This window comes from Tenrec ecaudatus, chromosome 13 (genome assembly GCF_050624435.1).
Source record: "Tenrec ecaudatus isolate mTenEca1 chromosome 13, mTenEca1.hap1, whole genome shotgun sequence".
Lineage (NCBI taxonomy): Eukaryota > Metazoa > Chordata > Mammalia > Afrosoricida > Tenrecidae > Tenrec > Tenrec ecaudatus.
The window spans coordinates 15,515,284-15,729,583 of NC_134542.1; the positions used below are offsets into that span (position 1 = coordinate 15,515,284).

The 214,300-nt window shown below is 44.7% G+C and overlaps 2 protein-coding genes across 11 annotated transcripts; one reads left to right on the plus strand and one right to left on the minus strand.

Annotated features, from left to right (window-relative positions):
* Positions 1-73,799: 73,799 nt before the first annotated feature.
* On the minus strand, positions 73,800-148,958 carry MOGAT1 (monoacylglycerol O-acyltransferase 1). Of its 10 annotated transcripts, none has more exons than XM_075528934.1 (8): positions 148,793-148,958; positions 142,250-142,319; positions 138,414-138,538; positions 116,316-116,494; positions 115,565-115,769; positions 105,193-105,367; positions 103,767-103,966; positions 89,636-89,862 (listed from the first exon to the last, which is right to left on the minus strand). In XM_075528934.1, the coding sequence occupies exons 4-8, from the start codon at positions 116,490-116,492 to the stop codon at positions 89,708-89,710; spliced, it is 912 nt and encodes a 303-aa protein (XP_075385049.1). In that variant the 5' UTR covers positions 116,493-116,494; positions 138,414-138,538; positions 142,250-142,319; positions 148,793-148,958; the 3' UTR covers positions 89,636-89,707. The 10 variants fall into 10 exon arrangements, with proteins under 10 accessions (XP_075385045.1, XP_075385049.1, XP_075385047.1 ...); XM_075528932.1 differs by having other exon boundaries at positions 148,772-148,958; XM_075528936.1 differs by lacking the exon at positions 138,414-138,538.
* A 312-nt stretch (positions 148,959-149,270) lies between these two features.
* Positions 149,271-208,875, plus strand: FARSB (phenylalanyl-tRNA synthetase subunit beta). The gene is made up of 17 exons (XM_075530336.1): positions 149,271-149,375; positions 152,802-152,857; positions 155,205-155,359; positions 156,990-157,059; positions 157,507-157,622; positions 160,811-160,961; positions 161,716-161,824; positions 162,800-162,870; positions 165,118-165,179; positions 167,577-167,628; positions 168,102-168,163; positions 168,429-168,636; positions 169,573-169,653; positions 171,469-171,561; positions 173,200-173,317; positions 191,066-191,221; positions 208,632-208,875. The coding sequence occupies exons 1-17, from the start codon at positions 149,318-149,320 to the stop codon at positions 208,781-208,783; spliced, it is 1,770 nt and encodes a 589-aa protein (XP_075386451.1). The 5' UTR covers positions 149,271-149,317; the 3' UTR covers positions 208,784-208,875.
* Positions 208,876-214,300: the final 5,425 nt, after the last annotated feature.

Below are 214,300 nucleotides of genomic sequence, written 5' to 3' on the forward strand. Positions count from 1 at the left end.
CACCCCAAACCAAGCCAGTTGCCAGTACGTTGATTGCAAATCATGGCCACCCGGTGCATTTCAGAGTGTTTTGGAAGAAAGGCGAGTGAGCTATTTCCATGGAGAATGCTGTGGAGTGCGGCTCTCCTCTGCAGTGTTGGGTTGACGTGACACAGAATAATGGATCTAACTGCTTGTGCCACCCAAGAACTCTTTCCAGATGCACCTGATCAAACCACGGGAATCAAGCCAAGTGCTTTCCCTGTCGGTGTGAGAATGCGGCTATCAAGGGGAAACTGCTATGACTCTTAAGCATTCCAGAAGAGGGTTTCTTTTTAATAACAATTTTTATTAGATGGGGGTTTACATTCAGAGATCAATGTTACAGTTTAAACTATGAATCAATCCCCAATGGTTTCCCCCTCCCCGGCTCCTTGATTTCTCCTCTCCCTCTTGTGAATGGCTTCATTCCATTTCATCTAGTTAACACTATCCACAATGTAGCCCATTGCTTTATCTCTCCTTTTCTCTGTTACACCGACCTCCCCGCCCCATTTTTTTAAGAGAGAATTTTGTTTCAATGAAGAAATTGTGAAACTTGCGGTCAAAGTTATAAAAATGGATGTAGAGAACGTTATAGGAAATAAATCACTAACAAGAAGGGAGAAAAGCATGCCAATGAGCGATCATCTCACCGAGTAAAGCATGCACATCTGTATGAGTCAAACGAGCAAGAGAGAAGTAGAACATGCCATTTCAACATCAAGACACATTTGGGTAGTTAGTACCAGCCAATGCCCTGAATTCCTGGTGCTTCTTGTCGATTTCATAGTAAGGAAGCGGAATACAGAATGTTCTGAGGACCACATCACTCAAATCAAGTACATCTTCAGCAGTGAGGCTCTTAATCGATAGCTTTCAAGCAATTTTGGTTGCTCCACACCAGGAAACTTAGTTTTCACCCAGACAATGTACACACACACTTGTAATATTTCTTTTTAAAATGTTTTATTCGTACATAACCCATGTATCATACAATTCAATAGTTTGAGCACTTAAGAAGAGTTGTACAATCCTTATCATAATCAATTTCAGAACATTTTCTTCTTCCTATACTTATTGTTATCAGCTAGCTCCCCAGGTCCCCCAAACTCCTCTACCACCCCACCCCCAAAAAGCCCCAACCAACCAGCAATCTGTCTCCATAGATTTACCTACCCTGGATACACAAAAACACACCCCAAACAAAACAAAACAACAATAACAAACTAAAATACAGGAAAAACTTCCTCAAAAAGAAAGAAAATATTAAAAACTAGAACAAATTTAAAATGGGTCTCAAGGCAGATCTAATGACAAAGTGTTTGATTTTAACCTGACAACATCGGCCGCCATTCTCTTTCCAGGGCACTCTGCCCGACAGCAAAACTAGTCACATGCATGCTCTATGGTCAGAAGGGGTTCATCCACAAATGGACCCTGCAAATGGACTTTGGTCTCCTACTGTCATCGTAGCCTTCAGCAAACCAGGTGCGCTTAATTTAAGCTCTGATACCATTCCCTCTTCAGATTGGGGTTATATTATTTGTCATCCTTGCATTACATAGGCTGGTGTGCTTTCTCCATGTGGAGACTTAGTTGATGCCTCACTTAGAGGCTACTTGTTTGAAGACAAGCCTTTACGACCACAGAGGCTGAAGCTGGGCACCATCTAGCTTCTTCACCACACTTTGCTATAGCACCTTCAGTGATCTCTTCATGAGGGCCAGCATCATGCAGAGCCATGTCATAAGAACTGATTGTTCTTAAGTTGAGGCTAGAATTAAGTGTGAGCCCCAAATCCAGTCATACATGTATGGTTTCTATGTCTCTGATTCACCTTAGCTATATCCTTGCCATTTTGTGTAACAGAACAGTGTTAATCATTTCCCTGGAGCATAAGATAATTCTATTGATGGTGCCATTAATTTAGCCAATGGCATAACATTTAAAATGATTTTAAGTTTCTTATTACCTTTACTACAAGCAATGCACTCTATTTTCGTCCTAAGCTCCTCTATCATGTTTCTCATTTTGGAATGCTGCTAGAGATCTGCAACATGGCTTTCAGGATCATGAATAGGTTGCAGTTTGCAGGTGGAAAAATATTTGTGAGATACCAATGTCCTAATATGCCCTAATTTCTGAGGCCACTCCTATTGTTCTTGCTGAGAACTCTCAGACCAGGGCTACAATGGAAGCTTTATTCCACCCAAAACTCTAAGCAGGGTTCCTACAATGTGAACTGGGCTTCTCAGTGAGGTTTCCAGTGATTTGCTCCCACTTATTAGAGGTCGTCCAAATGACCTGAACAACCCGTGTCTTCTGCTCTTGGTAAAACAGGGCAGAGATGTCAGGGTTGCTGCTGCCTCTCTGACTCCTCTTCCGTCAGTGCTGTTGCCTTGGTGACCAACCAGGTTGGTCCTAGCTCTGTCTACACTCTTCTATCCTCAGGGTAAGCTCTTCAGGAGGGTTTTCAAAATGGAGTTGAGATGCTTCCCCTCGGAAGTCTTCTCCATGTCCCAGAGCAGAACAATGACCACAAGTTGTCCACGGGCTATAGGTCCCTTTCTGTTCCCCTAGGACAGGGCATTATTTCTCCTCCTGCTATGAGAGAGAGAGAGAGAGAGGGAGAGAGAGAGAGAGAGAGAGGGAGAGAGAGAGAGAGAGAGAGAGAGAGAGAGAGAGAGAGAGAGAGAGAGAGAGAGTTGGGGTGAGGGGGCAGAAGTCCACTGTCTCTTGGTTTCCTGGTTCTGCTGCCTCTGCCGCTGCCATTTCTCTGTAACTATCCTCGACATCTCCCATGTTACCTCTCTCTCTCTCTCTCTCTCTCTCCCTCTCTCTCTCTCTCTCTCTCTAGGCCTTCTATGTCAGGAGGTTCGAGCATAGGAAGTTCTGACGTCTGCCACCTCTGCTTCCTCCTCTCTCATTTTATCTCTTGTAAGGTAAAAGGTATGACTCAAGTAAAGTGATAACTTCTTAAGACCATAAAGGGTGGGGACTTGAGTCACACACAGTTAGGTGGTGATTCGAGATACATCCTACCCCGGGCCTGCCTCATTTATATAATGAGCAGCTAACTCACTTTCAAGTGGGACCATGACTACAAGCACTGTTATTGTTCTCAGATGCCTTCGAGTTGGTTCCCACGCACGGCCACGACCATCCACACAACAGAGTGAAACACTGCTCTGTCCTGAGCCGTCCTCAGAACGCTCTCGTGTGTGAGCCCATTGCTGCAGTCACAGTGTCAATCCATCTTCTTGAGAGTCTTCCTCTTTTTCACTCACCCTCATGATACCCCACAGGAACTGGTTTTCCAGCAGTTTCCATGGTATGTCCAAAGTAAGAGAGTGACAAAATCTCTCTATCTTCCTTTCTATGGTGCGTTCTGACTCTACTTTTTCCAAGATAGATTTATTTGTTATTCTTGAAGTCCATTACTTTGAATATTTTTCCCAACACCATAATTCAAACATCAATTCTTCTTCTGTCTTCCTTATTCAACATCAAACTCTCACATGCATATGAGGTTACTGAAAATCCCATGGCTTTGGTCAGGCACATGTTAGTCTTCAAAGCGACATCCTTGCTCTTCAACATTTTAAAGAGGTCTTGTGCAGCAGGCTTATCCAGTATATTGTGTTGTTTGATTTCTTGACTGCTGCTTCCATGAGCATTAAATTATAGATCCAAGCAAAAGGAAATCTTTGACAATTTCAGTCATTTGTTGTAATCCATACTAAAGGCAGCAGTCCTTGATCTTCATGAGCAAATGCCTCAAGTCTTCCTCAAGTTCAGATAAGCCAGGCTGTATCATCAGCATATCACAGGTTAATTAGGCTTCCTCTACTCCTCATGCTGTGTTATCTTCATACAGCTACTAGGATTATTTTCCTCAGCATACTGATTGAATAATATGGTGAAAGGCTAGAGACAACAAGTATAGAGACTAAGATTTATCACACATCACAAAATGGAAGATAATTACATCAGATCACAAAAATGGAGGACAACTGCACAATACTGGGAATCAGGGCCTAGTCAAGTTGATGTATCATCCTAACCATCACAGGCTCCATAGACATTATTTTCATGGTCCCACCCAAACATTGTGTGAAAGTCACAAAGACTATAGCTAGAAGGAACATATTAAGTAATTCACTTTGTCGTGCACCACAGCAAAGAAAAGTCATCTTTCATTACAGTAGTATTGTTCTAAGATTCCAATGAACTTTTGAACGCTCGGCAGAAAGCAAAAGGTTCGGGCACTCCATCCATATACGGGAATGTGGTATTTACCGCTCATAGCATTAGTTGCCATCAACTTGGCTCTGGCTCATGGGAATTCCGTGTGCATCAGAGCAGAACTGTAGTTCCCAGGGCTTTTTGGAAATAAATCCCCAGGACGTTCTTCTGAGGCACCTCTGAGTGAATAGGAACTGCCAACTTTTCAGTTAACATTTGATCACGTTAACCATTTACACCACAAACTGCATAGGAAGGACTCAGAAGGGTATTTATTGGCTTAACACGGAAAATTTAAAGGATATCAAGGCAGCAGAGGTTATCGGAAGAATCGTCGCACTGGAGGGACTCTTGAGTTGATCTAATCTACGTCCAGCGCTATCTGCATTTTACTTCTCTGGACTCAGGGGCCCGGGTGACACTGTGTGTAGGCTCTCTACTGCTAGCTAGAAAGTTACTCGTTGGCATCTACCAATCAGTCTGTGCAAGAAAGATGTGGCAGTTGACTTTTTGAAAATATTTACAGCCTTGGGAATCCAATGAGGGGAGTTACTACTCTATAAGGGCCTTATGTGTCATAACAAACATTATAGCAATATGTTTTCCTGAACTAGTTAGGAAGTAGTAATATCTGCAAATAACAGAAAATATGACTATAGTCGTTTAGCAAATATATGTAGGTAAATAATTGCTGGCTTTCATTTATCAGCTTCATGGGGTCAGAACAGAATCTCTGAATACTCTTAGCCTTTTCCTTGTGGCTTCAAAATGGCTCCAGTAGCTCCAGGCATCGCATGTGCATTCAGTGCTGAATAAAGTACGTGTGTTTGTGGTGGGGGGCGGGGGGGGGGGGGAGCAGAGGGGTGCCCATCAGCTGCACCTGCTCCTCCTTATCAGGAAATCATAAGCCTACTCAAATGCTCCAGCAGGCAATTTCTGGGAAGTCTAAGATCTTCTAAGGACAGACCTGGGATGTCTGGCCACCCCAAATAAAACCAAGGTGTGGCCAGAAGTGAGAAAGGCAGAGGGAAGATAATAAAGAGGTAACTGAGATAACGGCCACAGGTTTTCAATCGGTGGCTATTCATCCTTGCTGGAACATCTCAGGGCAAGGTAATAGCTTGTCCTATTTTTTTTTGTAAGCCTAGAAAGCTCTTTTTATCTTGTACCAGAACGGGTTTCTGACTCTGCCCTGGAGGGATACACAGACAGCCACACAAATATTGGAAGACAGCTTCCATATTTCCTCTAACTTTTTCCTTAGTGACAGGAAGCCTCTCCAGTTGGACCCTCATGTGACAAGACTTCGTGAGCGCTCCCCTTTCTGTTCTCTCTCCCCTGGGTGTGCTGCTGTTTATCTACACATCTCTTAGCCTCTGTTTCCCCAAAGGACATCACGAGCCAAGCACTGGCCTGAACAAAAGGAGTCAGAGATGGCAGACAATGACGTCTTGTTCTGGGTTATCAGCAAGGCAGCTCAAGTTTGTATCACCTTCGATGACTTACAGCTGGTGATTTCAGCCAGTTAAAACCCTAACTCCACCCGCCAAAAATATTCATGTTTAGCCACCTCTTCCTCTCCTTTACTAAAATCCAAGAGGAGAAGGGAGATTTACTGCAAGATTATTTTACAATGGTAGATTTGACTCCTATGTCTGGCTTATTGAGTTCTTTCCAACATTCATTTATTTTGTCCAGGGTATCACTTAGTCCTCTCAGGTCCACATTATCTGTAAATTTGGAAACCTCCTGCTTTCTGGGCCTTCATGTAAGTCTTCATGAAACCTTTCTAACAAGAAGACCAGGATAGAGTCTCTCAGCGTGCCATCGAGGCTGAAGCAGATCACATTTCATGAGAATCCTTTCACCCAGTCTGATTTCAACACGTGATCTTTCTGCCCACATTTCTCTTTCGGTCCTGAGGACCTTCTAAGATTCTTCATCAATGCTTTGCAGAAATGCAGACACACAGAAGCAGTCCTCTGACCCAGTCACTTGGAAGCCTAGGGAACTTTATACAGGTGGGCCTTTCCCAGTGAATTCATTCTAGCTAACAGTCCGTGTCCTTCAAATCACCCCTTATATATTCTAGCCTATAACTTTTTATGAATATGTTCCTTTTCTGAAAAATCTAGTGCAAAATTTGGACCTGAACTGTAACAAGGGCTGGGGAATTTCACACAATACTCAGGGATTAACACGAAGGCAAAAATCACAGCTACTTCCTTAGCCTTTAAAATCCCTTAAATGACTCACAGTGTATAACATGCATGGTGCCACATGTCTTGTTCAGTAATCCTTCCCCATTCCAAACTTTGAGACCCACTGAGCTTGGCTTAAAAAAGACAAAATAGGAAGCCTACATGCAGATGACAGAACATGCCAAACATTTGATCAAATCCACCCTCGGCTGTGAATGATGGAAGGGTGGAGAATTTTAAAGTATTCCTGCTTGTCAGGAAGGCTCAACTTGTATTATTGTAATGCAAACACTTCACAATCTAAGATATATTAGTTGATTTTTTTCATTGGTAGGCAAATTAAAAGTAATGCTATATGAAAGCAGCGTCCATGGGTTCTGCCCCGTAGAGTTCATTGATTTGAATCTAAATCTTTCTGAATTAAATACACAGACACTGATCATTGAAACCACTACTTGTCAGTCTGTCATGGGTGACTTGCTTGTGGCTGGGATGCTGAAAGTTATGTCACTGGCATTTCAAATGCCAGCAGCATCACCCAAGGGGAAGAGCCAGGGTGTTGCTTTGAGGACTATGGTGAGCCTCACCCAAACCACGATATTTTCAATTGTCTACTATGTAGGTGGAAGTTGGACTTTGAATAAAAAATATCAAAGAAGCATCAATGCATTTGAATTGTGGTGCTGGAGAAGAATACTGAAAGTACTATGGAGTGCCAAAGGAACAATGAATCTATCTTGGAAGAAGTACAGCCAGGGATACTCCTTAAAAAGGAAGATGACTAGATTTCACTTCATGTAGTGTGGACATGTTATCAGAAGAGACGAGGCCCTGGAAAAGAGCATGCGCTTCGTACAGTAGAAGGGAACATGCCAAAGAGGAAGCCCCGCTAAGAGATGGATTGATACGTTGGTTGCAACAGTGAGTTCAAAATGACAATCAATTGTGAGGACAGGGCAGGACCAGGACATGCTTCATTCTGTCACGCACAGGGGCACGGTCAGTGGGAATGGACTTGTAGGCACTTACCACCAGCAACAAACATTTGAATATGGAAGCTTGCAGAAGAATCCATGCATTCGGATGGCGATGTTGACCAAAAAATATTGAAAGTATCATGGACTACCAGAAGAACCAATAAGCCTGTCTTGGGGAAAATAGACAGAATGCTCCTTAGAAGAGAGGGCATGTTGTCAGAAGAGACCAGTCTCTGGAGAAAAAGCAGAGGGTCGGTAGAAACAAGCAAGACCCTCCAGGTGATGGATTTGACGTGGCTACAATTGTGAGGATGGTTCAGGACTGGACAGGGGCTCGTGCTGCTGTTCATCGAGTTGGAATCAACTTGACGGTAGTGGGTATTCTTTAAAAGAGTCACTGGAGGATGCAAACCACTAATGGGCTCAGCGACTAAGCAAAGATTGGAGGGTTGTGCCACTCGGGCATCTGGGAAGAATGCCTGCCGATCTGCTCCCGGAACAATCAATCCTCGGAATTCCTGTGGAGCACAGTGGGGCTCTGACACGCGTGGAGTGCCATGCGTTCAAGTTGACCACTGGTTGGGAGAGCATGAGAGAAAGAGAGGAGCTTACATCCTAGTGTATCACTCGTGTTGCTCTTGGGTGCTGTTGTGTTAGTTATAACTCACAGAGACCTTACACCCAACAGAACCAAATGCTGCCATTGGGATGCAGAAATTCCCGAGTGGAATACTCAAAGGGTGCTAAGAGAACACAGCGTTTTTAAGGCTCCGGTCATGAGCCACGTCAACAGGAAAACTCATTTGGTCTCAGAGGGGACTCCCAAGATTATTGACTGTTGACTGCTAAAAGACTCCCCTCCCCACCGGGGTGGGGCTTCCTTACCAAGTAAAGCTAAGATCAACAGCTTTACTGCAGTAAGGGAGATTAGCCCTTGACAAAAACATAGTCCTGTGTTAGATGCTAGAGATCAAGGAAGGACATTTATAGGCTCTTGGGAGTCTGGTTACACATTGGTAACTTGCTTGGCTATCAACTGAAATGTCAATGGTTTGAACCCACCACAGGAGAAAGATGGTAGTCTGTTTCTGTAAAAATTACAGCTTTGGAAGCCCTCTGGGCAATTCTACTCTGTCCTATAGTGTTGCTATGAATTAAAATAGTCTCAACAGGAATGGGTTGGGAGTCTGGGACCAAGTGGTTCCAGGCAAGATTTTACAAGACAGGGAATCTTCTCTGCTGACTTCATTTTGTTCCTGGGGGTCCTTATCATTTTCTTCGTTGCTGCTGCTTACTGAATGTCTTCACTAAATCTTTATGATTTTGTGTTCCTCTTTTTTTATTTTGATGGGCTTTACTAATTCTCTTTGAAATTACTCTGAATCTTATTAATTTCTTCCCAAGTTTAAGACAGTTTTATCTTTAAATCTACTTAACTTATCTCCATTGGGAAGTTTTATAACTACGCTGCGTATTGCATCATTTTACTTTGTAATTATTTTCCTGTACAAATCAGAAGTAGGGAGAGGGAATTCCCAAGACCATCAAGGAAGAAGAGCCCTGTCCATGATCCCTGCCTAAAATGGTGGAGGCTTTGCCACAGCAAGACACCAGAGGCACGAGAGCAAAGTAGCTGCATGTGGCAGAGAGGCAAGGCAGCAGGCGGGCTTCCAGACCCACGAAGGCAGAAGCCACGGGACCACATGGCTAAGAGGCTGAGGTCCTGAGCAGGATACCTGACTGTTGGCTTGGAAGCAGCACTGTCATGGACCAAGAGCTGCGTCCTTAATGCTTTCTAATTTGGGCTTATGGTAAACTGTTGACGTCCCGAATAAACCCCCACTAATTGTACACAGGCTGTGAATCCTGCGTGGCCATTGCCATGAATTATAGAACCCAACAGAGCATTGGGGGAACAATGAGTGTCAGGACATGGTGAAGACAGGAAGAAGGGTGGAGACATGTCTGATTTCTGTCTTGTGGTAACTGGCCTGAGTTTGGTGTGGAGATAGGGTCTCCTTCTCCCTTGTGTAGCTGGAAGAGGTTAGACGTGAAGTCCACACCATTTATTCTGTGTCCAACCTAAGTCTCTCTCTCTCATTTGTTCATTCTGTGTGGTTGCCATCTGTGTTTCATTTTTGTGTTTTGTTTTCCTCATCATCTTCTCTACTTGCTTCTCTACAGGATTAGCATTGAGAGATTTAGTACCAAGTTCATTAACTCAATCTCCAATGATTCAATTTCATTCCTTTGGCCTTTTCATGCCTTATCTATTTCTGAAATCTTGTATTAATCTTTGAGATTCCTATTTGCTGTTTTTGTATGGTTTCTCAATTTTTTATCTCATCGGTTTGTTTTTAAGAGTGTTTTCCTCACTTCTTCTAAGGTTTCATCTGGGTTTTCCTCAATTTCATCTGCAGCTACCTCAAACTTTCTCTCAAGTCATTGAAAGAACCTACATTTCCTCCTCTTAATTCCCTATCAGGCCATTCCAATACCATGTCTTCTACCAAAGGCTTGTTGGCTCTGTGTTTTGCTCACTTGTTTGAGCCACTGTGCCTTGTTTCTTCGGGTGAGCTGAAATTGTGTATTGTCTCCAAGATATTGCGGTGTGCTGGTATTTTATCGAATTGGTAATTGAAAGTTGGTGTGTTCTGAAGCACTCGCCCACTCCCTGTCTACTGCCGCGTGATGAGGAATGGGAGGATGCGTGCAAGTCTCTGTACAGTGTTCCTGTGGCTCAGCTGAAGACAAGTTTGATGGGTGTTTGTCTCTTATTGATCAGGTGATACAGGAGCAGGTCGTGGTCCTGCCCAGGGGGTGGAACTGAAGAAGGAAGTATGGGAGTGGTTAGACCCTGTATGTATAGTAGCCATCTCCCATTGAGTGGGACAAACCCACGCACACACACATACACACACACACACAAATACAATAACTAGAGAAAATCACAGGGTAAAAAGGAAAATAATTAAGAAAAAGCAAGGAAAAAGCAAACAACAGCAAAAAAGAGTTCAGAATTTAATAGCTAAAAAGATGATAAAAAAGTAAAATCAAGGAAAGGAAAAATACAATGAACAAAAGTAAGGAAAAGAGAAACAGAGGAAAAGAAAGAAAACCAGTTAAAGAAAGGGTATAAACAAGAGAAAGGAGAAAAATTAAGAAAGGAGGAATATGGGACTGGGGAGGCAGCCGGACCTAGAGAGGAAGCACTCCGGAGGTCAGGGCACCTGGTACGGACTGGTGCCCTCTGACAGCCAGGGAGGTCATAGCGCGGCGGCTGGGGAGGGGAGGGAACATCTGATTCTAGACCGTTCCTGCTACGGCTCCTCATCCAGAAGGAGTTCTTTCCGGTCCAGAGGGCAGCTGGAGGCAGGGAAGTTGGTTAGGGAATGAGTTCTTGTCCACCCAGGGTGGCCAGGTGCAGACTGCCCATCTGGCATTACACCTGACAGAGTTCACGTGCCTATAGACATGGGGGTGGCAAGCGCCCGGCACCTGATCCCCGAGGGTGAACCTCCAACTTCATGCAGAGCTACGGGCAGGGGGTCTCGCTGGGCTGACCATACTTCTGGTCACCAGGAGGGTACGGGGACTAAGTGGGTGACCACACTGTTCTGGTTGCTTGTATTGTCCGAGATGAGCAGAGCAGATTGTCTCATCACTGTTTCAACTGAACTCTGATCACCAACGTTAAAAATGACCGTGCTGTGTCAGGCCAGCTGATAACTTACCCCTTCTGTCCTCCTCGCACGACGCTTTGTTCAGTTCTTCTCCTAGTACATTCCATCTACTTTGCTATCCTCTCCTCTGAGGTTCAAGGTTCCAGAATGATCTCCTGTGTCTGCTTCATTTGGTCTCTCTTGGCTTTGTTGCAGAGCTTCTAGGTAGCCTGTCTTCCCAGCCCACCCTCTTACTGGAAGTCCCTCAGTGAGCTCCTTGTTGCAGACCATCTATGAATGCATCTCATGGAAAGCCTGCCTCCTCTCAATGACACCCCACTCTACTAAGCACCATGTCCTTCTCCAGGGACGGATCCCTCACTAGAACACGTCCAAAGTGCCTGAGAGGAACTCTCACCATCCTTGCTGCTAAGGAGTATTCTGGATGCACTTCTTCCCACACAGATTTGTCAGCTCTTCTGGGTGCACGGAGCCAGTTAATAGCAGAATCATCTAGGATTGGTAAAGACTTTTATGAGTAGTCTATTGTCTGATAAGTACCAGTAAGCTCTTTTCTCAAGTATGCAATCTGTTTCCTAGTCGGATAACCCATTTTTTTCAGGTGAGAAAACTGTTTACCCAGATAAGTTCATTTGCAAACATCTCCTGAGGCAAATAGTGAAATTATTTATTGGCTTCCCTTTATCTTGCTAAGCAATTAATTCCTAGACCGTGTTCATAAACTGCTATCAGTTCTCACGTCCTTTTTATGTTCTTAGGCAAAACCTAATTTTTTCTATTTGAGGAATCTAGATTTGGTAATATTTAAGGAGTACTTTAGAACACCATTTTCAGAAGATGAAAGAATCTACCCCTTATTTTCTGGCAGACAGGTGGCAGACATACCAATAAGCCTGTGATAGGAAGCATCTCATAGACGCGTGGTCACCACAGCTAGTACCAGTTGCTAGTGAATCAATTCCAACTCATGGCAATGCATGGGTATCAGCATAGCTCTATACTCCGTAGGGCTCTTGGGGGGTGATATTTCAGAAGCTGATTACCAGGCCTTTCTTCTGAGGCGATTTTGGGTGAATTCCAACCTCCAGTCTTTCAGTTGGCAATCAAGTATGTTAACTATTTCTATCACCCAAGGATTCTTTCTATGGTCACTTTGTTGTTATTGCTACTGTTGTTTTCTACCATCCAACCAATCCCAGCTCACAGTGGCCCCGTGTGACAGTGTAGGGCTTTCTTGGCTGTAATCCTTACAGAAGCAGATCCCCAGGGATCACTGCTGTGGAGCTGGTGAATTGCCAACCTTGCTGCGAGCAGCCAAGCACTTCACCATTGCACCACAGGAGTTCCTTTCCACGGTCGCTACAATAAAGAAGACCAATGAAGGATCAACGCATTTGAATGATGGTGCCGGCGAAAAATACCGAAAGTGCTATAGACCGCCAAAAGACCGAGCACGTCCATCTTGGAAGAAGCACAGCCAGAACGCTCCTCAGAGTCAAGGATGACAAGACTTGAGCGGACATACTTTGGACATGTTATGTCGGGAGAGATCATTTCCTGGAGAAGGACATCATGCTTGGTAAAGCAGAGGACCAGGCAGTGTTTCACTCTGCTCTACACAGGGTCACGGAGTCCGAACCAATTTGGTGGCACGTAACAACAACAACACGGTGCTTGTCAAGGATAGGCACAGGTTTGTTTTCAGCTAGGCCAAAGAATCTTCTATCATGACTCTGATCATACCTATAACCTGAAGTTCCTTTATGAATGCCATTAATCATAAGATAGCAAAAAGACTGAGAATGAATAAATAACGGAATGAGGAAAATCTAGCTCCACGACTATAAATAAAGTTCAAAGCACATGGCCTTCAATGAAGCCTCCCCGCCATCCTTAAAAAACAAAACAAAAAACTCAGCAGATCAGCATCAGTCCAGGTTTGTTGCAGGCCATGTCAGGTGGACAGAGTTAGGAAATACTGATATGATAGGATTGAAGGAAGTCTCCATTATTAAGACTGAACATCAAAACCGAGACATGCGGGATGCAGGCTTAGTAGGCAAAATAGAGTTGCTAGCCTAGGGTTTTTTTCCTAAACAAATGGACTATGCTGAACTAGCAACTTTCCCCTGATAGCAGATCAGCATTTCTTGAAATCAAACGGTCATATTTTCCGCCATAGCAATCACTGGTTTGATGACATAAGCAACATTTCTGGTCCCTGTTTTTAGGGAAGTTATATTCCACTGGAATATTTCTAGCATGGGAGGGTATTTGAGGTAAACCATTTTCTTGTCATTGGTACTAAAAACAAAGGTCAAGGACTACCCGAGTCTCTCTTGAGAGGGTCTGAGAACATTGCTCACAGCCAAAGAATTCTGTAACCTTGACAATTTTGTTCAGAGGAGAACAAAGAAGCATATTTGTAACTGTGTAAGATATATAACCTCAAATAATTTAAAGAGGCTGGTGGAGGGCTTGTGGACCATGAAAATATGATAACAATAACTGTTTATTCCAACAACCATAAATATACAAGCACTAAGAAGGTCACAGACCCATGCTTACTTTGTGAAAGCATAGTACGGTTAGCCTCCCTAACACGCTTGATAGCACCACCACATGTGTTTCCAAGTACTTTGAGCTGATTCTACATATTATGGGGCTGGAGCCCTGGTAGCATGGTGGTTACGTGTCAGGCTGCAAACCAAAAGGCCAGCAGTTTGAAACCACCAGTCATTCTGTGCAAGGCTTTTCACCCCCATAAAGAATTAGAGCTCAGAAACCCACAAGAGCAGTTCTACCTGGTCCTGTAGGGTACTAGGAGTTGTAATCAACTGGATGGCAGGGAGTTTGGTGTTTGAGTTACTGACTTAGGGAAAGTTTACTATTCCCTTGAAGGTCTCTAGATGGTGCAAATAGTAGATCGTCAGCTACTAACCAGAATGCTGGCAGTTAAAATCCATTCTACCTCTCTGTGGAAGAAAGGTCTGGGGGCCTGCTTAGAGAAGCGTAATTCATTGAACACCCTATGGAGCACAGTTGGACCTAGAAGTACAAGGGGTTGCCATGAGTTGCAATTGACTCCATGTCAACAGGAATGGTTTTCACTATAGTTTTAACAGATCCAACTTGGTTCTCCACTTAGATGCCACAGAGGTGGCGTGATAGCGCAGTGAGGAATGGGTTGGGCGGCGCAACGAAGAAGGAAGGCTGCAAAAGGATCAAAGCCTCTGAAGTAGAGTGTTGGTGAGGTCTATGAACTACACAGTGGACAACCAAACGAAGGCCCCCATCTGCTTTGGAAAGAAGTACAGCCAGAATGCTCCTTAGAATCGAGAGGGAGACTTCCTCTCACATCCTTGGCACATGCTATCAGGAAGGACGAGTCCCTGGAGAAGGACACCGTGCTTGGTAAAGTAGAGGATCACTGACAAAGAGAAAGACCCTCCATGCGATGGGTGAAGAGCGGCTGCAACCACGGGTGCTCAGAGAGGAAGCAGTGTGGGGATGGCACAGGAACAGGCCACGCTTCATTCTGTTACAAGGCTGACTCTTAACCACAGTGATTGTCAGCAATGACACAAATCCACATAGACCAGGTTATACTCTGACAGGATAAATAGAAATGGAAAGAGTACCTCCAACTCTGTGGCCAAGAAACTCCTTTCTTTCTAAACAATATTTGGTGAAAATATAGGTAATAAAACATGCACCCATTCAACATTTTCTATGTATGTATAGATACAGTTTGTATGTCTAGATAGTCTAATGGCATTGCTTACAATCTTCACAATGTGTGACTGTTCTTGAACTCTCTCCTCATTTTGTTTTGCCACCATGAACTTTGCCTCTGTGTTTTCAAGTTACTGTTGTCAATTTGATCTCATAAAAATTATTATTTAAATTAGAGTGCACTGCTCAAGGTGAACATTCTTTACTGTTATATAAGCTTAAAAGCTGACTTCATGGGATTGCTTCCCTTTGAGGCTTAAAGATATCTCAGGACAATAGGCTCATGAGACCCCAGACTGAATAGGTCTATACATATTTGTAATTCTGTTCCACATTTTTCTCTTTTTGATCAGGATCTGTCTATTGGGCTTTGGTCAAAACATTCAGTCATTGATTCCAGGGACTGTATCACTTTTCTGGTCTCATGACAAGGGATACTCAAGGAATCCATTAGACCTACATCCTATTTATTCTTTTGATTCCTGGGTCTTCTCCTTCTCTGCTTTTTTTTGGCAGCTAGAGACAACGTGGATAGCCTCTCACAAGTTTTAAATGCCCTATGAACTTGGAAAGTAGGACAGAGACTCTAAAAATAATATTAGGTTAATTGACTGAGCACACATTGATGACCTTCAAACCAAGAAAACTCGCCCCATGAGGTGTTCAATTGTACCTGGATTGTAGCACCAATTGCTGCCTTATTTATCTAATAATATTATTAATTTGGGGAATTGATATTGTGATAAATTTATCTTGTCATTGTTTTTAGGTGCTATGAAGCTAGTTTCAACTCATAGTAACCCAGTACAGCAGAATGTCCTAGGCCAGCCTCTCAATTGCTGCTCTGTTTGAGTCACTTGATATACCCATTATATCAATGCATATATATACATATATATACATACACACACATACATATTTGTTAGTCTGGGTTGACTAGAGCAACAAATCCAGAGACACTCATATTGTGTAAGAGAGAACTTTATATCAAAGAGAAATTATACATTAAGAAAACACCCAGATCAAGTTCATAAATCCAATATTACCCCATATGTCAATACTAGTCCATAAATTCCTCCTTAGACTCACACAGCCATGCAATGATGCTGAATGCAGGAAGATCACAGGCCAGTGGGTGGAAAGTCTTATGGATCCAGTGGCGTTGTAAGCATCTCAGCACTGGCGTGGGTCTCCACGTGGCTCCTCCAGCTCCAGGGCTCTGGCTGCATCAGTATAGCTCCATGGGGCTTGTCAGCAGGAAAACAAAGCAGAGTGTGTAGGCCTGGCCTCCAGTGAGATATTTATTTCTGTTGCACCTCCAAATGAGGTCATCAAGCTGCAACCTGATTGACAGGCTAACCTCCACCCCTTTGCAAATTGACAGGAGATTATGAAGCTGTCACAACATACATTAATACGTATCACACTGTTCATAGCTGTCAAAGTCCTGGCACAGTGTTCCTGTTCCCGCTCTCTCCCTCTCTGTCTATGCATCTATATCACCACACTTGTCATCCTTCTCTTTCTCTGATGTACATCCTAGCAAAGACAATCCTGTATGGCAAATTGTGCAAGTTTCACCTCTATTTGTTTTTGCTGGGTGCTGTCAAATAGATTTTTGATACATAATAACCCCATTAGACAGAGTAGAACTTGCCCCATGGTTTTCTAGACCGTAATCTTTACAAATCGCCAGGCGTTTCTTTTGCAGAGTGACTGGGCGTATTCAAGTCACCAAATTTCATTGCGCAGTTATGCACTTAACCGTTGCACCACCAAGTCTCCTGAGTGTATGTCAAGTCTCCCTTACTGCCATAAATTTAAAAATCATTGATTCCAGAAATTGAGTCTCTCTTCTGTCCCCCCTCACTCCACCCCTCATGATCAGCCACCATTCATCTTTACCTATTTACCTGTTTTGTCATTTCATATCAGTGAGTTCATACATCCTTGCATTATTGATACAGTCTAATGTCTCTGAGGTTCATCCAAGTTGGGGCATGTTTCAGAGCTTCATTCCTTTAGAACTGAGTCATATTCCGCGTATGTGAGTCCCACATTTTGTGTATCTGTTCATCTGTTGGTGGGCACTCCGGTCATGTCTACCTTTTTAACTGTTTTTAACAGTGTTGCAATAAACATAGGTGTATACTGACCAAAACAGTTCTTAATCTAATCAAAATTCCAGGTGGGTCATTGGTCCTAGAATGTAAATGTAACACAGTGGAATTCATGACCCATGCTCCATCTCAGAGCAGTGTTGCCTTTGGAAAAGTATATTCCAGACTGAAACAGACTAGGAATAAAGGCCTGGCAACCTACTTCCTAAAATGAGTCAATAGAAGCCTTACCTATTACCAAGTCATATCTTCATCAAGGGAATGGTACAGGACCAGGCAGTGTTTCATGCAGTTGTGCATGGGGTGACTCTGAGTCAAAGGTTATCTAGACTTGGCTAACCACAGCAACAACCATGGCTGATGGATCGTATTTGTTTTAGTCTTGATTGCAAGATGAGGGCATGTCATAGACTGTGTCTTGAACTGTAACTTTTAGCCATTGGAAACCCAAGGGAACACAATTCTATTTGATACTCGAAGTCACCATGAGTCACAATCAACTCAATGACAACTGGCCTCTGTATGCTTGATGAGGAGAAAAATTCTCATTTAGAGGTTTAGAGATCCAGGTTTAGAGATCTCAGAAAAAGATTTAATTAATTTTTTCACCCTTTGTTCCAAGCTTCTCTAGAACTCTAAATCCAGGTATGGAAAAAGAGGTCTAACAGGTCTACCTGTGGGTAAGCTCTTGGCATCGCCAATAGTCTTTGTAGAGGTTTGATCTGACTCAGGGTACACAGTGAGTTATAGTCAATTAATAGAGCCCTTCTAGCCATAATTCTTTTTGCAATACATTATGATTCTGGTCTCTATATGTCTGAGGCTATAGTCCCATTTGGAGGGCCTTCTGTACTATGCTAATGGCCAGGATTAAGGTGAAGTTAATACGTGATCTCAGTAGAGGGCTGTGAACCAAACCACACCCTTTGTTTCCTTGGGGGCATCTTTCAGACTCCACCTGAGTGGAGGATGTGACTTTAGACATAATCCCTTATTTTCTTTGGGTGAGGTATATATTCTGGCACTGCTGTATGGTTCTAACCCAAATACTCTCCCCTGAAAAGTCATATCTTTATTTCCTGGCTGAGCTTTGGTAGAGGCAAGAAGACCTGCTGTGACTTTTGGATAGTTTTTGCTTCTGGCTCTGGACCCTGCACTGGACTCCTCTCTGCCAGATTTGAGACTGAATAGCTCCCACCACCGAGTGAGACGTTTCCTCAATGTTTTGTGAATTCTGGAACGTTGCAGTGAATTGAAGGACCCAGGGACATGAAGGAAGATACTCAAGGAAGGAGTGGTGGACGACTGGATCTGAATCTTGGAAGACTTAGCCATTTGGTACTTCTTTAATCTCTAACTCCTTGGAGCTAGTTTGGTATTAATTTTTCTAAAAGAAAGTATGCCCTCACCCAGGACCTTTATGACTGTGTCAATAAGAGAGATGATATGAAATAACCACAATCATTACCATGTATTGAGAATACATTAGGTGCAGAGAATGTGCTTGATGACTTTATGCCATATCTCACTGGGTCCATAAAACAGCCTAGGGTAGTGGGACAAGAGGAAAGTCAAAGGGAATAGAGGAAAGAGCCAGAAGGCAAAGGTCATTTATATAAATCTAAATACAAGCATGTGCATATGTAAATATAGTTATACGTGAGGATGGGGAAATAGATCCATGTGCATATATGTATAGGTTTAGTACTAAGGTAGCAGATGGACATTGGGCCTCCACTCAAGTACTCCCTCAATGCAAGAATACTTTGTTCTATATTCCATGACGCTCACCTTCCCAACATAATCGCGATGCATACGAAAATGTAGTGAAGAAAGTTGATGGTGCCTGGCTATCAAAAGATATAGCATCTGGGATCTTAAAGGCTTAAAGGTAACAAGGGACCATCGAGCTCAGAACCAACAAAGTCCACATGGAAGAAGCACACCAGCCTGTGTGATCACAAGATGTCGAAGGGATAAGGTATCAGGCATCATCAGAACAAAAAAAATCTTATCACTGTGAATGAAGTGGGGAGTGTGGAGTGGAGACCCAAAGCTCATCTGTAGGCCACTGGACATCCCCTTATGGAAGAGTCATGGGGAGGAGACCAGCCAGTCAGTGTGCAATGTAGCAACGATGAAACGTACAACTTTCCTCTAGTTCCTAAATGCTTCTCCACCCCCCACCCCCTGCCACTATCATGATCCCAATTCTACCTTACAAGTCTGGCTAGACCAGAGGATGTACACTGGTACAGATAGGAACTGGAAATGCAGGGAATCCACAGCGGATGATCCCTTCAGGACCAATGGTGCTAGTGGCAATACCAGGAGGGTGGAGGGAAGGTGGGGTAGAAAGGGGGAACCGATTACAAGGATCTACATATAACCTCTTCCCTGGGGGACAGACAACAGAAAAGTAGGTAAAGGGAGACGTTGGAGAGTGCAAGATATGAAAAAATAATAATTAATAAATTATCCAGGGCTCATTAGGGAGGGGGGAGCATGGAGGGAGGGGAAAAGTGAGGAGCTGATGCCAGGGGCTTAGGTGGAGAGCAAATGTTTTGAGAATGATGAGGGCAATAAATGTACAAATGTGCTTTACACAACTGATGTATGTATGGATTGTGATAAGAGTTGTATGAGCCCCTAATAAAATGATTTTTTAAAAAGAAAAGAAAATGATGGTGACAACATATGTACAAATGTGCTTGACACAATGGATGTATATATGGATTGTGATAAGAGCTGTATGAGCTACTAATAAAATTATTTTTTAAAAACGGCCTTGGGAATGATCTTGGGTGTTAGCTCCATTTTCATGAAAAGCCAAGGCTCAGAAAAAATACACTCAAGCTCATACTGAAAATGATCTTTCTGACTCCAGAGAACTATGTTCCTCAATGTTCTGGAGCCAAACTTGGCCTGATGTGGTCTAGGTCAAAGAGAACAATATCATTGGATTCAGCTCAAATCCAAATCCCATCCTCAAGCTGCCCCAGGGAGTTGGGCATAGAGGAAGACTAGAACAACAGTGTTCCATTTTTGTGGACATTCAATGGGAATGGCTCACTGTTTGTTTTTCATTCAAGTCCCCTGTGGGCCAACACATTGCCAGCACACAATTGAACGTAGTCTTAACACCGCAATGAGTTAGATTGATTGTAAGATGTAATGAGAGCTGGCAGGAAGAATTTAAGGAGCAGCCTTGTTATCTTAATTGTCGGTAATGATTATGAGTTCGTATAAGGAAATTGCCTGGCCTAGAATCCAGAATTTGTTTTCTATTCTTGAACTCTGAATTACCTGATTTACTTCCCTGAAATTTTAATGTTTGCTTTTAAAAAATAGAAGACTTATGGTTTAAGTAGTAGTATTCTATTATTTCAACAGCAACTAACAACAACAGCAATTTTATTTAAAATAGTCCATAAACCAAAAATCCTACAAATGTCCAGTCAATTTTGATGCCAAGCAACAATATAGGGCCGAGTAGAACTGCCTCCCAGTGTTTCCAAGGTTACAATTTGATGTCTGATGGCTCTTGAATGAAAGCAGAGAACACTAGAAAGATGTTTATGTGTGTTTTTGTCATAATACAAAGGCATTTGCCTGTGTGGATCATAACAAACTATGGATAACCTTGAGAAGAATGGGAATTCCAGAGTGCTCCATTGTGCTCAAGTGGGACCTGGACATGCACCAGGAGGCAACCGTTCAAATAAAACAAGGGAATCCCGCGTGGTGTAACATGAGGAAATGTGTGTCATGGTTATATCCTTTCACCACACTTAGTCTGTATGCTGAGCAAGCCATCTGAGAACCTGAACTATATGAAGAAGAATGGGACATCAGGGTTGGAGGAAGGCTTACTACCAACCCTCCACTTGCACACGACACAACCTTGCTTGCTGAAAGTGAGAAGGGCTTGAAGCACTTGCGGAGAAAACATAAAGCCTTCAGTATGGATCGCAACACACGGTAAAGAAAACAAAAAAGATCGCAACTGCACCCAGAGACACCTTATGATAAATGGAGACCAGCCTGACATAGTCAGAGATTTTCCCCGGATCCATAATCAGAGCTCATGGAATAACTTGTTTAAGTGTTACAGTGTTAAAAGGGCAGAACCAGCGCTTTGACTCCTAAGGTGCTCCTGGCTCGACCCAAGGCATTTTCAGTCCCCTTATGTATATGTGAAATTAGACAATAAGAAATACCACCGAAGAGTCGATGCACCTGACTGACGGTGTTGGAGAAGACTGACAATGTCGTGGACCACTGGAAGAACTCCTTGGATGTGAGGATGGCAAGTCTTTGCCTCGCATCTGAGCACATTTTATCACGAGAGATTGGTCCTTGGAGCAGGGCATTGCGCATGGTAAGGGGTCAGCGAGAGAGGGGACCATGCGCTGTGCGCTGGATTGGAACCATGGCTTCCACGATGAGCTGAACTACGGCAATCCTAAGGATGGCACCCCGACAGGCAGTTTTGTTCCCTCGGGGCTCCCGAATCAGAACCAGTTCCCTGGCACTAAACAACAACAATCTTTATGCAAGCAGATTGCAAACACTACTGCTCTTCCGGAGCTGTGTTGGCCAGATAATGGGAACATACATGTGGCTGTAGCTGTTTTGATCAAAATGACAGTTAAAATTATAGTTCAAGCACCCTCCATGTTCTCCTTGGCAGTGTCCTTGCTGTGAATGTGTCAACATATCCAGGATCATTCCCAGGTAAAGCCATGCTCACTGATTCAAGCTAACTAGCTCAAATGTCACCTTGGACGTGAGAGGCTTTCTCCCTCTTTTTTTGTTGTGAAAAGGTGTAAAGGAGATTTTTTTTGACCCAAACTGCGTGATTGAATTTAACTTGGTTCTTGCTAAACTAGACCTCTCATAGAATTTGGTTGGTTTTCTAGTGTGCCTTCCTGGGAGACTGTTTATCCTTCCTTACAAACTTCTTTTATCTGAGTATGTGAATCTCTAGGAGCCATAAATTGAAAAGTAATTTCCCTCTCTGGTTAACTCCCCAGATGTGAAGAAAATGAACTCTAAGGAAAGGCATCTTGATAAAGCTGGCTTTGTATAAAGTGAGATGTAGTAAAAGAAAGGTTTAATGACCTATCTGTAACCCCCTCCCAGGGGTATGGACAACAGATAAGGGGGTAAAGGGAGAGATCAGACAGTACAAGACATAGAAAAATAACGATAATTTATAAATTATCAAGGGTTCAGGAGCAAGGGAGGGAGGGAGGGGGCTGGAGGGAAAAAATTATGATATCAAAGGTCAAGTAGTAAGAAAATGTTTTGAAAATGATGATGGCAACAAATGTACAAATGTGTTGGACACTATGGATTGTGATAAGAGTTGTACGAGCCCCCAATAAAATGATTTTTTTAAAAAAAGGTTTTGTTGGGTTTTTTTCATGACAAAAGTGTAATAAAAGAGAATTTCTTGAAGCTGGCCTTATCTGAAGCTTCCCAGACTAGTTAGAAGGTTTTGGTTAACAAATTCTTTGGGGGAAAATAAGACCCTGGAATGAAAATGGATCTTTTAACACCCTTAAAAGATATGACTACAGGTATGTAAACATCCACCAGTAATGTTTTATGATACCAGCTAGAGCGCTAAGATCGAAAAACTTATAATCCTTTCCTGTAATCAATCACTGTAACTCTTTATACTCAGTCATCCAATGGAAGCTGTCCTACTTGGGACCTCAACCCCAGACTAACCAATCAAGTGACTCTTATAGCTCACTTCATGCACTCTAAATGATTGGTGTGAGCCCCTTAGTTGGGCTCATCAGTCCTTACTTGTGTAGAATAGTGTCTTCCTGCAACCAGACATCATATTCCTTTTTTTCTGAATAAATCCTCTTAAATTCAATTTTTTTTACAGACAGTGGGTTTTTTCTCTACAAGAATAGCAAAGTGGCTACTTTTGTACCACCTTAACTCCAACCACCATTCTCCCATTTTCCTAATTTTGCAAAACATGAATGAAAGAGAAAAAACTCACCATAGCTCTTTTTTGCCATTTTAAATTCAATTAAAATAGTAGCATCCATATAAGAACTGGAAACACAGGGAATCCAGGACAGATAAACCCCTCAGGATCAATAATGAGAGTAGCGATACCAGGAGGAGAAGGAGCAGGTGGGGGAGAAAGGGCAACTGTGATCTACATATAACCCCCTTCCTGGACAGACAACAGAAAAGTGGGTGAAGGGAGATATCAGACAGTGTAAGACATGAAATAATAATAATAATTTATAAATTATCAAGGGTTTGGGAGGGAGGGCAGGTGGGGGAGGGAGGGTGGAAAAATGAGGGGCTGATATCAGAGGCTCAAGTAAAAAGAAAATGTGTTGAGAATGATGATGGCAACAAATGTACAAATGTGCTTGACAGAGTGGATGTATGTATGGATTGTGATAAGAGTTATATGAGTACCCAATAAAAGGATTTTTTAAAAGAATTCCTAATTTTTAAATTCTGGCAGATAAAATAAAAATAATTAAAATATTAGCATTATTGAATCACTCAGGAGCAAAAACAGTGAATGGTGGTAATCACAAGAAGCAATAAAGTCACATAGAGACAAAAAGCGAGTGCTTTCTCTAGCATGGTCCCACCAAGGTGTTCGTATTGGTCTAGGACTCAATTATGGAGCAAATTCAACAATCTAATCAATGTTTATTTAATTTGTCTTCCATCCAGGCGCTATGCTAAACACCAAGGATTAAAAGTGAACAAAAAGGCTTGCTTGAAATCACGATTCTCTATCTCAAAGTTATTATGGCCTTGAAGGACTAAATGACTCCACAACACCCTGAGCTAAGCATGACAATGCAAATATATATATAATTTGGGGAGAGATCTCAATAGTGGTTTATAACATGAAGGGTATAATGATTGGCACTGAATTATACATGTAGAACTTGTTGAATTGGAGAATGCTTTGTTGTGTATATTTTTGCCAAAATTGGGGAGGAGGGGGATTACACGAATAGCAGTGAGAACAAAGAAGGAGAAAATGTTCTAATATTGATTGTAGTAAAGATTGTACAACTCATCTTGATATGATTGAACTTGAATTGTTTGATATGTGGATGAAATTCCAATAAAACTGCTTAAAATAAATAAATAAAATGGCTGAGAAACAAAAAGAAAAATATATACACAGTGTTCCTGGGAAACAGATAGAGGAGAAAATCTCTCTATCTGCCTGGGGTTGGCCATAAATTCTGGGTGACGCAAACAGGCAAAAGTTAGTGGTTTGAGCCCACTCAGAGGCCCCTCAGAAAAAAGGTCTAGTAATCCACTTCTCCAAGCACTTAAGAAAAGAATTAATACCAATCTTATATGACCTATTTCATAATACAGAGATGGAAAATATGCTATCAAACTCATTTTATGAAATGAATATAATCCTGATACCTCAACCAGGAAAAGACATCATCAGAACTGAAGGTTATATGCCAATATCTCGGATGAATACAGATACCAAAGTTTTCAACCAAATTCTAGCCAACAGATTTCAACCAAGCATTAAAAACATAAAAAATGAGGAGCTGATACCAAGGGCTCAAGTGTAAAGCAAATGTTTTGAGAATGATGATGGCAACAACTGTACAAATGTGCTTGACACAATGGATGTATGTGTGAATTGTGATAAGAGTTGTATGAGCCCCCAATAAAATTAATTATATATATATAATATATATATATTAGAAACACAATCCATGTAGTCCACCATGTTAGCAAAATAAAGGATGAGAGCCATATGATTCTACATATAATATGATTATATTAATCAATGCAGAAAAGGTATTTGATAACATTCAACATCCATTCTTGCTTAAAACACTCATTAAAATAGGAATAGAAGGGAAAGTCTCAACTTTAAAAGGCCACATCTGTGAAACCAATGGCTAGTATCTCACTTAATGGACAGAAACTGAAAACATGCCCTTTTGAACAGGAACCAGACAGGATTGCCTTTGATCAATAATCTTATTTGATGTAGTCTTTGAACTATTAGCCAGAACTTTAGGATATAAAAGATATTAAAGAAATCTACATTGATAGAAAAGAAATAAAATTTCTTTATTTGCAAATGATATATAACTAGGTAGAAAACTCCAAAGATGTGATTAAAAATTTGCTTGCACTAATTGAAAAACATTGGCAATGTAGCAGGTCATAAGATCGACATACAGAAATTCAGTTGGATTCTTGTATATTAAAGAAGACACACCAAAAAGGAAATTAAAATCATAGCAATACCATTTGCAATAACTACACAAAGAGAAAATATCTAGGAATAAATCTTACCAGAGAAGCAAAATACCTATACAAAGAAAACTATAAAACACTTCTATAAGAAACTGAAAGAGATTTCTACAAATGGAAGAATGCTCCATGCTCCTGGTTAAGAAGAGTAAACATAGTGAAAATGTCACATTACCAAAACCACTTTATAAAGTCAATGCAATTCCAATCCAAATGTCAGCATGCTTCTTTAAAAAACAGAAAAATTAATGACCAACTTTATATGGGACGGAAAGAAACTCAAATTTTTAAAAATCTATTTAAAAAAACAAAATAGGAGGCCTTTCATGCCAGATTTTAAAGCCTATTATGTAGTCAGGATAATCTAAACAGTTTGGAATTGATACAATGATAGACATAAAGACCATTGTATTAGAATTTGGAACACAGAAATACAACCAAATACCTACAGATACCTGATTTTTGACAAAAGACTAAAGCACATTATTTGGGGGAAGAGATGCTCTTTTCAATAAATGGTCCTGGAAAAATGGAAAAATTGGATCTCCACCTGCAGAAGAATACAGGATCCATTCCTCATACCATGTAAAAAATGAACTTATGCAAGGGCAGTTCTACTCTGTCCTATAGGGTCACTATGAGTCAAAATCCACGCCCTGGCAGTGAGGTGTTTTATTTAGTGCCCCTGCCTCCCCACCTAAAAAAAATGAACTTAAGATACATCAAAGACCTAAAGAGAAACCCTACAGCTATGAATACCATCAATGAAAAAAATAGGAACAAACTGAAGGGTACTAATATTAAAAAAAAACAAAATAGGAGGCCTTTCATATTAATGTACACTATTGAACATAATAAAAATACTCACATTATATAAGACAAAATAGAGAAGACTAGAACCTTCTAAAAATACAACATTTATGCACATCAAAGACTTTATCAAAAGAGAACCCAAAGATTGGAGAGGAAATGAACAATCATATATAAAGGGCTAATTTTTTAAATCTATAGAAAACTACAGCACCTTAATAAAAATATAGAGAATGCAATGTAGGGTGGTGGGAGGGTGCGAGCATAAAGAAAATAAAACTGGAGTTTCTTTTCTAGGGCAATTTAATATATATATATATATATATATATATATATATATATATACACATTTGGATCAAAAATTGGCACAAGATATTAATAGACAATTTACTAAAATGACATCTAGGTGGCCAATAATCATATGAAGAAATGTTTAAGTTCATTAGCCACAGGAGAAATACAAATTAAAGCAACGATGAGATACCATCTCACACTGACACTTTTAACAAAATTTATGCTTCTTGCATCATTCAATATTTTGCCTGAAAAAAAAAATCCACTGCCACCAAGTGCATTCTGACTCATACCGACCTTATAGAAAAGGGTTTAACTGTGGCCTTCCAAGACTATAACTCTTCACAAGTAGGAAGCCCAGTCCTTCTCCCACTGACTGCCGGGTGATTTTGAACTGCTGACTCTGTAGTAAGCAACTCAACTGGTAACCACTATGCCACCAAGGTGCCTCATATTTTGCCCATAGAAACTTTCAATATTGAACTCAAAGCTTGAATTTTTCTTTAGTTCTTTCAGCTTGCTAGATGCTGAGTGAATTCTTCCTTTTGGTTTTCTAACTTTAGGCCTTTGCACATTTAATTATACTAATTTATTTTGTCTTCTTAAGGTGCTCTTTGAAATTTTCTATTCAGCTCTTTGACCTCATCATTTCTTGTATTTGCCTTAGCCATTCTACAATTAAGAGCAAGTTTCGGCATCACTTCTGACATCCACATTCTTTTCTTTCTTTCCTGTTTTTTAAAATGTGTTTCTTTGGACAGTTTCACCAATATACAATTCGCATATTATGCATTTCATTAGTTCAATCACATTCATAAGGTGTGCAGCCAACCAGCACCACTAGCCCAGAACAGGTAAACCATAGAGACAACAAGTACTTTAATAGCCTTTCATGCTTTGATGACTTTTCCTTCCTTTAGACATGATGTTCTGAAGCCACCCCACAGCTCATCAGGAATTCTTTCAACGATGTTCAATGTATCAAATCTGTTCTTGAGATGTTCTTGAAATTCAGGTGGGGTATACGCAAGTTATATTTTGGCTCTCATGAATTTGTTTTAACTGTCTTCAGCTTCAGCCTGAACGTACATATGAGCAATCGATAGTCTATTCCACAGTCAGTCCCTGGTTGGGTCTTAGCTGCTATATTGAGTTTCTCCATCATCTCTTACCACAGATGTTGTCAATTTGATTTCTGTGTATTCCATCTAGGGAAGTCTCTTGATATAGTCACTGTTTATGTTGTTTAAAAAATATACTTGTGAAAAATAAAATAAACATAAATTAAAAGATACTTGTGATGAAGAAGTTGGCCTTTTAAATTCTCTTTCAAAATAGCATATAATATGTGCTTTCATTGCTATCAGGAGACTATATTTCCTTTCCTTTGTTCCCAACTTATGCATTCTAATTGTCAATGATTATCAATACATTTTTATTGAATGTTTGATCAATATCATACTGAAGATGTTACTAGCATTCTTCCATTTCTACAACACTAGCATAAGTAGTGCCTAAATTAGAATAATACTTCTCTTGACTGAATTTCTTTGTATATGGATAGAATTTTTCCTATCACAGGCAGAATTGTACTTCAAGATAGATTTTGAAATGTTCTATTTGATGATCAATATGACCTAACTCCCCTTGAATTGCTCATTCCCACAAAAACAAAACACAGCACTGTCTGATTCAAAAGAAATAATACCAGTCCATTTCAGCTCACTAATATCTATCTTTAACCATTCCATTTCATTTCTGATGAGTTCCATTTTCCTAGACTCGTACTTCATACATTTTAAGTTCAAATTATTAATAGATGTTTGCAGCTGTTTCTTCTCATTTTGAGACATGCTCCATCAGCAAATGAAAGTCCCCAAAGCTTTCTTCTATCCATGTCATTATGGTCAATCCTACTGTGAGAGGCAGTCCTTCCTCAGTCCTACTTTGAGTGTCCTTTGACCTAAGGGGCTCATGTTTCTGGCACTATATCTGACAATGTTCTGCTGCTATTCATAAGGTTTTCAGTATCTAAGAAAGTTCCATTACTATTCAGAACAATTCTCAGTGGCTAATTCCTCAGAAGTGAACAGCACATTCCTTCTTGGTAGTCTGTTCTAAGTCTGGAAGCTGTGCTGAAACCTGTTCAGTTCGGTTGACCTTGAGGGTATTTGACATATGTGTAACACAGCTTCCAGCATCATACCAACACACAAGTCCCACAGTACAAACAAACTGACAGAGAAGTGGTGGAACCTGAACTTATATATGAGCAACGAGGTAGTTAGTTTGTTGTGCCAAGCTGGCCAATACACACATGTGGGGTTAACTGACAGGCAGAGGGATAAATGGCTCTCACTGTGAGCCTCACCTTTTGAGTTCTTGGGTTTCTTGCTTTCTGATGGTCGGACCAGGGTGAAGCTGCCTTAGCCACTTCCCTGCTTCAGCTGGCAAGGCTCACTTCCTACAAGATATCCCCAAGGAGAAGCCGCATGGACCTACGCTGATGCAGCCCTGGGTGCTGGAGCAGCTATGTGGAGACCCCTGCCAGTGCTGAGATGCTTACACATTCACTGATTCGGCATTCCTCCTGCAGTCAGCATCATTGCGTGTGTTTTGTGAGATGGAGGAGGACTTTGTAGATTGGTGTTGGACATATGGGTTAATGTTGGACTTGTGGGCTTGGGCAGCACTGGGTTGGGATGTTTTCTTGATATGCACTTACCCTTTATATAAAACTCTCTCTTATACATATGAGTTTCTGTGGATTTGTTTCTCTAAAGTACGCAGACTAACACAAGCAATTTGTGGTCTGTTCCACAGTCTCTGGCCTTGTTTTGTCTGCTGGTATCGAACTTTTCCATTGTCTCTTCTGATAAATGTAGTCAATTTTAGTCTTGTGTATTTCATGTGGTAATGTCCATACGTACAGTCACGGTTTATGTTGCTGAAAAAGAAATTTGCAATAAAGAAGTCATTGGTTCTGCAACATTCTATCGTGTGAGCTCCACTTTGTTTCTATCACCAAGGCCATGTTTCTTCCTCTTTCCAATTTCCAAATTCCAATAATCAATAAGTATCAATGCATCTTGATTGCATCTTTGATCGATTTCAGATTGTCGTAGTTGGTAGAAGTCTAAAGTGCCTTTTCCACTAGTTTTAGTGGTTGGTGCATAAATTTTAATAATAGTTGTGTTAACTATTGTAGTCATACAGATATTCGATCACAGAAACCATTGTATTTTCTTTGTGGCAGAGCTGAAATTCTGAGCACTAGCTTGCAAAGGATTATGGGTAACAGTGAAAGCTCCAAGTCCATTTGCAGCATCTCCATGTACAAGACTCCATGTAGCCTACATTGAAGTCTTTCTGACCATTAATCAGGAATGTGAATCATCTTGCCCTCAGACAGAGTGGATTAGAAAGTGGGTATCACCACATGCTGACCCATCCCAAGTAGGGACAGCCTCCCTTAGTGGCTTGCCTGCCTTGTGTGTCCTTGATTGAGATTGGGCCAGTGGGGTCACATGATAATGAGTCGTGCACTATCAGTGATGCCCTGAATGCCTTGGTTAGAAGGCCCCGGACCGATCTTATAAACTCTTTGACTAGCATCATGTACGTTTCATAATCCTGTTTCCGTTCCTGTTCTGTAGTCCCACCTGCAACTCTGACCTATTAACCTGCCAGCAATCCTGCTTCTGTGACAGTCTCCTTTGTCTTCCTGTGGCCTGTTTAAGCCATTGATTCTCTGTAAACTATTGGGCACCTTTACGAACTTGATAATGGATAATGTGTCTTGTTTTTATCTTGTCTTTTTCTGCTTAAGACTTAAATAAATGTTCTTGTGTTAGTGTGGGTGCATTAGATAAACAAATCCACAGAAACTCATATGTATAAGAGAGAGTTTTATATCAAGGGTAAGTGCATATCAAGAAAACATCCCAACCCAGTGCTGCCCAAGCCCACAAGTCCAACATTAACCCATATGTCCGACACCAATCCACAAAGACCTCCTCCATCTCACAAAACACACGCCATGATGCCGACTGCAGGAGGAAAGTCGAGTCAGTGAACAGATAAGCATCTCAGCACTGGCCTGGGTCTCCACATAGCTGCTCCAGCTCCCAGGGCTGCATCACAGTAGGTCTGTGGTAGTCACCTAATCTGGTGTCGATTTAAGGATTCAGAGTGTAGGGGTGGAGCCTAGGCTGTCAATCTGGAGACAGCCAATGAGACTTCTGTGTGGACATGGCCTTCTTCTGAGAATGTGGGGAAATCTGGCACTTTCTCCTTGAAGGTGGAAGACTTCTCTGTCTCTGCCACTCCCTTGGAGACACCACAGAACACAAGCCACATGGATGCAACCAGACCTCTGAAGTCGGAGAAGCCACAGAGAGACCTTGCCAGCACTGTGATGTTTACAACGCCACTGGACCCAAAGACTTTCTACCCACTGGCCTGTGATGGTCCTGCATTTGGCTTCATTACATGTGTTTCCTGAGTCTGAAGAGTACTTTATAGACTGGTATTGGACATATGGGCTACTATCGGACTTATAGACTTGATCTGGACTGGGCTGGGATGTTTTCTCAATGTTGAATTGCTTTTGTATATAAATCTCTTTCTTAGACACATATGTGTGTCCATGGATTTGTATCTCTAGTCTACCCAGACTAACACAAGGTCCATGCAGCTTCTCCTCTGGGATGTCTTGCAGGAAGTGAGCCTTGCCAGCTGAAGCAAGTAACTGGCTAAGGCAGCTGCACCCTGGTCTGACGATCACAAAGCAAGAGACCTGAGAACTAGAAAGGTGAGGCTCACCGAGCCATTTATCTCTTCTGCCCTTCAATTAACCCCACGTGTATATTGGCCAGGCTGGCACAGTAAACTTTAACTATCTCAGTTCTCTTTGAATTACAGTTGAGATTCAGGATATCTTTTGTATCCTAAAACAACTTCAAGATTGATCTTGAAATGTTCCTTTTGATGATGAATGCCCCACCAATCTTTTTGGATCTGTTATTCCCAACATAGAAAACCATATCACTGTATAATTCAAAATGACCAATACCAGTTGATTTCATCACACAAATGCCTAGGATATTGACCTTTATTTGTTCCATTTCATTTCTGATGACTTTCAACTTTCCTAGAGTCATACTTCATACATTACACATTCCAATTATTAATGGATGTGTGCAGCTGTCCCTTCTCACTATGAGCTGCCCTATCAGCAAATGAAGGTCCTGAAAGCTTTATTCCATAGATGCCATTATGATCAGCTCCATTTTAAGAAAACAGCTCTTTCTCAATTGTATTTTGAGTGTCTTCTGACCTAAGGGGCTCCAATTCTGACACTATATCTGCCAATCCTCCCTGGCTACCCAGGAGGCTTTCAATACCCAACAATATTTTTCTTCTATTCTTAAGGTTTTCAGTGGCTAACCTCCCCGAAGTGGACAACCTATTTCTTTGTAGTCTGTTCTTAGTCTGGAAGCTCCACGGAAACCCATTAAGTTTAAGTAATCCTACTGGTACTTGAAGTGCTGGTGACGTAGTTTCCAACATCACAGCAATGCACAAGCCACCATAGTATAATAAACTGGTCGACAAGGAGCAGGTGCAGCCAGGAAACGACAGAAGCAGCACCGTGCGTTGCACTACCTTGGTGAACTAAGGTGAATCACTTTCACTTTTATTGGTCTCCGGCATTCCTTATATTTGAGCAAATAGACAAAAGATTTTACAAGGGAAAAATATATAACAAATTTCTCTCTTTTAAGTGCATGGCAGCCGAAAAAATTCCACTGCCATCAAGTAGACTCTGACCTCTAGTAAACCCTTGTATTCGAGCCTCAATTCTGCACAATAGGTTTCCAGAAGTCTATGGTTTACAGCAGGAGCCTGAAATCTATTTCTGAGTCCTCGCATAAATTCATCCTTCATTGAATTCTTTCTGACCATTAACTGGCAATAGGAATAGTTTGCTCCCACGCCGAGGGCATTGAAAAGCGGATTATTACCATTCTCCTAGTCACTCTGTGTAGCATACAGTTAAATCCTAAACTTTATAAACAAAATATTTCTAACTTTAAAACGCTTGCCATGTCCACGGACACAATCTGGGTAAGGCACAGAGACACACATTTGAAGAAACCATTAAAAGAGTGTGGGAAGATTCCATGATCTTTTCAATCCATTTCCCCACAAATTCCTTGAAGCCCCCTCATCCACGTGTATATATAGGATAGGTCAAAAGACACTACTCTTTGAGGTCCTGTTTATACATGCCTGGGTTTACTCCAAACAAAATGTGTTTAAAGGGGCCTCTGTGATCTTTTCATGGCAGAGCAGTTCTCTCGTGTCCTCCTTGTTTTCGTTTCATTCTCTCACTCTCACTGCTATTGAGATTCTGACTCATCACATCCGGGAGGGCAGGGGAGAACCACCCCTGCAGGTGTCTCAGGTTGCAGCTCTTTCTGAGACAAGGAAGCCTGATTTTTCTCCCACAGAGCAGCTGATCTAGTTCAAAACCACTGGATGCTCAAAGAGAAAAAGATCAAGCTTTCTACTTCGGTAAAGAGTTATCTCTGCTGAAACCCCCAGGGGCTCTTTGACCTTGCCCTCTAGGGTCTAACTGAATTTGTTCATTGGAGTAGCTTAAAAAAAAGTTAGGTCAAGACAGTGCCTTCTGGAGCTGTCTGCTGGGTCCGGTAAATTCAAGCCAAAGAGGTCAGCTTGGAAGGCTTTATGACTTTTTATGACAGATTTTCTCAAAGGACACAGGTGGATTGTGGAGGTTTCTTAGGAAGAAGTTTTCAGAAAATTTGAAAACTGCATTGGTGAGGGGGAAAAGCCAGGCAAGTGGAGACAAGGAATTTTTTTCCCCACCATGACAATGCACCTGTTCATTCTTTGAGAGTAGCGGGGGCTGTCCTGTGGCATTGTTATTGAGAAATGTCACCCCATCTACCCAACAGCCCTGATCTTGACACTTCAGACTTCTCTTTGTTCCCCAAACTCACAGAACCCTGAAAAGGAACATGTTTTAAGTCCCTTGAGGGTTCTGCCCAAACCATCCTTCTGATGTGGTGTTAACTGAAGAATTCAGAGTTCTCAGAGAAGGGTTACCAGAATTAGGTTCTTGTTTTACCAAGAGAAAGATTTATGTTTTTTGAAAGACATAGGGCATCACAAGAGAAATTTATTTAATATCATAGCTATATGAATAGATTTCAGGCTCACACTTAATTCTAGCCCCAATCTAAGAACAATACGTTCTTATGACATGGCCCTGCTCCATGCTCCTTCTCACGAAGAGATCACTGAAGATATGGGTGCTCTGAACAAAGTGTGGCAAAGAAACCCAGCTCTCAGTGCCCAGCTATCATAAAGAATAACATCGGAGGTCTTAAAGGCTTTTCTAAAACAAGTTGCTGCTTGACACGACGGATGAATGGATGGATGGATTGTGATGCGTTGGATGAGCCTCCAATACAATGATTTTAGATAAATAAACAAATAAAACAAGTTGCCATCTAAGTGAAGTATCAACTAAGTCCACATGGAAAAAGCACACCGACCTGGGTGATCCACGGATTGTAAATAATAAAACCCAAATCCAAAGAGGAGAATAATAAATTGTGGACACCTGGTTTGCAGGAAGCTACAGATGACAGTGGAAGCCCCAGCTCTAGTCCTAAGGTCCCCACCTGGGTTAAGTCTCTGTGAATCCCTATTCGAAGGATGTGAATAGCCCTGTTAGACAGAGAGCACTGTAAAGTCAATGATAGCAGTCGTGGTTAGATTAAAATGTACTATCCTATCATTCGATTGCCCTTTTAACCCATTATACAGTTGTTGCCATTTCTAATGACTTTTTGATTTCTCGTTGGCCGAGGTTTTTCTGTTTTGTCTAGTCATTGTTGTTGGATTATGTGCTTTGAATGGTTTTGTGTTATTGTGATTTGTTTTGTATGATTTCCTGTACATGAAACCTAAAATAGACAGATCGATAGAGAGTAACTAGATAAGGGCAGGGCAAGTGAGGTGTGGCGGCATGGGGGCAGGGAATGGGGAGCCAAGAACAATGAGGATGAGAAGAAAATGTTCTGAAATTTATTGTGGTGATGATTGCACAAGTCTTCTTAATATGAGTGAATGATTACATTGTATGATAAGTGGGGGTGGAGGTAGGGATTTTTAGTCTATGTCATTTATATTCAATAAAGCTGATTTTTTTAAAAAAAGAGAGATCAATTTATTTAGCTGATCCCAGGATGGCTGGGATCCGTTTTTCTTGCCCCCAGCATGTACACTGATCTTTCAAAAGGCTCCCATGTGCCTGAGATTCTCAGGAACTTCCATGGGATAGCAAGGGGTCATGGTCAATGTAATCCCTAGGGTGGATTGTTGTCATGGGCTCAGAGCATGTCCTGTCCAAAACTTTACCTTCACTCCCTGCTCTGTCTCAGATGGGTTAGGAAGCTGCACTTTCAGAAGCGGATTGAGCTGGATAGAGGATATATGGGAAATAGCTGCTTTCCATTTTGATCGTTTGCTTAACAAAGGTTTCTATAATTTTGTAACAATTCTTTTTACTTCCTCTCTTGTGAGTAAACAGAGGAAGGGACATCACAGATGATCAGTGTCCCGGGCCCTCAAGCACCTCAATCTGGCCCTGGTTGCTGGTGGTGGCCTCTACGTTGTAGTTTTTTGGGCAGCATTCTTGACTTCTATGCTAGGTGTCGGAATTTCTCAGTGGCATTCAGCTATCACCCCAAAGGCTGGCAGTTCAAATCCATCCAGAGGCACCTTGGAGGACAAGGTGGCAGCCTGCTTTTGAAAGCACACAGCAAAAGTTCCCCCAGTTGAAATGCACTGGTCTAGAATCCTTTATGAAACCAATTCTGTCCAGCCTTGTGTACACATGAATTCCCAAGGGATCCTGTTAAAATGCAGGCTCTGATTCCATCATTATTCGGTAGGGAACCTGAAAATCTGTATTTCTAATCTGCTCCTAAATAGTGCTGCAGGAACGACAAGAATGTGAAAATTAAAGAAATCCTCTTCGTGGGAATTTTCTTACCTGTATAAATGAACAGAGGCTGCAAGGTTATCGCAGCCAATGTATTGATGGGCTTGATATTCCTGATTATACCAAATGATATCAAGTAATCCTGTACACAGATGTCAACTAGCTGACTTTAGACACCTTGTCATGAGAAAACAGTCTCTAAAGTATTAATATAGCAGACAGGCATTGGGCCTCTGTTCAAGTCCTCCCTCAATGCAAGAACACTTTGTTCTCATACCTGGCATTCTGTGATGCTCACCTTCCCATGATTGCTGAAGTCAAAATGGCGCATAAACAAAAGTGGTGAAGAAAGCTGGTGGTGCCATTAAAAGATAGAGTGTCTGAGGTCTTAAAGGCTTGAAGGTAAACAAATATCTAGCAGGGAAGCAACAAAGCCCACTCAGAAGAAGCATATCAGCCTGTGTGATCAGGTGTCAGGCATCAGAAAACCCCAAACAAACAAATATATTGATGCAAATGAGGGGAGTCAGAGTGGAGACTCAAAGCCCATCTGTACATAATTGGGCATTCCCTCACAGAAGGGTCACAAGAAAGGAACAAGAAAGCCAGGGTGCAGCATAGCACCAACAGAACACATAACCTTCCCCCAGTTCTTTTTTTTTAAAATCATTTTATTGGGGGCTCGTACAATTCTTTTTTCTTTTTTTATATTTTATTAGGGGCTCATACAACTCTTATCACAATCCATACATATACATACATCAATTGTATAAAGCACATCTGCACATTCCCTGTCCCAATCATTCTCAAAGCATTTGCTCTCCACTTAAGCCTTTGCATCAGGTCCTCTTTTTTTTCCCCTCCCTCCCCACTCCCCCCTCCCTCAGGCTCGTACAATTCTCATCACAATCCATACACACATCCATTGTGTCAGGAACAAATGTACATTTGTTGCCATCATCATTCTCAAAACATTTGCCTTCTATTTGAGCCCTTAATATCTGCTGCTCATTTCCCCCTCCCTCCCCACTCCCCCTACCTCATGAACCCTTCATCATTCATAAATTATTATTATTTTGTCATATATTACACTGTCTGATGTCTCCCCCTGCCTTCTTCTCTGCTGTCTCTCCCCCAGGGAGGAGGTTATACGTAGATTCTTGTAATCAGTTTCCCCTTTCTACCTTACATTCTCTCCACCCTCCAGGCAGCGCCACTCTCACCACTGGTTCTGGAGGAGTCATCTGGCCTGGATTCCTGTGTTTCCAGTTGCTATCTGTACCAATGTACATCCTCTGGTCTAGCCAGATTTGTAAGGTAGAATTGGGATCATGAAAGTGGGGGGTGGGGGAGGAAGTATTTAAGAACCAGAGGAAAGTTATAGGTTTCATCATTGCTACCATGCACCCTGCCTGGTTCATCTCCTCCCCACAACCCTTCAGTAAGGGGTGTCCAGTTGGCTACCATTGGGCTTTGAGTCTCCACTCTACACTCACCCACATTTTCAATGATATGATTTTTTTTTCCTTGATGCTTGATACCTGATCCCTTCGACAACTCGTGGTCACACAGGCTGGTGTGTTTCTTCCATGTGGGCTTTGTTGCTTCTGAGCTAGATGGCCACTTGTTTATCTTCGAGACTTTAAGACCCCAGATGCTTTATCTTTTGATAGCTGGGCACCATCAGCTTTCTTCACCACATTTGCTTATGCACATGTTTGTCTTCATTGATCGTATCAGCCTTCCCCCAGTTCTTTAATGCTCCCTCCACCGCCCCCCAACCCCCCCACTATCATGACTGCAGTTCGACCTTACAAATTCGGCTGGACTGGAACATGTATACTGGTACAGATACGAGTTCTCAGCACATGAACTCCCAGAAAGATAGCCCCCCACCCAGGAACAATGGGAGTAGCGATATGTGTGTAGTGGGGAGGTAGGGAGAAAAGGGGGAGAAACGGGAAACCAACTACAAAGATTGATGTATAACAACCCCCCACCCAGGGGTCAAACATGGGTGAAGGGAGACAGTGGCCGGTGTACAATATGAAAATAATAATAATTTATTAGCAGTTCACATGGGCGGGAGCGAGGAGGGGAGAGGGAAAAAAGAGGAGCCGACACCAAGGTCTCAAGCAGAAAGAAAGTATTTTGAAAACAATGATGGAAAATATGTACTAATATGTTTGATACAATTGATGCATGCATTGTTTTAAGAGCTATAAGAGCTCCCAATAAAATGATTTATTACTAACATAATTTAAAAGTTCTCCACTTTTCCAACCAAAAGGACAGAGACACTCAATGACATGGATTGATGCAATGGCTGATCACAGGCTCAAACATACCAACCACCTTGAAGATGGCCCTGGACCAAGCACTGCTTTGCTCTGTTTCCCATGAAGTCCTCACCAGTCAGGGCCCATGCAATGATAACTCACAACAGCAATACACACTCAGAGGTCAGAGTCCATTCTCAAGGGCATCCAGGAGAATCTTCTGAAAGGAGACTGCTATCCTAGAAAAATCAGTACATCTATGTGGGATCGAGAGGCTGGGTACCATTTTACACCATCGTCAACCAGGACCACGCAAATACATTGCATGCCTGCAGCTGTGTTAAGGCACACATGGAAGAGTATTCACCTAGAAAGCTTTTTCCTTCGTTGCCACGGGGTTTAATGTTTAACTATGGGAGGTGGAATTGCAATTTCATCAACAGAATGCTCTCCCCTCTCACATGACACCTTTTTGTTCTAATTGTATGTCATCCTCCAATCAAACCCAGTTTTCAATCAAGGATAAAGTATTGCTCCTTTTAATAACCTCGGAGTCAGCCTTCAGGATTAACACAAATTCAAACTGTCCAGCAGAGGAGCCTCATGTAATGGAACAATCATGTTCTGGAATAGTTTGAGGGAAAAAATTCCCAACATACAATATTTTTTCCAATTTACATAATTAAAGTATTCATCTTTTTCACTTGCAAAGACCCCCCTAGAAGACAACATACAGAAGAATGCCATTGCTAAGATTCCACTAAACTGTCATTCAGTCGATACTTACAGCCACCCTCTTACAGGCCTGGCATGCATGCAGCAGCTGGGAGGGGAGCTGACCCCAGCTGACGTTGTGTGCGCGGGCGGAGGAGACAGATGGCTCATGGGATGAGGTATGGTGAACAACTGGTAGAATGTGTACCTTCTGTTATTGTAAGTAAGAAGCCCTGATGGTATACAGGGTTTCCCGCTGGGCTAACTGCAAGGTCAACAGTTTTAAGCCCTCAGCTGCTCCCAGGGAAGAAGATGTGGCTTTTCTTCTCCTGTAAGATTGGCAGTCTTGGAAACGCACAGGGGGGCAGTTCTATAGGGTGGCTGTGAATTGGAATCAACCCAATGGCATGAGTTTGGGTTCATTGCTATGAATCTGAGTGGACCCCATGGCATTGGAGTTTGGGGCAGGAGATCCAGGTGAGACTCTCAACCAATCCGCCTCATGTGCAGGCTGTGCAGCCTTTCATGTGACGGCAGTTTGGAATAGATTTCAGGAGAGCTTCTGGGCTAAAACAGACTAGGAAGAATCCTCTGGAGGGATCTACTTTCAAAAATCAGCCCACGAAAGTCCTACGGATCACACGGCAGAAATGGTCGAGGAGTCGGCAGCATTTCTTCCATTGCGCATGTGGTTGAGTGCTGTTAATAATCATCACGACCAGGAAGAAAATGTGTCATGGTGGTGACTTATGGGAGGGGGAGTGCCTGCGTGGGCACAGAAGGTGTTACATGGAAGCTGGGGTCCAAAGGAGCAGAAGGGAAACAGCTTGGAGATCGGAAATTTCAGAGAAAGGCAAACTGACATGAAGGAGATTACAGCGAGTCTCAGGTTCGGAGCGTTCAACTTTGAACAACTTGTCCTTTAAGGAAATTGACCCTCCCTTTGAAATGACCTGGCCATCTTCTACCTCCAACAGATTCTTCCTCGCACTCACCTTCCCTGACAGCCCATGCTACGTTTACAGAATTGTAGAGGTTCGGAGCCTTTTCTTGCACTAACCCAAACCCAAACCCAACCCATTGCCATTGAGTCTATGCCATCGACTCTCTATAGGATGTCTGACATTGGATATCTTTTATAAATGTTTCAATAAATCATTTTATTGGGGGCTCTTATAACAATCCATACTTCTTAAACTGGGCATCTTGATGGGAGCAAGCAGCCTCATCTTTTCCCCAGGGAGCAGCTGGTGGGTATGAACTCCCTAACTTGCCGTTAGCAGCCCGAGGCCTAACTCCCCAAGGCCACAATGCTGAACCAGAACTGCATGCTTTGGCTCAGACTTATCAAAACTCAACTCAAAGACACACGTAGGGGTGGATCTCTTTCCTAACCGAGGGGCTGCCTGGAGTGGAGTGAGCATGCAGGGATAGCAGCGAAATGAAATGGACAGCCAGGAAAGGGCCAGGGCGCAGTTCCTCACTAGCCTTCCACATTCCAGCTAAGTTCGTTGCCCTTTCTAGACCAGGAGTCTGCCAAACAACAACAAAAAAAGGGGTGTGTGTGTGTGTACTAAGTGCTGGCTGTCATGTTTGGATACACACAGTGACTATATCAGGATCTCCTGGGAAAGTCCCCGAATGCTGACGACTTCTAGATCTAGGGTGTGGCCTGAGGCTGGGCCATGGTGAGTGGATATTGGAAGATCATAGATGATTCTACTTTGCAGCCTTTTGTGAGCACCCCCTGACCTACATTCTCTATCAGGTCTGCTGTGGATGTAGAGCTGGCCCTGTGGCGACCTAAGTGATCTCCACCTCCATGTGTCTCCAGCTGCTGCATGTGAGAACTGACCTGGATTTAGCAATCCCTTTCTGGATTATTATTACTCAATGGCACAGCGTGGGGTGTTTGCTGACTTAACCACAGGGCTGAAAGCCCAGGTTTGGGCCAGCAGTGGTTTTTTCCAGGTGGAGGAAGTAATGTGATATTCCCTGCAGGATTCTTTTCTGTCTCTTAGCTTCTCCAAGTACATGTACTTTTCTGTCCCCATTGAGCAGGCGCATAAGAGGGGACTGCAGTCATCACAGGTTTCCTTTATCAATGGAAGCAAACAATACAAGCATGCCCCAGCTGCTCTCCGAGTAAACGCAAGACACATTTAGAAACACGGAATTTGGATCATCGCTGGACACAACAGGGAGACTTGGTTTTGTTCCTGGATGATTTCACTCTCTCATCCTTTTTTAAATGCCTGAAGATATCGTCCAAAAAGACTGGTGCATTTTCAAAGGCCAAAGCTCATTAAAGAGTTTAACTCATTGAACAATCAGGGTCCCGCAATTCTGCTCAAGCAGATTAGCCCAGTTAAGTCCTTGGTATGAGGCATCCCCTAATACCGAGGCTGCCCCCAAGCCATCAGCCTTCCTTTTTCTGCAAATCCTCCCAAAGCCTCCAATAATAGCAACTTAATCCTGGAAGAAAGTAGCAGTGGGGAAGATGTGCCTTCAGCCTGTGCTTCTGAGCGGTAGAAATAGAAAACCAATGCCACGGGCCATTTCTGCAGTCCAACTGCCCTCTCAATAAACCTACAAATACGGCGAAGAAAGCTGATGGTGCCTAGCTATCGAAAGATATTGAAGCCAGGGTCCTGGCTGGAAGATAAACAAGAGGCCATCTAACTGACAAGCAACAAAGCCCACATGGAAGAAGCACACCAATCTGAGATCACAAGGCGTCGAAGGGATAAGGTATCAGGCATCAAAAACCAAAAAAAAAAAAAAAAAATCATAGCACTGTGAATGAGGGGGAGTGCGGACCCATGTGGGAAATTGAACATCCCCTTGCAGAAGGGCCACGGGGAGGAGATGAGCCAGTCAGGGTGCAGTGTAGCAACGATGAAACATACAATTTTCCTCTAGTTCTTGAATGCTTCCTCCGTCACCCCTCACTGTCATGATCCCAATTTTACCTTACAAATCCAACTGGACCGAGGATGTACACTGGTACAGATAGGAACTAGAAACACAGGGAATCCAGGACAGATGAACCCCTCAGGACCAGTGGTTAGAGTGGTGATACCGGGAGGGTGGAGGGAAGGTGATGGAGAAAGGGGAAACAGATTACAAGGATCTACATATAACCTCCACTCTGGGGAAAGGACAGTGAAGAAGTGGGTGAATGGAGATGTCGGATGGTGTAAAATATGACAAAATAATAATAATTTATAAATTATGAAGGGTTCATGGGGGAGGGGAATGGGGATGGAGTGGGAAAATGAGGAGCTGATACCAAGGACTCAAGTAGAAGAAAATGCTTTGAGAATGATGAGGGAAACAAATGTACAAAAGTGCTTGTCACAATGGATGGATGTATAGATTGTCATAAGAATTGTACGAGCCCCCAATAAAATGATTTAGAAAAATTAAAAAGTGAAAAACAAACCTACAAAGAAACAGATGAAGTTAGTTTCAATGGAGGCTTTATTTTACTCAATCAACCCAACACATTATCATTTCAGCACAACATGAAAATAATTAACGAGGAAATTTACATCTTCTTTCGTTTGCTTGCCAAGTCTTCAGAATCTAGCACGTACCTTCCGACACATCGCAACTCAAACAAGACCTACTTCCAGTACTCCCCAGGTGCCTGTCACTAGTGGCTGAATTGGACAGCAGGACCTCATGGGACTGCTTTATTTTGAAAGCCAGCAGCAGGTGCTAAAGGGAGTGGGGCAGCAGGGAAGAGAGCACAGAGCTGCAGAAACATTTCTTCATGTGAATACAAACCCATTTTATCCTAGTAGAAAAACACATTGGCAAATATATTTGTTGATGGAAGAGGAGGTGTGGTGAGGTGGGATGGAAAAAGGCCTCTGGGTTCAAATTCTGCTTCCTTGGCTTGAAGCCTTTTGTCTTTGTGGATTGCCAATTCCAACTCATGGTGCCTCCATATTTGTCAGAGTAGAACTGACCTCCAGAGGGTGATTAGTGGCTGATTGTTTGGAAGTAGATCACCAGGCCTTTCTTCTGAGTCACCTCCAGAGAGACCGGAACTTCCAACCCTTCAGTTAGCAGCCAAGCATATTTACAGTGCGCACCACCCGTGAATTCCACGTGATGTCGCCAATGCTGGCTTCTGAGCCTCGCTGATCTCCCCTATAAAACAAGGGGGGTTCCTCCTGGACCCTTTTGAAGAGGCCCTGGTGGCTAAGCTGTGAAACAAAGGGGCAGCCGTTCGAACCACCAGTAACTCTAGGGGAGAAAGAGGTGGTAGTCTGTTTCCTTAAAGATTCACAGCCTTGAAAACCCACAGGGGCCAGTTCTGCTCTGTCCTAACGGGTCATTAGGAGAGTGAATTGACTCAGTGGGAATGAGTTTGGTTTGGACTCTTGTGAAGAGTAAACAAAATAATCCATAGAAGCAGGGAAAGTGGCCATGCCCTCTCGACAGGCGCGCCCCACCACGCTGTGCTTACAGTAGGTGATCAATCCGTGTTGTGTGTGCTCTGAAATGACGGCATTAACTAAGTCTAACTCTGGACTCGATTCTTAGCAACAGTGAAAGGAAAGCTCCAGAGCCTTGGGTCCAGGTTGAAATGATCCTGGCGCTATGAGTTGATCTGTATGTGCTTCTGCTAACAACTCTTGACTTTTACACGGCACCGCTCCTTGGAGCAAGCTGCCACGACTGTTGTGAACACAGCTCCAAAATCTAGCTTAGTTTTCCTTTCCCACGACTTTATTAAAACAGAAAGCAGAGATATGTTTCCCTCTCTCCTCATCATCTACCTTCCTGTACTTTGCTTCTGAAAATTTTCCAGCTACTTACTAGTTCCCGTACATAGAGTTCTGTGAGTCTGTCTGCCTTCCTGAAGGAGGAGGAGAAGGAGGAGGAGGAGAACTAAAATTGGAAAGAAGAGAAAGAACAAAGGTAGAAATGGCAAGGTTAGGAAATCATTTTGTGGCTAGTTTTTAAAGTGCTGTGGTGTTTAAAAATGTTTCATAGCTCCAAGATATATATTTTTAATTGAAAAACTTTTCAGACTATTCACATAAGATGAGGTGGTGTCCACTTCTTCATCTTGCAGCGTTTTAACCCATTATTCTTGGTCTCAGCCCATGATTCTTACTTTGAGCCATAGTAAGACCAATTAAGGAAAGAGCATCTGCAGCAAATGTACAAATGTGCTTGACACACTGGATGGATGGATGGATTATGATAAGAGTTGTATAAGCCCCCAATAAAATGATTTTTAAAGAGCATCTAAGAAACCCAATAGCTTACAATATGAAGAGATGGAATTGTGTCAGTAGAGCTCAAATAAAGAGCTGAAGCTAGATTTTTATTTTAGTTGTGGTTTTGCTGGACCTGAAGTCAGCCAGGTGAAGAGGCAGCATGAGTTCTCTTTCTGTGCCTGCCGTGTTGCAGTGGGTTTGAGTTAGACTGCTAACTACAAGGTCAGCAGTTCGAAACCACCAGCTGATCCTTGGGGAGACAAATGTGCCTTTCTACTCCCTTAAAGAGTTACAGTCTTGACAACCCACAGGGGCAGTTAGTTCTACCCTGTCCTGTGGGGTCGCTGTAAGTTAGAATTGACTCGGTGGCTATGAGTTGTTTTTGCTACAAAGATCAAGCCAATTTCTAATGCCTATCCTATCTAATGAGACTGAAAAGATACCAGAGTTAAAGTTCATTTGTGTCCTAGTCTGTGTTTCCTCCAAAGGTGACCCTGAGACAAAGACTTGAGGACACATCCTGTTGGGAGGAGATGATCACAGCAAGTACCAGTAAGGGAATGAGGAAATAAGGGATAGAGAGAGGCCAGGAACTTGTATGTAAATGAGCCATCTTCCTCTATGGCCAACTGGGGCTCGATCCTGCTGGGGAACCTCTGTGTAGAATTACCCCCACTGAGAGATGAGGAAACTGGGGCAATGTCCACAGACTCCCCATCCTCAGTGGTTGACATTCACCCCTGAGGGTATTAAATCCCTCAAAAACAAAAAACAAACAAACAAGCAAATAAAAAAACTCACTGCCATCAAGTCGATGCTGACTCATAGCAGCCCTACAGGGCAGGGCAAAATGGCTCTTGCTGATTTTCCAAGACTGTAACTCTGTACTGGAGTAGAAAACCAGGCCTTTTCCCCATGGAGTGGCTGGTGGTTTTGAACTGTGGACCACTGTGTCACCAGAGCTCCTCAGTAAATCCCTTGGCTTCCAGGATACGCTGAGCACACAAGCTACACAGCGAGATATATTCGAACTGGAGAACAATAAAAGCAGAGGCTTTGAGTGGGCAGCTGTCACTGTGCTGGGCACTGTCCTTCATAGTGGCCAGTGAACCCCGGGGGCGGGGTGGGGAGTGGACAGAGGAGAAACGGGTTGGGGTATCATCAGTGTTTGCCTTAATGGGAGGGAGAGAAGAAAGTGATCAGCAGATTATATATATATATATATTTCTTCATAGATGCATTTAGCTAATTCATGATGATATTCTGGCATAAAAGTGTTTTCACTTTCTCCCTCCCTTCCTTTCTTTCTTCTATTTAAAAGAAACTGTTTTGAGCTTAATCCAAACTCTCAGATTTCCCTGGGAAGGAAGTCCAGGCTCACCACCACCTGGTGGAAACTCCTGGGATTGCAGGCAAAGAGCTCTGTCAAATAGACAAACTCACAGCTGTCAAATTAGTTGACTCTTGGCGACCTTTTGAGCTGAGTCAGCCTGTCCCTGTGGCTTTCCAACTCTGTAACTCTTTACCGGAGTGGCAAGCCTCATCTTTCTCCCACAGAGCAGCTGGTGGTCTGGAGCTGCTGACCTCACTGTTGGCAGCCCAACAACACATGACCAACTAACCACCACCAAAAATAGACAGTGCCGTGGAATCCATTCTGACCCACAGCAGACTTTTGGAGAGAGAGGAACTGGCCCTTTGGGATGCCGAGGCTGCAAACCTTCAGAGGTGCGTAAAGTTCCGTCTTTCTTCCTCAGAGTCACTGGTGGAACTGAACTGCTGACCTCGCTCAAGGACTCACCCACAACCCCCGAGGGCCCCTTGTTAAATCACAGCCTAGGCATAATTAATTTAAATCGGACATCCGTAAAGGAAAATGGCAATGAGGCACGAGGTGAAAATAAAAGAACTTGTCAGGGGATGATACTGCTGGGCTTCGTTTCAGGGCATTCCTCTGGCAAGTATAGCAGTTTCCTTCTCTGTCCGTGAGACCGTGCAGCGAGGTGACATAACCGAGCGACATGACTGGGGTACTTCCCAAGAGAGAGACGATTTGGATGAAGACGAAGAGATAGTACTGAAATGAAATTATTATCGATCCAGATCAAATGCTGTAACAACACATATTGAACTATTCCCAGTGTTAATGGCCAAGCTGGGGGGAAAGAGGGTATTTCCCCCCAGGACCCCCATCTAAGAACATATTTCTTCACTGAGAAAATCGAACAGGTTATTCTCTTAGTGTGGGACTTCTCAGAACATTTCTTTCTTTCTTTTCTAAAAATCTGAGAACCCTCTGTATGCCAATTCCACATGCTTCCTATGGACAATTCAGTGGGACCAGTCATCACAAGCAGTCATCAGCAAGAGCTACTGCCAGGGGTTCAGCCCCATAAATAGAAGCTCACTGCTTCCCAGCTGGGCATTCCCCCTTCTCGGGACCTGCACACTGTGCACTACAGATGTGTGCTTGCATTTCCCGGGGAGATTTGGTTCACAGCTTTCCAAAGCATAGCATCTATCAGGAGCACGCGAAACCAGTGTGGTTTGTTTTGTTTTGATGTACAGAAATGCTTGAGAAATGCATGAATACACAAATATTTTCTTTATGTGAAGATGCAAGAAGGTTAAAGTTCAATGGAAAAGTGGGTGAGGGGCGATGGAGGACGATGTGAGACATGAAAATGAAAATCTATAACTTATCAAGGGTTCGTCAGGGATGGTGGGTGGGTGAGAGGGGGGAAGAAATGGGGAGCTGATATCGGGCTCAAGTGGGAAGAATATGTTTTGAAAATGATGCTGGCAGCATCTGTGCACATGGGCTGAGACACTGGATGAATGTACAGATTGTGGTAAAGGATGGAAGAGTCCCCAATAGAAGTATTTAATAAAAAGGAAGAAACGGAAAAAGGTTAAAGTTCAAACTTGCCTATGCCCTTGTTTCGGCTTTCTTTGTGAAGGGGATGCGGCATTTAAATGAATAAAGAACACTTGTTTAGATGTAAATGTGTTGCTGCTCACTATTGACATTTTATAGCAAATACGCAGGTAGAGGTAAACCTTTGCTAGCTGGCCAACTGTTCAGGTACGAAATCTTCTCTGGAGTTCAGGTGGTACCACCCACTGCACCAAAGCCCCCAGAAGATGAGACCCCCGTCTTTAGACAACATCTAACCACCCCATCTAAGGTTTGGAAAGAGAAGAACAATGAAGATCTGTCTCTTCACATACGCGTCACCACATCCTCTCTCCGTTATTGGATCGACGCTGTGGCTGCAACAATGAATGGGCCCAATCACAATAATTGTGAGGATGGCCCAGGACCGGGCAGTGTTTTAGTCTGTCTTATAGAATGATCATCAACTCCTAACAAGTCCCCTATTTAAACTCAGAGGTTCTTTAGGGGGAAACTTTGGAGGATTGGGTTAGATTGAGCCCTCTCTTAAGTATGTGAAAATAGACCGAAGTGCATTTGTCTTCCCTCCCTACTCTCTACTAATAAAATAACTACTTTAAAATATTGAAAACAAGGATGATAAGGACAGATCTTCAAAATATTTAATAAGTCACTGAACCCCAATAGGAGTTCTGATGATATAGTGAGTACATGTTGGGCCACTAACCACAAGGTCAGCAGTTCAAAACCGTTAGGTGCTCTGTGAGAGAAAGACAGGGTTTTCTTCTGCCATAAAGACTTACAGTCCCAGAAACCCACAGGGTCAGTTCTACTTTTCTGACAGTCTCACTATGATTTGGCATCGACTCGACTGTAGTGAGTTTGGTTCGAGCTTTTGAAATACAACATACTAACCTAATTCTAACATATCAAATGTCACTCCCTTTACTGTTTTGGTAGGAGCCCTGGTGGCATAATGGTTATTTGTTGGGCTGCTAACCACAAAGTAAGCAGGTTGAAGCCACCAGCTGTTTGTCCTGTGGGAGAAAGAAGGGGCTTCCTAGTCCCATAAAGAGTTACAGCCACCGAAACCCACAGGGACAGTTCTACCCTGCCCTATGTATTGTTGTGAGTCAGAATCAACTTAATGGCAGTGAATTTGAGTTTTTGTTTTTGCTTACTTTAGAGTAATTGTTACTGTAGGAGCCCTGGTGGTGTAGTGGTTATGGGTTGAATTGCAAGGTCAGCAGTTCAAAACCACCAGCCACTCCTCAGGATAAAGACAGGGCTTTCTCCTCCTGTAAACAGTAATAGTCTTAGAAACTCACACATGTAGTTCTACTCTGTCCTGTAGGGTCGCTGTGAGTCAATATCAACTCTATGGCAGTGACGCTGGTTTGGTCTTGCAATTACTAACTTTTTAGAAAGATTCCCTCATTCTCTAGGGAAGAAAGTTCTAATAGTCTCTTCTGCCAAATCTGAGATTTGGTCAAGTTTCTAGAAGTGTGGGTGGCAAGTACTTTTGAACATGCTGCTTGATTCAGTACTCCGCCCTCTCATGCCTACAATAGGCATTTTTTTTAAAAAATGCCAAATGGTTCTTAATCATGCTCTCCATTGCCAATCCAAGGGAAGGAGACTTGGTTGGATTTCTGTGCCCCCGTGACAGAGCAATGATGTATGTTGCTGGTGGCATGCATAGCCCTGGGTGGGACTGATTGATCACATTGTCTGGAGAAAGGGAAAATCCTGTTTCAGTCTGGCCTAATTATCCTGCCAGTCCAGGAGCTGTGATAGGTGGTTTAATCCAATGACCTGGTGACATGCTTGAGGAATTCAAGGGTGGCTCAATTCCCAGAGTAAGGAAAGAGTACTCAATGGAATTGAAAGAGCCCAGTTTGAATATACGGAGTGACCTACATCTGATACCACTAAGCTGTTTTTAAGGGCCCAGAAGAAATGTACCAGAGTTGAAGATGAAATTAAAACTTGAGCAATCTTTGGTCTCACACATTCAGATAATCATTAGTTATCTCTGAAGATTAGTTATCATAAGCCATTGTTCTAAACAAACAAAAAGACCCTCCCACCTGTCCTCAAATATATGATCCCAAATTAGTGTGATCACAGAGTTAAGCCTGGTAAGGTGTTTGAACTGGGGTGCTGAAAGTACCATGGACCGCTGGGAGAAGAGACGATCTGTCTTGGAATAAGCATAACTAGAATGCTCCCAGAACAAGGATGGCGAGGCTTTGTCTTACGTACTTCGGATGTTTTCAAGAGAGTCCATGGAGAAGGACACCATACTTGGTAAAGTTGAAGGACAGCAGGTAAGAGGAAGGCCCTGCACGACATGAATTGACACAGTGGCTACCACCATGGATTCAAACATGAGGCCACTTGTGAGGAAGTCACAGGACCAGGCAGTATTTCATTCTATTGTGCACAGGGTCACTGTGGGTCGGAACCAACTCCCTGGCTCCTAACCACAGCAACAACAAGCCACTTAAGTGGATTGGTACTGTGGCTGCAACAATGGACTCAAACATAGCAATGACAGGGCGGGGGCACAGGACTGCACAAGGTTGCTGTTTTACATAGGGATGCTGTGAGTCAAAACCAACTCCATGGTGCCTAACAACAAGCCTGCTAGGAAGTGATTAAGCCATGGCTGCTGATCAAAAAGTCAGTGGTTCGAATCCACAAGCTGGTCTATGTAAGAAAGATGTCGTAATCTGCTCTGGTGGAGTACAGCGTCAGAAACCTCTGTGGGGATTCTACCCTGTCCTCTTGGGTCGCTATGAGTTCGAATCAACTCAAAGTCAATGGAGACTTTTTCTCCGGATGTCCCGAATAATGAATGCACCTGGCTGCTAACTGAAATACTGAGAGACGTTTTGGGTTGTAACCATTGGAAGAGAGGGTTGGGGGAAATAAAGATCAGGGGCAGGACATGACATCCTACTATGCTCAGAATAGGCCTCACCCAAAGTGCAGGCAAGAAACAATCCCTCCCAAAATGCCGATAGTCCTGAGAGTGGGAAATGCTGGCCTACAAGCTTAAAATCATAGATCCGACAGCAACTAGGAAGCATTTGATTCTACCTTGCTTTCTTGGAGGAATTATGGCCAAATGCTCCTTAGGAATGAGGGTAGTGAGTTGTCATCTTCTGCACTTTGGAGATGCTCTCAGGGGGAACCAGTCCCTGGAGAAAGGCATCACACGAGGTAAGGCAGACAGTCAACCAAAAATAGAGTTTGATCCTCAACCAGATGAGTGGACACAGCTAGACTCAAAGGTAGTAACAATGGTGAGGGCGGTGGACGGCCGGGTGACATTGTGTTCTGTTCTAAATGGGTGACTGTGAGTCCGACGGACTTGAGGGCACCTAGCATCTCTGCCCACTTTCCCAGAAGCCAAGGCTGAGGATTGCTTTCCTTTCTCTTCCAGCAAGGTCCAGCCCCGAGGGGTCTCTCGACCAAGCTCGGGGAGTCTATTCTCCCCTCGCTGTAACTCGCTAAGTGCAGCAAAACAAACGGGCCACCTTAACGGGATCGTGGCCCATAAGCCAATGTAAGGTCACCATTGTTCTTGAGTCTTGCCCTTGAAGTCCTCTTCTCCAAGTCCAAGTTATCAAAATAGTCCTTTCCGATACCTAGTGTACGGTTTTCTCAAGCTGGAGACTGGAAAATAAATCAAACCTTTTGCTGGTGGTTTCAGTGGCCTTTCATAAACTTGAGAGTCATATGGACATGCAGCCTCCAGCCCTTCACATTGTCGGCGGTGTCATACAACTGTTCTGGGCTCCTGGCTTTATTATTTTAAAACGTAGGGGTTTCTAATAATCAAGATGTATTGCAAGAAGCAAAACAGGAGCTCTTACAAATACACACGAGATGAAGCTAGTTTCTGTTTCCCCAAACAATAAACAATGTGGTGTTTTGTGTGGCTGGCCTAGTTTTTCTCACAGCTCTTTGTCAATTTTTTGACTAAGTGGAGGTTGTGTGGAAGGGGATGTGAGAAGGAAAGAGGATGTGTGTGTGTGTGTGTGTGTGTGTGTGTGTGTCCTGGGCTGCAAGTTAATAGATGTTAGAACTGAGGAAAGAACATGGACCTGTTATCTTCATGGTCGACAAGACTGAAATAGGCCAGATAACTCACAGAGGATCAAGCAATTATTTCCTAATTTGAATTCAAGGGAAGAGTCCAGAAATTCAGCTTGATCTAGAACGGGTCAGAAGAACTAAATGCCCACCCGAATGCTTGTCCCGGTCCAATCATTGACCATCCTGTTGTCCATCCTTATTCGGTGCTGGGTCTCACTGAATGAATGGAGGAGCCCTGATGGCAAAGTGGTCACACACTGGGCTACAATCCAGGAGGTCAGCATTTCGAAACTACCAGCCACTCTACAGGAGAGAGACGAGGCTTTCTACTCCTGTAAAGAGTGACAGTCTTGGAAATCCACAGGGACTGTTCTACCCAGTCCCATAGAGTGTCCCTAAGTTGGGATGGACTCGGTGACAGTGAGTTTGTTGGTGTGTGTTGGTTGGTTGGTTTGTTAGAGTGACTGAGTGAACGAGTGGCCTGAATGATAAGATTCTTTTTTCCCTCATTGCTGGTGCGGACGGGAATCAGCCTAATTTTCTGTGTCTGCGTTAAACAACCTTGAAATGGCGCCTACAGTCCCAATGTGAACTATTAAGCAGAACGATCTCGTTTACTTGCTCCTGAAAAATAAGAGGCAACTAACATTGCTTATTTACTAAGAGCTTTCTCTTCAGGACCCTCCCTGACTGGGCCCGCCCAGGTAAAGCTATTATGTCATCAACTCCCTCCAGTACCAACTAGTAGCCCAGAGTCCAAGACCCACCTTAAATTCACCAAGATCAGGCTCCAGAAAACCCAAATCAAAACCGAAACCAAACCGACTGAGCCCTTTGGAAGTCCATAGACTTCCTTCTTCTGAACTTATCCTAACACTGTTTAAAGACACTTTCCCTTTTTGTAATAAGTTGAATAAACTTGACCTTGCTTCATCAACAGCTTTCTCTTTGGGAGAGCCAACAGTCAACATGGGATTTGTAAATAAAATAGAGAAGATTAAATAAATCTTTCTCCCAGAGTAGAAATATGTGCGTGTGCGTTTCCTCTTTTCTTCCCCCAACCCAGTGCCTTAGGATTCTCATCGGCATGAATCCTAAATACAGAGTTGAGGAGGAGAGCACAGATCGTTGAACTCAGATGCCTTGGGGAAGGGGGGAGGTTAAGGCAAGAAACATCTTTAAGTGAAAGCAATCAAGTGTTCTACATTAGGAAGTAGCAGGAATTAGGGAAAACTTTCTAACCATGGACTCATAACTCCTCTCCTGGTTGCCAAGCAGCAGGGTGGACACAGGACTGCCAGATTCTTCAAGTTGGTGTTGGTAGGCGCCATCAAGTTGGTTCTGACCCACAGCAACCCCACAGAGAACAGAATGAAATGCTGCCTGGGTCCACGCCGTCCTCCCAACCTTTGCTATGTTCCAGTCTCTTGTCGTAGCCACTGGGTCAACCCATCTCATTAAGTGTCTTCTTCTTTTTCACTGACTCTTGCTTAGCGCATGCTGCATCCATGAGCATTGATTGTGGATCCAAGTAAAATGTGATCCTTGATACACGTTGGGCTGCAGGGTCAGCAGTTTGAAACCACCAGGCGCGACATGAGAGAAAAATGAGGCTTTCTACCCATAAAGACTTACAGCCTCTGTAAGCCCCAGGGGCAGTTCTACACTGTCCTATAGGGTTGCTATGAGTCAGGAATGACTTGGCAGTGAATTTGTTTTCTTATTTTTGGTTACATTGAGGTGCAATCCATACTAAAAATTCTAGTCTTTGATCATCCATAAATGTTTCAAGTCCTCTTCACGTGGAGCAAGCAAGGGTGTGTCATATGTCTCTCAGAGGTTGTAGGCTGTTACAGAGTCTTACTTTCAATCCTGATGCTGCATTATTCCTCTTAATATAAGGTCTCTCAATTGTCACAGAGACTTCACAAGTAGAATTTATCATCCTCCAGCTGCAAATAAACAAGATGAGGCTGTAAGTAATTTCCTTTATGTTTCCATATCTAGAAAATGCTAGGATAGGGAGGAAAACAGAGGCCTACCTGATACCCAAGTTCAGGCACTTTTTAGCATGCCCCATGGTATAAACTATCAAGAGAGGAAGACTCAGACAGGGCAGGAGAAAGGCAAGAGGCATATTTGGTAGGAAGCTGAGAGGGTGCCACCGACCACTGCTTTCAGATTCTGAATAGGAAAGAGGTCTTGACTTACTTCCTGCGGGCTGTCCTTCTTAACCGCTATGAAGACTCCGCCAGCAACACAGAGTCCCCAGTTGTGTCTGCCTTGAAGCCATTGGCTGAATCACACAAAAGTTGTTTTTTCCCCAGAAATCTTCTGAAGGTTAGAAAGGATACAGTCTGGAGGAGCTGATGCCAAGGGCTCAGGTAGAAAGAAAATGTTTTGGAAATGATGATGGCAATATATGTAAAATGTACTTGATACAATTGATGTATGGCATGTGATAAGAGCTAACCCTAAATGATTTATTAATAAAACACAAATAAGCCAAAAACCATACAGTATGAAGTACAAAGCATAGTGACCGGGGATGCAGCAGTAGGATAGGAACGCCAGTTGGATGCTCTGAAGCCATTTCTCCAGACAGATGGACAGGAGGGAGGCCTTTCCTCTCTCCTGCCAAGAAGCCTACTGGAAGCGGCTCATGGCATCAACACAGGACTGCAGTAGGCACTCTTAGTTTCCGAGGATTCGGTAACGAAATACCACCACATGGCTGGCTTTGAAGAGCAGCCGTTGAGTGTGTCCCATTCCTCAAGGCTACAAATCTAAATTAGGGTGTCAGCTGTGTTGGCTGCTCTGGAGGATGCCAGGAAAGGGATGGTCTCATGCCTCTCACCTGGCTTCTAGAGACTCCCAGCAATGTGTGGCCTGGGTTCCTTGGCCCTTTTTGCTCCATTTGTCTCCACTTTAATAAAACCCCACTCGGAAAGGATTAGGATCCACCCTACAACAACGTGGCCTCCTATAAACCTGACTGATAACCTCTTCAGAGACCCTAATTGCAGCCAAGGGTGGGAGGCGGATGTGAGGAGGGCCTAAAGCCTTGACTCCTTGGTAACCTGACCTATGTTCCTCCCATGCGGACAACTCACAGTCTAAGGGCAGCTGCCAGTTCCAGAATGTTCTGGTTATCTCAAGTTTCACCAAGACCTGACTCATCTCCCAACCCTCTGCTGCTGACCTTTGGAGGAGCGATAGCAACAAATGGTCTGACTGACCAATGATGGGCTGATGACAGGCAGGCTGCCACGGCCCCATGTGATGAGAATGGAGCAGAGGGAACATCTTGCTATTGGGTCTTAAAATACATAAATAAAAGGGACAGGCTCTAGGTTGCTCTTGGGGGTAGGGTAGGTGAGTTAGGCAAAGAGAAGTGGGCACTGTTTTCCACTCGAGAATCTCTGCTTTGGGCCTTCCGGAGGGAGGAATGAGCATGTATTGCTGGCCGTGGTCTGGAAGAGGCGATTCCATTAGTAAATGAATAAATGAAAGGTGAAGACATGCTGCCGAATAAAGTGAGACAATTGATGTATGCATGGATTGTGATAAGAGTTGTATGAGCCCCTAACAAAACATTTTAAAAAAGGTAAGAGGGGGAGCTGAGGGGTGGGGATAGGGGTAGTGATAAAAGGGAAACAATGTTAAGGAGTAGGGGAAGAAAAGTATGATTAGAAACTGGCTGTGGCTCCCTCAATGCATGAATACCTTCTTTTATTAAATTGGAACTCTATGATGCTCACTCTCCCGACACAACGGCTGGAGCCAAAGTGGGTGAACAAGTAAATGTGGTGAAGAAAGCTGATGGTGCCCGGCTATCAAAAGAGATAGTGACTGGGGTCTTAAAGGCTTGAAGATAAACAAGCGGCCATCTAGCTCAGAAGCAACAAAGTCCACATGGAAGAACACACTAGCCTGTGTGATCACGTGGTCCCAAAGGGATCAGTTACCAGGCATCAAAGAACAAAAAATCATATCATTGACTGCACACCTCCATGATAGGATCGCTGAAGACAAATGGGTGCATAAGCAAATGTGGTGAAGAAAGCTGATGGTGCCCGGCTATCAAAAGAGATAGTGTCTGGGGTCTTAAAGGCTTGAAGGTGAACAAGCGGCCATCTAGCTCAGAAGCAAATAAGCCCACATGGAAGAAGCACACCGGCCAGTGCGATCACGAGGTGCCCAAGGGACCAGGTATAAGGCATCATGCAAAAAAAAAGATATAAGTGTGTGTATGTATGTGTATATATGTGTATATGTATATATGTATGTGTATATATGTATATATATATCATATTAAATGAAGGGGGAAGTGCAGAGTGGAGACCCAAGGCCCAAGTGTCGGCCAATGGAGATCCCCTCATAGAGGGGTTTAGGAGAGGAGATGGGTTAATTAGGGTGTGAGGTAGTATCGATGAAGAACACAGCTTTCCCCCAGATCCTGGATGCTTCCTCCCCCCAACTACCATGATCCGAATTCTACCTTGCAGGGCTGGATAGGACAGAGGTTGTACACTGGTACATATGAGGGCTGGAGGTACAGGGAATCCAGGGTGGATGATACCTTCAGGACCAAGGGTGTGAGGGATGATGCTGGGAGAGTGGAGGGTGAGTGGGTTGGAAAGGGGGAACTGATTACAAGGATCCACATGTGACCTCTTCCCTGGGAGAGGGACAGCAGAGAAGGGGGGAAGGGAGACTCCGGATAGGGCAAGATATGACAAAATAACGATGTATAAATTACCAAGGGCACATGAGGGAGGGGGGAATGGGGAGGGAGGGGGGGGAAAGAGGACCTGATGCAAGGGGCTTAAGTGGAGAGCAAATGCTTTGAGAATTATTGGGGCAGGGAATTATGGATGTGCTTTATACAATTGATGTATGTATATGTATGGATTGTGGTAAGAGTTGTTTGAGTCCCTAATAAAATGTAAAAGAAGAAAAGAGAAAAAAATGATTAGGGCAAAGACTGTACAGATGTGCTTTATACAATTGATGTATGTATATGTATGAACTGTGAAAAGAATTGTATCAGCCCCAATAAATTGTTAAAATAAAAAAATTTTTAAAAAGAAACTGGCTGTGGAAGCAATTGTACAATTTTGCTTGATGTGATTAGACTATGAAATGATATATGCATTAACCCCCAATTAATAGTAAATTAAAAACAAAACACATATCCAGGGGAAAAAAGAATAACAATGAGTACAAGGAAGAAGAAAGTGTTCTAAAATTAAATGTGGTGATAATTGCAACAACAACAAAAAGGAATAAAGTGAGAGGTCATCCTGGAAGAGGCTTTAGAAAGCAGATAAATGGGAGATGGGAACACATCTGGAGAGCAGAGGGTCCCAAACCCAACGATAAGACATAAAGAAAGAAGGACCTAGGGCTTTGTACTCAGAGGAGTGTCAATGTGTGTGTGTGTGTGTGTGTGTGTGTGTGTTTGGGAGGGGGTGTGTGACGGCCTGGATGGTGTCTCCCAAGTGGAGATACTGAAGTTCTACCCTCTCGCAGAGTAGGGTGGGGCCCTGGCTCTCGGTGGTGTCCTCTAAAAGGGAGGCAGGCATGGAGAGAACAGAGCTGGCATGCGACATGAGAAGCAGGTGCATCTGTAAGCTGCAAAGAGATACCAAGAAGAGCCAGCAGCCACCAGAACCTAGGAGAGGGGTCCGCAGAGGAAAGCAACAGGCCTGAGTCGTGCTTGTGGATATATGGCCCCCCTAAACTCTCTGTTCTGTAAGTCCACCCACACTCGATGTGCTGCGGGAGAGTCGCAAGAGGTCCTTCCTGCATCTGGTAACCATCTCCCCCGCTCTGTGACCCCCACCCCCACACCAAGTGGGTTACTATGGAACCAGTCCCAAACCTTTGACACATTTGCCCAGACTCACAAGTTTGTTTACAAATCCATGGGGGGATTCAGAGGTTTCTAGACTACATAACACGAGAAAGGTGCTATCTCAAGTCAACTTTTAAAACCTCTCGCTCCTCTATATCATTATGGATCGAATGGGAGCCCCTGTGGCATAAAGGTTAAATGCTCATCCAGTAACCAAAAGGTCAGTGGTTTGAACCCAGCAAATCCACGGGAGAATGATGAAAGGTGTGGCGATCTGCTCCCATGAAGATTCTACGGTCTTGGAAACTGGGGTGCATCTTCCTCTGTCCTATACACAGTAGCTACGAGTTACAATTGACTCGGCAGCAGTGGGTTAGGGTTTGGGTTAAAAGCACACAAGGAAAGGACTCCGAGTCAAAGGGTTTGAGCTTTGGTTGAAGACCAGGCAAATTGACCTGGAAAGGCATATAGAGGCTGGAGAAGAGGCTGGGTCTTAGTGGGGGTGGGGTGGGAGTAGGGTCGGAGGTGGGCTGAAGCATCAGTCTTGAGCCTCTCTTGTGGAAGCTGCTGGCCTGGATGGAGCTCAAACCAGAAAAGTCCCAGAATGGAAGGTCATGGGAAGAGGGGGAATTAAGCCATCACTTGGCCGCAGGGTACAGGACCTAATACACAGACATGCGTGTGCGTGGGAGTGGGTAGGCAGCCAGAGGACTGGCACTTACCTACCCAGCAGTGTGGGAGGGAAAGCAAGATGGCCCAATCCAGCCAATCCTTACTGATCCTTCCCCCCCCCCCCCCGTGTCATCAAGAAAAGACTCTTCTTCCACCTCCGCTTTGAAAAAGAAGCATTTTTGAACATCCTGGCCGCTTTTTCATTTGGGGATATATTTTCAGCGGCCAACAAAGAAAATGCACCAACTCTTACATGGACATCAAAGGTCAGGCCTAGATTAAAAGTTCTTTTAAGTTAATGTATTGTTCTGGTGTCAATTTTCTGGTTTGATTACCGTGTTATGGTTATGTCAACATAAGCGAATAAACAATCACAACAAAACCACCCCTGCCCCGGAGTCCATTCTGACTCCCAGCAATCCTGCCGAACAGAGAGAATTGCTTCATAGCATTTTTGAGTGGGTTTTGTTGTTGTTTTGTTTTTTAAAGCCTATGTTCTTATGGGCTTATACTGCAAAGGTCTCAACTGGTCCATCCAGGGTCCAGAGGCAGCCTTCCTGAAGACAGCAGCAGACACGTCTCCTGTTTACAAAGCTTACTCCGCCCATCTTCCCACCAGTTAGGTGAGGTCAAGGGGCCCACACTGGCATCCAGCCCATTGGAGTTAGAGTCACCAGCTAGAAAGATGCATGGGATTCAGCAGGTCTACAAAATTTAGACAGCCTCTGGAATTCCCTTTGTCTCCTCTCCTGTCCTCTCCCCTCCCCTCCCCTCCCGTCCTCTCCCCTCCCCTCCCCTCCCGTCCTCTCCCCTCCCCTCCCCTCCCCTCTCCTCTTCTCTCCTCTGCTCTCCTCTCCTCTCCTCTCCTCTCCTCTCCTCTCCTCTCCTCTCCTCTCCTCTCTCTCTCTTGCCTCTGACCCCTGCTCACTACCTGAAAAGCCTGTGGCTCTTGCTCTGGGACACCTTCAGGACTATGACTCTCTACTGGCCCTTTCCCTGCAGGTTTCCTGGGGCGATGGAAGCGGCAGACAGCTGCTGCAGCTGGAGAAACCATTAACCCTTTCCTCACCACGTCCTACTGTAGTATGTGAGTGGGGACGTACTAAACCTAAGTCTCTCTTTCTTTCTGTGATAGCGGCTCTCGTGGTCTCTATACCTTTTAGATTAGCTGATTCTCGAGCTTTAGACAAAGGGGCAGCCCTGACCTCTCTTTATGCGGCTATCCCCACACCCCTTTCGCCTCATCTCCTTTGATTTCCTCGCTCCCTACAAACCCCACCTCCCTCCATAAATCTATCATATTAAAGCTCTCATTCTGTTTCTTGTCAATGAAAGAGCTTACCGTCCACAATGGAACATAACCAACCTTCTTGGAAGTGGGTATAGTTTTAGGGCCCCCTCCCAAAATGTTAACGTTCTAACTTACCCCACCGAATTTACCTTGTTTGGAAATAGTCTTTGAAGGTATTTGCAGTAAACAGGAGATGATACTGGGGTAGTGTGATTCCTAATCCTACATTGACTAGAGTCCCTATAAAAGGAGACTGATTTATTCCATCAACAAAGGGTTAGTGAGCAGTCACTGAGTACCAGGTCCTGCTCTGTGGACATGCGGGGTGGGGTGGGGTGGGAATTAAAGATTGAGGAGTTGCCCTGAAAGAACTTACAGTCCAGTGGTGTGTGTGTGTGTGTGTGTGTGTGTGTGTGTGTTCATGCTTGCACACCAGCTGAGTGAGAAGCCCCGGCACAAACCTGAAGAGAAATAAAGGAGAAATACATGTGCCAATTTTAGAAGTTAGGAATAAGAAGACGGTAGAGACAAGCAATGAAATGAAAGGTTTCTGGGGGCTACATTTAAGGGTGCCTGGAGCCCTGGTGGCACAAGGGTTAAACACTCAGGTGGCAACTGAAAAGGTGGTGATTCAAACCCATGTCAGTTCAGGGGAGAAAGACCTGATTGTGTGTTTCCCTAAAGATCACTGCAGCTTCAGAAACCCTGTGGGCGGGTCCACTCGGTCACGTGGAATTGTTCTAAGTTGAATAGACCTGACAACACGTCACACACACACACACACACACACACACACACACACACACACATACACACACGGGGGTACGTAAAAAAGCACTGGTGCAAAATCATAGAAGCTTTTCTTAAACAAAAAATATCGAAACATGCCTATTAGACTAGAATATGTACATTGTTAGAAATATGTGCTTTTGACACACGGGTTCCAGGACCCTCAGAAACAGTAATAGGAATAGAGACATCAGGAGGGGAGGGTAGAAAGGGGGAACTGATCGCAATGATGGATGTATAACTCCCCCAGCCCCCAGGGGGACAAATAACAGATATGTGGGTGAAAGGGTACAGTGGGTGGTGTAAGATATATAATTTATTAAGGGTTCACAAGGGCGGGAAAGAGAAGCTGATACCCAAGGGCCCCAGGAGAAAGATAATGTTTTGAAAGGGATGATGGCACATGTGTACAAGTTCACTTGGTAGAATTGCTTTATGGACAGTTACCATATCTGTAAGAGCCCCCAATGAAAGGATTTTAAAAAACATATCAAAATGTGAGGCCAGGGCTCCTCATCGCGGCCTCCGTGTAGGTTTATGTGCTTCTGGAATAAGTGTTTCCAGATCTCTTGGCTGACCTTTTACCCTCTGCGATTTACGGCACATCAACACAGCCGCAGCAGCACCCTCAAAGGGCCTTCTCAATGTGTTTTGAATTTGGGCAACCGAGGCAAGTCTGGAGGGGCAAGATCAGGGCTGTAGTGAATGGGGTACGCTTTCGCAACAAAATAGGACCGCCCGTGCTGCCCTCCATGAATGAGCAGGTGCTGTCACCGTGATGGGGGGGGGGGGGAACCAAAAACCCAGGTGCCATTTCCCTGACCTTTCTCTCACCAAGGGCAGCTTTCAGTTTTCTTAAAACTTCTTCCCAGGGCCCCCTCATGATTGTCCTGTATCCTTCAAGATAATCATCAAGATCACTCCTTGGGGACCACTCTCCCCACCAAAAATCAGTTGCCATCACTTTCTGTCCCAACCTCTCTGACTTGAACTGGCCCATCAGGTGCTCTCAGCAGGCACTGTTTTGATTCGACCTGTTTGGAAGGCTTTCCTACGGAGACTGAAGCAAGCGTATGACCGAGAGCACGTGTCTGCCACCATGCCACGTTTAAACACCTTTTGTTTGACGTGAACCCTTGCACGTATGAACTGAAACACTAGTAGCAATAATTTTTGACACAAACCGAAACCAAACTCACTGCCACCAAGTGGACTGCAATCCATAGGGACCCTTTAAGACAACGTAGAAGAGTCCAGATCGTTTCCCAGGCTGACAGTCTCTACGAAAACAGACATCTCCTCCTGAGGAGGGGCTGGTGGGCCCAAACCAATGGCCCCTGGCTTGCAGTTGCACGTGTTGGCCACTGCCCATCCTCACGTGCGCACACCTCTTATGGAGATCTGGAATTCCTGGAGCAGGCCTGAGAGATTTTTACAGTGGTAAGCCCTTCAAAATGACGAGAGGCACTAACTGTCACCAACTGGGAAGTCATGCAAAGGGAGGTTTGGCTGAGATTTCAGTTTAAGTTATCAAGGAGGAAAGAGCCCACAAAGCAAACAATGTGAAGTCAATACTGAGCTATCTCCTGCCATCAACTAGCAGGCACTTCCTGGCTGTCTGCTGGGCGGAGGACCTTGTGATAGCCTTAGAGACGCCCAGGCTGTAGAGATGGGAAGGCGGGAAGGAAACTCACAGATGACCTAACAATGACTTCAGGACTTACTTCATTGTGCGGGGGAGGAAACTGATCTGCAGAGTTTCAAGTGACTTGGCTGAGTTTCCGAAGCTTGCCTGTCCCAGAGCTGGGGTTACAGACCAGGTGTCCTAATTCCAGGTTCAGGTGGAAGCATTCATTTTAAAATAATGGATATGTTAATGGGAGACTGTCTCATTACGGAAACAAGGACCTAGCATACCCTCCAAAACAATACGTTCTCAGTTCTGTCTCTACCACTAACGGTCATGAAAAAGCATTTTGTTTATTGTTATTGTTTTCATGTGCATTCTGTCCCCACTCCCTTTATTCATTCTGGTTCTCCGTGAGATAGTAGTGCATTGCTTCTTTTTATACATATAGGACATTATTTATGTGTTTAAAACGTTTTTTTATTGTGAGTTGGGTGAAGGCTTAGAGCACAAGTCATACTTTCACATTCAACAGTTCACAAACATTCTGATTCAAAGCTTCAGTTGTGATCCTCTCCACGAACCGCTCCTTATCCCATGACCTCCCTGGGGGTCTTGTTTCCACTCTTCCTTTCTAGCCCTCTGAACTTGGGTCTTTGAGCACCTCCAGCCCCTTTGATCATGAATAGTTCATTATTGTAACAGTGGTGAGTTCAGTTGCAGACCTGAAGGCTAAGGGCCATAGACTTGGGGAAGGGTTGGGGAGGTGGCACCCCTGCCCCTATCTGACCAAAGAAGTCATAAAATATTTTATGATTTTGAGTTCTGTTCCACATTTTCTCACATCCGTGTCAGAAACTTCTAATGTGATCCTTTTCAAAGTGGTTCCTAGTGGAAAGTGGGGCACCATCTGCTTCTTCTGGTCTCAGAGTTGTGGAGACTGATGTGTGCACAGTGCATGCGTCCATTGGGCTAATTGTCTATGGATCTTTCCCTTTCTGTTGCTCCTCTTTTCTCCGGACGAGAGTACCATTGATTCTTAATTCTATGTCTATCAGTTACCCAAAATGATGGAGTGGTCTTTTTCATTCATTCCTCACCCTCTTCGGCAGGATTGGATGGCGCTTGATGCTGTCGTCAGAATTGGACAAGTCATGAGATTCTGAAGGAGCAAAATTGGAAAAGAGGAAAATGTAGCAGGACTTTTCAAAGCTCCCGGGAAATCATTTCTAGAGTGCGCGGACACTGTTCAAGTCTTGGCAGCCAGACGCATATAAAGATGAAGCGGAAAGCAGCAATTTCTTCAAAGCACCGAAATGAATGGACTCTACCTAACCTCCAGGCATCTTTTTCAAATGGGCTTTAGAACACTAATTAATAGGCCAGGCAGATATCTCGGGACTCCCTCTATAATTGCACCCACTTGGCTATACTGTCTACACTGAGACTCAGGTTAAAGCACGGACCCCCAAACCCCAACTCAGATCTCCCTAAACTGATCCCGGTTGTCTTCCTAGTCCAAGCTTGCAGCTGTATGTAAACACGGACCTGCTCACATGACAGTGATTCCAGTTTTTTAAGGGCTTGATAGTTTGCCAACAGTTTTTAAAAAGAAAAAAAAACACCCTGGATTTGTTAAGCTGAAATTTAAAACAAAAATCTACTTGCTGTGGAGTCCATTCTGACCCAGGGTGACCACACAAGTGTCTGAGAGGAAACACACTCCAGAGTTCTCAGCGCCTGGTTTTCCCCAAATGGATCACCAGGCCTTTCTTCTGAAGGGCGTCGGGGGTGGACCACCCCCACCGTTGGGTTAGGGAGGAACATATTACCCTTTGGCACCACCCAGAGTCCAGCTTGTCTTATCCCACGGTATCCCTCCTGACTCAGAGTCCCTCCAGGGCAGAGCCAGAAGACGCAGATGGCTACCTCGCTCTTCCAGGAGCAGCTGGTGGGTCCCAGCCACTGACCTTTCAATAAACAACTGATCACTTAATCCGGTTAACCAATCACTCCACCTGGGGGTCCTTGGGACGCGCCCCCCGCCCCCACGCACCCAACTAAAATGAAAACCCATTGCCATGGGAGGCCGAACTCTGCATCAGAGGCCTGCCATCCTGGTTCCCGCTGGAAACAGAAAGCCTTGCCCCGCGGGTCCTAGGCGGAGCTCTCAGACAAACCAGGCCAGAAGTTAGGGAAACAAGAGAGAGGCCGTGGCGATTGGACGCTGTCCAGCCTGGCCCTCAGCAAGCCCTCCCCCTTTTCCTCGCCAGAAGCAGGGGTGCGCACAGTGCCCTCTACAGGCGTTCGTGGGAGCTGAAGCCACAAAGAGCAAGGAAGTTCGCTCAGCCCCCATGGGCCAGCGCACAATGGGCCACTGTCTTCCGCCCTGCCTTCTCCTGTCGTGTCACAGTCACAGCCCAAAAACAAGGAGATGTGCGCCGGCAGCGCCGCCCTTATTCTCTCGGGTCGCTGTTCGCGTGGGTGCCAACCCACCCCTTACATCACCTCACCCCTCCGGCTCCCTCCTCCCAGTCTTTCAGCAAACCCAGGCGCTCGGCAGGCCGGCCCGGTGTCAGGTAGCCTGGGAGGGAGGGCACTGGAAAGGGAGACTGGGGAGCTGGGCGCAGGAGAAGGAGCACTGAACCGGGGACTTGGTTTCAAATTCCGGCCCCTCATCAAGGGGCTGTGCAAATGGGGGCGCTCCGTTATCCTGCCTCGAGGGCCGGTTTCTACATTTGTAAGATGAGAATAGTCACTTCCCAGTGCTGCCCAGGAAGGTCCGGACCGAGAAGGCACACAGAGGAGCCCTGGTGGCGCAGCGGTTGAGCGCTTGGTTGAGCAAAGAAAGGTCAGAGTTTGTAGGAGCCTTGGAAACCCTTTCGGGCAAGTCCTCTGTCCGAGGAGACCTCTGAGCCCTAGTCAACTTGGCGGTGACCGGGAGGCACACAAACATCAGGTGTGAGTTCCCAACCTTTTTTTTTTTCTTTTCTTGATGACATGTATTTGAGATTCTGTCTCTACAGCAAGGATCCTTAGTGGCTAGTGGTTAGGTTGTGTGCTGGGCTGCTACCTGCAAGGTCAGCAGTTTGAAACCAACATCTGATCCGCAGGAGGCTTTCTACTCCCATTATGAGTAAGTCTTGGAAAGTCACAAGGGTAGCTCTACCCTGTCCTATACAGTCATTATGAATTTTAATCGACTAGATGGCAGTGAGTTTGCATGGGCTGGGGTGACCCACAGAAAGTTTTCAGTACCCCAGAGGCACCTGCACCCCCCCTACCTGTGACGTAAGTCCCTTCCAGGCCACACCCAGGATGAGGGATTCGAGGACGCATCACATCTACAGTATGATGCGTCAAGGCACAAGCCTTGAGAAAAACCAAGAAGCAAAACCCACTGCCATTCAGTTAATTCTGACCCAGTTTGACCCTGTGAACCGAGCAGAATTGCTTCTAAGGTTTCTAAAGCTGTCGATCTTTACAGGAGCAAAGCACTCCTCCAGAGCAGCTGGTGGGCTCCTAATGCTTTAGAAGCAACATCTTAAACGTTCCCACAGATGCGTAAGCAATCAAGTGATGTTACTCAGGTGGGTCATTTTACCTAATCACCTGGATCAGAAAATCATCTGTAAAATAATACAGCTAGGGATTTAGGGTGATGGTAGTGATCCTATCACAGGCTTTAAAAACCAACCAAAATTCATTGCCGTTGTGTGGACGCCGGCTCATAATGGCCCTATAGGGCAGGGGAGAACTGCCCCTGTGGATTTCCAAGATTAATTATCTATGGGAATCGAAAGCCTCATCTTTCTCTTGCACAGGGGCTGGTGGCTTCAAACTGCAGATCTTCAGGTTAGCAGCCCTGCTTGGAACCACTATCCCACCAGGATGCCCTACAAAGTTTAAAAGGCTAATGCGAAATACTTCTCCCTGTGTTCGCACCCACAGAATCCTGGTGGCTGGGAACCACAAAGTCACCAGTGTGGAACCACAAGTCACTCAGAAAGATGAGGCTTTCTGCACCTCCAAAGATTTACAGTCTGAGACCCACCAGGGGCGCTGTCCGGTCAGGTTGCTGAGTATGCTGTTCCCACCCCTTATTGCTTGGGAACGATTCAGAGCAAACCCAGGGCATGGAATACACTGCCCCGGGGGGGTTCTCTAAGCTGTAATTTTTGTAATAAGCAGCCCTGGTGGTGCAATGGGGGAGCACTCGAAAAGTTGGCATGCTAATCCACCCTCCACGCCACAGGAGAAACCATTCTGTTTCTGTCACGAGTCTAACCTTGGAACGTGCATGGAGCAGTTCTACACTGTCCTGCACCATGAGTCACGGTCAACTAGAGGGGACACACAATACAATAGTCATCTTTATGGAAGCGGAAGCTGAGGGCAGGACTTTCTCTTACAAAGCCCATTGGGCGGTTTTGAACTGGCAACTTTTCAGTTAGCATCTTGGCATTGAGCCACCAGGGAGGTGACAGGAAGGGGAGGGAAAGAAGACAGGATGGTGCTTGGCTGTTTCCCAGAAGTCATATGATAAATATCAAATTCATAACCCAGCTTATTTTGAAAAGCTCAGAGTCAGGTATGAACATATGTACTAGACAGATAAGAAACTTGTCTTAAAATGAAAATTGTTTTTATTTTGAAGCAAAAGTTGGGTTTTGTTTTAAAGTGAAATTTGCTTTGAAGTCAAACTTGCAGACATATAAACACGTGTGTTGCCTAGATAAGGAAAAGGTACCCCGTGTGATAAGTGCTTTTTGTATATAAAAATACATCGCCAGAAAGCAGTCTTTGCTTACCTCTGCTAGCTCCTGGTGGTGTAGTGATTATGTAGTGAGCAGCTAACTGCATGGGCAGCAGTTCAAAACCCCCATCTGCACCTCAGGACATAGACAGGGCTTTCTACTCCCTTAAAGAGTTACAGTCTCAGAAACGCACCAGGGAAGTTCTCCTCTGTCCTATAGGGTGTCCAATGAGTTGTCATCAATTCTGGTAGCCCAGGTAGTTCTGACCACCTGGAGAGTCAAACTCCTTTGGGGGTGCTGATAGCTAAAGGCTGAGTTCCCTGTAGAATGAATTACCTTCCTGAAAGGAGTGTTGTCTGAGACATACTGTGACTGAGTATCTTCCCTCCCTGGATCATCAAGCTGAGCTCCCTATTGCTAGTCAGGAGTCAGTATTTGCTGAAGACAGAACCTTGCCTGTGATCCTGACTAGACCAGACCACAATATCTCAGACACATACCTTCACTTTGTGTATCATGTGTTTGAATCATTAACAACAAGACTGCCCATTTCTGCCTTGCTTTCTTCCCAACTAACTTACAGGACCACAAGGCTCTGTGAATTAGTTTACTGACATGTTAGCCTATTGGATAAATACACCTGATATTGTGAGAATACAAGAGTTTGTGCAAGGCATAGTTTATGCAGTTTGCTTAAAACAAGCAACTAAGTTCATGCTTGCTGTTGAATAGATGCCGACTTAGAGCACTATCATGTAACAAAACACTGTAACAAAACGCTGGGCCACTTCACAATTAGTGCTGTGTTTAAGCCCATTATTGCAGCCCCTGAGTCAATTCATCTCCTTATAAGTATCCTTTTTTCCCCCCTTGACCTTCTACTTGACCAAGCAGGCTGTCCTCCAGGGACTGGTCTCTTCTGATAATCTGTCCAAAGCACATGAAATAGAGTCTCACCATCATCTCCAAGCAACATCTTGGATATAGTTTGTCCTAGTCCTCAAATTTAGCACTTTAAACGGGTCTTGTGCAGCAGATTTGCCCAATGCAATACATTGAGTTCTTGACTGCTGTTTCAATGAGCATTGATTGTGGATCCAAGCCGGATGAAATTCTTGACAACGTCAACTTCTTCTCTGTTTATCATGATGTCGTCTGTTGGTCCAGTTGTTAGGATTTTGGTTTTCTTTAGCTGAGTTGTGATCCATACTCAAGATTACAATCCTTGAGCCTCATCAGCAAGTGTTTCAACTCCTCCTCGCTTTCAGTAAGCAAGGTTGTGTCCTCCGACCACTCTTAGGTAAGAGTGAAACCAAGAATGCAAATCTCTTGCTGGCGAGGAGGCCAGCCAGAAAGATAGGCTATCTGACTGGTAACCTTGACTTAGGACTACTCAGGTCATTGCTGATGATAACTTTCAGAAATGGGCAGGCTTTTATTTCGCAATTTTATCCAAACAAACAGACATTCTATTATTAAAATATATAAATAAAATAATATAAGGTGCATCTACAGTTTCTACAACACCTACCAACCTACTGCACAGGCCTGGCAGCTTGATCTACATTCGTTTGTTCAGGTTTTTTAAAGTAGAAATTTTCACTTCCCCTCCTGACCAATCCAGGATTCAAACATCTTCACATCAGAAGTCCATGAGTTCCCTTGTAAAGTACCTTTTCCCCTGTCTTGTAAGTGCCACGAGTCTCACCCGTTACTTCACATAGAGCCGTCCACAACTTCCTATCTCAAAAATCTTGTTGGAATGTAGCCCTTCAGTTAAAAGATTAACATTTTTATACCTTAAACTTATATATGTAATCTTTGAAATAATATTAAAACTAATATATTTTAAATATACTTTAATGTTATCATAGATGATAATTAGTAAGTCAAATAACATTGAATTATAATAAAAAACAGTGGTCTCTTAATATATCCTCAGTTCCCACTGTCAGAAGCAATAATTTTCAACTCAGTTGCATTTTTCTTTATGTATTCATATCTCTATTTCCAAATTACATGTTTACACTACCATTTCTTGAGTTTTCTATTTTAGACACCATCTGTGGCAGTATAAATAAGGATTTAGTTTCTTTACACATTCCTGTACTTATTTTCCCTCTTCTCCATCATCTCAATATAATTACATCACAAGTTTTCATCTAATTGCTCCTTTAAAATTTTTTTTAAAAAATCATTTTACTGGAGGCTCATACAACTCTTATCACAATCCATACACCCATCCATTGTGTCAAGCACATTTGTACATGTGTTGCCATCATCATTCTCAAAACTAAATGTTCCTTTCTATAGCATTCTTTTGAAGTCTTTTCTGTTGAAGGTTTTCCTGAAATGTCTGGTGATTCTTGGGTGTGTCTTACTATCACTAAAAAGTTGACCAAGTTGACCAGCAGATCTGTTTGACAGGCAGAGTTTATTGATTGATGGACCTCACTGTAGTGTGGTATATGGGACCCACAAGGATTTCAGCCTACAGGTCTACTCTACTGGGTTGGTCGGTTTCTCCAAAGAAAGGTTCACCAATACCTGGAGGTTTTTTGCTTGTATATTTGTTTGGGTTTTCCCCCCCAATATCATGTTGGCTAAATAGGAAATTGACTCCCCACCACTGTGGGGCTCCAGTGTGGTCACTTGGCTTGGGATTCATCATTCAATATGAAGTTTTTTCACTCAGACCCCTCTGAAGGCGCCTCACATTTTCATTCCCATCAACCAATCCCTGGATCTCTGCACTGAGAGTTTCTCTGGAATTTCCAAGAAAAAACTCATATGTTCTCTTTAGGTAGGGAGCAGGCAAGTTGCCGTGTCATGAATAATGTCTCACTGGAGTACAGCTACATTCATCCATTTAAATATTATCTATGCTTGCTTTCATGCTGCTCTCAGAGAGTACTAGCCACCGAGAGCAAATGACCTACAAAGCCTAAAACTGTCTGATTTACAATCATAGTCTTCATAGAAAAGAAAAGTTTAGGGCTCCTTGTCTTAGGCTGGGTTCTCTAGAGGACTCAGAAGCATCTCTAGTGACACATATATGTATTTATAAATAAAATTTTTTTATCAAGAAAATGGCTTACATAGTTGTACAGGTGATAATGTGCCAAGTCAAGGTATGTTCCAAGTTCATGGGTCAAATGTTAGGCTGGAGGTTTCTCCTCACTTACAAAGCTGTGGGGGTTAATGAACCCAAGATCATCTGGAAGACATCAGGCTTATGGATGCATAGGAAAATGAACCGATGGGCAAAGGTTAGGCTTGTGACTGCTGATGACTCCCAGGATCAACAGGCAACGTGGCAGGCTGTGGGCTCAAGTTCAAAGACTCTGTGATTAACCAGCCAGGTGCAAGATATAGGCTGAAAAGCAAGCAAGCTTTTCCACAACATTTACTTATATTGGAAGCAGACCACACTTTTGAGGAGATCTAATCATGGGGAATTACTTGGTCTTAACTCCCAAACCACTGAGAATCCTGTTCCAGACAAGTTGACACAAAACATTAATTATTACACTCCTACTACGGGGAATGGAAAGTCAGACAGTCACTTTCCTAGTGAAATTTGAGATTAGGAATGGCCCATGTGACCCAGTTCTGGCCAAAGAAATGTAAAGGAAGGAGACATTCTGAGAAACACAGTGAATGCCCGAATAATGGACTCCTCTCTCCTTCTTCTTGTCAGAAATGCAAAAGCGGCATTTGGAGCTATGATGGCGTTCTTTTTCACCATAAGGAAACAAGCATGAGCCTTAGAGCAGTGGTTCTCAGCCTTCCTGATGCCGTGGCCCTTTCATACAGTTCCTCATGTGGTGGTGACCCCCAACCATAACATTATTTTCATTGCTACTTCCTAACTATCATTTTCTACTGTTATGAATCAGGCGACCTCTGTGAGGTCAGAATTGACTTGATGGCAGTGAGTTGGGTTTATATAAAGCTACTAAGAAATGAAACCACACTTGAACCTTGGGACGGGGCTGGGAAAAAGAGACTCGTGTTACAGGCACAGGTAGGTAGGAGGATAAACAAAGTCTAAGAGTTTGATCAAAGATCAGAAGGAAAGCTTGGTACTGTGTGTGATGGTAGGTGTATTGACTTCAAGTCAGGGGATGCTGTCAGGAGCCCAGCACCAGTGTCGCTGGGAAAAGTACTTGGAGGTGTGAACTTGAAGGCGAGGCTCAGTACAAGGTAGATGGAGACTTGGATGCGCTACTGTTGCCGACTGCTCTCTTTGTGTCTTTTGCTATTGCTATGCTAATCCGCTCCACAGCAATGAGGAATAAGACAGAGACTTGAAAGTAAGCCCCAACAAGGTACCACAGCCGCTGCTCTTCCATGGCCGGCTTGTCTCGCCTGTGGCTGTCCTGCCGAGACCTCCAAAGGAAGGATGCCCAGACCAGTCCGCACCGATGCCTGGTTTGGGCCTGAGCACTGACTGCTCAGTTCCGCCACTTGTCAGAGGTCATAGGCAACAGGAGGTTCTGTGTCCATCTGGAGGAATCAGCAAAGGGCGTCCCGTCATTCTCTCTGGTTGTAAATCTCATGTGTTTGTATGTTTTCTCTTCATGTGAGGAGTTCACCCTTTTTTTTTTCTTTTTTCTTTTTTAATGTGAGAATCTCGCTCTCTACATACTGGTAGAAACATACCTTGCAGTCCAGGCTCAGCCCCTCCTCTGAAACCTCTGAATCGCTGGAAAATGCAGGAAATTCCAATGGAATCTACTAACCACAAAGCTGAAAGTAATGCTTCATCGGACTTCTGCCAAAGAAGTTTGGCAGAGAAATGTCCTTCATGGAACTTAGTGAATTAGTAGAAAACGAATTACTATCCCCAGATAGAGCATCAGCCTGGACTCACTCAACCCCCCGTTTCACACACACACACACACACACACACACACACACACACACACACACACATACACGCCTGAACAAGAAGAACTCAAACGTGACACGGAAAAGAACCGGCTCCTTTGAAAGGACGGCCCTGGGCAGTTTCTAAAGGCCATCAAGATGTGGAAAGCAGAGACCCTGTGTGGCAAGGGCAGGTCAAAAGGATGTGGCGACAGCTTCACAGGGATCTAAAAGTTTAACACAGACAGTTCATTATGAAGAGCATTTGTATTGCTCAGGCCAGCAATGGCCATTAGGGCAAAGCTCTGTCATCCAAACATCTAAGTTCATCTCTTGTAGCTAAATCCTCCAAAAGGCTTGTTTTATTGAACTGTCAACAAGATGTGTGGAAATATACACTTCCAAAAGTTACATCAAACAGCGTAGAGAATACACAGGGTCATGCAACCCTTTCAAGAACCAGTGGTGCCAAGGGAAGAAGTTCAAGCGGTTCTGAAAGCATTAGCCAAAAACAAGGCTCCAGGAACTAACAGAAGACCAGTTGAAATGTTTCAGCAAGATGATGAAGCACTGGAAGCACTTACTCAGCTATGCCAAGAAATGTGAAAGACAGCTATTTGGCCAACTAACTGGAAGAGATCCATATTTTGACCTATTCCAAAGAAAGTAACCCAACACTACATTGACAGGGTGTTGCCAGAAGTACTGGGCAGATTCAGAAGAGGACATGGAACAAGGGATATCATTGCTGATGTCAGATAGTTCTTGGCTGGAAGCAGAGAATGTCAGAAAGATGTTTACTTATATTTCGTTGACTATGCAAAAACATCCGACTCTGGATTTTAACAAACTCTGGATGGCCTTGATGAGCAGGAATTCCATGTGCTCCTGTAGAGTCATTCCATGGGGTCCATGCTGTGCAACCAGAACAAGGTTTAAAGTCCTGAAAGACGTGCATTGGGTGGGGGACTGTCACCATATTTTCTCAACCTGTATGCTGAGAAAATCATCCGAGAAGCTGGCCTATAGGAAGAATGCCGCGTCAGGGTTGGAGGGAGGCTTGTTAAAAACCTGAGCTATGCAGATGACACCCCCTTGCTTGCTGAAAGTGAGGAGGACTTGAAGCACTTGCTGATGCAGCTCCAATACTGCAGCCTTCAGTGTGGATGACAATTCAATGTAAAGAAAACCCAAATCCTTACGGCTGTACCAATAGGTAACATGGGGATCCATGGAGAAAAGACCTGCTGGCAAAGTTGGCAATGGTTTCCTCTTGCTTGAATCCACAACCAATGCTCATGGAAGCAGTAGTCAAGAGATCAAATGACACATTACATTAGATAAATCTGCTGCCCAAGACCTCTTTGAAGTTTGATTTAGTTATGCCATGATATTTTCAATCTCCTCATATGCACGTGAAAGTTGGACATGGACCCAGGACCAGCTGACGGCCCTCACAGTGTGCATCCAGGAGGCCGGCACGGAGGTGGTCAAGGCAAATGCGGGGGCAGGCTCTGCCACCTTGTCCATGGCCTACGCTGGCACCCGCTTCGTCTTCTCTATCGTGGAGGTGTTAAGTGGCAAGGAGGGCGTCATCGAGTGCTCCTTTGTGAAGTCCCAGGAGACGGACTGCACCTACTTCTCCACGCCATGGCTGCTGGAGAAAACGGGCCAGAAAAGATGTTCTTGTTCAAGGAGATCTTGGGCATCAGCAAGGTGGCCTCGTTCAAGAAGATGATCTCTGACGCCATCCTGAGCTGAAAGCCTCCATCAGGATGGGGGAGGAGTTTGTGAAGAACGTGAAGTAAGATGCCTGCCAGACCCGCTGGGTCCTTAATTTATTCAGGCTCATTGTCACAAAAAAGAAGAAAAAGGAAAAAAAAGAGAGAGAGAGAGAGAGAGATGTGTGGCATCAGAATAGGGCACTGACCCACCCAAGAGGAGGGTATTGTTTGTGTCTCCACAGGGAAAAAGGGACCAGACTTAAATCGGGTGTTCCCGGGATGTACATGCAGTGTGCAGGCACAGAGAGGAGAGCCAGTGTTGGGGCCTGAGGGCTCGGCCCACCCCCAGAAGAATTTCCTTTAGAGGACAGCGCTGAAGCTGCAGCTCTGGGAGAGGGACATGTTATCCAAAAATTAGTGGCAAGGAGGGTGTGAGAGGCCTGGTAGGGATTCAGTGAGGACAATGTAACCAAGATAAATTACTGAAACCCAAATGAAGGCTGAGCATGATAGTGGGACAAGAGGAAAGTCAAAGGAAATAAAGGAAGGAACTAGGAGGCAAAGGGTATTTATAGATGTCTAAATATAGGCATGTACATATATAAATAGATTTATATAGGATGGTGGGGAATTAGATCTACATGCATATATTTATAGGTTTAGTATTAAGGCAGCAGATGGACATTGGATCTCCACTCAAGTACTTCTCAATGCAAGAACGCTTTGTTCTATTAAATTGGCATTCCATGATGCACACCTTCCCAACACGATCGCTGAAGACAAAGGTGTGCATAAACAAATGTGGTGAAGAAAGCTGATGGTGCCCACCTATCAAAAGATATTGCATCTGGGGTCTTAAAGGCTTGAAGATAAACAAGCAGCCATCTAGCTCAAAAGCAACAAAACCCACATGGAAGAAGCACACCAGCCTGTGTGACCATGAGGTGTCAAAGAGATCAGGTATCAGGCATCAAAGAACCCCCCCCCAAAAAAAAAACTCATATCATTGTAAATGAGGGTGAGTACAGAGTGGAGACCCAAAGCCCACCTGTAGGCAACTGGACACCCCTTGCAGAAGGGTCGTGGGGAGGAGATGAGCCAGTCAGGGTGCAGGGTATCAATGGTGAAACATACAACTTTCCTCTACTTCCTAAATGCTTCCGAGGGGAATTCTGGGTGGACTTCGTCCAGGACAGATGTGTTTGTTCTGTTGGCAGTCGTAGCGCTTTCAATATTCTTCGCCAGCACCCTAGTTCAAATGCACTTATTTTTCTTATTCGGTGTCCACCTTTCTTTGTTTCCTTTTTAAATCAAAGATGCCTTTTATTGATGCTCTGATTTGGAAGGGATGCTAATGCTCTTACAACAAACATCATCGGAGCAAGTTAGAAAAACAACGAAGATCTCTGAAATGACTTTTAAAAAATAAATAGAATTCTTTTTTTTAAATCATTTTATTGGGGGCTTGTACAATTCTTATCACTATCCATACATCCATCCATTGTGTCGAGCACATTTGTACATTTGTTGCCATCATCATTCTCAAAACATTTGCTTTCTACTTGAGCCCTTGGTATCAGCTCCTCATTTCCCCCTCTACCTCCCTTCTCCCCATTCCCTCAGAACCCTTGATAATTTATAAAATATTATTTTGTCATATTTTACACTGTCCAATGTCTCCCATCACCCACTTTTCTGTTGTCCATCCCCCCAGGGAGAAGGTTATATGTAGATCCTTGTAATTGGTTCCCCTTTTCTACCCCGCCTTCCCTCCCCTCGGAGGCAAAGATGGCAAGACTTCGTCTCACATACTTTGGACGTGTTATCAGGAGAGCCCAGTGCCTGGAGACGCACATCGTGCTGGAGAAAGTGGAGGGCAACGAAACGGAGGAAGGCTCTCGACAAGATGGATTGACAGAGTGGTTACAACAGTGGGCTCGAACATAAGAACCACTCTGAGGATGGCCCAGCACTGGGAGGCGTTTCATTCTGTTCTAGCGGGTGGCTGCTGTGCGTAGGAATCAACTCGACGTCACCTAACAACAAGAACAACAAAGGCTCGAATAGATGCATGGTGTTACCACAGCTTCAGGCCAGAAGCCCTGAGAGTACAGGGGTTAAGCATTTGGTGCTGAGAGGTCGATAGTTGGGATCCAGGAGATGTGGGGCGAAAGATGCGGCAGCCTACTTCCATGAGGAGGAGAGCTTGGAAACCCTGTGGGGCAGTTCTCTGCTCTGTGGGGTCACTCTGATTTGGAATCAAGGGCAGCAGTTTGATTTGCTTGTTTTCCCTTGACTACTGATCTGTGGATCCATTGCTCTCCTGTCATCTATCAATTTGGCACAGGAGTAGGGGAAATTGGGACCCCTGGCGGCACTACCAAGTAAGTGCCGGGCTGCTAACTGCAAGGCTGGTGTGGTTCCAACCCACCAGGTGCTCTTTAGGGAAAAGACAAGGCTGTCAACTCCTTACAAAGATTTTATAAAGATCCCTCTCATGGCTCACTGTGAGCTGGAATCAATTCCACAGTAGTGGGTTATTTCGGGGGGTTATAGTTGTTTCAGTGAGAGACAATGGATTCATATAGTAATTAGGCAGATCGCAAAGGTTTTTGCCATGGTGACGGGGCAGAGCTAAAAGCATCTCACCTTTGAAAGCAGTCTGCCAGAAATGGGCCGAGAAAAGATACACCTTCCTGAATAAGCCAAGTAACTAGCCTGAGATGGCTTTGAACTCAGGCAGCACAGATGGACTGCTGCCGTCGGTTACTGAAATGAAGGCTCTACAGACAAGGACACACAAAGTCTTGAAAGACTACACGGTTGTGCCAGGAAATGGATCGTGAAGTGCCTTTCCGCAGAAACTGTGTCATGGTCAGCTATCTTCCTCCTACTCCTCTTTCCTGCCCTTCCTCCTCATTTCATTTTCCTTTCTTTCCCATTTCCACTCTCCCTGCTTCCATCATTCTTGGCCTAGCCTCTGACAGAAAATGCCAGTTCCTCAGTTGCTTCATGCGAATCATTTTCCCCTTGGTCCCTGACTTCCTTTTTCTTAGCTTATGGACAAAACAGAGAAACTAACATGGAGAGAAAATACACAATTAACTGACGGTGGGGAAGGAAGTATGAAGGTAATTCAAGAAGTATCACGACTAGATTTCCAGTCCAGACATGCACAGACTTATTCAGAACCTGGAATGGATGGATGACTGCAGACAGGTTCTCTTGGAAATATGCCTGTGTTAGCCTCATTAAAATCATTGCCATTGAGTCCATTCTGACTCATTGTGGACCTACAGGACAAAATAGAACTGCCCTGGCGAGTTTCTGAGACTGTACATCTCCATGGAAGTGAAAGCCTCATCTTTCTCCCTGGGAATGGCTAGTGGTTTTGAACTGCTGACCTTGCAGTTAGCAGCCCAATGTGTAACCCACTATACCACCAGGACTCCCCCCCACCTTCCCTTTCTCCATCTCATTAGGGTACCTTCCAAAACAAACACCAAAAAAGTTCCACTCAAAACTTCTGAGGAGATCTGCTGGGTCAGCTGAATTCAAGGCTGAAAGATCATTTCAGAAGTTTGTGGTGCCGGTATTTTGAAATTCCAAGAAGATAAACTGGGTAAGTTATCTCAAAGGCTAGAGGATGATCACTAGGGCTTATTCGGAAGTTTTGAGAAAACTTCATAGCTACGAAAAAGACCCAGAACGGTGCATCAAGGATTCCCCGCCCCCACACCCCCCATCTTAGCAAAGCCTCTGCTACTTCTGCAAGACTAGCCAAGGCTGTCCTGCAAGAATGTCACTGGGAAACTTTACCTCGTCCACCCTACAGCCCTGCTCCTTCTCCTTCCCACTTCTTCCTGTTCCCCAAACTCTGAACACTGAAAAGGCCCCGGATGCGATTCCCTTGAAAAGGTCCAGACTACTGTTTTGACGTGGCATGAGTCAGAGTGCAGGGTTCCCCCGGGATGGCTGAGAGAGATGGAAACACTGCCTTCAGACGCATATGGAACCCATGTCAGGAAACAGTAGCTTCACAGTTTGCTCCTCTTATATAAGAAAGAGTTCTATGATTTTGTAGCAATGGTTTTTGACTGATTCCCCCTGGGTTAGGCATATTTTGGTTGCTGACAGTGAGTGTAGGCCCCACAATGTAACAGCACCCTGCTCACTTCCTCCTGTGCTTCCTGGTTCCATCCAGTCTTCTTTCCTACCGCTTCCTGCCTTCAGAGCTCTCTCCTGGCAGACTCTGCCTGGTTTGATCTGGTTCTGGGGCTTCTTCTACATCAGAGGGTCTCAACCTGTGAGTCACGACCCGTTTGGGGATCAAACGACCCTTTCACAGGGGTCGCCTAAGACCATCGGAAAATACATATTTCCGATGGTCTAGGAACTGAGACACCGCTCCTCTATCCATCTCCAGGTGCGTCCGTCCACATGCAGATCCGCCCACAGATGAGTAGCCAGCATGAAGACTGACCTGTGCTACCCCATGCTTCAAGACAAAATTTCATTTATTTGTCATTAGAAATAAATGTTTCACAATATATAATGACATATTGGCTTGGTAATTAATCACTATGCTTTAATTATGTTAAATTTGTAACAATGAAAAAATGACAGTTATGAAGTAGCAACAAAAATAATTTTATGGCTGGGGGTCACGACATTAGGAAGGTTGAGAACCAGTGTTCTAAGGAATGTGTGCCTGCCTGGCACTATTGATCACCTTATAGGCGTGTGGATTGTTTGGCAGGAAGTTCAGCCACAGGAGTGAATTCAGTTCCAAGTATGAAGGATGTGTAAGGACCATGGTCCTTGGGACTCTTACTACATCATTGTAAATATTGAACTTCAACAGCAAATATGAGTCCGTGTCTGAAACGTGTGTGCTTTGCCTTCTAATGGAAGACACCGCTTTGACATTGACCTTCTCACCCTGCATCCCCAGGCTTTGTTCTCTGGGCAAGGCTCCTACGCCCAGTAAGGTCGAGGAGGCTACTATGAAGTGGAGATAGTTGTAGAATAGACGTGTATCAAGGGAGCCCTATCAAAGTCCTTAGTGCTTATGACCTGCTCCTTCTTATTTAATAAGTGAAGGATTGGAGGTCACTTTCTCAAAGTCACCTGTGGAGAATCGAAGCTTCTGCATCGACACTGAGAAAGCACTCCTTTGGAGGACCTGACGTCAAGTCTAACCTCCCCTATTTGCTACCCCCACTCTGAGCGTCAGTTTCCCAGGGGAAAAGGGGCCCATCTCATGGGACTATTTGAAGAGTTAACTGGCATGTAGCTGCAGTTCGTAGCCCCAAATCTTGTACCTGATAGATGGCCCAAGAAATGCCAACTATTATTTTTATGTAATATTCACTGATTATGTTATAGTAGTAAATAAATACTGGGGGACATGAAAGTCACGTGGTGTTTCACATGTAGATAATAGGGCACATTTATTATCCAACAAAATGCTCAAAAGCAGAATCAAAAACACATATATTGATAATGAACGCCCGATCTTGAAACCCCCAACACAGAAATGAGCCTGATGCCAAAGGCCAGAGACTACACGATCTCACATATATGATATAAATGAATATGTAGAAATTGAAGATAGTTCGTGGTTCCCAGAGGTCGGAGAGAAGGTGCAGGGGAGTTTTTACTTAGGGAGCACTGAATTCATGCTAATAGTTGGGAGTCAGCTGGAAAAGGTCCCGAGAACGGTTGGACAACTTGAAGAGCATAATCAAGGTCACTAAGTTCCACATGGAAAATTATTGAATTGATGTCTGTTGTGTGCCTTTTAACACACATAAAAATAGTGGGAAAAAATCAACGCATAGGCATTATTGTCCAAAGTGCTGGAATCATAGAGGGATTCTCTTGGTGACTTCTTTGCTTTCTATTATCTTGGCAACTGTGTTATTAATCTGATTTTTAAAGCTTTAATGAGATATAAATCGCCCAGTATGAAGTGCGTTGACTAAAAGGACAGAGAGTTCAGTCTATTCAGAGCGGCGCGACCACCACTATGATCTAATTTTACATTTTCACTACTCAACAGAGAAAGCCCCATACTCATGAGTACTGCTTACAAACTGATTGGTCTCATGATCTATTTTTTTTTCCTACTACATCTTGAAAACCTTGGCAGGAACTTTGCTCTTGTCCCCACTCTGGGAGGCTATGCCACTTGCCAAATCTGCCTCCTTGTGTTTTCCCTGCTCTTGCTTCATATCTGGCTGCCAGGGTTTAAGAGAATTTAAAATGCTGGCTCTACAGGATGAAAATATGCAGAGATCATCGATCATTTTGCTGCAATCCTTGCTTACATTTATCCCCAAGTCTAAACCTCGCCTTGTCAAAATTCCAAAAGCTAAACCCACTGCCATCAAGTCTGTTCTGATGCATAGTGACTCTACAGGACAGAGTAGAACTAGCCCTGTACACTGTAACTCTTTGTGGAGTAGAAAGCCTTGTTTTTTTCTTTTTCTCCTGTGGAGCCGCTAGTGGTTTCAAAATCCTGACCTCGCAGTTAGCAGCCCAGTGCGCAACCACACACCAGGGCTCAGCCTCGTCAAGGTCCAGAAAATGAAAACCATTTCATCCAGGTTAAAATTTATACCCCGACACTAATAACTTGGGGGTAAAATGTCTTTATTGCTCAAAATTGTTATCATCTGAGAGCTTTAAATCACACACACACACACACACACACACATACACACGAGAGTAAGGCGCAGAAAGTACTGCTATAAAATCATATGAGGGGGTACCCAAAAGAAAACGGAAAAAAGCTCTGCTGGCCGGAGCATTCGCAGTATACATTTTTCCCACTAGGTGAGCATCAAGCAACTCGGTCTGAGTTAGTGCATCTAGTGGCGTCACCTGTGAAGGTTTTCTCTGGTCACATTTGAATGTTTTCGTAAAAGCAGTTTTGCCTGAACCTGGTTTTTTGTGATGACCTATTTAAGAAAGCAGCGTGCAGCTGTGTAATTTTGTTTCCTTCTCGGAGGGAAAATGCTGCAGAACCTGTTGTGATGTTGAACACCGCTTACAAGGATAGGACGATGGGAAAACTGTATGAGTGGTTTTCTCCTTTCAAAAAAGGTGAAATGTCAATTGATGACAAATCTCCTTCTGGACATCGTCAACTTCCTGAACAGATGAAAATGCCAACAAAATTCCAGCACTTGTGCTCCAAGACCCACAAGGGACCATTGAAGAGGTGGGAAATGATCTGGACTATCTGGGAGCTCCATTCAGCGAATTTTAACAGAAGATTTGGGATGGGAAGGGTGGCTGCAAGATTTGTGCCTCGGGTTCTAACTGACCAGGAAAAGGAGCATCAGGCAGAAAGAACAGCTCTGACTTTCTCCCCACGGTCATTACTGGTGAGGAGACATGGTGCTGGTCTTAAGGCCCTGAAAGCAAACATCAGTCAAGCCAGTGGAAGATGCCATCATCACCTCGCCCCCCAAAACCTCATCAAATGAAATCAGAGACCAAGACGATGCTCATTTGTGTGGGTCTTTTTGATGTGAGGGGGACAGTGAATTTGGAGTTCATTCCACCAAGTCACACTGTTAATCAAGCTTTTTATTTAGAAGTTCTCAAAAGATTGCTGAACAGTGTGCGACACAAAAGGTGTGATTTGTGGAAGACAGGGTACCGGTTTTGCCACCAGGGCAATGCACCTGCTCACTCAGGCATCTCGGTGCACCAGTTTTTGGTAAAAGATAGCATGGCTCTCTTGCCCCACCCACCTGACTCACATGACCTTGTTCCGTGCTACTTTTTTGTTTGTTTCCAAGAATGAAGAGGGACACGAAAGGACAGTGATTTGATGATGTAGAAGAGATGAAGAAAATAAAACGAGAGAGATGCTGTCAGCCATCCAAACAGATAAGTTTGAAAAATGTTTCCAAAAATGGAATTGCGGCTTTGATGAATGTATTAAGGGTAATGGAGAGTACTTTGAATGTGACAAGGTGGTTTAGTAAAAATAAATAAATAAATAAATTCATAGCTTTGAAGGAAAAATTCTGGGTTTTCTGGGTAGCCCTGGTAGACACCTTCATTAAACAAAATATCAGACTGTGAAGTTATGATTCTCCACACATCCTCCCTCTAGGTGCACTTATGAAGGTGGTGCCTCTGCCTCCCTAACCCTTCGCCCCCCCAAAGGCTATGTGCTCCTCAGTCTACACAATGCCAATAGGGCAGTGTGGGCAACCTCAACGATTCAGATCATGGTCCCTTTTGATGTTATTTGAGTTTGGAGAATTAAAAAAAAAAAAAAACCCTGAAAGGGCAAGTTTAGGCCTGTAGGGTAAATGGGGTCAAGTTTCCCAGTGAAATCTTCATAGGACATCACTTGCTACCCTCAATGACCTTGGCAGTTTCAACTTTCTTAAAGCTTCTTCATAATCAGCCCTATGATCTTCCTGTGTCTTTCAAGACAATCTGTCAAGATCATCCCTGTGGGACTCCAAAATACAGTCCCCATAACCTTCGGCGCAGGCCTCTCTGCCTTGGATTTAACTGACCCAGCAGACTCCCTCAGAAGCTATTGGGTTAGAGAATCCAGGACTGATAAGACTGGCCTCAGGACCAATAATGAGAGTAGCGATACCAGAAGGGGAAAGGACAGATTGGGGAAGAAAAGGGAAACCAATTACAATGATCAACTATAAACCCCTCCCAGGGGAACTGACAGCAGAAAAGTGAGTGAAGGGAGACAGCGGCTGGTGGAAGACATGAAACAATTAATAATTTCTAAATTATCAAGGGTTCATGACAGAGAGGGTGGGAAGGAGGGAAATGAGCTGATACCAAGAGCCCAAAAAGAAAGAAAATGTTTCAAAAATTATTTTGGCAACATATGTTCAAGTGTGCTTGACACGATGGATGAATGGATTGTGATAAGAGGTGTAAGAGGCCCCAGTAAAATAAATTAAAAAGAAGAAGAAGCTATAGCGTTGATTTTCTTTAAAAGGCACCCTAATGAAACCTCCAACAAGATGAAATGACACCATGGTTGTGACAATGGGCTCGGGCATAGAAACAACCATAAGTGATGCACTGGCTGGCCATGGGTCAGAACCGACTCAGTGATACCTAACAACAACAACAACAACAGCAATAAAACTAAGACATGTGTATTGCTGAGAGAACTTAATTATTTCTTTGAAAATTTCTGGCTCTGGAGAAATGTCAGCCACGATCTGTGTTTTATATAAAGAGAGTGAAATGATCATCTCAGCTTCCTGCATTTCCTGGGAGAACAGAGTCAAAGTAAAGACGGGAGTGCATCAGTGAGACCTGCATCCACAACGATGTGCATCACGATAGCAGAAAGATTAGACAGACCAGGGGACAGGAGGGACAGGGGGGACCTTGCAGAGAGATCAGTGGTCCTAATTCGTATTTGCCTAAGAAGGAATTGAGCCCAGGTATAGAAGACTGGGCTGAAGCAAACTAGGAGACAATTATGCTCCCTGGCCACCTTGACATCAGCCCCAGACTGCAGGGAGTGAAATCCAGCCAGAAGGAAAGCGCCAAGTTCGTTAGGAAAATGGAACAAGAGAGAAGGATGCAGCCCTTGAGAATTCAAGGACAGCCAGACTTGGTTTGGGTCTCAAGAAACCAAATCTGAAGAGCTATCAAAAAGCAGCTGCAGGGGCTGGTCCGGGACGTGCGCGCGACCTGACGATTGTGACTTACCATGCAGCAACCCAAGCTCTGAATTGCTGTCCCTCTACTGACATGGCCCACCGGGGTGGGGAGAGGGACTTCCAGACATCCGCACGGCGCATGTGCACCTCGCTGCTCTTCCAGCTTTCAGTGCACGAAAGAGAGCTGGACCTGGTGTTTCTGGATCACAGCTATGCCAAGCCCTGGAGTGCTCACCCAGACGCCAGTAGTGCCCGCCCCACCCGCATGCTCTTTGTTACTCCCCAGAGACAACACGGAAGTACCCTCAAAGAAGAGTGAAGAAAATAGAAGACGTATGGGACAGTTAGTCCTGAGGACGAATGGACCACAGCAAACCTCGGCCTCCACAACCCTGAGACCCAAAGAACTAGATGGTGCCCAGCTACCACTGCTAACTACCCTGAAAGGGATCACAAAAGAGGGTCCTGAATAGAGTGGGAGAACAAAGTGGGACAAAACTCCAAATCAGTAAATAGGCCAGGCTTGCTGGTCTGATGGAGACTGGTGGACTCCCAAGACTATGGCCCTTAGCCCTCTTCACACCTGGAACTGAACTCACCCCTATGACTCAGCTCTCAGCCAAACAGTACACAGGTGTAGAGGGGAAGAATCACATCCGAGAGGTACACACTCCTTAGAACAATCAACTGTACAAAACCAAAAGGACAGCATTTGCCAAGAGATAAAACTCTGGAAAGCAAGAAGGGACAAGAAAGAAGGATGAATAATAATGGTAAAACACAGGGAGGGAGGAAGTGGGAAGAGTGCTGGATCTGGGGGACTGAAATCAATGTATGAATTGTTGAATGGAAAACCAATTCACTGTAAACGTTTTAAATCATAATAAAAAATTAAAAAAAAAAAAAAAGCAGCTGCAATGTCCAGCTGGGTGAGGCAGAAGCCAGAAAGAGCTTGGCTTATGCTGGAAATAAAGGAGAAGCAGCTCTACTTCCGCTTCATTCAAACAATCGGATTGCTGTCATTTGCACCAAGAATCACACTACAACTGCTCAGAACGATCTTTTCCCGGGCCCCTCAGTCCTCTTGGGTGTCGGACACCTTGCTTGTATGCACACGGATGTAGTAGCTAAGCCTGTTGTTGAAAGCTTGGACTTTCCCCAGAACCGATCAGGAAAATAGTCCGTGCAAAAGGGCAAGTCCGCAATGTGGTACACAGGTCTCAAGATGAAAAAAATTCTCAGTACCAGTAAGACAGCTTGCTTCACAGTGTACTTTTTGGACAGTTCCTAAATCTTTATTTTTCAAAACCTACATTTTTCCAATTAGACAGTTTTATAATTCAGTCTATTTTGAATACCTTTTTTTTTACATTCTGCATTCTTGCAGGATTCTTATATTTATGTGATCAATGATCATGGATCATCAGAAGCTCCTGGTTAGACAAAGGCAGGAAAAAAGGGAAATACAGAGCCTAAAGCAATTCACATGAAACTTTGTTGTTGCCCGGGTGGTGTAGCGGTTATGCGTTGGACTGCTAACTGCAAGGTCAGCAGTTTGAAACTACTGGGAGAAAGAGGAGGCTTTTTACTCCCCTAAAGAGTTGCAATCTCAGAAACCCACAGGGGCAGTTCTACCCTGTCCTATAAGGTCACTATAAGTCAGATGGACTCGATGGCAGTGAGTTTAGTTTGGATGCAGAAGAGAGAACTTGTCAGATTATATACCATCCTTGCTTCTAGAGCACATTGCACCAAACTTCCAGAATAGTGCTGAAGGCGTTTATCGCGAGACTACAGAGGCCTGTTCTTTTGGGGTAAGGCTCAAAATGCCAGTAAAACCCAAATCTGAATACAGAGCAACTCTTCATCCTATGAGCTAACTATGGGTTGATAGGAAATTTTCTTCTCAGGCAAAACATCAAGGCACAAAGTTTAAGGTGTTTGGGAAGAATTAACTAAAACACCCAAGATATAAGGAACTAGAAGTATCCTTTTTGCTTTAAACACAGAACTACTTCTGTTTGCCATCGTCAAGGAACTCAATCAACCAGTTCGTTATTTTAGGCGTTCACCATTTTTTTTCTCCTTAAAAGGATGTACAAATGCCCACAAATAGCAATTGTATTGTTTGGTTTCAAAAGACATCAATCTGACGATGCAAAGTGACCAGGGTCATAAGAGTCATGAGTAGCCATTCACGGTAGCCATTCATTGGTCCCTCCCTGTCCATGGGAAAGAGGAATGATGAACATGGAGAAACAGGTGGAAACAATGAGGCCTAATGGATGAATGGGCTGCACAAACATCAGTCTCTACAACCTCACGACAGAACGAGAGGCTGCCCGCTTCCCACCACCAAGTGCTCGCAATAGGGTCACTTTGGAAGGCACTGGATAGACTTGAAGAAAAACATGGAACAAAACTCCAAATCATAAAAGAGGCCAGGCATTTAACCAAGGAAATAAACGTTCAAAGGGTTAGGAAGGTAAGACAGGAAGGAAGGGCAGATAAGCAATGGTTCCTTGAGGAGATCAGAATGGAGGAGTTGAAGTCAAATGTGCATGCATGGTTGCATAAAAAACTATCGTCTGTTCTGCAAACCTTCATCTAATTCACAAACGTTCTTAGAATTGGTGGAGGGTATTTTATAAACCCTAAAAGAAGAATAATGAATATATATATATATTCAAATATAAGAACTAGCAGTTTTGAAAATTTTGAGAAAATAACAACTAATCAACAAATTCCATCAGCAGTGCTTCTTGTCAGGAAAAACGTCAAGCTCGTGCACTGAAAAGTTGTTTTTTCCTTATCACGAATGTTGGCAGGCTGCAACAGTGAGGGACAGACATACAGACATCACCAGGCATCTTTGGTCTAACTCCAAAGCTTCCCATGACACCTTCGAGTGAAAGTGGGGAATTTTCCTCTTAAGCTGTGCTGAGCTACATACATTTTGCTTGCTGTCATGAGAGTGGTGAAGGGTTTGCTTTCCATCTCCCAGCCCCGCTTGCTCTGCTTTCCTGGGAGGAAGAGAGCCAAACTTGGTGTGTATTGAAGCTAGTGCATTCAGTGTGAGCACAGGGGAGCTAGCTGGTTATATACAAAGGAAATGACTCAGCTTGAGTCCTGTGTAAAAGGCAACAGAGCATAAAGAAACCCAATTCAACCATTATGAACACACATTTCCTCAGGGCTAGAGGCCCAGTTTCCTAGATCATGTTGTTGTTGTGTTTTGCTGTTAAAACTATGTGCAATAGAATAGTAGATGAGACCCTTTCAAATAGAGGAAATGTCCATTAACCACCAAACAAAAACTTACTGCCATTGAGCCCATGCTGACTCACAGCGACCCCCCTGTGGGTTTCGGAGACTATGACTATTTATGGGAAGAGAAAGCCCTGTTTTTCTCTCTCGGAGCTGCTGGTGGTTTCAAACTGCTGACCATGCTGATTGCAGTCCAACTCGTAACCATTACAGCACCAGGGTTCCACCCGAGGACACAAAATAGATAGCCAGTATTTGGATTACAATAAAGGTTGACTTTTAAAAACATTCTCTTCCAGCCTTTTCAGGATGGATTTTTACGGTAAAAGAAAGCGCTATTCATAAAATAAGAATTGGTTCTACTTCATCCATGTCTCATCAACATTTCAGTCTGGAGACATTTGATTTGGCCTGGATGGGGAATTTCCTCTTCCTGAACCTCCCTAATGATTGCTGACAGTCTTTGTTCAAACAAGCTGTTCCTCTCACTCATCATTAATAGACATCAAGCCCTCTTGGTGGCTGTGTGGGTTAGGCACTGGGCTGCTACCCACAAGAGTGGCGGTTCAAACCCACCTGCAACTGTGCAGAAGAAAAGTGAGGCTGTCTGCACTGTGAAGATTTGTCATCTCAGAAACTCTGTGTAGGGTCATCTGGAGTCAGAACTGATGTAGTGGCAGTGGGTTGAGTTTGGTTTTTATAACTCCGCAACACCTACCCTCCAAAATAAATCCTTTTTCAATTGGTAGGACTATTAAAAACTGTGAACACAGGACAAGACTTCTAGCAGGGTCAGCTAAGACCTCCAGAGATCCTTAGAATTGCAGGGACAAACGCCAAACAGAGACTGAAAAATATGATGCGATGTATGCCAGAAATTAACGTTCTTCTGTCTCGATTTTCTTACAATGAAAACCCCTGAATAAATTTCTAGGAGCATGACTTTTGTCATGTTTTCTTGTCCCTGTTTTAGACATTAGCTGCCTACAAAATGGTCCAGTCGCTGCTGGGTGGTCAGCTTCACTACTAAGTAGATGATCCGAATTTATACATCTGAGAAATTGCAACAGACTATGTGTTGCGAGCCTTTAATACACTCCCCCAAGCGAATGAAAACGTGAGTTTTTTAATCACCTAGAAGGCTTTAGTTGCTGGGGCCACTGATGTTTCACAGCTCTGCTCTCAGAGTGACCCTGACAAGCTACATGTAACTCCATTTAAATGGTGCTCCTTTTACTATTTTCTTTCCTTTTTTGGTATTGAGTAACATCAGAAAAGACTTTAAAGTTGAATTTTCTACAACTATTCAAATAGATTGTGTCTTATTCCCTGTTTTGGTAAAAGAAGGAAGAAGGAGATTATTATCTAATTGAAAGAGTCAATGGACTCTTGACTCGCTGAACTAGTGTGAATTAAAGCGATGTCGGCCAAAGTCTCATGTAGAAGACTGGAAAAGGCTCACTCTGGGTACCTTCTTTGATAACTCATCTTATATCACAGGGGCTGTCTTGGATTGAATGGTGTCTCTGCCCCCAAAGAGGTGTCAACTTGGGCTGTGCTTCTCCTATTTGACATTTATGTAAAATTCCTCATGATATGATCAAATGTGATAAATCAATAAAAGGATTGAGGGTGGGATAAAACACCTTTAATCCCATCACAATGCAGGGGAGGGGAAAGGGTGTTTCCCTGGAGTGTGGCCAATATAGCTTTCTATCTTAGAAGAGATGAAGGAGAACCATTATCACCAAGAAAGAAGAACCGAGAACAGAACTTGTCCTTTGGACACGGGGTCCCTGCACTGTGACGCTCCTGGATGCCAGGATCCTTCAGACATCTCCCAGGAGATGCTAAAAGGAGACCAAGACTTAATCCCAGCTGATAGAGAAGCCCTTCTTGAGATCTGGCGCACTGAATTTGGCCACCTAGCCTCCCAGCCCATGCAAGAATCGATTTCTATTTAAATCAGTCACTTATGGTATTTCTGTTACAGTAGAACCCTGGACCGTGACGCTAGTCTGTTCTTGAAGGTGCGTCGAGATGCAACGCAGTAGAGTTCTGTATCAATTTTTCCCATACTAACTGAAAATGGGTATTTTAAGTATAAAAAAGAAGAAAAACCTGAAAACGGATTAATCCGTTTTCAACCACCAGGTTTTGTTATATTTACCCTAACCTTATCTTTTTATACAAAACATTACACAGGAATTTCAAAGTAAATAAGTTCAGAGTTAAATAATATAACTTAAGTAAGAAACCACATTTAAAAAGTTTTTAACTACAGTATGGCCCATACCTTGAGACTGATGAGGATCTGGATCTGTGGGCATGGATGTGGCGAAGAGGTGGAGAGAGAGTCATTGTCTGGAAGGGGAATACCTTTCCATAAAATCAACTTGGAGTTGTTTTCAGGAGTTTTCTCCTTTCTTTGCCTTTTTTCACCTGGCTGGCTTTCTCTTAAAAAAAAAAAAATCTGTCTAACGTGGTCTGCTGTTGGCGTTTCTTTAACTGTTTTCAAAAAGGGCTTACTAAATTATCATCATCAATATCAATAGCCAGTTCCTTATCATGATGATTCTTTAAAAAAAAAAAAAACTATTTCTTAGGACCCATGCTTTTTTTAATCTAAAAAAGTACCAAAAAGCCACAAAAACTAAGAAAATTATAGCAAATCGCTTAAAACACAGCTGTAAAAGGTTTAAACACGTACTAACAATGCTAACTAACGCCAGTGACCGTAACACGAACTGCTTTTGCTTACAGAAATCACGTGCGTCAGATCGGATTCTGATGTTTTGTTTGAGCTCCAATGCGGAATTAGTGGACATTTTGCGTGGAGATCCGATTAGGTTGAGCACCCACGCGGTCGAGTACCGGGGTCGGTGGTACATTTCTGCAGCTTTTTCATCAGCACCTCCGGCCTCCCCACGCCCGACAGCACTAGGAGGCCACTTCTTTTCTCAACCTCGCAAAGCAGCCCCTGTGAGCCAAAAACTCACGCTCGGGACCACTACCTGATCCAGGCTTGTTTGCTATAAGATCAGCAGGCAAGGTTGGAGCCGTAACGCAAATAATAGGCTCCGAAATACTGTCACCAGCAAGTTGTTTCTCCTTCATCGAAACTAACAGCAGATTTTCTACTTCATCTCCTAGAGGAGGCCTGTTTTGTCAAACTCGTAACCCCCTGAGAAATGTCTCTTTATTTCTATTGCCTCTTTATTTTAAAAAAATGCACTGATAGTGGATCTCGGCAAATTAAACCAGATGCTAAATCAGTCACTCAAATGAATGCCTCTTTCGTACTTTTTAATAATGTCTTTTTTCAGTTCAATTGTGGTTCGTGCAATTTTCCTTTTCTGCTTGTCTGCAATGGCTTTCTCTTTTTTTTAAATCTGAAAACAGTGCTAAAAGCCACTAAAACTAAGAATATGATACCAAAACGCTTGGAACACGGCCACAAAAGGTTTAAACAATGTGTACTAACAACGCCAACTAGCGCCTAGTGACCGGAACACGAACTGCTTTTTAAAAATTTTACAAAAATCACATGTGTTGGGCCGGATTCCGATGTTTTATTCGAGCTCTGATGCAAAATTTTCTGGACAATTTCTGTCGAAATCTGATGACGCTGAGCACCGATGCGGTCGAGTATCGGGATTCTACTCAATATCAGCACTCAATAACCAAGACAGGGGCCATTTGGCAAGAATATCAAAACCATCCAAAGCTTTTTGCAATGTCAACATTCCAAAACATGTATAAAAGCATGCTTTCCCAATAGGCCTCCATCTCTACATCAAAGGGACCCCTTGCAAGCACAGAAAAACGAACCTATGCACACGTAACCACAGAATTCCATGACAGATTTATCCTAGTTCCAAAATGAGAAATTTGGCACTATTGTTTAAAAACAGATTGATTGGCATGACCCAGAGCAGAAACTTTTCTAAGTATTAAAATGAGATTTTCTCCCAACAAATGGTCTATTCAAACAAAAACACAAAAAGAGGGGAGAAATTATCTCCTCTAGCTCCTTGTGGGAAATTATCTTACTTCCTGGCTCCTAAATGGTTCAGCTGTGTTGAACACCAGCTGTCACAGCTAGTGAAGACACCACCTGAGACGCTGGTGAAGTTTCGTAAAAGGATCAAATTCGGATGTATGTATGGATTGTGATAAGAGTTGTATGAGCCCCAATGATTTATTAAATAAAAAAAGGGATCAAATTCATTTTGAAGCTGTTATTTTTAAGATCGTTCACAAATAATTGGAAACGTGTGCTTTCCTAAATGAGGAATCTTACTCAAAATGGTCACGCCCTTTCCAGCAGGCTCGAATAATCATCTGAGAGTGTATTTTTTTTATTTGCCACAGAAGATAATAGTTTTTCTTTATAAACTTGATACCACCATCAATGGACAAACAACCAAACCAAATAACAGATTAAAAATATTTATTCTCTCATTGCAATGTTCTCCCGTCCCCTGGTAGCTCTTTGGACAGTGTGCTCATTTAAAAACGAGTCTCTGGTGTTCTGGGATGCCGTATTTTCCTTTGTGCTCCTCAAACAATTTCGAGAGCTCTTCCAGATAAGTCTGATACAACTCCTCAACCTGCTCGGGGGTTGGGTGCAGAGTCTGTTGAACTGGGATTGGGCGGCCAACTGGAAAAATAGAGAGAGCGCATCATACACGAGAAGCCAAAGCCTCTTCACCCCAGACAACAACCTCGAACTGGCAGCTCTGGAAAGCTCTGCCCATCAGCAGTTGCCCAGGCCGGCTTGTTCGGATCCTGTCTTTATTTTACTGGACGCCCACAGTGGTCACACCACCTCAGTTGGCTTAAGGAGGGAAGAACTTTTCTTCTCAGCTGACTCTGGGCTCTCGGTGCCCTGGTGGTTTGGACTGGAAGTCCAATTAGCTACTGTGCTGCCTGCAGCTGTGCGTGTGTGGACATGGCGGGGTGTGGACACCACCAGCCTTCTCCCTCGGCCACAGCTGACAGCCAGACCACAGTGGCCTATTATCACCACCCGTGAAATCCTGGAACCGTGTGGCACGGAGCCTCCACACCACCAGCTCTTCTCATGCCCTTCTCAGTAGCAAAGTGTGTGGGTCTGTGTGTGTGTGAATCTCCACCTCTAGAGAAATGCCTCTGGCAGGGCTTCACTGTGATTGTCAGCCACAGAAAGCCACAAGAAGTCTCACTCCAAGAATTACAAATGAACCAAGGAGCATTCTTCCGTTGACAGGATCTCAGGCAGCCATTGCTCTCTTTAGATTATAATGGTTGTGTTGTTGTCAAGAATATGCCCGGCACAGCATGAACCAATTCATGAGTCTGCATGTGAAATCGAGTGACTTTGGTTGCACACTGAATTGTATGACTGTTCTCACTCCCCCTCTGAGCTTCTGCTCCCTCACCGACATAGACTTATTGCCCACTGAAGAGTCCGATCCGTTTTTCGAGGCAGTAGCTTTAAAAAAAAAAAGTGTGTACATGCACCTACATCTGTAAAGTTAGCTCAAAAGAGATTGTTATGTGAAACAAGAAAGCTACAAAAATGATAGGGTGGTCCCATATAGGAAAAAATTCTTATATGTCTATGTTTCTACATAAGCATTTATCAGTAAGTGGAAGTCTAGACAGACAGATAGCAAACTAGTAACAATGGTTGCCTCTGGGGCAGGCAGTTGGGGTGGGGAACTTTCACTTCATTTGCATTACATGAATTTTCTACAAGGGTGCATTTGTGCTTTACCTATAGAAGTGTAAAATCCATCAATACAGAAAACTTATAAAAAACAAAGCTAATAACTTCTGCGTGCATTTAAAATGACATTTAACGTGATAAAGAACTTCAGTCTCACTGTGTTCCACGTTTGCACCTACAAAGATATAGTTGATGTTTGCAGCTGCCCTCCTAGGTCCTCTCTGCCCCTCGCTTTGCCCTCTGCTGCTTTGACGATGTGACTGAAAGCTAAGGGTTGAAAATGTGGCCAATGGCCCCACAGGTAGCAAAACTGCTTCTTGTTTGATTCTTGTGAGTAGTTTGCTTTGGTATTTGGATGTCAACAGTATATTTAACACTCGTAGATACTAGCCCTTTGTACTTCTATGTGCAGAAATCGAACGTAACCATCGGGGTATCAGGGGTGGTTGGAAGTCTGAGGCAGGAGAGCTCAATGTGGTTATGGGGTGCAACTGGGAGCAGGTGAAACACAAAAAGTACCAGGGCAGATGGAGTCTCATGTTAGATCCTCCAGAAAGTACAATGAGCAAGGAACATCTTTATGGCAGCTACATCGTCTGTCAACTTGTGAAGGGGGCGGAATCTACCCTGCCAATCAGGTCACAGCCAGTGAGGCCTCTGTGTATGCATGGCCCTCTCCTGTGGATTCTGGGAACTCCTGTCTTTCTCCCTGGAGGTGGGACACAGACTCTATCTGCAAGACATTCCTGTTGACAATCCAGATGGAGCTATGCTGATCGAGCCAGAGCCGTGGAGCTGGAGGAGCCATGTCGAGACCCACACCAGCACTGAGATGCTTCCAGAGCCACTGAATCCACAAGACTTTCCACCCAGTGGCCTGTGATCTTCCTGCATTCGGCACCATTGCATGTGTTGCGTGAGTCTGAAGAGGAGTTGATAGATTGAATCAGACATATGGGCTAGTATTGGACTTATGGACTCAATCTGGACTGGGCTGGGTCTTTAGTCAACCCAGATTAACACAGTCCTCTCTGGACTTAATTTTCTCATATTTATATATATTTTTTAAAAATAGAACTGGATGATGTTGAAGCTTCCTTTCAGCTCTGAACTTGGTTGTTGTTGTCTCTTATGGGGGTGGGTGGGGGGGTTAGAGCTACATGACTAGGAGGCAACACTGAAGGAGTCCTGGTGGCATAGTGGTTATGCGTTGGGCTGCTAACCTCAAAATGGAGCGTTCCATCTTGTATACAGTCTCAGAAACCCACAGGGGGCAGTGCAACCCTGTCTTACAGGTCCCTATCAGTCAGAATCGACTCGATGGTAGCTTTTTGCCTGGGCAAATGCTATCCTTTTGGCCTCGTTTGGTTTGAAATATGATGACATAGCTTCCAGCATAATAATAACATGCAAGCCATCATAGTATGACAAACCGAAAGACAGTGGCTAAAATATATTCAATAATAATAATAATTTTTGAAAAAAACTAACTTAATTGCTTCTTAGGGTTACATTCTGAAGTAGTAAAACAATAACTGGCTCATCTTGATCACACTTTCACTAAAGAACCCAAGCTTTGACAGTAGGATTTTGTGTTGACTTGGCTGAATCAGGACTCTCCCCTGATGTGATCTAACATAAAATAATCAATGCCATGATAAGATCTTCTGTGAGCAGCTAAGCAAGTATGAGATGATTAGGGCTGGTTGTTGTTAAGTGTCATCGAGTTGGTTCCAACTCATAGTGACCCTACGTAAAACAGAGTGCCACACTGTCTGTCCTAGCCTCTTCACAATTGTTCTTTGAGCCCATTGTTGTAGCCACGGTGTCAACCCATCTTGTCAAGGGCCATCCTCCTATTCACTGCCCTCCACTTTACCAAGCATGATATCCTTCTCCAGAGACCCATCTTTCCTGATAACATGTCCAAAGTACTTAAGATGAAGCCTTGTGGCCCTTGCGTCTAAGGAGGATTCTGGCTGTACTTCTTCTGAGATAGATTTGTTTGTTCTTTTGGTAGTCCATAGTACTTTCAATATTCTTCACCAGCGTCATAATGCAAATGCATCATTTCTTCAGTCTTCCATTTTCAATATCCAACTTTCACAATATGAGGAACTGAAAAGGGCTTGGGTCAGGGGCACCTTGGTCCTCAAAGTAACATCCTTGCTTTTCTGCACCTTAGAGAAGTCTTGCACAGTAGATTTCCCCGGTGCAATGTATGCTTTGATCTCTTGACTGCTACTTCCCTGAGAATTTGCTTTGGATCCAAACAAGATGAAATCCGCAATCCTTCCTCCATTTATTATGATGTTACTTATTAGTCCTGTCGTGAGGATTTTGGCTTCTTTACATTAAATTTTAATCTCTATTCCAGGCTGAAATCCTTGATCTCCATCAGCAAGTGCTTCCAGTCCTCCTCACTTCCACCCAGCAGGGCTGTGGCATCTGCACACCAAAGGTTCTTAATAAGTCTTCCTCCGATCCTGATTCTGTGGTCTTCTTCATATGGTCCAGTTTCTTTGATTATTTGCTCAGCATACAGATTGAATACATATGGTAAGGGGATCCACCACTTGTCTGTCAGTTTTGTCGTACTGTGCTGACTTGTGTGTTGCTGTGATGCTGGAAGCTATGTCAAAGGCATTTCAATTACTAGCAGGTTCACCCAAAGTGAATAGATTTCAGCAGAGCTTCCAGATGAAGAATAGACAAAAGAAGAAACAGGCTTCCCCCTTTTGAGGAATTAGCCACTGAAAACCTTATGAATAAGGTGTAGTACCACCCTTTTGAACAAGTGACAGCCTTGATAACATTAAAAATTAATATTGATAAAGTTCTTCGCGAGTATGACCTACTGCTATTTAAGCAAACGTCCTTGAGGAAGTTTCCTCCTCCATCTTGCTGGTCCAGATCTCTCATCTGGTTCATCAACCCACCATATTGCCTGCCAACCCTGGGAGGTGTCAGTGGCCTCCCATATTGACAGCCGATCTTGGATTCATTAGACTCTGCACCCTCAAACCACACTTGCTAACCTTGAATTCATCTGCCTCAGCCTCCACCAGACTGGTCTTCCTGCTTCATGCCTCATCTTCACGCTTCTTGGTTCACAAGCCCCAGCACTACAGGAGTCAGGAAGAGCCTCCATCTGACCCACAGACTTGAACTAGACTAGTCCGAATCACATCTACAACTGCGCGAACCACTTTCTTGATATACAATTCCATGTATACTTGTCACTAGTTTTGTTGCTCTAGAGAACACAGCTTAACACACCAACCAAAACCAAACTACTGCCATCTAGTTGATTCCAACTCATTTGGACCCTATAGGACAGAGTAGAACTACCGACCCTGGTGTGGGCTTCTGAGGTTGTAAATCTTTACAAGAGCCTCATCTTTCTCCCATGGAGTGCCTAGTTGTTTCAAACTGCTGACCTTGTGGTTAGCGGGCTAATTCATGTGTGATGGTGAGCTCAATTCCAATATAACCTCTGTCAGGCTAAACTGGGTCTATATTGTTTAGCAGGCTAATTCATGCGTGAAGGTGAGCTCAATTCCAATATAACCTCTGTCAGGCTAAACTGGGTCTATATTAGAAACAGCAATTATTCACCAACGGTCTTAGAAGAGGTCATTCATTTGAATCTTCGGAAAACTTTAATGAGGCAGCTATTATCTCTGTTTTACATATGAAAACAACGAAACACAAAAAGACCAATTAGGCTAAGGGAAAAGTCTCAGGAACCATGTCAGAAATACAAAATCTTTCAGGGAATGGGTTTGAGCTAAAGGCATTGAGATGAGGACTTGGAAGCATCCACCCCCTTTGTGCTACATGTCATCGTCCCTAGTCTTTGTAGAAGCTAGGAGGACAGACAGAGAGCACAGAGAACTGGAGTACTGGATGCCAGGGCCCTCATCTTGCTTCAAATTCTAATCTTTGTGGCAAATTAGCCCTGTTTTCATAGACCCACCATTCAATTTTTAGGGCTTCAGTTAGCATGAGGATCTAGTGTGTGACAAGTACTCATGACATTGTAGCTCTTACTCCCAGTAAACAGCCTCAAGGCCCTCTTTTGAGACATTGAGCTAGGAACTCTACTGGCAATATCCAACCCGCTGTTGTGAGGATCAAATAGAACGATCCGCCTGGAACTGCTCTGTATCACAGAGGCACCTACACAACAGAACACAACACTGCTTGGTCCTGTACCATCCTCCCATTGTTGCAGCCACTGTGTCAATTCATTACATTGAAGGTCTTTCTCTCTCTCTTTTTTTTTAATGACTCTGCCAACCATGATGTCCTTTTCCAGGGCCTGTTCTTTCCTGATAGCAAGTCCAAAATACACAAAACAAAGTCTCATCATCTTCACTTCTATGGAACATCCTGAGTGTACTTCTGAGATACATTTACTTGTTTGTCTGGCAGGCCATAAAAAAACCCCTCAAACTGGCCCACCAGGCCGTGAGGATGATGTTCCTGAGTAGAGCAGCCAGTCCACAGAGAGAACAACATGGTTGGCCCCACTATGAGAAATGATGCCCCTCAGTGACTAAGGGCTATACAGGGGACAGCACCGGAGACACAGTGTGGGAATTGCACCTGACCTGATCCCACCACACCGAGGCAAAGCACTGGGGGAGTGCAGCGGAAAAGCAAGGGAATGGAGTGGCAAGGTCCCCAGGGAATGCTGAAAGTGGACTTTGGGGCCAGGGCGTGGTGCCCCAACAGACTGGACTGGAAAACGCTCCTAAGGGCCAGCAAACGATCCCTGAACTAACTACAAGCTTTTCTCTTGTGAAGTGTTTTGTTTTGTTCTTTGTCAGTGGTTTGTTTTTGTTGTTTTGTTGTCTGGTTGTATACTGTTGCTTTGTTTTCCTCTGTTTTGTTTTCGTGCATGTTAGTGTCTCCACAGGTCTGTCTGAATAGGACAGGCTGGATGAACTATCTGGAGGAAAAACAACGGGACTGACAGTTCCAGGGGGACTTGGGGTGGGGGGGCAGGGGGGGTAAAGAAGTGGTGTTAACAAACACAGGGACAAGGGAACAACATGGGATGCAAAATGGTAGAGAGGGGGGAGTGGCAGGCCTGGTTGGGAATGATCAAGGGTAAGATTGCATAGAGAAGAGGTATACTCTAGCCCAGGTGGTGACGAAGCATGGTAGTAGGGCAGGAGGAAAGTCAAGGGAGATGGAGGAAAGAGCTAGGAGTCAAAGGGCATTTATGGAGGTCTAGACAAAGGCATGTACATGCAAATATATATACGAGGATGGGGAAATAGATCTATGTGTCTATATTTATAGGTTAAGTATTAAGGTGGCGGAAGGACCTTGGGCCTCTACTCAAGTACTCCCTCAATGCATGAATACTTTCTTTTATTAAATTGGAACTCTATGATGCTCACTCTCCCGACACAACTGCTGAAGCCAAAGTGGGTGAACAAGTAAATGTGGTGAAGAAAGTTGATGGTGCCCGGCTTTCAAAAGAGATAGTGTTTGGGGTCTTAAAGGCTTGAAGATAAACAAGCGGCCATCTAGCTCAGAAGCAACAAAGTCCACATGGAAGAACACACCAGCCTGTGTGATGATCGAGTGGTCCCGAAGGGATCAGTTATCAGGCATCAAAGAACAAAAAATCATATCATTGGCTGCACACCTCCATGATAGGATCGCTGAAGACAAATGGGTGCATCAGCAAATGTGGTGAAGAAAGCTGATGGTGCCCGGCTATCAAAAGAGAGAGTGTCTGGGGTCTTAAAGGCTTGAAGGTGAACAAGCGGCCATCTAGCTCAGAAGCAAAAAAGCCCACATGGAAGAAGCACACCAGTCAGTGCGATCACGAGGTGCCAAAGGGACCAGGTATAAGGCATCATGCAAAAAAAAGAAAAAGATATATGTGTGTGTATATGTATACATATGTGTATGTGTGTATATATATATATATATGTATATATGTACCATATTGATTGAAGGGGAAAGTGCAGAGTGGAGACCCAAGGCCCAAGTGTCGGCCAATGGAGATCCCCTCATAGAGGGGTTTAGGAGAGGAGATGGGTCAATCACGGTGCGAGGTAGTACTGATGAAGAACACAGCTTTCCCCCAGATCCTGGATGCTTCCTCCCCCCAACTACCATGATCCGAATTCTACCTTGCAGGGCTGGATAGGGCAGAGGTTGTACACTGGTACATATGAGGGCTGGAGGCACAGGGAATCCAGGGTGGAGGATACCTTCAGGACCAAGGGTGTGAGGGGCGATGCTGGGAGAGTGGAGGGTGAGTGGGTTGGAAAGGGGGAACTGATTACAAGGATCCACATGTGACCTCCTCCCTGGGAGAGGGACGGCAGAGAATGGGGGGGGGGGAGAGGGAGACTCCGGATAGGGCAAGATATGACAAAATAATGATGTATAAATTACCAAGGGCACCTGAGGGAGGGAGGAGAGGGGAGGGAGGGGGGAAAAAAAGAGGGCCTGATGCAAAGGGCTTAAGTGGAGAGCAAATGCTTTGAGAATTATTGGGGCAGGGAATGTATGGATGTGCTTTATACAATTGATGTATGTATATGTATGGATTGTGATAAGAGTTGTATGAGTCCCTAATAAAATGTAAAAAAAGAGGAGAAAAAAAAAGAAAATGATTAGGGCAAAGAATGTACAGGTGTGCTTTATACAATTGATGTATGTATATGTATGGACTGTGATAAGAGTTGTATGAGCCCCTAATAAATTTTTTTTAAAAAACCCTAAAAAACTCAATGCCATTGTGTCAAGGCTGACTGATAGTTACCCCAAAGGACAGGGGAAAATTGCCCCTGTGAGTTTCTGAGACTATAACTTGTTATAGGTGTGGAAAGTCCATCTTTCCTGAAGAGAGGCTGGTGGTTTTGAACTGCTGACCTTGCAGTGAGTGGCCCAACCACTATTCCACCAGGCCTCCATAGTACTTTCAATATTCTTCTCCAGCACCTCAATTCAAAGGCATCACATAGTCTCTGGTGTTCCTTGTACCTCAAAGTGGCATCTGAACTTCTGAATACTTTGAAGAGGTCTTCTGCAGCAGATTTTCTCAATGTCATACATTGTTTGATTTCTTGATTGTTGGTTGACTTCTTGAGTATTGATTGTGGATCCCAGCAAAAGAAGACACTTGACAACTTTGATTTCTCCATTTATCATATTGCTCTTTACTGCTCTGGTTATGTGGATTTTCATGATCTTTATGTTGAGGTATAACCCAAACTGAAAGCTATAGACATTGGTCTTCATCAAGTGTGTCAAGTCCTCATCTCTTTCATATGCCATTTGATATTAATTACTCTTCCTCCATTCCTGATGTTGTGTTCTTCGCGTAGAGATTATTTGCTTAGCATACGGACTAAGAATGGTGAAAGATTATAACACTGATGCATATCTTTCCTGATTTTATACCACCTAGTATAACCTTATTCTGTTGAAAAAAATCACCTCTAGATTCTGCTTAAATACAATTAAGAGTTCTGGAATTCCCACTCTTAACCATGTTATCTATAATTTTTAAGAGCCGCATAGTTGAATGCCTTTGTGTTGTCAATAAGACACATGTAAGTAGCTTTCTGGCATTCTCTGCTTTTCATCACCTGACATCAGCAATGATATATCCTTAGTTGTGTATCCTCTTATAAATCTGGCATGAATTTCTGACAGTTCTTTATCAGTGTTCTAGTGCAATTGTTTTGAATGATCTGCAGAAAAATTGACTTAGAAGTAATATTAATGCTATTATTTGATAATTTCCACATTGTGCTGGATTGGAGAGGTGATATAGATATATAGCCATCTCTCCCAGTCAATTAGGCAGATATGTATCTTCCAAATTTCTTGACATAAACCAGTGAGCTCTCCCACCACTACATCCACTGATTGAAACATCTGAGTCACCAATGCCAGGCTGCACAGCGAAAGAAGTTAATGGACAGCTCATTTGTAACCCTTATGTGTGGATAAAATCATCAAAAAGCTACAACAATTAAAAAAATTACAGTGAATGGTTCTGTACTGAGACACTGCAAATAAGGATATTCTGAGAGGCTCCTCGGAGTCCTAGGATACCAGAACTCACCGCACACACACGCAGACACACACACAAACACACCACACACCTACACACATGCACACCACACACTCACCCCACACACACACTGTACACACACTCACACAAACACTACACACATACACCACACACACAAACACCACACGCCACACACAACTATTTTACTATTAATGAAAAGAAAAAATGTTTATAACAACAAACTCATTGCCAAGTTTAAGAGGCTAAATTTGTTGTAAGCTGCTCACAATCCTGCCTACAACACAAAGGAGGGAAGAGCTATAGCCGGCTGCTCCTGGAAACAGCACTGCTCGGCCCGGGAACCCCAGCCCACGCCTACTTGCCGGGCCAGAGGCACCAGGAGCCACAGCTTCTGTTTCTGTTTTGTCGCTATTTGACAGTTGGCATGCTCATTTGTTCCATTTTCCAAGTTGCAGCTAACATTCAGGATTGGTTCCCTCTTAATTCCTCACACAGCAGTCGTGTTCCAATTTCTGTAGTTCTGTCCTTCATATAAGGAGCCCTGGCTGTGTGTAGGTTTGACACTGCATTGCTAACCATGAGGTTGGTGATTCAAACCCTCCAGCAGCAATTTGAGAGAATGATGAGGCTGGCTACACTGGTAAAGATGTCGTCTCAGAAACCCTCTGTCACTAGGGCAGCAGGTTACTTTCAATTGCCTCATATGCGTGTGACAGTTGGACCCTGAATAAGGCAGACTGAGGAAGAATCCATGCGTGTGAATCATGGTGACAGAGAATAATACTGAAAGTACAATGGGCTTCCAGAAGAACAAACACATGGGGCTTGGAATATGGATAGCCAGAATGCTTCATAGAGGCAAGGTGGGCAAGATTTCACCTCACGTACTTTAGACATGTCAGGAGGGACCAGTTCCTGTAGAAGAACGTAAAAGAGAGGAGCGGCAAAAGAGAGGAAGGTCCTAACACAATGACTGCACCGATGGGCTGAAGCAGCAGAGCAATTGTGAGGGTGGTGCGGACAGGCAGTGCTTCCTGCTGTTGTGCATGGAGTGCTAGGAGGAAGAACAGACTTGGTGGCACCTACCAACAGTGAAATAAAAGCGAGCCCAGGTGGCATTGGGTTGCTAAGTTTAACACCAGTGGTTCAAACCACCGATAGCCATAGCCGAAAGGTCCATGGGAAAGAGGAGGCTGTCTGTTCCTATAAAGAGGTGCAGCCTTGGAAGCCTGATGGAGAGCATTTCCACTCGGCCCTATGGGGTGGTGATGAGTCACAATTGAGGTGATGGCAGTGGGCTTGGTTCTTGAGTCTTGCATTCCCTCCGAGGAGGAGGGGGCGATTTCTGACCTGTGTGTCTCCAGGAAGAACTCTGCTCCACAGGGTTTTCTTCCGATGGCTGTGATCTTTCAGAAAGAGTTCTCCAGGCGCTTCTGGGTGGTTTCGAGCTGCCCATCTTTCAGGTAGCAGCCAAGGACTTAACGATTTGAATAAGGACCTTGTTTTACAGAACTATAACACGATTCCAAAAATATACCATCTATGAAAAGGATTTCCCATGGAATGATATGCAACCTTCATGAATTGTCCCAGTAACATCCTTGCCAGCGGCTCTTTCCCAACTCCTGGCAGCTGTGGGGGGGCGGGGGGAGAAGGGTGTCGCAGCCCTGCCCTCTTCTGTCACCGGTGCTTTTTGTGGGGCGCCACCACAGCTCTTTAGCACAGTGTCCCACCTTCTGAGCTTGCCAGATTCTTGCCTCATGATTGGATGCAGATTAGCATCTAGCAGGAATCCCTACACAGCAAATTCAAAACTTATCTGTGTGAGCTCGACAAAGGGCTTGGTCAGCCTCCGCTCTGTACACCAGCACACACTCTCCTACCATATAGAGTTTAGGAGACATTCGCCTATTTCCCACCAACCCTGAAAGAAGATTACCCCCAAAACAACAACAAACTCACGACCAGGGAGTCAATCCCAACTCATAAGAGCCTTACAGAGGATAGCGGGGAACTGCCCACGTTGGGTTTCCCACATTGTCATCATTATAAAAACAGACTGCCATGTCTTTCTCTCTACGGGCAGCCAGTAGGTTTCAATCACTGGCCTTTCAATGAAAAGTCATTGCACTTTGAGAGAAGAGAGGACAATGATTGTTATCTCCTATTTACAGGAGATCAGACGTGCAGTAAATATAAATGAAACATCCATCTCAATCCAAGGTCACCACCTTCAATACCTCAAGCTGATACAAAATAAATGCCTTCTGAAAGTCAATATTAATTTTGGTGCATAGCTGGTGCCTGAACACTAACCATTTCTGGTCATGCTGGGTCTACAGTTACAAAAGGGCCAATTTTTTTCACCTTCTTTCTTTCTTTTTTATGGTAAAAAATATATATAACTTGTGCCAATTTAAGATTTTTCAGGTGTACAATTTAGTGACATCAGGACCGATTTCTTGAAGGTGTTGCTTCTGTTTCCTCAAGGTTACTTTAAGACTAAAAAATGGAATCAACCCTTCTATTACATCCTTGTTCATAAAACAGGCTTGGAGTTAACAGGAAACCAGTGAGAGTCTTGAGTTAAGAAAAGGTGGGCTTTGAGTCCATTCTGTGCTATGTGCAAACGTAGCTGATATGCCCGTCTGGACATCTGTCATTCAAGATAATGGCGCACGGGGAAAGGGGAAAGCATTTCTTGGGAGTTGGATGCCAACTAATAAATATAGCAGGAGTGCTCGAGTTAGAAAATCCCCAGTTTGAATTGCAACTGTCACAAGTAGTTCAGACAAGAAGTATCCAAGGGCAGGAAAGCCAAGAAGAGGGCAAAAGCAATTTCCCCTTGTTCTGACCCATTGAAGAGAAGTATGTTGACAGACATGAGCAAGACCAAGAGCTTCATGTCCTTCTCCAGTAGTTAAAACTGAGACTCAGTAACTCTGTTCATTTCTATCAGCCACCAGGTTGTGTCCAATGGAAAAGCACTTCTTTGAAATTCAGAGAACTGTAGTCTTTGAACTCAACAGAATACACTTACTTACAACACCTAGAAGTCACTTCATGAATGACTTCTTTTAAATTTTGAGTTCTTCAAATTAAACTTTGCAATTTTCTTTACATCCCCCTAAATACCAACTACCAAGAACTTGGCACAATGAACTAAAAAAAGGATTAATAGTATCCCGCCCCCCCCCACCCAAATGTGGCCATCTGATCTTGAAAAACACGATTGCAAACTTAGTCTTATCTTAATATTCCTGTGTCATCAAATAACCGTCAATCTACCAGTATTCCTCCTGAGTTAAATGCAACTGTAAAAAATAACATTGGGTGGTTGCATAAGAAATTCAGAGCTCTTACACCCTGACTGGTAAGATCTTATCCTGGTGAAAAAGGCCTAAAAATAAATACATAAAAATTTAAAACCCATATTTGAATTTCATTTTATGGGCCATCTATGGAATGATTTCTCTTATCTCTGTTCCATATCAAGTGTATGTTATCGTTGTTGTCAAGTGTTCTGACTCATAGTGTCACAGTGGCCCTGTATACGATAAAATGAGACACTGCCCAGTCTTGTGCCATCCTCACAATTGTTCTCATGTTTGAGACCATTGTTCAAGCCACCATGTCATTCTGTCTCATTGAAGGTCTTCCTCTTTTGCATTGACCCTCTACTTTACCGAACATGATGTCCTTTTCCAGGGACTAGTCTCTCCTGCTAATACATGCAAAGTGTGTAAGATGATGTCTCGCCATCCTCAATTCTTAGGAACACTCTGGTGTGGTTTTGGTGAATTCTGCTCCTGGCACATGCTCATTTTTAGCTCGCCAGTCCCCTTTAAGCTGCTTATTTCGTTGTCCCCCTGTCCTCTGTAGCACAACTTGTCACCCTCTCCCCCCACGCCTGAATCAATATTAGGCTACACACAAATACAACTAGATTACAAATGATAAGAATGTTCCTTTGAAACCAATACTCATCATAAGTGAACATGGGGATGATATCTATTATACAGAACTCTTCATCTGTTAGTGGTCTTTGATGTAATGTGTTCATCAGATACTTTCTTTGCTACAACCTGCTGGTACTTGTTTGAATTTGTACGTAGACTCAAAGTAGAATCATGTTAGACGATCAGAAACATATTCCACTGCCATCCAGTAGATTTGGATTCATAGCCACCTGATAGGACAGAATTGAACTGCTCATTAGGGTTCCAGACATTGCAACCTTTTAGTGGAGCAGACAGCTTCATCTGTCTCCTGCAGAGCAGCTGGGAAGCTTAAACCACAGACCATGGGGTTCACATCATAATGCTTACCTCGCTTTGCCACCACCCACTACCATCAAGTCGATTTAAACTCATAGTAACCCTCTAGGACAGAGTACAACTACCCTTTGGGTTTCCAAGACTGTACATCTTGATGGGAAAAGAGAACCTCATCTTTCTTCCAAGCAGTAGCTAGGTTCACACTGCTGATATTGTGGTTAGCATCCCAGTGCATAACTCACCAGGCCCCCAGGACTCTTAAAACGAATACCCAGAAAACTTGAAAGTATTCGATTCCCACTCAAATGGAAAATGTAGTTACTTCATCAATAAAAGGCAGGCTCTCTAAACGAAGCCACAGTTGCATCTGTAGGAGGTTCTTATTTAAAGCCATTCGTTTACACTGGCACTTCAGCCCGTAACAGAAAACACTGCTTAATGGATCAGCGAGACAGTCTTTCCACCCATGTTAACGAGCCTTTGATCTTCAGTGTACATACCAACTGTGTTGATGGGTTTCCGGTAGGGCATGAAGCCTATGCTGTACTGAAAAACCCCCCTGCCGTAAAACAGGGGCAGAATGAAGCCAAAAAACTTGTGGAGTTTCTTCTGGCAAGTAAAAATCCAGGAGTCTTCAGAGGTGCCGACTTGTTGAAACAGATCATTTTCGCCAAAAGAATATATTGGGACCAAATGGGTCCTGCAAACACACAGGGGGAAGAAGAAGAATTTCAGGTGAGAAACAACTTTCTATTTCGGTCTGTCCCACTGACAGTTGCAACTAAAACCTAGTTGCCATCAGGCCCAGTCTGGTTTACTGTGCTCTATCAGATTGACAACGGCTGCTGTTCCAGAAGTGGATCACCCAGCCTTTCTTCTGTGGAACCTCTACGAGGACTGAAGAAGCCTCCAGTCTCTTTGCTTAGCAGCCAAGCATGTTAACTGTACCACCCTGTACCCTTCGGGGACTCGAAGCCTCTTTGTAATGCTAACTTGACATGGGCCGGGCCTCATGCCTGAAATCGTTGGGCAGGTACTAAGGAGCCCTAGAGGCCTAGTGGGTTACGTATTGGGCTGCTAACAAGGTCAGCAGTTTGAATCCACCAGCCTTTTCGAGGGAGATAGGCCAGCCTTTGACCCTGTACAGATAAAATGTTGTATTTTTTTTCTTTTCCATTTTAAATTTTTATTCTTTAAAAAAATTTTTAATACATCATTTTATTGGGGTTTTTTATAACTCTGATAACAATCCATACATCGGTTTTCTTTTTCTTTTTAAGGATAAATTTAATGCCATAGCATAAGGTGCTTTAGTGGGAAGGTCAGAGCCCCTTCCCATACACACTACGAATATTTTAGAATTGATTTAGAGGAGGTCAGTCTTTAAGCGAATTTTAAAAACACTGAAACAGCCTACTGTTCTAAGTCAATTCTGACTCACAGTGACCCTGTCACAGTGTCATTGAGTCAACATTGACCCACAGGACCCCCACCCCCCACCCCCATCACCCTGTGGGCTCCAGAGACTGTAACCATTTCTCCCAAGGAGCTGCTGGTGGTTTCGAACTACCAGTCAAGAGGATCCCAGTCCAATGTGTAACCACTACACCACCAGGGGTCCTATGTCAGTGACCCTATAAACAAACAAACAAAAAACTCGCTGCCCTCCATTCAATTCTGACTCACAGCAACCCCTATAGGACAGGGAGGAACCATCCCTGGTTCTCTCCCAGCTCTCCTTGAGGACAGAGTAAAATTGCTCTAGCACATTTCTGAGGTTTGAAATCTTTACTAAGCTGACCTTTGGGCTAGTAGCCCCGTGTTTAAACCACTGCACCACCAGGACTAGAGGATGCCTTAGCTCTCTGAGTTTGTTTAGTCATGTCATACCTCCCCTGACTCAGGATGGAATGAAAAGCCACTTACCCGTGGATCAGAGCCAGTTTAGCAAATCCTCTCCGCTGGCGGATGAACAGGGTGGAGTTTCCAGGATATGCATAAAATAACTCCTTGGCACCCCCTATGACAATGATGGAAATGTTCCCGCCTCCCTCTCTGCTCATCACGGAGGAGATGCTCCTCTTGGAGACTGACACCAGGCCTTTGTGAGGGAAACAGAAACCGTCTCTGTCATAATGTTCCAGAGCACTGATTCTCAACCTTCCTCATGCCGCCACCCTTTAATATGGTTCCTTATGTGGTGGGGACCCCCAACCATTAAATTATTTTCATTGCTACCTGGTAACTGTATTTTTGCTACTGTTATGAATCGGGCAACCCCTGCGAAAGGGTCGTTCAACCCCCAAAGGGGTCGGACCCACAGGTTGAGAACCGCTGTTCTAGAGGATCTGCAAATATTTATGATTTTTTGCACTGCTTACGTTTGGGGCACTTACTAAGCTTGTAACCTTGGCAGGGCTGCACCTTTTCCAGCCGTGAGACCTAACAGGGACGAGGTCTTTGAAATATGAAGTAGCACTTTATAAAGGTTTGGAGTCTGTCCATTGCGTGTTGGATGTTGTGCGCTGGTCAACTCAACGCGACACCATTCCTATTAAATCCCAAGTACAAAGTGTCCCCTTGAGTTGACTGCGGTGTATAACTACGTAGTCACAGTGGTGGCCTTGACCCTTACCCTGGTGGGTCTTTGGCCAGGAGTGAAAAGTCTATATACCCTTCAAGAGGTAGCAGGAACTTCCGAATGCAATATGGCCTGTTTTCAGAAATTCTATATAGATTCTTACTCTGAAAAAACATGTCTAATCCGATTTTGACCAGTGGTTCATTTAAGACAGTTGTACATTTGCTCAGTCTTCATATTAGGACTTCTCAAGTAAAAATCACCTTAAAGATTTGTTTGTTGGTAAATGTGTGGACACTTGGTGGAAAATGCAAAAAAATCCAGATGAAAACACAAATCACTAATGTCCTACATTTCAGAGATAATTGCTTTTCAACATATTCTTGTGTTGTCTTCCTCCTTGATTTTATCCTTTTTTTCAGTCATAACTGAATGTGTTAGAGGCTTAACACACCTCATATCTTAGAGATAATGAAATGTTAATTTTTTACGGGTTTCTAGGCCATGGTGGGTTTGAACCCTCATTGGCTTCCAGGCAGGGCCACTATCTCTCTGTGGGTGAGCTGAGCATGCTGGCGGCAGCTCTTCCACAAGACAAAGTGCTTCGGGAGGTTTCTAGCCATCTGATCCTCCTGATGTGCCTCCTACCTCATTGGTCACCTCTTCTCAGTTTCCTCTTCGGCCCCTCCTTCTTCAAACCCACTGAGGAGTCACCACCATACAGGACAGAGTAGAACTACTTGCTAGGGTTTCTGAAGCTGTTAAATCTTTACAGAAGCAGACTGCCTCATCTTTCTCCCATGAAACACTGGTGTGTTTAAATTACTGATCTTTCACATAGTTCAACAGGTAACCTATTGCACCATAATGGCCCTCTCTTTCTTCAGGTCACCCTTAAAACTGCTATTGCTCAGCACTGCTCCACTGTAGCTCTTGTCTTCTGAACCCATCCATGCCCATGGACTCAACCTCCACCTAGGTGTACTGAGTTCACCTAAATCCATTTGCTGGGAGACTTTCTCCTGATGCTGCAGACCCACCTCTCCAACTTCCCAATGGACCTCTCCACCTGGATGTCTCAAATTCAACTCAAAGGTCATGTTTCCAAACTCAAGTTCCTACATTCTCAATCAAGTTTTACCATCTTCCAACAGTACTATCCAGGTGACTGGGTCATCACTTACTCTGTCATTGAAGTCAGAAACATAGACTCTTCCCAGATTCATTCCTCTCTCTTAGCCACCATCCCACTGACTCACTCACTCACTCACTCACTCACTCACTCTCTCATTCTTTCACTCAAAAGCATTTCTTGACTATAAGCTACATACAAGATGCTGTGTCGGATGCTGACGGTACAATAAGAAGCCACTATTGCTGCCTTCATGAGTATGCTTCAATCACTAAATCTGACTCATCTCTCAATATATCTCCATCTTGATCCCCTCTTCTATGTTTCAATCGTCACCATGCTGGGTTCCTTGAACCCCCATCATCTCTCCTGTGGTTATGGCAACGAGTCTCTTGTATCACCACAGACTCAGAAGCCATTCCTCCAACCTGTCTCCACCCAGCAACTGGACTGTTCCAACAGACTCCTCCTTTGTTGAAAATGTCTCAGTCTGTCTAAATAAGATAGGCTGGATGAACAATCTGGAGGAGAAAACAAAGGGACCGACAGTTCTGGCGGGACATGGGAGAGGGGGAGGTCGGGGGAAAGGTAGTAGTGTTAAGAAACCCAGGGGCAAGGGAACAACAATCGGTGGTGAGGAGGGTGTAGGAGGCATGGTAGGGCATGATCAAGGGTAATGTAACCTAGAGTTCCTGCAACCCAAATGAAGGCTGAGCATGGTAGTGGGACAAGAGGAAAGTCAAAGGAAGTAGAGGAAAGAGCTAGGAGGCAAAGGGCATTTATAGAGGTCTAAATAAAGGCATGTACACATGTAAATATATTTATATATGAGGATGCAAAATAGCTATATATGCATATATTTATAGGTTTAATATTAAGGTAGCAGATGGACATTGGGCCTCCACTCAAGTACTCCCTCAATGAAAGAATTCTTTGATCTTTTAAACTGGCATTCCATGATGTTTACATTCCCAACATGATCACTGAAGACAAACCGGGTGCATAAGCTAATGTGGTGAAGAAAGCTGATGGAGCCTGGCTATCAAAAGATATGGTGCCTGGGGTCTTAAAGACTTGAAAGTAAGAGGGGGGAAGAAAATGGTGACCAGATAGAACTCATCTCTCCGGAGCTCCTGCTACCAGACCAGAAAATTGGGAGGTAAGGAGAAGGAAACGGGGAGGTGGAATCCTGAAATTAGAACTAGGGTACCAGGGTTTCTCCTGAACCCCTTTTTGCGTGGGCTTTCCACTCACAAAGCAAACCAAGAACGCTTTAAAGTGCTCTAGCTTTGGTAAAGCCGCAGGCACTGCCTGTGCCCTTGCCCAGAGCAGCGATCTCTGCAGGCAGACGGCAGAGAGGGGACAGACACGAGGGGAACCTCTCTCCGGAGCACTCCGCGTGGTTGGCTGCCTTGAGCCCACGGCCAGGGGAGTGGTGGTGGGTAGCCATAATTTAGAGTAAAAGAAAAAATATAGTATTACCTTAGGAAGATCACAGTGTGGGAGAATATAAGCGGAAAGTTGGGAGTCCAGGAAGTAAATTTAGTTCCAATTGGCCGAGAAGGAAGCAATCCCCCTAATAAGCTGGATCTCCCCCTCTGGGGGCCAGCCCGACAACCCCCAAATCTGAGCACATCACAAGCAAAAATAAAAAAGGGGTAAAATATATATTATTGGTTTAAAACTCAAATCCAAGTCTGGTTGCTCAACTCTGAGACCCTTAACATAAACCAACATAAGAAGTAACCTAGCTAAGGAATGTCAGAACTCAGCTACAGGGCCTGGCAGCTTTTAGCATAACAAAGACCCACTGTAACAAGAGTCAGCTTTAAAAAGCAAGGAGCTACAGCCTAGTGACTGTGAGAGACAATTACATGTGAGTATACTCTATCTGGCCAGGGAGATAAAAAATAAATAAAATCCTCAGGCTCATCAAGCTTGCTTTTTAACTTTTTTTGTCTCCTCTTTGCCTCTTTCTTGGTCTCTCACATTCTACTGCTAACCTCCAGACAACTCTCCTTAGCCTAGGGCATTTACACCTGAGCCACACCCAGCTAGGTGAGCTCCACCCTGGGTAGCTAGATAGGCTAGGAAAAGCCCTGCTGACTCCCACCAGGGGATGCTCTGCTCAGCTTCTTACTGGGCAATTCCAGCCTGTGTGCCTTGGGGCATAAGGCAGCTGGGCCAACACTCCTCAATGCTCCAAGCTGCAGCAGGAACCTCTGCCCAACCTCCGCAACACCAAAGCAGGCAACCCTCTGGATCACTCCCCTGAGAGGGAAGCCACAGGAGGATAAAGTGGTAGGTTAATTCCACAGTGAAATAAGCTAGAGGCAGTTCGAAGAAGCACTCCTATAAGTCTCCCAGAGAGAGCCAGTGCTCTTTGACTCCCAGGAAAATGGCACCTGGCTCGTCTACAGCAACGCAACACAAACAGCCATCAGCCCCAACGATCTCAACGAAAAAACAGGAGAAACAAAAGGCAATGCCAGAAGATGTCCTGAACATAATGACATGCATAGAGGCAGCAGACATTGAGCTGTCACAGAAAGAAATTTTCAGAATGCTACTTGGAGACATAGAGGATATGAGGGAAACAATACAGAAAAAGAATGAAATGACAGAAGAAGAGGTAAAAGCCACAAATCAGAGAGAAATACAGGAGCTTAGGGAGGAGATAACAAAAACCAGTAGCACACTCATGGACCTCGAGAAGCAACTGGAGGAATCAGAGAACCACATCAGTTACTTGGAGGGCAGCCAAGCAGACTTTAACAAACGCGAACAAAAATCCAATAAGATCATCAGAGAAGCTGAAGAAAACTTAAGAGTTATGTCTGATGCTATGAAGTGAAACAACATTAGAATTATAGGCTTACCAGAGGAAGACACAACACAGAAGTCATCTGCAACAATAGTGAGAGAATTCTTGGAGGAAAGCTTCCCCAGCTTAGTGAATGAAAACCATCGATCAAGATAGATGGAGAAGTAAGAGTCTTCTCAAACAAGGAAAAACTCAAAGAATACGTTAGAAGAATTTATATCAAAGGACGGCAGTGAATCTACAGCTCTGGAAGAGGGCCACATCTGATCGGAGCAGAGGAAAGGAGAGGAGGAGAGAGTGGAGCACATGATGGCCCACCAGGCCAGAAGGTCGATGTTCCCAATTAGAACAGCCAGTCGACAGAGAAGACCACATGGCTGGCCCCACTATGAGACACAACGTCCCTCACAGACCGACCCATAGCCCTACAGGTGACAACACCGGAGACACAGTGAGGGAATTACACCCGATCGGATCTGCCACACTGAGGCAAAACATTAAGGGGGTGCAACAGAACAGCAAAGGAATGGAACGGCGAGGTCCCCAAGGAAAGCTGAAGGTGGATTTTGGGGCCAGGGCATAGTGCCCCAATAGACTAGACTGGAAAACACTCCTAAAGGCCAACAAATAATCCTTGAACTAATTACAAGCTTTTCTTTCTTGTGTTTTGTTTTGGTTTTGTCATTGGTTTGTTGTTGTTTTGTTGTATATTGTTGCTTGGTTTTGCTCTGTCTTGTTTTTGTGCATGTTACTATCTCTGCAGGTCTGTCTAAATAAGATAGGCTGGATGAAAAATTGGAGGAGAAAACAATGAGACCGATAGTTGCGTGGGGACATGGGAGACAGGGAGGTGGGGGGAAAGGTAGTGGTGTTAATAAACCCAGGGACAAGGGAACAACAAGTGATCCAAATTGGTGGTGAGAAGGGTGTGGGAGGCCTGGTTGGGCATGATCAAGGGCAATGTAACTAAGAGGAATTCCTGAAACCCTGGTGGGGACTGAACATGATAGTGGGAAAGGAGGGAAGTCAAAGGAAATAGAGGAAAGAGAGGGGAGGCAGAGGGCATTTATAGAGGTCTAGATAAAGACATATACATATGTAAATATATTTATACATGAGGATGGGGAAATAGATCTATGTGCATATATTTATAAGGTTAGGATTAAGGCTGCAGAGGGACATTGGACCTCCACTCAAGTACTCCCTCAATGCAAGAATACTTTCTTCTATTAAATTGACATTCTATGATGCTCACCTTCCCAACACAACCACTGAGGACAAAGTGGGTGAACAACTAAATGTGGTGAATAATGCTGATGGTGCCCAGCTATCAAAAGAGATAGCATCTGGATTATTTAAGGTTTGAAGGTAGTAAACAAGCGGCCATCTGGCACAGAAGCATTAAAGCCCACATGGAAGAAGCACACCAGCCTGTGTGGCCAAGAGGTGCTGAAGGGATCAGGCATCAAAGAACAAAAATCTTACCATAGTGAATGAGCGGGGGAGTGCAGAGTGGAGACCCAAAACCCATTTGTAGACCACTGGACATCCCCTTACAGAAGGGTCTTGGGAGGAGATGAGACAGTCAGGGTACAACGTAACAATGATCAAAAATACAACTTTCCTCTAGTTCCTAAATATTTCCTTGCCCACCCCCCCTTCCACTGTCATGATCCGAATCCTACCTTGCAAGCCTGACTAGACCAGAGGATGTACACTGGTACAGATGAGAACTGGAAACACAGGGAAGCCAGGGTGATGATCCCCTCAGGACGAGTGGAGTGAGTGGCGATACTGGGAGGGCATAGGGAGGGTGGGTTGGAAAGGGGGAACATATTTCAAGGACCTGCATTTGACCTTCTCTCTGGGGGGACATACAACAGAAAAGTGGGGGAAGGGAGATGTGGGACAGAGCCAGATATGACAAAATAATAATTTCTAAATTATGAGGGGTTCATGAGGGTGGGGGGAGGGGGAAGGAGGGGAAAAATGAGGACCTGATTCCAGGGGCTTAGGTGGAGAGCAAAAGTTTTGAGAATGATGACGGCAACGAATGTACAAATGTGCTTTACACAATTGATGTATGTATGGATCGAGATGGGTGGTGTATGAGTCCCTAATAAAATGATTTTTTTTAAAAAGAAGTGTAGGAAAGTGGGAAGATGTTATTATTTTAATTCATTTTTTTACACTTTAAAAAAATCCCATCATATTATACTTAACCTTAAATAATACATTGTTTAATGGTATTTTTTAAATATTATATGCCATCTATGTAAAAAAAAGAACGAAAATGTTTTGAAACTGACTGTGGTAGCAATTGTACAATACTGTTTTATGTCATTGATGGAATGTTATGATATATGTAAGAGCTCCCAATAAAATATTTTTTTAAAAGACTTGAAAGTAAGCAAGTGGCCATCTAGCTGAGAAGCAACAAAGCCCACATGGAAGAAGCACACCAGCCTGTGTGACCACGAGGTGCTGAAGGGATCAGTTATCAGGCATCAAAGAACAAAAAAAATCATATCATTGTGTGCTCACCTATCCAATACAATTGCTGAAGACAAATGGGAGCATAAGCAAATGTGGTGAAGAAAGCTGATAGTGTTCAGGTATCAAAAGATATAGCGTCTGGAGTCTTAAAGGCTTGAAGGTAAACAAGCAGCTGTCTAGGTCAGAAGCAACAAAGCCCACATGGAAGAAGCACACCAGCCTGTGTGATCACGAGGTGTCGAAGGGATGAGGTATCAGGCATCAAAGAACAAAAAATAATATCATTGTGAATGAGGGGGAGTGCGGGGTGGGGACCCAAAGCCCATCTGTAGGCAACTGGACATCCCCTTATGGAACGGTCGTGGGGAGGAGACGAGCCAGTCTGGGTGCAGTGTAGCAATGATGAAACATACAACTTTCCTCTAGTTCCTAAATGCTTTTTCCTCACCCACTATCATGATCCCAATTCTACCTTACAAATCTGGCTGGACTGGAGGATATACACTGGTACAGATAGGAACTGGAAACACAGGGATTCCAGGACAGATGATCCCTTCAGGACCAGTTGTGAGAGTGGCGATACTGGGAAGGTGGAGGGAGGATGGGGTAGAGAGGGGGAACTGGTTACAGGAATCTACATATAACCTCCTCCCTGGGGGAAGGACAACAGAAAAGTGGGTGAAGGGAGATGTAGAACAGTGTAAGATATGACAAAATAATAATAATGTATAAATTATCAAGGGTCCATGACGGAATGGGGAGCGTGGAGGGAGGGGGTTAAAATGAGGAGCTGATGCCAGGGGCTCATGTGGAGAGCAAATGTTTTGAGAATGATGAGGGTAATGAATGTACAAATGTGCCTTATGCATCTGATGTGTGGATTGTGATAAGAGTTGTATGAATATCCAATAAAATGATTTTTTAAAAAAAGAAAAGAAACTGTCTCACCAGTTCTCCAATGCTTTTCTAGAGGATAGCATCAAAGTCTCCCTTGCAGGGCACACAAGGCTGCTGTGATGTGACCCCTACTCCCCACCCAGCTTTAATAAGCAAACAAAATGACAGAGAAGCTCCAATCCACAGCGTCGACTCTGGCTGACACCTCATGAGGACAGGTACACGGAAGCAGGCCAAGAGGAGTGGGCTGGAGGCGGAATTTTCAAGGACTTCTAGCCATAGAGAAAGGCGCCGATGACCCAGTGACAGAATTCCTCTCTTCCATGTGGGAACAACCTGTTGGATTCCTGGCCAATGTACCTAAGGCGCAGCTACCACCTGTCTGGCAGTAGAGGGGCTGCATACGGCCTTCAGAGGGGCTTCCAGATTAAGAGGAGCTAAGAAGAAAGGCCTGGTGATCTGTTTCTGGAACCCAACCAGTGGAGAACACTCTGGATTGCAACAGTACGATGCATGGAGGATCATGTGAGTGAGGTGCAACCAGAGAGTGTTTAAGTCCCCTTCACTCAGGGTTGCCGCAAGTCAGAGGCCGACTCAACAGCAGCTAGCAGCAACATCACGACAGACGCGTCTCGGATGAGGGCGAAACAAACATTATCCAGCAAAGGGTCTCTGAAACCATGCAAGCTCAGGTGCGCATGTCTTTCTATCTGTCATATCCAGAGGCACTGGCTCTGCCATCGAGGCAGCTGCGGAGCAGAATTGCCCTCTTGAACCAGAGGTTGTCCGGGGAAGCCAGTTCTGGAAAGGGATGGAGACCCTGTGCACTTAGAGACAAGGGCAGGCTAAGCCTCCTCTGGGGATCCAGACACCTTTGTCTTGCTTTCAGGACACCTTAGGTCGTAGTTAAGGAAAAGAAGTCAGGAGGTCATATGCCAATGACTGCAAGTAGTTTTCATCTCAAGTGTGACCTCCAGTAATCACAGTGGCAAGGGCATGGGGATGCTATAGAGGAAGGTCTGGGAATGGTTGTTTTGTGGGGTTTTATTTGGGGGGGTTTGGGGGAGCACTGGCACGTCCATGGGAGAGATATTACAGACATCTCTTGAGCCACGAATCTGTCACACCTCTCAGGTACCCTTGTCAAACTCACCTGCAGCTATATGAAAAGAACAGTCTACTGTACCTAGGAGATGCAGTAGTTACAGGCCAGGCTGCTAGCTGAAAGGTTAGAGGTTCAAACCCTCCAGGCACTCCAGGGGAGAAAAGACCTGGTGGTCTTCCCCTTTAAGGAGTGTAACCTAGAGAGTCTATGGGGGCAGTTCTACTCTAGAGATGCCCTAGAGAGTCACTGGTGAGTTGGAATTGACTCTGGTGCACATTCTAAACATCTTTCAGTGCTTTTATGAAACTTTAATTTTTTTCCCTTTAATCCTCTTCCTGTTGATAAACTGTAACACAATGTCATTTTAAAAGAAAAAGAAGGATTTCTCCTCCCAACCCTCACCGGACAGCTACAGTTTGAGGGTTTGAGTGCGCCCTCTGGAGGTCAGATGCAGTGACCGCACAGACTGGACTCCAGAGCCCAGGGATATAGGAGCCTCCACCAAGAGAGCAGGGAAGCTCAGCCTTGGAGCTTGGTCCTTTCAGACCTGGTGACTTCCTAACAGCTACTTAATGGTCCTCTGGGCTTAAGGAGTCAATAAGAGGTCATCGAAATTTGGAGACCAGAAAATTCTCTACTCCTGGGACTACAGGGTTGTTTGTTTTTTTTTTAAATATCCAAGAAATGTCAGGAAAATAATAATTAACCCACACAACGCTCGCAGTCATAAAACACCCTAATGAATTTGTAGCTCGTCAATAAGCTGGTCACCTGAGAGAAAGAAACACGCTGGGTCTGTGACGCTGAAATGAGAACAAGGAAAGCAAGCTGTAATGATCCGTGAAGCATCTTTCTAGCATTTGGGCCAAGGGTGACTTTGGGATTGGCAGAAGGAGGGCTTCACTAACCAAAGAGACTTCCACCTGCTCAGAGTAGCAGAATGAAGTACTAGTTGATCTGGGAGTAAAAGAGTCAGCTGGGTCCATCATTTCACTTCTACCTTTGCTATTACTTCATGGAATAAATGCTCACCGCACACGGCTTTATTTTGGGCACTGGGGTAGAGGCTGGGGATGGACCAGAGATGAAGGGGCACGACCTGAGTCCTCCCAGAACTCAGTCCAGGACCAAAAGCCAGAAATAGCCAAGCAGCACAGGCAGTACTAGAGAGGGGCGAGGACACAGGGTTTGACCCCGTGAAACTGGGTTGGGGAAGGAACATTCTGCCATGCCTGGCCACTGCAGGTATCTGCCCTCACTTACCAGTGGTCATCAGAATATCTCGGAAGAAAGGACATAGGAACAAGAGCGTGGTGATGTGGAGATACGGGGTGAAGCCAGGAAACAGCTTCTTGAAGTCAGAATGGTTTGTCCCAAAATTCCCAAAGGCTCCAATAGTCATGGCTCCGTGAGGGTGAAACCCAAATATGTAGTTACGTTTCGGATCCAAATCCCACGTTTTGATGAGCTATAGATTAAAAAAAAGTAAAATGTTCTCTTCTTAGTTTGCAGTGAGACATGAAAGGAGAGTCCCAGTGAGTTCCTCTGTCCAGAGGAGACAGAGAGCAGGATTCTTTTCGTTTCTCTGGGTTGAAGATGTTTTGGAATGTCTCTACTTTCTCCTGACTCCCGAGTCCTCCACACACAGATTTCTCCAGGTAGCTACAAATCCTTTTAGCAAGTCGGACAAAATTGCATGCTTTCTCGCTCAGAAAAGGAAAAAGCTGGAAATTTCCAGCACTCACTGCCATTGAGTTGATGGCATCTCGCTGCTGACCCTAGAGGACAGGGTAGAACTGCCCTGTGAGTTCCTAAGTCTGTAATTCTTTAAGAAAGTAGAAAGTTCCGTCTTTCTCCTGAGGAGCAGCTGGTGGTTTTGAACTGCTGACTTTGCAGGTAGCAACCCATCTTATAATCACTATGCCACCAAGGCTCCTGGAAATATAGAGGAGGACAAGAAATTTCCAATCTTCTCCCAGCTCAAAGCAATACAAGATAACACAATGCTACTTACACGAATTGGAAAATAGTTGTTAAAGTACCTCCAAACCATCCAGCTTCTGATCCAATGGCAACTCCTGCCTCCTTTCTCCGGGGTTTGCCAATCAAAGTAGACCCATACAAGGTAAGGGATATAAAGGAACCAATAATTGTGGATGATCAGGATGGCAAAGATGGCAATACACACCATTGCTGCAGGAAAGGTAAAAACACCTTATGAAACCAACATCCATTATTACCTGCTCCCTACATTGTACAATCACCAGCCCATGGTCTCACTGCCTGCCAAGGAGCCAATTCTGACTCAGAGCAACGAGACGATAACAATTTATGGGAGTAGAAAATCACATCTTTCTCCTATGGGAAGATGGAGATTTCAAACTGCTGATCTTGTAGTTAGCAGCCCAACATATAATCCACTATACCACCAGGGCTCCTTAATGTAATCCACCCAAGTATACCGAACTGAGTCTGAGTTCAAGTATGGTAATGTGAAGACATGAGCACACTGTATGATTCCACAGTTACTGGATGATTAGTATATGCCAAGCACTGTGAGCTGGTTGAATAGTCTTATTTAGCATTCTTCATAGCCCTGATAGCTCATTGGCAGGATTTTCCCTTTCCAGGAAGGAATCTTGGGTCCAATTTTTGGTCCATGTACCTCCTGTGCAGTCACCACCTATATTTCAGTAGATACTTGTGTATTACTATGATGATGAACAGGTTTCACCAGGACTTCCATTTAAGATGAACTGGGAAGAAAGTCTGCTGATCTTCTTCTGAAAATCAGCCAAGGAAAACTGTATGGATCACACCATCCCAAGTGGCACGCAATAGGTTATTGTTTTGAAATACCTATAAGACAGCTAAAAAAAAGTGTACGACTCTGTCTTTAGAGAAGAGGAAATAGAAATAGAGAGGGATTAGTTAAATTGCCCAAGTGACCCAGTGGGGTGGTTACATAATTTCATGTAACTTGATAAATAAGTGTATGGGTGGAGTCTAGCCTGTCAATCAGGTCACAACCTAATGGTGCCTCCTTGTGGGCGTGGTCTTCTTCCTAAGGAGGATCCTGGGAACTCCTCCCTCTCTCTGCTTTGAGAGCCACTCGGAAATCTGCTGGAGACCTGTGGGATCCCTGGAGATGAGTCCATCATCATTGGATCCATAAGATTTTGCACCCACCAGCCTGTGATCTTCCTTCATTCTGCATCATTGCATGTGGCTGTGTGAGTCTGAAGAAAGATTTATGGACTAGTATTGGACTTATGGATTTGATCTGGACTGGGCTGGGATGTTTGCTTGATATATATAATTACTTCTTGATATAAAGCTCTCTCTTACATATATGAGTATCTCTGGATTTTTGTTTCTCTAGTCAACTCAGCCTAACACACTCAGTATGTAGGTGTTTGATCTGTGTGACTTCCAAGCCCATTCTCTTAGCCATGATCACACATTACCTCCCCCATTGAACAGAGAGACGTGGCTAATCAGGGAGGTGTTGAGAATTTCCAACTCTAGGGGCTCACCTTGATTGATCAGTTATTATTTGTGTGTGCTTCTGACCAGGACACTTTCTGGCAACATTTTCAGGATCTCCGTTGACAGAGGTTGAAATAGCATAGGAGAGACTCTATATTTTGCCTAACAGATTTCACTTCTTGCAACTTTTCAGAGCAGCAGAGCAACCCTATGTCCCCAATAACTGCACTTCAAAATCCCCAGCAAAGACTGGGTGCTAGTTACAAGAGCCTTCCCTTTAGTGTGATACCCTGGGCAAAATTATTGGGGGTTCAAAGAGTTGGTGGGAAAAAGAAATGAAAAGATACTGAAAAGTGCTTTTCCTTTTGAAGTCCCCTGGCACATTTGTTTTTAGTATATGCTGTGTGTCACAACAAAATTAATTTTTACAGGAGGAAGATAAAACATACATGAAGATATAGCCCGGCACTTGTAAGTGCCGAAGTGCCAGCTATGACCATGATTTTAAAGAGTTCCCTTGTCTACCTCTTTCATGTGGGGCTGCCAACTCCAATCTGAGCGACCTGAACCCCCAAACTCCTTTCCAGTTCTTGTCAATTGTGTTAAAAAAAATAACTCATCAGGACTTCTGAGTAGCAGCACCCTAGTCTACGATAGCTATGTTTATATGTGTATATAGTTAGTTAAAAAGAGGGGGTGAGAATTATTCAAATTCCTAGAATCCTTAATGCGACAACTTTCCCAATGTGGATTTCACGAAAACATATAACTCAACTTGGTCAAAATACTGGCTTGCTGCTCCTTCCAGGGTGAGTTAGAGATGAAAAGAGTGGGTGAGAGGTGATGGGAGCTTGGGCCTTCTACACTTCAGTGGAGTAGTTTATTGCCTTCTGGAACTGCCAAGTTTTCATGATTGCAGAAGGAAGGCCAACGGCATGCCCTCTACACTCATTTAAACCAAGATCATCCCGTTTTGCTTCACCTACTTCCTGCCATCCAGGTTGGACCACTGACAGCATACCACTATGGGTTAAGTTTCAATCAATTTACTACAATGTGCAAAACTTACAAGGAACCATTAGGTCTCGTTCATTTGTTCTTAAAGGCAGAGGAGACTGAGCTAAGGTGGTGCAGGGAAGGGAAAGTAATTAAAAGGTGACCAGTCACTTCACAGGGTATATTGAACTGAGCCTGACCTCAAGAAATCTCATTTAACCGTCCTCAACATATGTCTTATTGCCACTACTGGTAAAGAACGAACACTGAATATACCACGGACTACCAGAAGAATAAATGCATCTGCCTCATAAGAAGTACATCAAGAATACTCGTTGGCAGCAAGGATGGCAAGACTTCTCACATACTTGAGACATGCTATCAGAAGGGACCAGTCCCTGGAAAGGACACGATGCTTGGTAAAGTAAAGGATCAGCAAAAAAGAGGAAGGTCGTCAAGAAGACGGGTGGACAAAGCATCTACAACCAGGGGTCAAACTTATATGACGAAGCTGTTGCGGGTCTGGATAGTAATGCATTTTGTTGTTGATTAGGTCACTATGAGTTGAAACTGACTCAGCAGCACCTAGCTACAACAAAAACAAATAATTCATCCAGACAAGATCATCAAGAAAGGCTTAAACCAGGCGTTGAAAGGTCAAAGGGAACTTCTGTTGTAAGAGTGCTTGAGTTACTCCCTTGCAGACTGTTTTATCCTTGGGGGTAGTCAAAGTGGTCCTGACTCCTGTAGACCCTGTGGACAACGGAAGAAAGAAGTGTAAACCCTGCAGATTATTTCCTGTTTACACATCCGTGGGGCAAAATCCCAACTTAAAAATGGGGGATGAGCTCATTCATACCCATGCACATGGATCAATCCCAGACAGTAATCACAAGCACGTGCACTCCAATTTTAGCAATGTGAAGCACACAGAAGCATCTAGGAAGAAAGCTTTTCCAAAAGGGTCATATCTAAATCTAATCAAGTCTTGAAGAGAAAAACAGGGAACCTGTTAACAGAAAAAGTCAATAGCCAGAAGATGGGACATTCTGGCTCCTTCCAAAAGCACTGACCAGAAGACAGCTAGGAGGCACCACTCACCGAAGCCAAAAGAGATGCCAAAGGTGCCCGGCAGGTCTTGTTCAGATCCAGTTTCACCAGTAAAAGTGCATTTCTGGCCGTGTTGGAGAAACCCGCACGTGAACGTACCATTGTTGCTACTCGGAGCCATCGAGTCCACTCAGACTCACATCCACTCAAAGTTCAACACCACACGGTCCGGCGCCTTCTCACAATTGTTCCTATACTTGAGCCCATTATTGCAGCCACTGTGTTGATTCCTCCTGCCCAAGGTCTTTTTCTTTGCCATCCTTCTCACGGCCACACAAAACTCACAACAGATAAGACTCCCAGTTATGCTGGCTTATTAGGAAAGTTCACAGATTAACACAAGTCAAGATCAGAAAACATTAAGGAGACAAATCCTTCTGTCCACAGTACTGCCTTTTCTCCATCTTGCCAGCTGGCCTGTTTCTTTCTAACTCTCCATCTCTGGTGTCTGGTGCTCACCCTCTCGACCATGTGGCCTCCTGGCAAGTGGCTCAGAGCTCCTTTGGCACTGAAAGAGGCCAACAGGTTACCTCGCTTTGCAAGCTGGGCTCCTGCCCCGAAGACACTCAGCTTTACTCTCTGTGGGCTCTGCCGCCTGCCGCTGCATGTCATGGCCTCCATCCCTAGTACCGTTGCTGCAGCCACCCCTTCACCAGGGCTCTCTCTCACACTCTGCCAGTGGCTCTTCTTTCTTGATGGTCATGCAGCTCTCTCTCCCTGCCTCTAAAGTCTGCTCTGTGACATCCAGATGGATAAGGAAACTGGCCAATCCCCTCCTTAGAGTTGCCTATTTGTATAGAAAGACTATGGAAAGAAGAGGCCTGGCAAACAATTCCACTTCACTGTCTATGTGAAAGAACAATATATACGGAATCATCTGTGGAATTGCTGCAGGTTGAATCAAACTAGGAATAGTTTACTGAGCACCGGCCAAGTAAGAGTCACTCATCGATACACCTTGGACAACACGTGGATCCGCCATGTGTCCTTGAGCAGGTGATGTCCTCTCTCAGTCACCTCAGAGAGATGATAACTGCAGGAGCAGCCTTCACCTCACACGGTTGGTGTGGGGATTCGATGGGAAACTGGTGGGATGGAGCAAGTATTTCCTGAATGTCTTCCATGAACCAGGCACGGATCAGGTACTGCCACCCTGAGCACAGACAGACCTTCCTCAAATGCCAGCCCATGGTGACTTCATGTATTACAGAGTAGAATTGTTTCATATGGTTTTCTTGGCTATAACCTTAAACAAGAACACTGCCAGGCCTTTCTTCTGGGGCACCAGTGGGTAGGTCCAACCCATCGACTTTCAGGTTATTATTCCAGTTCAACCAGCTGTATCACCTACCCATGGCCACATGGCCACAGAGTTGACTCCAATTCACAGAGACCTGATAGGACAGAGGAGAACTGCTCCGTAGGGCTTCCAAAGCTGTCGTCTTCACAAAAGGGGATTGCCACATCGTTCCCCCCAATGTAGTTAGTAGATTGACTCTGTCAACCTTTGGCTAACTATGGTGCAACGAAACTTCCTTTTGCCATAGATGTTAGATGCTGTCACATTGGCTCCAACCTACAGCAATTCTAGGTGCGACAGATCCAAATACTGCACCATCCTCACAATTGTCACTGTGTTCAGTCCTCGGCTGCAGTCGTCTCATTGGGGGTTGTCCTATTTTAATAGACCTTTTACTTTATCGAGGGGCCCTGGTGTCATAATGGTTACACGTTGGCTGCTAACCACAGGTCAACAGTTTGTAACCCGTGAAGAGTTCCAATCTTGGAAACTCTGAGGGGCAGTTCTACTCCATCCTGTAGGATCATTACGATTTAAAATCGACGAGATGGCAGTGAGTTTTGAGTTTTCTACTTTATCAAGCATGATGCCCTTCTCTGGGACTGGTTCCGCCTGATACCATGCCCAAAGTGTGTGAGAAAAAGTCTTCCTAACTTTGTTTCTAAGGAACATTGCAGGTACACTTCTTTCAAGACAACTTGTTCCTTCTTCTGGCAATCTAATGTATATTCTTTGTCAAAGTATATTCTTTACCAATGTATATTCTTTGCCAGCACATAATTTAAAGGCATCAGTTATTCTTTGCTCTTTCTTGTTCATTGTCGGCTTTCCCATGCATGTGAAGTGACTGAAAATACCTGGGATTGGGTCAGGTGCCCCTTAGTCTTCAAAGTGGCATATTGGCTTTGAACTCTTTAAAGAGGTCTCAAGCAGCAGAGCTGACCATTGCAATCTGTCGTGTGATTTCCTGACTGCTGCTTCCATGGAGTTGAGCAAAATCAAATCATTGGAAACTTCCATCTTAATGGTGTCTGTTGCTTATTGCAGTTATGAGGACTTTTGCTTTATGTCGGGATGTGTCGTTGTTGATCTTCATCAGTAAGAGCGTAAGTCCCCTTCACTTTCACAAGCAAGGCACGTTGATTGCTCACAAGTTGTTCGTGCAGCTTCCTTCAATTCTGATGGACTCTTCTTTGTCACAGAGGCCAGTTTCTCGGGTTCTTTGCTCCAGCGCACACATTGAATAAGTATGGCTGTGCCACCAAGGGACCTTCAAAAGCCACCCACGAAAATCAAATCCATTTGACTTCTAGTCAATTCCAGTTCACAGCAACCCTATCAAACACAGTTGAACTGCCACATAGGATCTCTAAACTTGTAAGTCTTTAAAAAACAGCTGACCACATTTCTCTCCTGCAGAGCAGCTGGTGGCTCACACTGCTTGCTGATTTCCAGGAACCCAGCACTTAGGAACCATGGATGCATCAAACAAAAACCAAAAAGAACCCACTACTACTGAGTCAATGCCAACTGATAGGAACCCTAGAGGTCAGGGGAGAACTGCCCCTGTGAGTTTCTGAGGTCATACCTCTTTACAGAATTAGAGGCTTTCTCCCGAGGAGCAGCTGATAGTTTAGAACTGCTGACTTTGTGGTTAGCAGCCCAATCTGTGACCACTTTGCTACCGGGGCTTGCCATAGCCACAGGCACACAACTAGCGAAAAGTAGCCTAAACGAGACATACTGCAGGTTACCAGAGCATATCCGGCTCCAAGTTCAAGCTATGAACACAGCCAACATGGGCAGACTATGAGAGTCCTGGTGACACGGGAGGTTATGACTGAGGCTGCAAACCACCCAGCATTCCATAGGAGAAAGAAAAGCCTTTCTACTCTCATAAAGAGTTACACTCCTGGAAACCCATTACGCACCAGAGTCAATTTGATGGCAGTGGGTTATGTTTGGTCTGGGACAAACTTCCTGGGTTTGCATCCAGGGGAGGCCCTCATTCATGACTGAGTCACATGACTCTGGGCCTCTTTTAGTTCCCTCACCTGTAAAGTGGTCTCATAGGGTTGCCATGAGAGAGAATCCTTTTGCCATCAGCTGCTACGGAGTCTGAACTTTGTGCATGGCAACCCCGTGCACACGATTGTGCTGCTGTGTCCACACAGTTTCCACCGGCTGGTTTTCAGCAGTAGATCACCAGGTCTTTCTTCCTACCCTGTCTTAGTCTGGAAGCTCTGCTGAAACCCACAGCAACATGTCAGTCTCCACTCGAAGCCAGGCTGTGCTTAAGGTTCCCTCTCGGGAACCGACATGGGTGAAAAAGTGTATCTTGTCGTGGGTACCACGTGGCGCAACCCAAGCCCTCAGTGTGTCATAACTCGCTGTGTCTCTTGGGTGCAGAGCAAGCTGGAGTGTGAGGTTATCAGGTTCGCCTCTCAATGTGGCCTGCGCGGAGTCAGTGAGTTAAGACTGTGGATTTATCTCCTCAGTAAATGCTAGCTGCACATTAGTCACTGGGAGTGATCTTTCACGCAAAAAAAAAAAATCTGATGCCAGAAATAAAGGGATACAAAGGCTGGGGCTTGAGGCTGGGCATCTCTGCTGCATTAAGAGCTCCTCAAGGGATCTTTCACGTGTGGCTATGGGTGGGAACCATTGAATTAGTCTTGCAAAATGTAAGAACCATTTTGCCATTTCCAAAGTGGAAACTACAGTGAAATGAGGTGTTTTGTTTGTAATTATGCATATCACTGCACTCAGCTTACTGGTACCAAACCCTGGGTCTCAGAACCAGACTTCTGAAGAGTTTCAGTTCCCATAGAAGGGATCACCAGCACCTCAATCAACTCTCTCTCTCCACTCCATCCAGTTTACTCCAGGAGTGAACAAGTGTGCAAGAGAAACCACTCAGGTAAGAGTCCCTGGCCAGGGGACAAGGGAACAAGTGATCTAAAATCGATGGCGAGGAGGGCATAGAATGCCTGTTTGGGTTTGATCAAGTGCAGTGTAGCTGAGAGAAATTACTGAAGGTCAGATGAAGGTGGAACATGACAATGGGACAAGAGTAAAGTAAAAAGAAATAGAGGAAAGGACTAGGAGGCAAAAGACATTCATAAAGGTATAAATACAGGTAAGTACATATGTAAATATATTTATATATAACGATAGGGAAATAGATCTATATATATTTATATGTTGAGTATTTAGGTAGCAGATGGATACTGGGCCTCTACTCAAGTACTCCCTCAACACAAGAACACTTTGTTTTAATAATGTGGCATTCAGTGATGCTCACCTTCTCTATACGTGATCGCTGAAGACAAAATGGGTGCATAAGCAAAGGTGGTGAAGAAAGCAGATGGTGCCCAGCTATTAAAAGATATAGTGCCTGGGATCTTAAAGGTTTGAAGATAAACAAGTGGCAACCTAGCTGGAAAGCAACAAAGCCCACATGGAAGAAGTACGCCAGCCTGTGTGATCATGAGGTGTCAACAGGATCCAGGTATTAGGCATCAGAAGACCCAAAACGAAAAATCAAATCAATGTAAAAAAGGAGGGTCAAAGTGGAGAACCAAAGCCCATCTGTAGACAATTGGACATCTTCTCACTGAAGGGTCACAAGGAGGGGATGAACCACCCAGAGTGCAGTACAGCACCAACGAAACATGCAACATTCCTCTAGTTCGTTAACGCTCCCTCCCCCCCCCGCCCCCCCACTATCATGACCCGAGTTCTGCTTTAAGATCCAGCTAGACCAGAGCATGTACAGATAAGGGCTGGCACAGATAAGAATGCTCGACACAGGGAATCCAGGGCAGATAAACCCCTCAAGAACAACAATGGGAATCTCAAGAACAATAATGGGAATAATGCTACCATGAGGGCAGGAAGGAGGAGAGAAAGGGGGAAGTGATCGCAATGATCAACATATAACACCCCCCACCAGGGTGATGAACAACAGAAACATGGGTGAAAGGAGACAGCAGACAGTGCAAGATATGAAAATAGTAATAATGTATAATTTATCAAGGGTTTGAGAGGGTGGGATGGTAGGGGAGGGAGGGGGAAAATGAGGAGCTAATACCAAAGGCTCAAGTAGAAAGAAAATGTTTTGAAAAGGATGATAGCAACATATGTACAAATGTGTTTGATTCAATTGATGTATGGATTGTTATAAGGGCTGTAATAGCCCCCAATAAAATAATTAAAATAGATGACAGATAGATAAAAGAAATAAAGACTCCCTGGCTTCTCTGTGCCTAGGTCAGACCATCTAATGTTGACATCCCATCTGTAATGACTGGCCTGGGTGCACAGGAGAAAGTGCTCAAGAAACACTCCCTGGCCTCTCTGGGTCTAGGTCAGACGACCCAAGTTTGTCATCCCATGGGTAATGATTGCCCCAAGTGCATTAACACCAACCCAAACCCAAACCTACAGGGATCCGACTGGGAATGGATTCCAACTCGAAGCGAAGCTACTGGACATTAAAGGACTGCTCCATACAGTGCCATGCAAACAGCCAGCCTCATCTTTCTCCCATCAGGAGGGGTGGCTAACCAACGGCACCAACTGACTTGCCGTGAGCAACCCAACGCTTAGACCACTTAAACACCACTCCGCTTAAACACCACTCCAGGCCACTCCACTGCGGTTCTACAGTGGACTTCATTTGGGATCAAGTGGAACGCACTTCTGGGTCAAATTCTTTTCTAGGCAGAAGGCACCACCCCACAGTTTGGCTTCAGCCTTGCCTTTCAGAATCCCAGAGACCTTTAAACACAGAAACCTAACACAGTTGTTTAGCATCAGGAGTGAGGGAGAAATTAAAGTTTAAATACTTGGGTCCTGTGTTTCAGCTTACCAATGGGCACTACAGTGCCAGAAACAAGTCTGTCAACTTCTGAGAGGCCAAAGCGCAGTTCTCCACTGGGTCATGGTTTCATAGGATGTCTACATACCCCAAATGTATACACTTCTCATCAGTGCGCTTGCGAACATACAGTATAGCTCAGAGAAGAATAGGACAGAGGAAAATGGAGGTGGCAAAGAGCTGTTTGCCACCGGATTCAGCAAACGCCAGAGAAGTGGACCGCGTGAATTCCGAACGCTCGCTAACGCTCGCTAACAAGGACGCCACGGTTTCCAGCGCGCCCCGGAGTCCCGTTCCCACGGTTTCCAGCGCGCCCCGGAGTCCCGTTCCCACGGTTTCCAGCGCGTCCCGGAGTCCCATTCCCACAGCTAGTCGCCTAGTTGGCCCGAGCGCGCGTGCCCCTTACGCAACAGCACTGCCAACAGCAACCACAGCAGCACCGCGGCCGTCCCCTGCCGCCGCTTCAGCGGGATGTTGAGCGGCGCGAACTCGATCTTCATGACCCCGACCAGGTTGGGACAGTGCCTGCCGTTCGGTTGGGAGCTCTGGCTTCTCTGCTGCTCGGACAGGAATGCGCCCTCAAATCAAGTCTGTGCTGGGTGCCGATGGGGCGGAGAGGAAGGGCTAAAGGGGGCTGGACTTGGCTTTGGGTCGGAGGGCGCGCGGCACGGAGGCTGGGGGCGGCCAATCACCTTCGAAGCCCTCGGCCTCCAGCTCTGTGGCCTCCGAGCAGCTGGCGCGCCTAGGGCGCATTGGCTAGCGCGCCCAGGCGTCGGCGAGAATGAGCCCCGTGGGGGGTTTGCCATCTGGAAAGAGGGTCAGCAGGCCACGAGCCTGAACGTAGTAGCACAAAACTGACCTTGTCACTGGAGATCTTGGATCTCCGCTGGGATCTGACCTTTGGCCCGCGGACCGTTAGCCCAGAAATCGACCCCATTCTTGAGGACTGCCTGCGACGGGGGTGGCTGGCAAAGAAATCACTCACGAGGAAGGCGCGGGACTTGAGTTCTTGGTTATTGAGCTTGAAATCAATCTTGGAACAGAGTTGTATTGTTGTGGTTAGGTTCCATGGAATCGGTTCCGACACATGAACGGTCCCAAGTACAACAGAGTGAGGCACTGTCTCACGCTGTGCCAGGCTCACAATTTTTCCTGTTTGAGCCCATTGTAGCCTTCCTCTCTTCTTTTGCTGGCCCTCTATTGTATCCTGGTTACATGTCCAAACTTCGTGAGGACTCCTTATCTTTGCTTCTAAGGTACATCTGACCACACTTCATCCAAGGCAGAGTTATTTTGGCAGCCCGTGGTGCTTTGAGCTGACCGACTTGGCCAAGTGACTAGAAAATGACAAAAAACAAATTCACCGCCAATGAGTCCATGCTGACTCATAGCAACCCTTTCGGGTTTCCCACAATCTAGAAAACCCTCTTTCTCCGGCAGAGTGGTTGGTGCTTGTGAACTGCTAGCATATGTTTAACAGCCTGCTGCATAACCACTGCACCACTGCCTGGAAGAGATCCATATTTGTATCCATTCCAAAGAAAGGGGAGGGGAGAAAGGATTAGAAGGTCTTAAATTATCAAGTGATTCAAAACAATTTTTCTCTTTGAATCTTGTTAATCTCCAGAATTAAAACTAAGCAGAGAACAGAAACTTTGTGTCTCATTTTTGCCAACTGCATGCTTCATCTCACAGAGAACACGCAACGACGCCAATCAGTGAGTGTGTTAAGCATCTCAGCGCTGGCAGGAGTCTCTACGCAGCTGCTCCAGCACCCAGGGCTGCATCAGGGTAGGTCCACGTGGCTTCTCCTTAGGGATGTCTCACAGGAAATGAGCCTTGGCAGCTGCAGCAGGGAACTGGCTGAGGCAGCTGTACCCGGTCCGACCATCAGAAAGCAAGAGACCTGAGAACTAGAAAGGCGAGGCTCACGGAGCCATTTATCCCTCCGCCCTTCAATTAACCCCACAAGTGTTTATCGGCCAAGTTGGCACAATAAACTTTAACTATCTCAGTGACTTTTTAGCAAAACGAAACCCACAAGCTACAGAACTTCTGGGAGTTCAATGGAAGGGACTGGGAGGTGGGCGGAATCAGCCCGCTAGGAAACATCACTTCTTTTGTTCTTTTTGAGGAGTGGGCGGAGGGGGTAGGGGGAGACATGTGGGGGAGAACCAAAGCTGAAATCTGGGTTGTAGTTCAAAACCATAGAAGGGCAAGTCATAAAAAGCATTGCTACTAAATCTTAGGAACCTTTACTAAACAAAAATATCAAAATGTGAAATTATTGCTTCTCAACACAGTCTCTATCTTGGTCTACTGACTTCTGAAGGCAGTGTTTTCCTCTCGCTAACCTTTATGGAGGAATTCTGCATCCTTCAGGTTATACCTCACACAGTTTGAAGGACTCAACTCCTCTTCCCTGTGAATGTCCTTTGAATCTGAGGAACAGAAAGAAATCTGAAGAAAGAAGCTCTGGACTTTAGTGTGGGTGGGGTTAAGGTTTCCCAATGAAATTCTCACAGGACAGCCCCTTGCTACCCTCTAAGAATGGACAGGTACGCTGTTCAGATTGGAGGCTTGGGAGAGGGGAGCATTCATTGGTACAACTTCCCTGGTCTTTTTATTCATAATAAGCCCCTGCAGCCATCCCATGTCCTTTGAGAAAATCTTTCATGATTGCCCCTTTTGTAATTCCAAAAATGAAACTGCCCCGTCCTTCTGTGCTGCCTGGAATTTAACTAGTATGGAGCCTTTGGAAGCTACTGATTTGAAAGCACCTTAATGAGACCAAGACAAGTGTATTACTGAGTGAACTTCTCTGCAGTCATCTACTGATTACAGAGACATGCTAAAACACTTGCTGTTTGGGATAAACTTGGGCACGTATGTTATGCTAGTAACAATACTGTTTGATTATTTTCTTCTCTACACCTTCATGCAAAATGAATTGTATTTTTGAATCATTGTAACTTACAGGTATTCCCCAGGGAGAGATCAGAAGGGGTGATGACACACAATCAAGGGATTGCAGTGGGTGAGCAGAGATTGCTGACTGTAACATTGATGATCTGTTCTGTAAACCTTCACCTAATTCACATTAACACATTTTTTTTAAAAAGGGTATATCCAAAAACAATAGCTTTGCAAATTGATATTTTTGTTTAATAAAGGTTTCTATGTTTTTGCAGCAACACCCTAATATATGACCTATCACCATTACTGAGCAGTTGAATCACCAGATAAGGTGCTACATGACTGTGTGCTGATTTAAACCACCCTTCTGGGTGAGTAATTTCTTACCACAAAAGAATCTGAGAATACAGGTCAAATGGATTTCTCACGTTGTACATAGCAGAACCAGGTTTCTGTGATTTGAAAAGCGGGCCTGTTTGTGGGGCCTGCGCCAGCTAAGGGTTAGACTATACTGGCTCACAAACAAAATGATAAGGGAGGCAAGGAGTGTTACCGAAACAGGAAGAGATCACTGAAGAGGGTGTCGAAGAATGCTGAGCACCAAATTAGCCACTATCTAAATTGCGGTTAGTTATGCATTCAATCAGAAAGTATCAAGCAGTCACCAAATACTGTCCATTGGGTATATATGAATCAATGCAACAAACATGAATCTACAATAAAACAACAAACATGTATTAAGTATCTCCTCTGGCTGGTCCTGCAGATGGCTGCAGACAAAGTGGTACAGAGAAACCCACATAGTGCTGCCTTGAGGATTTGAGATTCTATCACCCAAGTGTGGTTCCACTTTCTACTTCTCAATTCAGGGGACTAAGAAGGTGACAGTTGAGTAGGGAAGTGAGTCATTAAAAAATCACTTCCCTTTTCATTTGTTTCCCAGTGAATTTCATCACAGCCAATTTCCCCTAGCCAGGAGGTGACAATGTTTTCTGTGACGTGCCATTTTACTGTTAACATGTTTCCATGGCCAAGTTAAAAGGGAAATCAGCTTATTTCTAAAGTGAGGGGACAGTTTAGAACAAAGGTCACTGTTCTGATTTTCATGAGAGGTAGGAGTCAGGAGGAAGTACAGCCAGAATGCTTCTGAGATGAGAGCATGGTGAGAATTTGTCTCACTCACTTTGGCATGTCATCAAGAGGAGCCAGTTCCTGGAGGAAATCATGCTAAGCGAAGTAAGTCAGGCACAAAAGGACAAGTACAACATGAGCTCGCTGAGGTAAGTATTAAAAAAAATGCAAAAGTGGCATAGGGGGAAAAGCTACTGTATACAAACATTTTTGGGGTGAAGACTGTGTAGTATGGCAGAGACCAGATCAAAACCAGGGATGCACATGGTAGACAACAGGGGGGGAGGAGGTGGGGAAAGGAAAATAAAAGGATGAATATAAGGAAGAAAAGGGGAGCGGGGCCATGGGGCACTAATCCACCCAAGGGGAGGGTAATGTTTATATCTCCACAGGGAAAGTGGGAGCAGACTTCAACCCAGTGCCGCAAGTTGTGAATGCAATATCCCGGCGTGGAGTAGGGAACCAGTGGAGAGGTCTGGGAGGCTGGCCCCAGCACCAAAAATTAAGTGGATTCCTGCCCCTCCCCCGAGAAGAATTTGCTCCAAAGGACGACATTGATTCTGCAGCTCTGGGAGATGGACATATCTGATCAGAGCACATGGGAGCAGATGAAGAAGGAGGAGAAGAGAGTGGAACACAGCCTGGCCCACCAGGCCGTAAGGATGATGTTCCTGATTAGAGCAGCCAGTCTACAGAGAGAACAACATGGTTGGCCCCACTATGAGACATGATGCCCCTCAGTGACCAAGGGCGATACAGGGGACAGCACCGGAGACACAGTGTGGGAATTGCACCTGACCTGATCCCACCACACCGAGGCAAAGCACTGGGGGAGTGCAGCGGAACAGCAAGGGAATGGAGTGCAAGGTCCCCAGGGAACGCTGAAAGTGGACTTTGGGGCCAGGGCATGGTGCCCCAACAGACTGGACTGGAAAACACTCCTAAGGGCCAACAAATGATCCTTGAACTAACTACAAGCTTTTCTTTCTTGATGTGTTTTGTTGTTCTTTGTCAGTGGTTTGTTGTTGTTGTTTTGTTGTCTGGTTGTATACTGTTGCTTTGTTTTCCTCTGTCTTGTTTTCGTGCATGTTATTGTCTCCACAAGTCTGTCTAAATAAGACAGGCTGGATGAACTCTCTGGAGGAAAAACAACGGGACCGAGAGTTCCAGGGCGACTTGGGATAGGGGGAAGTGGGGGGGTGGGTGGGGTGTAAACAAACACAGGGACAAGGGAACAACATGGGACCCAAAATGGTAGAGAGGGGGGAGTGGCAGGCCTGGTAGGGAATGATCAAGGGTAAGGTAAAGAAGAGGTATAGCTGTAACCCAGGTGGGGATGGAGCATGGTAGTAGGGCAGGAGGAAAGTCAAGAGAGATGGAGGAAAGAGCTAGGAGTCAAAGGGCATTTATGGAGGTCTAGACAAAGGCATGTACATGCAAATATATATATATACGAGGATGGGGAAATAGATCTATGTGTCTATATTTATAGGTTTAGTATTAAGGTGGCGGAAGGACCTTGGGCCTCTACTCAAGTACTCCCTCAATGCATGAATACTTTCTTTTATTAAATTGGAACTCTACGATGCTCACCCTCCCGACACAACTGCTGAAGCCAAAGTGGGTGAACAAGTAAATGTGGTGAAGAAAGCTGATGGTGCCCGGCTATCAAAAGAGATAGTGTCTGGGGTCTTAAAGGCTTGAAAATAAATCAGCAGCCATCTAGCTCAGAAGCAACAAACCCACATGGAAGAACACACCAGCCTGTGTGATCATGGGGCCACCAAGGGATCAGTTATCAGGCATCAAAGAACAAAATATCATATCATTGGCTGCACACCTCCATGATACGCTCACTGAAGACAAACAGGTGCATACGCAAATGTGGCAAAGAAAGCTGATGGTGCCCAGCTATCAAAAGAGATAGTGTCTGGGGTCTTAAAGGCTTGAAAGTGGACAAGCGGCCATCTAGCTCAGAAGCAATAAAGCCCATGTGGAAGAAGTACACCAGCCTGAGCGATCATGAGGTGCCAAAGGGACTAGGTATAAGGCATCATGCAATATATAGATAGATAGATAGATAGATAGATAGATAGATAGATAGATAGATAGATATAGATATATAGATACAGATAGATGATACCATAGTGAATGAAGGGGGAAGTTCAGAGTGGAGACCCAAAGCCCATTTGTCGGCCACTGGACATCCCCTCACAGAGGGGTTTAGGAGAGGAGATGGGTCAGTCAGGGTGCGATGTAGTACCGATGAAGAACACAGCTTTCCCCAGATCCTGGATGCTTCCTCCCCCCAACTACCATGATCCGAATTCTACCTTGCAGGATTGGATAGGGCAGGTGCATATGGAAGCTGGAGGCACAGGGAATCCAGGGTGGATGATACCTTCAGGACCAGGGGTGTGAGGGGCGATACTGGCAGAGTAGAGGGTGAGTGGGTTGGAAAGGGGGAACTGATTACAAGGATCCACATGTGACCTCCTCCCTGGGAGATGGACGGCAGAGAAGCGGGTGAAGGGAGACTCCGGATAGGGCAAGATATGACAAAATAACAATCTATAAATTATCAAGGGCTCATGAGGGAGGGGGGAGTAGGGAGGGAGGGGGAAAAAAAGAGGACCTGATGCAAAGGGCTTAAGTGGAGAGCAAATGCTTTGAAAATGATTAGGGCAAAGAATGTATGGATGTGCTTCATACAATTTATGTATGTATATGTATGGATTGTTATAAGAGTTGTATGAGCCCCTAATAAAATGTAAAAAATGAAAGAAAATAAAACTAAAGAAAACACCACAAATAGAAAAAAAAAAAAGAGGAGCCAGTTCCTAGAGAAGGAGCTCACGTTTGGTAGACAGTCAGTGGAACACAGGAAACCCCTCCATTAGATGGATCGATACCGTGGCTGCACAACTAGGCTTACACATAGCAATGATTGTGGGGCCTGGGAAATGCTTTGTTCTGTTATCCATACGGTCATTATGAACCTGAATCCACCCTGTGCCACCTAGCAACAACAACCGCATTAACCACAAAGTGAAATAGTCTTTCATTCATGTATGTAAAGCATGAGAGTTGTGCATATTCCCCAGCCAAACAAGGAGGCCAAGTGCCCCAGCCAGAGGATCAGGAAGCCAATGGCACAAACTCTCTCAAGTGGGCCCTTCTTACCATCTCTGGAAGACCACCCTTGAGGCCCTGGCCTAAGAAGCCAAATGCCACCATGGGTCAGTTGTTAAGGAGTCCACAGTGACAGGCAAGTGCCCTAGCGCTCTAGGGAACTGCTCAAGACCCTCACTTCTGCCAGAGGTCGTGACTCTAGACTCCTTAATTTGACACCTAGATTTTTCTACTATCTCTTCTTGATAAGCACACATTATAGAGTGCTAACAGTTCTCTAAATTAGATGAAAATCCAGGATCTACTGCTTACTGAGACCTTAGACCAATTACTGAATATTCATAAGGCTCAATTGCTAACCGATAAAATGAAGATAATAACTGACCTCATTGAACGGTTATACAAATTCTAAGAAAGTACATATTGCTGCTGACTTTATGGACAGCCTGTCCTGATTTGACATTGCTCATGGATGTGGAATCACAAGGTTCCAACTGGAATGAAGATTCTTCACATCAAAGAATATGATTGTCCATATCATTATAAATGTGGGAGAGTGCAGAGTGGAGACTTAAAGCCCATCGGTAGCCAACTGGACACCCCCTTACTGAAGGGTTGTGGGGAGGAGATGAGCCAATCAGGGTGCAGGGTAGCAAAGATGAAACAAACTTCCCTCTAGTTCTTAAAAGCTTCCTCCCCCTCCCCCCCAATATCATGATCCCAATTCTACCTTACAAATCTGGCTAGACCAGAGGATGTACACTGGTACAGATAGCAACTGGAAACACAGGGAATCCAGAACAGATGACCCCTTCAGGACCAGTGGCGAGAGTGGCGATACCTGGAGGGTGGAGGTCATGTGGGATAGAAAGGGGGACCCAATTACAAGAATCTACGTATGGCCTCCTCCTTGGGGGATGAACAACAGAGAAGAGGGTGGGGGGAGATGTCAAGACAGTATAACATATGACAAAATAATAATTTATTAATTATGAAGGGTTCATGAGGGAGGGGGAAGTAGGGGGATAAATGAGGAGCCGATATTAAGGGCTCAAGTAGAAGGCAAATGTTTTGAGAATAATGGTGGCAACAAATGTACATATGTGCTTGACACAATGGACGTATGTATGGATTGTGATAAAAATTGTATGAGCCCCCAGTAAAATGATTAAATTTTAAAAAAGAATATATAATTGTCTCCTCACAGCACTGGGTTGATGTAAGTAGACAGTATAGAAATCGGATACACAAAATTGGGTGGATAAAGGCATGAAGTGGCTTGTTTATAAACTTTCATAGGTGGGGGAATATATTCATAGAATTATAGGATTAAAGTATAAGTATTCACTTAACTGTAATTGTTAGGCATAGATTATTGTGTTGCTCACTTATAGAATATTATGTTTAAATGAGGCATTGGCACATATTGAACTGTACGCATTTTAGTTTTATCCTGTTAGGTACAGATACGGTTTTATTATTGTTTTATTTTAAAATTATATTATATATGGCTATGACACTAACTTGCATAAGTGGTCTGTGGCAGCTACCTAATCTCCTATGAACATGAGTGAAGGGGCATAGCCCTCTGTGTGGCCATAGCCTTCTCCTGAGGATTCTGGGAAATCTTGTCTTCCTCCCTGGAGACAGGACACACACTCCCCATGTGAGATATTACTGTTGACCAGCCATGTGGAACTACACTGATGGAAACAGAGCCCTGGAGCTGGAGGAGCCACATGGAGACCCATGCCAGTGCTGAGATGATTCCACCACCACTGGATCCAAAAGACTTCCCACCCACTGGCCTGTGATCTTCTTGCATATGGTATCATTGCATGTGCTGTGTGAGTCTGAAGAGGAATTTATAGACTGATATGGGACATATGGGCTAATATGGGACTTATGGACTGAGCTGGGATGTTTTCTTAATATACAATTACCTTTTGATATAAAGCCCTTTCTTACGCACATATGAGTGTCTCTGGATTTGCTTCTCTAGTCATGCTGGACTAACACAACACTTTTCTTCAGAGGTTGATCCCTCTTGTCCGAAATATGGGAGACAAGATTTCATCATCCTCACTTCCCAGAATTCTGGCAACCAAGACAGAATTGTTTGTTCTTCTGATCGTCCATGCTATATTCAATATTCTTCACCATCACCGTAATTGAAAGACGTCAATTCTTCTTTAGTTTCCTTACTCATTGTCCAGTTTTCACATATATATGAGGTGATTTAATATATCATGGTTTGGGTCATGTGTACCTTACCCCTTAAAACGGCATCTTTTTTTTTTTTAAGACTTTAAAGAGACACAGATCTTTTGCAGTAGATTTTCCCAATGCTCCCAGAATTTTCTACTATCCCCACTTGGGAAGCAATACAGTAGAGTACTAACAGTTCTCTAAATTAGATAAAAATCCAGGACCTACTGCTTACCACCTGTCACCTTGGTGCAATAGCTGAACAGTTGTAAATTCAACTTGTAAAATGAAGATAATGACCTCACGGATTTCTTGATAGTTGTTTCCATAGGCATTTCAAGTAAAAAATGAAATTCTCAAGAACAGCAATATTTTCTCCATTTCTCATGATGTTGTTTATTGGTCTAGTTGTGAGGATTTTTATTTTCTTTTGTTGCGGTATAATTCAAACTGAAGAGAGGCCTAAACAACAACAAAAAACCCAGCTCACTGCCACTAAGTCAACTATACCTCATGGTGACGCAATACAGAGTTTTCAAGGCTGTAAATCTTTGGAGGAGCAAACAGCCATGTCATCTTCCTCCCACAGATCATCTGGTGAGTCTGAACTACTGACCTTGCAGTTAGCATCCAACACTTAACCCAGAGTCTCCAGGTGTCCATGAGGTGTATCTGGGTACCTCCTTCCTCTTTTGTAAGTTCAGAGTGGATTGAAGTTCAGGGTGTGATGGTTGAATAGTAACAGCTGGGACTCAAGAGATAAGTTGCTGTTGTTATTAGGTGCCATCGAGTCGGTTCCTTAACTATAGCAACCCATTGACAACAGAAGAAAATACTGCTCCATCCTGTGCATTGATTCTTCTTCAGTCTTCCTCATTCAATGCCCAACTTTCAAATGCATATGAAGGGACTGAAATTGTCATGGCTTCGGTCAGGCAAACCTTAGTCTTCAAAGTGACATCCTTGCTTTTCATTAATTTAAAGAAGTATCTTACAACAGATTTACACAATGCACTGTGTCGTTGGATCTCTTGATATAAGAGATCAAGATATAAGACATCAAGAGATAATCAAGTGCTTTATATTGAAGGTCCAAAACTCTATTAGGAAGTTTGGAACTTTAGAACAATGTGAAGAAATTCAGGCATGCTAGGTAGGCAAATGGCATGATCAATTTGACACTTGGGAATATAACATTGGCTACCGTGTGGAAAAGACATTAGGGGCAATAGTCTGGGCAGTAAATCATGGAAGGAGAATTCCAACAGTTAGAATTTCAGTTATTTTGAAAAGTTCAATAAAAAAAACCAAATCTACTTTTAAAACACAGTTAAACATGGCCACTGCTTGACAATGAGGAAGTTGATGTTAATCAACTAGATTCCTTTTTTTTTTCCTTTTTAATATTGTATTGTGGGTTGGGTGAAAGTGTATAGAGCCAATTCATTCCCTACTCAGCAATTTGATTTTCAGAGCACCACAGTAAATTATCTGTATTTTTAGAAGCTGCATATCAACCCACCTCTTGCCCAAATATTGGTCAACCCACAAGCATTACAGGAAAGTGCCGCAATCATTTAAGCAAATTTCTCTATCTCCAATATGACACGGTTTACAGGCAAACACACTTACAATGACACAAGTCAATGCAGGCTCAGACATGTTGTTGACATAGGTGCTTACTACCAATGCCTGGGGGTTGCGGGAGTGGGGGGCAGTGGGGAGGAGGAACTTTACTGAAGATCATCCTGTTTTACCAGTCTGAACTTTTCCTTACAACAACAAGTAATACCTGAAAGTTACAATGATTACAAAATACAGTTCGTTTTGCATTAAGGTATAGAGAAGAAAATAATCTCATGATCAAGGTCGCGATTGATCAATTAGATGCAGCCTCTGTGTTTGGGGGTTCTGCTCCATATAGACCTGTGGTTTTGCAGCTAAGATGTGGAGTCTCATCCAAACCTAGACAACCACACTCACTGCCACCGAGTCGATGCTGAGTTTCTGAGACTGAAACGGTTTGGGGTTTCAGGGAATAAAAAGTCTCCTCTGTTTCACTTAAAGCAGCTGGTGGTTTTGAACTGCTGATCTTAAGGATTGCAGCCCAATGTGTAATCACTATACCACCAAGGCTCCAGAGTCTCACCAAGTACCTGTAATTTTATTATAGTTGTAATGCCATCTCTTCAGTGGGTTTTATTAGCGTCTAGAATGTGTGTATTTATACGATGTTCATTGTATGCCTTGAATTTCTTTGAAAATTGTCTTTAGAAAACTTGGAGAGTTAGTTCTGAAAATGATTCTGTACCCTGGGGAATCTTTTCAGGCACAGACTGATTTGGATCTCTTCACAGTCAGATTCAGCATGATTTGTATATAGTACATCAAACTTAGATGTAAAACCTTACACTTAACTTTTAAAAAAGAGAAGAAATTAAAACTGGGAGGTCAATGTATACTGCCTTATGCAAATTTGCTTTAACATTGTTTTAAAAAATTACAAATTAAACTAGAATTCTTTAAATTTCTTTATATATTAAATAACTCTTATAAAAAGTCAAATATCAAGCAATCCTACTGCCCCCTCTATACGAGGTAAGCTGGCCTTGGGCAGCGGTGATTCATGCTAGAATTGTCAACACCCCTTGCACCTAGTGTGCAGTCACCACCCTCTGTCAGGCGAGGTTTGCGTGTCCCTATGATGCTGAGCAGGTGCTCCCAGACTAACATGGACTAGAAAGAAAGGTGTGGTAACTGACAGGAAAATCTAAGGCTCACAATGCTCCAATCAGTACTTTGTTCCCTTCTGCATGGGCTCCCCCTCCCCCTCATGATTGTGGACCAAGGGCTGCTAACAAGAACAAACCTGGCAGTCAAGCATTTCTGTCTTTTCTAGCCGCCCCCACCACCACCCCCAATGCCTGCAAATAGTGAAATAGTGTTACCATTTTCTAGTTTCAAATCTTCATTTTTAACTTCTTTAAATACAGCTATGAAGGATGGAGAAACTTCATCTTACATACTTCGGAGGGACGTGCTGTCAGAAGAGACCAGCCCCGGAGAAGACATCCTGTTCGGTAAAGCATAGGGGCAGTGACAAAGAGGAAGGTGCTCAGCGAGATAGACTGACCCACAGTGGTTGCAATCAAGGGCTCAAGCCTGGAAACAACCGTAAGGATGGCGCAGGACCGGGCAATGTTTCCTTCTGTTGTGCCAAGGGTCACCGCAGGTCAAAACCAACCCTGAGGACACGGACCAAGGGCAACAAAGAAGGTACTCAGAAACCCGGTGGAAAAGAACCTCAGTGCTTTTGAAACCCTTTGGGCTGGATCTGCTCCAGTTCAGAGTTAATTCATCTCCTATTTGGTGGCAATCATCACTTGCATTTCCTCAGAGTTTCATCGTCTATTTTGCACCATACTTGCTTGCTTCTGTGATTTCTTTTTGCTGAGAACTATGCTTTTAAGAAGCATACAAATTGATAGGCGAGGCGGTACTTCATTCATTTTCACAGCTGTCTGATGATGCTTCATTGGCTAAATTGACCATAATTACTTATCATCCTAGTACTGATGGACACAGGGTTGTTCTCAGCTTTCTCTTGTAATGAACAGTGTAACTAATGATGAGCGTTCTTATTGATATTGTGTTAACCTGGGTGGACTCGAGAACCAAATTCATAGATATATGTGTATAAGAAAGAGCTTTATATAAAAGAGTAATTGTTTATTAAGAAAATATACAAGCCTTGTCCAGATCAAGTCCATAAGTCTGATATTAGCCCATATGTCCAATACCAGTCTGTAAAGTCCTCTTCAGACTCACGCAACACATGCAGTGACACGGGATGCAGGAAGACCACAGACCCGTGGTGGAAAGTCTTTGGGTCCAGTGGCAGTGTAAGTATCTCAGCGTGGGCATGGGTTTCCACGTGGTTCCTTCAGCTCCAGGGTTCTAGCGTAGCTCCATCTGTCTTGTCATCAGGAATACCAAGCAGAGAGTCTTTATCTGGCCTCCAATCAGCTATTTACTTCCATCACACCTTCAAAAGAGGTCATCAAGATGTGACCTGATTCACAGGCTACACTCCACACCTTGGCAGGTTGACAGGAGATTATGTAACTGCAACAGATGTCTTCTGGTCAGCTGTTTCAGAGTTTTTCTGAAGGTGATTCCTAGGAATATAACTGCCGGACAGTAGGGTAAGTACAGGAGGTCCCATGGTACAGTGGGTTACTGATTTGGGTTCCTTATCACAAGGTCAGTGGTTCCAACTCTCCAACAGCTCTGAGGGAGAAAGATGAAGCTATCTGACCCCATAAAGATTTTGAGTCTCAGAAACCCTACGGAGCAGTTCTATTCATCATGTAGGGTGGGTATAAGTCAGAATCAATTCAGTGGCAGTAGAGTTTTTTTGGTTTGGTTTTTTAGTTTAGGGAATGTGATTGCTACAACTTTCTTGGTACAGACGTATCCCCCAAAGTCATTGTATCAATTTGTGCTCCACAAGGTCAGCATTCCAAACCACCAACTGCTCCAAGGGAGAAAGATGAGGTTTCTTACTCCTGTAAAGCAGTGGTTCTCAACTTTCCTAGTGCCGAGGCCCTTTAATACAGTTCCTCATGTTGTGGTGACCCCCCCCGCCAACCATTATTATTTTATTAAATTATTTTTGTTGCTACTTCATAACTGTAATTTTGCTATTGTTATAAATTGGACAGCCCCTGTGAAAGGGTTGTTCAACCCCCAAAGGGTTTGCAACCCACAGGTTGAGAACCACTGCTGTAAAGAGTTCCAGTCTCAAAAGCCAACAGGGGAAGGCTGCTCTGTGTGCCCTGGTCAGTATGAGTTGTTAGAGACTCACGCAGTGAGTTGTTTTTTTAAGGTTCCAAACTATGATGGATGAGGAAGAAAGGCCTATCTACGTCTGAAAATCAGCCAATGAAAACCATAGGGATCAAAATAGTCTGATCTGCAACCAATCATGGGGATAAAGCAGGCCTGGACCACATTTCATTCTGATGTGAACAGGGTCAAGGGTGTAGCGCAACCCCATGGCAGTTACCAACCACAACGACAAGTCTCAAATGAGTTGGGATTTCTTCTTGTTGGACGGCCAAGTAGGAAACTTGGCCTACCTCCTACCTCATCCCTGCTCTCTTCCCTTAAGAGGATGAGAAAAACACCAACTTACATTTTGTGTATTAGCTGTGGTCAATCTGGTTCTGACTCACAGCAACCTTATGTAGACGAAGAAAACTTCTTGGCCTATTCAGGTGAGTGTCTCTAGTGTTGCGCCCATTTACTTAAACATCTGAATTGGCATTTCATCAATTTCTAGAATTTTTGAAAAAACAAACTTTTTTTTTTGGCCAATGCCTCCAGGGCATCTTGGACTTTGTATTTCAATCCCATCAGGTGCTGCTCATATGCTACCTCTTGAAATGGTTGAATGTCATCTAACTCTTTTTAGTATAATGCCTGGATTCCTTCCATCTTATTTTGATACGGTTCTGTATAACCGGAAACCCACAGGGGGTCACTATGACTCAGCATTGACTCCATAGCAGTGAGTTTGAGTTAGTTTTGGTTCTGGTCAATAATTTGTCATAGCATCCTTCCATCTTGCAGCTCAAGGTTTGGGGCTTTTTCCTTCCATTCTTGCAGCTTGAGAAATGCCAAGCATGCTCTTCACTTTTGGTTTTCTAATTCCAAGTCTTTGCATATTTTATTATTCTACGTTACTTTGTCTCCTCAGGAAACCTTTGAAATCTCTTCAGCGCTTTCCTTCATGCTTGCTTTCATTTACTTTAGCTACTGTACTTTGAAGAGTAAGTTTCAGAGTCTCTTCTGATGTCAATTTTGATCTTTTATTTCCATGCTTTCTTCCTGCATGATGTCTTGATTTCATACCACAACTCGTCTGATCTTTGTTCAATGTATCGAATCTTTTCTTGAAATGAGCTTTAAATTCAGGTGGAATATACTTACCACCTTGTGCCCAACCATAAGAACAATTGTGGGAGCGGGGAGTGGGGAGGGAGGGGAAAAAAAAAAGAGGACCTGATGCAAAGGGCTTAAGTGGAGAGCAAATGCTTTGAGAATGATTGGGGCAGGAAATGTATGGATGTGCTTTATACAGTTGATGTATGTGTATGTATGGATTGTGATAAGAGTTGTATGAGTTCCTAATAAAATGTTAAAAAAAGAAAAGAGGAGGAAAAAAAAGAAAATGATGAGGGCAAAGAATGTACAGATGTGCTTTATACAATTGATGTGTGTATATGTATGGGCTGTGATAAGAGTTGTATGAGCCCCTAATAAATTGTTGTTTTTTTTTAAAAAAAGAACAATTGTGAGGATGGCACAGCTCGGGACGTGTTTCGTTCTGTTGGGCACAATGTCACTATGAGCCAGAACTGAATCGACAGCACCTAACAGCAACATAATCATCATTGATTTTTGTTGGTGGACTTGTTTTAATTTTCTTCAGTTTCAATCCGAACTTGCATATGAACAACTGATGGTCTCTTCTGCAGTTGCCCCATGACCTTATGCTGACTGATAATATTGAGTTTCTCTACCAACTATTTCTGCAGAGGTACTTGATCTAACTCCTGTGTATTTCATTTTGCAGGGTTCATGTATAGCCACCATTTATGCTGCTGGAAAAAAAGGCATTTGCACTGAATATGTGTTGGTCTTGAAAAATTCTAACAAAGGCTCTCCAGTATCATTTCTATGACCAAGGCTATAGTCTGAAACTACCAGCTCTACCTACCTCTTTGTCTCCAACTCTCTCATTTCAATCGCCAGTGTTTATCTTGATTGGATCTTTCATCAATTTCAGACTGCAGAAATTGGTTAAAAAACAACAACAAAAAAGTAAAAATCTGAAAACTCTTCATCCTTGGCAGTAGTGGTTGCTATGCAAATTTGAGTTAACAGTGCTATGAGCGGGTCTTTCTTGGGGGCGGATGCATAGTATTCTATTATAGGCAGCAGCATCCTTCAGGAGAGATCCTGCACTGCTCTTTTTGACAATGAACGTGGCATGTTGTTGTTGTGTTAGTTGTCTCTGAGTTGGTTCTGACCCATAGCAACCCCACACACAGCAGAATGAAACACTGCCTGGTCTGTACCTTCCTCACAATTGTTCTTATGCTTGAGCGTATTGTTGCAGCCACTGTGTCAATCATCCATTTGATTAAGGGCCTTCCTCTTTCTCACTGCACACCCCACGCCCCAACTTTACTGGGGACTGACTGGTCTCTAGTGACAATATATCCAAAGTAGGTAAGACAAAGTGATATACCATCTCAATAGTCTCCATGTATCTTTCCTATCAAACAGCCAGTGTTTGTGGGGCATACTCATGGCCTTGTTTTCGCTTCTCCATTGGAATCTTCTAACAGATTGGCAAGTCACAGAGAGTGTACAGGAGGACATACGGGAGCCCTGTACATGCACAAAGATGAAACGTGGGAAGGTCATGGTGGGAGATGTGAAGGAAACAAAATACCAGAGTGATCTGATGGCAACAGGGAAGACTGTGAGGACAGATGACCATAAGGAGTGCTAACAACATGATACACCCAGAGCAGTTATTTGGTTTGTGATACATTTGAATTATGATGTATTTGAATTCTGCTGGGAAAAAAAATATAGCCCATACCATGGACTGTCAAAGAATAAATAAATCTGTCTTAGAAGAAGTACAGCCAGAAGACTCTATAGAATCAAGGATGGCAAGACTTGGTCTCACGTACTTGGCACATGCTATCAGGAGAGAACAGTCCCTGGAGGCGAACATCATGCTTAGTAAAGGAGAGGGGCAGCGAAAGAGAGGGAAGCCCTTGGTGGCAGCAGTGGCCTCAGACATAGCAATAATTATGAAGATGACACAGGGCTGGGCAGGGGTGCATTCTGTTCTGTTATAGAGGTGGTCGCTATAAGTCAGAACTGAATCGGCAGCACCAAACAACAACACACTTCATAACAATGCTCTAAAGTGTGTACCCTTATCCATATTTTCCAGACGAGTACACTAATTTCACAGAGCATCTAGAAATCCCCAGAGGAGGGCAGCTCAGCATGTGATTATTTTTTCCATGAGCGGAACACTGATTTTGGTAAGAGAACTAGATTTGGCACTGGGTATGTTTATAGTTCATGGGGTCCCTGTCTATCTGTAATGTTGGAACAGTGAGATGAGATGGCCTACTCCCATGGGCAATAGAATACACTGTGGGAAAGGGTTCAGTTGGCATTGAGGAATGCCTAAAACTGACCCAGCTATGATCCATTCACCTCTCTGGTCTCATGGTTGTTGGTAGGTACCATGGAGACAATGTGATGAATCCGTGTTACAAAGTAGTAGTGTTCCTCCTGGTGGTTTCATGGTTCAAGCAATTGGCTGCCAACCAAAAGGCTGTGGTTAGAACCCACCACCCAGTCTGCGGGACTTTGATGGGGCAGCTGACTTCTGTAATGTCCTCGCAGGGCAGTACTACGTTGTCCCACAGGGACATTGTGAGTCAGTCAACATGATGGCAGTGGGGTTCGGCTTGGAATCTTTAAGGAAGCCCTTTGCGGCATTCATGGAGGTCTAGACAAAGACATGTACATGCAAATATATATAGGAGGATGGGGAAATAGATCTATGTGTCTATATTTATAGGTCAAGTATTAAGGTGGCGGAAGGACCTTGGGCCTCTACTCAAACACTCCCTCAATGCATGAATACCTTCTTTTATTAAATTGGAACTCTATGATGCTCACTCTCCCGACACAACGGCTGGAGCCAAAGTGTGTGAACAAGTAAATGTGGTGAAGAAAGCTGATGGTGCCCGGCTATCAAAAGAGATAGTGACTGGGGTCTTAAAGGCTTGAAGATAAACAAGCGGCCATCTAGCTCAGAAGCAACAAAGTCCACATGGAAGAACACACCAGCCTGAGTGAGCGAGTGGTCCCAAAGGGATCAGTTACCAGGCATCAAAGAACAAAAAAATCATATCATTGACTGCACACCTCCATGATAGGATCGCTGAAGACAAATGGGTGCATAAGCAAATGTGGTGAAGAAAGCTGATGGTGCCCGGTTATCAAAAGAGATAGTGTCTGGGGTCTTAAAGGCTTGAAGGTGAACAAGCGGCCATCTAGCTCAGAAGCAAATAAGCCCACATGGAAGAAGCACACCGGCCAGTGCGATCACGAGGTGCCCAAGGGACCAGGTATAAGGCATCATGCAAAAAAAAAAAAAAGATGTAAGTGTGTGTATGTATGTGTATATATGTGTATATGTATATATGTATGTATATATATGTATATATATCATATTAAATGAAGGGGGAAGTGCAGAGTGGAGACCCAAGGCCCAAGTGTCGACCAATGGAGATCCCCTCATAGAGGGGTTTAGGAGAGGAGATGGGTTAATTAGGGTGTGAGGTAGTATCGATGAAGAACACAGCTTTCCCCCGGATCCTGGATGCTTCCTCCCCCCAACTACCATGATCCGAATTCTACCTTGCAGGGCTGGATAGGACAGAGGCTGTACACTGGTGCATATGAGGGTTGGAGGTACAGGGAATCCAGGGTGGATGATACCTTCAGGACCAAGGGTGTGAGGGACGATGCTGGGAGAGTGGAGGGTGAGTGGGTTGGAAAGGGGGAACTGATTACAAGGATCCACATGTGACCTCTTCCCTGGGAGAGGGACAGCAGAGAAGGGGGGAAGGGAGACTCTGGATAGGGCAAGATATGACAAAACAACGATGTATAAATTACCAAGGGCATATGAGGGAGGGGGGAATGGGGAGGGAGGAGGGGAAAAAAAAGAGGACCTGATGCAAGGGGCTTAAGTGGAGAGCAAATGCCTTGAGAATGATTGGGGCAGGGAATGTATGGATGTGCTTTATACAATTGATGTATGTATATGTATGGATTGTGGTAAGAGTTGTATGAGTCCCTAATAAAATGTAAAAGAAGAAAAGAGAAAAAAATGATTAGGGCAAAGACTGTACAGATGTGCTTTATACAATTGATGTATGTATATATATGAACTGTGAAAAGAATTGTATGAGCCCCAATAAATTGTTAAAATTTAAAAAAAAAAAAAAAGGAAGCCCTTTACTAAATCTTTCTGCCACATAGTGGCTGGGTGAGTTAGAACTGCCTTTTGCTTAGCAGCCGAGTGTTTAACCATTGTGTCCCCATGGCCACTGTGTGGCTCTGGAGATGTTCAGTCCCTGCACAGTAGAAAGGTCATGGCTCTACTGGTCAGTTCTTTCATATGAGGCAAATCGCTAGGACATCTTGTGCTTCAGTTTCCTCGCCTGCAAATTCAGGGTCATAACCACACCTACCTCTGTGCATACGTTTCCTATGGTTACCGTGTAAACTTGGTGGCTTGAAGCAACGGTAATAAACACCCTCACAGTTCTCGAGTGCCAGAAATCCAAAAGTAAGTGTCCCTGGCCCAAAACCAGGTAGATGAAGGCCCACTTTGGAGGCTCTGTTCTAAGGGAAAACCTGTCTTCTAGGCCTCTTTCTTTGTCTGGTGGCTGAAACATTCCAAGATCTGGGTCCCTTCCACAGTACCTCTTCTTCTTCACTCTGTGTGCAAATCCACCGGTCCCCTGCCTCCCGCTTACACGGCTACCAACCCTGGAGAAAGACATCATGCCTGGGCAAAGGAGAGGGCGAGCACAAAAGAGCAAGGACTGGCACAGTGGCTACAACAATTCATCCCAAGTCCAAACTCATTGCCATCAGGTTGCTTCCGATTCATGGGCTCATACCGCACTGCTATGAGGCTGGTGTAGGGCCAAGCAGTGCTTTGTTCCACGGTTCACCAGGCAGTTATGAGTCAGAACCAAATCAACAGCATCTAACCACAATTGCATTAGAGCCCACCCTGATAAGTCCATACAAGAGCCTTCACTTAATCACAACTGGAAAGAACCTGTTGCCATATCAGGTGACATTGAAGGTTTTCCATGGCATATGGTCTTGGAAAACCTTAGGATCTGGATGCAATCAATGCTCCATGGAAGCAGTAGTCAAGAGATCAGACGGTGGATCACATTGGGTAAAATATGCTACATAAGCAAGGATATTCCTTTGAGGACCGAGGTGCACCTGACTCAAGCCATCGCATCATATGCATGTGAAAGTTGGACATCAAATAAGGAAGACTGAAGAATAGAAGCATTTGAATTATGGTGCTGGTGAAGACTATCAAAATATCATGGACTGCTGAAAGAATAAACAAATTTGTCTTGGAAAAAGTAAAGCCAGAATGCTCTTTAGAGGCAAGGATGGCAAGACTTGGTTTTACATACTGTGGACATGTCAGGAGTAACCAGTTTCTGGAGAAGGGCATCATGCTTGGTCAATTAGAGGAGCAGCGAAACAGAGGAAGACCTTCACCAAGATGAACTGACATCGTGGCTACAACAATGGACTCAAGCATGGGAACAATTGTGAGGCTGGTGCAAGACTGGGTGGTGTTTCATTCTGTTGTGCATAGGATCACTGAGTCAGAACTGACTCAACAGAAACTAAAAACAACATCTTGGAAGACCATGATTAAGTCTACTGGACTCTGGGCTGCCAGGGGGAGGGTGTGAACTGAGGGACAGAGAGTCCTGAGTAAATGTCAGCCATTCTCTCTTCTGTCAGGGGAAGCCAGCCCCTAACACATCATTGTGGGTCCGGTAGGCGCAATTGTACGGCAATAAGTAAAGATCATAGTAAAGTTATAGAGAGCATGAGAGATAGAAGTGAAGTATAGAAATAAATGGAGTCAGACACAATTCATAGTAGCATGCTCACCTCAGCCCCACTCGATGGTCCCCATGGAGGGAGATTTAATGCTAGCCCAGACTTTTTATCTTCTCTGGGGACATACAAGCCCCCTAATTACAGGTGAGGACATATGTCACAGGAAGGGGCTGTCCTATAGGTAATACAGTAATCAGAAGGGGTGGTCTAGGGACATACACACAATAGGAAGGGGAGGGATTGGGGTTATACATGTGACAAGATGGGCGGACCCTAGATTCAAGATGGCGGCCTAACCTTGGTCATCCTTGGGCGGGTTTGACCTACAAGGAAACAGACAACTATCCTTATCAGAAGGGAGTGGGCCCTATTTGTTGTGGGATAAACAGTGGTGACTACTTGCTCTAGATGGCTGATAGCTGTCAGGAGGAATAACCCCTGACCTACTTCTGATGACCTCCAAGTGTAGTCATTCCCAAGCAGCTGTCTAGCATATATTTGGGGGCGACAGCTTGGGAGAAATCCTTCTGTATCCCACACCTCTTCTATCAGAGATGTCAAAAAGTGCCTCCGTTATGAAGGACCTGCTGTGAGGTTCAAACAAAACCCAGGTCCAAAAAAAAAGAAAGGAAACCATCTAAATGCCCATCAATTAAGCATTGGGCAAATGACATTCTATATTTTTATAAAGGAAGAGGAACCCTGGTGGTGCAGTGGACTACAAATTGAGCCACTTACCACAAGGTCAATGGTTCAAACCCACCAGTAGCTGCATGACAGAAAGATGAGGCTGTCTACTCCAGTGAAAAGATAGTCTTAGAACCCAAAGGGCAGTTCTATACTGCCCTAGTGGATTGTTATGAATCGGTCTCCACTTGCAGATAATGAGTTATTACTATAAGGAGGAATAAAGTACGCTTACAACAGGGATGGATCTTGAAACCATTATGGTAAGTGAACATTTTCAGATGCAAAAGATCACATGGCATGATTTCCATCTTATATAAATTGTACAGAATAGCAACTCCACAGAAAAAAAGATGAAGTAAAATAGTGGCTGCCAGGGGGTTGAGGTAGGGAAGACTAGAGAGTGATTGCGAATGGGTATGGGTTTCTCTTGGGGATGAAGAAAATGTTCAGGAATTAGAATGGAGATGGTTGTACAGTTTTGTGAATATACTGTAAAAATCAGTCAATTATATGCACATTTTTAAAGGAAAAAGATTGTGGCATGTGAATTATATAATTAAAAAGAAAAAAATACCCCACAAGTGTAAGACTTACAAAACTCAAATTCACTGCCATGGAGTAGATTCGACTACTGACGATATAGGATAGGGTATAAGAGCCCCTTTGGGTTTCTAGTACTACCTTTACAGGAGCAGAAAACCTCCTCTTTCTCCCGCATAGCAGCGAGCTGGTGGTTTCGAACTGACGACCTTAATTTTAACAGTGCAGTGTTACACCACCAAGGCTCCTAGACTTATAAAGGTTCAAGAGAAATTAAGGAACGACGTACGAACTGAAGTCTGCTACATACAGCACGCCACTTCCGCCCGACTAAGGTTTGCAAAGGTGTGACTGAACAGGCCTCTCCCCAACTCCTGTCAGCTTTCCAGGAGCTGGTTTCCCTCAGGCCCAGTCCACTCGCCTCCTCATCAGCCGCAGACGTGCCCCCTCGTCCGGCTCCGCCCACGCTCGCCCGCCCCTCCCTCGCGGGGGTCCCATTTATTACTAAGTCTTCAGCCCTCAGAGCGTCGGGAGCGGCAGGGCCTTCCCTACTAAGCAGGCTAGGCTGCCCATTCTATTGCCTTACAAAGTCTAGTGCATTCTGTCCAATTTTTGTCTTTCCTAAGCATATCGGTTATTCATCCAATACAGACCTATTTGATAAGATGGAGAATGGCAATCCTTTGCCTTCATATCAAAAACGGAGAGCAGTAGCCGTTGGACTCACTCTGGCAATACTTAAGACAGCCCAGACGAGAGAGAGACTGGGTCCTGTACCCTTCGGTCGCGGAGCCCACGCCAGCCCGCCGCGCATGCCCAGAGCACCTGACTCGCCATGCCGACTGTCAGCGTGAAGCGCGATCTGCTCTTTCAAGCCCTGGGCCGCACTTATAGTGAGTGTCGACCCTAGAACCTGGGCTCTACACGCTCGCAGGCGTCGGCCCTAGGACTTGGGCCCTATACCTTCGCAGGCTGCTTGGGAGCCCAGATCTGGCCTGGGCGGCCCGCATGTGCACCGGGCGGGGGGGGGGGGGGTTGAGGATCGGGGCGGCCCCGGCTCGCTTCCTGCCGGTCTAGGTCGTCTGAGTGCCAGCAAAGCCACGACTGCCATTGCGTCATGCGCACGTGCTCGGCGGACGGGTCTTTCATTCATAAATTCGCATCCGGCGAGCCTGCGCGCCTGGCGGAGCTCGAGGCAGGGGCGGGTGGGGAACAGGGAATGCCGCACCGTCTTGTATTCCGAGTGCATTCTGTACTGCCGTCCGAAGGCCGCCGCGGAGACGCCGTTTCGGAGAGGGTGGGAATAGGGTGTGGGTAGGAGAAAGGTTACAGCATCCCAACGGTCGTTATGAAAATAACCTTAACTGAGGGAGGGCCTGTGAAGTGCCGGGCGCTCTTCTAGGCACTTGGCAATAATGCAGCGGTGAGCAGGACGGCCACGTCCCTTGTTGTTTCTGATGAGGGTGGCAGACACTCATTAGCCACTCCATGAACTGATGTTGGATAATGTTAAATGCTGTGTGCTAAGAACATTTAATAAAGTGGACCCTTCTGAACCGAAAAATTGAAGGACGAGGAGTCTCGAGGGTGGGAGTTGGGGGTGTCTTAGTCTTCATGCCGCACCCGATCTCTTCTTCGGGTTTATAAACAGTGCCCCAAACAGAAAGGAAGGCTGGATGCTATTGTCAGCAATCTTGTACATGGAGCCATTGAAGTGCCCTCTGCCTCACCTCATGATTATCAGCTTGTGGAAAAGGCTGTAACAACGTACACTGGCCTACAATAGTAGGACAGACATGGGGTTACAGCACCTGCTCAAAAAAGAGAAAGTAGGGGACACACAGGAGTCACTGGCCCGTGGCTGTGCTGAATACCAGCTGGTAGATCTTAAGTGCCCCTTAATAGAGTCCGTCTTAAAGGCTAGGATAATTTTCCACACTCCCTGCCCTGGCTCTAGGTTCTTGATCGAGTGCCCCATATGGGAGACAGGGAGAGAGAAAGTATATGTGTTTATAGCTAAGTAATTTTTCACAGCCCATTTACTGCTTACAGAACATAATTAAAGCATAGTGATTAATCACAAAAACTATGTAATTATATATTGAGAAAAATTTATTTCTAATTACAAATAAATGAAATGGTGTAGCATGGGTAACAGTCTTCACATGGGGTGCTCGTATGTGGGCATATCTGCATGTGGGCAGACCCACCTGGAGACAGACAGAGGAGCAGTGTTTCGGTTCCTAAGACCATTGGAAATCTGTGTTTTCCAGTGGTCTTAAGTGACCCCTGTGAAAGGGTCGCTCAACCCCCAAAGGGGTCTGTACACACAGTTTGAGAACTGCTGCTTTAGAGCATTGGTTTTTCAAACAGATTTGGCCTACCACTGTTCCCTTTACAGGAAAAACCCCACAAAACTCAACCCCTCCCCCCCGCTGCCTGGCAATTCAAGACTTTTGTACTATAGCCCATAATCCAAATGTAGGACTCAGCTTGTGCAGCCCCAGGAGCCTTGGTGGTGTAGTGGTTACTTGTTGGGCTGTTAACCTCAGAGTTAGCAGTTTGAAACTTTGAATTCTTGGGAGAAAGATGAGGCTTTCCGCTACCATGAAGGAGTTACATTCCCGGAAACACGGACAGTTCAATGCTGTGACCTTGAGTTGACCTCGACTTATGGCAGAGAGTGAGTTCTGGATACTTACAGGAGCAGGGTGTGCGGGCTATATCATCCGCTTTGGGAAACACTGCTTTAGAGTACAGTTTTATGAATGAGTGCTGTAGTGCCTTTGATTGTTCTTAAATTTATCTTTAATTAATGATTTTAAATTAAAATTTGTACTGTCATACCTTCTGGGTTCACCATTGGGCTGTGTTTTCCTGGCACTGTCTTGGGTTTTCTGGTTGCCTATGAAAGCATTGTTTCAGTTTCCCCAAAGGTCAGGAATCGGGTAGTGCTGTGCTACAGGTTTCAGTGTGTCACCAGCTAACAGTCTAGCTGTCTCCGAGCTGCAGTCGTCCTGAGCTGGGCTGGGCAGCTAGGGAGCCTGATTCCAAGCTCAGTCACGTGGTTGCTCCAGACTTCAGATCACAGGAGGGCAAGAGTACCAGAAGGTAGCGGTCGCCAAAGCCATTGTGGAGGCTGATGCCCCTGCACCCCAAATGGGTGTAGGAGTGCCAAATGACTGCTCACTCACCACCATCCCCACACCCACGCCCCTATCCAGCTAGTCTGCCTTTTTCACATTGCTCCCAATAATTTCTTCTTCCCAGACTCACTGCTGCTGCTTTAAGCCAGCCCCTCACTGTGCCTCACTTGTACTGTTGAATCCTTGCTCCTATCTGTCCTCCCCCTGCCACCAGTCAGCAGCCTCTCCAGAATGCAGACTGGTCATGGTTTTGCTCATGTGAAAGCCCTCAGTGCAACTCCCTGTCACGTCTCTCCTGTTGGCCACTTTCTACTCCCTCATTTACCTTTCTCGCCTGCCAAATACATCCCCCTTAAATGCCTGTTATCTGCCTGATGAATTCTTCCCTCTTGAGAATCATTAGCCGACCCTGATTACTTCCTGTGCGCCACTCTAGGACCTTGCACTTACAATCCTCTGTATTTGTGTGGTTCTTTTCTAAAGTAAGAAGTAGGGCAGAAATGGTGTTTTATTTGCCTCTATAACCCTGGTACATAGTACAGTGCCTGGCATTCAGTAGGTGCTCAGTAAATATTGGTAAAATTTACTTAAGGTCAATGTCCAGAATCAAGAACCTGCTTTCCACCAGAATTGACATCTAATGGTAAGGTTGGTGCTCAATGCTTAAGGCCTCCCAGCAGCCCGGGCTGTAAGTACCTATCAAATGCTATTTTATACAGAAGTTCAAAACGCTTGTATTCTGTGTGAGGCTCTCAGGGTAAGAACTCCAAAGACACGCTGCCTCAGAGGATTTATATTACTAAAATTTACATGATTTTCTATTATGTTAGACCTGTAATTTGGAGCCAATATTTTGTGTGATTTTGATCCCTACGTAGGTGATTTTTCTTTAAGCAAATGGAAAATAACCGGCCTAGGTAAACTGATTCTATTTTTGATGTTAGTATAGGTTAGTCAGCCATTATCAGCTTTGTTTTAACTTTCTTACTATATTTTGAGTTAATTTTTGTCCAATACTGTGTGTGTTAAATTGTGGTATCCAGTGCCTGATATGTAGCATGCTTGTTGTATGTAACACAGTAATAGAAAACTGCAATTTTTATTCCAACGCCCACTTTGCCAAGCCGACTATAACGAGTTGTTTCTCTCCTCCCTCCTCCCTCCTCCTCCTAGCTGACGAAGAATTTGATGAACTGTGTTTTGAATTTGGCCTGGAACTTGATGAAATTGTACGTATTGGGTGTTTGTTTATAATCTGTATGAACTCAGTTCATAGACATTTTCCCTTTGTTGTCACTTTGTACTTAACTGTAAGGGTGCCCTTGTGGGCAGTGGGATGTCGTTGTGTCCAGGGGGCCAAATCCCAGATGCTAGAGTGTGTTACTGAATTAGAGTCCTAAAGCTCTCCTGCCTTGTTCCATATTCTGTCACCTCAAGTTATCTGGAACCAGTTTTTACAGGGATGTGCTGTGGAACGGTAAGGATTGTGCTTAATTTTTGATTACCTGAAAATATTATATCCAGTAGCAAAACCAAGTGAAGTGTTATTTTCAACTAAAAAAAAAGATAAGGCTAGGTCCAACTTTTCCAGTAAACCCAGAACAGCAGTGAGCTCTCCAGCCGTAGCTGCCTAATTAAGCAGGGCTTTGTAAGATTGTGGGCGGAACCCTGGTGGGGTAGTGGTCACAGATAGGCTGCTAACCACAAAGTCAGCACTTCAAAACCACCAGTTGCTTCTTGGAAGAAAGAAGTGGCTTTCGAGTTATAGTCTTAGAAACTCACAAGAGGAGTTCTACCCTGCCCTATAGGGTCGCTATGAGTCAGAATTGACTCGAGGACAGTGAGTTGTATGTTTGTTTTTTTAAGTTATTTTTACAGCTTATAAGGAGCCCTGGTGGCATAATAGTTCAGGGCTTGGATGCCAACCACAAGGCCAACTGTTTGAACCCACCAGCTGTTTTGAGAAGAGAAAGTTGAGGCAATATGTTTCTGTAAGGATTACATCCTTGGAAACAACCGTGGGGCAGTTCTGTGAGCTGGGATTGCTCTGTTACTATGAGATGGGATTGATTTGTGACAATGGGTGCTTGGTATGTGGGTTAGGGATGGGCCTGGGAAACACTGGGCATGTTCTTCGACAGTTGCTCACCTCTTTGGATTCCAGTTGTCCCCTCTCCATGTTCCCTTCATCCCCAGTGCCCCCTTCTGTTAGCCTCAATTCATTCCTAGCCCATCGCTGTCCGACGTGATCACCTGAAATAAAGGGGCTTCAGAAAGTTCACCGAAAAATGGAGTTATAAGATGATGTGTATTTCTGTGAGCATTTTTAAGCTCCTTCCTACAATGATCTCACCTGTGTTTTGACAAGTGATTAGAATATTTTAAAATGTAAGGACTCAATTCACTGCCATTAACTCCAAGTCCTAGTGACCCAATCAGACAGAGTGGAATTGCCCGAAGGCTTCCGAGACTGTAATCTTAGGGACTTAGAAAGTTTCATCTTTCTCCTGAGGAACAGCTGCTTTTGAACTGCTGACTTTATGGTTAGCCCAATACGTAAGCCTGACGCAACCAGGGTTCTTGAAAGTATTATACTTAAAAGAGATAGAATAATTCTTTTGTCGTGCTATTAGTTAGTGTTACTCTTTTCATGTAGCCTCTGTCTTCCTGACTTAGTTAGTGTTTCTTAATAATGTACCAGGTTTAAGATTATAAACATCTTCAGGGTAACAAAGGTAGGGTTTAGGTTTGTCTAATTCCCCCCCTGTCCCACCCCCACCCCCCATGCTCTTTTACTAATGATACGAGACAGTATTTGTGATCTTGCTGAGCATTTAGATTAGGGGTGGAGAACCTTTTTTCTGCCAAGGGCCATTTGGATAGTTAAACCATTCCTGGGCCATCCTGGTCCAACATTTAATTAACTCGCCCTTAATATGATGGCTGGAAGTGCTTCTCAGTAAGGTATATGATGTTGGCTCTTACTGATGATTTCATAGGCCTTATACAGCCTGTGAGGAGCCCTGGTAGTGTAGTGGTTATGAGATGGCCGAGATCCACATTGTCTGTAGTTCAAAACCACCAGCAGCTCCATGGAAGAAAGACTAGCCTTTTTACTCCTCTAAACAGTCCCGGAAACCCACGCGGGTTGGTCGCTCTGAGTCAGCACTGACTTGATGGCAGTGAGTTTGGTTCGGTTGTACTCCCTGCAGGCCAGATATTCCCTGTCCCACCCCACCCTTATTTAGATAATTGGGAAGTAGTCTGACATTTTCGTAGTTTTAAGTTTTCTTACACTTAGTGCACCACTAGAAGAATTACAAAACAGAACAAAAAAACTTTTTACAAAATTCAGCAGCTAGCATGTGCTGTTTAGGGATGATTGAAGAAGCTAGATGCTTGAACTCAGTAAAATGGGGGTACTTTCTATTCCTATTGTAGCTTTTCATATTCTCAAACCCATGATTTTATTGCAGAAAAAGTAACTATTACCCTATGTCTCTCATAGCCTTTACTTTTCAAAGAGCATTTAGATTTATCTCATGTTGTTCACTTCTCACTCTTGGCTTGTTTTAGACGTCTGAGAAGGAACTTATAAGCAAGGAGCAAGGTAATGACAGGGCAGCTGGGGCCTCTGAGGTCGTTCTCTACAAAATTGACGTCCCTGCTAATCGGTATGATCTTCTCTGTCTGGAGGGATTGGTCCGAGGGCTTCAAGTCTTCAAAGAAAGGTAAAGAAACATGTTCATCAAATACTTTGCTAACTTGGATTTTATGTCTTTCTTTTTAATCCCTATCATTATCAACCACCCTATTTAAGTTGTTTTTCCTTTTTTTTTTTTAAAGGAAAAAAAATCTTGCAGGGCAGGTTCAGCGTGTATGTAGCTCAGATAGAGGGAAAGTCTGGAGGATAGGGTTCACATGGATGGTGGCTATTCAGACATTTGCCTGAAGACTGAGCTGCAGCCTCTTATTCCTAGAGCAGATATTAAAACTGCAGAGGTTACTGATTTTCTGGTTTCTTAAAGGGAGCAAAATTCTTTAGCAGATCCGTGGGATTTACCCGAGTCCCATTGCAGTGACTGGTTCCTTGGATCCGTAAGGTTGCAAGGAAACAGGAAAGGAATGTACCTGCTATGAGGATGGGTCTTCAAGGGAGCCCAGGAGTGGAGCTTCCTTAATGGGAAATCAGAGGTCTTAGGAGGACTGGATGATCTTGACCGTGACAGTTGACCTCTCCAGTTTCAATCTGCTTAATCTATATAGAAGAATAAGTTAAAGGCCCCCTTGTAGACATTCATGTAACGAATATACAAAATAGTGGGTCAGTAAGGGGAAGAAGGGGTGAAAAAGTGAGAGTAGTCAGAAGATAATCACGGGACCTTTTGGTGTTGATCATTTATACATCCTCTGGTCGGTTGCAGAACTGAGAAGCCTGGTTGACAGGCTGGTCCTAAAACAGTGGGACTTCAGATGAAGTGGCAGGTGGTGAGTAGGCACTGTGTAAGGAGATTGAACTTGAGGCTTGACCCAGTTGGTTCTGTTTATAATAAGCTTGTATTTTAGGATCAGGGATAAACTTCTGAAAGTTTTGTTTCTCAACCCTGCCTCATCAGTCTGCATTCTTAACAAGTACCTTGTGTGATGTGTAAGATCAGACCAGTTTGGGAAAAGGGACTGAAAACCCTTGCTACTCAAAGCCTGGTCTGCGTGGTCTGTGGACTCGTCACCTTTGTGTCTCCTGGGAGTGTGTTAAAAATGTCACATTTCATTCTCCACTCTAGACCTCATGGATCAGAATCTGCAGTTTTATCAGATCCCCAACTGAGTGCAGGCACAGGGGCATTGGAGAATCACTGCCCTAAAGGTGTTTCCCTGTTGCCCCTGATGAGAACAGTGGCCTGGAGATGTGTTAGAACTGCAGATACTAAAAACCAAACAAACAAACCAAAAAGAAATGTAGATACTGATTCAGGAGGGGTAAGTGGAATTGAGGAATCTGTAAGCCATATTTTCCTTAGAAGGCTATAATCTCATGTTTGAATAAAACAAAGATTACCTATCTAATCCAACCCTCCAGCCGATGTTTAAACACTGGTAAACTATTGCTCAGTTAGTGGTTTTTTAGGCTTTGCTTAGAAACATGGTACCTCATGAGGCATCCGGCACCATTTGGGATAGCTCTTAATGGTAGAAAGTTGGCTGGCCTTTTGTTTATTTTTTAAAAATAGACAGTCAAAATGATTGCTATAATTGCAACCCATTATTTTAGTGCTTTTTATTTTATATCTTGATATGCATAAAATAGATTATATAGTTTAACATATCAGATATTTTGATTAATTATATGTTTAATTTTAGGATAAAAGCACCAGTGTATCAGCGGGTCATGCCTAAAGGAGAACTCCAGAAATTGATAATCACAGAAGAGGTAATGAGATAAATCTTTAAAAAAATGTTTTTTAATAAAAAATCTCTTGTGTACGTGTCTATAAGGTGAGGATGGAAAAAGAACAAATCTTTTTACCAAGGGGGTGTTTCTTTGCTCATTTACTAAAATGGTGCCTCCATACTTAGCCTTTAGCTCAGAAAAATAATATCCATAAGTTTATTTAGTGCTAAATTACAATAGACTGATAAAATTTTAAAAAGAAAAGCTTTTTAGAGGGGGTGCCATTTTTGGTAAAACCATTTTCAAGAATCTTACTGGAAAGGTAAATTTCCTGAGGACCACAACTCTGTCCTTTGTTCTCACTTTATCATTTCCTGGATGAACCTTTGTGACATTGTCAGGAGCACGGCAAACTTTCTATCCCAAGATAATGTTTTAAAGAAAATCATGAATGTTTGCCACCGCTAATGATGATATAAATTCCAGACAGCTAAAGGACGCCCTTATGCTGTTGCAGCAATTCTCCGCAACGTCAAGTTCACCCCAGACCGGTACAACAGCTTCATTGACCTCCAGGAGAAACTACATCAGAATATTTGCAGGTTTGTGGTTACACTGTCCCTCTTGCACCTCTCCTCTAGGTGCCCCTCCCCACTTTTCTCCCTCCTCTGCCCTCTTCGTGCCCGCTCCTCTCCCGCTAGCCCCTCTCCTCCCTCCAAGAGATGCTTGCATAGGATTTATAAATTAATCATACATGAGAGCAACAAGAGTTTCAACTTGCTTTGTCAGGTATTTGCGCTTCTGCTTGTAAATGGTATATTCATTTAAAAGATACTCTAATACAGTGTAAAGAAAAAATAATCTAGTCCTAGAAATTTTTGTTTGTTTAAATCATTGCTCAGTTTAGACTATTGGAACTAAACCATGGTGGTTTGAAATATGGCCCATAGTATAACAAGTGGGAAGAAATGGTGTGATCTCACCATTGGAATGAATATAATTCTAAATTGTCGGAGTAATCTCTAAAGTCAAACTCAAGGTTTCGTAATGTCCACATTGCCTTACTCTGTCTTTGCCACTGTTAGACATCATGTCCTTTTTTTTCATAGTCATTTTATTGGGAGTTCATACTGCTCTTATCAGAATCTATATTTTTTGCCATCTTCATTTTCAAAACATTTTCTCTCTCCTTAGCCCTTGGCATCAGCTCCTCATCACCCCGCCCCACCATCATTTCCTGTAGTGCTCCTACAGGAAACGAGTGTGAAACTAGCCACCCGTGCCGTGCAGTCGGTTCTGACGCAGAGCAGCCCATAGGCCAGGGTACCACTGCCTCAGGTGTCCAAGGCCGTAATCGCTATGGAAGTACCCTGCCACATCTTTCTCCCGTGGTGCTGCAGTAGGTCCCACCACTGGACGCTCTGTAGCAGCTGAGCTCTAAACCACGGGGCCACCAGGGCAGCTTAAGGCTCTCAAGTCTCAAGACTTCCTAGAGATTGAGGAAGGTCAAATTCAGAATCCTGCAGCTAATTTTCATATCCCAATAAGCCTGGAAACCCCTGATATTCAGAACACTCAAGCTTTCTAGCTAAACCTCAAGTTTCTTTTCAGAGTCCTGAAATGCGTTGACACTAGTTGACTGCAGGTTTGGTTGACAGCTAGAAAGGGCTTGAATAAAAAAGGAAAAGTCTTTTCTGTTTTTAAGGTAATTGCTGGTCAGTAAATGATGGAGACTAGGGAGCGCTTCTGTATATGTGATGGATTGTAAACAGGGTTGAGAGGAATATAATGTTTTCTTCTGTGATGAAAATGTTTATAAAGAAGATCCCCATGTGATAAAGCCGCCTGACTTCTCTTTTCTTGAACGTATGAGGGAGTACCAATTAAAAAAAAAGGGGAGGGGGGAAAGTACCGCAGGGCAGAGCTTTATTTCGTAGTATGCATTTTTCTAGGTCGGTGAGCATCCAGCAACTCTCTGAGTTAGTGCATCCAGGGGCATCCCCTGGGAAGGTTCTCTTTGGTCACAGTGAATTTTTTCATAAAAGCAGTATTGCATGAACCTCGATTTTTGTGATGGCCGGTTTAAGAGAACAGTGTATGGCTGTGAAATTTTCTTTCCTGCTCTACAAAAATGCCTCAGAAACTTGTGATGTTGAACTCAGCTTACAAGAACAGTGATATGGGTAACACTCAAGTGTATGAGTGGTTTTTGCATTTCAAAAAAGGTGAAATGTCAGTTGAGGACAAACTTCTCTCTGGATGTCCTTCAACTTCCTGAGCAGACAAAAATGTCAACTCGTAGTGAGTTTGGAGTTCAGTTTACCAGGCCAGACTGTTATTCAGGCTTTCTGTTTAGAGGTTCTCAAATGATAGTGTAACTGTGACAAAAATGCCTGATTTGTGGCAGACAGGGGACTGACTGGTTTATACCACCACGACAGTGCACCTGCTCACACAGCCATATCAGCGTGCCAGTATGTGGCAAACAGCGTGACACTCTTGCCCAACACACATGACTCACCTGACCTTGCTCCATTCAACTTCTTTTTGTTTCTGCGAATGCAGAAGGACGTGAAAAGACAGTAATTTGACAACACAGAAGAGGTGAAGAAAAAGCAAGAGAGGTGCTGTCAGCTATCAGATGAGTTTGAAAAACGTTTCCAAGAATGGAATCGCAGATTTGACAGATGTGTTAAGTGTAATGGAAAGTACTTTGAAGGGGAAAAATTTAAATACCGTATATACTCGTGTATAAGCCAAGTTTTTCAGCACATTTTTAATGCAGCTTTTGTGTTAAACTTAGGTGCCCCAGCTGATATTCGGGACAGCTTATACCCGAGTGTATACAGTACATTGCTTTGAGGAAGGAGAGGAGAAAACTAAATCAATAAATAAATTCCAGGCATATCATTTCAAAACACAAAACAGATTTAAGATTGCTAACAAATGTATCTGCCTTTGATCTTCTGTTTTGGAAAGACCTCATTTAAATGCCCTATTTTTATGTAGGTCAAAAGGTATTGCTTCACTTTGTTCAACTTTAAGCTCTATTTCATCAGACATTTCTGGAAGTCACGAGCTTGTTCTAAAAGAAGGAAGAGGAATACACGCCAGTCCTTGTAGTGTTCCAGAGTGATCAGTGGGTTCCAGTGACCCTCTCCTAGAGTGGACTTTGGAAGTGCTTGTTAAGGATTGTGTACCTTTCATCTAAGTCACCGGATTTGTTGGCATAAAGTTACTGGCATAATTATCCTTCTGTAGCTGTAGTTTCTGTAGTGATGTCACATTCAACTCTATATTGCTGTGGAACAAATAATATTCATAGTTAATTGCATTTTCTTACATATTAAGTTAAAATCTAAATGTTATTGGCAGCTTTTAAGTAGCTTAGTTATTAATGAATAATACAGCTATATTAGGAAACCAATAGAAAGGTATAAAATGCAGCAATTCAGTCTATTTTCATAAAAGCATTTATGTTTACTTGAGACACTTCCTCAAGGGGAAGTAGGTTAAAAGAAGGTAAAGGGGATGCCAACTTTGAACGTGCCCCAGCAACCGTATGTAGGAGAGCATGGTGACGCGGAGTGCATCTCAGCTACTGCGAGAACGTGTTGTGCGTAGTTAGGAGCGTTGTCCTGACTGCTGGTCATGGCAGGAATGTGTTCATTGTAGCCCACCAAAGGTGCCGTTTCCTTCCGTCTGTTTTCAGGAAGGGTTTGCAATAGGCGTCCTTATCTTTAGGATTTCTGCTTTGGAATATTCACATCTCTTTTTTTTTTTAATTTAGGAAACGCTCCTTGGTTGCTATAGGTAGCCATGATTTGGACACCTTATCAGGGCCATTTACTTATACTGCAAAGCGCCCTTCAGATATCAGATTCAAGCCTCTCAATCAGACCAAGGAGTATACAGCCTGTGAACTGATGGACATGTACAAGGTAAATCTTTGATAATGTGCAACAGCTGCACATAAATTCTGTAGTGAGTTCTTAGAACTAGAGTGCTTTCTAAAACTCTTGAGTGTCCGAGCTTCAACCCAGAGACTCTTCCTTCATCTGGTCTAGGGTGGGATCTCGGCATAGATTTGTTAGTTTCTGTTTTTCCACCTTCTCCGAAGCTTTAGTGTACTGTTAGTTTTGGGAACTGCTGCAGTAGACCGTACCTCATAGCAACCCATATATTTGGGCAAAAACAAACTCATGGAAGTATAAGACTTAACTAGTTTCCTTTGGGAAAGACTGTTGCACCGTATTTAACACCCACTGTTGGCATTTGAGAATCCAACAGTGGAAATGAACTCAATCGTTAATGTAAGGTGAACATAATAAGTAGAAGTAGTGAATGTCACTCCTACAAGCAGCTGTCTCACCTTTCTGTGGTTTGCAAATGATTCCTTGCTACTTTGCTAAGGAGTTCTGGTGGTTATAGTTTGTGTAGAGGATTCGGGCACACTCAGCCAAATTACCCAACTCGCTGTGTTCTGTCTTTCCCCAGTCAGAGAGGAAGTGTGCAAGGATATGAAGACACTAGTCTCTATCTCAGTGTCTTCTGGATGTAGAACTTTCTGTAATTGGGGGCTTCTTGTCCTCCTGACTTTCCCCTCTTTCATGTTTGGTAGACATATAAACTAAGTAAAATGCGATCAAAGACAAGTTTTGTTTGACGCGGGGTTTTTTTTTTTTTTTCCCCCAGACTGATAATCACCTTAAACAATATTTACATATCATTGAAAATAACCCTCTGTACCCAGTTATCTATGATAGCAATGGCGTTGTGCTTTCAATGCCTCCAGTAATCAACGGTGAGTGATTTCCAAAGCCTCGTGGACGTTTGCTGTTTCTTCAGCTTGTCTTCAGCATTTCTTGTCATTCTCAATGGAGAGGATTAAATTAAATAACTCTTACCCTGAGCAATTTGAGTCGTTGGCACATGTGATTGTAGGTCTTTTCATTTATTCATTCAAGAAATGGTATGATCTAACATTTCATTGGAAATTTTTGTGAAATTTATAAATGTGTAAGTATGTATAAGCTTATACATACTGTTGTGTGACAGTCTCCCCATTCTGTTCTACTCTTCCAAAGGGTGGTGGTACTTTGATTGAAGCAGGCTGTTAACTTGCTTAAACTCCAAGTTTAGCCTTGTCTTATCTGTAGTTTTGCTGTTAAACTACAACATTTAAACTTTGTTCCCTTCTTAACTCGTTTCTGAAGGCTGTTTTGATGAGGCAACTTAATTATATTGACCCGATATAATGACAGTTCAGTCAGATGTGCACCCATGCAGTATGTGAGGAAAGGGATTGGTTGATTCATGGTGGGAAGGATTGTCTCCTCCTCTAGGCCTTGGGTTGGGGTAGTTAGGATGGGTAAAAGCATAGCATTGGAGAGATCCAGGTATGGACCCAATTAGCCTGGCTGCTTGCTGGCTTGTGACCAGGGTCCAGCAGCTGACTCTCTGAACCTTAGCTACCTTGTGTGTGGCCCTATCGCAGGCAGTCTTTACCGCAAGATTAAACAGGACCATGTAAGCGGAGTGTTTGGCACAGCAGCTGACAGACACACTGTGTTTGCATTCAGTACAGGCTTCTTGTTATTTTACTGCAGTCTCTAATTTGAATTAGAGACTTTAAATGAAAGTTGTATGCCCTAAATTCTTAAGGTGTCAATTTTTACTATGCCTCACATTTTAAAATGTAATTTCTGTTTTGTTGAGCTTTTAGCCCACGTAAATTTCCAAGGATGATTTTTCATTTATTATTCTGTTTTCATTTCAGGGAATCATACCAAAATAACACTAAAGACTAGAAATGTATTTATTGAGTGCACGGGAACTGACTTTACGAAGGTACATAATATTTTGTTACTAGACAAGAGTGATGATACTTCTGGGACAAGTCATATGGTTAAACCTTAAAATATGTTTCTTTTGTAGGTGTAAGCTTATTTTAAATATTTCAAAAACTGTACATAGATAATCTGTGACAACGAATATTTAGCTAGCACCTACTGTCTTTCCGGTGCCAGGAATTTAATAATGAGTAACATGGTTCTTGGCTTCCGGGGAGAGTTGGCCCAAATGTGTCTAAGCTGTACTGGAGCAGGCGTTGCAGGGAGAGCATAGGAATGGCTCCTCTTACTCGACTCAGTTTAAATGCTGAATGATTTCTTTTTTTTAAAAGAAAGTTAATTGGCTACAAGGAAAGGTTACTTACCACATTGTTAAAAGATTTATGCAAATGAAGAGATCTCAGCTATTCAGGATACTAGCTTTTCATTTGCTCTGTCACTGTCTGTCTGGGAGTGGGCTATTAAGAAAGGGTGCTTCGAGGTTGTACACTGGTGCAGATAGGAGCTGGAGGCACAGGGAATCCAGGGTGGATGATACCTTCAGGACCAGGGGTGTGAGGGGCGATGCTGGGAGAGTGGAGGGTGAGTGGGTTGGAAAGGGGGAACTGATTACAAGGATCCACATGTGACCTCCTCCCTGGGAGAGGGACGGCAGAGAAGGGGGGGGAAGGGGGACTCCGGATAGGGCAAGATATGACAAAATAACGAGGTATAAATTACCAAGGGCACATGAGGGAGGGGGGAGCAGGGAAGGAGGGGGAAAAAAAAAGAGGACCTGATACAAAGGGCTTAAGTGGAAAGAGCAAATGCTTTGAGAATGATTGGGGCAGGGGATGTATGGATGTGCTTTATACAATTGATGTATGTATATGTATGGATTGTGATAAGAATTGTATGAGCCCCTAATAAAATGTAAAAAAAAATAATAATTTTTTAAAAAAGACCTCACTTTCAAATAAAAAAAAGAAAGAAAGGGTGCTTTTGCCATACATGACTTCGTTGTAGATCAGCAAAGGTGGAGAGCGAGCTGGCAGCTGAGGTGGAAAAGAAAGGGAAACCCGAACGGCAGAAAGCCAGGTCCACTGTGGCTGAGTGGACTACGAGGCCTAGCAACTGATGCAGTGTTTCTGTGACTACATGTTTGTGGAGCTGTTCACCGGCCTTGTCTTTCTCCGGCCCAGAGATCGATGGCTTTAAATCACCATGAGGCCAAACAGCCCAGTCCTTAACCCAAGGGTCCTCAAAGTTTTAAATGGGGACCAGTTCACTGTCCCTTAGACCCAAATGGGGGGCCAGTTTACTGTCCCTTAGACCCGTTGGGGGGCCGGACAACAATTAAAAAAAAACTGAACAAATTCCTATGCGCACGACATATATCTCATTTTGAAATAAACAAACAAGGCAAAAACAGCCAGCGGGCTGGATAAATGTCCTTGGTGGGCCGCATGTGGCCCGCGGGCCGTAGTTTGAGGATGCCTGGCTTAACCTCACAACACCAAAGGGCCCCCTTAAAGTTAGTCAGATATTTCAATTTAAAAATTTTCTTTTAAACAAAAAAGACAATAGTCTTATAGATATGCATTTAACCCTCATAATAGCCAAAGGAACTTAACTTAGCACATGAGGAGACGGGTGCAGAGAGGCTAAGAAGTGACTTGCTCAAAGTCAGGGAGCCCTGCTGGCATATTTACACAGTGAGTGTTTAAGGGCTGGCCTGCTATTCCCCCCCAAAATTTGGCAAGAGAAAAAGAAGATAGTTTGCTTCCATGAAGAATTACAGCCTTAGAAGCCTGGTGGGGACATTCCACCCTGTCCTGTAGAGTCATTATGAGTCAGATTTGGTGTGGGGGTTGTCCCACATTACACCACTGTAAGTGGTTGGGCCCAGAATTGAGACAGTCTGGCTTCAGAGGCCGATGAGGTGAGATTGATCAGATTCTCTCCAGGCATTTCTCTTTCTCCCCTAAAACTTGGTGGATCCCAGGCTGGGGCCAGGGAGAAGTAAATAACTCAATCTGGAATTGTCAGCATCAGGCTTCCCTAACTCAGAACACCTGCAGGTAAGAATAGCTGCACTTGAGCTTATACATTTTTATTTCACTCCTTTTTTAGACTGTATATATAAAGGTCCATTTTTAGATGTTTGGGAACGGAATTATATTGACTTAATTCATTTCCATTTAAGGACGGTAATGTGTTATTTATAGATACCCATACTGTTTGTGTTTTTTTTTTTCATTTGCAGGCAAAAATAGTCCTGGATATTATTGTCACCATGTTCAGTGAATATTGTGAGAATCCGTTTACGTAAGTTTATTTAGCATCTTGGTTGATTTCCTAAGAAGGTCTGCTGGCCCAGTGGCTAGCTGCTTGGCTGCTAATCAAAAGGTCCAGTTCAACTCTACCAACCACCCTCCAGGAGAAAGATGTCGCCGTGAGATTCCATACAGAAACCCCGTGGGACAGTTGTACTCTGTCCTCTAGGATCACTATGAGTCAGAATGTGTGTGATGTGGTGGGTGTTTGTTTTTATTGATTGCCCACCGATCTGAAGGCAAGTTATTAAGACCTTGTGCTAAATATAAAGATGAAGATGGGATTCCTGAGCCTGGAATATAAGACATGTGCATCAATAATGCACAAAATAAAAGTGAGTCTTGGAAAGGGTTAGTGATGTTCTCTAGCTGCCTATAAGAGCACGCTCCTGAAGGAAGGGCAATCTGGGAAGTCTTCCTGGGGGAATGAAATTTAAACTGCATTTAAAGCAGGTTGCACCTGAGAGCATAAAGTGGGGACATAAACGCAATAGCTGAGCACAGGTGTAGTACGAGATTTTGCAGCAAAGCAGGGAACCAGCATACAGACAGCCTCCTCGGTGCAAATAGCCAGCATAACAGATAAGTCATCCTTATCCTTCAGTGGTTGTAAGTCCGCCTTCACTTTCAAAGGATCGAACCAACTCCTTCCAGAAACGGTTCTTCTTAACAAGCACCTGCACTGCAGCATGTGCAGCTTGTAGATACGGAAATGCAAGCCAGGCTCTTCTTGCTCTAAAATAAGACTCAATAATAGCACTGCGTGTACCTGTTCCAACAGAGCCACAGATTCGACGGAAAGACTGACCTTAGAGACACCCTAAGGAACAGACCTCGTTTGTGACCCAGGGACCACTGGAGCTTCCTAGGATCTCAGTGTGTCTCTCAGAGCATACTTTCTTTGAACTGTTGTGATTTGAGTGAATGTTTGCAGAGCAAATTGGTTTTCCACTCGACACTTTACACACATTTGGTTTCCGGGTGTTCATTCCGGTCCCCACAGGCTAGCAGTCGCTTCTGAGGCGTCCAAGGGCTGTAGCTGATGCAGAGCGTGGCACGCTTTTGTGATGTTAGAGCCAGTCCTGCCACTCACAGCGATTTACAGCTTGTTCGAGAACCATCATGTATTTTTACAAATGAAACCCCCATTACTTGAATCATATCCTTTAAATGTTTCCATCTTGCTTCTTGAACCACACGTCCACACCCCAAGAGCTGCACGGGGGCTCTCGAGCCGCAGGTTGTTGACCTGCTGGCCTAGTGGGCTCAGAGCATATCTTCTTTATTTATTTATTTATTAAACACGTTTTTTTTCATCTCTTCTTTAATGTAATTGCTTTGTAAGCCGATGTTTCCCTCAATGTGTGCTCCCATTATGGGTCACTCTCGTGTTGTTAAAAGGATGTGTGGAGGTAGAAGCAAGACAGATGACCTGGGCGGTGTCCTTGTGCCTTGGACAGCATTTCAACAATGAGCCCAGGCGGCACTCTTGGTTAAGCCTCGAGCGCTGGCTGCAAGGCTGGTTCAAGCTCACCAGCTGCTCTGTGGGAGAAAGCTGACGCTCTCTGCTCCCAGAAAGATGTACAGCTTTAGAGCCCTCTCCGGGGTCCCAGGTTCTTGAAGATAGACTTCTGGGGGATCAATTGATGTTATTTGATTGGCATCATGGGCTAGCCTAGAATGTATCTCACTGTCAGCAAGGAATCTCTAGAGAAGCAGTTCTTAACCTGTGGGTCGTGACCCCTTTGAGGGGTCGAAAGACCCTTTCATGGGTCACCCAAGACCATCGGAAAATATATTTCCAATGGTCTTAGGACCTGAGACACTGCTCCTCTATCTGTTCCCAGGTGGGTCTATCCACGTGCAGGTACCCCACGTGAAGACTGTTACCCATGCTACACCGTGCTTCAAGACAAAATTTCATTTACTTGTCATTAGAAATAAATATTTCACAATATATCATTATATATTATTTTGTGATTAATCACTGTGGTTTAATTATGTTCAATTTGTAACAATGGAAATATATCCTGCATCTCAGATATTTACATGATGATTCGTAACAGTAGCAAAAATATAGTTACGAAGTAGCAACGAAAATAATTTTGTGGTTGGGGGTCACCACCCCATGAGGAACTGTATGAAAGGACCACGGCCTGAGGAAAGGTGAGGACCGCTGCTGTAGAGGATGCTTGCAGTGAGCACTGGGGAATAAGCCCCCAAGCTGGCACAGAGGTCACTGCAGGAGGAATGGGAGCGTCATCGTGCAGGCAGGGCGGTCAGTCCGGCAGCAGAGGTAGAATATGTGTAGCTATTTGCAGATGAAGTGAGAGATGTTACTCAGCCCTGAATGTTTTCAGTGTTTACTTATGTATTGGTCTTTTTTCAGAGTTGAAGCAGTTGAAGTAGTGTATCCGAATGGGAAGTCACATACCTTTCCAGTAAGTATTTAAGAAGTTACCGGATGACGGTGATGAGGAGAACACTAATAACAATGGGTGTAGAGGGGGGTTACCCGCCCACCCACTCAGTGTGGCAGCGAGAATAAGAGAACAGGCTCAGGGCTCAAGTGCTTGCTTAAGCTTGGAGTGCAGACTGTTCATCCCCGGCTGGGAACTGATTCGATGGAATAGCTGTGGATCCTTGTAGGCGTGGTGCATTGTGACACTTGAGTTCTTCTTTCCTGGTCACAAACTTTTACTTACATGAAACAAAATGGAAACTCTTTAGCTGGATTGATAAGCATCTTAGAAAGGTGCGGTATACCTAGATTTTACTGCAGGGAATAGTGATGAACCATCTCAGAGAGAGCATTGGCTGGGGTTTTACATTCGTGCCAGGCCGTGTGTACTGTCTAGCAGCTAGAGTGCTCGTGTCTCAGTGTAATCTGGGGACTCTTCTTTTTCTTCTTAAGGAGCTGGCCTACCGGAAGGAGATACTGAGAGCTGATCTCATCAACAAAAAAGTTGGCATTAAGTATGTTCTGCAAACTTCACTCATTTGTTGATGGCAGAATTAAAGAACAGAGTAAACACATGAGTCTTCGCTCTTACCTGAAAGTATGCTTCCGAGGAACCTAAGTGCTGACAGGGCGTCAGCTGTTGGGATGTATAGGGTCCAATTAATACATGAAAAGGGGGTAAAAACCAAGTGTTGTTCCTGATTGTAGCTTATTTTAAAGCCAAATATTAAGAGGTTTTAAAAAATTCTTTGAAACTTACATTTTGTACATTTCTAACAGAGAAACTCCAGAAAATCTTGCCAAGCTTCTGACCAGAATGTACTTAAAGTCAGACGTTATCGGTGATGGGCACCAGCTAGAGATAGAAATCCCTCCAACGCGAGCTGACATCATCCACGCCTGTGATATTATAGAAGATGCTGCAATCGCTTATGGATATAACAACATCCGGATGAGTCTACCGAAATCCTACACAATCGCTGATCAGGCAAGATTCCCTACACCCCCTGCCAGCACTCCTTATTGTGAGAACCTGATCATGCAGTGCCAGGAAGGTTTCTTGAGAAGTAGAACAGAAGAATCAAGCATTGTTTTGACATGCTCTGTGTGTTAATCCAGGTTGACTAGAGAAACAAATTCATAAGCACACGTGTATAAGAAAACAGCTTAATAGAAAAGAGCAATTGCATACTGAGAGAACATCCCAGCCAAACCCAGTTCATTCATGTCCGTAAGTCTGATATTAGCCCCTATAGCCGATACTAGTCGATAGACTCCTCTGTAGACTCTGGCAGCACGTGCAGTGATGCCGAGTGCAGGGGGTCACAGCCCCCTGGGTGGAAGGTCTTGTGGATCCAGTGGCAGTGCAAGCATCTCATCTCTGGCACAGGTCTCCACATATCTCTTCCAGCTCTCAGCGTTGCAAGAGTAGAAAAGGGAAGGCAGAGAGAGAGAGTGTCTGGCCTCCATTGAGCTATTTATCTCTGCTGCGCTTCCATATGAGGTCATAAAGTTGCGATCTGATTGACAGGTTAGACTCCACCCCTTTGTTCCAGTTGACAGGAGATGATGTAACTGCCACACTGCTATGAGAGGCCTTTGTTATGGGGAGGATGCAAAAAGCGTGCCTGCTGCTCCAGAGTTGAGTGGAAAACCTGTGGTGACTTGCTCTTTGAAGAAAGACAGGTTCTGAGCCTGGAGCCCTCTTCCATCTTGAACTGGCGGCTGCTTTCTCAGCTGGGGCAGGGTGGGCTGGGCATCTTCTGTCCAATACGTGGGGGTGTGTGCAAAGGAGATGGTCAGGTGGTGGCACTAACGCATTAGTTTCTCTGAAATGACATGCTCGCTCTGAACCTCTTTATTACAAAATAGGAAATGTTACTGAGGGAAATCAAGTGAGCCTTTCTATCTCTTTCCCCCCCAGTTACCTCTTAATAAGCTCACAGAACTCCTGCGACACGACCTGGCGGCGGCTGGTTTCACCGAGGCACTCACGTTTGCTCTGGTACGACCTCCGGCCTTTCCTGCTCAGCGGGTTGTTTTTGTGTGTTCCTGGGAGCATTTATGAAATTGAGAAGGCTGAGTTTTCCCAGTGCACTTTGTCATTTGAGATTACACTAGAGCTGGTATGTAAAACAACAAGGTAGAAGGGATCTGTATTTAGTCAGGAATGTGCAGGATTCAAAACTAATCTTATGGTGGTAGGGGACACACAGCATGTCTGTCAGCTTCACCCGAATGTGGAGGGTTTGTACTGAATTACAGAACTGAATTTACTGAGTGAAGACATGTAGGTCTTGGTTGTGTCTGTGACCACTAGGTGCCACCCTAGTGAAGGGCTTGTGAACTCTTCCCCCATTAAATTGACTCCTTTGTCTTTGAGCACACTCCCAACCTTTTTTTTTTTTTAGTTAGAAGGCTGACACAACAGACCCCTGTCAGAAAGTGACTTGTATTATAAAATCAGAGGAAAACTCCCACCCCGTGCACACTGACCACGGGAAAGACTGAAACAAGCACGCACCTTGCAGCTGCTGTTTCTCTTGGCTGCACGTTTCTGGGCCGCCGCAGTGTCGTTCTCACTGCAGCAGTCCAGGAGCAGCTGAGCCCGTAGGACAAAACCTGAGAAACAAAGCCACCCAAAAAGGCTGCCTCACTTCCTCAACCTCAGCCCTGAAATTCCCCCTCTCAGCATATTTACAGCATTGCTGTTGATGCGTGGAAGGTTGTAAGGTGTTGTGCCCTGTCACTCCAATAGTGCTCTCCTACATCTATGTCTAGGTTCTGTAATTCATGCCAATGGCTACACAGAACTCGCAGACAACATTCACATTTAAGGGCTTGTTAAGGATGAGAAATGCTTAGGTTACATTGTTCATCAGGACATGTTCCAGTTCTGTCGGGGACTATTAGTAAACAGCCAAAGGGCCTGACACTGGCTCTAAGCCTCAGCTCGAAGCACTCAGCTTTACTTGTTTCGTGAGTTGTGAAGTCCACCACTCTGCTTCATGCTCTGGTCCCTAGTCCTCCTTTGATGTCATAGCTGTTATCTGGATCCACATGATTCACTGCACAGAGATCTTGGGGTCCAGAGGACATGCTCCACCCCTAGCTCTTGCTGCTAGTAAACTCCCCTCCCATCTCTTGCTTCTCGGGGCTATTTTATACCCAGCAGGATGGCACATCAGTGAATTTCATTTGCAGTTGATCATAGGTGGATCCTATCAGTATCTTTGTCCACCTTCTGACCCAGACCCATTGAATTGTCATCGTCATTGAATGCTGTGTCTGTGCCAGATGCATTACTTGTGCTACATGTGGTGTCCAATAATTAGATCACTTCTGCCTATTGCTGTGTGCCATTAACTTGGTTCCAACACAGAGTGACCCTATTGTAAGACCGAGTAGAGTTGCTTCATGGGGTGTCCTAGGGTGCAGTCTTCACAGGAAGAGATACTAGGAGTGGTCGGATGGTTTGAACTGTGTAGTGCTTATCCATCATGCCCCCATGACTAGCTTCTGCCCATCACACTGGTTCCTGGGAGGACATGTCGGGTAAAACCTGGGAAATATATAAGGCTTAAGGGTGGGCAGGGAATCCCTTGGAGACTGTTGAGGCAATGATTCATGTGAAGTGGCATCTGCTACAGGCCTGAAAGTACTTGCTCTGTCTTCCTTGCTTCCTTACTGGCTTAGGTAGAGAATATTCTTGTTATGAGTGCATCGTACGTTGATTTAGCAACAGTAAATTGTCGTCAGATTACATTATATCCAGCATTGGTGGTGTTCTCTGTTGACCTGTATCGCATGTACTTCTTAGTGCTCCCAGGAAGACATCGCTGATAAGCTGGGTTTGGCCATCTCTGCAACAAAAGCTGTCCACATTGCAAACCCTAAAACAGCGGAGTTTCAGGTAAGATGTTAGGTAGATTGAAACGTCAATTAAAACCAGGAGCTACTAGCTGCCTGAGCTATGAAAAGGCACTTCAATGATTATACCTGAATTGACATGATCTTTTTTGAGTGTGTTTGGGTAAGGTGGTTGGTTACACATTGCGCCACTAACTGCAAGGTCAGCAGTTCAAAACCACCAGCCGTGTCATAGGAGAAAGTTCGGGCTGTTCACTCCTATCAAGAGTGAGTCTTGGAAACCCACAGCAGCAGTTCTGCTCTGTCCTAAAGGATCTCTAAGAGTCAGAGTTAACATTAAGACAGTGAGTTGTTTGTTTGTTTGTTTATGTGCTTTTCTAGCGCCCACCCCCATCCTCTTGACTTTTGGTTTAACTATATTTAACTTCTTGTGTTGGCTTCTCTGCTTCTATCTTGCCAGTGGGGCCGAGTGTCTAATTTTCTAAGATGTTCCCTTGCTTAAAAATCTGCCAACAAGAAGTCACCAGACTCTGAATAAAATCTGTGTCCTACTTGGGGCCCAGTGATCTGGCGCTGGCCCATTCTCCAGCCACGCCAGCTGAGGAACTGCTCTGCACACTCGGGCCTCCATCTCCGCCTCTGGACTCGCCCCTCCCCCCATAACCAGTGACGTGCACGTAGCCTTCAACTCAGTGCTTTCTGAAACGCTGCTCACTTTCCCAGCGAGGACAAGAACTCACCAAGGGCTCACACCATTCACAGAACACAAGTACAGGGCAGCAGGCTTTCTGGTGCATTGCCCCTGACTTCAGTAATTCAGTAGCCACTTTCACTAATGTTAACTAACCCTCCCCCTGCCCCCAGTGGCAGACAGAAGCCAGGAAGCCAGTGTAGGGAGGGAGCTCATGTAATGGACTGGGCAAAATGGAATGAGCTTGGGCTGGGGAATCTGATGACAGAACCAGATACTTCCGACCACACCATGCTCACTGCCATCCAGTCGATTCAGACCCACCGCCGCCCTTCAAGACAGGGTAGAACTGTTGCTGTGGGTTTCCGAGACTGTAACTGCTGGCGGGAGTAGAAAGCCCCCCCGAGAAGGGGCTGGTGGTTTCCCACTGCCGACCTTGCGATGAGCGGCCCTGTAGGTAACCACTGTACCGCCAGGGCGCCTGTTGTTTCAGGTACGAACCAGCATATTTAAGTTCTGTTGGTTGGTTGTTTTCACCTTTTGTTTGTTTGGTTGATTTTCACATTTCTATTGGGGGCCAGCAGGGAGAGGGGTCTCCCTGTCCAACAGAAGAGCTCCCAGGTTCTTCAGCTTCTCTCAGCTGGGGCATGGGTGGTCCTGGGTGGCTTGAGTTCTTGTCGTCTCGGAGGGGCACGGGATGGTTGCAGGATGTGGTCTGGTTGATCAGACTGGCTTATTTGTTGGGGTTGCATCCAGACAAAGTCAAAGTGTGCTGCGTGTCAACTTGCGATCAGATTCCTGGTTCTTCATTTGCACCTGGGGAAGGCAGAATCCTTCCAGTTATTTTAGGGCCCCAATTTTCAAATGACTTGGATGTTTCCAGCACTGTGGTCTCCAGTGGAGCCCAGGAGTCTGTGAACTTTGTCTTCTGCCGAGTGAGATGTGTTCAGTGCCCGTTTGGGGATTACAGTTTCCTGTCTCCTCCGGCAGGTGGCACGCACTACCCTTCTTCCTGGTCTCCTGAAGACAATAGCCTGCAATCGGAAGATGCCTCTTCCTCTGAAGCTCTTTGAAGTCTCCGACATCGTGGTGAAAGATCCTAGTACAGGTAACCATGAGTCACCCTTGACTTAAATGTGCAATGCTTCTTTTTTCCAACATGAAACATTCTAAATATGTAAAAGTGGACCAAGTATGTAATTATCTCTGTGTATCCCAGCTTCAGCAGGTATCAACATACGACCAGTCGTCTTCATGTATCTCTCTACCTGCTTCCCTGGGGTTCTCTAATGCCATGCTGGACGCAATAGAGTTCCTCAGTAAACACGTGCCTGTACTTTTGTGGACGACAAAGACCGTCACTTCTCTCTTGGTCTGTGTCTGCTGTTTACTTCTCACTAAGCTGTCACCACGGTCACACCATAATGCCGTCAGAAACCTCGCTAGTGTTCCGATTGCCCCAGTTTCATAAATAATGTTTTTATTATAGAATTGAGTCTGATTCAAACCAAGGGAGAGCTGTAGCCAATTGCTACGTCTCTTACGTAAATCTTCTATCAGAAAGAGCATTTTCGCAGACACTGTAATAATACTTAGGATGAGCCCTCCTGAAACCTCAAGTTGAAAAGCACTGTGGGAGATATTTTCTCTTATCACCTGAGTCTGAGGCACGGTACCGTACTTGATAGGGCACCATCTGGGCCATTATAAGTACCGCCACCCTCTGCTATGCCAACTCCTGCCCCTCGTGAGTGTGGTCTGGCCTGGGGAGCCCTGGAAGTAGGTTGGTTCAACTTCTACGTCACGAAGATGGTCGGAGAAATGTGGTGTATACTTCATCAAAACCTTAGCCTAGCTGTCAGTCAAGGAGGTCTGCCCCACTCAGACACCCATGCCTCCTGTCTCTGACACGCGCCGGGCTCGGATTGTTCCGAGCTGTCTGTCTCTGGTGATCCATGGTCCACAGTGCCTTCACATGACTCAACAGCTGTCAGAGTTTCCTGGTTTTCCTAAGGGTAACTGTTCAAGTCCCAGTAGTGCTCATTCATCGGTTCTTGTTCCGAACATTCTTTTGACAAGTTAGCAAATGCAGAGGCCCTTTTCTTAGGTTCCTCCTGAAGAGGATACTTTGGCATCTTTCATTTTCCTTTTTTAAAAAATGACTTTTATGTTGTGAGTTAGATGTGGGGATTGACATTTCAGTACTCCCAACTCTGCATTCAACAGTTTAAACCTCTCATCAATCCCCAGGCTTCCCCGCCACTCCTTGATTTCTCTTCTCCCTCTTAATGGGACTTCATCTTTCCTGTCGGCCTACTCAGTACCTGTCGGCCTTCTCATCCATTGCTTCATCTTCCTACTCTTGCTGTCCTTCTTTTCGGAGTCTGTTCCCTTTGGTGTCCAAGTCTTTGTCGTGGTTTTTATCCTAATAGGAGTGGTCTCATACAATAGTTGTCCTTTTGTGATTGACCAACATCACTTAGAATAATAGTCTCCAGGTCTGTCCGTGTCATAAGCTGCCTCGTGGTTTCACCATTATTGCGATAGTTTATTGTGCCAGCCTGGCCGATAAGCACAAGTAGGATTAACTGAAGGGCGGAGGGATAAATGGCTCGGTGAGCCTCGCCTTGCTTGTTCTGTGCCTCAATTTAAAGGGGTTTGTATACAAACTTTAGTGACACTAACGTTAATAAGTTCTGAGAACCCAGTATCATCGGACCAGCCTTTAAATTGAGGCACAGAACAAGCTGGGCGAGGCTCACCGAGCCATTTATCCCTCCGCCCTTCAATTAATCCTACTTGTGTTTATGGGCCAGGCTGGCACAACAAACTATCGCAATTATTCTTTAGCTTTGCACAGTATTCCATTGTGTGCGTGTACCCAGCCTTTCTTATCCATTCCTCTGCTGGTCAGCGTGTGGGCTGTTTCCAACCTCGTGCTGCTGTGAACGTCCTGCAGGGAATGTGGGATGCCCGTCTGTCCCTGCAGTGGCTCTTAACTTCTTTAGGGTCTATACCCAGTAGAGGGATCACTAGATTGTGTGGCATGTCGGCCCACTGTTGTGTGAATTGTGCCATCACTACCAAAACTGCTCGGAAAGATTGGCTGTGGATTGCACCGTCTTTGGGAATATTCTGGAACTCCGCACTGCAGCATTGCAACCATGGTGGGCCTTTCACTCACGGGTGCCAACCTGGTGTTAAGTACCTCACTACTTAGCCTTTGTACAGTGCTTTTGGTTTAAAAAAAAACAAATCCACACTTCCTAGCTTTTGAGTATTAGATCATTTCTTTGTGTCAGATGGTGCAAAACTATATTCCCATGTAATATCCAGGGAATTTAATATGGAAAAGTGATTTATCTGTCATATCGACTGTTACACGTGATGCTGGGGTTGAAGTTTGGGTCTCAGTGCATATATCCTTAAGAGTAAATGTTCATGTAACAGCAGTGTCTGGTTTTTTGGCAGTAAATTATAATAGAAATCAGAAAACTTTCCTTGCTCGCCGCAAATAGTTTGAGGGTTCCTGTGCTCCCAGTCCTCCCCTGGTACAGGTAACTGAGGATTTGCTGTAATTCCAACATCAGATTTCCCATTAGCTTTCGTTTGTTTCCTTTCATCTTCGTTCTCTGGTTTTTACGCTGTTTTGATCCTTGGGGATATCCTGCACATTTATAAATACAGGATTAGGTTAATTAGACTGGGTTTCCTCGAAATGTTGGTAATGCCACCATGCTTTCCAGGAATAATCCTCTTCTCTAATTGCAAGGACTTCCCCGAGGGCTCTGCAGGTTACTGGGCTGGAGGTTGGAAGCAAGCTGAGACCCCCACAACTGCCACCAGGAAGGTTTCTCTGTAGCCCGAACACACAACTGACTATGTCGCAGTCCAGGGGTGGGACAGTGTTTGCTTAGAGAGCTATTCTAATTTCTTGATGCTAAACCAAACAAAAGCCACTGATGTGGAGTCGATTGCGACTCCTAGTGACCCTGTAGGGCACGGGTCCTCAAACTACGGCCCGCGGGCCACATGTGGCCCACCGAGAGCATTTATCCGGCCCGCTGGGTATTTTTGCCACCGCTGCTTGTCCTGCTTAGCAGCAGACTCATCCCGGGCCCATAGGAATTTTTTCATAATTTAACTATAGTCCGGCCCTCCAACGGTCTGAGGGACTGTGAACGGACCCCTGCTGTCAGGTAAGGGGAGCAACTCCTTTGGGTTTCCCAGATTGTAAAAGACAAGCTGACAGCCTCATTTTTCTCTTGCTGATAAGTTCAGACCACCAACCTTTAGATTAGCAGCCCTATGCTGCTGTGAGCACATCACTTCGTGTTCGCTCGGAAAGCCCGTTTCCTTTTAAATCAGAGAGCTCTCTTTTATTAGAAATCTGCTTAAAGATCTTCTTTTATACCTCTTCTTAGTTGTAAGAAAACAAAAAAAGTGCCCTCTTTTGTTTCCCCTTGATCCAAGTCTCTCTGCTAGGCCTCTGGTCTCTTTCCATGCCCATAGATACTGTATAGATTCTCTTCAAAATCATCTACTGTGTCCATGAGATTTAAAGGAGAGAGGTCAAGCCATAGAGGACGTCTACCATCTTGGAAACAGGAGCTGGCTTTTTGTCATCTGGGGGCTGTTTCATGTTTGAGTCATGGCTGGGCTTCCTAACTCCGTAGCTCTGTGGCACATCCAGCATCTGGGCATTAGGAGTAATAACGCTGTCCATTGCATGAGATGTGTTGTAGGGGTTAAATAAAATTGCACCTTGAAAAGTTTCATTACCTAATAAGAACTGGTTGATATTCTTGCTTTTTTGAGAATAAGTCAAAGGGCACTGTTACAAAGTCTTAACAAAGCTTTATGAAACAAAACTATCAACATTTGAAACTATTTCTCAACAGGCCTCCATCTAGGTCTATAGACTTCTGCAGGCCCTGTTCAAGTCTCGCAAACACTTTTCCAAAGCAGCCTTTGCTCTTCCGTGGACACCCCGTCAGAATGACAGTTTGGGCATTCTCAAGGGACTCACATCATGTTCCCTTTCAGTGTTTGAGTCTGGGGGACAAAACCCAGCCGAACTGGGCAAGATCAGGGTGGTAGGGTAGGTGGAATATAAGCAGATACCCACAAAAAAACTGAAAAAATTTTTTCAAAGCTATGTATTTAAATTTTTTTTTACAAGCAACCTTCTCACCTTCAAGATACTCTCTATTATGCTTAATACATTTGTCAAATCTGTGATTCCGTTTTTGGAAACATTTTTTTCAAGCTCATCTGTTTGGATGGCTGACATCGCCTCCCTCATTTTGTTTTTCACCTTGTCTGCATCATCAAATCACTGTCCTTTCATGTCCCTCTGCATTCACAGAAACAAAAAGAAGTTGTACAGAGCAAAGTCAGGTGAGTAAGGTGTGTGGAGCAAGGGAGGCATGCCGTTTTTTTTTTTTGCCAAAAATTGGTGCACTGAGATGGCCTTGTGAGCAGGTGCATTGTCATGGTGGCATAAACCAGTCCCACACCTGCTACAAATGAGGCCATTTTTGTTGCACACTGTTACGCAATCTTTTTGGAACCTCTAAAGAGGACAGTCTGACCTCATAGAATGAACTCTAAAAGCACTATGAGTCAACATTTTCGTCCATTCAGCAAGTTGACGGATGTCCTGAATGAAGTTCACCCTCAACTGACGTTTCACCTGTTTTGAAACTAGAAAACCACTCGTACACTTGAGATTTTCCCATAGTGCTGTCCTTGTCAGCTTTGTTCAACATCATTTCTGTGGCATTTTTCCCGAGCAGGATTCAAAATTTTGCAGCCACACATTGTTCTCTTAAATCAACCATCACAAAAGAGGTTTAAGCATAACTGCTTTCATGAAAAAATTCACTGTTACCTGAGAGAAACTTCCCAGGTGATACCACTGGGTGCACTTGCTTGATGCTCCCCTAGCGGGACAAATGTGGACTACGAAAGCTCCACTTTTCCCAGCACAGTTCCAGGTTTTTTTTGGGCGGAGGTACCTCCTCATAATTTTCCTAAGGAAATTCTCAGGCAGCTCTCAAAGAAGAAGCAGGTGCGTCATCATGACCGAAAAAGATTTCAGCACAACTTCCCGGGCCTTTTCTCAACCGAGCAGTTTTCAGTTTTCGGTGAGTTTTTTCTACTAAGCCAGTGATCATCTTGTGTCCTTTCGAGAAAAAGTATCAAGATCGCTCCTGTGGAAATTCCCCTAAAAGCTGTTGCCATCATCTTCTGGCTTGAGCTGAACTGGTCCAACAGAGATCCCCTTCAAAGCAGCTGTTCTGATTGGACCTTTTTTGAAGGCTCCCGAAGGAGACCAAAGCAAGTATATTACCAAGAGAACTTGCCTAATTGCAAAGTCGCGCCTACCTGTGTTTTGGGTAGACTGAACCCATACAAGTGTGAACGGGAATCCCTGGCGTAGTGCTTTTGGACTTAGCCTGGTACTATCAGGGTGTTAGCAGTCTCACAAGCCATGGCCTTATTCTTCTGGCCTTAAAAGCGCACCGAGCCATTAAAGGGTTTATATCCCTCTGTTAGGGTATTTGGGATCAGCTGTTACCCTAACCTTCAGCTTCCTTGGTTTTTCTTCTTTTCTACCCTGTTATATTTCAGAGTAAGAAAAAAATGTTAAGGTGGCAGCGTGGGAAATTAAAAACAAAACCAGACCTGGAATATTGTTTTGGGGGTGACTCATCACCCAACTCTTCTCAGTGGGTGACCGTGTGTTTTTATTGCACCTATGGGATTTGTATTTGCCTCCAACACACTAGCCTCACAGCAGGTATATGTAGACAAGCCCACCATCCACAGTGGAAAGCCATGACGGAATCCATTCTGGGTTTCAGTACATCGCCCACACACAGTAGCTGACCTGCTCCCCGCCGTCCCCCACCAGGAGATGAGAGGCTGCTCCCACGTCTTCGTGCTGGCCCTCCGGTGCGGAGACTTTGTTGACTGGCCATCGACGTGGAGCGAGGCTACGAGGCTGCGGGTTGACAGGCTAAGCCAGGCACAGTTCAGAGTGCTAACCCTTCTCCTCTGAGCCCTTCTCACCGAGCTCTCGGAGCCCGAGCCAACCTCTGCGCTGATGGTGCCTCGCGATCCAAAGTTACGGCAGCCTTTTGAAGTAGTCATGACTCAAGGGACTAAGCTGATGTATCCCTTTTGTTGGGCAGTGTGACCTGGGTTTTGGAAGGAAACAGTCCGCGGGTAAGTTGTCCAGAGCATTGAAACAACTCTTGGGAGGTTGCTGCATGACCGGTGGGTGGGTTCTGGTGGTTGATCCTTCTGTTGAATCTGTTCCATGTGCCCAGTAACTAAACGAGAAACAAAGAGGCAAGCCATCCTCGGGGGCAAAAGGCCTCCCTGGGAAAGTGCATGTCAGACAAGCAACTAGATTTGGCAAAGCCAACCATTCTGTTTCCTTCCGACATGCCGAGCGTACTCTGTCATCTTGCTTTGTTCCCTAAGCTGCTAGTGTGTCTAGAATCTTCCACAAATGGTAGAGTACACCCATTACAGGGTTGGGTCAGTTTAAGTTGAAAAAGATTGAGAACCTATGGAAAGAAGGCCTGGGTTGGCTCTGTGGTCTGGTGATGAAAGACGCAGTGCCAGTCCCTCTAGGGTTTCTGGGACAGTCATCTTTTCGAAGCCGTCGGCCACAGTTTCCTCCCAGGGAGCCGCTGGTGAGTGGACCACTGTGTGCTGCCCAGCACCTAAGCACTTGGCCACCCAAAGCAGAATAAATTCCACTGCCATCTGGTCGAGTTTGACTCATAGCAACCCTGTGGGACAGAGTAGATGGTCCCGTCAGGTTTCCGAGGCTGGGAGGACTCTTGACAGGAGCAGAAAGCTGCTCTCGCCCTCAGAGCCACTGCTGGGTTCAAACAGCGGCCCCACGTGTAACCCACTGCACCACCAGGGCACCTCAGCTACCCGCAGGCATATCACGATACAGTGATCAACGTGGCACAGACCTGTGGAGAGCCCTGCCAGCCACATTGCCATGCTCCTTAGTTTCAACCACTTCTTCAATGGTTTTGGCTGTTGCCAACTCTGATGCGTAGGTGCAGGGGGTTAATGGGCCTAAGGAGCACCAGCTACCATCTCACCTTTCTCCACACCTGCATGCCTTCCCCTGCCCCTCAACCCACTGTTTGAATCATTTTCTGATGTTCTCCATCCGGGAGTCTACTGCTTTTCTTCATTCTACTTAGTTTGGATGTAAACTCCACCCTCCCACCCCCGCCCCCTTTGTCAGCATTTAGTACTGTTAGTATGTGCGTTCGTCTTCCTTCGGAAGCCCTCTCCAGACTGCTGGGGCTGCCACTGAGCCTAGCCAGTTTTCTCCATTTGTTAGTTGTCCTAGTCTTTCAGTTCGTTGCCAGTTTGTACCATGCTAGAGTACGTCGAAAGTACTGCTGCTGGGTGTCACTCATCATCCAGACTCACCTCACCCCCTTTCCACCCCATGATGCAAATCAAAGTGGGTGGAATTCTCCCGGCAGGGTTCCACATGGAAACGAAGTGTCTAGCTCTCCGTGGAGGCTAGCTTGAGAAGCAGTACCTTCAAAGTCTAAGATACTTTGTTTAGTCGAGGTTTGTATGACTTTGTAGCAGCGATAGTTTTTTACTTACTCTTCTGTCTGTATGTACCCCAGTGTTCTGGATCTTTCCTGTGTTGTGAGTGACAAATCGAAAAGTGGATCCTGGGCGTTTTCTGTGGAACTCTCTTCTTGATACAGAGCTTGGGAAAAGCTTTTTTCCCCTTTCATTATGTGCTTGTGAAATACTGCCTTCGCCATTGGAAATTGTGCACGTATTCATTCTGTCGCCATCAACTCATGGAAGATCACCTAGCACCCACATGTGGACTCTGGTTTTCCGGGGAGTGCTTATGTCACCAGTCTGACTTGATTTAATTTCACAATTTCATATTTCTGCCATGTAGGATTTCCAATTAATAATTGAAAAAATCTGGACTCAGGAGCACTGACATTAACAGTGTTTGAAGTAGCATCGTTCGCATCTGCAATGGCCCCTCTGCTGTGTAAATACATGCTTTTCAGGACAGAGTGATTTCAGTGTGTTTAGTTCCACAGAGTTAAAGTCTGTTGACGTGAGTATAATGTGCCCCGTCACGCATCGGAGATTGCGTTTTTCTAATCGAGAAAAATTCATTCCAGGTTTATGCTCCCCAAATGAAAACCAACCTGCGAGGAGACGGCTTTTCATGCATCACCAAGGTCATGGGCTGCCTCGCGCCCTGGTTTCCTGGGCTTCCAGCATGATATTAGAAAAAGAACTATACCTTGGAAAAGGGCTGTCACAGAACAATTGTTCTTCAGTTTTATAGGGTTTACTTTAAAAAATAATAGTATATTGGTAGTTATCCGTGCCCGTAAGAGCATGTGTATTTTTTACTTAGGAGTAATTTTACTCTTTTTGAAATTAAAAAAATGTATATACAAATATTTGGAGTTTCTGGGTGAGACAAACGGCTAATAAGCCCCCTTGCTGCCAAGCTAAAGGAAGTCCACCTGCAGACGTCTCCGAAGAGAAGCCTGGCTTTCACCTTCCAGAAAACTAGCCATTTAGGGAAAGAAGGGAGACACAGACAGACACACACTCTGCTTCTCCCTAAACTGCTTTGCTGGCATTTCCTCTTCAGCCATATGCTTGCCGTTTCTATCTGTAGCCGTACGTGTGGATACTCTTCAGTAATTACAAGGTAACGAGCCAGGGTGAGGCTTCCAAAAGTTCCTGTTAAAATGTAATGAAAAGTAATGGAGTTTTTCCCCTAGGCGTTTTGAAGCCCCCTCGGGCTTCAGCCCGACCCGGGGTTGCTCCTCCGCCTCCTTCCAAGAGGCTGTGGCGTGTTCTGCCACATGGGTGCGCTGTAGTGTCATGACGCAGACTTGAAAAGCAGCAAGATCGTGAGAGACTGCCCTTGTGCCGCCATGTGCTATAGACCCCGCCTGTGCACACCCTACCATCTACTTGTCAACTTCTCTCGCAAAAAGGACGGTTTTCTAAGTTTGCAGTCCTACCAAGAGTGGCTAACAGTCCCAGCTGCCTACCATTTGACAGACTGTGTTAGTGTCGTATCAGCACGGGCTCCTCACGGCTTTTGGAAATCCTGTAGGCCTACCTGGCGTCCTCTAGGGGCTGTGTAAAGTTTGCGGTACAGGCTTTTGGCTCGCAGCGGTGGTGCTCATTTGTGGCCTGGAACAACACCTCATTGTGACTTGGGCCTGTTTTCTTTTCTTTTTTTTTTTATAATAAAATGTTTTACTTTAAAATTTTTTCCCATTATTCACTGTTATTGAAAAGTAGAAATCTTCCATAGTTCAAATACATGAAGAATCTTCAAAAAGTTTATGGGAAAATTACATTATCTTTTCTTTTTTTTTTTCTTTTTTTAATTTTTTAAAATTAATTTTAACAATTTATTAGGGGCTCATACAGTTCTTATTACAGTTCATACATATACATACATCAATTGTATAAAGCACATCTGTACAGTCTTTGCCCTAATCATTTTTTTCTCCTCTTTTTTTACATTTTATTAGGGACTCATACAACTCTTATCACCATCCATACATATACATACATCAATTGTATAAAGCACATCCATACATTCCCTGCCCCAATCATTCTCAAGGCATTTGCTCTCCACTTAAGCCCCTTGCATCAGGTCCTCTTTTTTTTTTCCCCTCCCTCCCCGGGCCTGTTTTCTGAGCTTGGCCAAACTGGTCTTCTCAACCTCAGTGCCAGGCCCTGACTGGCCTCAAAGCTTTGGTGTCTCCCAGCGCCCCTTGCTCCCGGCTGCTTTCTTTGTACTCTAGTGCAGCGGTGAGAAGGAGTAGGAAGTTCTCTCGAAGGCTCCACTATTTTTCTTGGTGCCACACAAGCTCATGCAGCCTTACATTCTTGTTCGCTTGTAGTCCCTGGTCCCTTAGTGACCTGGACAGTGAGCAGGACTCCCTTCTAAAAGGTGGTGTATGCCGTAATCACCTACCGAAAGCCCCTCCCAAGGCAGTCTAGTTAACTCCGACTCAGCCACTCTCTATAGTGCCCAAGATAGTAAATCGTAATCGATGAGGCTATTGCCTCGTCTTTCTCCCGAGGAGCATCTAGTGGATTTGAACTACCAACCTTGCAGTTAGCAGCTAGTGCTTAACCCACAGTGCAGCCATGGCTCCTTGGTCAGATTCTGGGGAACACTGTGTACCTTTCTCTCCTTGTGAAGCTCATCTGGCACGCTCTTCCAACTCCAGCCTCCCAGCCCGCCACCCCTCTGCTGGGTGGTTTACATCAGCCTCTCCAGGCAGCACTTTGAAGTCTGGGAAGTACATGGATAATTTAGGCTGACAGACTTGGCAGGCCCGTTTAAAAAGCAGACTTGTTTGATGGCATGACACAGGAGGTCTGTTAACTGAGTTATAAAGAACTGAGGCATTTCCAACCAACTCGAGTTTTTGGCATGAAATCGAAATAGTTCTTATTTTGTGGCGGGCAGTCAATGAACTTCCTATGATGTAATAAGGTCTCTAGATGCCAAAGACTAGGAAATGGGCATTTTCCTGAACCTTGCACTTTATCCTTGGAGGAACGGGGACCCGGGGATGCAGCTACTTTCTCTTTAGACTCAAATGGGCTACAGCAGAGGCACCGTGTTAGCTGGCAGTGAGGAGGCAGTGGGGAGGGGTACGACTGAAAATCCATAGACTGCTTTAAAAATTCTGCAGAATTCAGTCTTTTAAAATACTGCAAAATTCGTTATATGAAAATGCTAAAACAATAATACTAAGATACTAATAACTGAATACTAAAATGAAACTACTAATAGTACTGCAAAAATCATTCTTATAAGGCACACAGCTCTGATTGCACGGAGGCCCTCTGGATATCCTGATTCGTTTTTAATGGCCTTGTATATTTTGGTGTAATGTCACTATTCTGACCATCAGATACCACTTTGTTTGTTTTTCTAGATTCTCAGACTAATCTAGATGTTGCTACTTTTATCCCAAAGTCAGGATTCATATCATTTGTCGATCGGGAAAGAAACACCCCAGGGCAGAAGTTATCAAAACAAACATTCAGGCACTGTTGCTCAGCGAGGGCTGGGGGCCTTAGGTCGGGCCGGTCCCTCCCAACAAAAGTGGAACTACAAAGTAGCTCTGGGACGGCCTGTGTGCTAAAGTGGAAGCATGTGACATCAGCAAATGGGTACCACATGGCAGAGATACCCAGAAGCAAGTCAGCATTATGAAAGGGATAATTTGGTTCTGTTTCATTTCATTTCTCCCCTTCAGGGGAGAGAGAGAGGCGTGTGCATCTCGGGGGGACTCGGGCCCCATCTTGGGTTTTGCGTGTGGTTGGTTCTCTTGGCTTTCATGCTGGCCGCGTTTCAGTATGATCTCCTCCTCGTATACCGCTGAGTATAAACATTTAGACACGAAAGTTCTTTTTCTTGGGGGCGGAAGGGCTGGAGAGTGGTGAAGGTATGGTATTTGTCCACATCCACTGGCTCCCGTGCTGACTCAGGTTGTGACCCACCGGCTGGCCCTGGCTTTGGTCCTTGTTTGTGTGTGTTTATCTCTTCTCCCGGGCTCTAGTCCTGCATTTGAAAGCCAGTACTGGGGGTTTCCCCTGTGCAGTGTTGTCCTGGCGCTAATCTGCCTTCTGGATACCTGGGTTGGAGTGCTTGGGACACAGCAACCCAAACGGACTCACGACCCTCAAGCTGATTCAGATTCATGACTGTCTATAGGGCAGAGTGGAACTGCTCCCTCGGCTTACCAAGATGGCAAGTCTTCATGAGCCAACAATCTTGCCTTTCTCCCATGGAGAGGCTGGTGGACGTCAATTGCCAACCTTGAGGTTAGCAGCTCAGTGCTTAGCCCACAGGGCCACCAGGACCCCTTTTTGAACACAGTAGGTACCCCGAAGTATTAAATGGTAAAAATGGTTATTTCTCCACATTGGTCCAGTTTGCCAATTGATTGCACGGACTTCTTAATTACCAAGGATATACATGTGACGATGTAAAAACAATTCTAGATGGAGAGGTCTGAACTCTGGACACAGTGTGTTCAGTTGTGGTTCGTTGCCCTTGAGTTGATTCTGACCCCGGCGATGACGGGTGCTTGCAGAGCCAGCTGCTTCGTGGGGTTGTCACGGCTGAGACCCTCCAGAAGCACATCGCCAGGCTTGCCCCTCGGTGCCTCTGGGTGGGTTTGAACCACCAACTTTTTGGGTAGCAGTTGAGTGCTTCACAGTTTGCCCCACCAAACCAGACCCTGAAATGCACCCCTGTAGAGTCCATTACAACTCCTAGTGAGCCCATGGACAGAGCAGGACATCCTCATACAGTGTCCTAGGCTGTAAACTCTACAGAAGCAGACTGCCACATCTTTCATCTACAGAACAGCTGTTGGCTTGGACTGCCCCCTTTTAATTTTTTTAAATCATTTTATTGGGGGCTCTTACAACTCTCCTTCCGTACATCAATTGTATCAAGAATATTTGTACATATGTTGCCATCATCATTTCCAAAGTATTTTCTGCTTGAGCCCTTGGCATAAGCTCCTCTTTTTCCCCCTCCCTCCCCACCTCTTCCACCCTCGTGAATCCTTGATCAATTATAGTTAATATTATTTTGTATCTTACACTGTCGTTGTCTCCCTTCACCCACACTTCTGTTATATATCCCCTTTGGGAGGTGGGTGGCTTTATATCCAACTTTATGATGGGTTCCCCCTTTCTCCTCTTTCCCCTTCCCCAACCATCCCTGTACACTCAGGATATCACTACTCCCACTACTGTTCCTGAGGGATTTATCTGTCCTGAATTCCATGTGTCCAGAGCTCTTCTATGTACCAATGTTGTGTTCTTCAATCTGGCCAGATTTGTAAGGTGGAACTGGGGAAGGAAGCATTCAGGAACCAGAGGAATGATGTGTGTTTGGTTGGTGCTATACTGCATCTGGGTTGAATCATCCCTATAACCCTTCTGGGAGGGGGTGGCTATCCAATTGTCTATAGATGGACTTTGGGTCTCCACTCCAAAACCCCCTTGTTTATATCAATGTGGTTGTTTGTTTTGGATCTTGTGGTACTTGATTGATTCCTGATCCCATCAACAACCTCATGATCACACATTCTTCCGTGTGGGCTTATTTGCTTCCCTGCTGGATGGCTGCTTGTTTAACGTCAAGCCTTTAAGACCCCAGACACTGTATCTTTTGCTAGCTGGGCACTACCCATTCTCTTCACCACATTTGGTTATGCACCCATTTGTCTTCAGCGATCATGTCAGGAAGGTGAGTATCACAGAGTGCCAGATTATTAGAACAAAGTGTTCTTGTGTTAAGGGTGGGCTTGTGTAGGGGTCAAAATCTGTCTGCTATCTTAATGCTTAACGTAAATATAGGTACATTGGTCTCTATCCCTTTGATTATAAATTAGTACATTTCATTATAAATTAGTGTGTACATGCCTATAGCTAAACCTCTATAAATAGTTTTTGCCTCCTACTCCTTCCCTCTATTTCCTTTCACCTTCCTCCTATCCCACTATCATGCTCTCAGTAATTCCTCTCACATACATTGTACTTGATTAAACCCCTCCAGGCATTCTATACCCTCTTCGCCATCAATTTTAGTTCTCGTTATTCCCTTATCCCTGAGTTTGTTGGCTGTCCCCTCCCCGCCCCCTCCTCTCCCATGCCCCTCCAGACCTGCCAGTCCTGTTGTTTTCTTCTCGGGATTGTTTATCCTGCCTCTCTTATATAGGTAAAGGGGGAAAGAAAAACAAAACAAAAAACCAATGGATAGTTCCAGGTCTGCCTGCTCTGACCCTTATGTATGTTTTTGAATCAAGTCTGATGAGGTGCCAAGCCCTGTCCCCCAAGTCAGAAGTCTGTTTTCAGGATTCCTCCGGGACTTGTTTACTTTCCTCCTCTTGCTGCCCTATTGCATTCTCTTGGTGTTACACCCCGCTGTGCATGGGGCAGACTAGGCACACTTTCTGCACAGTGTCTCCAGTGCTGTCCCCATAGTCCTATGGGTCAGTGAAGGAACATGGTGTCATGGTGGGGTTGGCCCTACGGTCCTTTCTGTGCATTGACTGATCTGAGCAGGGATGTCGTCCCTGGGGCTTGGTGGGCCAGAATGAGGTTCGTGTTCTCTCTCTCTCTCTGCCTCCCTCTCTCCCTCCCTCCCTCCTAGCTTTGGTTGGCAGCCCAGCTCTGTAACCAGGGAATCACTAGGGACTCTTTAATTAGATGGCTAGAGAATATCTGCTTCCTAGTCACTGTGGCCAGTAGGTCATCTTTGGGAATGAGTCTGTGGTCGAGCTTCTGTTCAATAGGCTAATAGGAAGTCTTTCTTGACTTTCACTTGGCTTCCCCAGGCGGGTGTTAGTTTGGTCTTTCTCTTTTTCAAATTTGAAAAGGAAAATAAGACTAGCGGTCTTTTGGTGTTTGTCTTAGAACAGTGCTCTTCTCCTTAGTAAAGGCCCCCAGACACCACCCTCAACACGCCTGACCTTGCTTGATCTTAGAAGCCAAGGTTGGACCTGGTTACCACTTCCTTGGATGGGAGGTCACCTGGGAGAATCTGGTACTCTGGACCTAGCACCACTCACAGCTAGCTGTACTAGATGTTTCAAATAGCAGCAGGTCACCCAGAGTGAACAGTATTCAGCAGAGCTTTTAGACTAAGAACAGACTCACTGCCATCTAACTGATTCCAGCTCACAGTGACCCCATTGGACAGAGTAAACCGCCCCTTGCATTTCTCAGACGAGGCTTGCTACTTCCATAAAAAAACCTCATCTTTCTCCCTTGGAGCGGCTGGTGGTTTTGAACTGCTGACATTGTAGTTAATAGCCCACCATGTAACCAAGGCTCCTAAAGAACAGACTAGGTGGAAGGAATAGGCTATCACTTCTGAGAGATTAGCCACTGAGAACCTTCTGACTGGAGGCAAAACATTGTCCACTACAGTGCTGGAAGGTGCGCCTCAGGTTGTAATGCACACAAACACAACCGGGGAAGAGCTGCTTCCTCAAACGAATCAGCCGTAATCAAGTGAGTGGAGCACAGCTCTCACGACCTTCCTTTGCTGGTGGGGCATGGCTCAGAAGTAGAAGCAGCAGCTAGAAACATTGGATGGCACAGGATAGCGCAGTGCTTCATTCTGTTGTACAAAGGGGCACTATGAGTCAGAATTGATTTGACAGCACCAAAATATACCTACCGTACATACTTGAGTATAAGCCGAGGCACCTAGTGATTATCTGGGAAACCAGAAAAACTGCTTGACTTGAGTATAAGCCTAGAGTGGAAAATGCATAAGCTATTGGTGAGTTTCAGTAATCAAAACAAATGAAAATAAAATTACTAAAAATTGAGACATCAGTGGGGTAATGTATTTAAATATTTATTTTAAATAAAAAACAAATAAAGGGACAAGTCATTTAACATTACTAAACCAGCATAGTAAGTGGAAAATAGGTTCAACAAAAACAATAAGGTATCAACAATGATACCTTAAAGAGTACTATTCCCTGAGCTCAATCAGCAACCAAGCTAAACTAGAAAGAGTTAAAATCCTTCAAAACTGGACTCATCATCATCATCCGTATCCCAATGCAGAGCTTCAGTTGGTGTGAGGTCATCATAGACTCTGTCCTCACTGAGATCGCCGTCACCACCATCACTGCTGTCATTTTCATACAAAGCGCAGTCTTCATTGCCATCCATAGCATTACTAATACTACAGTGCTGGGAGGCACGTCGCACCATGTCTTCTGGAATGTCTTCCCATGCATCTCGAACCCACTTTGCATTAACTCTATGTCAGGCTTCATGAGATTTCCTCCTTTTGTTAGTCGGGCTTGACCAGATGACATCCATTCATGCCACTTCCTTCACAAACGTTTTCTAAAAGGCTTATTCAAAGATACACGTCATAGGATGGCTCTGATTGGTTAGATGTGAGTAAACATTCAAAGCCCTGCAGTGTCAGCGGGGCGGAGAAACGGCAATCACCCGCAAGATAACGGGCAATCATAACGGGCAATCGTCCCGTTACCTGGGGGGGGGGGCAGCGAGATGTTACACCTTGCTGGGGTACCACTGACCCGTGTATAAGCCGAACCCCAGTTTTTCAGCACATTTTTTTCTGCTGAAAAACTCGACTTATACACGAGTATATACGGTATTATAAAGTTGAATGATACCACAGAATTTGAGTCCACCTTATTCTAATGCTGTGGTTTTGTTTAGTTTTAACAGAGGTCTAGGTTCATGTGACTATTCCCACAGTCAGAATACATGATGGTCCTACCACCCTCAAGCCCCTCACATTGTGCCATTGTATTCACGTCATCTCCTCACGTCTAAACCCTAGCAACTATCTCTTCCACTAGTAAGTTTTGCTTTTTCTAAACTAGCAGCTAAGTGGAGTTCTACTGTGTGTCGCCTGGTGGGCTTGGCTTCTTCAGTCTGTATGCAATGCCTTGAGACGGATCCAAGGAGACACACCCATCGCTGGTTTGCTCCCTTGCTCCGTAGTAGTCCCGTGTGTGGGCAAGTGGCCTTGCTTTCTCAAAGTTTGCTTTCCGCCCTCTTTGTTATTAGGAAAGCCCTACATTGGTGCTGGTTTTCATTTACTGAAAGAAATTTGAAGAGGAATTTTGCTTTTTTTTTTTTTAAAAAAAGGTGAGAAGCAAAACTAGCATCAGCCTCTGTTTTGCAGCGAGCTCTTAATTAAGGAGACAGCTTGTAGCTGAGGCCCTTCCTGGAAAGCACACGCAGCATCAGGCCGCCATAGCGGTGCCCTGCGTCTGTGAACGCTGTGTGTTAGTAGTGCTGCTGTAGGTTTGACAAGCCATTTGGTCTGATTTGGCAGTCATGTGTTTGGTTGTTGTTGAGAACAAAACAGGTCAGAACATCGAGCAATGTGCCAGTCTCTACATGTCCACGCATAAACATGCTTTTAAACAGCAACATCATCTCCCGATGAGTAACTGCACGCACTTTACATAACCATGCCCGGTGTCGTCGTTTCCAGACGTCACGATTGGACGTCATGTTGCAGTGAACGTCTTCCTACACAGAGCCTTTCTGTGTATGCAGGATTATTTCCTTGGGGTAGTACTGCTGAATTAGAGCATGACGTCCTAAAGGTCTGCCATAAACAGTTGACTTGAACAACCAGATGATTCCGAGCACTGTTCCCTGCAAGTTGAAAATCCACGTACAACTTTGCTCCTTCTCACCCACACTTACCTGCTGATAACCGACTGCTGTCCCGTGACCTTAAGATGACATGCGCCTTCCTGAGGCGCTGCTTCCGTGGGAGCTGGGTGATGTGTCTGCACTCACACAGGAGCTGCGCCGTCAGCACAGGACAGCAAAGAGTGTTCACGTGCTGCGGAGGTGGTTGGCACCTTGCTGGCATGACTGACAGCTTCACAATTGCCCTTTTCTCTTTTACAGTGGTCATTTAGGCAAGACTCATTCATCTTGAAATGATGGGCAGAAAACTCAACCTGTGATACTTCTGGTGTATTCCTAAATTCTTTCCAAAGGGTTTTACCGCCCTCTATGTACATAAGCATAAAGTCGCTGCCCTGGCATCCCTGACATAAAAACACCTTAGCAATTCTGATTGTTGGAATAGGCGATTTTGGCTTGTTGTGCATTTTTCAGGTCGAGTGTTTGTGTTCAGTCATTGCTGTGCTTTTTGAGTGACTTGGGGATGAACCCATTTCTAGAGGCAAGGTGATCGCGACCAGTTCTTCGTTTCTCTTTCTAGACGTCGGTGCCAGGAACTACAGGCACCTCTGTGCTGTGTATTACAACAGGAACCCTGGGTTTGAGATTATCCACGGGCTGCTGGACAGGATCATGCAGCTGCTCCAGGTGCCTCCAGGGGAGAAGAAGGGCGGCTACACCATCAGAGCTTCGGAAGGTAAGGCAGCGCTCGGCCTGAGCTCGTGATGGTGGGACGCTGGGCAAAGCCCTCTTCCTTGTAGAGCCTTCTGGTATGACTGGGGCAAGGTGAGGGTAAGGCCTACCTGCAGTTCATCATTAATATTTTTTCAGAAATTATTCCTTTGCCTTCCAGCTTTTTAGGAGCTCTTATAAGCATTACATAACATGCCTTTTCCCCCACCAAGCTATAGTGACTCCTTTCATTATACAGCTAATATATGTTGATCTCCTTTATAAAAGTCAGATTTTTACAGTCGTCTTGATGAGCATTGGACTAACCCCAAGGTCAGCTGTTCAAACCCACCAGGGAAAAGTGAGGCTGACTGCTGTCATAAAGATGCCCAACCTAATGTAGGGTTGCCATGAATCAGCTTCAACTCACCAGCACTGGGTAGTGTATGATACTGTCATTTCAATCTCATGTACATCATTTATTTTTAAACAGTTTTATTGGAACATAATCCACATATTGAATCCCATATATTTTAGCACCAAGACAGAGGATATATTCTGATGATTGTACATAATTTCCATGTGCTAGTTTGGTTTGGAGTGGTGCTGTGTGATTTTTTTCCATTGTTAAATGCATTCATAAGCTGTAACTGCTTCTGATGTGATTTAAGATTTTTTTTAGGCCAACTTATTATAGTAGTTTTTCGTATAATATGAATATTTACAAACTCAGACTTGAAGCTCCTTTTCAATCTACTTTGCCTGTCGGGGTAAACTTCTGTAATGCTAATAAAGTTTTGCATGTAACACTTATGAAATGTCTAAGATTGATGAATTAGAGACGTCATGGTCGATGTTTTGATCTACATGGTCGGTCCAGACCAGCCAATAGTATGTTGTGTTTCATAGACTTTCTTAGAGAAGGGGGAACGGTATTACCTGCCCCTGGCCCATCATCATCAGGGGCTGTGCCAGCCTCCCTGGAGTCCTGGACTGTGCTTCTAGGAGCCAACAAAAAAGGTGTGTCATTATAAATCCATGTGTCACGATAAATCTCACATTTGCATTACGGTGTTAATTAAAACTACCAAAAGTATCACAGATGACCAGAAAGAATGGCCCAATCTGTCTTGGAGGAAGGACAGTCATTGAGAATGATCCTTAAAAGGAAGGAAAGCTAGACTTCCTGTCTCGTGTTATCAGGAGAGACAAGTCCCTAGAAAGGCCATCATACTTGGTAAAGTCAAGGGTCAGTAAAAAAGAGACCCCTTGGCTACATCACGGGGCTCAAACATAGCCGTGCGGATGGCGCGTGAGTGGGCTGCGGTGGGTCAGAACTAGCTCAGGAGCACCCAACAACCAACGGTTTCCACAGGGATTTCTCAATCTGCTGATCTAATGTCCATTACTATTGTCCTTTTTCTGTGCTTAAAACAAGGCCTAAAATCGTACCTTGTCAAAATAAGCCCACAGCAAAGCTGATGTGTGTTATTCTTTGTCCCTTTCATCTCATTCTTTGTCTCTGTGTACAGGGGGCTTCAGAAAGCTCGTGGAAAGATGGGATGAAAGGATAACGGAAGTTTTGAAGCCCCTTGTCTGTGCATATATACACATGCACACAGCCTTATGTCCACAAGCAAGGAGCACACTTGGCTCCCAGACTCTAAGTAAGCCTGGAAACATACACATTTGATTGCTGGAGCCTCTTTAGCTACCTCCGTTATCTTGCATCTTGGCGTTTTGTCTGCTAGAAAAAAGGTCTTCAAAGTACACAGCCGTAGAGGAGAAACAAATTAAAGGCTGCTATCTCCTGCCAGTCCTGATGATGGGGTTGTCTTCTATTACTCTGACATATGGTTTACTTTTTAATAATTAAAAATCCCTGCTGGTTTGGAAGTTATAATTGGACTAAGCCTGAGCACCAGAGAGCCCTGCTAATGTCGGCTATATTGACAGTTGGACCGCATTTCTGCCCTGTGTCACTGACTGAGCCTGCCTCCTTTGTGCCGCCTGCGGTGGTGGCAGGGCTGAGAGGGAGGGCTGCACTCCCCCCTGAGAACCTGGCTTCTCTCCACAGACGAAGACACCGGGGGCCCACTTGCTGGACTGCCGCATTGATCCTGAGGAGTTTGGTTGACATTGGAGGGCAACCTTGCCTGCAGAAGGCCTTGGGCAGCCCGAGCTGTGTGTGCACCACGGGCGCACGGTCCACAGGGGCTTGTATTTGCTGAGCACACTTGCAATGAAAAGCACAGAATGTGAGCAAGGGATTGCCGAGCCAGTGCTAGAATGAGGTCAATGTGGAGGGAAGACAAAAAAGAGGAAGGAAGGGCTGCCTTCTCAGCCTCCTGCATGGTGCTTTCTGGTTTCAAACGGGCGTTAATGCTTTAGTGGCATTTGATCAGATTATTATAGCATATATATTTTTTTTTTCGGGTTTCTTCCCCTTCGTTTTTGTGGTTTACTGCAAACTAAATTATGTATGTTAAAATGCATTTACCCTTTTTCACAAACCACTTCTGGGCAAGGAAAAGTCTCAGCATTTCTGTGTTCAGAGCAGTTATGTGGTTGCTAGGCGAATCAGCGGCAAAAATAATTTCTTATACAACGTCGTGGGCTTTGTATGTGATTGGCTACGTTGACTTCAGAGTGTGGTCTCCTCCCCACACCCCTTTAATTTATTATCACTTTTAGTTTTGATTACTCACAGTTCTATAGAAAACTTGAGTTTAGCTGCAGATGAGCCCTCTGATGAAGGACAGATGTCTTAGTGCTTTTCCGTGTGACATGTGTAGTTTGCATTGTGCTCACAGTTCTTCTCGTGCGACACAAAGGGGCCTGGTGCGCGATCTGCTCGCTTTGTCCTGCACTGTAGGGGATGCACAGGTCGCGTAGGCCTGTCTGTTACTCTGCACCTAAGCGATCGTTGACCTGACCTGTAGGTCTTGCCTTTTTCTCTCTTTAGGAACACCCGGGAAAGATTTCAAAGCCTAAAAAATATGGGTGAAATTGTAATGTTTCCCAGGACTTCACACTGGTTGTTCGTGTAATCTGAGCTGGGAACTGTATGTGAAAAATGCATAGGGGACAACTCAACGTACAGGTGGTTTTATTTGCACAGAACTTCTGTGCCAGACTAGAGAGTGCGTCCATGTGGGGTTCCCATCGGCAGAAACGTCACTCTCTCCAGGCAGCAAGGTTTTTAAAATCTTGGAAGTTTGGAAGCTTCCTGATCTTAATCTTCTGTGTCAAAATTGCCCTCATGCCTTGGGTTCAAAATGGTGTATTCACCATGGCTGCAGTAGTGACCCCTCTGTCAGGACCCCAGTGTGACTGTCAGTAGTTGTCCACCAGCTCTGGTTGTGTGCCTGGGGGGAGGGGGTTGGTGCTGCTCCTGCAGAGGTGTCCACTCACGCCGCCCCATTTGTTCTGGACCAGCATTGCTTTTCTGGGAGCAAACTGGCACGTGGACTGCCCTTCCTGCCCCCTCCAGGTGGACACTGCTGGATCCCCGGCTTCTTCTCCCCAGAGAAGCCATCTGACTTGCTTTGCTCTCAATTACCCCATCATGAACGTGTATGGTTAATATCTCGGTGTGGGTGCTCTACCTGCAGAAGAGTATACGTAAAAGAGCAAGCGTAAGACCTAGTCCTCTTATCCGTTGCAGGCTTACGAATAACTCAATAAAGTTCTTTTTTTTAAATAATTTTATTGGGGGCTGTATAACTTGTCACAATCCATCATCCATCCATTTTGTCAAGCACATGTGTACAATTGTTGCCATCATCATTTTCAAAATATTTTCTTTCTACTTGAGCCCTTGGTATTAGCTCCTCAATTTTCCCCCCTCCCTTTCCCACCCTCACTCCTGAACCCTTCATAATTTATAAATTACTATTATTTTTTCATGTCTTACACTGACTGATGTCTCCCTTTACCCACTTTTCTGTTGTCCGTCCCCCAGCAAGGGGGTTATATATAGATCATTGTGATCGGTTCCCCTTTTCTCCCCCCACCTTTCCCTTACTCTCCTGTTATGGCTACTCTCATTATTGATCCTGAGGGGTTTATCTGTCCTGGATTCCCTGTGTTTCCAGCTCTGATCTGTACCAGTGTACATGCTCTGTTCTAGCTGGATTTGTAAGGTAGAATTGAGATCATGATAGTGCGGGGAGTGGGGGGAAACATTAAAGAACTAGAGCAGTGATTCTCAACCCCTGTGGGGGGTCGAATGACCCTTTCACATGGGTCGCCCGATTCTTAACAGTAGCAAAATTACAGTTATGAAATAGCAAATGAAAATAATTTTATGGTTGGGGGTCACCACAACATGAGGAACTGTATGAAAGGGTTGTGGCATTAGGAAGGTTGAAAACCACTGAACTAGAGGAAAGTAGTATGTTTCATTGGTGCTACAGTGCACCCTGTCTAGCTCGTCTCCTCCCTGCGAACCTTCTGTAAGGGGATGGATGTCCAGTTGCCTACAAATGGGCTTTGGTTCTCACTCTACACTTCTTCTCATTCACAATGATAGGATTTTTTTGTTGTTTGATGCCTGGTACCTGATCCCATCGATACCTCGTGATCACACCGACTGGTGTGTTTCTTCTATGTGGGCTGTGTTGCTTCTCAACTAGATGGCCGCTTGTTTATCTTCAAGCCTTTAAGACCCCAGACACTATATCTTTTGATAGCCAGGCACCATCAACTTTCTTCACATTTGCTTATGCACCTTCTTTGTCATCAGTGATCGTGTCAGGAAAGTGCGCACCATAGAATGCCAGGTTTATAGAACAAGATGTTCTTGCTTTGAGGGAGTCCATCTGCTACCTTAATACTAAACCTATACATATATGCACATAGATCTATTTCTCCATCATCCTATATAAATATATTTACATATGTACATGCTTGTATTTAGAGCTCTATAAATGCCCTTTGCCTTCTAGCTCTTTCCTCTATTTCCTTTTACTTTCCTCTTGTCCCACTATCATGTTCAACCTTCATTTGGGTTTCTGTAATTCTTCTCGGTTACATTGCCCTCGATCAAGCCCTGCCAGGCCTCCTACACCCTCCTTGCCATCGATTTCAGATCACTTGTTCCCTTGTCAAATAGAATTCTTAAGTTCAAACAAATGTTAACTGTTCACTTTAACTTTATAACTTTGCTGAGTAACAATGTTGTTTACATAAATTATAACCTAGCATACTTGATAGGCCAATTATCATCAATATATAAATAGATAGTAATAGCTTCATCCAAAATTATTTGAGTTACTGCTTTATAATTTTTTTAGTGAATTTAACTTTTTATTTTAACTTTTGCTTGATAGGAAAAATAACTTGGATATAGCCAATGTTTTTTCTTCTTTGTAATACTTGACATAACTAGTGATAGATTAAATAGCTATTTTGAGTTAAATCCTTTATGCGTGATTCTCAGAGCCCGTGTCACACACAAAAGCCCAAATGCTCCCACAGAAACAGCACCCGTGGGCAGCCATAACCACTGCAGCCCACTTCCCATGCATGACTGATGTCCAGTGTTTGCCTCAGTACCATTGGGCCAGCCTGCCCTTGTGTGTCTTCTATGCCAGTGCCCCTGGTGTGGTATCCAGGGCAGCCCACCCTGTTGTCATAGAGTTAATTCCAGCTCATGTGGACCTGGTGGGACAAAGTAGAACTCTTCCCCCGCCGCCCCCCCCCAGGTTTCTAAGGCTGTTGCTCTTATGCACACAGGCAGCCACCTTATTCTCTCTCAGAGCAGCTTTGAACTGCTGGCCTTTGTAAGCAGCTGAGTGCTTAACCAGTCCACCACCAGCAAGGACTTCCTCAGAGAGACTAATTCAAATTCCAAGAAAGAAGATTTTGTCAAGTAGGCTTGCACCATGGAGGACCACAGCCATTGTAATAGCTGGACTTTTTTTGCCCATCCTCCCAAGAACTAGAGTGCACCCCAGTTGAGGAAACGTGCTAGAATAGAAGGCATGTTTGAGTGTGACTCAAATCAACTACATGAACTAGCCACATAATAATAATGGGAGAAATGTGATGTCACTGCTTTTAGTTATCTAATGTTGCTAGCACAGAAAGATCACAAATGGACTCCTTTAACAAAATAATATTCTCACAAGTTAGCAGACGAGAATTCCGAATTTCTGTCCCCGTTGGCTCTTGGGGAAGGTCTTTTTCTGTTCCGAGCTTCTGCCGCTGGGCAGGCTCGTCGCTTCACAGCTCTCTTCTCCCATCTTTGTTTGTTCACCTGCTTGTTCGGTCTCTTCTCTGTAGCAACCCGGGAGGGTCCTGAGAATCGGCCCTTGTGGACTCTGAGGCTATAAATTTTTACAGGATCAGACAGCCTCATGTTTCTCCCATTCAGCAGTTGATGGGTTCAAACTGCCGACCTTGTGGTTAGTTGCCCATTGCTTGACCCAGTACCCTACCATAGCTCCCTCAGGAAGGAGCAGTTATATGGGCAAAACTTGGCAGCATCCTGTGTGGTACACTGGTGTGTGCTGCTGAGTATTGGGGAAGAAAGACCCTCTGGTGCTCTGTGAATTCCTGGAGAATGTGTCCTGGTATATTAGATGTCAGCCCTCTTAAGTGGCCAATCCAGTTCTTCAATGGATGGGAGGGTTAGAAGAATTGATGGTGGGTGGGTAGAGATAGGTAAACATCTTGAGTGAATCCCTCGGGTGGATAAATGTGGGGCGGGCTGCTGCATACACGACCCTCGCTTCACTCTGGCATTAGCATGAGAGAGAAAGAAATGCCTGTCTTTCATCAAGCCACTGGTATGCAGGGTTTCTCTTTCACAAAGACTAAACTAATCCTAATTTACAGATTATATTTTAATTTTTACCCGCTTGCTACCCAGCTCTAAGATTACTAAGTCAGGTTTGAAGCCGGCAGCTAAGTGATTTGAAAATTAACTCTTCGTCATAGCATTTTCATATTCTCTCGTGCGAGCCCCTGCCTGCCAGTGTGGAGCCCCTCTGGTTGGAACACAGTTCACATGGCCGTCAGCAGCTTGCTCTGCTACCCGTTCCCGTGTGGTCTCGGCCCACCGCCCGCAAGCAACTTGGCTCCTGGAGATACTTGCGTCTTGTTGCCCTCCAGGCTGTTGGCGCTAACCACAGGCTTTGCTTTCCAGTTTTCATCTTTACAACTAACGAACACACTGGCCATTCCCTCGTCTGTGTTTTGGAGCATCGGACGCCATAGTATTATCTGGCTCCCACCTATAAGCTTTAACAGCCTCCCTCCCCTAAAACAAGCTAAACCAACTTTTGTGTATATACATCAGAAGTAGAGTTTTGCAGCAGAAATAAGGATGCACACACAACCGTCCTTTGTCAGACCTATGTGTATCTGCAGGTCCACCTGTTCCACCTGTGTGTGTGTGTACAGGCTCATGTCTTCAAAAGAGTTGAACCACCCTTACAGGGATCAGGACATGGCGATCACGCTTCTCTGTACAGTTACTTTCACTGGCTGCTCAAGGGGGCAGTTCTGCCTGCCTTGAGGGGCGGTGAGTCGGCACTGATTTGATGACAGGGTCTAGCGAGAGCACAGCTCTGAGCTTCTGTTGTGATGAGGTGGCTCAACAGCTGCCAGTCTCTCTGGCTGTGGGACTTTTTAGGGAAACCAGCCCATTGTGCGTGGACAGGTGATTACTCAGAAACATCAGGCACGTAAGGATGCCTTGATACGTCTAGGTATTGGGAAATCAAGAGTACCAGAAGTAGCTTGCCACATCTTCGTCTGCAGACTGGCTGGTGGATTTGAACTGTCAACCGTTCGATTAATAGTTGAGCTCTTATCCACTGTGCCACTAGGTTTCCGGAGTCTGTCTGATAAACAAAAACCAAACTCACTGCCTTCAAGTCTGTTCTGACTCATAGTGACCCTTTAGGACAGGGTAGAACCGGGGCCCCGGTGGGTTTACAGGAGCCGAAAGCCTCATCTTTCCTATGGAGTGGTTGGCAGGTTTGAACCAGCGACCTTATGGTTAACAACCCACCTCTTCATCCACTTAGGTTACTAAGATCCCTCACTATAATTCACCTTAGAAGGGAGACAGCCGATATTATAAAATAGTAAAATTAAAATAATTTATAAATTAGCAAGGGTTCATGAGGGTGGTTGGTTTTGGAGGAGAGAGGGGGAAAAAGAGGAACAGATACCAAGGGCTGAAGTAGAAAGAAAATGTTTGGGAAATGATGATGGCAACATAAGTACAAATATGCTTGATGCAATTGATCTATGGGTTGTGATAAGAGCTGTACGAGCCCCCAATAAAATGACTTATTAAAATTTCAAAAATTACATATATATATATATATATATATAGTTCACCTTAGTCACTCAAAACTAATACATGAAATCTAATACTTTGTCAGTGGTCAAGTACCAAGATGAGATTAACAGTGGGACATTACATTTGGGGAACAATCATAGTAGAGGTGTCTGGCTGACAGCTGAAAGGAGCCTTGGTGACACCACCATTCGGCACTCACTTGCTTCCAAAAGGGTGACAGCAGATTGAAGCTTGAAGATTACAATCTGGACCCACCCCCCTACCCCCCCATGGGTACTAGCACTCGCCCATCGGCTCTCCAGTCCCCGGCAGTGCGGTGATACTGCCTGGGGTACTGGCTGCACTTCAAGGTAGAGGTGGTGAGTCATTAGAGCCATTTTTGTTATAAAATGTGTTTAGTTTGAAACTAGGGGTTTGCAAGCCTGAAGTGAACCACTGACCCAGAGCTTTAAAACTATAGCCTTGGCCGTCTGGGCCAGTGGCACACGCCCAGTGGCTCGCCTCAGCTCCAGCTTGCTCCCTGGCCCTGAGATGGCTCGTTTGGGGCACATCTCCTTGCCTTGTGCACCCGCCTCCCACGGGCGTCAGGGAGGCTCTGCTGCACAGCAGATGGCAGGAGCGGAGCAGAATGTGGAGTGGAGTGTATTTGTTTCCTTCCTTTCCACAAATCTCTGTCGGCTTCACGATGACATGTTAGGAGGGAGTCTTACTTCAAGTTGGCCAAGGATGTCATGTGAAGCCCCAGGTGCAGTGCTGTCTCCTCAGCAATCAGCCCGCAGCAGGCGGTGGTGGTTGGGCGCAGGCTGTGATTGTGGAGAAAGCAGCCGGCTCCTCGTGTTTGTCCCTCGGGTAACAAACAGGAAAAAGCTGTGTGCCAGCCCTGGAGAGGAGGGTGCTCCTTCCTTTGTGTTTTGATGATCTTATTTTAAATCCATCTACGGGTTTGTAAGCAGTGTGAAGATGCCTAGAGTAATTATTTCGGTGTCGGCCGAGTATAGAATGTAATGAATGATACAGTATGTAGGCCTGGAAGATTTGGAAACATCTTGGAGGCACTTTTGTAAACCACAATAAAAGCCCTTCGGCAATCCACCATTGCGGTTGAGGCAGATGTAAAACTGCACTTTGATGGAGCACCTCGAAGCTCATGCCACATTTGACCCTCCTTCAGCCTCTGAAAAGTGTGTGTGTGTTTATGAGACACAACCTGATATAGATTAGAATCCAGAATAAATCCTATGTTTCCCTAGCATATTGTGTGTGCGCACATGTGTGTGCTTGGGGTCAAAGTTCACATGGCAAAGTAAGGTCCGGTTTACTGATTGTATACATTGTTCCAGGCACGGTGCCAGTGTTCTGATTATGTCCCTTCCGCTTGGGTGCTTTCTTCCCAAAGGCTCTCGCTTCCCTTTCCTTGCCGCCTCCTCTTCGCTTTGGGGGAGCAGTACAAAACTCACTGTTGAAGGGAACACGTGACTCACAAGTTCCGCCTGTTCCTTTGACGCCGAGCTAATACTTGGCCGGAAGGGCTGCAGAAACCGCTCACCTTCGGTGACAGCCTCCTGGGTCCCTGTGGTCTCTGCTCGTCTACAAGATCTGGCCTGTTTAGGAATTGAAGGTTTCGTTTGTATTTTCTTCCAGCCTAACCCGACCTTCCATCCTGTCTCTGGTTATCTTGGTAGCGATAACCAGGCACCATCCAGCTCTTCTGATCGCAGCTTAGAAGCTGAGGCTCTAAGTCTCATGGAGTCGATTTCTGGGAGCTTCTGGTGACCCTTGTTTTCTTTAGCTCCTTGTGGGCAGAGACCAGTTGTTTCCATGGAAACTTGCAGGCACTGCTCACACACTGGGATGTGGGATGTGATTTTAGTGGCCTGTGTGACGCCAGCTGGCTACGTTATCCCATGAGGCTCTGGTCCCTGTAAGCCACTCCTGTGAGGTGGCAGGTGTCTGGGAAGCCCCCTGTGTGGCTGGTTATATAAGAAGGCTTCAAAAAGTTCACAGAAAAATGGAATTCCCCACAAACTTTTTAAAAGCCCCACATACCTACAGCAGCAGCCCTAAAACACTTCCCGCTTGCTCTTTCCGTACCTGCCCCGCCCATGGACTAAGGTCCCTTGGAAATGTCAAAAGGCCATGGAAGTAAATTCCAGATTCCTCTGCACAAATTAACCTGGAAAATTTGGGAGTTGGGGTTATCAATACACAGCCATAAGCAGAGCGTGGTCATTCAGAAAATGCCTTTACTGAAGGCATTTGTTTCTCAACTGGCTAGAAGCCTGTGTCCTCTGGGCTTGGCTGATGACCTTTCAAGAATAAGGCTCTACAGGATCCTCTCTTTGTTGGTAATCCCGAGATTGCCCGGTCCTGTCTCCCCGTAAAGCTGCTGTGAACACAGCACCCTCTGAGCGCCCCATGCTGTGGGGCGAAGGAGGTGCCCGGTCTCCTCACGTCCAGCGCGTCAGCTGTGAGAGTTAATGCTGTCTGCAGGTGTGTTGGGATTAGCACTGTAAAGTTGGGTAAGGGCTTTTCTTTCTTTGATCTCAGAAGGGGATGAAAGATAGCCATTAAACTCAAGGGATTAGGTCTCCTCTCTTTAAAGACTTTGGGTACCATAAATATTTCACTTCAGAGGTGAGGTAAAGCATTGTATACATCTGGGGGAAAGTAGGTGTTTTATATTACCAGTTGGAAATTATTCAGTCCCCACCTACAAATTAAATGGTCTTTACAGAGATGTTTTCTCCCACCCCAAAGTATTAGAGAATCTGAAAGGTGTGTGTGCTAATGTCCCCCCACCCCCAGCCTTAAACCGTTTTTCTCTCCCTTTATAAAGTGAGTGTCTCATCGACATTGGGCCTTCTCCCATTTGGCTCACGCACTTTTGTAGAATTCAGTCTAACGCGCTGAGAACTACCTTTAAAAAGGACACCGTGTCACAAATGTTGACCATAAGTGTGCATTCGAGCCTCCTTAGCACAGGCTGTGATTCTGATGTGCTGACGCTTGTCTTCAGATGCCACGTGTCCGTTCTAACTCCTAGTGGCTCTGTGTATGACAGAATGAAACCCTGCCTGGCCTAGCACCGTCCTCACAGTTGTTGCGGCCAGTGTGTCAGCCCTTCTCCATGAGGGTCTTGCCGTCCACTCTTCCACTGACACTCTATTTACCAAGCAGGTCCTCTTCCAGGGACAGCTCCCTTCTGATGAAAGACAAAGTACATGAGACAAAGTCTCACCAACCTCGCTCCGAAGGAAGGTTGTGGCTGTACTTCTTCGAAGACAGATTAGTTTATTCCTCTGGCAATCTTGGTACTTTCAATATTCTTTGCCAGCACTATAATTCAGAGGTAATCTTTCTCATTCTTCTCCAGGCTTCCTGATTCAGGGTGATTGGAAATGCAGTGGCTTGGGTCCGGGGTTCCTCAGTCTTCAAAGAGACATCTTTGCGTTTGAACAGTTTAAAAAGGTCGTGTGCAGCAGGTCTTCTCAGTGGAATGCGCTGTGTTCCTTGACTGCTGGGTCCCTGGGTGTTGGGTGTGGATCCCAGTAAGACAGTGGGCTGGGTGGGAAACCAAGAGAAACGACAGCATCGGAAATGGTTTCCACCCTGTTCCCTTCTTCCTTCCCCGTCACATACTCTACCAGTTCACTCCAGAATGGATCACTGGGTTGTTTTTTTTTTCTCTTCCTGTGATCATCTTTGAGGGTAGGTGCTTACACCATGGGATGGATTCCATTTTGTAGATCTACCAGTAGAATTACAGAGTTAGGAGGAGGCGGCTTGGGTAGGTGTCAGCCTTTGTTCGAGTCACGTGGTTAAGCGAGTCTCCCCCATCCACTCTGTACTACATCATCAGTAATTTAGAGATGTAGAAATAGCTTCACTTGGTCCAGTGGTTTAGTATACCTATATATCTGAATGTTGTGTTTTGTGAGTTGGGGTTTCTGTTTCAACGTGTGGGGTGGGGGTGGGTAGTTTCTTAGCTGCTTTGACGTGTGTGATAAATGTGTACTCCTTTTCTGGCAGTCCCCAACACGGGTGATAAACTTCCACTTTGTAAGCAGCTCCGTGGCTTTAGATAGCAGAGCACATGTTGATGATGGGGACAAAAGGGAAATGTTTTGAGCAGATGATTTTTAGAGATGGGCCAAAGAGAGTATCGAATCAATAAGCAGCTCATGTGGGGGAGGGGGCTGGTAGGGGGCATGTGTTCGGGTTATGAGCTGTGAGCGTGCTGGGCGACACTGTCTGATCCTCTCGGCTCAGGGGTCTGCTCAGTTACCTCCCTTAAGCTTCTACTTCCGAAGCTTCATAAAATTACAGGAGTGACTCATATGGGTAAAGCCGCTCCCCACTGCAGGCCTGTAATAGTACTCTAAAAGAAAGACGGGCAAAAAGAAACTGTGAAAGGTGTTTGGCAACGAGCAAGAGAAGGAGCTCCCCATCGCTTTGAAGGTCAATTAGCCAGAAAATGTGCTAAAGACTAGGTGCTAGCTGGATGGGGCCCAAGAATTACCCCCAAGGTCCTCAAAGTGGCCCTGCCGCCTGCCAATGCTGGAGCACAGACAGGCAATTACAGCGGGGAGGAGAGGCTGCAAAGGCTTTCATTAAGGGGCTTACTTACACCCCACTACGCTTGGGAAATTAAGTTCTTATTTGTGCTTAACTGCTGTTTCTTTTGTTGGCCTTCTACACGTATTTCAGCAGAGGATGGCAGAAGAGCTCTCGCTCTGCTTCTAAGCACAGTGCGACCAGGGGCAGGAGCTGGGAGGAGCCTGCCAGGCCCTCGGGCCGAGGAGCATTCTGAGCACAGGTTGAAAAGTGCCACACTTGCACTTGGCCTAAACAGATAAATCAAAGAAATGCGCCTTCATTTGACTGTAGAATTTGAATTTTAGAATTCCCACGTACAAGGCAATATGGTTTTTCTTGGATTGGCAGTTTGACCGTTCTGCACAGTCAGCTGCTGTTTCGCCAAAGCCCAGCCCACTGTCATCGAGGCAATTCTGACTCCTTGTGACCCCACGGGACCCAGTGGAGCTGCCACCTCTTCAGCAGAGCCTCACCTGCTGACTTTCAGGTAGCCGCCGAAGGCTTAAAATAGCTGCCGCCAGGGCTTCCGGAGGCTGTTTTCCAGCACGTTTTGCTGTGTTTGTGTTTGTGTTTGCACTTGTGCTTGAGTGGCCTTTGTCTCTCTTGCCGATCCGATTCTTCATGAGCTGTGATCTGTGTTTAAGGTCAATTCAGATGTGGAGTCCCTTTCTTCTGGACAGACTGCCAGTTCAGAGGCTCTCGTTCCAGCTGTGTGGTGGCTGCGATCTGCCAAGGTCTAGGGCTGAGTGCCCCTACTGCTGCTGGTGGCGGAAGTACTCTCCCTACAAATTCAGGCTGAATTTGCTTGGGGGGGGGTTCGGGGGGGCTGTTCTGTTAGGGAAGCCATTGCTCTTTCTGCCCTGCTCTGAAGCACTTCAATTCTCCCCGTGAAGCTGTTTCACCTTCCATGTATCTCTCACTTTGTGTCTATGGAGACCAGAAGGTTAACTTGCTCTTAGAAGAGGAGGTAAGACAAAATTCATGCCAAGTGCTTTCATCATAATCCCCCCAAAATGACAAAAAAAAACATTAAAAATCTCACTTTGGGTTTAAAGTAAGTGGTTTCTAGCAAATCAGAAATCCCATTATTGCACTTATTTTTCCCATGTGGGTGGGAAGGAGTGCAGTCCCTGGGAGGAGCACGTGGTGGCTCCCTTGACGACGCACTAAAAGGCAGCAGCTCCGACTCTTTCACAGAAGCACTTACTGATGAAGGACAAGCGCCGGAGGCATCAGTATGGATGAGAGACACCTCAAGGTAAAGGGCACAAATCCTCCAACTGGCCCAACAGACAGCGCTGTGATAAAGAAGGTTGATGTCAAGGATTCCGTTTTACTTGGATCCAAAAGCCATCCGTGAAGCAGCCGTCAGAATCAACACTGTGTGCATTGGGCACATGCAGTGCACACGATCTCTTCACAGAGTTCCAGGGCAAGGGCGTCGTCACTCTGAGGACTCTGGTGTCCCTGTCCCCAGCCCTGGGAGCTGTCATCGCCTCACGTGCCTGTGGAAGCTGGACAGTGAATAAGGAAGGCTACAGAGGAGCTGCTGCCTGTGAACGATGGTGTTGATGAAAGCACTGGCTGTCCCGTGGACTGCCCATGTTAGAGGAAGCACAGCCCGATGCTCTGCGGCAGCAGGGCTGACAGCCTCATCTCACAGGCCTGACGTGTCAGTAGAGGGACCAGTCCCTAGAGAAGGCCATCATGCGTAGGAAAGTAGAGGGGCAGCGAATAAGAGGAAGACAAGACCTCAGCAAGATGGGTTGGTACAGTGTCTGCAACCACGGGCTCAAACAAAGACACCGTGACGAGGGTAGAGGGTCATGCAGTGTCTCATCGTGCTGTACCTCGGGTCCTTCTGCGGGGGAACCGCCTGTACGGACTGTTAGAACAACACACCCAAATCGCCACCATCGTCAATTCTGCCTCATGGGAGCAAATCTATCTAGGATTGCCACGAGTGTAAGCCTGAATGGGAGCAGACAGTCTCGTCTTTCTCACAGGGAGCGGCTGGTGGGCCTGAACCACAGTGCCACCAGGATGTCTTAACCACACAGTTTAATTTAGATACTCTCAGACTTGAATGTGTTTTTAATAAAGCATAATATTGAATTTCCCTTTTCTTGCAAAGAGGAAAAATTATATTTAGTGATACATAAATTTTTTGCTTTACCGTGTCCCTTGCTTGTTAATGAGCCAAAGCAAAGCTTGATCTGGAATTTTGGAGAGAGGTACAACAGGTATTATCTTGCATGCAAACTTGTGCTTTTTTCTAAAAATTGCTGATTCAGAAAATTATTTTGTAAGGTAAAATTTCTGTTTTATCTCTTAGGCTTTTATTTATTGGCTTTATTTTGTTAACATTGTCAAGATAGAGACGTCTGGCTTAGATTCTAAAATAGTCTGGTTTTACATGTCAGTAAACATGAATCCACTCAAATTGGAATTGACGATAAAGAACAGGGTAAGTTTCAGTGCAGCGAGGGTTTTTCAGTATCACTCAGTTATCAAAAAAGGCCACGAAGCCGCCTTTCTGAATGGCCTTTGTCAACGGTGCGTTGTCATTACCTGCTGCTGTCAGACTCACCGCCATCGGATCCATGCTGACTCAACAGCCTGTGGGACATTGTAGGACTCGGGTTCTGAGGCTATACGTCTTCACAGGACCAGACGGCCTCACCTCTGCTGCAGAGCCGCTGGTGGGTTTGAACATGACACCGTTACAGTTAGCAGCCCATCGTGTGGCCCAGGGTGCCACCAAATCAGTTCCCGCTCAGAGCAGAGAGGTTTAGCTCACGACCCTTTATGTTTGAGCCCATTGTAACCATTGTGTCCGTCTGCCCCTTTAAAGGTCTTCCTCTATTTCAGTGGACCATTCCTGGCGGCTTTTCCCAGGGTGGTGGCCTTCCCCAAGGAGACTGCAGACAACACAGGCACATTCGGGCAGGGTTCTAGGGCCGAGGCGGGGCTGCTGTCTGAGTGGCTTCTTGGTTCCCTCACAGTTGTGATCTCTTGAAGGGCTGTGAGCTCTGTCTTCCTACAGAAGTTTGTCTTGCACGAAAACAGTCAAGATTTATGTCTTACACAAAAGACTACAGAAGCTTGTCTCACACTAACTTCCGTATCTGACATTGAAGATTTCTCTTATTTTCAGAGGAAACTGTTTTGCTGCTTCAATGTTTAAGGCAGGCTTTCATTGTGATCTGACTTACATATTCCATCACCTCCATATTTAGTAACGTTTCCTGGCATCGCTTTGTGTAACCGTTGAGCTGCTAATCACAAGGTCAGCGGTTCAAACCTAGTAGCTGCTCCGTGGGCAAGCACTAAGGCGCTCCCCTCAAGATGTAGAGCCCTGGAAATGCATGCTAGATAGAGGGTCGCTGTGGGTCGGAATCGCCTTACGGCAGTGGGTCTGATGTGGGGACCTTTTCTAAGGCTCTACACTGTCTGTCACTTTTATCCAGACAAAGCCCAGGTTTGAGCTATGAGGGACCCGGAGATCCCAGCCATTTGGGGGCATCGGCTTGTGTTTCTACAGCTGACCTTGGAGCCATTGGCTGAGCCTCAGCCCTTTGCTCTCTATCCATCATTATGCTGCTGGGAGGGGACAGGCTGGTGGCTGCAGTCCAGCTGGGTAGGCTGCACTGGAGCTTGCTACCAGCAGGGGGCCTTGCGGGTAGTTGGGAGCTACGGGCCTCATCCCCATTTCCAGTTGATAGTACAAGAAATGAGTCAGCTTTTTAAAAATTTAATTTCCCTACAATATTGAACCTTGATTAACACCAGTGGTAAGGGGGATTTCCTGAATGGAGAGTGGGCCTGGATGGCTTGGGGGTTTGTTATTGTTACCTTTAAAACGGTTTTTTAAAGCTCTGTGAGCATAGAAAACGATGCCGCCGTCCTCCATGCTCAGAGAATGTGTGCCTGGCTCCGGGGGTGGGGCTGACCTGGGCTCCCAGAGTGCTCAGCAGGCAGGACCTACCTCTAGGGGGCTTCTGGCACTGTGGCCTGCGGCCGGCCGCGACAGGTCCCTGGCCTGCGGGAGAATCTGAAGAGTGAGGTTAGGCATGGGAAATGAAGGCAGTGCAGACTTAGGCAGCCAGTATGAGCGGCCATACGGTTCCTGGAAGACCTCCATTATCTCTCCGTTCCCTTGTTGCACGGACTCTGTGAGCCCACCTCTGCTGATAGCTGACTGTGTTTCCAAGACTGCTCACCTGCTCTGCAAACCATTTCCCACCCCAGGCAGGTCCCTGACTTGTCCTGGCTATGCGCTGGCACTTGCCCTGCCTTCCTCCAGCCTACCGGGACCCTTTCGACAAAGGAGCAGGGTCCTGGCTTCCATCCTGCCCCTCGTTTCCTTGCCAGAGTTCACTGGGGTGTCAAGTGCGCTTGCTCCTGGAAAGTGTGAGGAAGCACTCGGTCCTGTGCAAGCAGACGGCCTGTCTTTGGTAGCTGGTGTCTGCTGGTGTCTCCCCAGGAGCAACATTGATGTGCTCTCTCTGTTTTGCAGGCTCTGCCTTCTTCCCTGGGCGATGCGCTGAAATCTTTGCCCGGGGTCAGAGCGTCGGGAAGCTCGGCGTCCTCCATCCTGACGTCATCACCAAGTTTGAGCTGACCATGCCCTGCTCCTCCCTGGAAATCGATATCGGGCCCTTTTTGTGAGGCTGGAGCCCTGTGTGTGACACCCCAGCCCCCATCCCCGTGTCCTCCATTTCCGCTTTAATGTTGAATCAAGTAAAGAATCCTGTCTAGTGCTCCGGTGGAGGTGTCATCCATCCTTTCTCGGCCCCAGTCCAGCATGTGCTGTGCGAGGATGTGGGGGCGCTCGGAAAGTTCCAGCAGGGTGCCAGCAGACGGTGCTTGTAGGGGACAGGCTCGGTTGGGAACCCCAGGAAGACTCCCAGGAAGTCAGCATGCCACCCCCCTACCCCACCCCCTTCTGCTGGCTTCTGTACAACAGAGCTCCCCTCTCCTCCTGGGGGACGCAGCCAGGCCATTGAAAAGTGTACCCGGTGGGTGAGGGGCTGCCGAAGGACCTGTGCTTCTTCTTCGCACCTGGCACGTGCTTGCCACCAGGAAGCAGTAACTGAATGGTATTTTTAGGAAATGTAAATGAATTATAGAATCCTTATTATACATTTTAATACAAATTCATTCATGGTCTCACAGTTACAGCTTTTGGCGCCTTTTAAAAATCACTTTTTATCATTTTATTGGGGGCTTTTACAGCTCTTATCACAATCCCTTTATACATCCATTTATCAAGCACATTTGTACATATGTTGCCATCATCATTTTCAAACATTTTCTTTCTACTTGAGCCCTTGGTATCAACTTCTCCCCCTGTCCTCCCCCGATATGTTCATTTCTGCATGTCTCCCTGAGCTAGCATGGGGGCACTGTGCTGCACCAAAAAGTCAAGTGGGCAAGTGGTGATTCCAGTGCACTAGGGCATCCTAGGAGCCCGGGTGGTGTAGTCGGTTACACGTTGGGCTGCTAGCCACAAGGTTAGTGGTTTGAAACCACCTTGGGAGCCAGATGAGGCTTTCTACTTCCATAAAGAGCTACCGTCTCTGAACCCACAGGGGCAGTTTTCCCCTGTCCAGTAGGGTTACCAGGAGCCAGAATGGACTCGATCGCAGTGAGTTTTGGGGAGGGACCTCATAAAACACCAGAAAGCTCATTTTCGTCCTGGCTACTCAGGACCCTGTCATGGACCAGTTAGAAAATAATGGTTTTAAGTAGTGAAGGCACTCGTTCCTCTCTCTACCAGACTTGGTAGCGCTCTCCTCTGAAGTCAAGTTTCTATAGTGCCCTGGCCTTACCTCGGCCTACTCTCCTGTCAGACTTTGATCTGGAATCTTCCAGTAGGCCTTTGGACTAATGTTTGAGAGATTTCCTCGTATTGTTGAAATGAGAGGAATATAAAGGAGGAGTAAAACTTTAAGGCTCAGTGGAAATCTGGTAATAAGACATAGGATAGTCTTAGGGAGCTCTTGCTAATAAACCTAATACAAAACACAACCGTGCTATACCCGTGAGCCAGAGGCAACCTTGTTCAATGTGGCAAGACTGGTGAACATAAACACTTCCCAACCACATCTTCACATCCTCAACAGAAGGCTCACACTTTCAGAATGAAGATCTATATACTCTCACAAAAGAACCAAGTGTCAAAGGACTTAAATCCATAATATGTAAACAGTTCTTACAAATTATAAGAGAACCCTTTTTTCTTTAAAATTGATAAAAAGATTTGAACAGATATTTTCCCCAAAGAAGTTATGTGAATGTCCAGGAAGCATATTTTAAAAAAAGATGCTTTGCGCAAAAATTTTGTTGGTAAATTCGTGACTTTTCATTCTATTTTTCCCACAAACTTTGTGAGCACCCCCTTATATGGCCCTGCAAAGACTTGTGTATATATGTTCATGGCAGTGCCGTTGACAGTATCTACAACTGCCCTGGACCCCAGCAGATGAATGGTCAACAATTGAGACAGATCCGTACTCTAGAAGACTTCTCAGCAACGAAATACACAAAATGTCGTGAATGAACCTCCGAAGCATCATGGTAAGTGAAAGCAGCCAGACACACATGGACTACATGCGATTTCATTTATATGAAATGTGGGAAGAATCAAGGGACGCTAGTGATTGGCTGGGGTGTGAGGTGGTAGCTAACGAGTAGGTTCTTTCTCATACAGCTAGGAGGGTCAGTGGGATGCGACATGCAGCTTGTAATGGCTGGAACTACTCACACATCCGCACCTGCAAATGCATGCAGAGCGTCAAACGAGCCTGGCTTTCAGGACTGCCCTTTCTGCTCAAGACAATTTACTAGGCCACTATCCTTACGTATACCTTCTAGTTCCGGGTCCACGATGGTTCATATCCGGGGCTTTGAACCTGCTCATTCTGGTTCAACCATCTGCTTTCCACCCAGGTGCCCTGAATCAGAAGCTACGTTTTCAGCAGAGCCACAGATGGCTGCATAAGAGGCACCTGGGGGATCTTGTGACAATGTAGGCTCTGATTCTGATCTGGGTGGATCAGGATTGAACCAGTTCAAAGTTCTGAAAAGCTTGGATCCTGTGATGGACAGTGGGGAAATTGGTGAAGCCATTTGGTTAACAGCCAGACACCTGGATGTTTGGGGGATGGTTAAAAATTACTTAACATGAAAAGCCCACCCATCCGCAATTGTATCGCAGCAAAATGTTGGGGGGCGGGGGGGGTGGTATCGATGCCATCCGTCCTGCAGCTGTTTCTGCCTGCAGGAGCAGGAGACCGTTGGGGTGGGGAAAGCCACTTAGGGTCCTCAGGAAGAAGAAATACACCATCAGCTTGCCAGGCCCTCCACGCAAGGCACTGTCCACCCCTCCTGCCAGGGCCTCTGAGTGGGAGCTGGACAACCTGGCGCAGCCGGAGCCTAAGAAGTCACACACCTTAGTGAAAGGTGGCCGTGGAGTATGAAACGGTGAATACACTGAGGCTTGTACCAGCTCACGGGAAAAAATCTACCTGACTGTTCTGCTTTTCATTTGTATTTTCACACCAGATGATATTCCAGCGTTTTTTGTACTCAGTGTGACCACAATTGTAAGAGGCAGAATAGGAATTCTCCCCCAGTAATAACTTGCCCCAAACCAGAAGGATGATCCCCTCAAAGGGGTTTAGGAGAGGAGACGGGTCAGTCAGGGTGCGAGGTAGTACCGATGAAGAACACAGCTTTCCCCAGATCCTGGATGCTTCCTCCCCCTAACTACCATGATCCGAATTCTACCTTGCAGGGCTGGATAGGACAGAGGCTGTACACTGGTGCATATGGGAGCTGGAGGTACAGGGAATCCAGGGTGGATGATACCTTCAGGACCAAGGGTGTGGGGGGCGAGGCTGGGAGAGTGGAGGGTGAGTCAGTTGGAAAGGGGGGAACTGATTAAAAGGATCCACATGTGACTTCCTCCCTGGCAGAGAAGGGGGGTAAGGGAGACTCCGGATAGGGCCAGATATGACAAAATAACAATCTGTGGATTATCAAGGGCTCATGAGGGAGGGGGGAGCGGGGAGGGAGGGAAAATAAAAAGAGGACCTGATGCAGAGGGCTTAAGTGGAGAGCAAATGCTTTGAGAGTGATTAGGGCAAAGAATGCATGGATGTGCTTTATACAATTGATGTATGTATATGCATGGATTGTAATGAGTTGTATGAGCCCCTAATAAAATGTTTTAAATAAATAAACTTGAGATACTGAGTTAACGGTATGCAGCCACATTTGGTCTCCGGCTTCAGGAGAAAGGAGGAGCAGCATCTCCACACTAGCTCACCGCTGATCGCCACAAGGCAGAAGTCAAGACATCAGACATTGCCACCACCACCCCGCCATCTTTGTTTATCCTATCCCGACACCAGCCCTTCTGCCCGCCACTCCCCCTTTCTGCTGGGCTCCATAATCCTGTCTAACAGCCACATGGAACTCCCATGCGGCACAATTTGGGGGATTTATTAGGGACGTTAGAAGGAGCTCCGGTGGTTACATGTTGGGCTGCTAACCACAGGGTCAGCAGTTCAAAATCACCAGCTGCTCCGTGGGAGAAAGATGGGCTTTCTACTCCCGACTCGGAAACTCACAGGGCACTTCCACCCTGCCTGTAGGGTGGCCATGAGTGGGAATAAACTGGAGGACTTGGAGTTTTATTATTACTATTAGGGCTTGATGATGCTGAACAGGTTGTAAACAAGCCAGGATCAGAAAACAATACGGAGACAGTCATGGATCGATACAGAGACGGCAGTGCTGCTCAGCTGCAGCCACGAGGGAAGCCCGCCCCCGGCTCTGCCCCCAGGGGGATGGGTCTCTGATCTCACCACTGACTGCAGCATCTCTGGTGCCTCTGCTTGGCCTGGTGTGGCCTCTGCTACTGCAGGCGGGGATCTTGAAGGCGCTCTAATTGATGGTATAAATCCTTGAGGACTCCTCTCTCTCTCTCTCTCTCTCTCTCACATGCACACGCATCTTTCAGAACTCTCCAAAGCTCCCTCACGCAATCGGTTATCTTTGAGCCCCGTGTCCGTCCATCTCCCCTACAGTCTTCCTCTTCTCTGAGCTGCTTTACTAAGCATCATGCCCTCTTCCAGGGGCTGGTCTCTCAGGGTAACAGCCTGGTCAGGAAGGACTTGTAACCAAACACGCCCACGGAGACCTCGGCCTTATCTCGGCCTGGAAGGGGAAAGACCAGCGTCATCCGTCAGGTAGCCCTGCCTGCGTCTGGGTTTGCTTAATTTCTCCATTTAGTCTAATTGCTGAAACTTTTCATAAGTTGTTTTAATTTTAAAAAATAGAAAGCAAAATAGTTATATATATATATATTAAAGCTAATCTGTGTTTTCTCCAGTGCCCCTACAGTACCTGGCTCCTAGAGTGAATAGTCACACACACACACAGACACACACGTACACACATGTACAGACACACGTACACACGCGTACACACGTACACACACAGACACACACATACACACAGATACACACGTACACACGTACACAGACACACGTACCCACATACACGCACACACACACACACACACACACACACTCCACAGTGCTAATGTTTCTTTTACATAGTATTTCTCCTAACACTTCCCTTATGCTCTATCTTTCTAGATCAGTCCCGGTAGGTCCTAAGAGTCGTGGGGACACCGTGGTTACATCTTGGGTTGTTAACTGCAAGCTAGCAGTTCAAAATGGAGGGGAACATCGAGGCCCCCAGCCACGCCTTAAGAGAAAACTGAGGCTTACTACTTCCATGATGAGTTACAGTCTCTGAAAACCACGGGGGCAGGTTCTGCTTGTCCTAGAGCAGTGGTTCTCCACCTTCCTCATGTCGCGACCCTTTCATACAGTCCCTCATGTGGTGGTGACCCCCCAACCATAAAATTATTTTAAATTATTATAAATTACTTCATAACTGTAATTTTGCTACTGTTATGAATTATCATGCAAATATCTGAGAGGATGTATTTTCTTTTTTTAAAAATCATTTTATTGGGGGCTCATACAACTCTTATCACAGTCCATACATACATCATGTCAAGCACATTTGTACATTTGTTGCCATCATCGTTCTCAAAACATTTGCTCCCCACTTAAGCCCCTGGTATCAGCTCCTCATTTTCCCCCT

Coding starts and splice junctions, on each gene's coding strand:
- MOGAT1 (XM_075528928.1), bottom strand. CDS start 126,578: ATGAAGATCGAGTTCGCGCCGCTCAACATCCCGCTGAAGCGGCGGCAG. Junction 115,770..116,315: donor ACAACTATTTTCCAATTCGT/GTAAGTAGCATT, acceptor TTTAATCTATAG/CTCATCAAAACGTGGGATTT. Junction 89,863..103,766: donor GAAACCCATCAACACAGTTG/GTATGTACACTG, acceptor CTATTTTTCCAG/TTGGCCGCCCAATCCCAGTT.
- FARSB (XM_075530336.1), top strand. CDS start 149,318: ATGCCGACTGTCAGCGTGAAGCGCGATCTGCTCTTTCAAGCCCTGGGC. Junction 155,360..156,989: donor CTTCAAGTCTTCAAAGAAAG/GTAAAGAAACAT, acceptor GTTTAATTTTAG/GATAAAAGCACCAGTGTATC. Junction 173,318..191,065: donor GGTGAAAGATCCTAGTACAG/GTAACCATGAGT, acceptor TTCTCTTTCTAG/ACGTCGGTGCCAGGAACTAC.